This window comes from Tympanuchus pallidicinctus, unplaced genomic scaffold (assembly GCF_026119805.1).
Source record: "Tympanuchus pallidicinctus isolate F22 unplaced genomic scaffold, pur_lepc_1.0 scaffold13, whole genome shotgun sequence".
NCBI lineage: Eukaryota > Metazoa > Chordata > Aves > Galliformes > Phasianidae > Tympanuchus > Tympanuchus pallidicinctus.
In genome coordinates, this window is record NW_026294648.1 from 2,729,882 (window position 1) to 3,005,687 (window position 275,806).

Here is a 275,806-nt window from a genome sequence, read left to right on the forward strand (position 1 = left end):
GCCTGGCTGTGGCTGTGGGCCCACAGAGGCCCATGTGCTCGCAGCTGCCCTAGGGATAGCAGCTGGCGTGCCCACAGGGAGGCCCGGGTCAGCAGGGTCCCCTGTGTTCTTCTGCCGTGCCTCCCTTTGCTCAGCCCCGTGCTCCTCTGTGGGCTCTCCCGTGCCTCCGACACCCCCATGTGCTGGGCACCCGAGACTGGGCACAGCTCTCTCAAGGCCGCCCGTGCTGGTGAAGTCTTTCCACCTAAAGCATGTCCTGTACCACCAGGGTGCTGCCCTCGTCCAGCAGTGCCCCTCCAGTGGCACTCCATTCCTGTTTTTGGAGCTGCTGGTTCCCACTGTCCCACAAGGGGGGTCTGCCCCCATGTCTGGACTAGCATCCACCTTCTCAAGCCATCTCTTGCTAAAGAATCGTAGAATGGCCTGGGTTGGAAAGGCCCACAGTGATCATCTGCTTTCAACCCCCTGCTGTGTGCAGGGTCGCCAACCAGCAGACCAGGCTGCCCAGAGCCACGTCCAGCCTGGCCTTGAATGCCTCCAGGGATGGGGCATCCACAGCCTGCTTGGGCAACCTGTTCCAGTGCCTCACCTCCCTCTGTGTGACAAACTTCCTCCTCAGATCCAACCTAAACCTCCCCTGTGTCAGTTGAAAACCACTCCTTGTCCTGTCACTATCCACCCCATAAACAGCCATTCTCCCTCCTGTTTGTACGCTCCCTTCGAGTACTGGAAAGCCACAATAAAGTCTCCCTGGATCCTTCTCCAAGCTAAACAAGCTCTGTTCCTTCAGCCTTTCTTCATGGGAGAGCTGCTTCAGCCCTCTGGTCATCACAGTGCCCGCCCTCCCTTTCTGTGTCCACCCTGGAAGGTGGTACCTACAGCCTGTCTCTGGTTCTCAGTGCCCGGTCGACAGAAATGCAATACCTGTGAGCAGAGCGCATGGAGCTGCAGTCAGGTGTTCTACTCAAAAACTTGATCAGGTCTCTGGTACCGGAGAACAACATCCCCCGCTCCACAGTCACGCCTCACTCGCGCCATGGCTGCTTGGCAGGACGTGCATGCGTGAGCAGCTGCTCTCAAGGGTGAAGCACAGCAGGAGTAAAACTTGGTCTAAACTCTCTGAGCAGCACCTCGAGAGCTCCCTGAGAGCTGCTGAGATGGCCATCAAGCCCGAGTGACACCTTGGTTTGTGGGAAACCGAGGCAGCCCCTCTTCTGTGGGGGCAGCCCGGGCAAGCCAAAAGGCTGGGCACCCACAGATTAGCTGCTGTCTTCCCACGGAGGAAATACACACCCATAAATAGTGGAGTTCCTGGCAAATGTCGGCGTGTAGTTTAGCTCCCATGCAGACCTGGAAATTGCCTCTGCCATTAGCAGCAGAGCATTTGTGCCAAAAGCAGGCAGAGGACGTCTTCTTCAGCGGCTGGGTAGAAGCACAGGAAAGTCCTAGCAAACGCAGCCTCATCAAGGTTCTGGTGTGTTTTGTGAGCAGAAGCGGAGCAGAGGGGCCACTCTCAAGCAAGTCACTGCTGTTGCCCGACTGCACAGCCCTCAGGCACTGCCCGCGTCTCCTCTCCCCTCCTGCTCTCTGCCTCCTGCTCCCTTCTTCTGAATCCAAGAAATTGATGCTTAGAAACTTAATTGCAAAGTTTTGTCGCTCTTCAGTCAGGTATTCTTTATTAGCAGCACCAGGAAGCATTAGGCATATGTGCACCAGAAGTGCAAGATTACATGATTCTGAGTCCATTATATTTACACAGATGGTACATATTCATCAATTACATGTGAGACAATTAACATATACACACCTATCTGAGGTAGTGATTTATGAGGTTTCCAGTCCTCTATTCTTCCGCCCAGCATCCTTTTAGCATCCTGACTGTCCAACCAACAGCCTTTTACTTCATGCAGTGGTCTTCCTTGCTTCTCTACTAGACAAACTTTCTTCCTTGGCACAGACTCAGTAGGAGAATGCCTATTAGAAGTAATTCATAGGTACCAAAATCGTAACATTTGCTTACTCAGGACTTGGATGTTATTTCTGGACATCTGCTTGTTCTTGGATAGAGAGAGGTTAGGCAACCTCTTTTAATGAGATATACTGGGGTGCAGCCTGTTTTTTGGTGGTATATATTGGGGTGTTAGAAGATGAGGAAGATAGAGGGGGTATCTTGGCGTCTGCCTGTCGCGTCCCAACCTAATCCCAGAGTGAGACAACGCAGCCTTGTGTGGAGGCCCTGGCTTCATTATTGTGTTTCTGTTGCTGAAGCTCTCTTGTAAAAACAGCCTTACAGCATGCTGTCTAGTCTACGGGCCTACATCCATAACTATTTGCAACACTAAAAACTAATACAGTTTGCAAGCAAGAAATAATCGCATCATACAACAATTCAACAACCATGTTTCTAAAAATATGCTAAAATATGCTAAAAATACTAAAAGATACGGCACATCAACTTTTTCAAATCAGCTATTTCTAAAAACACGTACAAAATACAGTGAGGCCTGTTTCTTCAAACCAATTCCCCCTTTTTCAGTCAGCTTGGGAATACTTTGGCAGAATCTCATATTGCTCACGCTTGATGACTGCTGGCAGTGCCCGAACCTTGTGGGTTTGTCCCTTAAGTTGATACCAATAGAAACAGTTTGCAATTGTTAACATCCGAACTATCAGCAGTAAGGTAACAACGGCCGGATTAACATGTCCAACGCTTCTGACATCATCGGCGAACACCCTACAAAGATGCCCCAGCAGTGGCGAGCCGTCTCTGCCTCAATTTGCCCTGAGGTTTCTTTTAGTGCGTTTTGGGTGATTATCGTTTTCACCGGGGATTCGCGTTACCCGTTACTCTTTTGGACGTATTCTTTGAACGACTTCTTCTCATTCAGAACTTGAACCTACCACTGCCGCACCGCCCCGCACCGCCCGGCCGGCCGTGAGCCGCCCTCGTCGAGCCCCCCCTTCTTCGCTCGGCTGCGCTCGCTCCGCTCCGCCCGGCCAAGCCGGACCGGGCACGGCCCGCAGCACCGCCCCACGGAGGCCGCACCCCTCCGGACGGCGGCGCCGCGCAGCCCCGCGGGGGCCATGGCCACCTGGCGGCGGGACAGGCGGCTGAGCGGCCCGCAGCGGTTGTGCTGTGCGGGGCTGGCGGGCGCGCTGAGCCTCAGCCTGACGGCGCCGCTGGAGCTGCTGACGGTGCTGGCGCAGGTGGGCACCCGGCACTGCGAGCGGGGGCTGCTCGGCGCCGGGCGCGGCCTGTGCCGCACCGAGGGCTTGCGGGCCCTGTGGAAGGGGAACCTCACCGCCTGCCTGCGGCTCTACCCCTACAGCGCGCTGCAGCTCGCCGCCTCCCGCCGGTAAGCGGGGAGAGGGTGCCCGGGCCGGGCCGCGCTCGGAGGGAGCGGGGGGGCACCGCTGTGAGCGCTCTGCGTGCGGGGCTCCGCGGGGCCGCTGCTGGAGGCGTGCGGTGCGTGCCGCTGGGTCCGGCTGAGCCCTGGGGCCGCCCGGAGCGCAGCTGTAGCGCTGCTCGCTCCTCAGTGCGGCGCTTCGGTCATCCGGACATCAGAAAGGAAGTCGGGATTCGGATCTTTCCCTCTCCTGCTGTTCGGTTCCCGTCGTTCTTGAAGGTGATGCGCCGCCTTACTCGCTTTAACGTCTCCGTGCCGGTGCTGACTCGGCAGCAGGTCGCGCGGCGGTTCGGGCCCTGGGAGCTGGGGGTTCTGCCGCTCGCAGCGCTACGGCTCGTTTCTCGTTCCGTTGTGCTTTTGAGGGCGGCTGCGTGCAGGCGGAGTGCTGCAGGCACGGGACGGGTAGCTGCGGGGATCCGGCACGCAGCGCAAAGTGCAGCACACGTGGAACAGCGTCGGCTGAGCGAGCAGCGGCTTGTATGTTGTTGTCGGTTGTTTTGCCCTGGATGAACGAAAAAAGCGCTTCAGAGACAGAACAGCAGGCACGGGGCTTCTCAGAAGGCCCTGTGATGGATGCCTTGTGAGAAAAGCTGGAGACCCGCTTCTCTGTCGGACAGCTGGTGGCAGAGCTTTTCGTACGGGCTGCTTCTCCGTTACGGTGATTTTCAGCCTGTAGATAAACTGGCGTTCTGTGGATGAAAAGCACTTTGGAAATTTCTTGCCAAGCAAAGAAGTAAACTGGGGGAAGTGGCTCCTCGCTGTATCTTTGCAGCTTTTGTTGTTGTTGAATTGGTGCTCTGGTTCTTCACAATGGGAAATTGCAACTCTCTGCGTGTTCAATGTTGTTCAGTGTGTGCTGGGTACTGTGGTGCAGGTGGAGCTACACAAGCTGCCCTCAGAAAGCTCCTTCAGATACTGGAAGCATCTGAGCTCATGAAGGCTGCAGGTAAAGTGAATGGCATGTGGGAGCTGTGCACTCCAGCCACTGACCTTGCTGTTGACTCCTACTTCTGTGTTTCTGCGAGAGCTCTTGGGCATGTTGTTTTTATTCCGCTTGTGTTTTCCGTCCCTATGTTCTGATTCACAGAGACCTGATGCTTGTATGGTGTTAGAGAAGACAGGGAGGTCTTGGATTCGGTACTTACTGAGGTTTCATCTCCTGCTACTGGAGGAGCTTGTGAGCAGAACAATTACATGGGATCATATTCTACAATTCTAATTGTATCAAGAATGATCTGCCTTCTTATTTCATGGTGGTTTTTTTTCTTTCTTTCTGTTGCCATTTGCCGTTAATGATATCTCTTTTATGCTTTTACTGTAGACTTGTTATACTTTTCACGGATGAGTTGGGCCATATTTCCCACTGGAGAGCTATCATAGCAGGAAGTTTGGCTGGCATGGTTGCAACTGTTGTGACTTACCCTACCGATGTAATTAAAACCCGGCTTATTGTGCAGAACCGACTGGAGCCATCTTATGAAGGAATTCTTCATGCTTTTTACAAAATTTATCACCAAGAAGGACTTCTTGCACTTTATCGTGGTGTAACGCCAGCTATATTAGGTAAAATAATCTTGGGGAAAATGACCTAATTGCACACTGTTTATTGTAGCTATATCATGCGTTTGCTTGCTCACTTGATTTCAAAACAAATGGCAATGTTGCTCCATGGAAGGCATGTGGGTTTACAAGGCACAACAATACTGATCTTTGCTGCTGTTTTATTCCTTCAAATTATGACCCAAATCGTTGCATTTCTGCATGGTTAAGCACTGTCAAAATAGTTTCCTTTTGTAGGTAATGCAGTTGTGCCTCAGGTGCAGGATTTCTCTTGTTTAACTCTTCAAAAAATGTAAGCATGCCATATCTGTGATTCCTGTCAGGGTTCGTCTCCCTGGCTGCTTAGTGAGACCACTGTGAGCAGCAGTGTGTAATCAGCATGAAGATTAGTGATAGTTTCTCTTTACATGAAACAGCTATTTAATTATTTTCCCTCAACAACTTTTTAAAATGCCATTGGATTTCATCTGCTTTTTCATAACGGAATGTTTAAAAAAAAAATCTGTAGTTATAATGTGGAATTGCACTATGAAATTTAGGAGAGCAGAAAGCAAGCAGGAGAGGACAGAAGCGTTCTTCATCTGCTTGACAGAAGAGGCAGCTCTGTTTACCCATACAGGTGCTGGGGTTGGGTTGGACCACAGATGGAGCTTGTTGCAGAAGAGCTGTCTTGTTGTGAGACTTGACAATTTTAGTGTGCAAATATGTACCAATATGTCACCATGCCTAGATGCTAAACTGTGAGGGTTTGATGGCAGTTTTCTAAGTACTGATCTAATTTGAGCAGTGTGACCGGTAGGCTGGCAGCAGTTTGTACTGTCCATCTAGGCTATGTAATGAGAGCTGTTTTCTTCGTGCACAGTGTGCTAATATCAACCTCTGCGTGGTTTGCTTTCTAGGTGCCGTCCCATTTTCCATGGGCTCATTCTTTGTTTACATCAATCTGGACAGAATCTGGCGAGAACCCGTAGTTTGTTTTACTCCCCTTCAGAACTTCATAAATGGCTGTGTAGCAGCTGCTGTGGCACAGACGCTTTCTTTCCCCTTTGAGACTGTCAAGAGGAAAATGCAGGTACAAAACGCTGATGTTGCTGTACTTTGTTAGAGGAGCCTGTTTCGGGAGCTTGGGATGAGGATAGCCATTACTGCCTTGTTTCTCGTACCACATAGGCTACAGATGCTCTGGTTTAGGTGGGTTGTGTTTTTGTCTTGTCTTTGCTTTTAAATATCTGAAAATTCATTGTTTTGAGACTGTTGTTACACTTTGAATGTAGGTTTGAGTATGCCATGTGATTTGTGTTTCCTTTCGGACTCTGTCACTAGCTTTATTACTTCTTCATATAGTTCTGTCAAATTCTCACCCTTCAGAGCTGGCAAATCTTCTGTCTAATACAAGCATTTCATTCATTTGGTATTAGCTAGGATGAATGAGATCCGTGCCATTTCCAGTTTTGGTGTGTCTGCTGTTTATGCCTGGCATATGTGTGGGTAATCAGAAGAAACTTGCTCAGCACATATTAAATCTGAAGGATCAGAACCATCCCGACTCTTCTTTCTGACTTCTGTAGTTAATGGAACTTCACAGTTGCTCCCATTATCTTGCTGCTTCTTTTTCCTGAAAGTTTAGTCATAATGGTTAAAAACCAAACCAAACAAAAACCTTCACATCCTACAGCTTCTGTCTCGTTGCCATAATTCATTTGATGCTGTCATCTTTGTCATCTTTTCATTAGAGCTTCACCAGTGAGTGACAGTGAATAGCTGTCATTCTTTGGTGGCTATTTGGCTATGGCATGTGAATTCCTTCTTTCAGCCCAGTTCAGGGAACTGTAAACTTAACAGAAAGCTTTTGTGTTCTTATCCGAAACAATGTCGTTTTGTGTGGCAGCATTTTAGAATCTCCCTTCCCCCATCCCCTGGTGGCTGAGTCACAAGCTAGCAAAAGGTCATCGAGGCTGTGAATTCCCCTCTTCTTCTCCAAGGTTCCCTTTTTCAGACAGAGCTTAGATCCAGTATCACAGAAGCATTCAGTTTCCCTCTTTCCACCTTGTAAAAAAGGACTTCAGCAGAAGTCTTTTTTGAGACCAGCTCTTGTAGGTGATGTGTGCAAAAGGTAAACTTTAAGCTGAGCCCATCGAGTATCTCATAAAACATCTCAGGTAAGAAGCAGGTTCTGGTCATGAAAATGGGTTATTTTTTCAGCTGTATAAATGGGTCTACGAAAATCAGTTGCCTCCTATAACTCTTCCTTTACTGTTAATGCTGAGGTTCACAGCAGTGTTGTTGACTGAAGAAGAAAACATGTAACTGTTTCCCTTTTAATCTTTTTCTATTGATGTTCAGTTACTTAAACGTTCAGTTACTCGGTTTTCGTAATCGCTTCAGCAGTTCCAGGAGTGAGTGGTGTGATGTTCTGTGTCCAGCCTTGTCTCCATAGCCAAGGGGGGCATCATTCATCTTGTTGCCACTAGGCTGTGCTCTTTTGCCAATGGGATGCTTAAAACGCCTGATATTTCCAGAATAAGGAATTGGATTAACTTCCTAAATATGTAGGAAATAGATATGTTAAAATCTGTCCGAAGCAAAGAAATGTTCAGTGACAGAGAGTTTTTTTCCTCATAGATGTGTTGCAACAACTGAATAGCAATTTCCCAAGCTTAAAGAGGCAACACCTGTCCAGCAGTTTATTCTGACAGCATGGGAGAATGCAGCTGTCAAGATGTGACAGCCTATAAGTCATCTGGTACTGAAGGTGACTCACATAGGCCTGTCTGGAAATGAGATCCTTTGAAAATTGTGCCCAAGCTGATATAAAGCAGGGAATGGATCTCCTGTAACATGATCCAAGAAGTGTTTTTCACGGTTAGCATCAGGGTGTTGCTCAGCCTTGCAAGGGTCAGCTCTTCAGTGTGCATGCGTGCTGGTCTGCTCAGCCTGGAGGGAGATGGTCAGAAAGCAGGAATGATCAGAGCAGCAGCAGGATGGGTATCATGCAAAGGGGCATGAGAAAGGAGAGAATAAAGCAGGGAAAAACAGAGCTTTGAGGCATTTCAGCGTTCCATAGAGAACAGGGGAACACATATCTCTGAGTTCTTGTTTTCCTCAGCCATTTTATTCTGCTCAGCTTCCATTCAACAATTCCATTTTCTAGCTGATAAGAAGAGGGGTGTCCCAAAGCCTTTAGCCACTGTTGAAACTCGTATGAGTTTCCTTCTTGGTTTTGAAGCCATAAGCACTAGTTTTGTGTATGGAGAGGAACCCTGCATGTTGTAGAGGTTGTAGATGAAGGCAGCACATAGCCAAAGACAACTTCCAGTGACCCCACTGGTGATGAAGAAGCAGGTTACAAGGCAGTCTCAGGAGCTTCAGAAACTAGGCTGTCTTGTCTGATACTGGCACTGAACACAAGCCTGAGCCCAAAACATGCAGTTCAGATCTTTACCTGACATACTGGTAGTCTTGGAAGAGTTGGCTCCATGTGTCTCCAGGTCCAGAAAAGCAAGAATTGTTTGCAAAGATGCAAAATAATATTGCTATGAGAGGAAGCATAAGTACTATTTCTAGCCTCTGTTGCAATCGTTTTGCTTCATCCTTTCTCATTTTACGTATCTGACTCCTACAGTCCTTATGTCAGCAGCTTCTGTCATTGGCATCTGTGGGAACAGAATCGGCCCGTCAGCAGATGGTTCTCTCTCTTTGCTTTGGTGATGATTTATGATGTCAGTTTTTCTCTGTAACCATGGTTTCTTCCTTGTCTGCTGCTAGAATTATCTTTATCATGTTTATTTTTTTCTCCAAAGATGCTTTGTTTGGTAAATGAGCTTGATTGACTTTCTTAAATGAGACATTAATTAATGTGGTTGAGCCTTACTGAATGTGAGCGCTCTCTGTTGTGACTGTCCTAATTTTATTCCTTTGTCTTCCTTTTTTTGCTTTGCTCCTGATTGGAAGTTAGAGAATTAAGAGGTACTGTGTGCATGTTTCAGCATGGAATACGGCTGTTGTTGTGCATCTGTAGAAGGGGGATATGGAAGAAGAGGGTTGTTCAGAGGGACATATTGCAGTAAATACTTTCCTGATTCATGCTTTTTCAGCTTCTGACACTTACGATCTGTGTATCCTTCTGACTGTTATTCTTGCCTTTCCTTTCTCATTTCACAGTATCTTAAGTGCTGTTCAGTTTTACCTTGTCAGCTTATTTAAGTGCATACAAGAAAACTTCTAAGCCTGGAAATACCTGCCTGTAAAGGAGCCTGTGTCTTAGGGAAGCACTGGTAATATTCTTCTCCTTTCCCACGTCATCTTTTTGTCTGCGATGACTTTCTGGAGTGCTCAGTACACTGAGCTCTGGTATTTCAGCCAAGAAGGTTGGATTTAGAGCTTTACATGCCATGCAGAATATTATTAATACACTGACAGCAGCCCTAGGCTGTGTGCAGAGCTCAGTATCTATAAACATGCTAGAGGGCCGTGCAAACCTAATACTCAAGTTTGGCCTTTCCTTCTCTGCATGTGGCCTCAGTGGTAGGCTCAGCTGCCCCTGGCTGGCACTTCTCAGCTTTCACTACACGTTGATGTGTGACTTGGGTGGTATGGGGAGGCAAAATGCACAAGGATGGCCCTAAAGTCTTGTGAGTCATCAGTTGTTACAGGTACCTCTCACCTGCCCATGTGAAGAAACTTTGCATGCATTGCAGAAGTTCTGTCCTGTGCTTGCATTTTGCTGGTATTGTTTATTTTAATTTCTGTAACTAAAAGTTGTCTGCACTCTCTTTTTTTTGCAGTAGATGTTACTCAGGGACAGCCATCAAACTCTTGTAAAATAAAATAAACATACTACACTAAAGGATTTGGCACATTTGAGGACATCTCTCAGTGTAAGGTGTTCAGTATGTCTGATCCTCCTGTTCTAAAATCCAGGCTGTGAATTCCCTCTGCCGCTGTAAACAAGCAGGTTTGTTGTTCTTGGTTAGCATAAAGTGCTGCCATGCATCTCCCAGGAAGTGGCCTCTGTTCAGACAGAAGTGGATCAGTCAGACCTCAGCTGCCTGTAAATCTGCAGCACAGGAAGGGAAGAGAGGTTGTCAATGACTTGGGATTTGTTTATTTTTTTTGCTCCTTTGGAACACAGGATGCAGGTGTGAAATTTGTTGTAAATGATGGAAATGCTTTGAGTTCTTTGTAACCTAAAAAATCAGAGGTGCTGGCATGGCAGCCTCGGGGAGCTCGCAAGCTGCTTTACCCTGCTGTGTGTGAGATCTGTGGTGCTCTCAGATGGGAATTTGTTACTGGAGCCATGACCCGGTTTAAAAATAAAAAGTGCCTTTTGGGTCATGTGGTTCACATGACATCTCAGAAGCATACGTGCTGTGAGACTTTGTGCAGGGAGACCGTGTAGCAGTGAACTGCACAGGAGCCTGAGTCTTGAAAATGTTCAGAGATGGATTTGGGAACAAATTCCGTAGTGTGTGAGACAGCAAGGAGCAATATTGCCACCTTTAGTTATGATTTCCTGTTGAAGTAAGGCTTCTATAGTAAGGATTCTGCTGTTGGTCCTTGCCCCTGGTAACTTTTGATCCTGCTGTCTGATTTCAACTCAACAGAGGTTTCACTGATACTAATTTCCTTCAAATTGTGTGAAAGCGAGTGCACAGATAGAAATCAAATTCCAAAACTCTTGTACCTGAGGGGGAAGTGGCAATGTGAATTCCTGCCTTTCTTCTCCCCATGATCTCACGCTCCTCTTCCCCTTGCTGCCAGGTTTCAGGACTGCATGTTCTGGGTGTTACTTCAACTTAGGACCTGCCTGGCTGCCCTGTTAACCAGTAGTTACTAAAAATCAGATTCTGGTTTTGGTAAAATCCCTTCCTTTGTCCCTGTGTCCTTCTCCCCCTATGCCCCTAATGCTTTCAGCTTCTGGCATTTTTATTGTTTCAGTGTTGCAACAAAGATGTTTCACACCACAGTCTCTGAGGGTATTGCAGGGTTAGTGCCCTGCTGCTTTGGGAAGTGCTGGTTGGAATACACAGCAAGACAGTGCCTGAGAACAGCTGCATGAGAGCACTGCGGGCCTTGCATGCTGTAACAGCTTCAGGTAGCTTTTGTCCATCTGAACTAACCTCTAACATGTTTCTCTCCAATCCTCAGACTTCCCTAGGAGAGAAATGCAGGCATGCTGCCTGTGAAGCCAAAATGCTGAATAGTGCCAGTGGAAAAACTGGATAAGAGGGGAAATGGTAAATAAGGCTTAGAAGTAGAACTGCGCTGATGTAACATCCAGGTCTGCCTTGGGCCAGCCTGCTGCTGCTGTGGGTCTTTAACCCTGTTCATCCAGGGAACTGTGCTGTGCTAATGCTTGCTGCAAGCTGGATTACAGCAAGAGCTTAGCAGTGCAGCACAGTGATCTCCCAGAAGGAAGCAGGAGAGCACGCTGTGCCCAGCTGGTTGTGGGAGGAAGGCAGGGTTAGGGCTGTGGCAGTTGTGGCCCCATCGCTTTCAGCAGGGAGATGGCCGTGTTTCCAGAGCAGCAGCCACCACTCTTATCCCCTGAGTGCCCTGTATTGGTTTGCAGCATGTCTGTGCTTGGAATGATGCAGGAGCTAAAACTTTGTGGATACTCCTCTTTTATATCCGATTTATTCTGATACATTTATTCTGTACCTCATCCATGTAATGGACAATGCAAATACGTCCACAGAAAAGCCTCAATCCTTTAGAAACATTAATTTTCTCCTGAATTCCTCCAAAGACAGGGGGAGATGTAGGAACTCGTGTTGCTTTTTGCTGTGTTGTGCGTAGAAACAAGCTAGCCTGCCTGCAGGTTTATGCCATTTAGAAAATCACTGCTCATGTACATGAAATCTGTGCTCCTGTTTGTAAGGCTTGAGCTGAATCATCACCACGTGTTTGAAATGAGCCCAAAGCCTCTGTGTGAGGAGTTTGCACTGCCACCTTGAGGAAAGAGAGCTCTGTATTCTTTATCCAAGATTTCTTTCTAGCACAAAGAAGTTAAGAGCAGGAGAAGATCGCATCCAGTAGCAAGGAAGGGATTCTGCAGCAGAGCACAGAACCTCAGGATACAACAGGCTTGGCAGTGGCGTGTTTAGAGCTGGGGCAAACTCTTTCGAGCAGACAGTAAACTGTTTTGCATCCTCAGTGCCAATAATTTCAGCAAGGCAGAGAGATTTGGCCCGAGTTCAGGTTGCAGAGGAAAGGACAACATGTTCTTAGAGTGCAGGAAGCTGTCAGTCAGCTGCTTTGCTGTGATGTGCTGGAAATGATTGCCTTCTCCTGACTGGTCATTGTTTGCCTTACTGCATGCCTGGGGACCTTCACTTTATGTTCCCATGCAGGGGTAAGTCAGTATTACTGGACCAACAGCACGGAAAAGACTGTCACACCCAGGTAAGGCTGTCTTTCAGGAAGGGAGATTGACTTGCCTGGTACTTTACATTTTCCCCCCAGTATTAATACTTGTTCACATCTCAGTTATCTCTTATTTGAGTTGTTTATGATAAGCACTCAGTCTCCGCCTGAGTGAAGTTTCTGTTGACTGTAGTAGCATTAACCTGAATGAAAACTGCAATGTTTGTCCTTCAGTTTCCTTTGAACTGCAATTACACCTTGCCTCTTGCTAGTGTCCTCATTAATGCAGGCTGCAAACACAAAGACTTCTTATTATAGCTTCCAGATTAAGAGCATGAACTTGTGTGCTGTGTTGTAAAATGCTTTCCTGTCTTTTTGAGTTTCTTCTGGTAATGGATCAAACGTGTAGGACTCCAAATCTCTTGAAAATGGATAAATAACACAAAAATTGTAGTGCATCTGCCATCAGAGTAGCATACCTCCTGTGGTAGCTGTAGCACTGCATAGTAGTACTGCTGTAGGATCTAGTAGTACTGCTGTAGTGTGCCATCAGTTCTGTGCAGTCAAAAGGGGAAAAAATCAGCTTTGTACCAATGAAGTTTTTAGAAACATGAAGAGGAAGGGGAAAAGTATGTTAAATAAAGAGAAGTATTTCCAAATAGTCACTATTAACTTGTAAATTCAGATAGTGGCAAACCAAATAGTCCTGAACCATGTGTAGGAATGTTGTATCTGCAAAGGGAGGGCGGGGAATATGTGCCTGCATTCTGCTTTATCCCTCTCTTGCTGCTGAGAGCCTCGGGAAGATTAAAATGGTTGTTCTTTGGGTGGCACAGGTCTCACTGCAGCTGCAGTGGACTACATCAGTGGTCCAGTGCTAAGAGGAATAAGAAGTAGGGGGCTGGGGTAGCTCGTGGAGGTAGAAACCTTTAGAAGGATGTGTGAGGTTAGTTCCCAGTGTGGCTTTGTTCTGGCACCCAGCTCATGCTGCTGACAGAGGGAGAGTTGGGATCTGAGAAGTCTGTAGGTAACCATTAACTTCAGCCAGAGTTTTGTTGCAGGGCTTCCCCCTTATTTAAATGGTTTGTGTTTTTATAAAAAATATAATAAATATGTATAAATAAATATAATATAATAAAATACCTGAGTGCTGGCCAAAGGGTCTCTTCATGTGAGCCTCCAGCTCGCAGGTTGTCAGAGCAGAACAGACTGCTTCTTTGGCATGGATCACAGTGACTCCTTAGACTTGGAGGCCTCTGGATCCTGAAAGGCCCAGTTTTTCGGAGCAGATAGAGCCAACTGTGCACCAGATGTGTTCTAATCAGTAGTGCAACCCAGCATTCATCGGTGTAACAAGATGAGTGGCCTAGCCCTGTCACTGCTCTGCCCGACACCTGAACTCTGCTGTCAGTGCAGTGAGCTGTACGGTGTCTCCCACCTTCTGCAGCAAGAAAGAAGCATGTCTGGTTAGAATGAAGTCCTTAAAGTGTTGGTAACAAAAAGCTCTCTCTTCAGCTGCCCGTAATGCTGGAATGTCGGAAGAGGGGAAGGAAGCCGCTATGAGCTGTCTGGTTTGAAATGTGTCTCAAAGCTGATCGTTTTGGAATGAGATTTGTTTGTGTATGTGACAGTAGGTTTCTGAGAAGAGGTGGAGAAACTCGTCTGATCAGTTTGGTTACTGCCATTTTCCTGCTCTGCTGCCATAGGGTGGTTGTGAGGGTTGTACTGTTGCAAACGTGCTTAAGTGATACGCAACCACCCAAAACCCACAGCCATCTTTTTTATTATTATTATTAAAAACAGTGGCAAATGAAACATCTTCCCCTCCCCCCCCTTTAATTTGTCTTTTATTAATACATTCTGTGTTTATTTATCTGTGCTCCATAATACCGAATCCTTAACTGTGCACTCATGTAACTTTTAGATTATTTTTTTTTTGCAGTAGGTGACTGCAGTTCTGTGGACAGTTGCTGCTTATGTCTGTGCTCTTAGGAACACACTGCCCCCAGAACGCAGGAGGCCTGGCAAAGCACGCTTTGTCCCATGGCCTGAAATCTTGAAAATGGCTGTAACCATAGTGAATGTTACTCTAAGCAGTCTTTCAGAAAATTTCTTAAGAGATCACAGTCTGTGGGCAAATCAGAAACCTGAGGCTTTGACTTACCTGTGCCTTTTTAACTGCGTTCTGGTTGTGTTTGCTGCACGCAGACCCTTACTGAATGCGGGCACTGGTGTTGTAGGCAGGAGTGCCATCATCAGAATCAATCTGTATGTGCCTTTGCGTTGGATGCAGTAAGTAAGGGGATTAAGTTAAACTCCTGCAGTTAATTCTGGCAGGTCATGCCCTGCCTACCACAAAAGGACTTAAAAAGGAAGGAAGGTCCACGTCAGTAGCATTCCTGCTTTCCCGAAGCCTTTCAGAAAGTTGTTCCCCTTCACAATGTTGCTGCCTGTACCTTTTACCATAAGAGCTTGTGACACTGGCTCGTAGGCCAGAAAAAAGAACAAGATTTTGATTCCAGCTCTCCTATGACCACTGTTGCGTTATTAAGGGTATTTCCATCATTTGGGCACTCATCTAAGCATCCCTGGTGGTAATGGCACCATTCTTAGCGGAACTGATCCCTGAAATCTCAGTTGCAGCATTCAGCATCTTCTACAGTATAGTCATGAAAGTCTTCATAGAGCAGTTTCTCAATTACTGTATTTCTTTCTGTGGGATTTAGCTATTGCTTTTTAAACTCTTACTACCCTGTAAGTGAAAAAGCCAAGCAGACAGCTTCCTTGTAGCAGGAGAGCAGAAGTGAACATGTGCATGAACCTAGGCTACTAGAGTAGCTCTGTTACCTTGATCTTTCTGTAAAGGCAGGGCTGGTAATACCATAAAGTCCTGTCAGTTAAATCCCATCACATCTGCTTCTCTGAACATAAACCAGAGGCTGTGGGAACTTGCCCCAGAGATGGGAATTACAGACAGTGATAGCCCCGTGGAATGGAAAGGCCAAGGAAGACACAAAGGGGATAAGTGATGAGAGCAGTTCAGCTGCTCTTTCCCCAGAAATGTGATCCCTCTCTTGCAAGTTAGGTGTACGCTGTTGAAAAAAGTTCAGAGAGAACTTCTGCTTCCTTTTGCTTCAAGTGTAAAAGACCACGGATTCATCCTCAGCCCTATTTGTGTGTGGGATAAAAGAGCCAGGACATGACCAAGGAGATCCAGAAGCCACCAGATAAGAATGTAGTGAAAGCATACTGCCTGCTGTCTTAGTGCAGACAGCTGCTTTCCTAAACTCACCTCCCAGAGGTGTTCCTATCAGAACAAATGGTATATTTTCACCTGTAACCTGCTCTCAGGAGTGTTTCACATGCATTTTAATTGTATACAAAAATATTGGGGGATTGAAGTCTGAAGAAGGCTTGTGCAGTTTTTGTGGGGGAGGCCATTTGTTTTTGGCTTGTTTGAATTTGTTGTTGTTGTTTATTTTTTCATTTGCTTCTAAAGTTTAGCTGTAGACTTGCCAGCAATGCAACGGGATACAATAACCTTTAAACCATTTGATTAGCAGCTTCTCTGGTGTATCTGGAGCACGAGTCTTGAGCTCTTTTCACTTTTACCGTCCAAGTTGCCAAGTATTTGAAATGCTAGAGCTCAGGCATGTAGAAAATTCATCACCACTTGTCGGTTAACAAGAGGCTTGTCATCACGGGCTTAGCAACTCTGAGAGGCTGCGGGTTAGTTTGACCAAGCAAGGAAGAAAGGCTATATGTGGTGTTTCAACAGTATCTCTATTCACCAACCGATCAGTGGTACTTGTCCTGTTCTTAGCAAACTGCTGCCCTGTGATGATCAGCTCTATGTACCGATCGTCAAGTTGTATCCTGGGGTCCCCTCATGCTCCTGTGAGGTATGTGGGTATGAGCGAGAGCCTGATGTGCCAATGCAGAACAAACCCACAGCTTGCTGCATGTGCACAGATGGGCGAGGATGGGATTATTCAAGGTCAAGTTGTCCTGTCTGTGCTAACACAGTGGGAGATTAACGAAGGAAGGATTTTGCTGTTAAAAATGACACACTACACTTCCTCCATGTGAATCAAGGCAGCGTACGCTGCAGTTGGAAATGTAGCATCAGTCCAGCAGGATGTTCTCAAGCTGATGCTAGCTGGTTTGGGCGAGCTGAGCACGTAGCAAAGGTACCAGAACACAGGCACCAGCTGCTTGCCTACAGCCCTCAGCAGGCTCATACAGCCTGTGCTGAGATGTGTTCCATCTCTGCTGTTGCTCCGCAGTGCATAGTGCAGTTTGCTCTTCTCATTGCAGTGTAAGCTGCCTGAGCAGACAGACTCAAGGCAGCATGCTCCTGCTTTATCAGACTTACAGGAAGGCCCAGTGGTATTCAGAGCCAACCCTGGGCTTCCAGCCCACTGGTCCTCTGCTGCCAGGGTTCTGAAATGCCTTCCCAGATGTGAGCAGTGACATGGCACAAAAGGAAATCCTGGTGGAAATTACTGCTCCCTTTCATACCTCTCAGAGAGTGAAATCACGCTCTGCTCAGTTTGTGAAGGCAAAATAGTTGATACTTCTTGATTAACAGAAGAACCAGGATGGAGAAGACATTTATTTTTCTTTACGCCAGTTTTCCTCTGCTTGCTGTGAACCCTCTGGCTGTGTCTTGAACAGGCGCAGAGTCCGTGGCTCCCTCACTGTGGCATGGTGGATGTCCATTTCACAGGCATGGCTGACTGCTTCCGGCAAACCGTGAAGAACAAAGGTGTGCTCGGGCTTTGGAGCGGCCTCACACCCAGCCTGCTCAAGGTGAGCTTTGGTTTTCAGCGCTGAACTAAGGCACGCTCTCGCACAACTGAAGTCATAAAGCATGTGGCAACCCTCCATACTTATTAGTGGCTTATAGATGACAAAGGCAGTCACAGCGCAGGTATAACCTCAGGCAGGCTATAAGCCAGCCTTGGATCACAGGTTTGGTTGTATTTCTGTAGGTGCGAGTTCAGATTCTTTATGTGACTTCTTTCAAGTTCATTTGAATGCCCTTAGGAAAGGGAGGTTTCTAACACACAAGCCAGAGTATGGATGGGGGACAGCTAGTGATGTGCTTAAAGCAGCTAACCGAGTTCTGCTTTTCATCTGAGCTCCAGTAATTTGACAGACTGTACCTAGCTATAACAAAAATAGCTCTTGCATTAACCACTCCCACAGAAGTCAAAAGCTGCATTTTGCAGTGAGCTAGTAGTGCATGCACACCAGTTATGCAGCCCTTACAGAGATGAAAACGTGAAATAAAACACGATAGCTTAAACATAAGGTTAGTTAGATAGATACATTGTACAGTGCTGCACTGAGGATTACCTGTACAGGATACTACTGGTCAGCTGATGAGTGGTAACTGAGCATAACTAGTAGTGGTGGCTGGGCTATGGCTGGCCCTGCCTTGGCTGGTATAAGGCCATGTAGCACCAGGGCTGCTCATTTTGCACAGGGAAAAAGAAGATTGTTCAGTCATTCTGCTTTATGAAGAATTAAGTCCATGTTTCCTATTAGGATTTGCTGAGGTTGCTTAGGATTTGCTGAGATATTTTGGAAGTTGTGATGACTTACAGTCTAGCACAGACCTTGTTCCTCATGGTGTTATAGAATTAGCTGTGCGCAAGTAGCAAACTCCTCAGCATGATGCAGGTGCAAACCAAGTCTGAGGAGAGTCTAACTTCACGTAAATGAGCACAGTTTTGTTAGCAGATCACATCAAACCTGAAATTCTAGAAGTTTTCCTTTATGAAAGCATTTAAGAATACTATAACACACTGCTTTATTTTTTTTTTAATCAGATTGTTCCATACTTTGGTGTTATGTTTAGCACCTTTGAATTCTGCAAGCGGGTCTGTCTGTACAGAAATGGTTATATTGAATCTCCTTTGAGTTACAAGCTGACTCCTGGGGTGGATCAGAGTTTGCTGCCTCAAGAACTGAGAGAATTAAAGCGCCTCCGAAGAGAAAACTTCGAGCCAAGGAAATCAGCTCTTGAAAACTGACAGGAGAGCATCCATTGGAGAAGCCTTTTCTTCAGAAACTTTGCAAGAAAGACATGCTGAACTGCAGGTACCAGCATCTCAGCAAGGTGCATGGCTGTAGTGCTGAGACTACAGGATGCAGGGGATGAATAAACCTCTTATCTCATTTGCTGAATGGATGCACACAATAAAAGTAATAAGCATACACCAAGGAGGAGAGATGCAACTCGTCTGAACATACGGTATGCTATTGCAGCTTGAACTGACGCTATTCTAGGTGCTTCTCAGTGCTGGATAGCCACTTTAAGATAAACCACTTGGAGAGAATGAAAACTGAGACAAGTACAGATTGCATCTTCAAAACATTAAGAAAGTTCAGATTGGATTTTTTTAAAGTACCCTGTGATAAGAAGTCATCAAAAAATGGTAAGCAGACTAGATAGACAAATGCAAGCAATTCTACTGAAATCTCCTCTTTAGTGATAACGGGTGGATGTGGCATTCTGCAGATGCAGAATTATCCTCAGCTCATTCACACTCCAGAATCCACTCTTCCATTTTTGAGACTTCCTTAAGAATAATGATTTTGTACATGTCTTTGGCACAGCAGTAAAAATAAGCTGCTGCAATTGTGTTTTTGCTAATAGACTGTAACACACTGGAATGACAATCTTTTAAACGTAGGTGCTTACTGGGAATCTTTTTCCCTTTCTCCTGTGTACGTGAGTTATTTCAGGCTTAGGAAAAAAGTTTTCCTGAAAATTTCTAACTAAAATATCTTCTGAAAAATGCAGACCTTAAGTGTGTAAGCTATTTCAGAGCCACGAGCCTTACGATGTTTCTCAGTATTCTCAAAGTTCTATTTTTATGCTAAACTACTTCTCAGTCCTTGTGCACAGACCCTTGTGCTGCTCAGAACTTGCCTGCAGCAGAGCACCATGCACACGTCCTCTCATTTTCCCTCTTGAACTTCTGCAGTCCGGGATCCGCAGCACTTCTTTAGGTTGGAAGCTCAGCACAACCACCAGGTTCTCACTGGTGCCACTGCCCTCTCACCAGGCTCTTTCAAGCAATGTAATACCATTATGTGAGATAACTTTAACACCTGCTTTGCCCCTGGCTCTGATTGTTGACGTACCCCACAGCTGAGGTCTTGTGGTATCTCCAGCAATGGACTCGCTGTGTACTGCTGTGATGGTTGGTTTTCTTCTCAGAGAGAAGCACGGGTGTTGATAGCAAAACTCAGTATGGTAGGGAGCAGTCCTTGTGGCTTGTGAGCAAGATGGAGGCTGTAAGTATTCCTGGCTCTCATCAGTCTGCCTAGTGAAGGTGTTCCTCTGTGCCTCAGTTTCCCCATCTGCAGTGTCATAACAATACTGATGTTTATTTGATGTGTGTGAGTAAGGAAACGTGACTTGTGAGCAAGTTGGGGAAGCACTGATTTCTGAACAATGCTCTTATCTGTTCAAAGCATAGTACTCGGATTTTTTGGTGTGTTTTTTTTTTAACTGATGTTGTATTTCTAAATAGATGTTAAAGATTGAATGATGCATATAAATATTCGCTCACCTCTTTAAACCTCTTAAGAGTCAAGCGAGTCAACAAGGTACCTCTTGTTTGTGATATGCCACTGACACCTCTGTGTTCATTAACTTTGTATCAGCCAAGCCTCTCCATGTGTGATTGCATCTTCTTAGAAGGAAGAGCTGGGGAGCCACAGGCTCCTGAGTCTGAACTCATGGAGCAGGTCCTCCTGGAAGAGATGTTAAGGCACTCGGAAGGTGAGGTTGGTCTCTCCTATGAAGAAAGTCTGAGGGAGCTGGGCTTGTTCAGCATGGAGAAGAGACGGCTCTGGGGAGACCTCATTGCAGCCTTACAGTGCTTGAGAGGAGCTGACAGTGATAGGACGAAGGGCTTTAACCTAAAGGAGGGGAAATTGTGGCCGGATGTCAGAAATAACTTTCTGCAGGCCCTGGCACTGCTGCCCAGAGCTGTGTGCACCCAGCCTGCAGTGGGATGGGTGGGCTGGGCCCTGGGCAGCCTGAGCAGGGGGGCAGCCAGCCTATGGCAGGGGCTGGAGGAGCTGTAAGGTGCTGTGATTCTGTGAGAAACCCCTCCGCAAGGTAACAAAACTATTTCACGGAGCACTCAACCAACCTGCTTCCACTGCACGTTACGTGGTGCGTGGCAACGGGGACCGAGGTCACGGAGCGGCCGTGGGCGCTGTGCGGCGGCGGCGTGCGCGTGTCTGCTTGCCGGCCCGCCGCCGTGCCCGAGGCCGAGTGACGCGGAGCAGCGCCGCGGCCGTTGACGCGGCGGGAGCTCACGGAGGGCCGCTTTCAGCCCGCGGCCGTCGCCGTCGGGCCCGGCCCGTCTCCCGCCCCCCTGCGCCGCTCGGCGGCCCGAAGCCCCGCCTCGCTGCGGCGGCCCCGCCCCCTCCCGCAGCCAATGGGCGGGCGGAACGCGGCGGCGCGTTGCCGTGGCGCGCCCCCGCCCACGTGTCCGCCGCCGCCCCTATATAAGGCGGCCATTTCGGCCCCGCGCCCGCCTCGCTGCCGCAGCGCCGCCTCCCCTCTCCTTCCGCCCGGCCTCGCCTCGCCGCCTCCCGCCATGGCCGACGCGGCCGTGTCCTTCCTCAAGGATTTCCTCGCCGGGGGGGTGGCGGCCGCCATCTCTAAGACCGCCGTCGCCCCCATCGAGCGGGTGAAGCTGCTGCTGCAGGTGAGCGGCGGGACGGGGGCGGCGGGCGTTCCAAGGTCGCCGCAAGGAGAGGGGGGCGGTGGGGGGGCGGACGGGCGCGCGGAGCGGCGCTGACGGCGCTGCGGGCCTCGCAGGTGCAGCACGCGAGCAAGCAGATCGCCGCCGACAAGCAGTACAAGGGCATCATCGACTGCGTGGTGCGCATCCCGCGCGAGCAGGGCGTCCTCTCCTTCTGGCGCGGCAACCTGGCCAACGTGATCCGGTACTTCCCCACCCAAGCGCTCAACTTCGCCTTCAAGGACAAGTACAAGCAGATCTTCCTGGGCGGCGTGGACAAACGCACCCAGTTCTGGCGGTACTTCGCCGGGAACCTGGCGTCCGGCGGCGCTGCCGGCGCTACCTCGCTCTGCTTCGTGTACCCCCTCGACTTCGCCAGAACCCGCCTGGCAGCCGACGTGGGCAAAGCCGGGGCCGACCGCGAGTTCAGCGGCCTCGGTGACTGCCTGGTGAAAATCTTCCGCTCGGATGGCCTCAGGGGTCTGTACCAGGGCTTCAACGTGTCTGTCCAGGGCATCATCATCTACAGAGCCGCCTACTTCGGCATCTACGACACCGCGAAGGGTAGGTGGGGTGGCACGGCGCTCCCGTGGAGGTGCCGGCCCGCATCCTGCACTGTGCGTGCTGCCGGCTCGCCCGCTGCTCTCACACAGAACCTCTCTCCTGCAGGAATGCTTCCTGACCCAAAGAACACCCACATCGTGGTCAGCTGGATGATTGCTCAGACGGTCACTGCGGTCGCCGGTTTGACCTCCTATCCCTTTGATACAGTTCGGCGCCGCATGATGATGCAGTCCGGCCGTAAAGGAAGTAAGTCGCTCCTTCCCTCCGTGTGTTAGGAGCTGGTGGGCATCCCTGAATCAAGATGTGGCAGCAGTTCTGAGCTGGGGGCAGGAGTGTGCTGCCTTTCATCAGGGCCTTTAAATGCCGCCTTCTGCTTCTGCAGTCCCCTCGAATCCTGCAGCTCACAGAGATGTCAGGTAGGGGGCAAACAGATTGGAGCCTGTGGCATCCCTGTAAGGGGAACATGCAAGTTGGGTTTGTTCAGTAGGTAGGAATGGCAGAACTTGCCCGAGGGTGCAAGCAAACTCATGTCTCTGGGCTAAGAAGGGATGTCCCTCAGTGCAGGCACAGCCTGGCTGACTGTGCAATAGCTTTTGGGTCTGGAAGTGTTGGTGTCTAGCAAATATTAGCTGCTTTCTGCTCAAACTGGTCCATCCAGCCTCTCCTGAGGGTAACACAGACCTTGTGGATGAGACCACAGGGTAATCTCATCCTCTAAAAGTAAGCCAAGAAATGGGTGCTTGAGGTTGTAAAACTGCCAGATATGTTAGGTTGGTTCTGATCTGGATTTTGGGGGTCATAGGCACCAGGTGTCTAACAGTGTCTGTTCCCACAGCTGACATAATGTACTCTGGCACTATTGACTGCTGGCGGAAGATCGCCCGGGACGAGGGCTCCAAGGCGTTTTTCAAAGGTGCATGGTCGAATGTGCTCCGAGGAATGGGTGGTGCTTTTGTCTTAGTTCTGTATGACGAAATTAAGAAGTACACATAAGTTATTTCTTGTTTTGAACTGGCATGTTGTAATGTTATCTATGACCATTCATGGACTTGTATGAAAACTGTCTAGTTACTAACAGTAACGGATGATATTTATACAGGTTGGCATGGGGTAGGGACAACCTCCTGCCCCATCTTTATCAAATCATTCCCACTGCTGGGACTCAAACATGGTTTCTATTTCAGTCACTCCTGTTTAAAGAGTACGAAGAAATAAAAATCTGACGCCAGCTTTACTCGTCTTGTGGTTGTTCTCGTAGCAGCTGCAGTGTGAGGGGCCGGGGCTCTCTGTGCAGTGATTGTGGAAGGGGAAGATGAAGCCCTCCCTGCATGATGCACTGACTGTGGGCTGCAGTACATGAATGCAGTGCAGCCTGCTGAGAAAGTGTTTCCTTCCTGGAGGAGGTCAGCAGTGAGTGCTGGTAGTAACTAAGGGGCATGCACTAGCTTTGTGCCACCAGACCTGCCTTGGGGCTGTCTGCCACTTGGGGCTGATGAAAGCTTTTTCAAAATGCCAAGTGCCAGAACCTTTTCCTGCGAAGCACCAACTGTCCCAGTTGGACTAAACATCTGGGAGACCAGAGGAATGTATTAAGGAGTATCCACAGCAGTCTGGAAAAGCAGAGCCAGCATCGTGTGTTCTAGCTTAGAAACTGAACTCCCTACTTGGACATGCTAAAACCCAGCCAGAGAAAATAAGTGTGGGTAATTGCTGTTCTTTCTGCAAAGCCCCCGGCTAGACCTGTCCTTGCATGGAGGTGTTGTGCTGCTGGGTTGAAGATGATGCCTGTGCACCTGCTGGGCCTGCCCGGGTGGGAGATAGCTCTGCAGGCCCACTGCCTGCTTACCATCAAGCTAAGCTTCTCCTAGTCTCAAGTTTGGTGGAAATTCCTTCGTACTGATGGGGCAATTTGGGGAAAACGCAGTGAGACTCGGGAATGTGTGTGGCTTGGCTTCTGCCCAGACTCCTTGGGTACTGCAAGCCACCAGAACACAGCTGTCAGCTCAGTGTGGAGGCTGCACTGGGCTGACTATGCTGCCTCTGCTCTTTGCTCCTCTGGCTGCTCAGACCTGCTTGAAGTGGTTGATCCCAATCATCAAAATGGATCTCAGCCACTGTCTGAGGCAGGTAAACACACTTGTGTGGCAAAAGGCAGTAGTTTTTGTTGCTGAAATAGAACTGGGGCTGCTGAGCACAAGTGCAGCACCAGCTGCTCACAGCCAGCATGGTTGGGTCAGCGTGAATGGGTGTGTGGGGTGCTGCTGGGGTGCGAGGACGGTGGCACTGGTTGGTGCAGGGCTCTGTGTGCCAGTGGAGATGCAGGTCTGCAAGAGCCTCGCCTGCTGCTTTCCAGCTGTCCTTGAGCTCCTGAGGTGGAAAGGAAACAGGCTGAGCTTTCATGTGAGCCATGGTGGGCTGCGCCTTCAGAAGTGGCCACCAGGCAGCCAAGCTGGGGAGCCCCTTGCTAATTAACAAAGAGCTCGCTGAGGTTATTGCTGTGTTGCTGAGCCCCCTGGATCTTTTGGAACATTTCCTTTCCTGGTGGCAGCAGGTGGGCTGGAAGCCAGGCCCTGCTTCTGCTGCCCACGGGAGCATGTCACAGGAGGGCCAAGATCCTTGTTCTTGCAGGATCCTCTTTATGAGCAATGTTTTCCTGTGAGAAATATTGTTCTGCTTCCCCTTTGCTGGTGGCTCGTGGTGGCTGAGCTCCTGCAAGGCTGCTTTCCTCTCAGCCCCTGCAGGCAGCTGTAAATCCTGACTGATGAGCTGTTGACACAGGCAGGCTGCCCGCAGGGTGGTGGTAAATATTTGCTAGCAGCTGGGGCAGGTGCTGCATGGCGCAGAGGGCTGGCAGCAGCTCAGCGTGTGGCTTGTCCTGGGCAGGGAGAAGGGTCACAGGAGCAGGGGAAGAGGTGGCTTTAGGTCACACAGAGAAAATCAATACCACGGCATCCACCCAAAGGTAGTGTCCTGTGGGCAGAGATGATGAGCAAATCAGGTTTGGTATGCACAGCAGCGGCCAGGCCCTGGTGACATAGTGGCAGGGCTGGCCTCGGTGTTGGGATGGCTGCCACAAGTGGGCTGGAGGTTGCCAGTGCAGCCCAACGGGTCTCAGATAACAATGTCAGAAGCTGAATGTAGCTGGGCTTAGGCTGATCTGCCAGCACTGTTACACAGCCACTCACCATGTCACCCCAAAAAGGTAGAGTGCATTTATAAATATCCATTGCAACAGTCCAGGGAGTCATAGCAAGCTGTCTGTGTACTGGCTACCACACAGCCCAAGGCAAACTAATAGCTCCAGAACAATTTGCCTCCTTCAGGCTCTGAGGCTGAGCTTTGTGTGGTGCCCAGCCCCATAGCTGCCCCTGGGGCTGCCTCTGGGCTGAACAGCACTCACTGCAGCTTGCTGGGCTCCCCAGTTACTCTTTTACCTCCTGTGGGGGATGCTGAAGGGCACTGCCCATGTTTAGCACCCACTTGGCGTGCACCACCCCTGCATGCCCACCGTGGGCACTGCTGCTGCTCAAACCCAGCAACGTGCACAGTTTCAAAATGCCAGCAAGCTCCAGTGCTGCCTGGCACCCCAGCATGCAGGGTGGTGGCAGGGGACCCGGCTCCTGGGTACAGCTGCAATTAACACCAGCAATTCTGGTTACTGCCTCTGCTCAGTGCTTACAAACTGTGGGGTTTTATTTCACACATTATAAGGAATAAGGCAGCATTACTTCACGCAGAACTGTTCCAACACAGCAACTCAGACCATGTTGCTCCTAAGGCTCTTGGAAATTGGACTAGACAAACCCCTGAAATACATCAGTGTTGAAATTGGCCACGTGTGACATTACTTTTGGAACAGATTTACATTACTTTTGGAACAGATTTGCTCCTCCATTTTTAATTCACGTGCTGCCTTGCAGTACCTCCACATCCAGACAAGTTCTTACAGAAAAGCTCAGCTAAACAATAACAACCACCACCAAAACAAACCACTGTTACCTACCTGTATTTACACAGACATAAAAACTAAGGCCAGCTTTCACGGGAGCACAAAATCCGTCCTTTGTCTGATCTCAACACTGCTGCTTACTGCTTGGGTGTAAGAAGCTGTACAGAATAGCTATTTAGTCTGCTAAGGTGCTTTTTGTTCTGAATTGAGGACTTGAAGTAGGAGCCCCTGCTTCCTGTTGCTGTTGTCAGATAACATCTTTTAGCTCATTTAGCTCTAGAGATGCAACTTCAGCTTGATTTAAATCGTTGTGACCTAGATGGAGTTAGACTCGTTCAGAAATGCATGTTTAATAACGTACCGTGTCAGTCTCTGTTCTGTAGATGTTCCAGCCACACGTTGTGTAACTACTGCATTAAAAATATCCAAGAGTCGGTGAGGTTGGCAGAATGCTCAGTTCTTTTTGAGTCTGTGAGAGTCCTGAGATGAGGGAGGCACAGCTGTCATTACAAAAAGGCAACAAACACCTGATGTGCATGGCCTGGTATTTTAAAAGTGAGAAAGAAAGAGTACTTTTGTTGTGCTGCTAACACTGCCTTTAAGGCTTGAGATTTGCAGCTGGAGAAATCGATGACAGCGTTAATAGCTACTCTGGACAACCTGTGCTGAGCCGCTGGTCACCAGGTTTTATTTGTGCCTCATCAGCCCCGCCAGCAGATCCTGTTCACACTTTGGCTGAAGTCCTGTGTTTTGTCACTCCTGGCCTTAACCCCAAATCTGAACTTTACTGAACTGTTGGCTGACTCATAGCCCAAGACTTAAAACCACTGTATTTAACAGGTTCTTAGGAGAGGGTGGCTTTTCTTCTTTTCTTTTCTGTTTTTTCCCTGCTGCTTACCTGGCTTTGGCAGCCCCACTTCCACTGGCAGTTCTCCACTCCCAACCCTAACCAACTCACACCCCAGCTATAGGTCTAGGGAGAACCCAGGGTTAACAGTTGGTACCCAAGCCAGCAACACACTCGAGCAGTCAGCTCCTGTGATTCTGCAGGAAGGTGCACAAATAACACTGGTCTGCAGTGGACTTTTGTTCTTGGACTGTCTCGAAGCAGAGCCACACCTCATCGTTTATGACAACTGCAGACAGTGAAGTTTGCATCCCAGAAGATTTCACACTGTTCAACACTGATTTTCAAATTTCAAAGCTAGCGTCCATCTCTGGCTCCTACTTGGAAAAAAAATTGGATTTATAAAGACATTAAAATACAGGTGCTAGCCTTTATGGCTACTTTAGTAAACCTAGTTCCAAGAGAGCAGGCAGATGAATTCAGCAGCACTTCATATAAGAATGAAATCTTTCTTCTGCCCTTTCTCTGGGTCCTGGAAAAACATTTCCTTGGCCGAGGGAGACCAGCTGCACGTTCTTTAGGGCTTGGGCAGCTCCAACGTTCTGGGTAAGGCTGCACCCTCTCATCCCCTTCCCAATTATCACACATCCACTGCCTTATGATTGCTCTAGAAATAGACTTTGGATTAGCTGAAGATCAGCACTGAATAAGGTCAGCACTGCTCAAGTTAACTTGAATATGTGCTTACCCCACCTGGCATTAAATCAGCACGCAGGCCCCTGCCTTCCAGAGCTGACCCAGACATCCCCCATCCAGGCTGCCTGCTCTGCAGCAGCTCTTTCTCACCTTCCCATCTTATCTTCCCAAGGAAAGAGGTATGCATCCTTAATCTAAGCAGATCCAAGTTTTCCCATTTAAGGTTATCAAGTCAGATGGAAAACCTATACTGATTATAAAGAATCTTTCATAAGAACTGTGTGAAATGAAGCATTTTGTATATTGCTTAGCTGCTATGTTGTCATATGCAGGAGAGTAAGAACACCCCAGGAAAAGCATTCAGATCCACTAAATGGCATTTAATCCCAAGTAACAGTGACACAGGCTAGGGACCACTGTTATCACATCACATAAGATTAAAAAAACCTGTTTCCCAAACAAGTTATTTCATGCAGCGATTCTTAACACTGTCTTTGTCCAAGTCTCTAAGTGTCAATGTATTGAAAACAGTTTTCTTCACGTTCTACAATTCCAACAGCTGGTGAATTCAGAGATGCAAGTGAACTCTGCTTTCAATGATCAGCACACACATCAGTACTTTCCAGCAACACATTTATACTCCTGGGAGGTGTAATACTCTGGCAGGTTTTGTTTTCAGCAGTATAAAACAGGGCTGGATTTCATGTTCCCATAGCCATCAGTGTAATTCCATACAGCTGCAGTTTTCCAGTGTTCAACAGTGGCTAAGAATTAGAGCCATGGCCAAGCATGTACTGGTTACCTGCAACAGACTGCCTGCTGCTCGTAGCCCCAAACCTCCTGAGCCATTCCAGCCTGCCCTGAAACGGCACGCCTCTAAGAATGCTGCACGTTTTGGATGCATTTTAAATTATCCCAGTGAACAAAGCTCACTTTTGTAATGATTTTGCTATACAGTTGACCTGTCTAATACATTTATGGGTTTCTTACACATTTCAAAACCATCAAAATGAAAAGACAAGTACTTAAAAGTGCACTGAACTCACAAAGGCACCCAGCAAAGATTTTCTGGCTGCAACAGCTTTCCATTGTGTAGAGATTCAGTTTCCACAAGGTTTCTAGTGCTGTTCCAAGTACTGAAATTCATAGCAGAGTACCAACTACACCGGAGAGAGAGTCATCTTCCAAGCTTGTTGAATGCTGTCTTTGCTGACAGACCTGCATAGTTTCTGGTTGCTTCATTTGTCTCCAAAGACACAGCAGATGTGGAGTGCTTCATTTGAACTGGTTATCAATCAGTGTTCCTTTCATCTTGGCTTTCTTGGCTTCCAACTCAGCCTAAGAAAATTATGACATGATATCTCAGAACATTTCCTTTCAGTGCTCCAGTGAGTTGTGTCTTTCTTATCCTAACATCACAAGCTTCTCACACCAGAAACAAGAGTAACTCAGTTCTTCACTGACTCCCTCCTCCCCTACAGTACAAGGGGACTGCCTTTAAAGTCATGAGATGTCCAAGTCTAACTGCACAGGTGACCATTTCATAGAATCACAGACTGGTTTGGCTTTGAAGGAACCTTTAAGATCATCTGTTTCCAACCCCCTGCTATAGGCAGGGACACCCCCCGTGACAGCAGGCTGCTCACAGCCCCATCCAGCCTGGCCTTGAATGCTTCCAGGGATGGGGCATCCACAGCCTCTGGGCAACCTGTTCCAGTGTCTCACTACTCTCATAGTAAAGAACTTCCTAATATCTAGTCTAAATCACACTCTTCCAGTTTAAAACCACTTTCCCTTGCCCTGCTTATAAGAAGTCCCTCCCCAGCTGTCCTGTAGGCCCCCATCCTGAGATGGAAGCTGCACGCTTTTCTCCCCTCCATCTACTACTCTCCTGCCACAGCAGGTAAGATCAGCTGTGATGTTCTTGCTGCTAATTCTTCAGGACACTTTTGTGCTGGTAGCTGTTGGCCTGCCCTGACACCTCAAGGTAAGGACCTGCTCTGTCCAGCATGCTTGGCAGCACAGCATTAGAGATGTGCCGACTGGCTGAGCCTCAGCATGGTCCCCCCAGTCTGTGTTCCCTGAACAACAGGCTGTGCAAATCTCCCTGCAAAAGCTCTCCTGTCTGCTCTTCAGTTAGTTCTGTAGGTAACTGTACAATTTTACATTCAATAAATCTGGAACATCTCTATTCATCCTGTAAAGAAAAAAGAAGTCTTCCCAAAGCTGCTCCTTACCCATGACCTTACCAGGACTTCTCTACATTCAGACGTGCAAATAGCTCCTGTATGCAAAGTTAACAGTTCTAATGGACTTGTGTTCATCACTAAAAACAAACCACTCACCAACTCCTGTAGCCTTCTTTTGCTCATTCCTTTGCGTTCCAGCTGTTTCTCAATCACTTTTGCATTCTGTGCATAGGAATCTGCAATCTCCCTCTGAAACACAAACAGCATCGCTTTGCAATAGCAAACCCTGAACATCAACACCTCATCCAAACAGTGAGATGCCAGCTCTGAGCATTGGCACGACTGCCACCAAGGGCAGACAAAACTCACTGCTTCGATCTCCTCCTCTTCTTCATCGATTGTGGAAACAGTAACAGAGCTGAACTTGCCCATGTCTTTGGTCCGTTTGGTCATCATCACCTAGATAAGAAGCAAAGCATTTTGTTAAAACTTGGGAAAAGTCTTGAGATTATGGGTTATTTCCTCCTCCAAGGCTTTTAAGGTTTCTCATGCAAGTCACTAAGATCACCTGAACTCAGCTGGTGGCAAAGAAACACCCTCAACAGCTTCTGGAATTAGCGATGTGATTATCAGAATCAAACTCACTGACACTTCAGGCCAAATTTTGAGAACTGCCACACCTATTACTGATCTGACCTATTCACAAATGGAGGCTTTCAGGTGACTAAGCTTCGAAATAAGGCAAAGTCCACATTTCCAAATTTCTTTTGCTTTCTTTGTGCTGAGACTTCCAGATGCAGCAACCTCTGCAGTACTAAACTCAAGGCAAAGAAGGAGAAGACCCAGAACTGAGTTACGGTTCGCAGGTCCATTTCTTTCTTCTTTCTTCCTTAATATGTGATTTCACTCACAGCATGTTGAAAAGGGGAGACAGCCCTTTCACTTCTAGAGCAGATTACCTTTTTGGGAGGTTCTTGCTTCTGAGTATATATGTTGGTTTTCCCAAAGCCCTGTCCAAACTTGACCACAGCACCATCGACAATGAAAGTCACCGGCGCATTCTTCTGTTGGTGCTGGTAGAAAAGCAGTAATCCACACCTGGAAATAAAAGCCCATCCTGCCGTGAGCAACCCCGGGTTCTAGGCTCTTGTAGTCAGCAGACCAGCTAACAGTTACCAACGGAAACCACTCACTCACTTGCCACACTTCTTCCTGAACTGCCGCTCTATGCCTTCGGGCCTGCGGGAGAGACAGGAGACGTCACGGCCACGCCGAGCCACCCCGGCGGGTCCCCCCGTGCCCGGCCGCTCCGCGCCAACCTGCGCAGGAAGACGGTCTCCTCCTCCTCGGCGTTGCAGAACTTGTGCGCGTGCTTGGCGGCGTCGATCACCCGGGCGCGGTCCCGCGGCCGCATGGGCAGCTTCTCCAGCTGGCAGTCTGCGGGCAGGAGACCACCAGGATAGCGGCACCGCCCCGCGCACCTCCCCCGGCCCCGCCCGCCGCCCCCGGCCGCCCCGCTCACCCAGCACCAGCACCATCTGCCCGCACAGGCAGTAGTAGACGTGCAGCGGTTTCTCGCCATCGTCGTACTCCTCGCGGTCGCGGGTGTCGGAGCAGACGACGGAGCGCGACACCACCTTCGGCATGGCGACGGCGGGGGACGGGGAGCTCTGAGGCCAGCGCGCAGGCGCAGTCTACGCGAGACCCCCGGTAGATCCGGCACGGCTTCCGGTAGATCCGGCACGATTTCCGGCAGCTCTGAGCTGTGGCCCGAGTGGGCGGGGCTGCCCACAGTGCGGAGGGAGAGGGGAGCAGGAACGGCGGCACGGACAGGCCGGGCTCTGCTTAGCCCGTCTGCAGATGAAGCGTGAGGGGGAAGCCGAGGAAGATGGGCCGCACCTAACACCCCCACCGGCAGAGACAGAAGCTGTTTGCTCTTGAGCTCCGTTACACACGCAGCGCAGGCCGTTTCCCCAAGAGCCGCCGTGCTCACGCAGATCGGGCGCACAGCCCCGCCTCGAAGCGCCCCCGCCGGGCCCGCCCGCGTTCCCGCCTCACGGCCCGGCCCACCAGCGCCGCCGCTGGGGAAGGCGGTTCCATCTTCCCCGTGACGTCACGGGCTCTGCCGTCCCCCCCGCCCGCCGCTGCTGTTGGTACGACCCGGCGCCTCGGGCCCCGCCCCCCGCCCTCCTCCCGCGGTGGGAGCGGCCGGGCCGGCAGCACGGCGGTATCCGGCTCCGCCTCCCCCCCTCCCGCGGCTGTTGGTACGTGCCGGGATCGCCCGGCAGCAGGCGCAGGGATCGGTGCGGCCCGGGGTCTCGCCCCGCCCCCGCCTCAGAGGTAGAGGCCGCAGCCGCTCCCGTTCGCTATCGCCGCCGCCTCGGTCGGAGTTCGCCGCCGTTCCCGGGCGCCCCGTCCTCCCTCCGGCGGTGTATGAGTGATTCGTAACCCCGACTCGCCATGTCCACTCCGGCCCGTAGGCGCCTCATGCGAGACTTCAAGAGGTACCGAGGCCGCCGGCGGAGGGGCAGCGGGGGGGCGAGAGGGTGCGGGGCTCGGGCCGCCGGGCGCGGAGGGGGCCGCACAACATGGCGGCGGGGCAGGGCGCGCTCCGCCGATTGCGTAGCGCCGGGCCGCGCCGCCCGCGGCGGGTTACGCCGTTTGCGCAGCGGCGTCCGGCTCTCCTCCCGGGCTACGCCGAATGCGCAGGGGCGGGTCGGGGGGGCGCCGCGCTGAGCCCGCACTGCTGTGCCCGCAGGCTGCAGGAGGATCCCCCGGCCGGGGTGAGCGGGGCTCCCTCCGAGAACAACATCATGGTGTGGAATGCCGTCATCTTCGGGTGAGTGCCGAGCGGCGGGGGGCGGGCGCGGGGCCGGCCGGGCGCCGCCGTAACGCTGTGCTCTGCTTCTTTCCCCCGCAGGCCCGAGGGAACCCCGTTCGAGGACGGTGAGTGTGGCTGCGGGGTGGAGGGTGGGCGTCACGGCAGCAGGACGGGAGCCGGGGGGGGGCGAGAGCGAGGTTTGAGGGAGTCCAGCACGGCCCAGCGCCCCGGGGTGTGTTCAGGAGGGGACAGCAGTACGTGCAGCACGGCCAAAGCCCGGTGTACGGCTGCTGTCAAAGTGCCATCATTTGAGATACGTTCCTTCTGACGTTTCGGTGCTTTGCCCGTAAGTCCCGTGCGAATGGAATTCTGTGTTGGCATCTGTTCTGTTCAGCTGCAGTCAGTGGTACCCAGAGTTAAAGGTTGAAAGCAGCTTTTAGTTTCTATAGCTGCCTCCACAGACTCTGACCCAGGCCTTCTCTAGGCAGCTTCAGTTTGGCCTCGATGCCTCTTAAGGCCTTACTGATGTTATGAACACTTCAGCATCACTGTGAGACCTTGTTAGATGTGAAATGCTGTCCGAATGAAATCAAGGATACATTTTTTAAGATGCTTCGGGTGCAGTCTGTAATTAATCCTAGATCTCTGTGACTCATGCCAAAAATATAATCAAAACTTCTCAACTCTTACATCGTTCTTGACTAGCTGCTTGTTTATCATTGGGTGAGCATCTGAAAATCCAGATGTTTTCTGTGAGGATTAAATATATTTTAAGTATTTCAGGCCTAAAAACTCCAAAATCTACAGTTAATACTTCTAATTGATTAGTTAAGAATCCTGCTGGAGGAGCTTTTCAGAGCACTACTGTTTGGAGCTTCCGTGTTCCATAACACTGTACATAAAGCTGGTAGACCAAATGCATTCTGTTATCTTTCTTAGAGAATTGTTTGAGCTGGAAGAGACCTTTAAAGGTTATTTAGGCCAACCTCTGTGCAATAGATAGGAAAGCTTAGGGTTGAGGGTTCCCTTAAACTTCACTGAGGGTTGCTTCTGCTGCCTGGCCTCCTGTTGCTCTGCTTCTTCCAGCAATCTGCTGTCTGGCAGAGAGGCTCTCCCTGCAGTGTGGCAAAGCACAGGTTGTTGCTGTGGTCAGTCTCTTCCAGTACAACGTGATTTTAACAGGTAGCATAATGGTTGTTTTCCCATATATTTCCACCTAGTTGCAGAAGGTTGGAGGCTGCTTTAGAGATCTGTGCTGGTTTGATTTTTGTCTGTGCTTGGGTAGCATTGTGCCTTTATCTTGAAAACTTGTGGCACCTTGTTCTTGCAGCAGCCTGAAGTCCACTTGCCTATGCTACTGCTGTCCTTTTGCTTTGGCTGATCTTACAATCTTGGTGGGTGATGAACTGCTGTTTTCTTAGCAGTGTTTTTCACAGTGCACTCTCAGGAAAGCAGATCATGTTTGTCACTGTTTCTCTGGGACGTACTTTATGTTGTGCTAGATAACAAATGCTGGATGGAGCCCAGAGATATGGCACTGCTGGTGCCTGCTCTGCTCTCTCCCTTCAGTGAGAGGACAGGTGGTAGCACAGTTCAGATGCAGTTGAGCTCAGTGTAGTTAAAATTAAGAAGACTTTTATTTATAGTGTGGAGCTGTTATTAGGGCTTGTTTTGTTCGTGCTCTTGTGGATCCAGGGTACACTGGTGCACCTCTGTATTGTTGTTTCTAGTCTCTGTCCCTCCTGGGTAGTGCTGTAAGACTTCAGGTTGTGAAAGTAGGCTGTGAAAAATGTCAGTTGTTGTAGCTTTAATAATTTCAGCATGGTGGGAACTGCTGTTCTTCATCCTTGTTCTGGTGAGTCCCTTTTTCAGTCTCAGCTTCTGAGCTTTCATAGCTTTGCCTGAACTGAAAGCCCTAAGCTCAAATGCATGTTTACGTGCTGTTCAAAATGCTGATAACAACCCTCCCTTCCTTCCACCTCCAGACATTCGAGGTGTCTTCTCAACTGAAGGATGACTTGGCCTGTGAGCAACTGCTAATTTAGATCAGCAGCAAAACTTCCATTTCCTGCTTTGAAAGCATTGAGTTGCAGATGTCTGCAGTAGGACCTCAAGGATGTTTATTTTGCCTTTACCATATTTCTTAGAATCTGTTGTGCTTGTGGCATGTGAACTGCTCATGTTGCCCCTGTGATGGAAACCCAAGCTCCCCCAAGCTCTACAGACCCGTTTCTCTGAAGCTGAATTTTGATGCTGTGGTTAGCGCAGGATTCCTGGCGTGAGGAGAGTTAAGTAATAGCTACTGCAGTATCCTGTCTTCCTGTCATCGTGCAGGCAGCTTGAACAGAGAAAGCAATGCATTTGCCCTCAGTATGGCTTGTCCATTACCAAAGGAATATGGGGTCAGTATCCTCAGGTGGGGGAGGCAGGGCTGTCACTGCGTTATGGGTGCTGATGTGGAGGCTTGGCGGGGCTGTGGGCACTGCGGGGCCAGGCATGGGGCTTGGAGGAGGCTCTGAGCTGAGGCAGGAGAAGCAGATGGACGAGGTAAGCGCAGAACAGACGTGGGAACGTTCTGGGAGCAAGATGATCCCAGCATTTGTAGGATGACAGCGAATACAAAAACCTTTGTTGTAAACTTGGCTGTCAAGAACAGGTTGGAAGGATCGCGAGTTGAAAGCTGTAAGGTTGGTGATGCTGTGGACGATGAGGGACTCGTCCCAGCAATGTGTTGTTGTCACACCCGTCCTATTTGTGTGAGTGACCCCGGGCTGCAGTTCACCGAGTCCTTGGAACTGTCTGCTAACAGAGCTCAGCAGTGAGCATGCTGCAGGACTTCTTTCAAAGAGCCATTGCTGCTTGGGATCCTGACTTGAGTCGGGAGGTACTGCAGCTGGAGGCTGCCCTGCCACGCACTCGGGTTGGCACTCAAAGTAATGCTGTCCTGTCCCCAATGAGACGGGTGGCTTCCCCATTTGCAGTTGTTTTAAATGGATTCTAAGACCAGACTGCCCTTGATTTGTTCTTTGGCCATCTTATCTGTCTCCTTTTGCTTCAGTGGGTGTTCTAAAATAACGTTCCTTTTCTTGAGTAAATTTACAGAACTTTGTTTTTTGAAGGTTTGAGCTTGATTTGTACCCTACTGCTTGCTTGGTCAGTCTTCCACAGTAGTGCCTGCTTTGGGAGTTCCTCCCGTGTTTGGTTGGTTCTAAAGCTCTCCCATCACCAGGGTTGTGCCTTGTGGGGAAGGGAGGTCTGGGGGATGTCTGCAGCTGGCAGTTTGTTACAGACTTGGCTGGTCTCAAATCTGTCTCTGTGCCCCTGGATTAGCAAGAGTAAAACTCAGTAGCCTCATTGCAGGCTTCCGCTTCATTGAGTGATCTTAATGCACAGACTTCTCTTGTTTGGAAAACTGTAATGTTCTTATTGTTCCTTTGCTTTCCAGTAGGATGGCATGCTGTTGGCTCTGTGCTCTTACGTTTTTGGGCTGCTAATAAAAATAGCCAACAGGCAAAAACTTGGTTTTAGGCAGCTGAGACTTCCCGCTGCACAGAAACTGTTCCACTTTGAGCTGCACAGAAAGCTGTCAGACATCCGTACTGACTTCGTGTGCAAACTGGAACATCAGAGCAATGACCTTTGTTATAGTTTACAGCCTTGCAAAGAAGGAATCCCCAGTAATTCCTGCAGTTCCGTACTGGTCTGTAAAAAGGGATCAGAAATCTGTTTTTTGGCTACCAGCTGTTGGTATGCTTGCCAGACAAATGAGGGAACAGCCATAGCTAGTGCCAGGAAAGTGCCAGCAGGAAGCGAGGATGAGCTTTGTGTCTGAGCCCCTGAATTCTCTTTTGGGCACTGGGTGGGGGCAGGGACGTTGTCCCTGATGGTGTCAGACCACCTCTTCAAAGCCAGGTGCTACACCTGCTGAGCAGCTTGCCTGGCTCTTACTGTAGGGTCTGGTGTGCTCCTCCTACAGGAGAGCTGTGTTTGTACAAAGGTGCTTCGGGTGTTCCTGGGCTGCATAGGCACTTCATATCCCAGCATCTGCAGTATGGTGGCAGAGTGAAGAGGTCACTAGCAGTGCTTAGTCCTTCACACCCATGTTTGGGCTGCTTATGTGTCAGACTGCTGATCGTCAGATTGCCACAGCCTGGAGAGAAGGGCTAAAATCAGTCAGGTTGGTGCACTGCTAAGACTGGTTGGGCTGGGACTTCAGCAGCCGTTCCCAGCAGAAGGGTAGCTAACCTGAAGTCAGTGGCCAGATTGTTGTTTAGAATGTCTAGTAAGAATGCTGCTTGCTTAACACTGTGATCTCATTACCTGATTAAAAAAAAAATAATCCTGTGAATCTAAGCACCTTTTAGCATTGGCAGGAGGGACTGCCATAGCAGAGAGAAGTACCAGGGGAGGACTCAGCAGTCTGCATTCCGTGCCCAGCAATGGATTTACCAGCACAGTTCTATCAGTTGATGACTATATAGGAATGGTTCTTGGTCATCTCATGTAAATTTGTTCCAAATAAAGCTAATGTATTTCTCTTTCAACTCCAGGAACATTCAAACTTACAATAGAATTCACAGAAGAATATCCAAATAAGCCACCTACTGTTAGATTTGTCTCTAAAATGTTTCATCCAAATGGTAAGTATTCACACAGTACATTTAATTTAGCTTTCTGTAGAAGTAGACTTTTATTATAAGAGTTTCCACTATCTAATAAGCACAGTTCCAGTGTGCTTCTGTGTAGGTGACTGTGTGAGCTGTGCTCAGTCTTGAGATGAGTAGAAGATGCTTCCTAGCCTGCAGGTGGTGCAGCACTGTTTTGCAAGGCTCCTCTTTCAGCTGTCTGCTGATAATGTGACAGCAGAGAGAACTTGAACTTTTCAAGTTATTTGCTGTTCTCTATACACACATGTACATAATTACACTTGTGATTGCAGTTGTCTTCTGTCATTTTTTTTCATACAACTGGGGGCCTGTATGAATGCTATACCTTGAAATGCAGTACTGGTTTCCAACTACAGCCAGTAAATCACTGAATCAGTCCCTTCCCTTGGTTCCTTTTCTCAGAGGAATACTAGCTTCATGCACACCTGCACCTTATCAGGTATAGATAGCTAAGTAAGCTGCATACACATAGCAAGTAAGCCTGCGTGGGCTCAGTGCACTGAGGGAAGGTTTTGTACAGCTGTCATGAGACTAGGCAGTGGTGCTGTAGAGATATTCTGGGGAAACCTTGTATGTAAACAGCTCTTTTTTTAGTGCTCCTTATTTGGATCACATGTGGAAAGCTGAACATTTTTGCCTTCAATCTCTCGGTGGCTTCATCTTTCCATAGCGGTGGCTGCAGTGTCACAGAGAAGCTTGGCATTGAAGAATAAGCAGGGTTTGAGCTTGAGTGCTTGAGGCAGCTGCCAGTGACAAGCTTCATCTACTACATGCAGGCCTGTCTGTTGGAGTTCAGTCTGCCACACAGTTCTGGCTTCTGTCCTGTTTGTCAGTGTATGGGTTTTCAGGATCAGACAATGCTAGGAAAAACTGAGCAGCTGTACAATTTGTTTTAAGCCATTCTTCTTGAACCTTTTCTAGTCTATGCAGATGGTAGTATATGTCTGGATATTCTTCAGAATCGTTGGAGTCCTACTTACGATGTCTCTTCCATCTTAACATCCATACAGGTAAAAAAGATCCCTGCATGAAAAGGCAGAATGAAATTAGGATGCTTTCTTTTTTTTTTTTTTTAAAGAAAAAGAAAACAACTCAGGAAAAGCACTGTTGGCTCCTCAGAGCCAGTAAAGGAGCTAAATGTTGGTATATTTTTAAGTGTGAATGCTTACTGTGTGTAAATTAACCAGCCTTAGAGCTGCACAGAGGTTGCTGGAGCTGCCAGCTCTGGATGGCACGGCTGAAAGCTTGCAGTAACTTACAGCTGGGGCAACGCAGGGCGCCCTGCCCTCATCTGGATGAACTTCTGCCCCCTTGCTAACACGGGTAGTTTAGAGAATACGTTGCAGGAACGGTGTCCGTCCACGTGTCTGAGCATCTTTTTTCTTTTTGTGCAGTCTCTGTTGGATGAGCCAAATCCCAACAGTCCAGCAAACAGCCAGGCAGCTCAACTATACCAAGAGAACAAGCGGGAATATGAAAAACGGGTTTCTGCAATAGTAGAACAGAGTTGGCGTGATTGTTGACCCAGGATGATGCAAATGAACACTCTGGTGATGAGGAAAGTATATGAAGTGTCTGAGTCATCTTCATCCTAGCATCACTGCATTTACTTTGAAAGCAGAATAGCTGTTGTGCCGTTGCCACCCTCCCTTGCTGAAGCTTCTTCTCCTTGGACATAATAAAGCACCCACTTTGAAGTCAAATGTACTGTACTTGGGTTACTTGCAAAAGAATTACTGACGCTGAATTCATTTTCTGTGGTCCCTCTCCAGTCTTAGGGCAGTATTGTGCATTTCTGTAGTGTACACTAAGCTTTTAATTGTAATTGTGTTATACACAGTGATGCTTATGTGTAGCTTGACAAAAGGGATGTTTATATACATACACATTTTTTAACTGATATTACTAAAGTGCTGATCTGTCCAGGCTGGTCGTTTACTATTGGTTTAGACCCCACTGCATTTGTAAGTACTGAGTGAAGATGTTTTTTTCTTCATTTGCATTGGTTTCCCAGCTCTTAACTAGTTTGTAAGAACGCCAGTCACTTCTGCACTTCACAGGGGAGATTTATGTACAGATATACATAAATCGCTTCAGGTGTGGTACTTTGATCTTTACTTGGGGTGAGAATTAAACCTCTTTGTTTTTTTTTTTTAAAGTAGTGTGTTAAGGGACATGCCCATGGAGACTGCTCCACTGACGTCCTGTAGTCCTGTTACTGAGGTGTTACTGGACAACAGCAGATAGAGCTGCGGTACTCTTGAGTTACAGCCCTTCCGTATTAAGGAAGGGGTAAAACCTGAAGCGTTCCAGAGGTGGAATTATTCTCCTTTTAGTGTCTTCTTCCCTCCCCTTATCTTCACCTGAGAAAGATAAGTTATTGGGCATCCAGCTTTGCCTCGAGGAAAGTTTGAATAAAGTATGGGGTAGGCACTTCAGTCTCTGCAGTTCCCAATCTTTGTAGTTTACTGTGGTTTATGTGAGCTACTGCTGCATGCTTGAGTTAGTTCCTCTTCAATTTTATCAAAGTATTTTTTCAACTCTGAGAAAACAGTTGTTAAGTCCAGACTCACTTTTTTGTACGGCTAAGTTTGTACATTTGGATACAGTTCCTAAAGCAGCAGTGTGGGATGAAACCTACAATTGTGTTGTCCAATGTTCCAGTGTCTTTTGTGTGCACATTGGTCTGTTAGTTAAGTATAACTTTGCACAAGTAACCCATGTAAGAAACTGTACATTTTTCAAAACTTGTAAATAAAGTGTAACCTTAATGCTTATTGTATAAATAGGCAAGAGGTGTGTAGCTGTGGTTATTCTGAGGCAGCAGGAGGCATCTCAGGCTGCGTGCAAACATCTACCACCAAAGCTGGGGTGTGCTTCCAAATGTTTGGGGCAGGAGCTGTGCTTGGGCTGAGCTGTGTGTTCACAGTGCAGAGGTACAACAGGAGCCCGTCAGATGGAGGAAGAACAGGCCTGGATCAGCTCACAAGGAGATGGAAAAACAGGTACCTGCAGGAAACTCAGGACAGCACTCCTAGGAGTAAGCTGTTGCAAAAAAGCCTGCGATAGTGTGTTAGTAACAGTAGCTGACAAGGCTCAGTAACTAACTGACATGAGAGTCATACTTTTGAAGAGAGAACGTGATGAAAACGACTGGCATCTAACAAAAGCAGGTTCTGCTCCTTGGCTGCACAGTTAAGACAGTCTGATAGGTTCTTAAAGAAAAAAAAGGCATTAGCCCATCCATGTGACAATGCAGGCAGGCCTTCTGCCTTACGCAGGGCAGCCTTTCACCACTGCAGCTGTGCTTAGTCACACTTGCTAGCTTTCCTAAAGGGCTGTCTGAGCTGAACCCTTGCAATTGCTACTTAGCAATGTCAAAAAGCCAACTGCAAGAGGTAGATAGGGGTCGTTTCATTTCATGCACAGGGCTAGAGCTGACAGGCCCTTTGGAGTGTATGGGCAGAGTATATCTGGCTCAAGTAATCTTGATTCTTAAGCATCTGTTGTGCAAAACTTGCCCAAATCAAGAGATAGTTGAGCAACAACCATCGAGTTACGCAGAGCAAACACCCAACAAACTTCCCAACGCCTGGGAAGACTGAAGCCAACCAGATGGTACATGAGGGACCGTGGCCATTTCCCTGTGCCTGTGTAACTATTTCTGCCTTTACAGCAGACACCTTTCTGAACGGCTCATGTTCATCTCATATCATAGCATCACCTGCCCCACTCCCTCCATTTTTGTATCTCTTGCTACTCAAAAACAAAGGCTGGCATCAGCCCTAAGGCAGCCAGAAATGAAAAAATCTCGCCTTCACCGCTTTCCTATGCAAGTCCTTCATCCACAAAATTTCAAACCATACAGAGCTGGTTCCAGGGAGCTTACAAGCCACATAAACACAGGCGATGAAGCAGAGAGCGATTCTTCAGCTCTAATGGTCACCAAAAATACTCCCACTAATTCAACCAGGAAGCAACAGAGGTACCCAACCTGGTACAGATTTACAGCCACGAGGCAGGGATGCTACCCAGCACAGCAAACAGCATCGCCTGGTACAGACTCACTGCTGCTAACTACTGCTGTGGTGGTGCCACATCCTGCACCCCGTCCCGTGCTGTTCAGCAGAAAGATTTCTCAGCCCAACACTGCCCTGGGGCTCTTGCCACTTTTCCCAGTGGCACCAAGCTCGAAGGACCTGCTGCAGAACCCAGCTAGGAGGGGGAGCTGCACTCCTGCCTGCAGGAATACTCGGAAGTAGCAGGCTTCTTCCAGACTCCTACACCTCCATCTGCTTTAACCCACCATCCCTGGGAGCAGAATTCACAAGCAGAATGCACAGTGCACGAATAAAGAAAAACCCTTTCAGAGTTTTCTGCCACTGTCCTTCAAAGGCAGCAGCAGCAACATGTTTTTATTTCAGGTGCCCGAGCTGAAGCCACCCAGTTAAAGACAGGAAGAGACGCTCTCTGTCCCGAGCGAGTCTTACCTGTAAGTGAAGTCCTCCAGGAGAACCTCCTCCTTTCTTTGGCTGAAAGTTTCTCCAAATGCACATCTCTAGGATCTTCTGCTCCATCAGCGAGGCTCAGTCACCCAGTATTAAAAAAGAACAGTGTAAGAAATGAAAACACAACATAAAGAAATGAAGAGATAATATGGGAAGCAGATGAACAAAAGCAATAGCTGAGGCATATTTCCTGTTCTCCTCCAACTTCCACTCTGAGTGCTCTCACCAGCTGTCCTCGCACAGAGAATCAGCCCCACGGGTGACAGAAGAACAGCATCTCTGGACAGATCTCCCACTCAGCTCTTCCAAGGTCTCTGCCTGACCTCCCTGCTTTCCAGGCACGATGTGGGCGCTCCCCCAAGGCTCGCACAGCTCCATTTCATGGCCCTGCTGGAGGCGCGGCCCACGCAGCAGCACAGCCTGCTTGCCAGGCAGGAGCAGCAGAGCAGCACTCCTGACTCCAGGAGCACTTCAACAAGATGCCACACTTGACAGCACTTCAGAGCAATGCAACCATTTGCTTGCGAGTTGCCCTTGACATAGCACAAGCAGAGGTACATTCACAGAGCAGAGAAATAATTAGGCACAGATTTAATTTTGCTTGGGTTAAAGAGTGTATATTCAAAGTAAAAAAATAAGTTATGTAACATTCCCCACAAGCTACACTAGCATCTCTGACACGTGGGCTCCGTGGTTACCTCCAGTTTTTGTATCTCACACTTCTCTCTGGTATTTACATACGTCAGGCAGTGCTCCAAGGTTAACATCCACTGGAATCATCTCAGTCCTGTACACTGGTGAGTAAGGTGCATTCAGTGACTGTCAGTATGGGGGGTCAAGGTAAAAGCCTACGAATAAAGCCCTACTGTTACAGTGGGTAAGGACATTTCTCCACATCCGTACACAGCACAGACATCTTGCTCCATACACCTTTCTTAAGAATAAATGCAGTTTTCACACGTTTCTTTTTACACAAAAGCTGACAAACTTGTTTGTTGGTTTTTTTTTCCAGAAATAAAGCTGTATTTTTATTTATTGTCATCAATACCAACTTTACATACAGATTTATTCCTCCAAACTGCATTTCCTTTGCTTTTTATCCTTTTTGTTTTTAAAACAAGGCATTTTTTCCTTTCTTGGTCAAAAAGGTTATGAAGAGTAAGGGAAGTATAATTTCAAATGGTGTCCAATTCTTTCTGGTTGGACATGTGTTTTTGCTATTACAAAACTATTAAAATGTGAAGGAACAAGTAATATCAAAGACATACAGTAACAGCACTACTGATGGCTGTTGGGTTGTGCTAATGTGCTCAAATAGAACTTGGCCAGTCCTAATTGTCTAGCAACGTTTTAGAAATCATATGAGCAAAGTAATAGATTTTAACGTTAACGTATCACGCAACAAGAAATGCAGCATCTTTTTCTTCAACCAGGTATCTAGAAATGTCTTTTGTAATTTTCACCAGTGAAATCGGGCAGTGAACCTCAATTTGCTTGAGGCATGATAAGCTCATAATGCCCAACGTGGCCTTCTTGCTTCAGCTGGTCCAACAGATCCTCCTTGCGCCGCTTTCTGCTTACCACCAAGTACCTGTCATGGCCCTGGCCATGAGATTTACTTTTGAGACCATATTTTTGGGCGATCTGATGTATCTGCTTCCGTTCATCGTTGGTCAGTTCAGTAGAGAACGTCAAGTCGACGTGGCTGTCTGAGTGGGCATAGTTGCGAATGATCTGCTCAATGTCTCTTTTAGCAATTTTATTTACCCTCTCCACATCCAGCCCCAGTCCTTCCCTTTTAAACTGCTCCTTCACTGAAATAGGTTCTCTAATTCCCTCGCCATCCTTCCCGAGGCCACCACCCTTCCAGCCCATCTTTCTTAAGATTTGATTCCCAATGTTATCTTCTTTGATTTTCTGTTTCAAAGCATCTTCTGCCGATCGCCCCCGGATCTCATTTCTGGAGATGACGTCTTCAATGGTGCCTTTTTTCAGATTGTTAACAACAGTTGGCTGAGTCTTTTTGAGGATTTTCACAGCTTCCTCTGCTGCCTCATGCTTGACAGATTTCTTCACTCCGACTGCTTCTGCGATGAACTCATTTTCGAGCAGCACCTTGCACTTCCATCGCATGCCCGTCATCCTTTCGAAGACGTACTCGACCGTCATCTTGTTGAACTGAGCCGTGTCGTTCAGCGTGCACACCGGGTTGTCGGAGTTCTCATAAACCACGAGGTCCTTCAGGTCCTTCTTCCTCCCAGAGCCTTGCGATGAGCGGCCCACCTTCTGGACCTGGGTCATTTTGATGGCTGTTAGATTCGACTGCGTCTTCTGCAAAATCTTCAGCGCCTCGTCAGCTGCAGCATGCTTGCTGGTCTTCTTAGTGCCATATCCCTCAGCTAAGCAGTGATCTTGTAGAAACACTCGGCAACGCCACATGCGGTTGGGCATGTAGTCATATTTATATTCAACACACATTTTGTTGTACGAGGCAGAATTGTTAAGTATTCCTATTGCGTCGCTGGCATTCTCAGTGAGGACAAAGCTAGTCCAGTGCTTGCTGGTGTTAGGGGAAGCTTTGGCGGGTTCAGCGCCGGGCTGTGCTGGGACGCAGTCCCTGTTGGCTACCACAAACTCCTCGTGAGGTTTGAGAGCAGGAGGGAAATCTGGGCTACTCACACCTGCCTGGCACACCACCAGGTCTTCGTGATAGGTGTGCCTGAACTTCCGCTGCACAACCCGAACTTCTACAGACTTCTGCAGCAACTTGACTGCCAGTTCTGTGGCTCGATCCCTGGATCCATTTTTGCTGCCGGCGTAACCAGTGGTCAAGTAGACATTCTGACATCGTACTTCACAAGCAAAGCCATCTGTCAGGAGCTTCTTACTCTTTGGGAGGTCGGCGGGGGCAATTTCTTTCAGAGGAACATAAATATATTCAGGATTTGTCTTGCATGCCTGAATTGAACGTGTCAAGAGGTACGTATAGTTAATTTTATCGGTCCCAATGTTTGTGTCTGGGTTAGCAAGATTTTTCCAAACAGCTGCTGACAGTTTCTCAATAAAACTCTGCTTCAGCACTATAGCAGATGGAGGGAAAGTCTCTGATACAGACTGGACAGCTGAGGGAGGAACAGAAACCTGCAACGTGCCACTGGTGGCAACGTCCGTACTGTTCACAGCCTTATTGGGAGTCGCTGCCTGGCTCGCAAAGCCAAACCCCGCTGAGTTGGAGATGTGGGGATCCACTCGCTGGGCATTCTCAAAATGAGAATCTATACAGTTTTCAGCTGGCCGTGTCACACCATCTGAATTTGCTTCTTGGTGCATTTCCTGTGTTTGGCTGTCCAGAGAATCTTCCTTCTTGCCATCCTTCTCAGCACTGGCTACGAAGTGGATGGGTTCAAAACGTGGCCGCACACGGAACCTAGGGACCTTCTGGGGAGGCTCAGGAACCTCTTTCTGCTCTGGACCTAAAGGGTGGAAGAAAATTGCAAGATTACCAATAAATACATGCAGTGACAGAGAGAAATGCTTTCAGAGTCATCTCCAGAAAGAGCATGCAGAATTCGTGCACAGAATTACCTCTGAGATGCAAACCAAAATGGTTCCTTCTGAATGTCTGCAATTGATCAGAACAGAGCGTTTGTCCTTATGCAGGTCGCTTTGTGCTACCGCCAGCTTCTCATCTAGCATTCAAAAATCACTACATCTTCAGTTGCAAGGATTTTAGGTCTGACTCCCTCACTCTGCCCCACAGCACTGCCCACTGAACCCATCCACTCATTTCTGAAGTGAGTCCACATTAATGGCAGACCCCATATATTAACCAGAAGAAATGCAAATGGAGAACAATATCCTGATATACAGAGCTCCTGCAGAAAATGACAAAGAGCTGATAAGCAAAGATGCTACGTCTAAAAGATAGCTACACAAGATTTCTACTGTGGAGACTTCTGCCACCTCAGGAGCAGAACACCCATGAGTCTGTGGGTTCCAATGAGATGCATCCCAGAGTCCTGAGGGAACTGACTGACACAGTTGCCAAGTTGCTTTCGATGGTATCTGAGAAGACGTGTCATCAGCTGAAGTCCCTGGTGACTGGAAAAAAGGCAGCATAGCACCCACTTTTAAGAAGGGCAGAAAAGAAAATCAAGGGAGCTACCGACCTGTCAGCCTCACCTCTGTGTTAGGGAAGATCCTGAAACTCCTGGTAACTACGTTAAGGTATGTGGAAGAGAGGGAGATGACCAGAGGAGGGCCACAGAAACGATCCAAGGGATGGAACAGCTCCCTAGGAGGACAGGCTGAGAGCTGGGGCTCAGCAGAATGGAGAAGGGAAGGCTGTGGGGAGAGCTGAGAGCGGCCTGAAAGAAGAAGGGGACAGACTCTTGAGCAGTCAGTTGTAAAAGTACAAGGGAAAATGGTTTCGAACTAAAACAGGGGAGATTTAGATTGGATGTAGGAAGAAGATGGGTTTTTTTAAGAGTGGTGAGGCAGCCAAGAGATGTGGTAGATGCCCCATACTTGGAAACATTCAAGATGAGGCTGGACTGGGCTCTGAGCAACCTGATCTAGCTGCAGATGTCCCTGTTCACTGCAGAGGAGTTGGACTAAATGAGCTCTAAGGGTCCCTTTCAAATCAAACAATTCTAAGATTCAGAGATTTTAAGACTGTACGGTGCAGCCCCCTCCCTCTGCACTGAAGTGGCACATGCATGCAACTCCACCAGAGGAGCAAAGGGCCACCTCAGCACCTTGGAATGAACCTGACCCAATGCCAACGCGTGCAGCTGGAATACAGGTCTGGTAACATCTGTCCAGTCATCACACTATCAGCATATCTATCATGAACTAGTTCACTGCAGTTGAAAAGAGTCCTTCCTATGCAGACACTCAAATCACGTGGCAAAGCTCTTATGAGTATTAAATCCTTCAGTCGTCGCTGTTTTGATGAATTATGGCAAAGTTTACATTTCTTGCTCAACGTGGTATTTTGATGACTGCACTGCAGCAACATCTGAAGGCTCTTCCCAGCACAAGAGCTCTCTGCTGTGTGTGGCACACAACAGGGAAGGAATCCTTCCCACAGAGCTGCTGCCTAAAAGAAATACACAACAGGGATAAAGCAGTATTTTTCTTCATTTTGCAGATGGGGCAGAGAAGCCCAGAAAGATGACTGGATTATCAAAGAAAGAGAAGAAACTCTGGCAGAGCTAGGGATTGCATCCAGGTCCAGGGAGGAGTCCTGTACGTCCAAGCACCTGCATTTTAAAAAGCCACACTATTAACCAACACTGCCCCACAGAGCAGAGGCCTGCTGCTACATCCACAACCCACCCCAGGCACAAGTGGCTCCCTGTGCCCTCCCTCCTGAGAAGAGCTCTGACAACTGGAGTGGAGTAGAGCCAGAGGAGGAAGCTGCCACACAGCCTGCCCACTTTGTGCACTGCATTTCCTCTTCTGGAACAGCTGCAGCTGAACCCCTATCCCTGAGAACAAGGGCTCTGCTGAGCTGCATGCGACTTCTCCAGGCCAAGTAGGAAATAAAAGGAAAACACCCAACATCCATGCTCCAGGCAGGTCCTATCTGAAAACCAGTACAATAACTGCTTCTCAGATCAGAACATCACTTCACTACATCAAAGAAGGACAGACATACAGTGGTATTTAATGATGCAGGTCCAATTCCTTAACATTGTAATTAGCAAAAATCTATTACATACCAATTTCAAACAACAATTATAGTTTACTTAAGCAAAAAAAGAACTTTGCCTCAATTACATATGTCTGATGACATGGTACAGGAAGAGAAGAGCTGCAGTCCTGCAGTGCTCACTGTGGCCGCTGCTCCCCAGCCTGCCACATTACCCTGCAATTGCCAGGCTCCCTGCAGCCCAGCCTGCACCCAGCAGCAGGGCCAGACCCCCATGACACACAACCAATGCACTCACTGTCAGGTGGGGACCGCTGTCTCTTCAGCTTCTTGCTGGGGACCAGCTCAAACGTCTGCATCTCCCCGATGTCGATGCCCTCTGCCATCTTGAGAACCTTTTCCATGACCTGCGAGCCATACCTGTGTGGATCCAAAAACAAACCTTGTCAGGAGTGCTCCCCCAAGGGGCACCTGGCCCCACCACCAACCCCCCCACACCTGTTCCAAGCCTAAATCACTCCTACAGTCTCTGTGTCAGCTAGGATTCCAGTACCTCAGCGCCCGCCCCAGGCAGACAACTCAGCCTCGCACAAAGCACAGAATAAAACCAGGTCATTTATGTTTGAGATGCAGAACGTGGTCCAACAGAAGAGCAAGAGAGGCCCTCATCCTGCTGCCGCTGAGATGCTGGCACAGGACCTGACCAAATTTACCCCTCCTGCCACCCCTGGTGCTGCAGGTGTCTCTGTGAGGTTGGGGCAGGACACTACTAACAAGTTACTTGGCTCCAGGTGAACCTGTCTGTGAATAACAAGCACTGCAGCCACCAAGCTCGGAGCGTTTAAAGCTGTGACATGTGCACGTTATCTGCTAAGATGCTCCATTTGGAAAGGCAGCTAGTAACACAGGGTGTGGAGGAGGTGTCTCACAAGGCACCACAGTTCCAGGACTATAACCACAGGAGTGACCTGCCAGCACTGAGCTTCTTGCCTGGGTCAGCAGCCACGGCCACATGTCTCCAGCAGTGAAGTCACGGACACCAGATGACAAGGACGCTCTCTGCCTTTATTGACTGCTCTCTAAAAAAAGCCACACTCCTTTTTAGCTTGGTAGTTGTGCATGAGGGTTTTAAATCCCTGAGGGTTTTAAATCCCTGAGCCATGGAGAAGGTGAGGTGGCTGCAAGCACGTGGGCAGGACCCCATCCGACTTGGCTGTACAGCCCTGACCATCTAAGCTTCCCATTGCTCCTGGGACCTGACACGTTTTCAAATCATTTGCAAGTCCAAAGCTGAATGACAAAAAGGCAACTTTTTCTTAAAAAGGCAAGGAAAAGTTAGATATACAGCACAGAACTATATTCTGACAGCTCTGCACTGTGATTCAGAAAGGAGAAAAGGCAATCTTGCACCTGTGCAGTGAAGTGCTCATCTTCAAGACAGCAGCCAGTGAAACAGTAACCTAACTTAGCTTTTAAACACTCCTGTTCCAAAGGCTCTGTTAATCTGTTCACCGTTCACTCGGGAAATGGCCTTCCTGCTCCCGAGAAGCAGGCAGAAACGAGACCCACGTGCAATCCTGAGAGATGTGCACACACAGCAGCACAGTGTTTGCTTCACCCACTGACACCCAGCTCTGTGCCACTCCCCTGAGCGCGGGAAGAAGTGCTGGGACAGATGGGAGGAGCGGTGCAGTGGTGACAGCCCTCACCTACAGCAGGGATGGGAGCCCGGCTGGCTGTCTGCATCTTGCACAGGGAAAAGCACGTTGTCTCGGACAGCGGCATCAAATGTGCTGCCCTCTTCTAGCAGGCTTCCAGACAGCATTTTGGGAGTGTCACTCCTCACAACAGATGGTCTCGTTTGGGGTACGGCCTGGAGGAAGGCCAACCTGTCCTGCTATCAGCTTGTCTAACCTGGTCTTTGAAACTTCATCTCGTGGAGGCTGCTTGTGAAGGCAGAGGACCCCACATCTCCACTCGTTACAACTGAAGTTTGTTACCTCTTCTGATTCCAGCAGCTGTGGAGCAGGCTGTACTATTTCCTCCTCATTTTACAGCTACCTTTAACATATCTGGAACACACATCTTCCCTCAGCAACCTCTGAACTAATTACACCCTGCTATTTAACTCCTTCCTCACATGTCATGTTCTCTAAGCCTCTGGATGTTCTGTAGGCAATCTTCCAAATCAACGCTCTGGTGGGTTTCATCAAAGGAACTTTTAGGGCTCCAAATATGGTGAAGGGTACAGAAGGGAAGATGAAGAGCGGCTGAGCCATACATCCCTTCCCTTCCCAGGGAAGCTTCTCTGTGTGAAGCTCCCCACTGTTCCCCAGCACCGTGCTCATGCTGGAGCACAACACAAGCTTTGGGGAAATAGCCTCACCAATATGAGCCCTGCACATCACGCCTCAATCTGCTGCTTGTGTCTTCTCTCAGAGGTGCTGCTGAAGATGTTCATCAGGGAAACTACAGGCACTTACAGGCATAACTCACATCACTTTTAGGATTGGAGATATTGCCACACAGCTCTTGTGATCAGCACCTTATATCCATACTACAAAACTGCAATTCCCAAAAGCACCATCACCTCTACCGAGATAGCATAAAAGCTTATACACGGTCCAGAGAAACTAGAACAACAGCCTTGATTTTAAAACACTAATCCATGCTTTAGAATTCCAAGTTACTTTAAAACGAAGCTCAATTTTGATGCTCACGGAGCATAACAGTTCAGTACTTGGATCCGAAAGAACGAGGAAAACACGCAAGCCTACACCTGAAGAAGTTGACTTGGATCTATACAGATAATGCAGGATATTCCCTTAAGACTTTGGGACAGCAATGCCAACAAAAGCAAAGCCACGTGCCACTCAGGGTTTACAAGTCCCTTTTGGCCGCAGCACAGATTACTGCAGTTAGTTATTTGGCAGCCGCTCCTGCCTTCAGAGCATCACGTCCCATTGAAAAAACGTCCGAGCACCAGGCAGATCAGTCAGGGTGTGCCCGAGGCTCCTCCCCGCCCTACAAGTCCCAGTGCTGGCAGCAGCGATCAGACGGAGGTTGGAAAACTTTTCCATTCACCGGGCCGTTCTCGCAGAGAACACAAACTCCGAGTTCTGAATGGAGCGCAAAGGCTGATTTACGCTTAAAGGGACACTTCCTGCACAGCAAGCTCACAGAACGCGATACCGCGTGCTTTAAAAGCTCTCGGGAGAAGAGCATCAAGAACCGCTCCCAAAGCGCACGCTCACCTTGCAGCACCTCGCTCCCCCTCCTGCTGCCCCGGCACGCCGCCCTTCAGCAGGGATCCCACCCGAGGATCCCACCCCCATGCAGACCCCCCCCAGCCCACCTCTCAGAGCTCCCCAAGCCCTCGGGGTCCCCCTCCCACTCCAGCTCCCCACGGCCTCACCTCGGGCGGCCCCCTCCCCTCGGCTCCTCACCCCTCAGCTCAGCAACGCCCCACTCACCTGCAGCCCAGGAAGACGTGGTTGCTCCACAGGACGGACAGCGCCAGCAGCCGGTCGATGGCGGCGCCGGGATAACTGTGCAGGTGGCGGAGGATGAAGCGGCGGCGCGCAGCCCAGTGCCGCTCGCTCTCGCTGTACTGCCGCCACCGCTCCAGCACCGCTTCGGGCGCCGCCTCCGCCGGCGGCGGGGACATCGCTCAGCAGGCACGGCGGCCCCGCCCCGCCGAGGAGGGAACGCAACCGCCGGGCACGGGGCCGGGCGGCGGCAAAGGCGGCCCGGGCCCGGAGGTGAGCAGGCCCCACGTGCGGCCCGGGCCGCGCCTCGCCGCCGGACGCCGGGGAACGCCGCCCGGCCGGTCCCGGCCCGGCCTGCTCCGGCCCGGCCCGGCCCCGCCGGCCCCACTCTCCACGGCCCGGCCCCGCGGGAGCGCGCTTCTTCCCCCCCCTTCTTTCTCCACACCGAACCCGGCCCCGCTCTCGCGGAGCGCACCGGCGGCCTCTGTGTCACGTGGCCGCGCGAAACATCGCGAGACGGCACGAGAGCGTAGAGCCCTCCCCGCGGCGGAAGGGCGCCGCCCGGCGGCAAGAAGCGCGCGGCGCTCCGTGCTGCTACGCAGAGTGCGCAGCGCCTACGGAACGGCCGCCTGTCGGGAAGCCGCCGCGCCGCGCCGGGCTCACCGCGGGCAGCGGGGGGCGGGCAGGCGGGCAGCCGGGCAGCGGGCAGCTTACCCCGCGCCACGGCAGAGCGCAGCACAGCGCGGGCTGCCTTAGTTGCTGTTCGAAATGGGCCTTACCGCCTCACAGCGGTGCTGTGAGATAACCCCACCGGCCACGTGGGAGCAAGGCTGCTGGGCAGAAAGGGCACGGACACCAGTGAAAACACACAGCTGTGACTTTATTTCTCTGTTAAAATTAAATACTTTGTTGCTGCCACCATCTCACGTCGCACCGTGTTTCACCTTCCCTTAGATCTGCAGTTCCCCAAACCGACCCAACGACAGCGGATTGAAAATACCCCCCAGCTCCAAGCCCCGTGGAAGCCCGCAACATTTATATTATTAAAGACATAATTAGGAAGAAAAAAAAAAAGCTCCTAACAGTATTTGGAAATGTATTAGCTACATCATTAGTCCAAACATCACATCTGTGTTCTCCAAACCCGCGGGTAACCCACCAGCCCCCCGCTATCCTGTCACACAGATCACAGGACACCTCATTTAGATACCATGCAAGTCAGTACAGAGCTTCTTACCCCGACACTAACACTGAAATTTGTCCCCCCCGCCCCAGCCAGAGGACCCCTAACCTCTTCTAGAAGTGGCAATCTTCTCCCTCAGACCCAGTGCAGCTGGCGAAGACAGATTAAAAAAAGCTACAGAGAGAGAAAGGGGAAAAAAGAGAAAAAAAAAACAACAGAAGATTAGCAAAAAAGAGAAAGACATTCAAAAAGCAGAGAAAAGAGATGCAACATGAAAACAGCTGACAGGAGAGGCGGAACCTCCTTCTGTGAGGTCATGTATCTCATGGCACCTGCATGGAAATCACACAAGTAAAACACTTTTTTTCTTTTAAAATACTTTTAATTGCATTCTAATAAGGCAAATGGTCAGGAAGAACAACCAGCAACTTGCAGTATGGGTTAAAGAAAAAAACCTGCATTAAATGCTTCTTTTAAAAGATAATCTTGAGACCTCTGACTGGTTTTGGAAGGGGGCACTCAATAGTAAAGAATGAAGCAAACCACTCAAACTAGTTTAACTTGCTTTAAAAGAAAAAAAAAACAACACGAGTTGTACAGGAAATAAAACTGTATTCATAGCAAAACTGAGACAACACATTGCAATCAAGAGTTCTAGCTGCCTTGATTGCCCAAAGCGAAAGGCCGGGCTGCAGCCTGTTAGCATGAGCAGCCAGCCTGCTAACACAAAATGAAGCCTGTGAGGTTTTAGCACCATCCCAAACAACACCTTCCTAGAAAAATCCTCAGCAGTGGCTTGCATTGCCTATCCTGGCTAGCTCTGACACCTGCTTATCTTTCAAAAACCTCTGGGCTTGGAGGGTTTTTGTTGCAGTTCCAACAGCAGACACCCTGATGTTTCAGGACGTGTGGATTCCCCCTGCCTGCACACAGTGCAACTGGAGGATCAGGGACACAAGTAGAAGACTGCAATGGAAACGCCCATTAAATGCCAGTCTTTACATAGCATTATCCAGAAATAAAAATAGTAAAGGATAAATGATGTCATGAAAATGGCCCCAAGTATGAAGAAAACTTTTTAATCTCTTGACTATTTGATAATCAAACTAAGGTGGTGGTGTCATCTTAATGTCACCAATAAATACACTTAAACCGTGTTGTTATTTTGCCAGCAAAAATAACTCATCTCACAGAACTTATTTTTACGTTTTCCGGATAGAGAGGGACTGAGAGAAAGGGGGAGGCTATTAACTGTATGGATTAAAAAAAAGAGAGAGAGAAATTAAAGCTGCAGTGTCCCAAACTCGTTAGGACTCATTTTATATTATTTAACAAAGCAATAACCACCAGTACATAGTAAGACAAGTTCATAACAAGAGTATAGCAGAGAGCAAGAGTAACACCATGGAAAGGTTACAGCTGAAATGCTGTCACGTTTTATTAGACCCTGTGATTTAACAAGTAAATGAAGGTCCATTCCAGCCCATTGTATTCAGGGATAATTACTCAGTACAGAGCCATGGGTTACTGTAAAAGAAGGGCAAAGAAAACAAAAAAAAGAAAAAAAAAAGAAGTAAATGTTAACCAGAATTCACTGTCTGATGAAGGCTTTATTTAAAAAACAAACAAACAACTCATCCAGAAATACACAGCAAAGACACCTGCAGGCAAACTGCAGCTGCACTCGGCCACTGGGTGAACTCCTGGCCCCAAAGAGCAAACACCTTCTCTTTTAGTGCAAATCTTGCATTAGAACAAGGCTTTTGTTGAATAGAAAATATAAGAAGCAACTTGCCAACATCTGCACTCTTCTAAACAGATGTAAAAAAAAATAAAAATTAAAGGTGATACTTTTTGCATTAAGATGAAAAATTTTTGGAATCACTGAGAAGAAAGGCAAAGAAACGTCATCATCTTTCTTCACAGGCACTGGTGTGTACAGCAAGGTGACCAGCTTTCCCTGAGATTGGATCCAGGATGTGCATCCAGCCCAGCACACTGAGCAGAAGACAAGGCAGGAGATCCTTCGTGACCCCTGCAGCATTCAGAGAACACTTAGTTGCAAACCATGGATCCAAGTCTGAAAAATCCCCCAGGCTTGGGAACTGAGGATTGGATTCAGGCCGTCACGCCTGCGAGGACGTAAAGTTTGGCAAAAAGTCCTTTAAGGTGATTTGATTTGCACACGACAGCGCAGCAGGGCAGTGACAGGTTAGCTACTGCAAACTAAAAAGGTGAGAGGGCAGCCCTTCTCTGGACACCACCCACCGCGTTGCGTTTGCAGTCGACCCCTGGTGGCACGAAAAGCACGCGGCTGAGCAGCTGCTGCCACCATGCAGCCTCGCACAAAACGCAGGGGAGAGACAAAAAGCTGCGTAACTGAGGAGTGGTGATGCTACAAGCGCCTGGCAGCTGCTATGGACCACAGGGGGAGTTATCAGCCACAAGCATCTCTGGCCAGTTCCACAGAGGCTGTTGCTGAGTTCTTCACAGAAACAACTGTAACCCAGAACAGCCAAGGGTGCGGACTGTGGCTTAGAACAGACTGGTGAGCACAGGAAGGGAGCAATGAGAAAAGGTGAGCAAACAGGCACAATGGCATGGCTGCGTGTTAACCGAATGTGGGGGCATTCGCTTCTGGTGCGAAGGGAAAGGTTCTACAGGAAACCCGAACTGAAAATGAAAGAAAAAGGCAGATTAATGGTTTTATGGATTAATGAAAAAAAAAAACCCACCAACAACAAAAAAAACACAAATATGCTTCCTAACACACACACACAAACAGGAAATGTTGCTATGTGTTAATAAAGTTTAATTTGACTACAAAACATGCTTTATGCAGACACACACACACACTCAGCAGTGGGATGAACCACATTGCTTCTCTAAAACAATCCTTTCACAGTTTTTGCCAGCTACAGAACTCCTCAATGGTGACTTATTTATATCCTTGCAAAACACTGGGGCCTGCAATACTGTATGGATCAATATTGAGAGTATTATTCTGAATTCTGAAAAAGTACCATGTATACATATTTAATTCAACTAGGACAAATGCCCATTGAAAAAGGCACTGTCTGCGTTTGTATAGTGGAAACAAAGATCTTTATTTGATTCCAAGCCCAACACACAACAGTGTACAGTTACACGGGCTGCCAAAAGCAATCCAATCCCAACAGGAATCAGTAATGTTCACTCTCAACTGCACTTTAGCTGTGCCTTCATACTCAGCACCAGAATGAACGCTGATGTTCTTTGAGTTTATTTATCCACATTCAGACCCTGGAAGGCACAGAATTGGTCTTTTCATTGTATTACAGTTACTGCTGGCAGCAGAGGCATTCATTCTACCAGACTGCTCAAGACGACAGCAGTGCAGGACCCTTCTGAAGCTCTTCTGCCCCACTGAAATTAAACTCAAACACCTCTCACTGACAGCATAACGTATGCTCGCTTTTCAACTTCTCTTGGTGGAGACAAGAGGTATGGAATTGGCTAATCAGCTGTTCCCCACTTGAGGGCAGACCACAAGATAGTTAGGATTCTGTCTGATAGAAAACGTAAATCCTAGGTTTGTGTGCAGGGAAAGCTGGCCTAGAAGCTGAGTTGTCAGGATGTTTTATAATTAAATGCTGCTGCTCCAACATATCCCACCTCAGGGAAACCTGTGCTCAGGCTGGGGATGCTGTTGTCCTCATACTGGGTAATAGATACTGTTGCTCTGTCAAGAAGCAAGACATTCCCTTAAAAGCTTTCCCTCTCCTCTCACCAGAGAATCAACAGCAAATTAAAAAGGCTCATTTAAAAACACTCAGCACAGCTGTAAGTAACCCACTGTCATTAGCAGTTTAGCTAATAATGATGCTTTCCTGCCAGGCAGGTGCATTTCTTAGACATCTTTGTTTAAATTAGCCTTCACTTTGCACTTCCCACTGCAGATGCTTATTTATGGCTACGTTTGTAAACCCTTTCAGACACCCTTCTCTGTTCAACAAGCCTGCCAATGACTATCCAGTCATTTCATATCCCTACTAATGTGGAGACAAAGACACTCTGGACAGACTCACAGCGGGACACTGCTGACAGAGCTCTGCTTCAGTGGGAACCCTCTGTGCCCTGGCAAAACTCATCAGAGGCTCGGATGCTGGCCTCAATCGGAGGCAAAGCGCTCTGGCAGGCTTTCTGGCCACAGCTTGAGCACAGCCCTCTCCTTCCACTAGCCTTACCCAAACCACACACACTTGGCATGACTCCCAGACATGCGCCTGCTACAAGTGAATATCCATCCACAGGGCAGCCCGCTGGAGCATTGAAAATGTCATAAAGTGTCTTAGTCTATATTCAGAGCTTTCCGTTATCTGCTGAACACTCCACATCTCTCATGATTTTAGAAAATCAACTACAGTCAATCGACAATACTCACACACTCTTTCTCTGGTGCTTTAGGATAAATGAAAACTCTAGTTTGGGTAGACTTTACCATCTGTTGGGAGTGGAGGAAATAGAAACTAGTTTGTATCCTGCACTGTAACCAAGCTAACCCTGTGACTTGAAGGGGTGGGAGCAAAGGAAGGAGAAGGAAGGAAAGAGATCTGCAGGCTAGCTGGGCTCCATCATCACATCTCCATAGCAATTGTTGCCATAGTATCGACATGGCCTATGTGATTAAGAATCTCATTTATTTCTGAGGGAGTCAGAAAGATAGAGACAGCAAACTGCTGGAAACATTTATAAGGAAGAGGGCCTAATCCTTATCTTTCCACATTTAATGTCCAGATATTGATTCCATCTGCATTTTACTCTGCCACATTTTTGAAGACATGCTTCATGGCATCCTTGTTCTACAGCTTTCTATAGAAACAGAGTGAAAAGCCCGTACAGTAAAGGTGAAAGCAGAATAAGACAGAGATGGTAACACTTAGAGGCTTCTGGAGTTGCACAGGGTCTGCTTTTTCAGGAACTGTAACTGATCCCACTGTGAGGTCTATATATGTTAATGACGCTTACCAGGACAACGTGCCTCATGCACCATGCAGCCAAACAGCAGTTAACTGTAAAACAGCATACATGTAAGAGCTAATGATGATGATGATGATGTAAAAATAATAAAAAGAAACCAAGCCATGATTAGTGCAAACTACTGAGCTTTGGTCAAAAAGAGTAATCTGTAAAAGAAAAAGACTACTGTACTGCCAGCCACTATTGAACAAGACACAGTTAAGCTACTGGCTTGTGAAATTCATGGATTGTTATAGAGATTTATGATCTAAACACAAAAATGAATCATTAAGGGCAACTGGAGAGGTTAGAGTGAAGAAAGCTCAGCCATTTTTAACACTGTTGCTTTCCAGGAGGAGGGAGAGACAACCTAATTTCTTCCCAAGCCTGAATCAAGCACTGATCTACCACTTGCACAGAGTTCACCCTGCCCCAGCATTAATCAACAAGGATGGTACCAGTGCATTTTCATAGGAGTATGTTTCATGTCAGGAGTGCTTCTGAGACCAGAACTGCTTCTAGGAACAAGTATGTGACTTGGACCACAGCTACTGAGCGCTCATAGTACAGGGCATGTCATCTCCCTTCTGGGCATTCCTGACCTGGACTAATCTCAGCTCAGAAGTCTGCAGTCCTCAGCATGCAGACATCTGAGAGCTGTAAGCATGAAAAAAACACAGCTGTGTACTCCTCCCAAAGGCTGGGGAGAAAAGTCTGGCCCAGTTCGTCTCAGGCTCCTCAGTACAAAAGCACATTAAAAACCCCTGAAGGTAATTCAAAAAGGCAAATCAAAATACGCACTGGAAAAAGGAACGGACAAGTGAGAAAAGGGCAGGAGCACTAATTGCTCATTGCAAAAGAATGTTGACACTGTAGCAGTTCCAGCTCAAAACTAAAATGACTAAAACAGGATCTGATTCTGGTTGTTGGGTCTTTCCTCTCCTGTCTCACTTGATTCCAAGTATAACAGTTAAGGGTTATTTTTCCTGACAAGCAGTCCTCTCAGCTATCTGGGCATGTGCCATATTCTTTATATTAACAGCAGTTCCCCATGTACTAAAACTGCCTTGTACAGGCAGGATCTACTATGGATTTGCTTCACGAATGTGCAGAGAGGAGATGATACAACAATGGTATAAAAACAGACACTCGTCTATCTGCACGCTGCTCTTTGTACACATGCTAAAGTGGGACAGCCCTCCCTTTCAGATTATGTACCACTTCTCATTGCTAGGTAAATCAGCTGCACAGCTGGGTTGCTATTGAGGAACCACAGCACATTAAGATATCCCAGAGCATGAGACACTGACAAGGGGCTGCAGATCCTGTCACGCCATTCCCTTGCATGGGGAATCCTTCTAAACCTGTGCATTATCTCTCACTGCTTCTGGGAAGGTCCAATTTTGGTATAAGGCTGTAGAGACTACTACTGCTTTCAGAGATTTACTCTTTGCAGATTCAAGAATTCAATACTGTTATGTTCCCTGAACAATTTCCAAAGCTTTTTCTAAATCTATTCAAGACCCTCAAATAGGACACACTCCTCTCTAGGGTAGCAGGATATTCCTGCTAACCACACCCTAACCTCCTACTTCCTTAGAGACACTGACAGACCAAAGGAAGGGCACGGAATCCCAGCAAACTGAACCAAGTTCATTCTCTTCCATGCTGTCAGCAACCAGTAAGGGAGGCTGGTACTGTGCTCCCTGCTCCTGAGGATGACACGTGGAGCTAAAATACATCCAGCTACCACTCAGACTTACTAGGGACTGTATCTGTCTGCAGACCTTCCCCTGATAAGGACTGGCTAGGTTGGGAAAGAGATACGAATACCCAGAAAATATTAAAAGAGCAGCAAATACCATCAGGTTAACAACTTACTTTTTTCTTTCCTTATCTCTCTTAAGAGTTTGTGATCCTCCAGCCTGCTGAGCCTGAGATTGGAGCAATTCAGCTGCTGTCTTCCTCTGTTTAAATGCATTAACTTCATCATCCAAAGATTTCTTCTTATCCTCCAGCTTCTTTTTTTCATCCTGATGTAACTTCTTCAGACGATCAAACTTTTCATGGAGCTAGAGAGAAAAGAGAGAGGTGAACTCTACCAGCCACTCTGTTCACAGAAGAAAGGCAGAGGATTCTCATGAGATCTCAGCCCACAAATCCCTGTTGGACTTCACATTGTTTCTTGCACCCTGACCAACAATGCATAGACAAAGGGCAGGAAAAGTCTTCTTCCAAAGCATCCTGCACAACAAGCACTATTCTAGTGAGGAACCAGTGCACAGACTAACAACAGAGGACTGGGAGAGCATAATCACTAACAAATAAATTAATAATCAATCCGCTTCATTTTCTTAACAGAGTTGTTGGCCTTATTTCTTTTAAAATGCAGTAGTGAGTTTTCATGCCCCTCCCCAGCTCTAAGAAAGTTGTATGGGTATAATTTTTATATTACAAGCTTGTATCAGGGGTTCCGTTTCTCTCCTTGAATTTTGGCATGCCAAAACTGTCAGTCAGAATCAAAGTGTGTGGCACTTTCATGGCACACTAAGCTGTCCTGTAAGGTTGCCTTGTACAAGTACATTAATTTACCACATTAAACTTTAGCTGTTTTTGTTTGTTTGTTTGTTAGTTCTTAATAAACTAACTTTAATAAAGTAAACTTAAACCACACTGCAGGAAGTGTGTGTGGCAGCAGCTGCCTACTTGGAAGTATATCATGCATAACCACAAAGAGACAAGTACTGTACTGCTCACCTCTTTTTCAGCTTCCTTCAGCTCTGCTTCTTTTTCCTTGACCCTCTGGACAAACATTTGCCTCATTGCCTCTTCCTTTTTTTGCAGTTCCCCCAGAAACTCATTTCTTTTGGCCTCATAAGTTTCTTGTAAGCTAAAGAGAAAGAAAAGCCCTGTGATACAACTGAAGACAAATTCGACTTTCCCCAAGTCTCTCAAATCAGGCTTTCACCATGAATACTGCTTTCCTACCACCCACCCATGTATGCTCAAAGTCACTTTATCCAATCATTTCCGAGGTATGTAAGCTATTGTACTTTCCCTATATGCTGAATGTTGGGCAATTCAGAGAGACCAGCTGGCAACAAACACTCGTGCAGGTGGGCACCTCAGTATCCCTGCAGCACTGACACTGTTACGTCTGCCATTTCAGTCAGTCCTGCACGTGCTCTCTGTGCTTTCACCTTCTCCCCCTCAGCCGACACCTTTGCTGAAGTCTAGGTTTATCTGACCTGGCAGGTTTTCTTGCCACATTGGTTCTTTATATGCTCTCCCGAGGACACACACAAACACTCAGTGCATCCAGCGATGCTTCCTCCCTCAAACTCTCCTTCCTACTCCAGGGGTCCCACCTGAAGGGCTTGCTGTCTGGATCAGTGTCCTTGAAACCCATCTCTTCCAGTTTACACCTCCGGTACAGCTCGTAGTGCCGTGTGTGGGTCTGCTCACGAAGGTCTTCCATGTTCACACGGATCAGCATCTCCCGCAGCTTCACAAAATCACAGTGAGCTTCATTCTCCACTGTAAGAAGACATTAAAGGTAAGAAAGGGGTAGAAACAAAGTTCTCTTCTCACATTCCCCGCTGGGCCACTCCCCCAATAGATTTAACAGCCCTTCTGAACAGAGGACACTGCTGCTATTGTCCTGATGCAAAGATTTACTATTACAAGGACACAAAGGATAACCTCCAAGAGAAATTTAAGTCCAGCAGGTCCCTACTGCTCTTACAAGAGCAAGTCCACTGCCTCCTGGTGGAAATGTCACCATTCATGTCATGAAATTTTCACATCTTGACTCACCCTGCACTGTGCCCCAAGGGTACTGACGAGCTTTCATCATTTTGTTTCCTATTTTCAACTCCTCCGTGCTCCCAATCACTGCAAACGGCAAGTGGGCCTGGAACACATTTAATACAACCTTTGTTAGTGCCTCTCAGCTCTGGTTGACTGGATAGCACACAGAGATTAGCACAGACACTGTGCAAGACACTCATTACACACACGCTAATCTCGGGGAGTCTAATCACTGGCTGCTAGCCCAAGACAAGGGGGAGAAGGGAAGGTCCTTTGTGGAAACCTTGTTAGTGCTACCACTCTATGTCCTCTACCTGGCTGATCCTCCCAGCCACAGGGTCTCAGGTGAGATGAGCCAGTGCAAAACTAGCATCAGAGTGACAGCTGGAACACAACGCTGTGCGGCTCTGCCTGCGGCGCTGTCCCAGGGGCTTGCGGTGGCTGAGGAGAACATCTGCACAAGCACAGAAGCAATAAACAAGCCTTTTTTTTTTAATCCCCCTCCCACTCCCTCGGCTCATACCAGAACACAAGATAACTTGCTCTATTCCATCAGAAAACTGAAGTCTCTCCTTCTACCCAGATTAACAGGTTTTCTCCCTGCTTGCTTCATCCCTGCACTTTATCAGCTTCTGCATCCACTGTTCAGGCCTGCTGTTGAGGTCTGCTGCTGGCTGAGCTGGGAAGGACCCTACATTTGCTGAGCTGCAGTGAGCCTACCCAGTACTGATACCAGCTGGTGCTGCCCATAGCATGTGCTGGGGCTCACCCTCACTGCTCCTTTATCAAAACGGCATCTTTTCTCAGGTTCTGAAAAATCCAAAGGCATGTTGATGGCTTATAAAGTCCTTGTGATACTGATGGCTGTACAGCAAGAGGGCAAAGGAGGCTGAATCGAGGGATCAAGAAGGGACCCAGAAGAGAGCAGAGCACAGCTGGTACCACTAATCGACTGTGTCTCGCTACTCTCTTTAAGCCAGGCCACACTCCATAAGAGACAGTTGTTTCCAGTACCTGATGCTTAGAAACAAGGAGGAATTTGCTTGCTGTGACCCAGAAACACAGAATAGTCACTTCCGTGTAAAGAAGGTTCTTCTCCCGTTCTGTACAGAGGTTAAGAGACTTTCCCAGTACAAATTCAGCCAGGTTGGAATAGAACTGCTCCCAACACCTCAGCAGAGCTCACCCCTCATTCCCCAAACTCAGGCAAGAAAACCCCATCTCTGCTATCTTTGCTGCATTTGTCTGTTGTGCAACACGTGAGGTCTCTCCCCACTTCTGCCTGCTCCTGGGAACCATACAGCCTTCCTCCAAGCTGCAGAGAAGTCGACTGCAAGGTTTCAGTACTTAAAAATAAAGCTGCCAGCTCCATGCACTCAACCCTTCTGCTGAGTTCTGTGCAGAGACATTTGTTAGCTGGAGCCTTTAAACTGTGCTTGGTTCTGGGCAATTAAAGTGCCTCAGGTTGCCAATGTATGGAAGATCAGTGACCCCAGATTGTTTACAGAAGTAAGTAGAGAAGTTTTAATTTCGCAGGTGATCTGAAATAACGGAGAAGTGAGTAACAGGACAAGAAAAAGATTTCAGGGTGTTTTCTACTTTCAGAGTGTGACTCATACAGCCAAATAGCAACGCTGCTTGCAAGCACTCTCAAAGATGGGCTCTTCAGCTTTTATTGCCTGGCCTCACAACTCTCTCACGAGGGACACAGCAGAACAAGTGGGGCTTCGTGGTCAGTCTGGAGGGGCTGCTCTGGGCTGTGAGGAGGCCCTGAGCACCACAGCCTCCTGAGGCACCCTTCACACAGTTACTTTTACAATCGTGTTGACATGCCAGCACATGGAAGGATGAGTGTCAGCACAGAGCTAGGCCTATTCTGCTAGGGGTTCACCTATCAGTACCAACTGTTCAGCTGCTGTTTTTGCTAGGCAGAAAGTGCTGGTGATTTCCTTTTCTAAAAGTAAGTTCCAGCTCCCACCATGTGGAGCAGACAGCTCATATAGTTGCACATGGCTTCATTTAACTACCAGGTGTAGGGAGAATATATTCTGCAGTAATTAAATGAATTCATTCAAAATGGAAAAGCCAGCTGGGAGCTGAAAGAATAGCAGAGATTGCTTTTTGTATTATGATTTAAGAATAAAACCTGGATGGGAGGGGATCCAAAGCATTTTGGAGAGTATTTTCAAGTGCTCTCTACACCTCTTGTAAATGTACACACCGTGAGATTCTCAAAAAGACCAAATTGATTTCAAGCAAAATCAGGCATCTTGTTCTGAAGATTTGTTTAATCCGACTGGTATCTAAATACTGCACTTGACACCTCTGTTCCTGGCTAAATACTTCTTCTGATCAGAATGGCACAGATTTTGTATCTTCGTTTCTGTCACATCAGGCTGTTTCCTCTTTGTTCAGTAAGTCAACTCTGAACGCAAAATACTCTGAAGAGAATTCCTTATGCATCAGTATAATAACCTAGAATGCATATTAAGTAATGAGTTTGCATATTTTAAAACCTAATTTTACTTGTCATAGCAAAGATAATCAAAGCAGGTCATAAGCAAAACATTAACTAATCAAGAGATCAGTCTCAATTTTTCCTGCATTAAAAAAAAAAAGAAAAAAAGAAGAGGTAGCTGATGTAGAATGTTTGCTGCTCAGCAAGAAGCACGATTTGAGCATTGATAACCTTTCAAAGACATTAATCTGTAACAGACAAAGACAATGAAGCTTTCTGTAGAAAAGCACAAACACAAAGGTGAGGGCAGCTGACAAAAATTGAAGTCTGCTGTTCAATTTCAAGCGTGATTAAAACTGGCAGTTTAAGTTACAGACCTCACACATCCCATTCTAGCTCTTTTACTGGTCTCAGTCCCTCCACAAACACATCTCCTGACCTGTAACATGGGTAGATTTGTTTTCTGTAAAATTAATATCTAGATATAAACGTTTTGCAGGTCTGCAAAAGAGCCCTGACTTCATTCAGGTTCTAGCCTGTCTCGTCCCCATAAATCTGGTGTATGATCACAGCCAGAACCACTGATTGCTCACCTGGGGAAAGGACTGGGTCAGCCCTGGGAGCACAGGAGAAAGCAATTCAGCTGTGTGACAGAAAGGGATGGAGCCTGGCTGCACCCCTCTTAGACCCTATTTAAGGGCTGACTGCCACGGGGGAAGGATCTCTGCTTGGAGATCCCCCCACTGTGGAGTCTTTCCTGCAAGCCCAGATCTTCAGAGATGGGTGAGCACCTTTACTTTCCCTTTGAAATACCATCCTATCCATGCTGGTCCCTTTGCTGTTACAGTCCTATGTTGCCCTTCCACTGCATCAATCTTTTCAACTGTAACACCTGGTGATCATGATTTGCATCAGTTTAACAGAGGATTTAAAGAGCTGATCTCTCTGTGCATCAGTTGATACAACCCAGAATGCCTACAACAGCATCATATATGTTTTCTCTTCCTACTCTGAGAGTGACCAAAAGCAGACATTTGGAAAAGAGAGAGGCCACTGGGAGAGGAAATACCCATCAAGGATAACAAGGCTGTTTGGTGTGAAAAATGCAGAGCATAGAACAGAGACTACAGACAGTCTGCTCACTGCTGCAGACAGATAATATTCATCTGATTATTCACAACACAGGACTGGCCATGCCCAGCATGGCCAGACTTCACCATCTGTCCAATTCCCTGCACGAACCTCAACACTTATGCATTAAGACAAAGAAGGGGTTAAACTCCATCTGCTTTCTGACTAGAAAAGCCTGCCAGAGAGCCAGTAGCCTTCCTCAAGGCTCTGCTAGCATAGGATGACACTACAAAAACATGATCCTCTGTTCTTAGGAGACAAAATAAAAGGGAAAGTGGAATTAAGGAACATTCCAATATGGGCCACCACCCCTACAGTGACAGACCTGTTCTGGGAGAGCAGGAAGCAGAGTCACTTACATTCATTGTTCCATTTATCTCTGCCACTGATTCATCATCTGTTGGGAACTGGTAGATCTGAACCCCGTTACTGACCAGTTCACTTGTGATCTTGATTTTAAACTTGGTCAGCTCACTTTTGGAAATGGCATCAGATTTGGCAATTATAGGAATAATGTTGACCTAGAGAGAAACAGAGAGGTAAGTCCTAAGGTTGGCTCCAGGTAGTTTTTCCAAGTCTGTAGTACAACTTACAAAAACTTAAAAGCACTCAGTAAGTCTAATGGATTCATCTGCCAACTGGGCCATAGCTTAAGGGCTATGCAGGTGGAGAGACAAGGCCTGGAAAAGCAGCAGCATTTCCATCACGTACACGGTGACCTGCACAGTAACAGTTAAAATTGCCTACCTTGCTGTCAAGCTTCTTCATTGTTACCAGGTCCAAGGATTTCAGTGAGTGGCCTGTCGGAGCAATGAAGTACAAGCAAGCGTGGATCCGGGTGTCATGGTAATTATGCAAGACCCTCTTTATCTTCAGTTCTTCTTGCAAGTAGGCTTCAAACTGAGCATCGATGAACTCAACAATGGGCTTGTAGCTTTGACGAAAGGAAAAAGATTTTTACATCTCACAGAGGTTAACCAGCCCTACTCCATTGCTAGCTTTTTAAAAAAGAGCTGCTGCTTAGCTATTCACTTCCCAGGACCAAGTCTTTCAATCTCCCCTCCTCCTCACCCATATGAAATATAAATGTTGCACCACTGACAAGATGTGGTCTTGCATCAGACTCCATCAGCCTGTTTGACAATTCAGCAGAGAGGAGAAACACTACTAACAGGGGCTACAGAGGCTGTGGGTTACTACAGACTAATTTCCTCCAGAGAAAGTGGCCTCATACTTCAAAATGTGAGAGGGAGAGATGCTTTTCAAAGGAAGGGTAAAGCAGACTCATTGGCAGCAGTGTGTAACTCTTGCTTGCACCCAGGGAACGAATGGCTTGCTGCTCTCACAGTCCCAATTCCTACAGGTGAAAGATGCATCTCCATTCACTACTACCTTTGCCCGGTGTTCTAAGGCAGAAAAACCCTGCAACTTCCTTTCCAAGTCCATCTGAAATACAGAGCTTGTCAGACTTGCAATGCAAAGAACATCAGTGCATCTTAAAACTAAAATGAGAATCCAACAGACCCACAACAAAGCAAACTCCACCACAATGCCTCTGTGAAGATGGACATTAGAGAGAACCTGGTGGAATTACACACTCCTTCACCACCATGCTTTGGTCCTGCTGGGACATGAGCTGCCAGAGATACTTCCCAGATTACATTTCAATGATTACTCATCATGCTTCCACAGGCGAGATGGAAGAGTGGCCTGCCAGAAGCGGCCATTAAACCAAACAGTCACTGGTCCACACCAGATGTTTGGTTGCAAGTTTGCATTCAGTACAGCACAAGGCAAAGAGCACAGAAATGCCCTGCAGCATTCCAGAAATCCCCACCAGATGAACTTGGGCAGAAGGCTACCAGCGGGCCAGATATTGTTCTGACAGCGTAACAAAAGCTGCTCTGATAGCTGCAGCAGTGATGACACACCACAGCCTCTCTCCTCTTTTCTCCCTGTCCCATCCACAGAAGATGACATGGGCAACTTATAAGAAGGAAAAAGGAGAGTCTGGCCCAACTAGGATACAAAAGGAAAGCCTGCATGAGTGAACTGGGTCACGCTACAGCATCTCTGCCTTTCACTTACCTGTCCTCTTTGTTGATTTGATCCCCAAAGCCCACTGTGCTTACAATAGTCAGTTTGAGGTTGACGTTGCTCTCTTGCAGGTCATAGGTACTGGATTTCAGCTGGACCCCAGGCTGTGAGTGAGATGCTGGGTCACCTTCAAATTTGGTGTTGAAAAGCGTGTCCATGAGAGTGGACTTACCAAGGCCAGTTTCCCCTATTGGACAAAAAGAGAGACAAAATGTTTTGTTGAATATTAACATGGCTTGCCCTTTCAGTAAACCCTGTTAATTCAAACACTAACGAGGGTGAAACTGTAGCAGATGAAAGCAGATCTCATGCTCCAAAGGGATTGTCTGGCAAGCAGAAAGGCATGTACAATGGGAGGTCTGTATTCTGGGCAAATTACATTTCACAGTCTAATGGCCATTAATATCATAAGAAAAGAGAGATGAAAAGAAAGAGTTGAAAAGGCAAGGGGGAAAGCATCACTCAAATCCTGCAGATACCCATAATGCACTAAAGATGCTGCTGCTTTCATCAGTAGGCAAGGAGAGGAAGGGAGAAATGGGGCCCACGGCCTCTTCTTAAAACAGATGCTCCAGGTTAGTATTTCTGTAATTAGCAGTCACTAAAATAGCTTGCTTCAGTACAGAAACACTGAGTCGGTTCCTACCCTACAGCAAGCTGTGCAGTTGGTTTCTTGTACCCACAATATGCTGAGTTGGGGGACAGCCTTCTAGCCTGGGGAGGGGCATTTTCTCTTATATCTCATTTCCATACACCTAGGGGCTGTGCAACTTACACTCAAAAACCTGCTTCCAAAAGCTCTGCAGCACTGAACTGTTATTTGGATTCCATCTATCAACAGAGAGCTGTTTCCTTATCTGGCGTGAACAGACAAATCTGAGAGACCAGTCTTAAATTTGTTTTAGATACATCCCATGGAGAACAAAACAAACCTCCATTGCACTCATTCCACAGGGCGGCCTCCCTTGCCACACTGACAGCAGAGCCAGCCCTCCAAGTCCGCAGGATCTGCCTTTGTGCTACACCTATCAGCAGGCTGCCCTGCTGCCCTGGGAGGACCACTGTGTTTTGGGGAAACCATGATTTCAGAGCTGCTCTTCTGGCTTTTGGTGCAACTTCAGCAGGCAGCTGAACCCCACCCACTGCTCCAGGCCCACCAGGGGGCTGCGTCTCACTGAAGCAGCCTTCCCTCCTTCCCCAAGTCTTATATCCAGCAAAACCATGAATATTTTCCTACTTCACTCAGAAGAAAAGAGCTGCTCGTTTTCGTAGGCTTCAAGCTCTGCAATAGATCCAAAGTTGCATGAAATGCCCAATTCAATAAGGGGAAGCTCCTCCCCTTCCTCCTCCATCCAAATCCCTGTGCCTCACCCCTGCAAGCAGGCAAATTCCTCTCTGTTGGCCCAAGAGGAGACTTCTCCAGCCCGAGGCTGAAGCACAGGGTAGCGCAAAACTCCACTGCCCTGGGAACTGCACACCGTCTGACTGCCTGGACTGAATATCAGTTTCTAGAAGGCAGCAAGAAAGTCAACAGACACCTTGATCTGCAAAGGCACCTGGGGAGCCAGCCAGCAGCCAGTGCCACACTGTGCTAGGTGCAAACTCGGTGGCTCCTCACACTGACCTGTCTACAGCCCCAGGGGGAGAAGAGTCAGCACCAGCAGTGTGAGTTGCTGCAATCCCACCCTATTTGGGATGTAAGGGTACCACTTTCCACCAGTGGGTGCACAAAGCATGGAGCACTGCTGTGGTTTGGGTAAGGATTTCAAGAGTTAACATGAGAAAGCCTGCATGACCTCACCAGGCCTCTCTCAGGGATTCCAGGAAAACAGCAATGTAAAAAAAAAAAAACCAAAAAACAAAAAAACACACCCAGACAGACATCGACACAGCTTGAGAAGGCGGCAGCATTTCCAGAGCTCCTGCCAAGGGTTCCTGCCTGGGCGGGCAGGATGGAGCAGGGAGCCAGCTGCATAGATCCCCAGTGGGCTCCTGGGGACAAGGCAGCTGCTCTCCTGCCCTGCACTCCATCCCACAGGCAGCAGCCCCACACCCAGCCCTGTGGCTGCCGACAGCATGACAGAGGTGCAGCATGACACCGTGGGGCTGGGAACTGCTGTCTGCAGCCAAGACATGAGGTCCCTGTGAATGGTAGGCAAAATACACCGAAAACTGCCCCTTATTTCTGCCTCCCTCCTCCTTTAAGATGCAAAGCATCCACGTGAGGACAAGACAGACACATTCAGATACATCTCCCATCTCTTAATTGTTGCCTACTTTAAACCAATTTCACATCTGGTTTTCAGCAGCAGCAGTGCAGCAGAGATGGAGGCAAATGCTGAAGATAGAGTACATCTTTATACTCCCATCTCCTGCATGCTACACAGGGCCAGCAAAGGTGACTTTGAATTCAAGATGAAGTTTTCCTTTTGAAAGGGGAAGTTCTAAACTGCTAAGACATGACTGCAGAGGCAACAGTTTCCCACCCAAACACCTACAGCTCCATGTATAGAAAGCAGAACGCCCAGCCATCACCACAGCCAGGTCAGCATGAGCATTCCGGCCTTGTACAAAGAAGGCTCTGCACTGTGTCCCCCACTGCCCAAGAACAACTCAGCCACAGGAACCATGGCATTGGCTCCAAGAGCATGATGTGAGACAGTGAATGAAGTGCTCTGCCACATGAAATGCAACTTGGAGCAGTGCTACTCTGAAGGGCAAACTGACAGAACAGAGCATTTCTGAGCCTCCCAGGAGTTTCTGCCCGAAACAGAGGCAGCTCCCTGCTGGCTAAGAGATGTAACCACTGCCAAGTGCTGCTTGGAAGGATGGGAGTCCAGATGGAACAGATGGGCTGATGAAAAGGACAAGGCGACTGCACTCGCTCCAGCCAGCAGCGCTGGAATCTTCTCCAAAAACCAGAAATGATGAATGGGGATTAAGGGAGGCAGATTTACCATGGAAAAAGCAGCAGTGTATGCAAATAAAGCAAGAGACGTCCTTGGCAGGGAGATTATTGCCTGATGTCAGGCTTAGATTTGATCTCCAAAACTGTACATAAGCATTATGCAACCTTGCAGCAGTCTGCTCTCCAGGCTGGCAAAGTGCTGAGGACAGACAAGGTAGGAATAGTGACCTTTATTGTTAACTCTGCGCCAGAAAGCTCTGGCAGCCATTGAAACCCAGTAGCATTGTGCCTTCTCAGCATGGGGCAGATTTTAGGGCAGCCAAGCCCTGGACATGAGGCACCACTGCCAAAGCACCCTGCAAGCTAAACACCACTGCTGCAAAAGCTGAACCTCTTTGGGTCTGGTGATTCGACCTGCTTTCCCCCAGCAAACAGCTGCCTGCTGCCCCTCCACCTCCAGGCTTCAGAGCCCCAGCTGTGTCACCCTCAGCCCGCTCTCCAGGAGCACACAAGAGCCCTCAGAGCACTCAGCTGTTCAAAAGCATGGAGTGTTTGAACCCCTGCAGAGTCCTTTCAAGAGAGAGCAACATTTGCTCTTCCCCAGATTGACAACCACGGCTCCAGATATCAAATAATGCCATCTTAAAGAAAACGTCTATGTGTGCACAGCCCTTTCATGTGAAGAAATGGGAGCTAATCCAATGTAGCAGGTTTGTCAGGACGAGCCCTGAGGCAGCGCAGCCTGATAAGGCTGTCTCTCAAGGAGAGCAGAAAATAGTTCTTCTCATCTGACAGGCGGAATGGTGAGGCAAAGCCAGGCTGCCAGGGGCAGGAACACGGGTCCACAAATGATGCTGAAGAGCTACAGAGGGCCCCGCGGCCTCCCAGCTGCGCTGCTGCTGCACAGACCTGTGGCTCCTCAGCTGGAGGAATTCTGTACTCAGCTGCTTGCACTACCGACTACAAAACCAACCACTTGGCATCCTCCAAGATTCCATCTCACCACCCCACAGCGAGCTGCTGCTGGAGAGCAGATGGCACGAGGAAACCTGTGCACAGCCCTCCTTTTCCCAGCCGATGAACGCTCCCACGTCTCCAAGCTCCTCTGGAGACCCAGCGTGGGGCTGAACGTAATGCATGGTGAAATATCTGGCTGGGGTGGTAATTCCAGCACAAACTGAATGCTGGGAGGTAATAAGCCAGAAACCATTGGGTCCAGTCTGGGAGCTACTGAGTATGCAAAGGAAAGAAGTAGAAAAACAGGAATCATTCTTTGTGAGAGGCCTCAAAGTTGTAGCACTCCTCTGGGAAACGAGAAGGTAATTTCTACAGCAAAACAGTGGTTTCTCATGGCACTGAGTAGGCTGCTTAGAACAAATCCCTTGCAAATTCCGGGAGGGAGGAAGGAGGAAACTCCAGCTTATAATGTGATGCTAGTCTAATACAGCTATGATCTGGCCAAAACAGAGAAAATTTACCAAATGAAAACCTCAGCTCATTGTTCCCGTCTCTTTCCACCATCTCATCCAGCACAGAATGTCTCAACCATCAAAGACTTCCCCAGCCTTTGTACTGAACTAACGGATGAACATTTCAGCACAGAGGCTTCAGGAAGAAAATGGCTGTGCTGAGGAATATCAGAGAAACCATCCACAACCCCTAACTTCTGAGAGCTTTGCTCAGCTGCTCTATCTTTGGCTCTTGTCTGACAGAGGAGACAGCTTTCAGCAGGAGAACAGCTAAAAATTGCTCTAATCTGGACGCTCTGCTGAGAGCCATTTTTGCAGCTTTCCTTGGCTCCTCCAGCAGGAGCTGGAGGAATCAGTGGCTCAGCTCCAGCATGGCGCAGAGTAAAGCTGTCACTGGATTTTTCCCCTGACAAACACCACACACAGCTGAAAAACGGAGAGAACCAAAGTGCCTTTCTGTCACGTTCAGCAGCCTATGTCATCAGTTCACTTATTTGCTGTTTTGTTGGCCTCAAGCCTCATTTGCTTTATGTTCTTTCAGTTCTTCACCCCAAACTCAGGCTGCACAGGTGAGACCCAACAGTCTAAATGAAAGATGGATTCCGGGAGCTTTTTTTTTTGTTTTTCTTTCTAAGAGTTTAACTTTGTTACCACAGTTTCAAAGAGGCTCTGCTAAGCCACCTTAAAGTAGGTGTCTGTCAACTAAACATTTGCAAATCTTTTTTCAAGGGAGTTCATTACATTTTTCTATGTAATAAACTCTCCTCTTTATTTCAGACTCAACCATGTCTGTGTTGCTACTATTCATAAAAGATTGACATTAATAACTAATGCATATTGATCTTGGCAGGTCTTTGTTATTCAGAGGGACAAGCAATTACTGCATTCCAATGCTGCTCTGCAAAGAGAAAAGTAGAGGTGTTCAACTGCTTTCCACACATCCAGGGGAACCTTTAAGCACAGGAGCCATCCGCTGCTGCACCTATAACTTGTAGGAAAACAACCAGCAGCTCCATGTGTGCAAAAGGAAATACTGTCAAACTTCAGCTCTGGGACACGAGAGTTTCACGAGCCCACATCTCTTTCCTGTACAGTACAAACCACCTACTGACTCAGCTTGACAGTGACCTCTACTTGTCAGCAAAGTTTATCATCTCACGGGAACGTCCCTGTCAGGGAAAGTTTTCCTCTCAGCTCCATTTAGCAGTGCTCTCTCTGCACTTCACTCCTCTCATCTCAGACTTAACCCTGCCCTGGGCACACAGGACCCTGTTCCAGGTTGGCACCCTGTGCCAGATCTCTCACAGAGCAGGACAGGCAGCCTCTGTGTGGTGTGGGGCTGACCCCAGCTGAGACATGTAACACATGGCAGCACAGGCAATCACACCACCACAGCGTGGCCAGGCACTATTGTAATTCAAGTATGTCCTAAAGGAAGGAAAAAAAAAAACACCAAAAAACAGCTTTTAATGCTTTAAGAGGAACACAACTGGTATTTTGTTAAAATAATTATAATAATAATTCAATATCTAACCACACAAGACCTCTGAACAAAGTTCTCCAGCACGAGTACCTCTTTGCTTTTAGAAATATGAAATTGAATCACACCAGGCAAATAGAGATCATAATAAAAGCGTGGGATTTTAGGCATTTTATTCCTACGGTTCACTGCTTGGTAAAAAGCCATACTCCATAACGCCAGCAGGGATTTCCCAGGGCACCAGTAAATCATGTTATTTAGAACAGACAGAACAGAGGGATTGGAAGTTTAAAATCAAAGCTACTTTGTTAATTCTGTTACTTGTAAGCTACACCCAGCTGCAGAGGCCTTTTCAGCAACAGAACTTCCCCAGATGGAAATACTCACCCACACACAGGATGTTGAAACAAAACCCATGATTAACTGACTTATTAACCAGCTGGTCAGGCAAACTGTCAAATCCTACGTGTCCAGAAAGGGGGACAGTACGACAGCCTTCACCCTGAAATACAAGGAAAAATACACAATTGGTGTCATTCTCATGCAAAATACACTTCTCTCTCCACACCCCGAAGACCTCCCAAGTGCAGCCAACTACACAGTCTGTGCACAGATTTTACAGACACTGTAAATCTTGCCTGTGCACGCTGCCCTTCTCCAAAACAAACCCAAACAGCACACATAAAACACCCCATCTGCCTTATACGAGATGGTAGCCATGTCAGAACAACACTGAACTGTGCAAAGCGTTCAGTGCTCAAACATGACGGTCGAAAGAGAGGTGGAACAACGTTTGTTCCCTGAGTAACTATTGAGAGACTCAAGTCTCACCTTACGCTGAAAGCAAAAAATAATAATCTCCACGGCAAAGGAAGGTATTAACGATGCCTCCTCACATGAGCCTATTACAATCCACATACAGCTTTGATTACAGAAATAAGCTAGCAACAATGAGGAAATCTGTACCTCCATCTGGTATCTGAACAGCCCAAACACAGCTCCTGCACAGCTCGCTGCTGCAGCACACAGCAACACAGAATGCAGCCTTTGAGCTGCCAAACACAGCAGTACCCTCCCTCCCCTCAGGCTGCAAGCCCGAGCCTGTTCAGATTCATAGGATGGCCATGAGCACCAGGAGATGTGGAGACTGCTGAAGAAAGCACAAGGGGGGTAGTCTGCATGGCCAGGCAGTGCCACAACCCTGCCGATCTGTGCTTGTCTCACGTTCCCCTCCTGCAGCCCCCAGAAAGGTGTTTCTCTCTCCAGATCAAAAGCTCTTTTCTTAACAAGCTATTCAGAAGCCAAAGGTAGAAAATTCCCCTCCAGCCATTTAGGCACATCATCAGCTCACATGAGATACTACAGCCAAAAGGCAACTGTTCATAGGGGTATAATTCTCAATTTATTCCTTCAAAACCCTCCTTTAACATAAATAAACCTGTTTGTAGGGACAAGCGTGCCGTTTTTCTTTGCTAACTACACCAGTGTTTCAGGCTAGAAAAACACCTCCAGGGAGTGCATTACTCCAGCAGGCTGTCAAAGCACCAGGCCTTGTGTGATTGCTGGTTTGCTGGTGCAGCTTTATTCCCCCAAATGTGAAAATCCAAATAGATTTCAGCCATTAACCATATCTGCAGCCTTGCAATGTGTAACTGTGTTTCCCCACAGCCATATTTTGTCTATCAGCCTGATTCTTCCTGCCAAGATGTTCACCCAGCACCAGCACTATGCCTCCAGACCTTACTGAGCAGCTTTCACCCAAACAACAACGCAGTGCTGGAATGTGTGTGGGGCTGTTCCCTCCCCGGGAAGGGAGTGCACCGCCCCACTGAAGGAGAAACAGGAGGACAGGGCCTGCAGACAGCATCCTTCCTGCGGATGGAGAGCCAGCACGGGTATCTGTAACACACAGCCCTCAACCTGCACGCAGGAAGGCAGTCTGAACGCTGCTCTCTCCAGGAAGCGTGGGTGGCTGTGTGGGCTCTCATTAAGAACAAATCTTCTCCACAGCCCTAAATATAAGCGCTATCCAGATGGAAAAGAAAAATAAACAGTCAAAGTTAAACTACTCTGGCTCGGAGGAGGCATTTACCCCGCGAGTCATTTCCTGTGCACTCCTCTTCTCCTCACCTGTGGTTTTATCACGCAGTTACAGAGCCTTTCACGTTTGTCTCAGGCCAGGAAACGAGCGCTGCAAAACGCGATTTTCTGTTGCAGCAGCTGAGGCACCATGTCAAACACAGCTATGTGGCACACACAGCTGTAGATGCCCCAGCCCAAAGCCTGCAAGGCCAGGACATTGCAAGAGCCTGTGTACTAGAAGCAGATTTGGAGGTGTCACTGCTGCCCATGCCCTACCGAGTGTCAGATGGACGGCCAAGAGCTCTTGCACCTCCCCTGGCTTTGAGCTGGCCTGGCTGTGCACCAAAGGCAAAGGTGGGCAGTGGGAAGGCAGTGTGAGTGCCGGCACTGCCCCAAGATGCCCATAACTGTGTTTTTCCCCACACGTGCAGAACGACCTCCGAGGAGAACAGGCTGTTAATGCTGAGGAAGCAGCAAAGTGTGATTAGATTAAAAGAACAAAAAGAGCAACATGTGCTCCTGCTGCACTGCCAGGCAGGGCTATCTCAGAGCAAAACTAAAGGTCGGCCTCGTGAATAAGTTGTTTCATTTCTCCATCTCTGGAGGATTTTCACATCTTTTCTGAAGGCTCCTCCACGCCACAGACACCACTGACCCAACTCCTACAGAGAAGTACCAGATCGATATAGGAAATGCAGAGATGCTCTAACAATGTACTCCAAGCCTAACAGCGCCTCACATTAAATAGCAGCTTACACAAAGGGCGTAAGGTTCAGACTGCAGTTCTCTCAACCTTTACAGGGCCCTCAGGATGAATAGCCACGAGAGCAGTACCCAGACCCTTCTGCACCAGGGGGTCCCACACTGTTGCTCCAGAGCAGGACAGAGAGACCTGCCTGAGGCATAGCTGCCCACGAAGCCCCACCACAGCGCTCAGCATGGCTGCTGCTGCCTCTGCTGAGAACCAGGCCGGGAATTCCTGCACTGCAGCAGGGCTGCCCACACCAGGAGGCAAATAGCAGATCCCGAAGCCAGGAGGGTCCCCAGCCCTGTCCATACAACAGCTTTTCAGATCGCATTTAAACAAGAACAGCATCGGATCCCTTCCCCTGACGTTGGCCTTGTGGCATCCTCTTCCCCAGACTGCATTTGGCTCCAATTCAACAACAAAGCAGAGCAACGCTCGTACCAATTCATTCTCGCACGTTCGGGTCCGTAATTCTCTCTTGCAATTACCCAGCAGACAGCGATGACGCTCTCCGTGAAACAAACGCAACGCACAAACGTCAAGCACAGGTAAAGACTTTGCATTTCTTTCCCTCGCTCAGCTGCTAACAGCCCAGCAGGACGAGCACAAAGGAAGAGCAAAAGAGTGGGAGCAATGGACCGCATCCAGCCAGCCACCGAAGGGCCGAGCACCGCCCGCTCTCAGGCGCACCGCATCACGCGAGCGCTTCGAAAACCGCCGTTCCGACCGCCTTTGGTTCCGTTCCTCGACGCCCGTGCCAAAGGGCCGCGGGTCGGGGCTGCTCCCGGGAGCGGCGTTCCCCGGCGATGCCGGCACACGGCCCTGCCCTGCCGCACGGCCGCCCCGCACCGCGGTGCAGCACAGGACGCAGCACAGCCTCCCGGGGCTCCCAGCGGGGTGGGCGGGCACAGCTCCGCGGAATGAGACCCCTGGCCCGCACGCACACACCGACACAGACAGGCACACACACACAGGCACACACACACAGGCACACACACACAGGCACACACACACAGGCACACACACACAGGCACACACACACAGGCACACACACACAGGCACACACACACAGGCACACACACACAGGCACACACACACAGACACGTGCGGTCGGACGCTCTCCGCACGCGGACTCTGCGGAACCCCGCACCGTTCCCGCGCCCCCCGCGGAAGGGCCCTCCGCAGCCGTACGGACGGGCGCTGCGCGGTACCGCCGCTCCCCCTACGGGAGCCCCGAAACCCCCGAGGGCCGCAGCTCGAGCCATCCGTCGCCCGCGGCCCTGCCCGGGCCGACCCGCTCTCACCTGCCGCGCCACCTCGGCCGCCGCCATCGCTGCCCGCCCGCCACAGGGCCCGCCCCGCCCGGCCGGGCGGCTCCGGACGCGCCCACCGCGCCGCCTCACGGGGGTGGAACCGCCTCGTCGCCCCGCGCCGCGAGCCCAGCCCGCGCTGCGACCGCACGCCGAGACCCCGCGCCGCTTTCGTGCTCGGTACCGCCGGTCCCCGCGCCGCCGTCGCGCTGCGGGAGGCGAGGGGTTACGATTCCCCCCCGCGGCAGCCGGCGGTGGTGCCGACCGGGCTGCGGGCGGGGCCGGGCGGAGAGCGGCGGCGCAGCGGTTGGACGCCGTGGGGAACGGCGTTAGGGCGGGGGAAGGCGGGGCTGCCGGCTCTTCCCGTAGCGCTGCGTGAGAGCGAGGGCGGGTATCGGCCGCGTGCGGTGCTGGAGGACGGCGATGAGGAGCGGAGTAGGTCCCACGGCTCTGGAGGAAACGGTGAGCAACCTGCTGCTCCAGCTGGGCTGCCGCGCTCCCGGAGCTGCGGGGATCCGCCGCACGGAGCTGAGCGAGCGGGCAGAAGCGATTGCCGAGCCGTTTCCCATCTTCTACCAGCCGTCCTCGCTCAGCTGGGGGGCCAGGCGGCTGCAGGCTGCTGATGCGACACCGCCACAGGGAGGGCTGGGGAACCGCAGGCCTGTCAGCCTGACGTCGGTGCCAGGGAAGGTCAGAGAGCGATTGGAGTGCAGTCACGCGGTGCTGCACGAGAATACCGGGGAATCGGGTCCAGCCAGCATGGCTTCCCGAAAGGCAGGTCCTGCCTGACCAACCTGATCTCCTGTGACCGAATGACCCTCCTGGTGCACGAGGGAAAGGCTGTTGATAAAGTTTCCTAGACATCAGCAAAGCCTTTGACGCTGTCTCCCATGGCATTCTCCAGGAGAAGCAGCAGCCTGAGGCCTGGACAAGTATGCTCTCTGCTGGGTGAGGGACTGGCTGAGGGCTGGGCCGAGAGTGGTGTTGGATGGAGTCACATCCAGCTGGCAGCCGGTCACGAGTGTGGCTCTCCAGCAGGGCAGTACTGGGGCCCAGCCTGTTCAACCCAGATGAGAGCACTGAGTGCACCATCAGTTAAGTTTACAGATGACACCAAGTTGGCTGCAGGTGTCGATCTGCCTGGGGGCAGCAAGGCCCTGCAGAGGGATCTGGACAGGCTGATTGCAGGGATGAGCTTCAAGGAGACCAAGTGCTGCTCTTTGGTCACAACAACCCCAGGCTTGGGGCAGAGTGGCTGGCAGGCTGCACAGAGGGAAAGGATCTGGGGGCGTGAGGTGACAGCCAGCTGTGAAGGCTTGAAGCGTTTGATGTGTGGAGAACTTGGGGGAGAATTCAGCCCAGCTAGGCACTCACAACTCTGAGAACTCCCCAGAAAAATACTGCATGGATGCAGCCTCACACCACTGCAAATGGCTGATTCCCAAACTTTGTCAGATGGCTATTTGCCTTCTTTGCAGCGCTCAGCAGCAGGATGGGCTTTGCTACAGACACATCCAGCAGCACTGCATCATCAGCCTGCCGAGCAGAGGTGATGGCTGACACCAGACCTGCCCTGGAGAAGGGGACAGTGCAGCCCACACGGGCTCAGTGCTAAGTCACAGCCTCCTTCTGCAGTTCCCTGCAGTAAGTCAGTGACTATCAGAGGCTCTGATGGAGAATGCAGGATTTGGGGAGCTTAAGTGCTGACTTCAGTTTAATTCCTTCTCCCCCTTCTCCCTTTGAGTAACTTCTTAATACCATTCTGCTGACAGTGTTTTAAATTAAACCGCACCTGTGGTTGGCATCAAGACAACTTCATAGAGCAGTAAGAGCTCTAAGCAACACGAAGCAGGTTGTTCCACGTTTAGGGGAATGCGCAGACATTACGCATTACAGCCTATCCATAGAGCACAGATTTTCTAGGAGATAAATCTCTCCATTGTCCTTGATGTATTTTTCCCTCTTTCTCCTTTCCAACCTCATAGATGAAACTCTCAGCTATGCTGAACCCGCTTCCCCACCAGGATCCAAATCTCTTGCTCCAGGAGCTGCTCTGCTCCACGCTGTACCCAAGAGCTGCTCCTGGAGCCACGGATGCTGCAGGTACAGCTGTCTCCCCTGGATGACTTGTGGTACGAGGCAAGATCCCTGTAAGTCTTCCACATCACAGCCTGGGCTCCTAAAGGGCCACCTGCAGCTCACATGAGCACTTGTCCAGGGCAGGCTTTGCAAGCACACTGCTCAGGCCCAGGGCAGGCAGTTACAATATACAGATCTCACTGACCAGACTCGGCTTCACATTCACACACACTGCCTGGACAAGTGCCTTCATTGTTCTTCTGGGCATGTGACGTTTCAGCATCTGACCAGTATTGACTGCATGGCACTTCCTGTTCATCTGTGCTATTTCATCAATTAAAAAAATAATAAAACATGAGAAAAGCAACCAGTCTGAATAGCAACAACAGGACCCCAGCAGGCATTACTGTGTGGTCTACTTGCAGATGTTCAAAGGGTTATGTGGGAGGTAACAGCAGAGCTGGGAAGAAGCAGTGGCTGGCTTCTGTCACAGGGGACATCCGTACATCTATGTCAGCATAAATGGAACTGAGAAAGGGAACTGGAGAGCTTCACACAGGAGGCCACCTTATCCCAGAAGGCCCTTCTCAATGTGCTTTGCAGCTCCATAAAGTAAAACCAGAGGAGGTGAACGGACACAGCTTCAACAAATGGTGACAGTGCTACTTACTTTTTGTAGTAACATTGCTTAAAACTACCCAAAATGTAACCCCGTCTTCCCCAGTCAACAAATCAGAGACTGACACTGCACACACTTCAGCCACAGCAGCTGTGGGTCATGAAGCCTTTTTCAAACTTGTGAATGTCCTCTGCCTCTAAAAGCCTTTATTTTTTCCCCCCACTATTTGTCTAATAATATTTTCTCCAGACTAACTACTGTAAAATCAGCTTTGTTTTTTACCCCTTTTCTTTAAGAACTGGTGTGTTTGGTGCTCTGCAATTTACAATAACTGAGAAGACAAAGCCTCACCTGGCCGGAAAGAGCTGGTGAGGTTTTCCACACTAGGTAAGAATGTGTCTGCAGTAACACTGCCTTTCTGTGCTACCATCCCACTGTACATAGACAAAATCAGCCACTTCATTCAGGTCCATATTTATTAACAAGCCTGAACACTGTTAATACTTATGATGCCTGAAAGAAAGAACACTAATAGAACACAGTCTTCATGTTTCAGATGCCAAATGCTTTGAGATTCCCGTTAACAGCATGAGCCTGCACTGGCTCACGGAACAAGAACTGAGCACTGCAGTCCAGCACTACAGAAGGAATGACTTGAGGGTTGTTGATCAGCGTTTGGGGTGTATCAATCTGATGCAGAAAGACAAGTGCTATTAGAGCTCCCAGAGACAGTCTCTCTTACAAGCCCAGTTTGGTCCTTCTCCAGTGTCTCCTTTTGGAGTTGTACCTAAGACAAAAACAACGTCAGTTAGCAAAACACAGCTGACCATCCAGGTGGACTGAAAACACCTTCAATTAGCTCATCAGTGAAGGATTTCTACCATGCTACTGTGGCAGGCTGCCAACAAAAATCAACTTTGTACTTTTCTTTTAGTTTAAATTCCCATCTGTTTACTTTCTTCATTTGCTAACCAATTAGCATAGCACTGCAGAGAAATCTAAAGGCTTGAGAAAGAAACAGGTCTTAGAAAAAGATGCATTAGCACGTGAATGTTCTCCCCCCTCTTTTGGAGACAAAAAACCCCACGTACAGTCTGCCCAGTTATCATGAAACTTATTTCCTGCATGCAATTTGTAGCCTAAGACAAATCTAATCATTTTTCATGACAAGCTGTGTATGGAAAGTACACTCTTCTGGGAAGCTACATCAAATCATTGATAATGTATGTCCATTTATGAGCCACGGGTGATGTTCATGTTAAGGACAAACAGTTTCACCAACATACAGGTAAAACCAAAGACAGCATTAACAGAATTACTCTCAGCAGGAAAATGGCAGTACTCCCACAGAATGAAGCACTGCAATTGCAGCCTGCTATAGCACACAGTTTGGAAGGTAGATGAAGCACTTAAGTGCCACAAGACAAAGATTAAGAGATCTTGCTGCATGATAAAATATTACAAAGCAATATAATACAGTGAAAACAGAAGCTGTTTTTATGCTGGTAACTGAAAGACAAGGGGCACACAATGCTGATTTTCCTAAACGGAAAAGAGGTAACAGAAGCAAAAGGAACTCAGCAATTCTGTGCTGCCTCACTGCCGTAGCCAGCTGCTGGTACCGCCATTCTCCTCACTACAGAGGAGAAAAAAAGATCTGGGAGAAAAAATCCTACTCTCCTATGAAGTCTGGGCAGCAAAGCATGTGGGCTACACAATGAGCTGGCTGCGCAGCAACTGGACTGGCTCACACTGGCACCATCTTTTGCACAGCTGGCCTTTACCTGGGAAGCTGCAATAATCCCATACTGCGCTTTCTTGAATGTAATGCTTGAAAACAAGTGCTATAGGCAAAGAAAAGGGAACTGCTGCAAATTAGTTTCAGTCACAAATCAAGCACTTTATATTGTCGATTTCATCTCCCCTACACACCCGAGGAGACCTTTGTTCTTTATGCACCTCAGAACAGCTGTGCTCTGTATGTTCTGTAAGGCGCTGCTCCTTGAGATGCAGCAAGAGAGGGAAGGCTGTTGGAGAGAGGAGGAGCTGGAAGAGGAATGTCAGGAGCAGAACGGCTGCTGATGTAACATTCTGGAATAATTCTTCCACAGGTACACCTTATGCTTTCAGTTTCAATTAATTGACCGTTAATTAAAGTTGACTCATCTCAACAGCTGATTTACACCCATAAATACTTACAGAACACAGAAATGAACTCGAGAAGGAAAAGCTGGGAGCCCCAAAGTGGGGAAAAAAAAAACAAAAACAAAAACTGAACCGAACCTGTGGAGATGCGCCCCACGCACACCGTGTGAGAGCTGCATCCGTGCGCCACGGCGCTGCGGAGCGCTGCCGGCACACACGGCAGGTTCTCCAGCCTTCAGGCCGGTCCGTACGGGAACGTGATGCCGAGCGTGCGCAGTGCCGGGCCGCGGCTCCTCAAAGAGCTCCGGCCGACCCCATTACCTGATCTTATTGCCCGTCTTCATGCGAATCCATTGCGGGATGGGGCGGTTCTGCTTCTGCTTCTTCGCGAGGAAGCGTTTGATCTTGAAGGTCTTGTGAGACGACTGCAAGAGAAAGCGGCATTGAGCGCGGGGAGCTCGGCCCGGCCCCGCCGCGGCAGAGGCGATGACCGGCACCCTCCCGCCCCGCCAGACCCCGCCGCGAGCCCCGAGTCACCGCCCGGTGGAGAAGCGGGGTGGGAGCGGCGCGTCCCGGCGCCGGATGGCGGCCGATAGCCTCACCATAGCGCTGCGCGGCGCGGCGACGCGGAGATGGCGGCTGCGGAAGAGGCGGAAGGGGCGGGGCGAGGGCGAGGCGGCGGCGCGGGGCCGCGGGCACAGCGCCCCCCTGCGGCGCGGCTGAGTGACGCAACTGCGGCTGCGACGGTTTGCGGACGTTTATTGGGCTCAGTACAAAAAGCGGCACGGCTAAAAGGCGCTACCTTAAAGGAGCCGCTACCGGCGGAGTCTTTCCGGGCTGTAAAACAACACTTCGAAACAGAGGGAAGATGAAGCACAGACCGAGGGCAGCAGTTGGGAAACGTTTCAGACTCGAACAGAAGGGGATGCACTGCACAACTACGTTCAATCAAAATAAGCATTTCAGTGTAGGTAGACTTTGCGAAAGAATTTCAAGCAGTATTCCACATTAAGCCAGCTTATTCATACACTCCAACTTAATTCTTTCTCGAGGAAGGGCTCTCCCCTCCTGAGGTCACTGTGCAATTCCAGATGTTTTCCTTTTCAGAACCAGAGCGCTCTGCTCCACCCCTACCTCACCCTCCGGCAGACCCGGCTCGGTGCTACTGCTTTGTAGCAGTACAAAGGAGCTGCCGTCACTTTGGAAGGAGCGCCGCACGCCATGGCAACGCCCGTGTTAACAGCACACCACTGCAAGCTTGCTCTGCTTCAGTGCATGGTACAGTGGCTCCAATGGCTCTACAGTAAAGCTCTGCATTAGATCCAGGTGTCATCTCCTCCTGACCGCATGACTCATTTATTATCATACTTAAGGCCACAAAGTCTTTCTACTTTGCAAAGGTTCTCTTCTCTGTTGTAGTTAGATGCTAGGAAAATAAATTCAAATAACTGAAAATACAATGAGAACATTTCAAATTCCAAATCTACAACTGAGGTTCTTTAGCCAGAAACATCCAACAGCACAATGCCCCTCTTCTTCCTTTGTTCCTTCTTCGCTTCGAAGGCACTTCTGGATTGCGTAGTACAAGCTCTTTGGCTGCACAGACAGTCAGAACACATAAGGCCTGCATGCTGGTCACTCACTCCTCTTCCTTCACGTTACTGCTCTCGCTCTCTTGTTTCTTCTCTGCTCCCTGATCTGTGGACTTTGCAGCACTGTCTTCATACTGACACAATCTGCTTCGGCTTCGGGCTCCAGGCTGGTACAGCTGCATTGCTGGACGATCCTGAAATAAATCAAAACTATTTAGACCCCTTCTGAGCCCCAGCGCTCTCAAGACACCAGCAATATAACAAAAGGCTCAAATTCAAACTTTTCAGACTGCTCTAAAATATATTATTCCACCAAGGTGGCACTGTAACTTCAACTGGCTCGAATCAAGGTTGCCCCTGTTCAAGCCACAAAGAACTGCACCTGCTTGCAGTTATCAGTAGCTTACTTCCATCTTTAAGAGACTAGTTCAGCTCTTCCTCTCGCAGAATGCAGACTAACTTGAAAGTTCCTCCAAAACCTCTTCTATTTGTATCCAACAATGTGTTTGGCGACACAGAAGACTTACATATGGCTACCTTATGTACTTGTACTGCAGAAGCAGACCTGCAGAGCAGGTAAAACCAAACTCAGAGCATTTCATCATGAATTTATTCTTAAGGATATTATATTTGGCATGTAGTAGCCTTGTCCCTGTTTTGGAGGAACCTGGTCAATCTGTTTCCCACTCTGAGATACATTTTCAGGCACATACATCAAAAGATGCAGACTAGTGATGCTGTACCAATGCCTGCCACTGGGCTGGATCCTTATCAAATGAACTGGGATCATGGCACCTACAGTTCAGCCCACTACTTTGCCTTCATTTCCATACAGTGACAAAGAAAAACAAAAAATAAACGTATGAATATTTACTAAACAAATTGGCAGTCTTTCTAGCTGTTTGTTACATTAACAGGGAGAACTATGACAGAAACAATATGGATCTTCCCTCAAAGTGCATTTATCCTAAAAACACCAACTGGTCCCTATGAATTAAACACACGAAATTGAAGAAACACAGCACCTTGTTTCTGATACGATCCCTCTTAATTGTATCCTCCTTTTTATCATCTTTGGTTACTTTCTCAGATTTGTCCACGCCGCAGGTAAAGTCTGTAAGATCACTTTTCTTTCCCTTATCTCTGAGCAAGTCTCTCTCCTTTTTCACCTCCTCCTCTTTTCTTCTAAAAACCTTCTCTTTCTCAAAGCGCTCTTTCTGCCTCCGACGCTCTTCTTCTTGGCGCCTCAGTTTCTCCCTCTGTGCTCTCTCATATTCTCTGTCTCTTTCAAAATCTCTATCTCGATCCCTGTAGTCCTTTACACACTCATCTTCCGATCTGTATGAAAACAAAACTGAAGATGAAGCTCAAAAGATTCACCGAACAGAGTTGGGAGATCAATGTAATATTGGTGTAAATTTGCAATATGAAGACGACAGACTGGTAGGTTCTAGTTTTGGGAAACTGTCCTAACCCAAGTCATGCACGATAACCAGAGATGGCACCAAGTGCTGGCATTTCTTAGCCTTCTGGTCACATAGCTGGCCGAGTCTCCTCTGGCTTTGAAAGCATCTAAATTTCTCTGCCCCACATGGCAGAACCGAACCCTGCACAGATCATGAAGCTGCTGAGTATTAGGTTTTCCACTTTGGCCTTCTACAAGACTTAAAGGGACTAGTAACTGCAGTATGCCTCTCCTCTTGCCACGGTTATAATTCTTTCATTGCAAGGACTGTGCTCTCAGCCCGCTGTACGTCCCCTACACCTGGGCTTCTCCTGTGGAGTTCCTAGAGAGAGTTGCAAAGAATCTTAAAGTTTGTCCACTAGTGAAGGAATGCCGTAATTCACACATCTTCTCACAATCATGGGGATGTTGCACCGCCACAGAAACACATCCCACACCTTATATCAGAAAAATCATTCCAAAGGAATTTCAGAACGTGGCCATGGCAGAGCAGCCTGACCTCGGCATGACCAGGAAACACGTTATATACACATACAGATATTTATAGCAAGTACTAGAATACTTTTTTGCCTTCTCTTCTTTTGTCTCCCCATCAGATCGTTTGGCAGATGCACTACTCGCATTTTTTTCCTCCCTCAGAGTCTCTCTTTCCAGTTTCTTGGATTTTTCTTTTTTCTCCAAGTCTTTTTCATCTTTTTCAGGCTTCTTAAGTAGCTACAAAGAAAACACAAGTCTCATCTAAAAAGCTCACTAATACATATTTGTCCGGCACAACACTGAAATTGCATCAAGGGAACCACAGCCCAGTAAGAAATACACGTTAATTTTACTGCAAACTGCAGTACTTTAAAAGCTGGAGTGTATGAGTAAGCTTAATCCACACAACATATTGGATTCTTTTTTCCTAAAACACACCTTAGAAAGCTTAAAAATAAGTCTCTGTTCCATAGTAAATTCACGATTTGTTCACCACAGCATGTACAAGTCACGTGACAAAGCTTGGAGTGTTCTATGAAGCATTACAGCACATTAACTTTTACAATGCCTGCTATTAAATACGACAAAAAAGTGGTCATTTACGAACACCAACTCATGTGATTCTTCACACAGAGCACATTTTGAAAGACTTATATACAAATAATAGGGGGAAAGGAATGTAACAGTTTATAATAAAGAACTGTTCTAGACCTTAATCTTTGGTTCTTCTTTTGATCTGTCTCTTTCTTTTTCTGGACATCTGTCTACTTTCTTCAGTTTTTCTGCTTCTTTTCTCTTTCTTCTCTCCTCCTCCTTCCATTTTCTTCTTTCTTCTTCCCTTTGTCTTTTTCTTTCCAATTCTCTCCTCCTCCTCTCCTCTCTCTTTTCCTCTCTGAGCCTCTACATATGTCAAAAACAAAGAAACAGTGTATCTCCAAACTAGAAAACATCCCTTTAAGCCCAACAGGGTACTTTGCTACAAGGTGATGGAGTATTTCATTAGAAAATAATTGGCCTCAAAACTCCCCCTATTATAAAACCACTGTTTTCTCTATAGTACTATTGTGAACCCGGGCACATTATTACAGCATCGATGTTTGGAAGCATCGCACAAGTCAAGATTTACAGGAGGAAAAGACACTGGACTCAGCTTTTATCATTCTAATTTCAGTGAGATCTGTTTCATCAGTGATTTTCTGAATTGCCAGATGTTGAAATAAGATTATGTGCTAGGAGAAAGATGATCTACAAGGACCTCAGCCACAGCTGCATTAAAACTCAAGCATTTCAGTGAGATCTGGTTTGGCAGTGCCACAGAGATGTCCAGCATGGTGCTAGCTGTGACCAGAATGCACAGAAAACATCACTGTTATTACAAAGGCCAGTGTTCTTATAGTTTAACATCTGTCAACGACCCACGAGCAAGGAAATTGGATCAAAAGCTGCTTCTTCAAAAAGAAGAGCAGTAACACATCAGTAAGCACCCTGCAATATATGCACTCATGCTCTAAACGAGCAAATTATTGTATCTGCAAGCAACAAGAAGATTCTGGGCAGAGTCTTACCTGCTTATTTTTCAAGAAGTTCAGTAAGGGAGTAGTCTTTTTAGCTAGAAAATATATGAAAGCTAGTGTAAACAATGTTTCATCTGGTACTGCAATACCTGTAACAAATTCTACATGACACCAAGAGGCCTTATGGACTATGCAGTCTGCCTTCTCTTCCATCAGCAATACAGCAGTGAAACAAGTATTCCAACCCTACTGCACAGCAATCATTACAATTCTAAAATTCTGTTTAGGACACTCATAAGTTTTCCAGCATACCTGTATGTAAAGAGACATTTACCCTGCCTTATCTGTTTCTCAGCTTTCCTCACTGATACCTGTAGCATGCTCCAGAAGGATCATTCTAGTCCATTTTACTCAAGCACAACAGAACATCACCACACCTCACCAAAACGCAGCCACTCCACAGCCTTGTCCAGCTAAAGCATCTGATTAGCAGCCCAAAACCCAAAGATTACCATATAAAACTTAAATTTAGATCATGAAAGTAAAAAAAAAAAAAAAAAAAGCACACTGAATGTATCAGCCTAAAGGTTTAACAACACCAGGTGAACACAAAACACAGCCTCCTCAATGCTGAGAAATCACAGCTTAAAGATACACCACATACTTTGCTTGGTGCTTTAGGAAAAGGTAACTTAGCATGAAGATTTCCATACCAATCAGCTCTTTGTTTCTTGCCTCTATTTCCTCCAGTAAGGTTTCAGGAGTGGAGGTTAACTTCTCATCATCTGCACTGTAACTTTCCAAAAACTTCTTGTATTCTGGATCTACAGAGAGAGGAAAAAAAAATGTATTGGAGCATGAAAAGAACCCACTTGGTCACTGCAGGAAGTCTGGAATAAACAAGTGAAGTTGCAGTGTTTACATGATGTCTTTTCGTGAACTGTCCACCCTCAGAGAACTCGCTCTAAATATGACAGCTATACTTAACAGATCCGCAGCCAGTAAACCAGCAGTAATAAGGCTTGTGTGTAATTCTATCAATACACAAAATACTGCATTCAAACTACTTTTAGGACTTTCAAGTCTCTAGGCATGCAAAACAAACTAGCCAGCTGTTATACCATCTTCAATTGTCCCCGTTTTGGCATCCTTTTTCTTGCTCTTCTTCTTTGCAGCTTTCTGGAAAGGAGCAAACTCTACTATGGCAGCATATTCCTGACCTTTTAAGAGAGGAGAGGAAAAACTGCATTAAGACAGAAACGAAACAGGCATTAAACAGAGCACATCATGCATGTCCAGAACAGAAAGATGAGCCGCGCCAGGAACACGCAATACTAGAAGGGACTAATGGAACAACATAAAACACAAATGATTTTCAAAGCTATTTAATTAAATAACGCCTTTGGAGAGAACAAAACTCCTGAAACAAATTGTCTTGCAACGTTAACAGAATACCAGATTCACAGACCCTGAACAAGAGGGAAACGCCAGATGCCCACAGCTGCCAGCTCAGCCACCTCCCTTACACCACACTGCCCCCATCCTGCAGGCCACATCTGTGCTGTGCTGGCAGCAGGGAACATTTCAGCTTAAGGCGACCAAGGCAAATCTCACTTTTTGACAAAATGCAGTACAATGTAACATCCACACACTGCAAACAGGCTTTGGAGTTTTATTTTCCAACAGAGATGCTGCATTTGTGGCAGCATTAACCTAGCACTATTCTTTGGCATGGTAAATACAGTGAGTGAGCCTTTACATTGCAAAGGAGCATTCTTAGAAAATATGCAGGCATTATGAGAACTCCATTATGCACTCCCTAAATAAAAGGTTTTCACAGGCAGAGCTGCACATCACATAAAACACCCAGATGGATTAAAAGATCCATAGATTTGAAACAAAGCTGAGTGGGAAGTTCTCAGTCTACCAAAGCCCAGAGGACGACTCCTGTCACAGCTTCCACTGAACGTGAGATTTTAAGGTCTGACAGTGAGAGAGCAGCAAGGATTGGTGTTACCCAACGTAAGCAGATTTTTTGTTTTTGTTTTTAATGTGAAAGTAAAGGATGTGAGATGTATTGAATATTTAAGGCACAGTTAGAACAGAGCTAAGTAGCACTCAAATTCTTGGAGGAGCATCCCAAGAACAGCACTTGTCTGCTTTCCAGAGACACTGATCTTGCGGGAAACAACTCCACAATTTGGGTTGCAGGGAAAAAACTGCTCCCTGTACCAAACCAAGGCAGCTCACTCTGATGCGAGACAGGCCTTGAGTAGTATTACAGAGTGATCAAAAGTATGTCATCGTTGGAGCAGGGAGAGGCAGAACCAAGTGACACCACCGACCTCAGCCTCCACCCAGTGGGAATGACAACACCCAGTGCTCTGCCCAGCCCTCCTGCAACGAGGGCACGAGCGTCAGCCACGCTGACACCAACCTTGCCTCTATAACAGCTCCAGCACCACCTGAGCTGAGCGCACCCACATTTGACATGTGATACCTAAAATTAACCTAACTTACTTCCCACCGAGCGTAAAGTGCTGTTGTTATTTGGATATCTTCTACCACGTTCACGATGCTGCCAACAGGCAGAAACAGCCCGCATGCCGCCCTCCAGCCCCCGGCCCAGCCCCGGGGCCACCTGCCTTTGTGATCCACGAAGACATAGCCATCGAAGCGGTCTCGGAACAGCACGATGTCCTCCTGGTTCCTGAAGTTGATGTAGGCGCGGGAGAAGACGTGCGGGTACAGGCTGCGGGGAGAGGCAGTGAGAGGCGGGCGGGCGGGACGCGAGGCGGGGAGCGGCGGGCGGGGCCCTACCTGGAGTCGTTGGCGAAGAACTCGAAGTAGTCGTGCTCGGGCAAGGGCTGCAGGTGCTCCTCCAGCTGCTCCCGGGTGAGGCTGGGCGGCAGCCGCCGGATCACCACCTGCAGCACGGCCCGGCGTTACGGCAGCGCCGAGGGCCGCCCCCCTTTCTCTTTCTCTTCCTCTCCCCGTTCATCTTCCACCCCCTCCCCGCCGCGGCTCCAGCTCCCCCCGCCGCCGCGCCGTGCCTCCCTCGGGCCGGGCCGCACCTTGCTCAGCGTCTCCTTCTTGTCCTTGGGCCGCTCCAGCCGCTCGAGCTCGGCGGTGCCGCCGGTCCTCCCGTCAGAGCCGCCCGCCGCCCCCGAGCCGGCTCCCGGCCCGGCAGGGGCCCCGCGCCGCTCCTTGGGCCTGGCGTTCTCCTTGTCCTCCTTCATCCCGGGCCGCGGGGCTGCGCCGCGCACCCCAATGCGCCCATTGGCCGCGCGCCTCTCGCGGCTGCGCCTTAGCGGGCCGCCAGCCGCGCCCTCGGCCGAGGCCTCTTCGCCCCCGCGCGGCCTGGAAGGCTACGACTTCCGGCGTGCCCCGCGCGGAGTGGAAAACTACAACTTCCGTCGTGCCCCGCGCGGCCAGGAGGTCCGCAGCTCCCTGCGCGGGGCGTGCTGGGTGTGCCCTCAGCCGAGCTGGAAGCGGGGACGGTGCCGGCGGTAGCGGCGCGATGTGGTACGAGATTCTGCCTGGCATGGCCATCATGGGCGTCTGCCTCTGCATCCCCGGTCTCTCCACCATCTTCATGCACCGGTGGTGCAACGGCGGCAAGGTCAGCGCTTCCGGACCGCCTCGACCCTCCGAGGCTCTCGGGCCGCGGCCTGCCTCCCGACCCCTTTCCCTTCGCCTCCCGCTTTGCGCTCTCCCCGTGCCGCTCCGTAACGCGCAGCTCCGTGTGCCCGCAGGAGAAGAGGATTGCCCGCAATCCGTACCAATGGACGCTGATGGAAAGGGACCGGAGAGTGTCGGGGGTCAACAAGTACTACGTGTCCAAGGCAGGTGCTGGGCAGGGCCGTGCGCACTGAGCTCCGTGCTGGACACGGGGTGCTGCTGGGACAAGGGTTCTGTGATGGTTTGGGTGTGTGAGGAACGGGGGTTGAAAAGTGGCACGTTGAGCTGTGCCTTCTGCCCAGCAGACACAGTCAGGGGACAAGAGCTGTGTGTGTACTGCTGCTACTTGTTCACTCTTTCTTTTTCAGGGTCTGGAGAACATAGACTAAGGCAGCACACCTCAAAAGAAGCCACAGATCTGTATACAACAAACTAGGTTTCTAATAAATATATACGTGTATTTACCCATTGTATCTGTGTTGCTGTAAGCTTTGGATGGAATTAATTTCCTCTGGAAAAGGGAAATTGCAAGATGTCAGATGTGGAAGTGAAATGCAGATCTTGTGTCACTTGTTGCAGATGAAAACAAATGATATTACATGGCACTCATAAGAGAGAAGCTAGAATATATTTATTTACATAATGTAGATATAACATAGTGATTTAACAGCAACTTCTCAAGATTTGGGATAAGTGGATACATTTGATTATTTACTGCATAGAGGGTAGGGTAGACACATAGGAGGCCCCCCCATTGAGTCACAAGGTTCAGAGTGGACACCCTTCTTAAACTTGATCAATGAAGGTAAAGAACCCAAGCACAGCTGGATCCACTCTTAGTCCTAGATTTGGTCAACAGTTTACGTCTAAAGGATTACATGTGCACACTCAATATAGTCTTAGTGAAGCTAGTAGAGCTTTCAACCAATATAAGATGTAATCTTAGCAAGGCTAACAGAGCCTAAAACACACTATTAGTCACTTACCAAGGATGTGTATCAGCATGCTGTCTTGACATCAAGTATGAGATCTTTCACAGGCATAACCTCAATGGGATTCCCTACTCACGGGAAGATCCTGTTGTGCAGCCAGCTGCTGTGCAGGAGAGCTCAAGGTAGGCTTTTGGGCTGACTCCCTGTTTATGGGGTATGATTGACTCATAGCTGCCAGTTTGCTTTTTAGGAGCCTGCTCAATTGGTCTTCAGCTGTTGAACAAGGTGTCTGCTATCAGCTCTTTCAGGCCCCCGAGTCTGAGGCAGATTTGTGGTTGTTAATCTAGCTTAGCAAAAGCATTATCAGTACTGTTGCTCATTGTCCATTGGCCTTGTCTGTAAGGTCAGCTCTGAGGAGGCAGTTGGGGGAAGGAAGGCCGTGGGTGGCAGGGAGCAATCTGTTACATCACCACACTGAATGGAGTGTTTCACTGTGAGGCACAGGTGTGAACAACCAGAAACAATCAGATATTGAACAAGGCACAGTCACATGAACTAGAAATTTCTGAAGTCGCTGTGGCTGGAAAATTAAGCCTTAGCTACACAAAGGCTACAGAAATAGCACCAGGCTGGCAACAAACACCCCTTATATTGAGGATACCCAGCACTAGAAATTGTGTTAACTGTAGCTAAGTCTGTTTCTCCGTTCTTCAGAAGTATTTTGGTAATGCAGTTTCCTTTATTTGCTTGTAGCCACACTGAAAAACAACAAATATTGTGGGAATAGAAAATACACGGATGTAAGCAGAGTTTCTGAATTTACACCAGCATAAATGACAGCAAGCTTACACTCAAATTTGCATCTGAATTCCTGCAAGGGGCGGTTGGGATGTGACTGAAGAGTTTCTCAGTCCTTCTGAGCAATACATCCCTCATGGTTTGTGCCCCTGAGCAGGGCCAGAAGCACCTGATGCTTCTATGGGGGCGCTCTGTGCTCGGGCTCTACAAGAAGGTGGCTATGGTTAAGTCAGGCCTCCCAGCTGCTCAGGCTTCCTAAATACTGCCAGCCTTGCATTTTGTCAAAGCTGCCTGTTTGTTCCTGTGGGAAACCCCCCCCGTCATGGAAGAGTGGCTGCTGGGGATTTTGCACCCTGCGTTTTATGAAAACGTCTGAAGCTTTTTCCATCAGCAGCCCTCAGGCTCTGCGGAGCTGTGTGCCAAGGAAGCTCTGTGCAGCAGGCTGTGTTTGCAGAGCTGCAGGCGGTTCCGTTCCCAAAATGTCCTTGGGCGGACTGTTGGCTCGTGGGTTGCCATGCCAACAGAACACAGAGAGCAGCGGTGGAGCTCCTCAGGCACTGCCAGCCACCACCTAACTGCGCTCCCCCAGTCCTCCCCCAGTCTGGGAAGGGCATTTCCAAGGTGACAGCTTCTTTTTCCAGAGGTCAAAACAATGGACAATGAAAACGAAAGTGCTGCCACTGAGAAGGTAGCACACACGATTGTGAAAAAGGCAATACATACTGCGCAGGAATATTATCTAAATAATGTGCAGGAAGAAGAAGGTAAGGAGCTTGCTCTATTTGCCACGTCTTACCGTGTGTCAGAGCTTTCCCAGAAGGATTTTCACAGCATTTTATCCTTTTCAGAAGCTGAATACGCCGTCAGAAATATTCAGTGGACAACATGTGAAGACTTCTCAGTGGAGAGGGGACAGCAGCAAATCGAAGAATACATTTCCGTGAGTGACAATCCCAACCACCCAGTTAGACTGTGCCCTCTCACTGCTGAACAGTGTGAAAAATTAAATAAAAGCACCCCAGTTCCTTTTAGCACCTCCCTTTGGTTACGTCTGCTAGACAGAGCGTGCTCTGGTTGTTCAGCAGACATGGGAGCTTCACAAGAGCTGGCTTCACTGCTCGGAGTTTCTCTGGGAAGAAGATCTGCAGTACAGCAAGAAGTACCACTATAGAGTTCTCTGGAGCATCCCAACACGCAGAAAACCCATCCCACTAGCAACAGCAAGCACCTATTTTGTGATAGAGATCTCAAAAATCAAACCTGCCGTAAGTATTCAAAAGTGGCACACAGCAATCCTTTAAGGCACAGCAGCCAAACACCAGCTTTCTTTACCTTGAACGAGAGGAAGCAGTAATTTCAACAGTTCTAGCCTCTAACAACAGATCTTTGGAGTTAAAGTTTGTAACAACGCTCCAAAAGGACTTTTATCTTCCAGACCATATTTAATATTTTTGCCTTGGTATCATATTATGTTATATTCTGGAAAAGGCTTGAGAAAACTAATTTGTAAAGCATAATATTTTATAGCTATTTCCTCCTGTTTACTTACTCCTTTAAGTTTCCATTGCACTTCTTACTGAAATTCTGTAATTGATCACATTATGTACGCTTCCACAGCTCAGTATTCACCTGTACGATGGTATTTTGTGACTCAAGACCAAACTGAACCTGCACAGTGGAGGCTTTTATGTCCCCTGTTGTCGTGCTGTACCGTAGCCTTTCTAGCTGGTGGTTATGAACCCCCAAGCAGCAACCCAGAAATCACTGCCACTGGTCACAGATCTTATCCTAGCACAGAATTAACATTGGAATTTCTGAGTCATTCCCTTATGAAGAGAAAATTTAGAGGCCACAAATCAAAATTTGAAATGGTGCTCATCAGTATCAGAAATGTTGCACGGAGTTGTTTTTGAAGGGATAGATTTTAGTTCTCATCTAATCAAAACATTTCTTTTTTTGGTCCTGTAGCTCATATGTGAACTTCACCCTGTCTCTCCTCTCTTGCAGACCCTGCCTGTGGAGGTATTCTTCTTTCTGGAGTCCAGCAGGCTGATTCACAGGTACGCAGCATTGCTTCTCTATCACTGCCATGACTGGGGGGTTCTAGCAAGCTGTTCCTTGCCAAAACAAGCAAGAAGCCTGGTGTAAATGAGAAATTCATACTAATATCAGAGAGGCAGAGGAAGATGTCAACATTTTGTTAAGTAAAACTAAAAGACCCTGCCTTCACTCTACCACAAGTGTGAGCAGCCACACCTGCATTCTACATAATGAGTTTTTAATAGCTTTGTGCAGTTCCAGCAAGCATTAATTTTTGAAGCACATAGGCATTTTTCTTGCTATTTGCCCTTTTTACTCTCTCCTCCAGACCAGAGCACTGTCGATTTAGAGAAAAGTGGTTGAAGGACATCATTGAAAATAAAATCATACTCAGAGAAAGGCTTAAATTACCATGAACAGCTCCAACTCTGTTGGTATTTTGAGGAGAATCAACGTGATGAAGGAAAAAAGGTTATTTCTTCTTAACTTGTGGATTAACTTGTAGGTATGCAAGCAGAATTAAATCAATGTTAAACTATGGGCTGAACTGGCTGCTGGTTTTACACGACAGTCCTTTGCAAATATGGGTGAGTGCAGCAGGTCAGACAGAACCAGGCTCCCGAGTGCAGACAGGAAGAAGCAGCTAGGCTGGGTTTGCCATTTGTGAGTGCCAGACCTGCAGAACTCTAGGGCAAAAAGAAGTTACAGGACTTATCAGGGCAAGGAAGCGGTTGGATGGTCGCAGCCAGAAGGTTGTGATCAATGGCTTTATGTTCAGGTGGAGGCCATGATGAATGGTGTCCTCCAGGGGTCCATCTTGGGACCAGTGCTTCTCAACATCTTTATCAATGACATGGATGATGAGATTAGCTGATGAGAGAGTGGTGCAGCTGACATGACAGAAGGAAGGGATGCCATCTAGAAGGACCTGGACAGGCTTGAAAAGTGGGCCCATGAGAAGTTCATAAAGTTCAACAAGGCCAAGAACGAGGTGTTGCAATTCCATCAGGGCAATCCCAGCTATGTACATGGTCTAGGAGAACACATTGAGAGGGTGGAGAAGGACTTGGGGATTCTAGTGGACAAAAAAATAGCTGGACATGAGCCATCAGCATGGTCTTGCAGCCTGCAAGGCTAACAGTGTAAACAGTGTACTGGGCTGCATCAACAAAGGGGTGGCAACAAGATGAGGAACAGGATTGTTGTCTTCTGCTCTGCCCCCACAAGGCCCCACCTGGAGTACTGCCCAGGGCCCCAGCACAAGAAGGATGCAAAGCTGTTATACTGGGTCCAGAGGAGGCCATGAAGATGCTCATAGGGCTGGAGCACCTCTCCTCTAAAGAAAGGCTGAGGGGAGCTGGACTTGTTTAGCCTGGAGAAGAAAGAGCTTCTTTGTGGCCTTTCAGTACTGATGGGGCCTATTGAAAATATGAGGACAGACTCTTTGTCAAGGAATCTTCCCGGAGGCCGTGGCTTTGAATTCAGAGAGGAGAGATTAGGTTAGATACTTGGAGGAAATTCTTTGCTCAGAGAGTGCTGAGGCCCCAGCCCTGCTGCCCGGAGCTGTGGGCGCTCATCCCTGGAGGTGCCCAAGGTCAGGCTGGATGGGCCTTGGGCAGCCTGAGCTGGGGGGAGTCGGGACTTCAAGGTCTCTTCCAACCCAAGCCATTCTGCGATTCTATTATTTTCCTTACACAAACATTCAAGTCATCTCCGCTGCCAAAACTACAGCACAGACACAAGAAGAAAAAAAATACCCTCAAGAATACAGTCTGTTTTTAAATACATTTCAGAAAAAATACCTCCCTTCTTTTTGGAAATACACAGTTGAATCAAAGGTAGCCACCATCAGCAGCCTTCTGAGTACAGCTTTAAAAGAGCCATGCCATGCTATTGAAACAGGCCAAATGAAAATAACACAGAAGTTAAAATAAGGCTTTAATCTAGAACATTTCCATAGACAAAATAAAATAAAATAAATTGAAAGATACTTCCTTGTTACCACCTGTCTACAACCAGGTTCCAACCACTGCACCCCACTGCTCCAGTACCTATGTATAACATAGTAGAAATAGAAGCAAGCAACTTACTTGTTTACCACAGGCTTTGGTAGAATCCAGACCAGACCTCGCTACTACTGTTACTGTCATCTTACACCCCAGTTGCAGTCTGCTTCCTTTAAAGTAACCGAAGGTAATCTATATTAAATTACAAACCTATTTCTATTTACAAGTGTACTTGGAATCACAAAACAAACTCAACGTTCTTTTGATTAAAAAAAAACAAACCTAAAACTCATGAAAAATACATAAACAGGAATTTAGGGATTCCTTAATTTTCATAACCATCAGTAGCAGCTTGCTTGTGATGGCCAATCTACTCTCATTAACGAGAAAAAGTGCAAAACTGCACTTATCAGCATCAGCAGCATGTCCCACAGCTCTCCCATGGAATCCACCTGCTCGTCCAATTCCAAATGAGCGCAGAACTTCACTGCCTCCAACCTTCCTTGCCTGTTCCTTCCCTATAATCTTTCAATTTACAGGTATTCCTTGCAGGTGGTGAGCAAATCATCCAAGAAAATGTGATGGAAGTAATCCTGTTTTCTTGATACAAATCACCAGTGCCTGGGGCTGGTCCTGTTGGGTGAGAGGCACTGCAGCACTTGCAGCTTTTATCAAATCACGGCTGGAACAGGTCAGCTGCTGCTTGACAGCATCTATGGCATACAGTTCAAATGGGGAATTATTTTTCTTCTTTGCCCTTAGTCTTTCTGTAGACCATCTCTCGAAAGCTTGCAAGGATCTTATTCTCTCTTTTTCTCCTCTCTTCCTGGTTGAAGGATGCCAGAGCTCTCTTTTCATCTGCACTGTAAATTTGGTTCTCCTTGCGCAGACGCACAGCTTCCATCCGACGATGTCTGTGGGGGAAAATATTGCATACATAAGCACAGGCAGAAGGATGTAATGCCCCATCACAGCCTCCATCCATTAACTAACCTGAACGTTTTGAGGGTTAATAAACAAAGACACCTAAACCTGAGAACCCAAACTGCACAGAGACCTCCAAGGAATGAGCATGGCTGAGCTGACTTCTGAGGGTGTCTGCTCTCAGGCAGTGAGCAGGAAGTCCTTCACGATCCCAGGGTGTCAGGGTGCCAGCTTGCCAAAATACAAATGAACCTCCTTTTGTGCTGGTAGAAAAAGAAGGTATGGCAAACCTCCCACACTGATTTGTCTCACACCGAAGAGGCAGCGCACAACCTCTGCTGTCCAAACACACAACCCTGAAGCCATCAGAGACAAGCATCTAATTTGAAATAAAGAGAATTAGAAGCACACTATCTGGAAATAATTGTTATTCTACAGGAACAAGTGACCTTAAGAAGCTATGCATCTGTATGTAGCAGTAGAGTTCAGCATACGTCCCTGGAAGCACGCGCAGAGCACGCGCTCTTCAGAGCTTTCAGCTAGAGCCTGGAAACAGCTTTTCAGCAGGCCAACAAAGAAAGCAGCTTTGGAAAACGTTACTGAAACATCAGCATCACCACAAACATACCTGCTGCCACTCATTACGTAACCAGAGCTCTCAAACGAAGCAATTTCTTCACTGGTCAAACCAATCTCCCCTCTCCGAGGTATGCGTTTCCCTGCTTTTACGTACTCTGCCATTGCTGCACCTTCACCTGGCAACAGGGCATGCCCATAGCTGAAGAAATAAGCAAAGAGATAAACAGCAGGGATTTTAATCAGTCTCAACTAGAGGGATTCTGAGCTAAACATCCAGCTTCCCTAATCATTACTGGCTCCAGCAACATTTTAAGGATTTTCCCAATCTTTCCCAAGTCTGTTCTCATTTCATCCTTAAGGCTAATCTTAGCAAGAACACTTTAAGTAATCAATTTAATAAGTTCTGGTTAAATAGTAATAAAGGCTGCATAAAGTCACAAGACTGCAGAGCATTAGAGTAAAGGCACATTACTGAAGTAAAGATGAATTAATTTTCTACGAATCCAGGCTACAATACATAAAACAGACTTTTCTACTTGAACTCAGGTCGGAGGAAAGACAAGCACCATTACCACTTCTGCCTTAGCTTCTGTTACTGCACCCCTCTCCGATATAAGTCATTCTGCAGTCTTTTTGAGCAGATATCTTCACTCTAGATCTACTTGATTTGATCGAGGTACCATTTAAGTACTCACTTCAAAGGCCGGTCATCTTGAGACGCGTGTGTTTTGGGAGCTTCTGGTCCAATCAAGCTATCGGCTTCTGTATTTTCTGCAATGATCAAACAGCAAAGCAGATGAACACTGTGCCTGTTCTTTGTTATCAGAACAGTCAACAGGTCAGCAAACACTGAACAACAACAACAAAAAAAAAGCATGAGAAGAACACCAAGAAGTTTCAAGACAAATTTACGGAACCTACTTGATCTCTCAATCCAGAGATCTTCCCCTTGAAGCGTTGCATCATCAGAATCTTCACTGCTTGAATCACTGGATTCCTTCCGGCTCTTTTTATTTTTCTTTTTTTTATACTTCTTCCTGCAATAAAGTCAAAGTTATCCACCAAAATTTAAGATGAAAGAACTGGTACTCACACTGCAGTTATGAGTTTCTCAAGGTACCTTCCACCAAGGACAGTCTGCATTTATATTGTCTGAAAACAACTGATAGTTAAAGACAACATATCCACTGTTATGCCTTTCATACAACACTAGAAAGTGCCTCCCTGTGTTTCAAGGATCTCTCTGTGCTCTATGATTCTGTACATTTGAAGCCAGTCAGATTATGATTGTCCAACAGCATTTATGGCTCTCATTACAGGAGTGCTCAGCCTCTCTCAGTTCCTGCTAAGACAGTGCTTAAAGGCAGATGCAATTACATTCAACAGCCTGGAAACTTACTTCCTGTGCTTCCTTTTCTTCTTTTTGCTTTTCTTTTTATCTTCGTCTGAAAACAAACAAACAAAAAAAAGGAAGATCAAAAAAAGTACCCTGTGAATAAATAACTGCTTCTGCCTCAATGCCTCAGCACACATCTCAGGCATGATTTCTTTTTTCTTACCACTGGAGCTGTGGTCGGACTCGGACTCGCTGTCACTGTCCTCAGAATGTTTTCTGTGTTTTCGTTTGGAAGCCTTTCGCTTTTTCTTCTTTCTTTTCTTCTTCTTTTTCCTTTTTTCCTCTGGCATGTTTTCAAAAGATAATGTTAGAGAAAAATGAAGACTTAGTTCCATATATACATCTGGACTTTCCCAAAGCAAGGGGGCCTATCACTCACTTCAACCAAAGCCAGTGAACTTCCTGACAGCAACAGCAGCAGATTCTGGGTAGCTACTGGTTATCAAAATGAGTTGTACAAACAAAGCCAAATACCTTCTGAGCTGGAATCCGAAGAGCTACTCTTGGATTTTGCCTCTTCGTCTTCTACTGGTGTATGCTCATCAGAACTGAAGAAAAATAAGTTTGCTTTTTAAAATCTATTTTGTAGTATTTAGTAACTAAAGATCAAGTGCACACATACGCTGAAACACATGCTTGCAGATCTCAAGCCAGTACTTGCAACAGAGCAAACTGTGCAATGGCCAGTGTGTAAGAGAGCAACTGCTTTCAGAACCACAGCACAACAGGCACCTAGGCTACAGTACAGAATGAATGGCTTGGGTTGAAAAGGACCATAATAATCATCTAGTGTCAAGCCCCCCAAAGGAAATCACATAATTGTGTCACATCTTCTTGTGTAACTGGTATGCTGGGATTATTTGAATGATGTCAGAGTTTGCTTATGTTGGTTCAGATGCTTCTGACACAATGAACTGTGGCAACTGGGGCAGTGGAGGGCTAATGCAGTACTGGGAATTCTTCTAGAATTGGTATCATAAAAATCAGAGATAAAAAAAACAGTGAAAAGCTAGACTGGGTCTTACTCAGGGTCAGGAACCTTTGGTGAAAGCCCCCAGACTTCAGGTGCACCCAGCTCTCCGATTCTCTCTCTCTCATTCAGTCTCCTGGAATGAAGCACACCGTTATTGGAGGCCACCATGGTGCACCCGGCAAGCACCTGCTGGAAGTCTTACACTTGCAGGTCCGACGTCCTTGAGAAAGGGAGTTAAAAACAACCGCAACCCAGCCCATGCCCGCAGGTCGAGCGAGCAGAGGCCGCCCCGGCACACAGGAGTTCGGGCACCGACAACGGCTGCCAGCGGGCAGCAATACGTGCAGTTGGGCAGGGAGAGGCCGCAGCCCCGTCTGGCCCCCGGCTCGCGGGCGGTACTCGCCTCTGCCGCAGGATCTCCTCCTTCTCCTTCTCGTAGTACTCGGGCCAGGCCTTGCCGTGGTGGTGGTGGCCGTAGTGCCCGGAGGCGCGAGGCCCGCCGGGGCTACGCTCCCGGGAGCGGGACCAGCTGCGGCTCCGCCGGTGGCAGCCACGCCGCGAACCGTTGCGAGAGCGGGACCGAGAGCGGGACCGGGAGCGGCGGCCGCGACGCTCGGGGCTGGCGACGGGCGGGCTGCGGGAGCGCGACACCGGCGCCATGATGGCGCGGCGGCACTTCCGGGTGGCACGGCGGCACTTCCGGTGGCCGCCGCGCCTCGCTGCGCTGCTCGGCCGGCGGCGGGCGGCGGCGGAAGCGGGGCAGCCCCGCCCGCGGGGCGCGTTGCCCCAGCCGCCCGTGCGGCAACGCGGCGCCGCGGCGGCGGCGTTCCCGGCAGCGGCGGGGCCGTTCTTTTGTCACCGCCCGGCAGCATGGAGGCGCGGGCAGAGCCGCGGCCAGGTAAGGCGGTGCGGGCCTGGAGCTGGGCCGGGGAGCCGGAGGGGAACGGATCCCCGTGAGGGGCGGGCGGGAGGAAGGTCTCGCCAGGGCGCGATCCCCAGTGCCGGCCGGCCGCTCTCCCCGCGCTGCTCTCGCGCCTGTCCCGGCTCGGTCCGGCCCCCGCCGCTGTCGGAACGGCTGTCAGCGTGGGCCGGCCTCGTTCCCGCATCGCCACCGCGGGTCCGTACCGAGGAGGAAGGCCGATCACGCGTGTTAGTGCGGGTGTGCGTGGCCGCATCGACACGGGGACGGGCCGGACGGAACCGCCGCTCCCCGTGCCCGAGCGCTGCCCGCTGCCGCCCGCCCAGCCCAGCCGCAATACGGCTGTTATTTACGCGGCGCCGCGTGGCTGCCGTTTGCTCGCGGCAGGGTCGTGCGAATGAGGCAGATGGGGGCCTGCAGCGGCTTTTGTTGTGCCAGCTGAGGCCGTGCTGTGGGATTCTGCCCAACTCAGCGCCGGGCGGAGCAGTGGGTGCCTCCACGTCAGTGCCTGCACTGGCCAAACGAGGACTGGGATATCTGGAGTATTGCACAGCTCTGCTGCCCGGCGCTGTAAAGTGAAGCATTTTTACACACAGGTTATACAAGCCGTGCATACACAGTGTGTAACAGCACCTGCAATTGCTGCTACGGCCAATGAAAAGTGTCACTGGGCTCTAAATTCAGTTGTGTGAGGCTTTATATAATGGAATTGTCAGAAAAAACGCTTTCTGAAAATGCCTTGAAGGATGAATGATGGGAATTGGCATTTTAGACTCCTGCAGACACATTTGAAATTCCACAGTGAAATAACATCTCTGTTCCTGAAAGCTTTTTTGCTCTTTAATTCGGATTTTATTGAAGTGCCCAAGCAGAAGTTCATTGGCCGACCCATCCAGTGTGATTTATTGTAATGTAAAACACATTTTTCATGACAGAGAACATTTCTCTCTCTCTCTTTAAAACAAGTCTTTAAAACAAATTTTTGTTCCCATAAACTTCCATTATAAAAAAAAGAAGAGGCCTCTTCAAATTGCTTAACCGGCAACTTGGTGCTGAACTTCATTTCCCTTCTCAAAAGCTTGCATGTCACTTCTCAACATTTCTAGTTCCTTTTTGTAGAGACCCCATTCCATGCATCTTTTCCATGCATCAAAATAAGAGCTGCTTTGTAATTCTTACCCCCTTTACCTGAACACCACCTTCAGTTGTACGCTCTAGATGCCCTTCTTGTCAACATCTCAGAAAAAATGCTTCATTTAATTTGTCGCTCTATACGTTTTTATGTGAGTTAAATCACCATTTTCTGTGCTAATCTGAAAGAGGCCTTGCTGGATCAGAGGGTAAGGAGTTCAGAACTCGTTTTTGAGAATTCCAGAGCACTGCTCCTTCCGAATCAGTGCTTCTCTTCATCTGTACATTCTTCTGTTAGTTTTTAGAAAGGGGACTGGCAGTGAGGAGAAGAAACTCCTTAAATCTGAAGGATGAAAGGCTAAAAAATGGTTTAATTTGAACCATCAGACATTTTTGGATGATTAAAAAAAATGCTCATCATGTTATTTTCATCGAATATAACTTTCTGTACAAAGATGACTATAAAGACCTGTATCAAAGGACACAAATCAAAGGAAGCGTTGGATGAGGAAGGAGAACCTGCCTTTCCCCCTGGTTATTCTTTCCTGTTATTCTTTTTCCTTGCTCAGCTCTCAGGAAAAGCTTAGAAATAAACAGAAACTGGTTTTGTAACATTTTGATCTGAGGCCTCTCTTTAAAGAGGCAGCTCTACTGCAGGCTGTGCAGAGGCAGGGAGTAGGCATGGCACAGGGGCTTTCCCCCCAGAAGGGCTCCAAAGGCTGGGCAGGACCATTTCATTGCTGGTGGGACTGCTGTCATTGGTGTCAGGTGTGCTGATGGTTTCGGTTGGCAGTGACGGAAGGCGCTTCATAGAGTCACACAGAATCAGAGAATGGCCTGGGTTGGAAGGGACCTCAAGGATGATGAAGCTCCAACCCCTCCACCACAGGCAGGGCCACCAACCTCCCCATTTCATACCAGCCCAGGCTGCCCAGGGCCCCATCCAACCTGGCCTTGAACACCTCCTGGGATGGACGGGGCATCCACAGCCTCTCTGGGCAGCTGTTCCAGCACCTCACCTCTCTCATAGTAAAGAGCTCCCGTCTGACATCCAACCTCAATCTTCCTTCCCTCAACTTTTTCCCCTTGTCCTGCAGTTATCAACCCTTTCCAAGAGTTGATTCCCCTCCTGTTTGCAGGCTCCCTTTAGGTACTGCAGGCTGCAATGAGGTCACCCCGCAGCCTTCTTTTTTCCAGGCTGAACAAGCCCAGCTCCCTCAGCCTGTCTTTGTAGAGGAGGTGCCTGATCATCTTTGTGTCTCCTCTGGACCCTCTCCAACAGCTCCCTGTCTTTCTCGTACTGGAGGCTCCAGACCTGGACACAGTGCTGCAGATGGGGCCTCACAAGAGCAGCATAGAGAGGCACAATCACCTCCCTGTCCCTGCTGGCCACCCCTCTGCTGATGGAGCCCAGGATCCCATTTGCTTTCCGAGCTGCAATGCACACTGCTGGCTCACGTTCAGTTTTTCATCCATCAGGGCTTGGCAGATCTGAGTTTTCAGAAACATCCAGAACCCCACGTTGTAGCCGCGGAGTCTGTAGGAACAAAAGGAGCAGATCAGGAACCGCAGACGTTGCGTGGTGTGATCTCGGTGCTCTCTGAGCACTGACAAGCACCGTTTCCAGAGGCTGCTCGGACGGCCGCCCGCGGGCCGTGCCTGGGAGCCGCTTTGCGTCAGGACGAGCGGGGCCGTGCGTCCTGCCGAGACGAGGGGCTCTTGGCGCCGCTCGTGCCTCCGTGGCTTTGCGCACGCGACCCGACGCAGGGCAGGGGCTGGGCGGCTACAGCGAGGCGGCGGGAGCGTCGAAGTCGACGGCCGCCCCGAGGCTTCGACGGCCGCGGCGGCCGCTCCCCCCTCTCGCGGCCCGAGAGCTCCCGAAGGCTGTCGAAGCCGTTCGGGTCGCGGAGCCGAAGGCTGCCGAGCGCGCTCGGGCGGAGTGCCGGGCCAGCGGGGCAGGGCAGCGCGCCGCAGCGCCCCCTGCCGACTGCACTCGGGGAGCAGCGCCCGAGCCCGAAGAGCGGCTGCCGCGGCGGGGCCGGTGCCCGCGAGCGCGGGGCGGCGCGGCGGGTGCCAGGTAAGGCGGGCCGCGGTCCCGCTCCTCGCGCCGCGATTCCCGCGGTGCGGTTCGTTCCTCTCCTCTGCTCCCGCCGCCCCCGGGGGCCGCTCCGCCCGCCTCGCCTCGAGCAGGAAGCGGCGGCGGCGGGCACGGCCCGGCCGCGCGGCGGGGCCCCTTCGGCGCTGGGCCGCGGGCGCTCGGGGCCGGGCGCTAGGCGGCCGTCGGCCCGCTCTGAGCCGCGCGGGGCTCCGGGAGCGGGGAGCCGCCGCTCGTGTCCGCTCGCGGCCTCTGGGGCGCCGAGGTCAGGCGCTGCCCGGGCCGGTTCTGCACCGCGCTGCCGCCGCGCCGCGGCCTCCTGCGGGAACGAGCCGAGCTGCATGAAGAGGGGCGAAACCGACGCTTGTGGGGCGCGGAGGTGAAGGGCTGGCGGCTGCCCGCCCCATCGAGGTGGCCGCCTGCCCCGCTCGCGCTGCGAGGCCCTTGGAGAGCTGGGTGCTCCCGAGCTTCTCGTAACTGCATGGAATACATTCAGATGTCTATAATGTTCAGCCTTTCGGGGAAGCCCGGTCTCGCATCTTCTTCCTTCTCAAATTTACCTCGTTTGCAGGCTTTTCGCCTGGCAGGAGCAGAGGGCATGTTTAGGACTGCTCGCGCCTCGTGTGGACAAACACTGCATCTGCACGGCGCCCTGACGTACGAGCTTATGAATAACACCTGAGGTTTGTTTTTTTAGAGGATGGAGTAAACTGTAAACGTGGAAATACTGTCGTGCAGTTAAAGCTCTACATCTGTGGTTTTGCTTGATCCCTGTTACTTTCTTTTTACAGGAATGGAGGGGGAAAAACTGATTTCTGCAACAGACACGCAGTATTCTAGTTCACTCCTTCAGTCTTTGAACGAACAACGCGGCCATGGGCTTTTCTGTGATGTTACTGTTATCGTGGAGGACCGGAAATTTCGAGCTCACAGAAACATTCTTTCTGCCTCAAGCACGTATTTCCATCAGCTTTTGTCGGTGGCCGGGCAAGTAGTTGAATTGAGCTTTGTGAGAGCTGAGATTTTTGCGGAAATACTTAACTATATGTATAGTTCCAAAATAATCTCTGTTCGAGCCGACTTAATTGATGAATTGATTAAATCGGGACAACAGTTGGGTGTTAAATTCATAGCTGATCTGTCCGTAACTCCATGTGATGGAAGGAGCGTGCCAGGTGAGGTCAAAGATGGTGCTTCAGAAACTTCATCTTCTGGCCCCACTCAAAAGGATGCTGAAACACAAGTACCTGCCATCAGGCAGGAGGGTCGAGAGGTGACGGGTTGGATGCCAGTTATAACTGAATCGTTCTCTCTACATGGCATAGCCTACGAGACGCCAAAAATAACAGTGACTGATTCAGATGATGATGATGATGTCATCTTTTGCTCTGAGATTGTTCCCCCTAAAGAATGTACTAAAGACGCAAATGCTGCAATCCAGAACCAGCCTTGCCCAAATGCGCCTGGAGTTTCTGACCAAAAATCGTGTGGTAGTGGTGGTGGCTCCCCGCTCTTGACTAGCACCACGTCAACTCAAAAACTTACTTCCTCCGCTAATCAGCTGAATCCAAACCAAGCACTGTCAAGTGCTGAGTCGCTTGTCCCTGTGACACCGCAGCATTCGACAACTGAGCTCATTTTGCTGAATCGGCCTCCAGTTAACCCCTCAGCCAGCGTCAGCTCCTCGCATCAGACGCACGTTCCCCCTACGATTAATTTGGTTGAGGAGAGCCAGAAGCCTTCTGAGAAAAGAGCCTCAACGGAAGTGGAAACAGCTGCTGTTGATATAGAAGAGGTGGTCGAGGACAATGATGATGTCATCAGCTCCTCCAGTCCTAGTTCAGCCAGCAACAGCACTTCGGTTCAGCAACCTTCTGTACCCAAAGCGGCGACTTCTGAAGGATCTGGAGTACAGAAAAAACAGGTTGTTAAGTTTCCACAAGAGCAATCTTCTAAACCTGGAGAATTTAAAATAAAAATCTCAGATGTCCTTACTGGAAACAACAAGGAATTCGGTCCAGGTATAGCGTCGAAACATGCGGGAGAAGGGCAGAAAATCATAACATTAGATACGGCAACTGAAATAGAAGGCTTGTCCACAGGCTGCAAGGTATATGCAAATATTGGGGAGGACACTTACGACATAGTCATTCCGATTAAGGATGATCCTGAGGAAGGAAAAGCCAAGCCTGAGGAAACCCCTAGAACGTCTGACGGCGATTCCTCAAGCAGGAAACGCATGAAAGTAAAGCACGATGACCATTACGAGCTGATCGTGGATGGAAGGGTCTACTACATTTGTATTGTGTGTAAGAGGTCGTACGTGTGTCTGACGAGTTTACGGAGACATTTCAATGTTCATTCCTGGGAGAAGAAGTATCCGTGTCGATACTGTGATAAGGTTTTCCCTCTTGCAGAGTACCGTACGAAGCATGAAATTCACCACACTGGTGAGCGGAGGTACCAGTGCTTGACGTGCGGCAAGTCCTTCATCAACTACCAGATCATGGCCTCTCACATAAGGTCGGTTCACAGCCAAGACCCTTCGGGAGACACCAAGCTGTATCGACTGAATCCTTGCAAGTCTTTGCAGATCAGACAGTACGCATACATCTCCGATCGCTCGAGCAGCTTGCCGGTAATAAACGAGAACAGGATCGTGTATCGCGTTGACGCAGCAAAGAACGGCACTGAGGGAACGGCATCGAATGCTCCAGGCAAACAAATGAGCTGGGATGACATTTTTGTTCCGCAGGGAAATGATGCAATTTTTAAGCAAAATCAATCAGAGGGTAGTACTGAATTTGAGTTTGTAATACCAGAATCTTACTGACGTGCATTATATGCTGGGAAAAGGCTTCAGTGAGTACATAGTGCAGTTTTTATAAACAGTCTGTTAAAAAACAAATTGCTCAGAGTGAGAACAACGAGAGCTTGTTTGACAAACTCATCAAATGCTAGTGCTTAGATGGATCGTTAGTAGCTGCAAATCATTTGTGGAAGCGATTCATTGGAAGGTTTACTTGAACACAGATTAAGACATTTCCAAGGAGCTGGCAGTGTTTGCAAGTATGTTCATTTTGATCAGAACACGGGGAAAAAGGTGGCTGGAAAAAGGTGCAGCTTTCTCCTAAAGAGTGAGAAATCCGATTTCTAAAGTAATTCAAGGTATTTCCTGTACCCATACTTAGACAAACCTTTTCTTTCATCTTAGCACTTTAATGCTGAATTGTGCTTCATGATTCATGAAGAAAACAGTAAGATTTTCTATGGTAATGTTTTCAATATCGAACCATTGTGTTATTGTTCTGAATAGCGTGTTACCACAAGGGTCCAAAATGACTGATCCAGAAGTTTGGAGCAGTGCATTTTTAACTAGCATCTGAACTGTGCTTTTAGAAGCAATACGAATCATCTGTCCTCACGCAGGTATTCCTGCCGAGCAGAGATGCTCAATTTGGTCTAACTCGAACACGCTTTTAATTGTGTTGGATTACAGATGGTAGGTGGGCCAGTCACTGGACCATTCTGTTTCACTCTTTTTTTATCAGGGAAAAAACTACTCAGTAGTGGAGGAATCAAGAACACTCATAAACTTTTTTTTTCCCCTCTCCATTTAGAAAGGTTTCAGTGTGGTATAAAAAAAAGTGATCATCCCCATGATACCCAAAGGCTTTGAAATTTACTTAGAATGGAGAAATCCTCTGAGTGCTGCATCAGTGCTGAGGCTGCTGAGGATCTCCTGTGTGTCTTTGGCTAGATCTTTAGGTGGAACGGGAATTCTGTTTAATGCTCCCATTTTTGGGGGGTGTAATCTTATGATAATGATGTAACTGATGTTCAGAAAATGCCTGCCCTCATACTCCACCGTATCATCTCTGCAATCGCCTGCTTGTCACCTGTTTGCACTTACAGGCTGCTTCTGTTGCTCCTTTTTTTCTCCTTACGTTCTTGGACAGTTAGAAAATAATTAGGAGAAATCCAAAAGGAGCAAGAGATGGAGGCCTGAGAAAAGCAGCAGTCGTAGCCTGGCACTTCAGATTTGGTGGCGTACTGCGTTTTTCTAAATGGCGAGATGAAAGCTGTTCAGGAATTGTGGCAGTTACTGAGGAAGGCTGTTGTGCATAATACTAGTTAGTTATCATTGCTCTCGTTGCTTAAAGCTTTTTGTTTTCATGTTTCACGTAAGCATCTTGATCCTCTTCTTCAGTGTTAAGGTTTTAGACATGCATTTTAGACATGCATGGCATTTAAATGGTAAATGGTTCAAATACAGCTTGAGTCATAAGAAGGGGTGCTGCAAAGGTGGGAGGAAGAGGAGAATCTTTACTTTTTACACGTGATACTCAGCACTTCTGTTTCACAGGCCAAACATGTTACATGTGTGGTTGTTCTCCAGACGTGTCGCAGCCCCTTTGAATGTAAGGGGTTTTGCCTTCAGATGCTACGTGTTGGATGTAGTCTGAGATGGCATTTCAGCAGCCTCACGAGAGTTAAGTACCGACTGCCCAGAGCAGCTGGCTGCATGCTACATAGGAATGTCTTGAACTTACCATCGTGACACACGCAATGGTTTTGCTGTGGATGTGACACGTGTGGAGCGAAGCACGCACTGCAGAGTGTGCATTCAGTTGTACTGAAAAATAGTGGCTACAAATATTTGCTGCTGATGTACTAAAAAACTTTAAACTGTGCCTACTAAAGGTCTCTTTTTGGAGGAAAACTGGAAAATTAGGGCTTTGTAACTGTATTTCTGCTAGAAGACTCGTGCGTGCATGTGTCTCAGAGTCTTCAGTTTTCCTTGGAAGTGATTTTTGAAATCCAAAGTCCAGAGGTCACATAAAGCGTTGTTTTTTTAAGTTCACTATTTATTGATTTGGAAACACATCAGATCCCTTCTTTTTAAACTTTTTTTACAGGGCCACGAGCGTTTGTATTTAAATTTCTGGCTACTGCACCCTCGTATTTGTTTGTTTTTAACATTAAGCTTCCAGACTGACTTAATGAAAGGCGTTACGCGACTCCTAGGAAATCGGCCTTGGGGGAAGGAAAGGAAAAGATGGAATCTGAGAAACCACTAGCATAGAACTGGACCATTTCAGAGGTGCAGTAGCAAACCTCACGGCCATTCTCACACAGCCAGCAACCCGAGCGGATGTGCTGCAGAATGTCCTGGCGGGGGCTGCGTCGGCACCGCGTGCTTTCTTTGGAGATTCATACCAGAGCATTCCAGTAAAAGAATGAAATAAAAACGGAGATTAAAAAAAAAGGGCTCCTCATTTATTTTGTCCCGTTAAGGCATGCAGCTTAGGAAGATGCAGAACAGCTACACAGAGCACTGAGTTCGACAGCTGTTACCTATGAACTGTTCCATGTGAAACACTGCTAACTTTTGCCACGTCTGGAATGTATATACTTGTACAGCCTTTCTTTAACGTACTTTTTAAAGTTCTACTTTTCATTGATCAATACTTGATATTAGTTCTTAGAGCTTTCTATGGCAAAAATAAAAAGTTTAATTCTAGAGATGTGCAGCATGCTTCCTTTCAGTGACAGAGGAGCTCCTCAACACGGCGGAGGAGCAGCACTTCATAGCACTGCTCCGCTCCATCCGAGCAGCAGCGCATGCCCCACTGGTTGCTTCTGGGGGGGAATGCTTTGCTTCCTTCTTTGAGTAGGGCTGCTGAACAGTGAAGCTGGAGGAGGACCTGGGGCTTAAGAGAATTAAAGAAAAAACATCAACACTGTGGTAGAACCACCAGTTTCCCAATACAGCAAATACAGTTTGTTGTTAAAGAGGTGCAGTTACTCCAAATTCCTCGATGAATGCTGAAACACAAAACTTGCTAAAACACAGAATGCAGCTTATGAACGCTTACAAAAGTCACACCAGTTTATTTGACCTTGGTAAAGTAATAAAAGGGTACAGATGGTTCACAGTTCTACATTCCTGTAAGAATGATGACCACAGTGCAGAAGGTTGCATTCACATGAAACACTTATTTCACTTGAGCGGAAGGAAACATTAATTCAACAGAAAAATCAAACAGGTAATTTTTAAAATGTGACAACGGCCTCATCGTATTGCAGTGAATTTAAAGCAGCAATGTACTTTTTGCTTAAATATGCCTTAGAAAACAAGAATTCGGATCGATAATTTCCTAATTTCAGTGTTTCTTGTCAAATCAAACCTGATGACACAACTGTTTCCTTATTGTTTCTCTGCCTCTGGGTTCTGTTACCTCCAGAACTGCCTCCGTCCTGCCCTGCGCTGCCCCCCGAGCCCTGCTCAGTAGACAGGCACAAATGGTGTCGTGTTTGTTGGCGCTGGGACAGGGCTGGGATCTCCCATTTCAGAGGTGCAGCAATACCAAATTTTCTGATTTAAGTGAGCGTGGCCTTTTCAAATGCCAGATTTGTGGGTAGATGTGAAATCGCACACAATCTCTTGAACAAGATTTCATTCAGAAAAATGCAATATAAAATGGAAGAGACTCTTAGTATGTTGTTTTCAGTATGCAGATTTCCAAGAGCTGCGCTTGAGCCATCCGCAGTAAAACAGAATGCCAGCAGGATGTGTTCTGCACACACCAGTGCTTCAGATCCTGTGACTGTACTCCTTTCCCCAGCTTCTCTTTTCACTTGTTGCTGGAGAAAAAGCTACGTTTGTTTCTGGAGAAGCAGTGCCATCCTTGAGCTGGCTAACAGACTGACTAGCAGTGGGCAGTGGAATGAGAAGGTTAACACACAGCCTAGCCTACGGGCTTCGCAAATGCATAGTATTGAAAACAGCATTATAAAGTGTGGCGTACCTTGAAAAGTGAGATCAGGGACTTGAGCGTCCATTGTCCATTTTGACAGCATTTCTCTTTTAGATTAAAAGTAGAGAGAGGCCACAGCTTAATACGTAACCGTGGATTTTTCCCCTGGCACGTGGACCAGTTTTATATTCTGCACGCCAGATTGAGCTGCTGGGTATCTTCCTGTCTGCACCAGAGCTGAATGTAAATGTAGGCAATTTGGGATTAGGGCCAGCAATCTGATGCAAAGTCCATTTTTAGGAAATAAGGAATAAAATGTCAATACCTCACTTTTTCCTCTCTGAAGCAAGCAGTTGGGAATGCTCAGGCTGAGCAGCTCAGATCTAAAAGCCGTCATCTGAGGTCACTTACTGGAGTAAAACCACACTTTACAGGACACTGTGTCACGTAACAAAGCTGACCTTCTTTTGTAATGCAGGACGCATGCAAAATCTGTTGGAATCTAGATCCATCAGCACAGTCATCAGCTGAAGATTAAATGAAAGTCACAACGATAATTGCAAATTCCTATCAGCTTCATCCTATATTACACGGTGTTGAATTTTATCCATGTGAGACTTACATCTTGGAGAACTACTCGTGGAAATTCCATATGTGCAGCCCATAACACAGCTACTGAGACACTGCTTATTCAAGGTGCTGATTCAACCCGTTAAAATTACAAGCTTAAAACAAAATCCTAACCAAGCAAAAGGAAAAAGAAAGTGTTTCCACTGCATTGTTTCAATGACTTGCGGGCAGTTTCTGAAGATGTAGGCAGTGCAGCCACCCAGGCGGTTTGACTTCGGCATCATGACATAGAATTCGGAAGACAGACAACTGCATTTCACCTTCTATCTTAAGAAATGTCCTCAAATAAATCAGCTAATAGAGCTTATTAAAGCTTTTTCCCTAATAAATAAATAAATAAAGATTCCCACTGTTCTACTAGACACATAAGAAAACACCCTATGAAGTTACCTCTATTAAAGACATCCCGGCTCCTCACTAAGGTTTCCATCCCATAGACTGTAACCAAGTGACACGAGCCAAGCTCTGCAGCCCCACAAACTCCCCAAAAACTGGTGGCCAAAGGCCAAACAAAACAAGCATCAGGTTGAGCTGTCTGCAAGCACCCTCACCTCGAGCAGAACGATACCCCTGGGCAGCTGTGGATCTTGGCTACCCTTACTTCAGCTTGGCTCAAGATGGACTAAGGCAGACCAGAATCTATCGTCTGCGCTTTATTAAAAACCAAGGACTCCATGAGCCTCGCTGTAAAATGAGGAGGTTGGAATTTAGGTCCCCTGCAAAACATGAGCAGTATGTCCCCTTCCTCACACCCCACTGTTAAACCTCTGAAATAAGTCTCGCAAGAACGAACTGTCCAATCAAGTATTCATGTTTGCAATTATCTTCTGTATCTACTCCCCCCTTCCTCCCACAGCAAGATACAAACACAAAATGTTCACAATCATTTCAACGGCGAGTATTTCGCTCTTCTTTCCCCTCGTCCTTTACGGTGTATAAGGTGGTGGCTTTTCAAAAGGTGGGAAATACGGTGGCGAGTACCGAGGAGGAGCGTTGGAGGACCACATGTAGCTGGGAGATGGTGACACTGACTGCGGGTCGTCCGAGAGGCCGGAGGGAGTGGAGGCTGGGAACACACTGGAATGCTGCAGGGAGGAAGCAAGAATGCTGTAACGTCTCCAGTTGTGAAGGGCAGTGGTAAAACAGGATTACGTTACAGAGCAGAGGAAGATTAGTATTTCAAGACTCAGCTCTGCAAAGCGTGCAGACGTACATGAGAGCACCTGAATCGCTCGCTGTGCTCATGGTAAGCACAGTAACAGTGCTGCGTAATGAAACTCCTGAGACCTGGAATGGAAGGAGCATTCTGGTTCTCTCCCATCGCTTCTGCTGTGAGCCTGCTTGCATCTCATGTTAGCCTGCACAACCAAGAACTGATGAGGCTCTTTCACATCTCAGCTTTCATGTATCAGCCACTGGTAACAAACAGGCTGCAGACACTTTGTTAATTAAAATAATAATAATGGCAGCAAGCAATTTACTCCAGTTTCAAAAGGTTTCACATAGCAAATATGTACATGCCTGAATATTACTTTGTGCTCTCTGGAGCACCTTTGTTCTCCACAGTACCTTGGGTCGTATGATGCTGGCACTGACACAGAGCCGTGACCATGTCACGTTCTGTCCAGAAATAGGCCAGACAAATTAATTCTGAACAGCTAATGAAATACTGACACTCACGTTGCTCTCCTGTAATGCACCGTAATTTTACCCCTGACAAGCACGTTCCTGGGCTCAGCCTTGCATTCCTCACTGCCACCTGCTAAACTGCTAAAGCAATGCTCATGGAGCAGCCTGGGCAAGGTGCTGGGCCCCACTCCCAGCACCCTGGAGAAGCACATTCCTGCTCAGAGCCAGGACTGAGCCCCTCGTGCTGCCCTGGATGCAGCTCATCCTTTGGGCACAGGCATGCAGTGCCAACTCTGAGCAGGGAGCTGCAGAAGGAAGGATGCACTGTTGAGGGGCCCACAGCAGAGCAGAGCTCTCACACCCGCCAGGCTGAGCTGCAAACAGTATTCAAGTTTGGATTTTATCTCGGCAGTGCATTTTTGAAACCCTGCACCACCTCTCCAGAACTGACCCATGACAGCTGATTCTGTGCTATATAACCCACAAAAACCAGCTTGGCCACCTATAAGCTCAGAGAAAGTCACACACATCACTCCTGTTTGAAAGAACATGGCAACTTTTCCAACGCACGCTCATCCCACCGGTGCAGCCCCACCTGCAGAGATGTTTGTTTGGACAGACGCTGCTAGAGCAGCACAGCAGGCACCAGCAGCAAAGCCAGCCCACCAAGCATCTGAGCACTGCTGCCTGGCAACAGCCCGGGGCTGGGAGGAGAGCGGCCTTTGTTGCCTCTGCAGAGCCTGTCCCTGCCAACACATCCATCCGGCCCTTGGGAAGACGGCGCTCATTTCCTTCTGTTAATGGGAGACCTGGGGCAGAACATGCTGCTGCTGCTGGGCTGAAGTGAGCTCGTCTGCACCCTCTCACAGAAGGCAAAGTGCCGGGGACAGAGATGCACTCAGCCTACTGCCCCTGGCCACCAGATCACACAAAGGGAGGCACAGCACGCAGCCTGCTGCCATCCCAGCGGGTTTCCTCCTGCCCGGTTCCTGTGCTGGCCCATCGCAGAGCCCTTGTCACCACACAGCACTCTGCCAGCAGATGCCATAGTGCTGGCTGTTGCTAACTCCCATTGACTTGTGCTCTTCCAAAAACCAGAGAGCTAGTCTTACTGACGTGTGAGAAAGCAGAGATGCAGAGTCACAAACTCCCTAAGAAATTCAGGACTTTTTTTTTCCTTGGAAAAGATGGGTGAATGACTGGGGTGGGAATCAAATGTTGTTTCTGCATCAGAATTGGATAATATATATATGTTTTTATTTCATGATCTCCGCTATCATCGTTCTTTTTGGGAGTCCTTCTACTTAACTTGGGGAAGATCTCTGATAGTTTACATCACATCTTCTAGATGAACCTTCCCAGGACTGCACACTCTGTATGTAGGTGTATATATGCATATTTTTCACACACACTGCAAGAATATCCTGCACAAGATCAAACCAGAGAACAAGTGATGGCCTGCCTGAGGAAGTGCCTGAAGAGGCATCGGAAGGCCTGGCATCATCCCCCCGGGCCATTGCAATCGCAAATAAAATCTGCTTTTATCAGAGATACTGTCCTGACAAAATTATTTGGATATTTCCAACACTGGGAAGTGCTGAATGAGGCAATTCTTGCACCGAAGGAAATGCAGCCTCTGAGAGGGACTGGAGAAGCAAGGTTGGGCCTGCTCCATGCACCACCACAGGACAGCAGGGCAGAAGGCATCAAGGTGGCAAAGACAGTGCTCAGATCAGACAAGGGAAAGAGCATCCACTACCAGAGGCCTCAGCTGATCCTGTGTGAGCTCCCAAATTTCCTGGAGAAAAGCAAGGCTTGGACTTAGAACAGCACCTGAAAGTGAGACCTGGCTATTTTAAATTTAGATTACCTTAATTGCTGACCAGCTTTTGTGTCAGCTCCTAAGCCAACGCCTGTAGTACCACAGCAGTGAGACAAGGGGGCTTTCATCTGGTGGCTGAGATGCGAGCACTAGGAGAGCCCCAGCAGTGCTTTTGGTTGAAAAGCAGGGCAAATCCACCCATGCTGAGATCTCTGCTGGCGGGACTGCAGCACAGACAGGCACAGAATGAAACAGTGCTTATTATCAGCAGAGTGTCTGGCAAATGGACTTTGTAGAGAAGCTTGCTTAGGTAATATGTTGAGGTTAGAATCTTTACACAGGAAAAAGTTACACGGCACTGCTGACTGCTTTGGGTTGCACTAACCTTAAAAAATAAGTCAAAAATCTGTACAGATAAGTCCCAGGAATTCTGATGTTCAAATATTTCTGGGATATTCTGACAACAGCGTTGTTCAGTGGCCTTAGCAATATATCCAAATCTGTTTAGATGCAAGATACCTTTAATGCACAGCTCTGATGACAGTGATTGCGGCTACTGCAGACCACTGACATCCAAGACCTTAAGCTCCTGTTAATTAAAAAAAAGTCCCCAGCTGTGACAGTCACAAAGAAAATGTAAGATGTGAAGTTAATACCACCACTCCAGTAACATCCAGTTGAAAGAAGAGCTGAGCTGAAACAATCTCATCTGTTTCAACAAGTGAAAACTGACAATGACAGCAGGATTCAAATGAAATCACTGTTTCTAGCAGCAAAGTTCCATGACTCAGAACAGAGACTGGAGCAGCAGTGGTGTCTGCAGGGAATGTTCTTAGACCAGCTGAAGCAAGTGGGAAAAACAGATGAGCTTTTCAGTCTATGCGTGTCTTTGAGAGCTCAAAGAGCTTTCCTCCAAAAGCTCATCTATTTCTCTCAGGCACAGCAGTCAGCCTAATGCAAACCAGCACCTGGACACCTCGCTTTGTCTTTATCATCGGTGCACAGCAAGGTGCCTGAGGCAGTGCCTATTTTTAATGTGGCCTCTACTGGTGAACAGCAGGGGAAGCAGGCAGCATGCCCTACTGCCTTCTTTTCAAGGAGAGCTTGTTGTCTTAGTAAGAGCGAGTGCTGCCAAGCACCAGTGGCTAGAAGGAAAGCTTTGGTATTCTTTGCGTGAACAGGAAAATTAAACTGTGTAAATGATCGAGAGACAGGCCTCCAGAGTCCTGCAGACTGCATTTAACCTTCCAGCGAAGGAAGAAAACAAACTGTAACGTTCTGTACCTGAAAGTCATATGCAGAGTAGGGAGGCAGGTGAGGAGTGCTGTGGTAGTAGGTGTTGTAAGATGTCACCTGTGGCCTTGAGTAATAGGACACTGTAGGATGTGCATTTTCAACCGTGCAGTTCAGCGTAGGCAGGGAAGGTGTCTGTTAAAACAAAGAGAGCATCTCAGCCACTAACCCAGACCACTTCAGTCACCAACACCAGACAGCTGAATGAACACAGGAGTATTTAGAGGAGCAGAGTGTGTCTGTTAGATGGAGCTCAACTCTGCCCCAGAACAAGCCTGGCAACAGCCTGGTGCATGCTACTAATAAACAAGATGGCTGTTCAGACTGCGTCTTCACAATCAGGAGGAAGGACCCAACTCGTGCCACGAAATCAACAGCTCACGAACAACCAGCACACATTTCCTTGTAGAAGGGCAGTGCAATTAAAAGGAACATCTGGTTTAAACAAAAAGGTCACTTGCATTCACCCTGGCACTGCAACACCTCTGGGAAGGTTCCTTTTGAAAACAAAGTCTACGTTTCTTTCGCCTTTTCACCTTTTCTAATTGTGTTCAGTTTTTCCTTGTAGTTCTTTCCATGCTCTTCTTCCTGGCCAGACTGCAGTGATGCAAAGATCATTTGCACAGAAATACCAACAGTTGTTTTCATGATTATTTTAAAAAGGCAATTTGATTTATTTGCTTTAATGCAGAAGAAATTGGTATCATCTTACCATGTCTTTAAAACCTCCAAGTATCGCTGCTGTAATGATCCCCAGGAATAGCCCCACTATGTTCAAAATTGTTGCTGACCAAAGTAAGTGGTAAAGATGGATGATGTCTTGGCAGCTGCTGACATCAATGTATTCATAGTATCCTCCAGAAATCTCTACTCTGCTGGATAGGGGGAAAAAAAAAAAAAAAAGATTAAAAAAATGCACCACGCAATAAAACCAAAGCACTTCCAATGGGCAGTAAAATGCTACCTGCAATTTAATGATAGCCTGGACCTGACCACTGAGCCAGGAGCAGGGATAAAGCCTGCTAGATCCCACTCTTTTGGCATCTAAGATCTCCCTGCATGATAACAGCAGAAGAGATGGCCCGATATGTTGTGAAACGAAGAAGTCCTGCCAGCTACTAATATGAAACTGCCCTTGAGTCTGGATCTGCCTCTTATTTCCATCACCTGAAATCTCCAGAGCCAGACCTTTGTCCTGGAGGCTTCCCAAGGACAGATCTGACCTGGAATCACATAGAGAAACCAGTCCACGTCCCAAGGAAGAGCCGCACTGGAGGCTTCTCACGGCCACACGAGCAGCTAGATGGGAGGAATGCAGGACAGCATGGCTGGCCTCCAGCCACCAGGCACACCTGTCTCAGCCTTCCCTACTCAAGTGCTCCTTTCCATCACTACCATGGCACGGGCTGGCAGGATTCTTCCTCAAGAGCCTTCTCCTTTCCTTTTCACTCACTTTCAGCTTCTCCTTTCCTTTTTTCCCAACCCTTGCTGTAGTGACTCACTGCAGAAGAGATCGCAGTGGAGGAGACAACAATTTCAAGCAGAATCGAGGCAGAGATTAACTGAGTGGCTTGGCTGCAAAGCCCTGCTTAATAGCCTGAACAATTTGAACTAGGAAATGTGAGCACAGACCCGGACAGTCTTTAACAGCACAGCCTATACGTACTGCCTGCACAGCCCATTCTAATGCAGATGTGTAAGAGTGTACTGTTCTCAGTGAACCCTGCTTCATCATCAAGGATATTCAGCACCAAAGATAAAAGGCTTTGAAAAATACTGCAGTGATAAAGAACCCTGTGTGGGGTTCAACATGAAGGGACTTGCCCAAGGTTGCTGCAGCTGGGGCTCTCAGCGTTAGGAGGCATGCAAGGCTGCTGTCACTTCTGTAATTTCCACCCTATACACAATAAAGTAGCTAACCAGCCTTGAGTGTCTGTGCCTTTTCCACTGAGGTCCCAAAAGAAACAGCATCTCCTCAGTGCAAAGCACTTGTGTGGCACCGAGCAAGATTAAGTCTGAAATAACCGCTTTCAAATAAGGGAAAATAGGTCAGAGGCAGAACCCTCAACCTGGCTGACTGGGAAAAATCCACCCAGTAATACAGAACAGTTAGATTTTTCTGTTCCAATCACTTCTATGTCATTCCCCTCATTTAGTAAAAACAAATTCTGTTCTGCAAATTCTTATACAGAAACAACACACTACAGAAACCAGGGATTACCCTTCCCAGCACCCACAACTACCCTCTCCTAATAGAATCTTTTTATCTCCTACCATCACAGTCAGTGATTTAAGTAGGGGCCAGCCCATGAGAAATAGTAACCCTGAAACAGCCCTAGGCAAGAGCTGGCACTAAGAAAATCATTTATTCTCTGCTGACACAGACCAGACACTCTGAATGACTTAAGCAGTATGTGTGCTGAGGTTAGTTCAAGCACAGCAGCCATGGGGTGATCTAACAACAGCAAGATCACAGTGCAGGGGTGCTCTATCGGTAATCACTCTTCCATCTCTTCCTTGCACAGTGCTGTGACACTCATTTATAAGCATGCAGGTAACACTAGCTCGTGAACACTCCTCCCTGTTACTGGAGGAACTGCACTGGAAGAACAAAACGATGAGGAAAATGAAGAACAGTGTCCCAGTTTTCATAACTATCTTCTAAAATTAAATAAAATCCAACAGATAAGGAAGGTTAGGATGAAGTACATCAGGGAAAAAAGGGAGGAAGTCCAGCAGTGGAAGTAATGGGAACTCTCACCCACTCTTCCAGCTGGGCTGGCCTGAAGCATGCTTACACATAGTTGGCATGGCTTTAGCCTAATTCCTGTACCCCTTTACTCTTACATGGCCCCCTTCTGACTGAGTCCTTATGGCAAACAACAGTCGCTTCGGTTCCCCTCCCACAGCAGCTGTCATTGATCAATACTTTGGTCTGGCATTATCCTGGCCCTTCAGAAACCCACAAACCACCACACTGCTTGCTCTCCCCATGCCAGGAATGATATTTCTAGCTTACTCACTTTCCACAGTTGTACAGGTCGCAGCAGAAGCAGGTGTTGGTTTTTATTTTCGGTGTGCAAGGTGCACGACGTTGTGGGTGACAGACTGCCTGTGTGAATTCAGAAGAAACACAAAGCACATATGGACACAATCACCAAACAATTCCTGCTGCCATTTAGCCTGCTCTATGTGTAATTTTGCACTGATGCAAAGATCAGCCCAAGGGAGATCCTTCTTTCCTTATCTTGCAGCACAGCTCTTATAAGAAGGCAGTCTGGAATAAAGATGCATGGGAGTAGAGCAGATCAGCCCCATCCTTCCACCACGGGGAAGTCACAGATAAGCATGCACCAGAGTAGGAAGTGGGTTGTGCAACTCCTGCAAACAGATAAGGCATTGCTGAAGAAAGGCTTCCCCAGATGGCAAACTGGGCACGGAATTGTCAAGAGGCTGACACTAACTGAGGGAAAGATTCCCATACTGGAAAGTAACAGAAAAGAGACTGACTGCCTGTGGGTAGTATCACCGAAGCTAACCTGGACAGTCTTTTGGCCAAAAACAGAATGGACCCCACCAGTACCATGCCATAATATTTTATTTGCACCTCAAGCATTTTAAGGTGAAACATAGTTATTCCTAACTCCTCAGAAAGGTGGGAGTAAACCTAGAGGGACTCTCAGCACAGAGCACAGGCAGTCAATAGTGTCCATATGCACTAACGTGGTGTGATATGAACACCCATCCTCACAGGGCTTCTCTGTGGAGAAGACACAAGCAGGAATTACTGCTGTCTGGACTCTGAATCCACATTCTGCTCTGGTAATTTGTGTGCAGCTGAAGACTGACAGAAATCAGTGTGTTTTCCTCTCCCACCCCCTCCTTTCTGCCTGCTCCTTTCCAGGCACCTCTGGTGGAGGAGAGCAGCCCTGGCTCCCAGCTGCTGCTGACTGCAGAGCTCTGGAGATGGTGGCAGCAGCCTGGTGGGAGGCTTCTACACCTGCAAGGTGAAGCTAGCCCTGTGAGGAGGCAGCACAGCCCAACCTGCTCTCACCTCTGGTGGTGTGGTGCTCTTGGAGTAGTATTGGCATCGTCCTGCATACAGTGGCCGCAGGTCCTGCCAAAAGAAGAGCACCAGGTTTAATGCCCCAGCAAAAACCAAACCTGCTGGCCTTTGGGCCAGGCTTCAGATTGGCCTTGCTCTGCCTCAGCATCCGGCCATGGCAGCCACCACCCCAACCCCCAAGAGCTTCTGGATGCAGTGCTGTGGGGTGCATGTCTGTGGCAGCTACGTGGGAGCAGCAGCTCTTAAGCCAGCCTCACCCAGGCAGGGCTTCTGCCCCATGAGAAATAGATTATTCATTCATTCCTCATATCCCCAGAGGTCTCCTGGGCCATCTGATGTGTTTCCAAGGGCTCTTCATGCTGAATCATTACAATTTATCATCAAATTGTCGGGAAATCTGTCCTTCTGGGCTCCTGAGCGAATGGTGGGAAACCTCTGGAGGATTAGGGATGGCTCAGCTCACAAACAAACACATTACCTTCTCGCTCACGGACAGCCCCCTTCTCAAAATGCAATGCTGAATTCCCACCGCGCCGAGGGCAGGCAGTGGCAGCTCCCCCATTTGTGCACGCCAGCTGTGGGGACGCGCCGTGCCGCGGCCGTCCTGCAGGCACAGGGGCCTGCTCTGCGAGTGTCACCTGGCACACAGTGCCCCAGAGGGAACGCTATGTGCTTGGGTGCTGGGAGCACGTCTCTGGGCAGACGGCGACATTCTTGGGTGGTTAGGAGGTGAAGCGAGGCCAAAAGCGCACCCGTTAATCAAGAGGCAGAAACCAGAGCCCTCGTTGCTCCGCCACAGACGCACAAGCATGCTGGCGGCGGGTGGGACCGAGCGCCCGCTCACATCATCACCCAGCCTGCCAGGACAGAGCCCCGAATCTCAGAGCCAACCTGCGGGGCTCCACTCCACGTGGCCGGGATCAGCCTGGAATTGGATAAGCCTCATCCTTTTATCAGTGCTCACACTCCACCAAGCCCCTGAAAGGGGTCAGAGGCGGTCACAGCTTGCTCACCAACAGGGACCTATCACACACCTGCAGAACTCCATCTGCCCTGCAAGCAAACCTGGCCACCCCGCAGCCTTTTACTGTCTGAACAAACCCAGGCAGGAAAGAGGAGTCTGCCTTACAACAAAGAACAAAGAGCTGATGGTAACTGTGACATCCTGACATTTCTTTCCATTCTGATTACAAATAAACTCAAAATGAATGTTTTAAATCCCATTTTGCAAAAATAAATTATTTTCTAAGAAAAGCCATCAAACATCAACGTTGCAGGGGAAAAAAAAAATCTGCAGTTCTAAGTTTAAACTTAAAACTTCAAACAGGATCGTGTTTTTTTCCATTGTTACAGTAATAGCTGGAGTTTTTGCACGTCCCTCTGTTCTAGTGACTGGTCGTGACCACAGTAGGGCTTGGAGCCCACTGAAATCACTTCCTGTTTGCACTGAAGCCCCTCAAAGAGCTTCGTACCCAATGGCTTCCCTTGACTACAACACCCAGCAGTTCAACCAGCATTAGAAGCTTCTGCTAACACAACACGCAAAGTCAGACGTGCAACTGTTCCCACCTTGTCACCTGGCACCAGCTAATTCAGTAAACACATGAAGCACAGACACAAGAACTGAAGCAATGTTTTAACATCTTAATGCTTACTGCTGATCTCAGGATACTTTTGTAAAGCTGGCACATTTTTCTACATTTTACAGTTTAAACCAGTATTCAGCACACAACATGTATTCACAGAGTTGGATGTGGTCTGATGTGCGATGTGAACACATCACCTGTTTTCCTAGAGTAAAAGCACTGCAGGATTCTGGTTTTCCTGGAAGCACTTACTATGTGTCTGGCAGCAAAGACACCATCTACTATGGCACAGCAGAATGCAGCAATGACGCCAAAGCTGATGAAGACGATCGATGCAACCAGCTAAGGAAGGAAAACAAAGCAAAGCGTCATGTGCTTCTCCACAACCAAACATTTTGTGTCCTTTCCACACCGATACAGAAACCACAGTCAATAAGCCCTCAAGCAATCAATGACCCCAATGTTTGCCCAGGCTGCACAGACTGGTCTCATTGAAGTCAGTGGGATGTGTGTCTCAGAGGCGCCTGCTCTCCCACGGAGGTAGAGGCAAGGCAGCAGGAGCAGCACAGTTGTGCCAGACAACTTGATATTGTAATATAAGATCTTCCCTGACTCCAGAGCGCTAAACTTAGGCTGACCATACACCTCCTCTTCTGGCTGCCGCTTGTCCTGAACTCTTCCCCACAGAGAGGAATTTCTTCTCTCTGCAACCCAGAGAGCTGCAGGCAGTCTGCTCATACGAATGTTCCTCTGGCCATTTCAGCCCACCAGCCACAGTGGCTTCCATTTCTGGCACTGCCAGTTAGTTACAACGGCCACACTGTTTCTCTGTCACAACCAGTGAAATCACAGAATGGGGGAAAGTGCAGCTTCTTACAATCCCAGTAGAAGGAATGCTTTTCTACAGCTTTGGTCATTCTGCACTAAGTTTCCCTCTGTACTTTCCTGCACTTCATGCATACATGAAAAGATATCTCCCCTTAAAAGCATAACCCTTGGGATGGGAAGTGAGCCAAACACTTTGTACACACAATTAGGTTATTTGTCCTCTCCACTGGCAGATAGGAACTGTTAACATGGTTATTTAAAATGATGATACTTTTTATGATACTTTTATAACAGCCTTATTAGAATCCAAGGATCCAGTGTCAGAAATGGGTTTGCTGCCCTCACATACGCCAATTTCCTCTCCCTGAGCTGGAGGAAAAAAAGCCTGAAGTCAGCTACACTGAGCAGCATTCAGACAAGACGTCTGGATAACGTAGGAACCTAAAATAAGTGGGTTCCGCTCTGGAGCTGCCTTTGGACACCGTTACAGCGACACAAGGTTTGTGAAGCTGGTAGTAACGGCTTTCCTACGGCATGAGCGGCTGTCACACAGCATCATAAAGTGCTGACTTGTAGCTGGCAAAGCACTGACCACACAGCTCCCCTCAGTGCTGGCACCACCGTGCTCTCCCTTGCTCTGCTGAGCGCAAGGCGCAGACACACGGCACGAAAGCCAATCTGCTGGGGTGGGAGAAAGGGGAGCTGGCTATTTCTGTCTGCAGACTGGAGAGAATTCAGACTCAGGTCAGTTCTCGCTTTTGGCCAAGTTGGCACGCTCGCCTTGTGCTCCTCAGCCACCTCCTGGGCAGAAACAGGCACAGGAACATGGCTGCAGAAGTTGCCTTTAGCTCATCCTGACATCACCACGAGTGACTGAGTAATGAGCAACGCACACTGTCTTAAAGAAGGGCTCCGGTGAAGTCCATGAAAACTGAAAGCATTCTGCACTGCCTGTGGCACTATGGAAATATATAATGGGCAAGACTGCCCATTGTAAAATTAAGCACCCCTGGGTGAAGCAAGACATGAATAAAACATGGAGACCACGAGCAACAGCTACTGTGTCTACTCAGCTCTGCCTACTGCGAGGGCAGAGAGGGAGGCACAACCACCTCCCTGTCCCTGCTGGCCACCCCTCTGCTGATGGAGCCCAGGATCCCATTTGCTTTCCGAGCTGCAATGCACACTGCTGGCTCACGTTCAGTTTTTCATCCATCAGGACCCCCAGGTCCTTCTCTGCAGGGCTGCTCTCAAGGAGCTCCTTCCAGTCTGTATGGATGCCTGGGATTCCTGTGGCCCAAGTGCCAAACCTTGCACTGTGCTGTGCTGAACCTCATCAGGTTCACCCAGGCCCACCTTTCAAGTCTTTTGAGGTCCCTCTGAATGGTTTCCCTTTCTTCTACTGTGACAACAGCACCACTCAGCTTGGTGTTGGCAGCAAACTTGCTGAAGGTGCACTCGATTCTGTCATCAATGTCACTGATGAAGATGGTACAGAGCACCGGTCCCAAGACAGAGCCCTGGGGGACACCGCTTGTTACCGGCCTGCACCTGGACACAGAGCCATTGATCACCACCCTCTGTCTGCAGCCTTTCAACTAATTCCTTATCCATTGGGTGTCCACCCATCAAATCCACATCCCTCCAATTTGGAGATGAGGATGTGGTAGGGAACCATGTCAAAGACCTTGCTTAAGTCCAGGTAAATGACATCAGTCGCCTTCCCCTTGTCCACCAACGCCGTCACTCCATCATAGAAGGCCACCAGATTGGTTAAGCATGACCTTCCCCTGGTGAGGCCATGCTGACTGTCTCGGATCACATGCTCGTTCCTCATGTGATCAAGTATATCATCCAGGAGGATCTGTTCCATGATCTTTCCAGGCACAGTGGTGAGACTGCAGTTCCCCAGGTCCTCCTTGCTCCCTTTCTTGTACATACAGGAGTGACGTGACCCTTCCTCCAGTCATCCGCGACCTCACCTGACAGCCACAACTTTTCAAATATGATGGAGAGCGGCTCGGCAACCACCTCAGCCAGCTCCTTCAGAACCCTGGGATGCAGCCATCCGGCCCCATAGACTTGTACACATTCAGTCTCATGAATGGTCTCGGACTTGCTGTACCCTTACAGTGGGGTGGGATTTACCAACCTAGAGTTTTAGGGATGCAGGGCTCAGGGACATGAGAAATATTAGAATCCTGGCTGCCAGTGAAGACTGAGGCAAAGAACTCATTCAGTACCTCCACTTTCTCTTGAAGCCGGTTCTCCTTTTACATTTACCAGAGGAGATACACTCATTTTGGCCTGTCTCTTCCAGTCGATGTACCTGTAGAATGTCTTTATATTGTTTTCCACATCCCTCATCAAGTTCAGTTCTGCCTGTGCCTTGGCTTTCCTGATCCCACGTCTACAAGTCTGGATGGCATCCCTGTATTCTTCCCAGGTGACACGGCTTTGTTTCCAGAGCTGGTAGGCACCTTTCTTTGCCCTCAGTGTGCCCAGCAGGTCCTTGCTGAGCCATGCTGGTTTCCTGCCTCCTCGGCCCTCTTTCTTATTCAGAGGGACAGAGAGCTCTTGTGCTTTGAGAAAGGCATCCTTGAAGAGTAGCCAGCTTATTTACTGGCAGTTATGTGCGAAATGGATTGGTGTAAGGTAACGATTACTCAACCAGGCTCTGACCTGCAGCTATTACACAGTGAGCGAGAGGCTTGGAAACCCTACAAGGACAGATGGAACAGGACGTTCTCTTCTTGCACAGTCAGGGTAAAAAGAGCAAAAAATAGCCACTGGGAAGCCCACCTACCCCACACCCCGTCTGATTCTGGGAAAGAAAGGTTTCCTCTCCTGAAGGCTCTGTCTGACCCCCTCCCTGCTGCCAGCACCATGCTCTGCGGGGATTACATTTCTAGCAAAGCAAAGGGCAGCCCAGTACATGTGGGAATTTTTCCAGACTCCCTCAGCCAAACTTGCGTTAGCCCTGGTTACCAGCAGACACTGCTAAGCATCCATGATCCCCCCTGCAGAGGAAGTTCCACTGCTCCAAAAGCAGGCAACATTGGTGAGCAAGCAGGACAGGCTGCAGGGTCAGACAGCTGCAGCATCATTCATTCCCCCGTGCCATCTCACAGTGGCAAGACCTGTGGGGACCTTGCCACTAAGGTGTGGGGCAGAGTTTGGATGGAGACTGCAGCTGCTGATGCTCCAAGCACTACAGTGGCTGCCTTCAGCACAGGTGAAAAGAGAGAGGGTTGTGAAACAGCACCTGCAAGACATGGCTAGTGGACATAAGAGACATGAACCACACACAGGTCTCATGAGCTTATCAAAGAAGGCAATCTGGGTGCTCTTTCCCCATTGCACAAAGATTCTCAGCATGAGAAACCCTCCTTGCAGTGTGAGGAGAGACCAGAGAGTCATGGTTTGCATACCTGGCATGAGCAGCACCTTCCATGCTTCTCACACCCCAACTGCAGCTCTACTGCACAAAAAAAAATGTACTGGTTTTAATTCCTGCTTCAAGAGATGTTTGAAAACAAGGAATATATTGATTCTTTCCATCGTCTCACAGACTCATTCTCCCAGAGCAGAATTTTCTATCCCAAGCAGAGAGCTCTGAGCACTCAGCCTCAGACCCGGCTTTCTGATGGGCCCTCTGCTGGCATTCCCCTCCAGTCTCTGGGTTGGCTGCTTGATCTCCTTCTCTGTCCTTTCCTTGGTTTAGAATGTGGCCAAAAGCAGTTTTCACAGAGCTTCAAGCCTCCAGGAATTCATTTTGAAAGATTTAAAATAAATGTATTATACCTAGGCTATTACATGTCACATACTGTGACAGCTCAATGTAAAATGTGCTGGGCATAAGTCTGTGAAGTGCCAAGTATCCTGAAATCTCCAAACACTCTATTTCAAGCCCTTGAAAAATCCCACTGAGTTCAATGAGACAGTCTATAGTCACTCTGTGCTTCTTTGAGCATTTTCTCAAATTTAGAAAAGTATCTGGGTTAACAGCCTTGTTCTCCTGGGCTGCCAGGAACCATCTATAGCTCTCATGAGGCATGCAACACTAGCCTGGAAGGGTTAGGAAAACCAGTAACATTCTTTACACACAGAATCTGAATTAGTCTTGAAAAACAAACAAACAAACAACTGCATCATGAACTTACCATTTGCCTTTTGTTTTCTATCAAGTTTGATCCAATTATTCCAAGGAATGACCCAAAACCAAGCTGAAAGACAACATATTGTTAGCATTTAGATCAGGAAGACACCCGAAGTATCTCACATACAGACAAGACATAAATCCAGAAGCACAAAAAGAGCACACTGAATTCATGAGCACTCTTCCCTCAGCAAGGAAGTTAGTGGAGTCTCCTACTTGCTGGGACTGTCAAGCATACCCCTCACATAACACCAAGAGCATGTGTAAAAACCAAAAGGATGAATTCTGTCTCCAGCACCCTCCCTGGTAATGCTCAGAAATGGGTGGATGAGGACATGGACTCAGATGCAGACTAGCAGGACACCACTAGCAATCTCAGGACCAGACTCCGGTAACCTCACCAAGGATGTGAGCAATCACCTAAGTTTTCAGCTCACAGTTTCTTGATACAAAGTGTTAATAAAGGAGAACTCATACTGAGGAAACAGGTTTTTTTGGCACCTTCCACTCCTCCCTCAGTTGAAGGAGTGACACTTCATCAGCCTTGGCCTTTTACCAGAAGCTCACACCAGCCCAGCTAACAGAAGGAGCTAATCCAGCAAAAGCATCTCTTCCTCTTGCTTTCATCTCAGCTCAGCAAATCCAGTTAGGAGCAGCTTTCCACCCCATTTCTCTAGGGCATTAAGCTATTTAGCTAAGCTGGAGATGTTTCTAGGACACAGCACACCTCAACCAGGCTAAAAACAGGGAACTGCGCACTACAGAGGGAGATCCAGAAGCGCTTCTGTAAGGGTCATAATCAGAAAGGTCTTTTATCAGTGCGTAGCAGAACTCTGAGTTGGCAAAGAGAAATGCTGGGAAAGTCCTGCAATTGCTATTGCTCCTATTCAGCAGGCTACAAAGTCATTTGATAGATGAGGGTGGTAAAGACCTGGATAAGAAAGCTAAGTAACTGAGCAGCTCCCGAGGAAGCAGAGTAAGGCACAAATAAGCTGCAGTGACTCAAGAACAGGCCAAGTAACCTGGACTCGATATTTAAGATGTCAGAACAGAAAGCAAAGCTTTAACAAACTCAGTACTAACAAGGAGAGGCATGAGCAGAGCTTAGCAGGTACAAGTATGATGAAGAGTGTGTGTCAAATCTTACCTTGCTCTGCTTAATCCCTGTAAAATTTGGTGCCGACACCAGAGGCAGCAAGGGCTGCTGTCTCCAGCAGCAGGGGATTAAAGTTAAGCAGCTGACCAGGCTTCTGCTTCCCATCTATCCTGTCTGTGCTGCACCCTGAGCTCTCAGACTGTTGTCCCCACAGCAGAGAGCAGCTACCATGGCGTGAGCAAACAACCATCTTCATCTTCTTTAAGTAAGGGGAGTCTTAAAGTTCAATTTCAAGTCCAAAAGATCAGCAATCCAGACATTACAGAGAGACAGATCCTGGTAATATTTTCAGTCTGGTGATATCCAGCAGCAGGGAAGTTGTCTGGCAATGCAATCCTAATGCAAACAGTCAAGAAAACCATTCTGCGCCCCTTTAAACTTGATCTAACACATTTAAAAGAAATGTGCACGTGGCACTTCAGAGCAGCCACAAACCAAGAGGTGAAAGACTTGACATAATTCAAAATAATTCAAAAAGAAGAAATTAGGGTGATCCACTACATCTGATGGGCAAAGATAAATCAGTGGATTCTCATCCTGAATTAATGAGGAAAAAAAACAAAAAACAAAAAACCACCCTTCTTCACCAGAGACCTTAGTAATGTGCATCAATTACGTCATTGTTACCTGCTGGTGGATAGGACTGTCTGAAAGGACAACAGAATACAAACAAAAATGCTTTTCCAGAGGAAAGTCCCTGATCAACTTGCTTGACAAGGAACCACTAGAGAAGAAGTTTTGCCAGTAAAAGCCTAAGAAAGGTCAATCATTTACACCAATGCTTGAAGCTGTTCTAACTTGGGGAGAGCACTTGTACCACATGGACAGCCTTTAACAAGGAAAAGCAAAGGAGACTTTTGAGAGCCATGTTCTGTCCGTGGCCTTCACAGAGGTGCTGTCCCCTTCCTGAACGTGGCTGGCTTGCAAAGAGCAGTGACAGATGTGGCCGTTGCTGGGCACTTGCCCTCTGTGCCTGCCTGATGGTTACTGCTGGGGGAACTGAGCGTTACTGTTGCAATCCAGACTTCCCAAGCCTGGATCAGTCATCCACAGTTGATGCTATTTCCCATGGAGGCACAGTCGAAGGGTTCACAGAAGTAGCTGCAAAGGGATCAGTGGTCATGGTTGAGGGTGACAGCTGCCTGGCTACAGACACGCCATCATGTCCTCAGCTCCAGCTCTTTTAGATGCATCAGTGAGGAATTGCACTATTTGTGGGGGAAAAAAAAGAAAAAAAACCCCCTGAAGGATGGAAGATCTGCAGTGCCTACTTCGGTTCTTCCTCGGGAGCAGAGGCCAGGGGGATCCCATCTCCCTGCAGACAGAAGCTTCTTTGCTTGGCCAAGACAGGAGATCAAAGCAGGGCAGGAGAGAGCATCAGGCCAGGAGTGCCCTGGAGGCCAGATGGCACAGCGCAGATCTGCTCTTAGAGAAGCCCGTGCCAGCCAGATGACAGTGACAGCGTGTATATAGAGCCATCAAATTCAGGGCAGCTGCTCGCCACCCAGATTTCCACAGGGCTGCTGTGTGACTGCAGATGGAGCTCCCCGCTCTGCTCGCTCGCTTTGCGGCGCTGGGCTGAGGGGCACTAAGCTAGACTACACCAGAGCGTTGCGGCTCCTTGCTTCCTGCTGCTCACCAACGCAGTGCAGCACCATGCTGGCACACAGGGGCCCCTGGCTTCGTGTGCACGGTCCCCACGGTGGTGCAGAGCTGCTGCGTGCTGCAGAAGTCGCCGCTCAGGGCCACCTCCCCAGCAGCCCGCACCGCAGTGGGCCCCCTCAGCACAGCAAAGGGAAAGGGCCCGGCTCGTTACAAAGCGTCGGCTGCTTTCAGTGCCTACTGAAGCATCCATCAGCAAATGGGAACGTTTTCCTATTTGGGAAGCCAGGCAAGGCCGTCACGCATTTCCACACAGCAGATTAATGGACCGAGGGGGAAAGCGGTGAAGGGCCTACACACACAGGCTGGCTGCCTCCGCCTCCCCAAGCGCAGGAATTCATGAAACCATTGAGCAGACCGAGTTTCAGGAAAGATGTCAGCCATGCTGACGTCGCCGGAGCACAAACAGCAAGGGAGATGTCACGGGGCTGCGCACCACAGCCTGCCATCTGCGGCGCTCCCAGGGCTGCTCCAGGCAGAGGCTGCACACTGACAGTGCGGGGAGCTGGGAGCCAGCCTGCCATCCTGCTCAGCACCTTTCCTCACTGCCGCTCTTTTTAGAATATCAGGTCTTAATGCAGAGTTACTGGGACAAGCCAGAAGAACGATCCTAAATCAAAGAGACTAAATGCTGTTGGTAACAACATTCCGCACAAAGGGCTGCAGAGGGGCTTTCTTCAGTTGTAGAATAGCTCGTCCACAGAGAAGTAAAAGCTTCCCAGAGATCGGCTGTGCACAGTAAATAAACCAGAGAGCAAGAAGGCAAAACCAGCTCTCTGCCTATCTGAGCTGGCTTTAAGCCTCCAACTTTGAGGCTCTGAACCCAACAGTGCAGCACCCAAGGCTGTCACACCAGAAACAGCCAGCTGGAGGGCTGTGGCCACGCTCAGCTCCCAAGAGTAGCTGTAGCTTAGTCCTTTTTGTGCTCCCTTACAAGATGCCTCAGACACGCACAGCAACAGACCAGGATGTGCTGCACAGCTCATGCAGCACTGGCTGGGATGGGCATGAGGTAGTCTCCCCACATACTTCTGTAAAGGGCTGTACTCTGCTGGCAGAAATGCTGGGCACCAGAGGGCTTCTCTGGCTTAAGCTATCTGAAGCTACAATTAGCCCATTTTCCTTTGTTGATTTAAAGAAAAATAAAAATCAATGCATTAGCTGCTTTGATGTGGATGCTCTGCCTGCAAGTTGCCAGAGCAGTTCTCCATGCGGAGACAAGTGCTGTTGAAACTTCTTCAAGGAACGCAAGGACCATAAGTTCACCTGAGCAGTATCTCACAATTGGACTTGAGGATCTCTGTGTGTCCATTCAGATGGAACGCTTTCACTGTAAGATCTAGACTCCCTGCTGCTCCTGGCACCTCTGGTCCTGGCTGGCTAGAGTTAATCTGATGCATGCAAACAAGTACTCAGGTTGCTTTGACTGATGTAAGACCTATATATCCGTCTCGCTTCTAGATCAAAAGCATGTAATTACCTAAGCTCTGGGGAAACTGCCACTTGACTGGATGGGATTCTTGCATGGGAATGAGCAGCAGGTGCAAAATAATAATAAAACAAATAAACCAAATGGCAATGAAGTAGCTGAGCATACATTAGTATTCAGAACAAGATCACCCTTTATAACATTTGCAGCATCACAAGGGACTTCGTAGGCAATACGTTTTCTAGACCTACCTAGGAGTTCTATACTTACAATAACCCCTGGGTAATAACCTCCAACAGTCACATTTTGGGTTCTTGTTGTAGCAGCTAGGCCCACCGTTAGAATTAATACTGACACAATGAGGAGAGTCACAGTTACGTAGAGGGAATTTCTTTTTCTTCTATTGAATGACCCTAAAAACACACACATACAACACAATTTGCTAATTCCATCTGGGGACAGTCACGGTATCACAGATTTTTTCCTCCCACCACCAACCACAACACAGTGAATTTCCTTTCTTTGTTCTAGCCGCCTCTTTTCACCTTCATAATGTGCTTTATCAATCTCTACTAGGATACCTGAATGTGCATTTACATATCATCGCTCAGATATGGATGAAGAAATCCCTAAGAACCATAACTTTGCAAAGCTCGTTTAAATACAGTAGATCCTCCTTGGGACAAGCTAACGAGAAGCACTACCACAAGGCACTCATTTCTTTTCTGGTCTGTCTGCTCGCGTTAAGTCAAACAGCCATACTGTACGCCACTTGTTTTGAGGGGGGAAATCTTGGCTGTAAACGTGTCACAAGGTGCCCACAGTTCTCCAAATAAAGTCACAGCCACTCCTCCTGCGGCAGCAACCCCTACTTTCAGCAAGGACCAGGTATTTTTAGATGTTTGAATAATGAATTGTGGATTAGGGAAACTCGTATACAGCTGCCTAATTCTGGTTTCTTTCTTTCTTTCTTTTTTTTTTTTTTGTTAAATGTATTTATAGATCTCCCAAATGAGCATAAATATAAAACAGTGATCCCACCAGACAAGAGAAAAGCTGGCTTCCATCTTATGCTCAGCAACATCTGCAGGGGTGCTTGTTCAGTGCCTATTCTGCAATCTTTAAATCACTTTTCAGAACAATCCTTTTGATTCTGTGTCATACATTATGTAAACACAACCCAGTAGAAGCGAGCAGCTGGCACAGCAATGGGCTGTAATGGTTCCCTGCTGCCCTGGGGCATCTCCAAATCACAGCCTACAGCGCAGGGCTCCCCAGAGCACCCACGGAGCAGGCAAACACATTTCCCCGCTCCAGAGGCTCCCAGCTGCACCTCACAGGGTACTCAGAAGCAGGGCAGGGATGCACCCCAAGAGTGTGCAGGGCTGCCTTTACTCCTGCCAAGCATATTCTCTAAAGCAGGTCACCCATGGGACACCCCACCTGAGGCATGCAGGCTCCCTGGCAAGTGCAGAGATGAGTCCATAACTCAGCTGGGCAGAGAGGACTGGGCCAAGCCCAACACAATTTCCCTGCCCACATTTGCCAAAGACAGGAGTCCCTCAGGTCCGAAAGGCAGCTTGCTGTCTTGAAGATGTGCATCCCAGGTGCCTACAGACCCTTCCGTAGGGTGTGAGTATATCTGCAGGTATCTGCAGCAAAGCCACCCATGTCATCTGCCTTCATCCCAGCAGCCATGCTGATACACCTGGGCACAAACCAGCTCTCTCTGCATGGGGACGGCTCTGCCCTGCCCCTGCACAGTGCAGGCACAGCACCCACTGCAGGGTGCCCTCACCGAGCCACTCCATGGGCTGCATGGTGCCATCAGCCACACAAGGCAGTGTGCCAGGAGGTGTGTGCAAGGAAAGGAGAATCCTGCTGACCCTCTGGTGTCTCCAGGAGGAAATGCCCCTGCAAGCTTCCTGCTCGCACTCTTAAGTGCAGCTATAAGTATGGGGACACTGCAAGGACCAAAAGCAAGAAGCATTTAGCTACAACTAATATCTAGGCAGCTAAACAAGTAACTATTGGAGCAGCCCAGGCAGCACCTTTTACCAGCACTCTCATTTTATTCTCCCAAATCTGAGAATAAGCTAGGTCTATAGACCTAGACTTCTCTATGTTACAATCCATGAAAATTCAGTAAAGCCTTTGACACTGTCCCCACAACACCCCCGTGGAGATGCTGGCTGCCCATGGTCTGGATGGGCATCGCTCTGCTGGTGAAACACTGGCTGGATGGCTGGGCCCAAAGAGTTGTGGTCAGTGGAGTTAAATCCAGCTGGCGACCGGTCACGAGCGGTGTCTCCCAGGGCTCAGCACTGGGGCTGCTCCTATTTAACATCTTCATTAGTGATCTTGACAAGGGGATTGAATGCATCCTGGGAAAGTCTGCAGACAACACCAAGCTGGGAAGGAGTGTTGATCTGCCTGAGGGGAGAAAGGCACTACAGAGGGACCTGGATAGACTGGATCAATGGGCTGAGACTAACTGTGTGAGTTTCAATAGGGCCAAGTGTCAGGCCCTGCATTTTGGTCACAACAACCCCAGGCAACCCTACAGGCTTGGGAGGAGTGGCTGGAAGCTGCCTGATGGAAAGGGACCTTGGTGTGCTGATGGGCAGTGGGCTGAAGATGAGCCGGCAGTGTGCCCAGGTGGCCAAGAAGGCCAATGGCATCCTGGCTTGGATCAGGAATGCTGAGGTGAGCAGGACCAGGGAAGTCATCCTGCCCTGCACTCGGCACTGGTGAGGCCTCACCTCCAGTGCTGTGTTCAGTTTGGGGCACCTCAGTGCAGAAAGGAATGGAGGTGAAGAGCAACAAGGCTGGTGGAGGGCTAGGAGAATATGGCCTATGAGGAGAGACTGAAGGAACTGGGGCTGTTCAGTCCGGAGAAGAGGAGGCTGAGGGGAAACCTTACTGCTCTCTTCCTCTACCTGAAAGGTGACTGCAATGAGAGCAGGGCTGGTCTCACTGGCAACAGGACGAGAGGAAACAGCGGATGATCTTTAAGGTCTTTTCCAGCCTGAATGATCCTACATCCACCCTTCTGCTGCCTCCCATACAGCAGCACTTCTGCAGTGCTCCAGGATAACTCAATGCACCGTGGTCACTGATCTGCTGACCCCCACGACGTGAGAGGTAAGTGCTCTTCGCACAGCTGGGGTCCTTGCAGTGCCGTGCAGGGCGGCTCTGTGGGGTGGGATGAGCGCGAGGTGACAGCAAACACTGAGCCCGAAGCACACTGCCTGCGCGTTTGGAACTTGTTTCACAGAATGGCTGGGGTTGGAAGGGACCTCAAGGACCATGAATCTCCAACCCCCCTGCCATAAGCAGGGCCACCAAACTCCCCATTTAACATCAGACCAGGTTGCCTAGGGCCCCCTCCAATCTGGCCTTGAACACCTCCAGGGATGGACGGGGCATCGCTGACATTTTGACATTATTTCCGAGCTCACGACCGAGACGCACACCGAGAACACCGACCCGCCCCCCCGGCCCGGCCGGCGCAGCCGCGCAGCGCAGCCCCACGCCTCTCCGGATCGCAGCCCGCGCCCGGTGCCCCGAGGCGGGCAGTGCGGGCTGCGCGCACACGCAGCGCCGTGCCCGGCCGTCAGAACGATGTCACGCAGTCGTGCCGCGCGCACCGCTCCGGCTCCTCTCGCTGAAACGGAACGCGCGCCGCCTTCAAAGCGACCGTCCCCGCGTCAGACCTCCGCAACGCCGTCTTCGCACGGCGGCCACGGGCGAACGCGAGCTGCCGGCGGGGCTCCCCGGTGCACCGCTTCCCGCACACCGCCGTGCCGCCCCGACGCGCCCGGGCTGTGCCCCGACCGCCCGAAGCGCACGGTGGAGCCCCCCGCCGCGCTCTGCGGGGACGCGGCCCCGCACCCCTCCCCGCGACGTGGCGGCCCGGCCCCGGTACGGCTCTTACTCACCCACGGAGTCGGGCAGGGCGATGCCGCCCGGCCGCTGCTGAGTCAAGGACTGCCGCATGCTGCCCGCCGCAGCCCGCCGGGCCACGGCCGCGGCCACAGCCCGGGCAGCGGCGGAGCGGCGCCTGCGCGGCGGCAGAGGCGGGCGGCGGGCCGGGGGCGGGCTGAAGGCGGGGGGCCGGGCAACGGGGCCGGGGCCGCTGTCAGCTCTGCGCCGCGCTCACGGCTGCGCCGGCCGCCGGCGTTAAGCTCGAGCGGGAGTGGCGTGGCGGTGGGCCGCGGCCGGCCCTTGCCGTCCGTTCCCCTCGCCGGCTTTGCGAAACGGGGCTGTAAGCACCTCCCCAGCGGGCTCCGCAGTTGCTTGCGTATCACCGTAATGCCCCGGGCTGAGAGGCGCTAAGTGCCCATCGTGTCATTATCTCCAGCCGGAGCACATTTCATCAAGTTAAAAGGAGCGAATCTTCTCTCTGCTCCAACCTCCCCTCCATCTACCGGGTACCAGCCTAATTACCAGCCTCCCCCAGGAGCAGAGCAGAGAGCAATTAGCGGAGAGGGCAGCAGCCGTTCGCCTCGGGTGAACCGGCGCGCAGGCGGTGCGGGTGTCTGCACGCCCACGGCCCCGAAGGCTGCACGGAGCCCCCGGCTCCCTGCGCTGCCCGGCAGCAGGCAGGCCAGCCTGGCAGCTCGGCACGGCCCGGGGCCGCTGCCAGAACCCTTTTCTGCCCGCCGCGCCCATTTGCTCGCACGGCCGGGAGCGGCTGTCGGCCACGTTCGGGTGTGAGATGGCGCACAGCCTGCTGGACCTGCTGCGGCCCTGGGCCTTGGCGCAGCGCTGTGGCAGGACGGTGTTTCCCCGCCGCTGAATGAAGCCCTGCGGAAGCGCGGCTGCAGGCTGTGCCGGTGAGGTGCCTGGGGATGAGCTGCGCCGCTGTCTGGTGCTGCGCATACGCCGGGCCCAATGGTGTAAAACAAGCCGTGATGGTGTAAAGCCACCCTTGCTATTCCTCGAGAGCTGTGTGGAGTGCTGCTGGGCTGGTGGCTCCCATGTGCCATCTGAACGCTGCTCGAGCTCCTCCGGGTCCTCTGGCATAGCCATGTGGGTCTGGCCCTGTGGAAGGGATGTGCTCAAGCCCCTCATCCCTGCATCCTCTCACCTACCCCATTGCTCCCAGCACACTGATTCTGCACGGCAGTGGGACCCCAGAGCTGTATCCCCAGTGCAGGTGTTTGTACCCCATAGTTCACTGACAAAGGAAATTTTGACCTCTCCCTCAGCCTGGTGCAGGAAGCCGATGCTGCGCTCCTGGGTGCAATGGGATAAATATCACCCTGCCCTTCTGCTGCCCCTCTCTGCACCCGGGGGGGAGGGGGGTCTGTAGACATGAAGCAGGATCCCACAGTGACTGACAGGCACACGTGCAGATGCAGAGCCCTAGTGATGTGCCGGTGTTTGTGAACAGACACCCCTCTCCTTGCAGTGCCCGCATTCTCTTGTCGGATGTTTGCCGCTGCTGGAGGCCCTCCAGCAGTACAGTACGGCTGCAAAGGGCACCAGGTGGCAAGGCCTTGCACTGAGGGTGGGATCCTGTTGCGTTGAGCTCACCCCTCTTATGAAAGCAAGTTATTTTTTGATCTGCTCTGAGCACCAAAGTCTTCTGGGCAAGCGAGCCAAAGCAGTGTGGTTCGCCGGCTGCAGCAGGCGGGGGTCTCCTGGCCTCATGGGTCAGCTGGAGCCAGCGGCGGGGCTGGGGGCTGCAGAGGGAAGTGGGGGCCCCGTGGTGGGCACGAAGTTGCTGGGCTCAGCCCTGCGCTCCTGCAGTGCTAACAGTTGCATTTGTCTGCATTTCAGAGCCGGGGATGGAGATGACTGCTGCCTCTGAGGGAGGCACCCACCAGGGGCCGGTGAGTATTGGGGGCTGCAGCTGCAGCTCATTTCATGGTGGGGAAAGGGGCAGCTCTGCTTTTGGAAATTCTGCTCAGTGCTTCTGCAGAGCACCAGCACTGTGCCCTGGGCAGGGGAGAGAGGCTGTGAGGCTGGTGGAGCTGCAGCACAGAGCTGACTTCACCCTTAACGGCTCTGAGCAGCTCCTTGTGTCTGCCCATCAGACCCTGCATGCTGCCCACCCTCAGCACCTGCAGCAGGGATGACCTGGCCAGCTGCCCTGGCCCCCCCTTCTTGCTGCCAAGCCAGCAGGAAGGGACTTTGACTGGGTGCTGGATCTGCAGCACTGAGCTCTGCGTTCCCCGTGCCAAAGCTCTTTCATTTAACGAGGAGGAGAGTGGGAGAAGGGAGAACGCTTTTTTCCTTTTCCTTTTCCTCCTCCTCCTCCTCTTCATCACTTGTCCCTGCAGGTGTCCTGGCAGCTGCCTGCAGAGCACACCAATGTCTCTCCTTGTTTTTCACTACTTTGCACTGTCTGTGTATATAAGCAGAGTTCAGTCCCCTCCATTCAGAGGCATTTCTGAGCCAGAGTTTCTGCTGAGCTGTTGGCTGTATCCTCAGACAACCAGCAGGGTATAAATACATTGCTGGGCCAACAGGTGCCCACAGCCAGCAGGTTTCCATGGCCCTGAGCACAAACACAGTGCCAGTGCTAGTGCAGCTGCTGCGGGGCCGCACTCGCAGCGAGCTTATGGAAATGGGCACGGCCAGAGCCAGCCAGCAGCACTGAGCCCTGTGCTACCGCATGGGAAGATGACAGACTGCAGCCAGGTTCTGTTTTGTGTGCCTTCCATCTGGTGTCCTAATGCAGCATCCAACCTTGGAACAAAGACCGCTCACCCAGGGCTGGACAGCTTTGGGAAGAAACGCATCCCACTGCCCAAACAGTGCTCCGGGGTCACACTGAGCCCTGGGCTGCAAGCACTGTCTGCACCCTGCCAAGAGAAATAAAGTGCATGTTCTCTTAAACAATGCCGCCTGGTGTCGTCTGCAGTAACATGGAAAACATGGGCTTGCGATAAGAGATGGTGTAGACATGTGGGAACAGCCCCAGCTTTCCCTGCTTGCAGGCTGTCCTGTGGCTGTGTCAAAAAGACAAAGCTCTTACATGTGGGGACAGGAGGGTGGCAGTGGGGTGATGTTGTGCCATGGGAAAATGAACGCTGGGATCTCAGTGAGCCTCAGTCAGAACAGCCCAAAACTGCCTCTCCTTAACTCAAGAGTGATGATGGGAAAATGGAAATTTGAAACATTTCCAGCTATTAAGTGTTTTTGCATTTACTTCTGGCCAATGAGATGCTCAGGCTGCCTGTGGGGGCTGTGCTCTGTAACTCTTCCAGGAAAATAAGCATGAAGAGAAAGTGCAGGATCCCGACAGAGGGAAGGCAGAGACCAAGGCAGAGATGGGGAACAAAACATGGGCAGACCTGGCCGGGGAGATGAAGACTTTCCTGTGGAACCCAGAGGAGAGAACCTGCATGGGGAGAACAGCCAAGAGCTGGGGTAGGTCCTTGTTTGAGCCCCATTTTCAGCAGCCGTTGCATTTTCTGCTTCACAGTGGATGCACTTTCCTTGGAATGTCCTTTCTAGCTCTGACCACTGCTCCGTTCGAACTGCTAGGGCTGCACATTTGATGGGAACAATAAAGCCAGTGAGTGGGGGGTGTGAGGATGAGCAGAAAATCACCGTTGGTCTGGATACCCGTATTCATCCAGAACGCATAAACAAAGACTTCAGGCTGCCCAGAGTGTGCCCTGGAAAGGTGTGAAGAGTCCAAGGGAGCACAGGGCCCGGCCCTGCTGCAGCCACCACCAGCCTGCCACTGTGAGATGCCTGGGAAAGGCCCACCCCTCTTCCCGTCCCATCCCCATCTTGGTCCCCATCTTGGTCCCCGTCCCCTTTCTGTTACTCAGGCACTGCACGGTGCCCGCAGCAGAGCATTGTGTTGGGACAGGATGCGGCCCCAGGAGCAGTGCTGCATTACAGGCATGGGGAGGGCACAGTGAGCTGCTGGTATGTCTCCCAGTGCCCCACGGCTGGGCTCACATACTTAAACAGCCCTGGAGGGCCTGGGAGATCACTGAGATCATTAGATTTAACAGAGAACAGAGCTGTATTTCACTCTCTGCTGTCACAGTTGATGAGGTGGATGTTGAGCAGCCTAGGGTGCCACGTCCCGGCCATCAGAGCTCAGTGCCCTGGTGGCAGCCCCCTCCACCCAGCGCAGCCCGCAGCAGGACGCAGGCCTGTAGCTGTTCCCAGCCCCGTGTTTGCACACAGCTGCGTTCCCAGGACTCCTCCTGCGCCGATGTCACGTTTCTCCTGGGAAATGTTTGGGTTAGGCTTTGCTTCGCTCGAAGCTGGGGGGTGTTATTCATAGGCTGCGGCCTCCTGAGACATCCTCGGCCGTCAGCCTGGCCCAGAGGAAAACAAACCCTGGATTGTGGACGTCAGGGCTGAGGCAGCCCGCGTTGTGGTGGGAGCACCTCTGTGCCCAACCCAGCTCTAGGAGGGCTGTGCCACAAACTGCCCCATACCCAGGACCTAGGTAGCACTATGTCCATTTGGCAGCCCAAAATCCCAGGGTCGGGTTGAATGGGCTGACAGCTCCCTGCCATGGGCTTGGTGCTCTGGAGCAGCTGTGCATCCCCACAGGCAGAGCTCTGGTTGCGCTGACAGCTGTGTGCCCTCTGCTCCACAGGCCTGATCTTACTGTTCTACTTCATCTTCTACACGTGCCTGGCGGGGATGTTTGCCTTCTGCATGTATGTGATGCTGCTCACCCTGAGTCCCTACACTCCCACCTACCGGGACCGTGTGTCTCCACCAGGTACAGCCCCAGTGCCCCGCTGCCACATGGGGCAAGTGTGATGGAAGGGCTGGGGAGGCAGGAATAAACAGTATTTCATTTGCTGTCAATTTATACCTCAGATCTTCAAAGTGCCAATCAAGAGTAACTTTATGTAGTATTATTTGAAGGAGTGAATATGCGGTAATGTTCTAAACCTCCTTTCCCCATGGCAGAAACAGCATTTTCCCTGGGTTCTCATGTTGGTGGGAAGCATGCAAGACCTAGCCTTGCTCTGGCTGGGAGCACAGGGAGCCCTTGGCTGCCCTGTGCTGTGAGTGGTGGTGGAGGAGGAGGAGGATGGCTGTCTGGGAGCTGGGGCCTGACCTAACCACAGTGTACCTGGTCCTGCACTGCCCAGGCCTATGGCCGGCCTTGCCCCACTCTAACAACACCTGTCTCCCTCCCAGGAGTAATGATCAGACCGTACCTGAACGGCTTTACTATTGCCTTCAACGTCTCCAAGCCCAGCACGTGGCGGCCGTATGTGGACAGCATGCACCAGTTCCTAGCAGGTGGGCAGGGGGCTGCAGTGAGGGCAAGCTTCATGCAGTGCAGGGCTGTGTGGCATAGCACACAGGATGCAGCGTGGGGCCAGGGCTGAGCTAACATGTGGGGATGGGGTGATGATGAGCCAACTCTGGGGCTGGGCAGGGTAACAGCCGCCCCAGCCCCTGCACAGAGGGATCCTCACAGGGAGATCAGCTGTGGGTGTCTCACAGCTCCTGCCTGGATGGGAGGCTTTGGGAGCCTTGGGAGCCACAGCTGGGAAACCATCCTATTCCACGCCTATTCCTGGGTGTGATCCTTGGCATCTGGATACACACAGAACATGGGTCTGAGCAGGTCTTAACGAGTCTCTTGCTCCCCACCAGCTTACGATGACAAAGTTCAAGAGGAGAAGAACATCGAGTGTGTCCCAGGACAGTACTTCATCCAAGGGGGTAACGACAGTGAGGAGAAGAAGGCCTGCCAGTTCAAGCGCTCACTGCTGCAGAACTGCTCAGGGATTGAGGATCCGACGTTTGGCTTCTCTAAGGGACAGCCCTGCATCCTGCTGAAGATGAACCGGGTACAGAAATTCTGGTTGTCCTTGTTCCTCCCTTCAGTGTACCCCAGCTAACAGGCCAAAAACAGCGCAGAGCCCAAAACTCGGCCTCTTGCCAGGTCCAAGGGAAAAGGGAATGAGAAATCCAAACCTGCTTGTACCTGCCAGAAAGTATTACAGTGAAGCACTACAAAACTGGGTGGGTTTGATTTGATGAAGGGCTGGGAGCTCTCAGGATGTGTGCCACACTCCTCTCAGGGAGGAACCGAGCTTTAATGCTGCACCCCAAGCTGTCTTTTTATAATGGGTACTTTTACAGAACCAAATTCATTTGCAGTTTTCTAATGCCAGAACAGCTCAGTGTGTACTGCTGGCAAAACAAACACAAAGGGGAGCAAGCTGTGCACAGGGAGGTGGCTGTATCCCAGCAGGGATGCTCCCAACACACTGCTCTGCCCCTCCAGCCAGGCACCCACCCAGTGCTCAGGCTCGGGCAAGTGGCACAGTGCAGGGCTATGAGACACTGCGCTCCTCCTGAGCATTGTGGCCAGCAAGAGCAAGAGCCCTCGGAAGGAAGGCAGCGCACACGTGGCACTGCACTACATACAGCTGTGATGTCTTTTTTGTTTCTGCAGATCATAGGCTACCGCCCTGGCGCTGGGGTCCCTGTGAACGTGGACTGCAAAGTGCAGGTACTGCTGTGCCCGTGCCCTTACTTCAGCCGTCTGTGCCCCTCAGACCCCCTCCCATTATCCCACAGTCAGGAATTAGGAGCAGCTGCATCCCTCTACAGCCCCCACCCCGAGAGTGCTCTGCAAGCAGCACAGGGGGAAGGAGCAGCTCCCACACAGTGCATCTAGTCCATACCCTTCTTGCAATAGTGAAATAGCCAGACAGAGAGCAGCAAGCAGCACTCTGCAACCTTTGCCTGTGCCCTCCGAGCACAGGTTTCTCTGCTTGCTACAGCAGGGATGGGGAGTTCCTTCACTTCCCTGCAAGGGGAGTGCATTTTGTGTCCCACACACTGTGCCTTTGTTTTGTTTCAATCCCAGAAAGGCAATGAGAGCGATCTGAGGTCAGTGGACTTCTACCCTGGAAATGGCACATTTGACCTCATGTATTACCCCTACTACGGCAAGCTCACGCACGTAAGTAAGGCCACAGATGCCCCAGCAGCTGTTACCTCTCCTGGGAAAGGAGTGGGTACAGAGGTGTGTTTCTGGCTATTTTGGGCAGGTGCAGGAGAGAGGCTGCAGGCACTGGGATTACAGCACTCTATTTCCATCCCTGGCAAACCAGAGGAAACCCTCAGGGACACCCCTTCCCCCTTCCAGCAGCGGGGATGGTCACATTCAGCTCCGTCAGCACCAGAACAGGCTTTGTTAGGGCCCCAGAGCTCCCAACAGCAGGGTGCTGGGGCAGGGTGTGCTGTGGTGGCGTGGAGGGAAAGTCCCCCAGAACCTTCAGTGGCAGCTGTGCCAAAACCCCTGCAAGGCGGGCAGCTGGCACAGGGCAGTTGAACAGCAGCAACTGTTCCTGACAGGGACAGCCTGCACTGCTGGGGGTTTTCTTTGGTGCTTGGAGTGATGATGAGCATAGGAAAAAGCACTGAGCTGCCCCACAGCGGTGAAGCACTCAAGGTATTCACCAAACACAACGGAGCCTTGCCTGCTTTTCTGCTCTGGAGTGAACGCATCTTTCTCTTTTTCAGGTCAACTACACGTCCCCCCTGGTGGCCATGCACTTCACAGACGTGAAGAGGAATAGTTTGGTCCACATTCAGTGCAAGCTGAACGGGAAAGGGATCATCAATGATGTTAACAGCGACCGCTTCCTGGGCCGGATCATCTTCACACTCAGCATCGGAAAGTAGCCAGTAAACACAAGGCACGAGGTTAAGTCGGTCAGAGGCTTTTCCTTTTTAAAACATAAAGACAGCTTTTTTTTTTTTTTTTTCCTTTCTTTTTTCTCCCACTAGGAAAACAGACATGTGGAAATTTTTGTTAAATTATTTTTTTTTTTAATAGTTAGGAAACAAATGAGATGCAACAATATCTTTCAGCATCTGATAAATCACGATTGGTAAATATTAAAAGTTACACTTTGGGCAGAGGATTTGCAAAAGCATTTCAGTTTTTATTAGAAGAACTCTGGTACCTGAACACTGTTCCCATAAGATCTCTTAGATGTGACCTCTGTTTTAATCTTTACAATAGTTTTAGGTGCAATTCTCAGGCAACAGCTAACGAGATGGTGGTTTATCAGTACTATTCCTGTTCAAATACCAAACACCAAACGTTCTGGACGATGCTTGCGATGACAGTTAACAAGATATAATGGCAAACCTCAAAGTGCCACTGGACTGCTGGCAACAGCAGCACCCTGCCTGCAGCTCAGCCCACCCAGCCCATACAGGGTGCTGCAGCCAAGGCTGCTTGGCCCCATCCTCAACTCCTGGGCCAGCAGTGCAGCTGTGCCAGCCCTGAGAGGCCTCAACAAGGCTTCCTCGGTGTTAACGATGATCACGTTGATTGCTACCTTTGTTCCCTAGGACAGCAAGGCACAGCGGTGACTTCAGCATCTAGGCAAACACTTTGTTTCTACAGGCACTCAGACTCACTTTAGTTTTGATTATTTGGAAAATGAGATCTTTTATTATACTGGCCTTCATATTTAACATACAGAGGGTGTATTTCTCCTCTCAGTTACAATCAGGACAGGACACCTTAGGACCATGCACTTAGGAAAGCACTCTTAGTAAAACTACTGACTGAACGAGAGCATTGTGGTATGTTTGCCCTACATCCTCGTCCAGATACTTAATCTGCCATCACTGCTGATCTATATAGGTCTCTAAGAAGCCCTTTTTTGTATTTATTAAAAATAAAGTGACTACTGTCTAATTAACTCTATGGTATCATTCTTAAAACCCGAGCGGGATTTGTGACTTCAGCCCCTTCTCTGCTCACAGGGGACCAACCTTCACAGCTGCAAGTACAGCGAGCAGTGAATCCTGAGCTCCAGTAAGCTCTCAGAACCACAGAGCTTGGAAGCTCAGTGCAGAGAAGTCTCATGCTATGGTATCACAGCCGACCATCCAGCAACAGCTGTTTCTTAAAAACCATCAAAAATATTAACCAGAGAATAGCATCTGCTGACAGACACTGCAGTGGTGCTGCTTTTGGCATCAGAAATAAGTTACAGCCATAGGTATCACTGGTAGGTTTGGTAAAGCACTGTTCCTTCTGTTGGATCCCAAAGGGAAACATCCCCCATTGCTTCAGGCCAACCCACAGGGCTGCTGAGGAGCCCTGGGAAATGCACGCCTGCTTATGCTAAAGCAAAACTGCACCACCATCAGAGTTCAGCTTGTTCTTCATACACGTTCTGCACTCACAGGTCCATTCCAACACCTGGAGAATTGTATACATCATTCTTCATGCTACAGCCTTAAAGTGCCGGCTCCGTTTCTGACCTCTACTGAAGTCCAGATCAGTCCTTTCTACACACATTTTATGTATAAAATGTTTGTACATCCAGGAAATCGCCACATTTTAGCAAAATAATGCAGCAAGTGATGCTGAAGTGGTGAGAGACAGTTTGGTCTACAACCTGGGCACAGAGCTGCAGCTGGAATGCACTTGCTGCAGCAGAGCAGAGGGGCTCATCCCTGCTAACTCCAGGCAGCTCCAAGAGCCACCTCTGTCTGACCAACACACACCAGTGGGAGCAAAGCAGCACTCAGCCACAGACCATGAGCTTCTCTTTTAGCACAGTTCTGGTATGGAACACAGAACTGGAAAAAAAAGAACAGGAAAAGCAGCTTTGCACAAGTCAGGTGCTCTTTTCCTTTACAAGTCACTTTCTTTACTGTAGAGCTTCTGCTTCACGCTCACCATTTCTCATACCAGAGATCTTGTGCTCTTACCCTGTTCAAAATTTTGTTTGGGAGAGTAATAATTAGGAGGCTAAAGCCAGATTAATCCTATAAATAAATTCCTAGACTGCAGCTTTTCAGCGATCCCTTTTGCCAGTGAAACTGCAGGGATCTCGGCACAACGCGCTCCTCATCCTCAGAACATCCAAGCCTCACGCTGGGGACCGGTGCTGCGTGCTCTTCTCACAAGTCCCTTTTAGCACAGACCAGAGCTCAGGCAACCTGCTGCCAGTGAGGTTCCACCCTCCCATCCTCGTTCCACAACTGAATTCAGAACGAAAAGGAGAAGACGGCCAAAGAAAGCAACACAAAATGTGAGCTTTAGTGGACCGCTGGCTTTCCTGAGCAGTGAGAACTCTCCAGGACTGAGTCTCATCTTACAGGGGAGTTACAGGCATGCTAGTGCAAAGCAATTGCAAACACACTAGCAGTCAGCCTCTCCATGCTCATCTTTAACACATGAATTTACTGGAAGAGTGAACGTTCTCCTCATAGTAGGTTGATTTATTAGTGAGGTACTCTCTTTACATTCAGAAGGAGGGAATTCAGATCGGTTCACAGGAACAAGCTGCTAAACGATGAAAGAAGACAAACAGCCACAAGCCAGGTTCCAGACAGAAGCACCATGAGCTTTGTTTTCATTTTCCCACACCAGTGCAGCATTTATCATGTGGTTTTTATCAATATCTGATAGCTGTACACAACTAGAAATTTTCTCATATAAAAGGACTGAACAACAACAGGAAGGTCTCAGTGTCATCTGCAGTCAGGCACATCTCTCACGTGGACACACGTAACCCCGCTCACTTCCATGGTCCTCAGAACACTTTCTCCAAAAACCACACAGTAGCTTCAAGTAAATTTCCAATTCATCTCATGCTGTATTATTTTGTTGTGACGTGTTTTTTAATTTTTAATAAAAAAACCTAAGAACGTTTTGTTTGTTTTTAAAGGGACAGGTGAGGAGAAGAGCACAGGGGCGGCAGCAGAGAAATAATTAAGAAATTATACAGACTGATAGCCAGTACGACTTTTTCTTCTTCCGATGATGTAAGATATAAAGACAAGAATGATAAGGAAGCCAAGTGCCATGCCAACTGCGATTGGAATAAGAAAGTTGAGGTCAGAATCAGCAAAGCATTCTTCAGCTGCAGAAAGAACAAAAAAAAACAGAAACAAAAAACAAAAAGGGAAGTGAGAACAAATTAGTAAAGGAAACCGAGCATCAGAAACCAAGTAAAGCAAGGAGCAAAGACACAACATTTCTGAGAACATCGTATTACATGTATAATACATTTGAAGTAAAATCAGTATTGAGCAGATTCTTTAAACACATACTACACGTCATTTGCACTGGCAAAACTCTTCTTGCAATTTCTGCACTACCTTTCATCTTGCTTTGCAGTATTCACAGATGCATGAGGGATGTATGGACAAGGCAGAGGGCTGAGCACGTTGGCCACTCACAACTCAGTTAACAGCAATAAAGTGACATAAAACACGGGCTGGTACAGCACTGCCTTTCCAAGAGATTCCCCAAACCCCCCAGCCACCACCATTTCTCAAGGCTTCGGATATGCAGACGGCTAATAGGAATCAAACCAAGTCCTGAGGAATCCAAAGGACAGCCCAGGGACACGTAATGAAAGCATGGAATGGAAAACACCAAGGGACAATCTTTGTGGGTGGGTAAGTTTGTTTATTTTCCACACAAATACAGGAAAGGTGTTATCGATGTCAGCAGAGCGACGCGGGCCGGAATGAAACCAACAGAAGAGAACAAAGAGGAGACAGCTGCAATGCTACAGTGCTTTCAATACACCAGTTGGAAAGGATGCCATGAACTCCTGAGTGACGCAAACACTGAGAGCAACTTTTAGTGACCAACAGTGGGAACTCATTCCAAGCTCCATGGAGCACCGTGAGCAGGCACAGAAGCAGGGCTTAGCGCTCTGCAGCCATTTCAAGACAGAGCAGAGCTCTATGTGCCAAGAGGAAACGCTCCATAAGGTGAGACACCGTGTCAGCACGCTGCTCCAGCACTGCAAGGGTGGCAAGGATGCTTGGCTTTCTGCTTTTGCAGTAGATTTTCTGTTTGTTTTTTTTTTTTGCTTGAGTTTATATTAGAGCAGAGTAAGCATCACACTTTGCCCAAAGTTATTGGCTGTTAAGCGAGTATTTAAGCTGAGCATCTGAATCAGCCTTGGTGATGGGAAGTTTGCAGTCCAGCACAGCAACTTTCCAAGAAAGGCTGTGTAAGGCCTTTTGTTTGGAGGCAGGTAAGCAAGACACACGGAAACTCAGCACCTAAGAACACTGAGCTGGGCAAAGCTGAAGGCACCTACTGCCAAGCTGAGCAATGCTCCAAAGTGGGGAAAAAGGCACAGAATGTGTAACTTCCACCATGAGCTACGTGAAGTCGTTCCGACTGCTGAAAACAGTACTGAAGTACCTCGAAAGAGAAGCTTCAATTGTGCTGTGTTCAGACACCGTGGATCACTGGAGATCAACACAGTGTTTAATTACTACATGCCGGATAATAGGTGTTACTACAAGAGAATTTGTTGGGGATGAAAGGTACCCAGCAGACAGCAAAGAAATTCCCTTTTTCTCTTCTTAAAAGGAAATCAATTGCTTTAACATGTATTACAGTACAGCACTGTTGCGGGACACTAACTGGCGGTACAAAAAGGGTTTAATGTTTGATACCAGGAACATCCCATCTTTCAGCTCTCATAAGTTTGCCACTGCTGTTGGCTCACACGTATCCACGTTTTGCCACAGCACAAGCATTCGAAGCTTCAGAGAAGCATCTGCAGAGACACACCTGGACAACTGCACATCACCATGAGCAGACTCCGTGTTCAGGCCGTATGAATGGGGCTGTTTTAGCCACTTCACTGAACAGACGTTCAAAATAATCAGAAAGTTTGGCTACCAAGATTTTTGGGCATGATATGAAAAGTCATCTTCCCTCTTAATTACAATCACCAGAAGCAACTAATAGCCTTCCTCCCCCTCCCCCCCAATTGGTTTAAGGTATTCCATAAAGAGAACCACAAGACCAGAAATCTTGGTATCTTAGAGCACAGTGACAATATTTAGTAAACTGTATGTAAGGCACAGTCAGTAACAATCGAAACAAACCGCAGTGTATGGCAGATGATCTGCTTTAATGCTGCACATCCACAAGCACACATCAAACGCCGCCTCCACGGTCCAGAACACCACCACGTTTATTCACACAATGCCACTGCATGCCTTTACGATTCTGAGATCTGATGTGTAGCATTTTAGAGAAAAAGCACTCAGTTCATCAGCTGATGACGAACCAGGATACGCTCTGTGCTATTTGTAAAGGGAAAAATAGGAGCCGCAGCAATGAATTCCATCACTCCTTGGCCACGCGCTGGCTTAGTGGTCTGACTGGGCAGAGCTGCTGCTCCGAGTCTTTTGAGTTCAGATTTAGTAATTTACTTCAAGCAAGTTAAAAACTTTCCCCTTTCAAAACTGCTCATACCCAGCATTATGGTGTTTCTTGTGGCCCAAATAGTAAGCCATAATTACTAGGACAACTAATCCTCCCAAAGCTGCTCCTACTGCTATAGGCACAATGAAGTAGTCCACCTCTGGGCTGCAGTCTTCAGCTAAATAGAAAAAGGGCAAGTTTGAAAAAGAAATGCATTTTAATATGCTTAATGCCAAGATCATGCTCCACTCATTTAGAACAGTTATCCTCGCCCCACCAGGACATTAAGACACTCATCTTTCCCTTGTCCTCCTCCCCCTCCCCGAAGTACAGCAGCAACAGCCCCCCTTCCAGAGCATCATGCTAACAGACTGCCAATTCTGTCACCTCCCTTGCTGGTATCTGTATATTACTGCACATTTACTGCTATTGCATATCCCTAGTACACCACTATGTGCAGGCTTCCCTTGTGTAGGTACTAAAAACCTAGATTTTAAAGTTACAAGTCCTCATGCTTATTGTAGGACAACAGTAGTTTCTGCTCTGCTGCTTCTTTCAAGTTTAGTCATAGACTCATCCAGCCTGGCACGCACCAACGAGCTGATGGCAGATTGATACCTGCAGTCCCACTGGATTCACATCTTAAGAATGCAAGCTGTTATGATTTTTGTTGAAATATCTATTATCCATATTTAAAAGCTTCGGCTGACCTCAGCCTACATTTCAGAAAGACAATAATTTTATTTTTTCTTTGGCTAGCAAACAAGAAGGTAGGTATAATTTAATGATGCTACATGCAGACTAGAATGGAGCAGGGAGGGTACAGCAATAGATGGCACCTGTTCCTCCTGTCTCACCACCACAGAGTTCAAAATACAGGTAATGGTAAAGGGAAGACCAATGTCTCTTGCTGCAGAAAAAACAAAGCACTGTGTAGCACTGCTACCAGAAGAACTGGCAGCACAGCCAGGATCACACTGCTTCTCCCTTGGAGGATGAAGCTGTTAGCCAGCTCCCAGAAGGCCCCAGTGCTTCCCTACTTTCACTAAATGCAGGGATTTATTTCCCAGGATGACTGCAAAAAGAAAAGCTGAACTTTTCACAGCTGTACATCAGCTTAAGAGGGCTAGCAAAAAATCACATCAGAAAGGTATCTTGTCTGGAAGGAGCTGCAATTGCCAAAATAGTTTACAAGCAAATTTCTAATGATGAACCAGGCAGTTTCAATTAGTTCTCAAGTTGTCTTCTGTTAGATGATTGCACCCAAGCACATTTCAGAATGTGCTGGAAAGCAAAACATTAAGACACAGGCAACCAAGGACTCTGTGAGGAGTGCCTTCACAAGTTACACAACAGAAGCTCAGATATAGACTGATTGAAGTTGGCCTTACTCATTTATTTTCTTATAGAAAAGATAATACAAGATGTCTGCTTTCCAATCGGTTAAAAAGTATGAACAAGTTTCCTTAAGAAACAGAACAATCTTTATTATTTAGAGCACAGGTTGAGCAGGTTGACAATTCCCTATGGAGCAACACAGACAGGAAATCTGGTGGTTTTATAACAGGCAGTCAGGTGAAACTGAGATGTTTTAGAACCAGGTAACTGCACAGCGGCGTAGGAGGACTTTCATGTCGGCGCCAACACACTTGCAGATGAAGATCAGCTTCCAGGTTTTTGCAAGGAGGCATTTAGTTTTGTTGAATTTGTAGTGCAAAGCACTCCCATCTTCTACTTCATCACTTAAAACCAAACACAGCTCGAAAGCTCACGCGCTCAGATGAGGACAGGGTGGTGACCACTCCTCAACACAAGCGTACATTTATCTGGTGATGCTGAATATCAGTCAGTAAAATGCTAAAAAAAATCTACATGAACTTCATATTAATATATCCTTAAATGCAGAAAATAATTAGAGCCACTAGTTGACATTTTTGTAATTAAAAAGTCTTGAAGTCTGTTTTGAGATTAAACTTATAGTCGTTCCTCACTTTCATTAAGATGATTTTCAGTAACTGATGCAAAATCCAAGCTGTAGGCTACAAGCTATAGCAAGCTTTATCCACTCATTCTTGCTTCCCTAGCTAGTGGTAAGATGAAAACTTTCACCCAAAAAATGTTACTGAAAGAAGTGGTTTGTATACAAACATGCCACAGACATCTCAATAACCCTAGAAAACATTAATAAAACACAAAACCAGCTTTGTTGCAGGCTAAACTCATCCTAAAGAAGACAACTATGATTGTTAAATGACCAGCTTAAGCAGCTTGTGTTATGACATAAGTAAAAAGTCACACATGGTTTGGAAAAGTTTTCTTTTTTTTTTTTTCTTCCATGCAATAAAAACTGTTACAGCACAAAGAGGACAGAAAAAGGTTGTGCAGCAAGGGTTATTCTCTGCAGAGCTGCAGCTTAAGGACAGTCCATCTGCACTGTATATTTAAGCTAGTCAGCCTTTCCACACAGCAGGAAAAGTAGGCGCAGTGGGTCCATCTCAGACTTGTTTGGCTTTTGCATTCTTAACATTAATAAAAGCTACACAGCACACAGTCAAACATAAAGCACATTAAACACTGAGAATGTCAAAGGCAGACATATGTTATAATGTGGATTTCAATTAGCAGAGAACCATTCCAGATGAAGACTTAAAGACAGCTCAAGTTGCAGCAACAGATACTGGCTCATTGAACGAAAGCATCCTTGAAGTTACAATGGTCACTCAAAGCAATAAGATAAGATAGACCAGCTCTGTGCAAAGTATAAAGTTAAGTGCACTTTGAAGTTCTGGACTATTTAGAACGGTTATTCCCTTTAAATTGATGCCAGTAAAAAACCTGCATGAATTTAGCAGAATTCTGCCTCAGTTGAGTATTTTGGGGGAATGCCACGATGAAGAATTCATGCCTAACAATTCATTAAATAAAAAAAAAAAAGGAAAAAAACAAACCACTTTTTTTGAAAAGCATTTGGAAACCTGGCAGGGATGGGTTACCCACCTGGTTTGTACAGCCACGGTGTGGGGATGGCTCCAAAACCACTGGGGCAGGAGTAAACTACTCAAACTCCATCAAAGCTAAGTAAGTTACTGCTGCCACTCGAAAAAAATCACTCAGTCACCAGCCTGAAGTTCAACTATGAAAAACCAAGCTGTTCCTGGGCGTCATACAATCCGTGGTAGTACTACATGAGTCAACATGGTGACTAATGCTGCCAGCTTAACCCACAAATGTGACAACTAAGGAATGCAGAGAGAGAAGCAAGTACAAATCCCATGCAATTCTGGGATTTGCCCAGTGCACATCAGTTTGGAACGTGCTCCATTTCAGGCTACAATTTATAAAAAGAAAAGGTAAATCCTAAACATTTCAAGGTTTTGTTCAAAATAAAATCCTTGGCCTGGTCATTTATGCAATAGTGATATCTGCCATCTTCAGAACAGGTGTGAGACTCACGTCATCTTCTTGGAGCTGGAAAACTAAAAACGTAGTTCTGCTTCATCTGAGATAAACATTCTCCCTCTGCTTCTCAACTCCAACTAGCTGTGGCCAGTGTTCAGTCTAAGTTTTGGGGCTTTTTTGGACTTCAGAACTTGCACTTGCTTCGTTAAGGGTGAAATCAGAGCAGTGATTACATTTTGGTTCACAAAGTTTGATATCCAGCATAGCTTTTCCTTCTGCCAATTATGTAAGCAATCACTATAATGACAATCAAGCCAGCAAGTGCAGCACCAACTATAATTGGAACTAGAATGGTGTCATCATCCAGCGAACACTCCTGGGCTGTAGATAAGAAAAAGGTTGCAACAAGGAATAAATAAGGACAGAATACTTGCCAAGCGTGGTATAAAAACCTATTTTCCTTAACACGAAGATGAACAAAATCAAGTATTTGTACAGGTTTACACTAAGAAAGAACAAACTGCAGAGTTCTCATGGGTATTTCTAGCATATGTTAAACATTATGATCATTCTGTACATTTAACAATCTAACAAGGTAAAGGTGCTGTCCTGGTGTGGGAGCATTCATGGGCACAAAATCTGTCCAGGACAAGGGAGCAGCTATTCTGCTGCTGCTAAGACAGGACAAGGCTTATCTACTTCATGCTTAAGGCAAGCCTGGTACATTTACTAATTAAAAATAAAGTAGCCTGGATTCTGTATTGAGAACACAGCAAGAACTGAGCCATGTTACAGTGAGATGAAACCCTTAACTGTGAGGAGGAGGAGTGCTAGCTGCAAATAGAAACACAGGGAAAAACGGCCATCTAACTCCTCAGAGCATATGATGATAAAGATCAGTCACCCTGCACACAATCTGAGGAGTCAATTTACCACTCCCCAGGAAAAAAATAAGCTTGAAAATCCATGCCCAGACTGTCTACAGATTAACCTGCAAGTCATGAAACACAAGGACCAAGAGATGCTAAAGATTAACAAAGTTCATTCAAATCTTTCCAGTTTTCCCCAGACACAACCAGGATAATGAAGCAAACACCTTAGAACGTTTGTTTGGTCCTGCATGTATTGTAAGAGTGCTTCCAGAAGAAGCTGTTAGTTCTTTTTTCCACAGCATTGCTACTCCTTAGGAACGTTCACATCATTTTTAGGTCTGAAGAATCGCCAAAAGTTGTTGAAGTTCACTTTTATACAAGTTCTTTCCCATTGTCTTATACATTCAAGCTACAAAAATCTATATGATAAGATGTCAGGCAGTGCTAAGACCCTCTTCAGCTCCTCTAGCTCCCTCAAGAGGAGAAGTGAAATGCTTAATAGACCTGTTTTGTTTTTTTTTTTTAAAACATATTCAGAATAAAGCTGACAACCTTCCTTGAACGTAGGCCTCAGAAGTTTAATTTCATGCATACAAAAATACACTGGGGCAAAAGCTTCAACAAAATAAAACAATAACAAAAGTGCTTATGGGCAGCTCTGGTACTTTTTAGCAAGTAAGAATTTTACAAGCACATACAAGAATCAGTACAAAAATAAAATAACTTACCTATTGAGAATTTATTTTCTTTCACAAGGAATGGTTGAACCCATAGGTTAAAAGTATGCACTTGAAGATCTTCATTAATCTCAAGAGTTTGCTCCTTACGGCACATGTAAGAATTACCAAGGGAAGCATCCCATTTGCTGAAGTTGTTGTTATCTGCACTTAAAATGACTAAACAAAGGAAAGGAAAAAAAAAAAAAAGGAAATTTCCATGCCTACTTTAAATAGAAGAAAGATGCTAATGCATTCATAGGACTGAGGAGCTTAATCTGGATGGACCAGCTTTTCAGGTTTGGCTACTCTAAAACACAAAACAGTCTTAAGTTTGATTGATCTGCTTCATTTCACTGCCTGGCTTCTTTTGGATATTACAATACTTAGCAGTAGCCTATCCTCTATACCAATATGACAGCAGGCTTTTCTCATCCCTTCACTCATGCCTACACAGATGCAGTGCAGGCACTTTAGTGCTCTTTTAATTGCAGTAGCTGTAACAATTTAAAAACATGTTTCTGATTTGGAAGAAAAATGTATGCCTGAGTTCTTGAAGGACTGGACTCCTCTCCAGTACTGAGCAGAAGAGACAGGAAAATACCGTGCTATTTTCAAGCATAGAAACAGCTTGCTTAGGAAAAACAAAAAGCTTCAATTGACTTTGTACCTCAGAATTTTATGTTACTGAGGACTGTAATGTAAGGAAAGCCCTCACAATTTATGTTTATCAAGAAGAGGCTTCATTCACATTAGTCTCAGCACAACTCTGCACTGTTGTTTCAAACGACCCCTTGCAATCATTTGTGCTTGTCACTCTTGTTCATATCAGCTAAAAGACTTACATGTAGGAAGTAACATTAAGCATGAACAGTATTTTGATCAGAAGCACAAGATGAAATGCAGAAATTGAAGTTTACATTCACTTCACAGGCAGGCATTACTTACCAGAACCATTCTGATGGTTGAGTAGTGTAACATTCACCTCTTTCAGATAAAATTTTTGTACACTTGCACTTGCATTCTGTTTAACAAGAACCAACTGTCAGCGTGTCATTCTGCATTTTCAATTTTAATAACACATTTCCAAAGTTTAGTGCATTTACCACAGTCCTACATTTCCCAGAACTTCATCCCAAACACCTTTTTGCCCCAGCCAGTCTCACCTCCTTTATGAAAACAGCCTATCAGCAGCGAGCTGCAGGATTTTACCACGAATCCTCATCACACAATGCTGTTAAAGCAGAAACTTAAAGTAGAAGTTACTTACAACAACAAACATGAAGTCAATTAATGTCCTATTTCCATCATTCAATTTCAGAGTAGCTGATGTGTTACCACATGTCCCATCCGCACGAGTTGATTTCGGATCGATGTTGATCAGGAGAGGCTGAAATGCACACACACCACGTCAAAGGAGCTCAGCTAACTTGCATCTATCATGAATCTACTATTTCAATTAGCAGCAGTCTTAAGCTGGAAGAGCATGTAATAAAGAAGACAGCACAAGCACCAAGTCTAGCTACTACCTAAGCAAAGCTGCTTGAGTTACTTTACATGTTGGCAATGCCGAGACAAAACCACCCTGTGAAGTTTCACTTCCACTTAATAAAGATACATACATAAAAAGAAAGGCCAGGGCATTTTTCCTTTATACACCTAAAGGAAAACTTAGCTGCTTAGCTTTGGCTCCCTCTGTGGGAAAAGACAGCAGCTGCAGGCCCCGAGAGCCTAAGAAAGTTCCAGTCCTTTAAGGATCTTCCATTTATTCCTAGTAACCAGTTAGGTTTGATCAAGGTGAGGGTTTGCAGCTAACTAGGTGTCAGAATTACCCCTGGGTCAGAGAGGTTCTTGCACACTTGGAAGCAGTTCTGGTCAGCCAGCAGTGCCCAAGCAAACACTCTGCACTCACATTTCACACACACAAAAACAACCACAGCAACCTTTCTACTCTTCTTAACATGGCCAAGAGACAGGTGCTGCACCTACGTCAGGGCAATCTAAAATACCAGTAGACAAATTTTAAATTTGAGCCAGTAATGCACAACTGCAGCCCAGAAGGCCAAGTATATCCTGTGTTGCATCAAAAGTGCAGCCAGCAGGGCAAGGGAGGTGATTCTTTCCCTCTGCAGTATTCTTGTGAGACTCTATCTGGAGTACTGCACTGCACCTCGGGGTCCTCCAGCACAATAAAGACACGACCTGTTGGATTGAGTCCAGAGGGCTATGAAAACAATCAGAGGACTGGAGATACCAAGATGGGCTCAGCTATCTGGGGTTGTTTAGCCTAAAGAAGGACTGAACCCTTACTGCAGCCTTCCAATATTTAAAGGAAGCCCACAAGAAAGATGGGAAAAGACTTCTGACCAAGTTGTGTAGCAATAAGACAAACGGTAACTGGTTTAAACTAAAAGAGAGTACTTCATTCAGATTATATACAAAGAAATTCTTTACTATGAAGGTGGTGAGGCACAGGCACAGGTTGCCCAGAGAAACTGAATGCACCATCCCTGGAGGCATTCAAGGCCAGTCTGGCTGGGGCCCTGGGCAGCCAGATCTGGTGGAGCTGTCCCTGTCCATGGCAGGGGAGAGTTGGAACTGGATGAGCTTTAAGGTACTTTTCAACCCAAACCATTCTATGATTCTATTCCAAACTTTGAAAAGCATAAGAGAGGCACCTTGTCTTGGGAAACATTCAGCTGCAGCCCCACAGTAGCCAGAAGACAAGTTTTATTTCCAGTTTTAAGAGAATAGTTTCCTGTGACTGGATTCCCAGCAGGTTTGGGAGCGGAGGTTGGAGCAGGTGAAATGGTGGTAGATGCAGTGGTTGCATTGGCAGCAGTAGGCAGAACAGTAGGCGCAGCAGTAGGTGTATCAGCACGACACCTAGACTCTGAAAAGAAGGTTTAACCACCATTTCAGTGATGAAGTTTTTATTAAGGCTTATGGCTGAGAAGTCAGTTTAATACAGACACCCATTTCTAAGTTGAAATCTAAGCTCAATGGGCATCTGCTCATCACCAAGTGAAGAGTCTCCAGCTCAGCACTGTGGCACAGTGCTCCAAGCTGCAATTTATTCTGAGAAATTCTACATTACCCACCGTTTTAAACCCACGTACCACAAGCAATGCTACTTCTCTACTACACTAAAGCAAAACACATCCACAAAAGTAAACGTTAATGCTTACAAAACTGCTTTTGCAATTTAAGTAAACAATGTCCTGTATGTAGCAGGATGCTGTGCTGGTCTCCTCTGCCTAGTAGAACTATGAGACAAGCCATCACAGGCTTTGTATTATTTAAGTGAAAGAGCAGTGAGTTTTCCACTGAAAACAGCAGGCAGTTGAAAAACCTCCATGCTCAAACGGTCTAGTTTGCAGCAACACTTCTGGAGTGCCTGGGGTGCCTAAGACCCTCAAGTGCACTCTTTATTAGAATACTGCTGGGAAATTTCTGCACAACTGGATGTGCTCTATTGATATCTTTTTTTTTTTTTTTTTTTTTTTTTTCCAGGAACAAGAAAAGACATGGTTGAAGATGTTATACACACACACACACACACACATATATGTATTGTTTGACATGGCACATTTTAGAACTGTTGGGTTTTTTTTTTAATTACTGGATTTCACCCCTGCCCTAGGAAACCATAAAAAAAAGCCCATTTATAATTGGAAACACTCACCTTTTTTACCAATTGTGCCATTCTGAACAAAAGGCTGCATAGTAACATTCCAGAAAATCTGTGTTACGTTTTCTGCTTCAAAAGAGGTAGTATGATGACACACAAAGACATTATTCAGTTGAATTGGATGCATAGCATCCTTTACAGCAATTGTAACTGGTCCTACAAATAAAAACAAATATTTTAATGTCTCGTTTACCACAGGAACATTCACAGGTAGTGTTACGTTCTCTGTAATTCACAAGACAAAGAAATAACAGGAATTAAGTCTAACGGTCCTAGCCTCTCTTCAATGTTTAACCCACGTGTTCTGACCTGACGTGACACAGTGAAGCCTTTAGAAAGGAGAACACTAAGTCTTTGTTCATGAAGAAAACCACATTGATAGAACTAAGCATACACAGAAACCCTAACACTTTCTGTTTTCCTTCACAGAAGGTGAACAAACAGAAATCAGTCTTATATTTGCCTCTTATGTGCTAGCAGCACCCCCCCATCTAACCTGTTCAAATGGTTAACCTCCCCTTTCTGTTCCACCTAAGGGCACTAGTCAAGCTAACTTAAGGCACTAGTTAACCTAACTAGTCTGCACTCTTCTCCAGTACACAGGTACTACGAGCAGCATTCTGCACTGAAGTCACCAGATACACTCTCAGTACTTCAAACTTTGGAAAAGCCGAGCGAGGTGAGGGACAAGAGATAACACTACCTTGTCTTCTGGCATCAGGAAAGACAGCAGTATCATTGGTGTTGTAGGTAAATGTGATGAACTCAGCGCGGTAAGTTTCGTTGCTTTTTGTGAAGTTTACACTCCAAGAGTGACCATCTCCAAACTGCACTGCCAGAAGCGCAGCTTCTGTGTCACTGCCACAGGTGCTTCCATTGTGTGTCACAGCGGATGTCAAATCCAAGCTTGCATTTTTCTAAAAGAAAGAAGTTTGCACTATTTTCAGATAACCATTCTTCCCCATGGCAGCCTTAGAAACCTGCTAGAGTTAGATGGAACCTTGCACAAGACCAGTAAGATTATTTTAGGCTTTTCCAGCGTTTTGTAGAATAACCTGCCTGACACCGGGCTCACAAAGGAGCCACATCAGGTCTGAGAACAAAATTACAGGTTTAACTTGGCTGATAAACTCCACTACACAACTAACATTCACCGTTTAGCCTCAGAATGCTGCTACACTGATAAATAAAACCCACCACCTTAGACCACCATGCCTTTTAGGTGCAGCAGGATACTCGTATTATTAACTGAGAACTTACGCTTTGCCTTAAACTGATGTTAGGAACACTATTAATAATTGCCTCTATCAAGAAAACCAATAAACTAAATACAAAATGTATCAAATTGTTTTATCCCAGACTAAACGCAGTTCTCAGCAAAAGTTAGCTCCAAATACTTACGTAATCACTACTGTTTGTCTCATATTTTATCAAGAATTTCATCATCCATTGTGCGTACAAGCATGTAACATTAGAGGCATCCTTTACATCTACTTCCACTGCATAGGACTGGAAAATGCCTGTAAGATACAATTATTAGCTGTTAAGACAAAGACTTTACACTCATTACAAAGTAGTACATTATTTCAGACTGGATTCTATTTGTCAGACACCAAACTGATAGCCAGATACCTAACAAATGTTAAAACTAGGAAGTTAACATGAAGTTATCAGTGCTAAATACTGAGAGGATCATTTATAGCCTTCTTGCCTGACCAAGGCCAACAAATTAAATGAGCATTAGCTTTCTGCTGACTGAAACTGAGTAAACCAAACGGCATTCAGAACAATGTAGTGCTTGTCGACCAGAGTCTCCATGTTGTTCCATCAACGGCACGACTCCAGCTGACCTCTAAGAAAGATCAGTGCGCTTTCACTGCGTCTCTACAATTCCTGGCTCAAAGGACACGGGTGTTAAATTTCATGCAAGGCTTTAGAGAACTTGTCACAGTTGGATTTTTAACCCAGCCTGACTCCCAGCACAGAGACTTCCCCAAAGCTGGTTCTCATTTGGTTTTGCTCAGCATTCCCAGTTTGCTGCAGTTCCCTAAAACAGACAGGACTGAAATACGAGAAGAATCATTCCTGACTAACATAAGGTTGATGTTTGTCAGGCTCATTTCCTTAAAGTGATGGGAACTGTGATTGCACAGTTCTCTTCAATAGCCATTCAAGCCTTCCACCCCACAACACACAGAATTCACACTCTGCATCACACTTTACCTTGACATTAAGGACTTCTTCCCTGCCCAATACAGTTCCCTTCTACCAGCAACACAAAGCTCAGCACACAAGACAGTTGGCTGTGCCAGCATTCAAGTGCAGCCTGCATCGTTTACGCTGTTTGGAGCACCTGCTGTAAGAAGCATCCAAGGCAGAGCCGGGAGAAACTTGACTGCGTTCACTGTGAAGCAATTGTGCTCAATACCACACATTAATTTATCAGTGCTAGAACAAATCCTAATGTAACTATTGTGTGGTAAGAACACTTCAGACTACGGACAAGGCAGTCAATGAGGGTTTTCATGTGGTTTATTCTAAACTTGAAGCAGTAAACCTCAAGGAGCTCTAGCTTCAACAATGCTAGCAAATACATCACCCCACCTGACCAAGCATAATACCTAATAATGTCACTTAAGCATCACGTTCAGTAACCCGGGCCATACTCCGTTTGTTTACAGGAGGCTCATAAACCTGCACCCTGTCCCCAGCAGCTCAGGGAATGACTTATTTAATAAGCTGAGTCTGGCGGTAACATCCGTACTTTTGTTCCTGATCCTCAGTAAGCAGGGTAACAGATGCAAGCAGCACATCTCATGCCCAGGCAAGGCACCTGCACGTTGTTAAAGCAACGGTGCAGCGTGGCTCTCTGAAGGGTTACTGTTTGCACGCAGATCTACGGTGCAACCAAGAGATAACAGCTCTGCAATCTGCCACCACACAGCACCGGAACTCGTTGCCAAGAGTCAGTTTGGAGTTCCAGCAACGCTAAAAACTCTCTTCCTTCTGACTCAAGGAGGGATTTAACACTGCCCCTATGTACCAGCCCTTCTCATTTCAGAAAGAATGTGAGAAATCTAAAGTTTTGAGCAACCACTGCAACCCAGCCAGGCCAGCCGTGGTGCCTGCATACAAACACACCTGCAGGTCACGTCGCCTGGCACGCCGAGCGACTCCACCAAGGCACAAAAGGAGCATAAACCAAAGAGGATTTTGATATTAATGCCTCAGTAATTTGCTTTGTAATGCTGTGATTTTTATTTGTTTAACTTTTCAGTGCTGTTTTACATAAGCGAGGCTCTTCCACCTTCCTGAGGAAAAAGGGTAAAGGGGTGTGAAATTCCGTATTTGCTGGGAGTTAGTGGGGCACAGAAGGGAGATATCTTACTGACTGGGACTGAAAGAACCCTCAGAACGATGTGGAATCAGAAGCAGTGGGTTAAATAGTACACAGACTGTTCTCTTTACAGAGAAAACAGCTTGAAAATAACTTCTCCAAAGGGGATATTTCAATATAGGTGCTATTAGACACAACAGCAAAGAGAAATGCCACACCAAGCAGGTTCATAGGGCAGACCAGGCACACCCTGACCTACTTAGCTACACTGACAGCAAGTAACCACAACTGTAAAAGCAGATATCGGTGCGTTTTGTCCCCAGTAGGAAATGACTTAAGAAAACACACGTTCCCCACACTGGGCAGCACTTGGTCTGCTCTAAATAACCCAAAACACACGCAGGCGAAGGTGACAAAGACTGAGCGCAGCCGGCACGGAGCACAGCGCGGCAACGGGTCGTTGAACCGCCACCATTTATCGCACGGAGATGGAAAAGCAGAGGCCCGAAGCCCCGCCGCACGGAGCAGCGCCCAGCCCAGCGCTTGCGTAACAGCGGCAGCGGCAGCGAAGCCGGCGGTCACACGGCAGGTTATTGGCACAAAGCAGCCCGGCTTTTCGCAACGCCCGCTCGGCGATTCGCTTCTTGGGGACGCGCGCGCAGGACATAAAGGGCTGGTTTTGCTTTTTTCTCGCCCTGCCATCGCCGCTTTCACCGAGGCGGAAGGCCGGGGGAAGTTGCCCGAGGCGGCGGTTCGGCGGCAGGCGCTGGGATGGAGCGGATGAAGAACCGCCGAGCGCACGGCGGGGCGGGCGGCGCCGCAACCCCTCTGGGTGATGCCCTCCCCCCCCGCGTCACACACAGCGCTGCCCGCCTCCCGATTAAAGCTTCCTTATTTTCCTTTTTTTTTTTTTTCTTTTTTTCGCCCCACAACCTGCCGTTTCCCTTCTGGAGGTCGCGGGCAGCGGGCTCCCCGCCCCGCTCCGACTCGGGGAGGCACCGCCCGGCACGGTCCGGTTCCGCCGCGCCGCTCCTCCCGCCCCGCTCCCCCGCGTGCCGCGCCGCCCCGGCCGCGCTCCCCCCCGGCCGGCCCGCAGTTCGGCAGCCGCCCGCGGCCGCGTCACGTGCCCCAGGGACAGCGGCACGCGCCGCCCGCGCGCGCCCACCCCGCAACGCCGCGATTCCGCAACTCCGCGACGCCGCCCGCCCCGCTCACCGCAGGCGCCGAGGAACAGCAGCAGCGCGAGGCCGGCGGTGCGGCGCGGCGGTGCCATGCTGCCGGCCGAGGGGCTCTTCCGAGGGGCAGGCGGGCGCGGCAAGAGCGTCGACGTCGGTCATGTGAGGGGAGGGGCGGCGCCGCCGATCGCCGCGGCGGAGCTCGATCCTACGGCTCGCGGATCGGGCGCCCCTCGCGGTGCCGCGGGCGGGCGGGTTTTCCCCGGCGGGCGGGGCCGGAGGCGAGGCCGCCTTGTTTTTCTCCGTCCGTAGCGGCCGTGAGGGATGCGTGTCGCCTTTCCCACGCGAGAAGGAAGGAGTTTGTGGTGTGAGTCCCTCCGAAGAGCGAGGCTGAGGGGATATGTGCAGCACGGGAACACTTGAGGGCAGGTGAGGCTCCAAGATGCCCGGTGCGGAATAACAACAATAAGGAATGAAGCCACTCGATTTATTGTATCCACAATAAATAAATAAATAGAAGGGTTTGAAGTCACAACAGAAGTCAGTGCCGTTGCCCGTCCCGCTGCAGCCATCCCTGCCCAGCGTGACTGAGCAGCACCCCTCATCACCGCCCCTGCTGAGCACGTCTGCCTGGACATCACTGCATGTAATAAGATTAGAAGTTAAATCATTTCAAAATATGCAGGACTAACCTTTATTACTATTATTATTTTCTGATTTTGGGCTTAATTTACTGAGAAGCTTCCTGACAAAATCATAGAATCGTAGAATGGCCTGGGTTGGAAAGGCCCACAGTGATCATCTGCTTTCAACCCCCTGCTGTGTGCAGGGTCGCCAACCAGCAGACCAGGCTGCCCAGAGCCACGTCCAGCCTGGCCTTGAATGCCTCCAGGGATGGGGCATCCACAGCCTGCTTGGGCAACCTGTTCCAGTGCCTCACCTCCCTCTGTGTGACAAACTTCCTCCTCAGATCCAACCTAAACCTCCCCTGTGTCAGTTGAAAACCACTCCTTGTCCTGTCACTATCCACTCCCATAAACAGGGTGGTAAAATAATCATATTTAACACCCAGGCCAGCATGTGCTGCAGGCTGCTGAGGAGCATGGGGTAACAGCAGCAGGGCTGGAACCACCACCTGAAAGTAGCAGTACTCCTGTCTTTCTCCTCCCCGTTGAGAAGAACAAGGCATCTTAGAGGCTGGCAGAGACCTGCTTCTGTTGCCTTTACATTCCCTCATGGTTCTTCATTGCTTTGCTGCAAGGTCCTCTTCATAAAGAGTGATCTCTGAGGGAGTTAAGAGCAATTACATCAAGAGGATTTCAATATTTGGGTAGAGGCACTGAAGTGGGCTTTAATTACCAGGAAGAGAAGAAAATGCTTGGTATGTTGTAGGCACTTTGTGTTCTGGAATATCACATTTTGCACTAACCGGAGCATTTACTTCAGGACATGTAGCTTCACTTATAATCATTGATATATTCAAACATCCCCTTGTTCTGAGTGAAGAATCCTGCCTGTTTTGATCTCTCTCTCATGCATAGGAAATGGACTGTGAAATGATGAGACCTTCCACAGAAGGAAGTGGCAGCCTGACTACCTTGCCCGCATTATGCTGACTTAGTGGAGTGTGAAGTGAAACCAAATGGCAGATATCATAACAAGCAAATCAGGTTCTGTTCAATAGCACAGAATGAAATTAGCATCTGGTGTAGGTTTAAAATAATAGGACAGCTTACAGTTTAGTACAAGGAAAAATGGTGGGAAAAATCTTCCTGCCAGAAATATCTTTACTAATATTATCCTCGGTTGGTTTGCTTTGCCTTCCCTGTATTTCCATCCCTGCCATATAACTGCTTTCTTGTTTTGTGTTGTTACATCATTTTACTGTAAGGTGGCTCACGCAGTTTCTATTCAGGGGTTGCTGGGCCCAGTCCTGCCTGCAGTGAGGTCAGCACCACGTTGGCTGCAAGAGTAGCTAGCAGAAAGCTGAAGCCTGGAAGTTTTCCCAGCAAAACCTGCATGCTTCATCCTTCTGAGCGTGGTGGCTCTCCACGAAGGCTGCCTGTGGTTCTGAGCAGCAGTGTGCCCGTGCACAGCGATGCTCTCCTCTGGCCCAGCCGACTGACAGAAGCTTTGTTTGGTTCCTAGTAAGTTCTGTGGAAAGCCAGTAGGTTCAGTACCGGCAGCTTCCAGCCTCTGACAAATGCCCACTGTGTCTTGTTTATCATGAGTAAGTTATTTGCATGGTGTTAAAGGTAGCAACATGTGTGTGCTAGCAGGATGTCAGTGGTGTAAGATCCATCTCCTGTCGTCAGCTGTTGTCCTCTAACAATAGAGGCCCGAATGGTTGTGACTGTGATGCAGAAAAAATGCCTTTCCTTTTGCTTAGAGAAAGAAAATATTTTGCATTTGGCATGATTTTGGGATCTGCTGATGGCTGTCAAGCTGATCCTGTTCTCCTGAGACACTCTTTCCATTTTCCACTGGATTTGAACACGAGGACTGGGATGTTTATGTACAGCATTACATTTTACTGCATGTTTGATGTCACTAATTTCAACAAGGTGCTGTCACGTACAGAACACAGGTCTGCAGCACGTTCTGAGTTCTTATTTAGGATTTGGTTCATAAATTCATGCCTAACTTCAGATAGATTGGCTTTTTTATGGCCTTCATTCATCATACATGCTAGATAACCAGCATGTGCTTAATCCTGTGTGAATCCTTCAGCTAGTTGGATGAGATGTCTGTAATCAGACTTTCCTTAATCCAAAGACATGCAAAAGGCAATGGATGTCAGAAGCGAAGTGTTTGGTGCTTAATGAAGCACTGGGAATCCCCATGATTCTGATCTGCAGGGTGGAGGAGCACAGTTTATGAAGACAAAAAGAATACCAGGGGCGTGCAGAAGCCACTGCTTTATTCCAGTTGTTTTTAGGAGTTCACTGAGGTTCTCTCCATGCAGCTCCACTTTTGGAGCTGTGCAGCAGCACGGGGATGTGCTGAGATCTGGGCACCTGCATGAAGCACGGCGTTGCCCAGCACAGCCTGGCAGCAGAGTGCTTCAGCTGGGGCTGTTACTGGGGGCATGATGGCCGCAGCCTTACAATCACTTTCTATCTACACTGCATGAAAGCTGCACTTCACTCTCACTCGGAGCAGATGGCGGCGTTTCTGAGTTGCTGCATTTCTGGAGGAGGTGGTGATGGGAAACCAAGCCATTAAACGCTGCTGGGCCAACAAACTGCTGAGTCAAGACTGGGGCAATCACGTGGAATGCCAAAAAAAGAAACCTTTGTGCTGAGGTGAAGGGATCAGAGCCCAGGCTGCAGCAAGCGGCTGCAGAATTTCCTGCAAGAGCCCATTGAGATCTCACACTGTGACACAGCTGGAAAAACACGTTCCCAGCCTGCAGGCAGAAGCAAAGGTAGGGAGGCGGCGCTGGGCCACGGGCGTGTTATACAAGCATGCTCACGATGCCATTTTAACTATTTGCTGGCTGGGATATTCTGCCTGTAAGCAGACTGCTGTAAGCAAGCAGCATGGATCAGCAGGTCCCCGGTCATCCCACTGCCAGCAGCCCTGTGAGTTGTGAGCGATGCAGATGATGGTTTGGGGTATCTGGTGATGTTCAGGAGCAGCCCTGCTGCCGTGGGACACGATGTGTGTTGCAGAGATGGACAGTCAGGCAGCTGGGCTAACAAGCAGCAGCAGATGAGACTTGTGCATTCTGTGAGTTATGCCAAATTGCTGAGTTAGATTGTTCCACAGGGAAAAATGGACAGCTGTTTTTCAGTGGGTAGGCTGACAACTCAGTGCATTCTGTAGGCTTGCAGCAGCATGGCAGAAAAATATCAGTAATCAGAAATTTGTATTTTTAGCTACATACAGGCTGACTTCTTGGGGATAAATGTCAGCTTTGGAGCAGCAATTGCTATGTGAAGGAGCTCAGCTCCGTATACTGGGCACCTCCTGCTTCTGCTCTTATGAAAGCGTACTGACAGTAACTTGTTTGGAGAAACTTTGGCAGGAAGCTTCATGCTCGAGCAGAAAGCTGCATCTAAAAGCACAGGGGTGGAAGGGAAATTGCATGATATAGCCATTATCTTATTAGGATGTTCTACTGCAGGGCTGCAGCGCTCCCCAGCACGCCAGCATGACCCCTCTGCAGGCAGCCCCCAGTCACATGCCGCATCCAGCCCTGAGCCAGCGCCTCTCCCTGCCTGGTCCTGAGCAGAACTGGTGTAGGCTACAGCAACTATCCTGCTTGGGTTGGTCTGCCATGTGCTATTGGAGCGGGGACCTCAGGAATAAGAAGCAAGGAAGAAGAGGCAGTGCAGCACAAGGCCATGCTCCCGGAACAGGCTGGCTGCAGCCTACAGGCAGGCCTGGCCCTGCTCCACATGGGCTGCGTTGTCTGATGAAGCAGAACTGCTGGACTCGTGGTTTTGAAAGGACAGCTTTTCATGGTAAAAGATTACTTAACTGTTTTTACACTGAAATACTTGATGGCATTTCTCTTTTCCTCCAGCTCTAAAACAGAGGAGCTTCAAGCTGACAAACAGCCCCGATTTAAGGAGTTAAGCTGAAGAGCTCTCATCACTAAAAGCACATCTGCTGCATGCCAGCTACTTTCTCTAAGTGTAAGAGGGCTTTAGTTATGGCACTGCCATTCACTGCTTGACTGTAGAAAGACAGCTTTAAAAGTTTCTGCTTTTGTGTGTATCTTAATGCCTGTGGGATACAAGCAGCAGCAGGACAAGTTCCAGTAGATACTTGAAAGCCAATCTTCTATCAGGCATCAGTTACTTAAACAGGAAAAATAACTGCTCCCCTGCAGGCAGACCCATTGCTCCTTTCCCCAGTTCTTTCCATGTTTGCATTATTGCCCTCTGCACGGAATTCATCTCCCTTACATCCAGAGCAGAAAAAAAAGAAAAAAACAGAAGATCTTAAATCGATTACTTGATTGGCACCAGTTTCCCTTGAAATCAAAAGATTACTTTATGAAATGCAATACACCTTACAGTAACAAATCAGGAGTATTTACTCCAACTATTCACTTAGTAGGATTTAAAAAAAAAAAAAATACAAAATTCTGCAGGGTTATGGAAAACACAGAAAGTCAGAAGTGTTCTCTTGAAGTAGGAACTGTTAGTGGAAAGTATCCCACACTCCTGCCTCCAGGCCGCAGCAGAGCAGAACACCTGAGCAGCACCAGCTGAAGCCGCCTGCTGTGCCCCCTGTGAAGCACTGCCCACCCGAGGAACCTTTTAGGATCTCCCTGCTTAGAATCACAGAATGGCTCAGGTTGGAAAAGACCTGAAAGATCACCGAGTCCAACCCCAGGCTGAGCGCTCTGCTGCAGCGCCTTTGGCACAGCTGGCGGGAGGAATCGCCGCTTCCTCTCCTGCGCTTCCCTGTGCTTTCAAACCCTTTCTCTGGAAGCAAAGAATAGAAATAATTCAGGAATGGAAGCTGCTTAGAAAACCGAAGGGATTTTAATGACCGAATGCAAAAGGAACTACTGGGATTCAGGTAGCAAACAGGTATTGTGCTGGCGGAGCAGAAGCTGAGGATTTTAAAGAAGCCACAAACGTGAGAAGCCCAACATACAGCGGTTTGAGGAAAAAGGCATTTTACACCAGAGTTTATCAACACAAAACTGTTTAATATTTATTAAATGACACAAAATACCTAGATAACAGACTCACTCTCTGAAAGGACATGTATTTACATTATTTACCAACTTTAAGAAAGACTCTCTGTACCCATATCAGACTTGTTATGAAACATTAAAAAGGTTTTGCTGCTTTTTGCATCAACGGATGCAATGGTGACACATGCCCTGTTTGCAAGTCTGCATAAACTCTCACTTTTTGATGCAGTGAAAAAGCACAATTCTATATTCCTGTAGCCGAGTGAAGAGGCTGCTGAGAATAACAGGGTTAGTTGTCTTCTTCTTCCCACTCCAGACGTACTCTGAAGAATTGTTATACAAAAAGTATATTACATTTTTGAATGCTGCTGTACTCTTACAATTTTAGTGTAACTTTCCAAAGAAAATATTCTTCCTACTGTATGAAATCACTAAAAACAACCCAACAAAGTGGTATTTGGACATGTATTTAGATGCACTGTTTAAAAAAAAAAAAAAAAAAAAAAAAGAAGAAAGCATTAGGGCAAATGATATGCTTAGGAAAAAATCAACCAGCTGACTGATAAGAAAAGAGCAGAGACCAAAATATGAAGCACAGCTAAAGCAACTTAATTTGCTAGGGTTTTTTTTTTTTTTTCCTTTTTATTAACTATTTACTTTGGCACCTCTGTGTAAACTATAGAACAAAACAATGTTTACAACACATTTGCAATTACAGCATTTAAACAAAATGGTCACTTTTTAAACCAGCCAAGACAAAAAAATATTCCATTTACGGGTATAAAGATTAAAAAACTTAAAATATATATTTCTAAGAATAAACTGCAATTTCTTATGAACAAGGTGCTATAAACTGCATGCAAGAGTCAAGATTAAAAATGTGTGGCCAAACAGACGAGCTGTGTTATAGCCAAATGAGCAGTGGTCCGAGCCCACTCGTTTTTCATCCAGAGATGCATATGGCTCAATAGGCAGGCACGTGATCCCAGCAAGAGGTTGCAGAGTTGTACAGCCAGTCAGTAAATGTTGGCTGCAGCTTTGTCATGAACGAGGAACGAGCAGAAGAGATGAGCAAGTGCTCAGGGAAAAGCCATGAAGAACGAGAAGCCTTCTCCCCTCCCTCCTGCTCCTCCACTCAGCCCAGTCAGCGTTCTCAGTGCTGCTGCTGGGTTGCTTTAACTGCATTGCTGCACGGGGAGCCTCAGATCGCTGAAGTCTTATGAGAGCTGAGGACGTTTTTAAAGTCATAATTTCTGCGTTTAAGTGACTGAAGCGGATGGGATAAGAATTAAACAGGCCCTGCACCTGTCTGCTCAGTCTGACTGATTGCAGCAAGCTTACCTGATGAGGGAGGATTTCACCAGAATAGGGATTTTTGATGTGCAATGGTGTTTGATTGATTTGCTACAACCAAGTGAAGGGAACCAGTTTGACAGCGATTTTTAAAGTCTTCTGTCTCCCAAAGAGTTTATGTTTCTTCTCCAAAACACCATTTTAAAAGGAATCTTTTATTGGCTAAAAATACAAAACACATACAAGAAAAAGGAACGCTGAATGGAAAACACAGAAGGGTTGTTCTTTTTTTTTGTTTGTTTGTTTGGTGGGGGGGAGGAGAGCATTTTCTCCCCAGAGGATTGCCATTTGAAATAAGACTTAAAGACTTGGCTCTGTTCGCAGAGCAATCTTTGAGTTTTTTACCAAATAATTCTATTAATGTTTTTTTTTTTTTTTTTTAACAGAGGCAATTGTGGCCCTGGATGCCTACCAGTAGTTATGCTGTAACAGTGTCAAAGGTTAAGGCAGATTTTCTGCAGATCACCTGAAGAACTGTATTACAGTTACTAGAGGGTGACAGTAAGTAATTCAGTAGGAGAAAAAAAACCACCTGCTCCATCTGTCAACTGAGGACTGTGTACAAAAGAAGCCTGAGAAAACATACAGCTGAAGAAAACACAGAATTAAACCATGGACCAAAAAAGCAGTAAGGATGGGACACGTCAGATACAACACACACACACACACCCCCTCTCTCACATGTAGGCCCCTGAAAGTGGGATCACAGTGATAAAAGTTAGAGATCACAGAGCGCTAAGTTACACTGTCACTGAAAAGAAAGTAACATCTTGCTTACAGGAAACGTCTGCTATTCCCCAGGACTGTTAGTGCCTGAACAAAGATGAGGTTTTTCATTGTGCTCTGCAACACAGCTGATTGTAGGTCTAAAGCTTGGCTGTAAGGAAGAACTGTTACGTAGAGGAGTTACCTTTCCTGTTGACATTTTTCACCCCATGTATTCCTGTCGTACTGCTATAGCAATAAAAAACAACCTGTTGAAAAAAAGCTCTACATTCAAGTGACTTATTCTCTCGTGTCTTATCCAGATGTAAAGAATCTCTCTGGTCACCTAAGACGACGTTTTAGATGCCTTACAGCAATACTTAGCTATCTTTCTGTATGAGAGGTAGGCTTCTGGGTTTCTCGGAGGCCTGCCACATCTAGGGCTGAGTTCTTAAAGCTTTAAGTTAAAGCAATCCAAAGCAGGGCAGCCTCCTATGTGCCCTGTCTAAACCTTGAGGTTTGTTCAAGTTCAGAATGTTGCAAAACAAAACAAGTATTAAAATTAATTTGTAGCTTTTGTTCTTATAGCTTTACCACAAGAACAGTGTGGCTTTTCATAAATACCTTTAAATAGATTCTCTTTTGTAGAGTATTGCTGCCAAGAGGTGAAGGCCTCCTACCCATGTCCAGTAAGAACTGTCACTTTTGTTTCCATTATGGCTGTTTTATGTTAAAATTCCCAAAGGTGAACACTAAGGTCTTACAGGCAAGCCATACAAATACAAATCTGAACTTGTTTTGTTGTAGCAGTTATTTAAGAATGATATTTGTATACATATGCCCACGCTACAAACTTGTATAAATCATTTTATATTGGTACCATTTTGTCTTAACTGCAACCAAGAACAGATTCCACTAGATCAGCAATAAGCGCAGCTCGGCTTATTCCCCACCTCCCCTCCCCTTGAGAAAAACCCTCGTGTGGGTATCATCCAAACCAATGGTATGTTGCTAACTGAAATGCATTCTGTACAGTAAATTAAAAGTTTGCATGCAGTTTAAGCATTTTAAAGGCTATTTTCTTATATTAACCTTCTGTTTCCATTTAAAGGTGTGAAAGACATCTGTCATATCAAGGGACTCTCCTCTTCAGACCCAGAGTCAAATGGAATTACGAAGACCAGATACTTTCTTGCAGCTTCCTGCACATCTTACTAAATAACATGCAAAGAGTTCAACAGCATTCTTCTTAAAATGTAAATAGTACTCTTTAAATGGGCATGTTAACCACTGAAAGAAGTCCACTCTACTATTCTCCTCCATTACACTGCTTTCATTCAGTCATCGGTAGTATAAAAAGTCAATTAACGGGATTAACAGGCTAGTTTATCCACTGGCAATTGCGTATGACACCGAGTGTGCAGTAAAACAAAGGCCAACATATGTTTATGCAATATAGTTGTACTGATTTGGGTTTTCTTTATCTCTTTCCATGTAGTCTCTGTCAATTAAGGATTCTATTCTCTTCTTAAGGTCAGCAGGCTGTAAATTAAAGCAGACGTCAGCATTATTATTTTGTAGTCAGTGCTTCTCAATTCTACCTAAGCCAAACACCCATACTGTTTGAGATGACTGATGAAACATCTCCCAACACAAAGCTGCTGAAGTTTGCAATGTGCAATTAAAGAGAAAGCTACAGAATTAGCTGGGATGCACCACATAGCTGAGCTCAGATGTTATCAGAGACTCATAGAATCTACGTTATCTAAGTTTTATGTCACTGTCTTCTGGAAAATCAGTTTGCACTCATACACAGTAAGCTGTTCTTTCCCACACTGCATCTGTGGGCCACTTTAACTTTGAGACACCAACATGTAATTTCCATTCCATAATTTTTTTCATATAACACAATCTGTCTGGAAAAAAACACTGTACATTGACTGGCTACTGATCTATTAATATGATATTAGCCAGATTAAGTCGAGGATCAAAATGATTCCTGCTTATCTGAACCGGTCGTCCCGATTCTCTCAAGACTGCACTGCCACAACACTTGATAAACAGAAGAACATCGACATGCAAACAGCTTGGCTTCACCATCATACTAACAAACTCCCAGTTCTCAAAACCTTTACTATGTTGTACTAATTTAGAGGTAACATTCACATGAACTAATGAAACTGGCACTTAAAGAACCCTGAAATAACCTATTTTTTGCTCCTCCTATCAGGAAAGAAGAAACACGTTTCGGATAGAAGCACCGTTTAACTGAGCACAGGTGAAAGGACAAAGAGAGCAAATTTTAAAAACGAAAGGAATCAGTACTGCACCTTTACTGGGAATTTAAGCTGGTTGTAGACCTCTGACACAAGCAAGTTATGACTCAGTGTTTTTCGCATCTTCATAATTCGCACGATGGCCGCATCGATCTGGTACTGCCGGTCCTGGAACACCCTCTCTGTAGTGCTTGCCTGCTCCTCTACCTGATGGATCCATTTAGGAAGAGTTTTAAAGAGAACACCACAACTGTTGAATACATTCTTCTTCATATCTAAGATGAGTCTTATTTTGAGACTCTAAGATGTCTACTGTAAAATACTGGACATAAATCCTACAAAATATGCAAGTCCACTGTCGTAAGAACTCGTGCTGGGAGTAAAATCTTTGCACAGATTTTACATTAGCTGGCAAATTCACAGTGGATCTGTTCACAAATCAGGAAAGCTCTAGGGAACGATTGAGGTGAACAGAGCATCCACTACTTGGAACCTCTGCTGATCAACTGTAGAGATGATGGATTTCTAAGTTAGCACAGAAGCTCGTGTTTAAACGTCCACTGTTAAGTTTGTGCTATCATCCAAAATATACGTGCATCCTTCACACAGATACCATTATGGACATTACAACTGAGAGGAATAAAGCTTATAAATGGGCAAGCAACAAGATACTCAGCCCAAGAATGAAATACCTACATTATTAGAAAAAACAGCAAGAAATATACCGTTTCTTTCATCTGAATTTGGTTGATTTTTATCCTGAACAGCTTATGTCTGAAATCATCATTGCATGTGAACTTATCACCATCTTCCACATCTTTTCCTTTGGGGCTCTTAGTCAGTACTCTAGCTTTGCCACAAGCCAGAGATTGAAGTGTCCTTCTCAGCTCTCCATCCTCTAAAGCAGAAACAGGTTGGTTAGTATTTTCACTCAAGAACACACTCGAAGCAGTCAGTGTTTTTAGTACCAACCTATCCCAGTGGCTTGCTTTATCTCCTCTAGACTGAACTCCTCTCCTTCATTAAACATGAGCAGCACTAGTGTCTGGAACAAGGAGACCTGAAGCTCTTTTTTGCCCTATCACAAAGGAAATAACAGACATCATTAGGCTGCTTTAGGGGGATCAACTCATTCCTCTACGGCAGTTATTTCTCTTACAGGATGCAGTTGCCTCATTCATTTTAGAATATGAAAGAATAAAAGTTATTGATCTCCTCATGTTTACTGTGAAATGCAGAGCAAGACAGAGGTCAGATTAGACTAGCACACCCACTGAAAATTTGCTAATGTAGGCAACTTCAGACAAATTCAAATCCAAAGTGTGCTTAAAATTACAATCTGAAAGACCTTTAATCCAAAATGTAAGACAAGTATTAGTTCAAAAGCACAGCTGCTATTACTAGCTTGGATAATACTTGTTTCATCATTAACATTATGAAAAATAAAACTGAGTAAACATTCCCAGCTCTCAAGGGAAATCTTCCTGAGATATATTCACACCCACAGAGAGATGATAAAGGGAAATAGTTGGAAGCTCTCTAAAAACTGCTATGTTCTTCCAAAACTTGTTTTTAATGAAAAGGCTTCTACGTTTGCCATGGGAGAACAAAAACATCTCTATACATTCCTAAGGTACACCCATATTTGGATCTGGCAAAGTCAGGGGAATAAGAAAAACAGGAGACTCACCTCTTTAAATTCTGCTTTCAGCACACAGTGTCCTAGAGTTGACTGCCACTGAAGCTTCCTACCACTGTGTTTTCCTAAGTAAAAGGTTTTGAAAATCTCCTGCAGTTTTACCATCTAAAAAATAGGAAAAAAAAAAAAAGCCATGATACCAAACAATTTCTACTTTAAAAGCTCTGCAATCAAGTAAGACAAGTTGCAGATGAAGCCAAGGTGCACTTCTGCTAGGTTGCTGCTTGGCATAGTGGGTGCATATCATTACCTCTGGGGGCAGGTGGACCTCCATAGGCACGTAGGTTGGCCAGTAACCCATAGTCAAGATATTCACTGTTAGTTCAATATTGCCAGGTACATTCTGATTTTGCATATACTGCAGAAAGAAACACGTTGAGAGAAAACAGTATTGGTGACACGTGTTTTCAGCAGGACTGAAAAGCTAGCCAGAGAGCATGATGAGAGCACAGAAGGCAATAACCCTGTGGTATCTTTGCTGCATAAAATGCAGGTTATGTAGAGGAAAAGTAGAATATAAAAACAGCACTTTTCTGATATTCTAAAGGTGCTTTACAGGAAGATAATAACAAAAGTGCTTTAGGAAGCTGATGTGAAGATGCACCCACTTATATGTGAATTGAGGAAACTAAGTTGACCTTTGCTTATAAGCAAAACAGTACAGAACTGCCCTAAGTAATGGCCAAAAGGATTGGCCTGGAGGCATTGTTACCTGCTTAAATGACTGAACTTATGAGGCAGTCCCTCAGCATACAGTGCTATTAACTAGCACTAAAATGTTTTTAATTTTACAGTTCTTCTTCCATTACATTTCTTTTCCCTGTTCTTTTTTTCCCCTTTTAAAAACTACTTCTTCCAGTTTATTTCCAGCTTCGTTGATCAAGAGAACCACCAACAAATTCAGCAACATTTTCAAAAAGTACAGAAACAAATTAAGAAATCAACTCCCACTGAGTTTCAGTAGGCACTGCTTTCCCTGTCAGATATTTGGGCACTCCCTTAGAAAGCAATCACTTAGATTATAGGCAAGTAACATAGGAATAATCCAAAAGGAGTTTAACTCAAATTACAATAGAAATGTTTACAATTAAAGACATTCTGTATCTCTCACTAGACTTTCTGAGAACACCTCACTCAAAAAACAAGTAAATGAAGGAGCCATGGCAGGCTTCTCAGCAGTACCTGTTTAAATTGTATCATTATGTCTTTTGAAAGCTCCATATCTTTAAACATTCCTTCAAGTTTGCTCGTGAAAGCAGCTCCACATTCTGTATTTGGAAACAAAAAAAGATAAATCCATTCATAAAAAGAACTTTTATCAAATACTGCAGAGCAGCTTCTCTACATATAAGAATGTATACTGAGGCAGGATGATCTATTTCATCAAGTGTTCTTAAATAAAGATCTGGATATCATTAAGATAATAACAAACAATAGGGGGGGATGTTTTAGTTACTTAGTTACTTTGCAACCAGACTTTTTTCCCCACAAGGAAAACAGACCATTCCCCCTCCAACTGCACTGGCAATTTGTCACTCAGGCTTTTATTCCAGTCTTCGTGAGCTTCCTGCCAAACTCTCCCAATGGTGGAACAAGACTCCGAGCTGTAAGAATCCTGCTGCTACCTCCCACAGACTCCATTCTAAAGCAATGAAGACCAGAGTACAGAACTGCCAGCCCACAGCTTCATCTTACTGAGCTCACATGGAGGAAATAACGAGAGGCCATCCTCAAGTTTGAACACATCACTGATAAGCTCTGCATGGAATCTCAACTCTATCACACAGGCCAAAATACAGAATGAGCTTCAAACTGTTGGTTTTTGGCTATTACTGTCAGTTACTAAATTTAAAGCAAATGATTCTCCTCAAAAAACACCAAGAGATCTTTGCTGTCATATAGAGGGAAATCTAAACAGTATTTCTGAGTAGTCCCATTAGAGTGACTATTTTCAAATAAGGCTGAAAGAACCATAGGTATTTACCATGTTTGAGTTTGGAAAGCATAGATTTTTCAGCATCTACTGAAGCACTCTTCCCAACTAATAGTCTCTTTGCTAGATCTTTTTTATAGAAGGCCTCAAACACATCTTTTCCTGTAAGAGATGAGATTTGATAGTGATCACAAAACACTGGAAGCTTTTATATAAACATTTTTTACTATTAAGGGGCTTTAATGCTCAATAAAACCAACGAGGACCTTGATGTTGACATTTCAATAGATTTGGAGACAGATCTCATAACGGGAATTTTAACTCATTAAACAGCAGTACACTTAAGAATGCAGAAAGACTGCAAAAGTGAATCCAGTGTACCTTTATGTTGCTGGTTAAAGAACACTTACCATATATGAATCTAAATATGATCATAATTTTATCCAGCATTTTTTCAAGTTCTTCATCAGTAGCTTCTTTGTTGCCTGCCCGAAGCTTTGAATCTACATATTTAGCTAAAAGAACATTAAGGAATAAGTTTAGCACACGCCCAGCATCACAATGAAGCAGTACCTTAATGTTTTTCTGCTTTTATATCTAATACCATTAAATCTTTTGGAAATTAAAGGATCTTGAGGTTACTTTAATCACAGCTAGTTATAAATCTCTTTTCAGATAAGCAGTTGTTGCATCTTAACTTTAGTACAGTTAAATAAAATCTTTGTGTATGTGTGAAATTCTGGTCTGTATTACAATCTTGGTGCACAAAGCCAACACTGCCGTTAACATGGCTGTATTAGTAAAGATCATGATAAAGAAAAGGAATATGTAAACTAGTATTTCAATGTACTGTCTATGCCACCCAATTTCTCTAACAGATTGCAGTCTAGCTTCCAATTGTTTGGTAAGCAGGTGAAAAAGAAGGGCAGAAAGCATCGTGCCACCAGCCTGAGAGCACAACAGGGAGCAAAGCCAGTGTTAGGCACCATCCAGGCAAACCATTAAGGTATTTCCAGTTGCAGAGAGCTAGACACATAACAGAAAGATGTAAGCAGCCTGCTTTGCTACAGAGGCTCTGTTACCAAGGAGATGAGTTCAGTGCAATGCCACTTCTCTCCACTTTTATAAAAACATGAAGACAAATACCTACGTGGAGCCCCAACTGCCCTGTGCACGTGGTAACTGCACAGTTATGTAAGGTTCTGAAAGTCAGAATTACTGGTATTCTCAAAACTGGAAGCCAGTCAACTGCTGGGATGCCTAAGTGCTAACAGCTTTCACTTCTGTAACCGTAACCTCTGCAAGAATTCACCAGCATAACAAAGCACAAGAGATCCCACAGTCTGAGGATGCATTGTGTGTTAAGGCACAGCACAACAATTCCATCACATCACATCTCCTTAAGCTGCATTGGCAACTTCCTCCCATCCCTCCCACCAAATTCTCACATGGGAAGAGATAGAAAATACCTATGAGTTCAGCTGGCTTATTTGGTCTTTTGTTAATGAATGTTTCAAAGGCTTCTTTCATGGCGTTTACAAACTTCTCATTCTTGAGAAAGCAAACATCAATAATATGGTCAACCTTGTCTTTAAAATCAAGCAGTTCTTGGACCATGGTTTTGTCTTTTTCTGGATTAATTACTATGGTGCTACCAAATGCCTGCAAAATAAAACATTTTTCAATTATGAAATTGAATAATGAATGTAAATGACAACATTCCTAAAGCCTAAGTTATCTCTGTAATACTTTGGTTTTAATATTGAAGTTAAGTTGCACTAACACAACAGAAGAAACAGCATTATAAATGAATTACTACATAATCATTCTCAGAACTTGTATGTCGACTCAAAACCAAATTAACAAATACAGAACTTTTTTCTGACAGTAAATTTTAAAAGGGTGATGAGAAAAGTGTTTTGTCAGTATCAAAAAGCACGTGGCAAAATAGAGTTGTCTCCCAGAATCAGCTGTAAACAAAATAACTGCTAATTTGTTCACAATTTGGCAATTAAACAGTTGATGTTTTCTTCAATGTGACTCGAACAGTTACCATTCTTTACCCAGTAGAATTTGAGAGGCCATACATTAAATGGTTATCAGCAAGTGCAGTTAATTCTCACAGATGCAACAGTTTCCAGAGATCACTGACATATCTGTGTATAAACTCCACCAACACCAGAGCTCTACAAACAATACCTTGATGTACTCAATCCAGTGCTGCAAGAGAACTTGCACTCCACCTCTCACCCGACTGAATAACTGATACAGAAGGGACAGGTCTTGAATTCGGTTTTCATCCAGAAGGTGGTTTAAACCTGCAAATAAGAGAATTTTAGCAGCAGTTACAAACCTACAGTAATTCAAAGAGAGCACAGCTTATAACTGCAGTAAGGGCAGTTCAGTGCTGGTATTTCTTATCAGTTTTTTTCCCTCCCCCTCCCTGGTTTGGAAAGCTATCCAGCTAACAGAAAGAGTAAAATGCAGAATGGCCACTTGAGCTGATTCTGAGGCTAATTCACACATCACACCACTTTTGCCTGCTCCTGCTTTGCTATTCCCTTAAAATTTGTGGACTTTATGCTCTACTGATCAGTAGGAAAGGTTTCTTGGCAATTCCAGCTGAAAAAATAAATTTCACAGGTGGTTGAAGGCAAGAAGCTTCAAGAAATAACTTCACCTTCCACTTTAAAGTTTTTGGCAAAAGGCTCTAAGAAAAGTAGCTGGGTAAATACTAAACACTTGATATTGCTCTGAACAAAGAATCTACCCCAGATGTGCAAAAAGATGCTCACACACCTCTGTCATCCAGAATCTGGCAAGCAAGAACCGGATCACTTCATTGCTCAACTTTTGATGAGCCCACATTTATCTCCAGACCCTCTCTCAGAGTAACAAAGGATCATTCTGATTCCACAGACACTGTTACAGAGCTGTGGCAATGTTCTTTGCAGCTCAAGTTTATTATTTTTTTTTAAAGTTGTATTTTATGAGTAGCAAGTGATCAGTATTTCTGTTGTCTGGTAAAACCATAACTCAAACGCTGCTCCCTTACCTCTGAGTGTCCAAAATGATACTTAACACACTGAACTGAAGAGAACCCCAATTTAGTTTTCATTTTACTCTGCTGTGTATCTGAAAACCACCACTGTGGCCCTGACAAGAACAATACTTGCCTACTTGCAAAATGGTCAGTGCTATTCCATGAACTGAGTTGCAAAGGGCATTACAGAATGATGTCAGCTGGAGCCCTGCCCCAGCATTTGAACCTGTCACTTTTTTTTTTATTTCCCCCAGTACAAGAACTGAAAGCCCCAAGCAATAATTAGAAACACTTCTATAAAGAGGAAAGATTACCTTTCTGGAGAATGGCTGTTAAATGTTCACCTAGAAGTTGCTTTTCTACAGTAGCAATTAGTGGCTTCCTATAGAAGAAAATGTTTAGAATTACACATTTATCCTTTTTCCTTCTCAGTAAATGTTTTTTTTCCTCCATTTGTTGACTGAGGAATTAACTCTCACATTAAGCAAGCAGTGACCTCTAAGCAGCTGGACCAAGACTCCAACAGTGAAGAAGCTGAGCAAGAAGTCTATGAAGAATACACCTTTTCCTGCTTTGTGGGAGATTTGCCTTGGGAGCAGGAAACAAGGACATTTCACGAGCCAAGAGGTATTCAAACAAAATAAGGAGGTGGCCACTGATAACGGTGTGGAAGAAGGAAGCCACTACATGAGCCCAAGTTTTTAACAGCTCAAGGAAGTAATAAATCAAAATTTAAGCTTGTAGCAGCAAAGCACCTTCCTCACTGGAATGCTCTGCACCTGCTTTTTAAGAAGTTGCTAACACTTGCTCATAGTTTTATGACAGTGGTGAGCACAGCAACCACAGCTTTATGTTAGAAGGACGTTCCTCGCGCCCTACAGTCATGACTTCCACTTAGTTTATATTCAGGGGCAGGATTTCCTCACCAAGACTCAAGGGTGCCATTAGTCAATATCTCACACTCCGTAACAAACATGCAAATATTCTTGTGTAAGCATCAAAAGTTTCTTACTTGAGAATTCTCCTCTCAAATAAATTGGCCCTATCTTTTTCAGGTAAGATAAAAGCTGATTATTTGCATGTCAGGAAGACGCTCAGACCGGGAGTGGCAGCCTCTGTTCCTCCAAGCAGACACCCAACAACGTTTAAGTCACAACTAATAGCAGCTTAGAAAAAAAGAGTATCAGATGTGTCAACCAAGGCAGTGATTCATCATAACCGAGAAATTTTGGGGAACAAGAAGCATTTGATAGTCAGTCAGTGACTGAAACAAGCTGATGGCCCTCAAGAGAAGAGCCAGACCAAGCAAAGAGATTGCACTTACTGCGTGCTCTGATCCAAGTAAGTGATTATCCTGTCTGCTTCTTCTTCCAAGCGCTTGTTGACATGGTGAAGATATTCTGGAACCTGGAAGTGCCAGCATAGTTTTGTATATTTTAAAAATCAAGAGAGGAAAAAAAAAAAAAAAATCAGTAATATTGGCTGACAGCAGCAACAGATCCAGTTGGAAGGGGCAATCATCAGCACTCGAAGGCAACTCCAAGTGAATTTGCTTTTCAGGCTATGATAAACATGCAAGGCACAGTATGGCCCAACACACTACGTAATGCAGCAGAACAGCTCCTCCCCTTGAAAAGCACTCAACTCGTAGGTATAATAAAATACCATTAAGCATTCAAAATACCTCACGTTCCTGCATCAGCCTCTGTCCTTCTGCTGCATACAGACGGTTAGTTTCTTCCAAGAATCTGTGCTCAAAAGAATCTTGATAAATCTAGAGAAACAACACAACGAGCCACGGTAAAGCTTACCAAGCACTAAATAAGAGTAAGATATTTATTGATTTACAGTTAGCACAAAAGTTTACTCACCTGCAAGTCAGAAAGCATGCTCAGAAGGCTCCGCAGTAAGCTCCTATCGATAGCCTCACCATTTCTTTCTCTCTCAATCAGCAGAAGAATGCCATCAATTGTTTTGTTCTGAACCTTCTGATCACTGATTATATGAGTCCTGAACAATTCTAGCCCCATATCCCTAAAAAGAAAATAAAAACTATTTAATAAATTAAGAATCACCTCTGAATAATTCATTAATAAAACAAGACCTAGATCTAACAGGGAGCCCAATAGCTTTCTCCAAATTCCTCATTCCTCTGCCCCCAAATCACTTAAGGTGGATAAACACATGCATACTAAAATTAATAATGACAACACACCAGCAGTAAATGACAGATTTTTGAAGACCAATGCACACATTTTTCCTAAATAATCACTGAACTTTTACAGCATTTTCTTTTTTACTTGGCAGATGACAAAACTGTTTGAACAGCAGCTTCTACAAGGAAAGGAGAATATCATCCTCACTTCCATACATGAGCTGTTGGGCAATATCCCTTTTTGTCCATCACTTCCTAATCTTTATTTCTCTTCAGCAGCCCTTAGAAAAACTCAGCGATTTGAAAGACAAGGAATGATCACAGCTTTAGGCATCTCAGTTCAAAAGCTCCATGAATTTGGAAATGTGATTCTGGGCACTTGTAGAAAATTCAGGCCCTCCATCCATCATTCTTTTATTCTGTGGCAAAGTAATTCACACAGTATAGCTCCCAGTCAAGAACCAAACACACAGTATGGTGATGGCATTGAAGGGCATTTGCTTAATTATTAGAACAAGAGAGAGAGAATAACTTGCTCTTATTTCAGGTAACTTTTCCCCTTCAAAAACATTCAATGACTACCACACGTGTAAAAAGCAATACCCAAACAAGCCAAACCCTGGCACTTCGTTTGCTGAACATGAATACATGCTTTATATTGCACAAACTGGATGCTGATATCTACTTAGCTGAGACTTTCTATCAGTTATTCTAGAAGAATCTGCAGTTCACCGTAAGGACATTAAAATGAAGAAGGTGTGTCCTCACCATCCAGTTTCAGGTCAGTGGAAAGTACTTTGCCAGACAAGTGGTAACTTAAATAACCCCCTCACGATGTTATTCTCTGTGCCCTTACCAAATAGACGGCAGCATCGAATTCTGAAGTACGTAAGTTCGGTCCAAGAACAAAAAAATACTTCTAATCATAATCTGGTACGAGAAGAAACAAAAAAAAACAACCCACAATTATTCCACTCTCGAAACTGAGGAGCAAAACAAATGATGCTCAGTGGCAACAACAAAGAAATCCCCAAGTGAGGTTTCAGGCAGTTTGTTCAGAGCGCGCTGCCAATCCCAGAGGGCCATTCAATGTGACACTCAGCATTCTTCTCCTGAAAAGAATAGCTTCTTTCATAATAGGTACAAGCAGAAAACAGCCTGCATGGAAATAACTGTTCCGAGTTGCACTGGCCACCCCCTGCTCCAGTGTCACCATATCAAGAAATACACTGCTGTATTTTCAAGGCTCTATTCCCAATGTACTAGATACAATGTATTTCACAAAGAAGCCTTATCAAAATGAAAGATAATGTCTCAGAAGCACAGCGTGTTGGTAAGGGAACAGAATTAAGTAAAGCATCAGCTGGACTAGAAAACTGCTTTTCCTCCCAAAGAGAAAAACTTACCATTTGTCTGCAGTGATCTTGCCAACATTTGTCTATTTTCTTTAGAAAAAGAACACTATCCAAGGAATCCGTGAAGAAATCATTAAGAAAATTATGATTAATAGGTTGCATTAGCATTGAGCTTAACTTAAAACAGAACAAAAAACACATAACAGTACAACAAACTCACCTATTACCAAGGAGAAGCACCTAATTTCTTTCAAATTGTTTAATTTTAATGAAGGCCATGTTATAAACAAACTGCTTTCAATAACAACAAACCCAAACAGTTCCAACTTCCCTGTTTTTAAACCTAAATACTTCTGAATGTTTTGTCCAACGCCCCAGCTTGGAGAAGACGTGCAGAGAACACTGAAAACCCACACGCTTGAAACTCCAATAATCCACAACATACACCAGTTGCTCCAAAAGTAATGCCTCTTATTTATTTCCACAAACAACCAGAAGGAGCACAGTAACACCAGCTGATAGAGCATGATAGAGGAAAGTCACAGCTACAAAACAGTGTTTCAATAGTCACCACCACTGGCTCTGCACCTGCACCAGCCATGAACAAGAGCCTGCACATAACTACCTGCACCAGGTGACCTCTGTCACTGCTGCTGAAATGCACCACCCAGCCCTCGCTGTGCTCACATCCACTGTCTGGTCTCCATCAGTGTTCAGCAAGTGTCAATGCATGTCAGTGGGTGCCTTTTTTCCCTGCATGAAGGGATTCAGTCCCAGCCTTTCGCTCCGTACGCATTCCCATGTCAGATGCCATTCTGTCAGTGCCCCTCTGCTGCCATCTGTCACACAGCCACACAATGTAATGGGACCTGGTGGGAAGGCCCAGCCTCAACTGCTGTACCATCACCACCATAAAATAGGAGGCATTACTTTTAGAGCAGCCCCACTACATATAGGTGCTGTAACTTCAGCTCATATCAATAGGAAACATCAGGAGATAGAAATTTGTCCTCAAAATTCTACCTGTACTCAGCCTGCAGCATAATTCTGGTACCAACCCAAACCCACTTAACAGGATCTCATTCTGATGCAACTCCAGACTTCTCCAGATGAAGCATTCTGACCCTCAGAAGCAGTACCAGCCCAGACCAGTAGCACCTTTCAAACAAGACAGGAACTAGCTGCTCCAGCTTTCCTTTTTACCTGAACAAGGCAATCTGAGCACGTGACACAACAAACAGTCTTTCTCTCTCTCCAGAGTCTAATTTGAACTTGTACAAAATGTACAAAATGTCAAAACATTTCCTAAGTACCAATGAAACTTTCTCAACAAGTTTGCAGGTGGTCACAGATATACAGGAACCAGAATTGGTCTTTGTGAGGTCCTACAAAAACACAAATAGACCCAACTATGCAAAAACCAGGAATTCAGGTCACCATAGCTCAGTGTCATGAACTACTTAGAGAAATCCATCACTACATACTGGCAGGTAAAAACATTTTGGCTTGTCAACAGCTAAAAAAGGATATTCTCTGAACTGGTGAATTTGTGCTTTAATGTGGTCTTCACAGATTTGTCTCAATTGTTTGTACAAGTTTGCTGAAATCTTGTAGGAGCAGAGATTTTCAACAGCCTGCAATAAAGAGAAAGCGACAGTAAGAAGTCTGTCTGTGTTCTCACATGTGGTTTTACAAGGAAAAAAATAAAAGACATGGGATTATGCTGCTTCTCACTCCAAGTCCATCATCTTCTGATTGCAGCACTTAACATCTGCATGCCAAACACCAGAGATAAGTGACTGCAATGGTAAGAGACAAAGGAGAGCTGTGCCCTGAGCAGCTCAGAACATAAGTGCTTATTAATTTCAGTGTACAGAGCATGCCTGTTCCATTACACTGAAGCCCCCTCAAACATTTGCTAACAGCTCACACAAACTGTTAAACAGCTAACAGCCACTGTTACAAGCACTGCTTTGGTTATTGTTGTGCAACTGGTAATCACTGCTGGGGTACACAGCACTTCTTGATGGAGACAGCACAAGTGAATCAGTAAATATGGGCTCTGTGACACAGCAAAGCTGGAACAAAATAAAACCCAGCCAACACGGCCAACAGGAAAATGAAACTTGCATAAGCTCATCAGAAAGCAACAGGTACAGCAAGAGTAAGCATGGCATTAAAGCTGAGCCAGCATCTTCCGAGCATCAACACACAGAAATGTGAGCCAAGTGTGGGACATCTGAATTAGGATTAGTAAAAAAAGCCAGAAATTGTCAGAATACACAGACCTTAGTATCTGCAAACAGCAATAAAGTCATCTCTGACTTAACACATAAGGAATCCCAAACAAATACAACAACACAACAGAACACACTCTAGACTACAGCTCAGAGTAGGTTGTGAAGGATAAGCAACTCTGTCGTGCTGTACCACCTGTAGGGGTAGGCTCAACATTAATTCCCACAACCTGCTGCTGCTTATTTGTCACTTTGATTTCAGAAGAAAAAGATGATTGAAAACCCCAAGTTTAAAGAGACTTGATTCAAGTTCCACTAAGCAGGCGACTGACTTCTCCAAAGTAAGCTGGAGAAGCAACAGAGCAAGAAAGATGGATGCTTCTGACTTGCTGGTTGCCCACACAGCCCCCCAGCCTCACTTCTAACCAGCACTCCAACGCCAGCAGCGATTCTGCTGTACTTGAGCAGCAGGTGAGAGCTGCTGCTCAGCTCAGCCACTTCAGCTGAACATCCTCCTAACTGCTGCCTATCAACCCAAGTGCTATTTAATCACACTGCCAAAATCCTTCGAGAGCTTGGCCTTTTTGCTGCACACAGAAAAACACACCTATGAGCAGATATGAGCACCTGCTTGTTTTTATACAGTGCTCATATAAAGCTGTGCTTCTCCATTTGTGCATCAGAAATCCCAAAACATCAAACACAAGGCTGGTGCTGGAACACCAAATACAAACCTTCTGCATCTCTGTTGGCAACAACCATAAAAATATTTTTATTTCTGAATTCTGCCCAACTTACTGGCATTATGATGAGGATTTTTAAGGGGACAAACTTCCTCAGCACACAAGCAAAAGTTTTAGCAGATTTGCTTTATGAAGCACAACACCGCTGCAACACTACTGCCAATTTTATTGCTAGAGTTACAAGACATTATTCTACACAAGGAATCCCTGATAACTTTAGTAGCTGTAATTCATCAAGTGGTTTTACTCTGAATTACCAAAATAAAACCTTTTCATCAGTGTCTTACAGATGGTCAAAACATCTGAATCCATGAATTTAAGGTGAATTTTAGTCTTTTAATTAAAGCATCCAAACGAGGGTTTGTGGTAGGGAAAGCAGGAACAAAACAAGCACTGCTTTGATGAAGGAACCTCAGAACTTCCCAGAAGTAGTGTGATTAGTTTAGAGGAAAAAAAAAAAAAGAAATTATAGATATGGTACCAAAGATCTTATAGATATGGTACCAAAGATCTAGATGTTTACTTCCTGGTATTAACAAAAGGCTTGTTCCCATAGAGCAGCAGTCAATTCCACAGAACTTCAGCTGCTCACAGCTGTGTTCTCTCCCCTCTTGGTTGGGGAACAAAGCAAGTGCAAAACTAACAGCCCACAACCAAACAAACCCTCAGTGTTTGCTTGGTGAAGTTTTCCAACACAGACAAGAATGAAACTAAACAACTCAACTCCACTAAAAAAAAAAAGGCATCCTATTTTGAGGTGTGCAGCAACAACTTCTGCAGGCTTCTGCAATTTCCTCTATGCTTGGATAATGGTGTCTGCCAAGGCACGTTTGGAATCAGATCCATTTACCAAACAGTTGCTCAGAAATGACATCAGTAAGCACTAAAAACACCGGTGATTCCCAATCATTTTAAATCACAACATTTTTAGATTTATAAAAAGAACAGGAAAAAAGTCATACCTGACTGCACTCTATTTTCTTGAAAGGTATCTACATTATTATGATGTTAAAACAGATTAAAAAGAAAAATCTTACCCTTTTCTGTGAGCAGAAGAGTCATGAAAAGCTAAGGCTGTGACGAAAACCAGCAGGACTGGAGTGGCAACATCACAGCAGATACAAAGTTGTATTAACAACCTTGCATCTTTAAGCCACTTTGAACACACTGCAGTACTTGACTGGCAGTTATTTGCTCTGCTCTTCAGTCCAGAGCAAGTTATTTTAAACACGAGCCAATGCAGCCTGTACTTTGTTATTAGCTTCACCAGTGAGCATTACAAAAGTGTAATAACCTTAAAAATGCACCAGACCAAGGCACTTGGCCTGGGAGGATCCAGGTTTCACGAGGAACACAACTTATTTCTCCCTCAAGCTGATCCCAAACCTTGTGCAAACTGCATTTCTGTCCCAAGCTTTTCACAGAAACCAGGCAAATCTAATACAGTGCTTATCAGAAAGGGGAGGGAATGAGGAAGAACAAACTCAAAACCAGGTGAACAGAACGACATCTACAGAAACAGAGAGCAACCAACAAGGTAATAAAAGCTTTCAAAGTAATTAGAGTGCTTCCCTATAACAAGCTTCAGCAGTAATGCCACTAAAACTCTAAGTTCAGAGCAGGTGAGGAGGAAGAAAAGTCTCCTTATCCCATCCACCAAAAAAGAAGTTGAGTTTATAAATAAAAGGTTATGAGATGCAGTTTAAGACCTCCTTGAAAGTTTAGGGCAAAACAATCAGAGCTGTTGCTGAAACAAACAGAAGTGAGCTCTCAGTTGTTGGACATAATGCTGAATGACAAGCAATTACAAACTGAACCACGACAGTATTGTATTTACTTTTAAAAAGGCAAACAAAAAATGTTGGTTTTCAAATGAATTCCTTCTGAGCCTCGATCAGAGCTATAAGAAATCTTTTCCTTACCTAAACACCACCAATTGAGCACTTCCATATTTCTCCTTTAGCAGCTAACACACCACAAGACCCAAATGCAGCTACTTGCCTTATTTATCAACAAAACATCACGTTCTTGCCATTACTGTAAGATCAAACAACAACAGGAAAAGACACCAAAAAAACCCGAAACCATCAAGAAAATCCCTCCTCTCAACACTTCTACTTCAAGCACTCACCTGATAGAGCTCCTCTAAGTTGTACTTAATGGAAGTACTGTTCTGGATTGCTTCTACGGCTTCTTTCAGTTTTTGCCAGGTTTCATCTGTGTAGTTTTCAGGCAATTTGGGTTTATCTTGAAAAGAAATTATTTTATAGAGTTTGAGAAAGCATTTAACAAGAGTCAAATATTTTACCTTTTACCAAAAGCACAAATCTAACTCAGAGAAGAGAAAGTAGAAGTTGATGTTCTAGCTTATAATTCACATGTGAAAAGAAAGCAATAAGGCAAAAGCAGCTTCTTGCATTTGAAATGGCAACACACTATAAACCCAGCATTACTCTTCACACACACATGACAACACCAGCAGCCCTAACAGCCTGTGACTGTATTGAAAAATACAAATAAAAACCAATCCAAATAACATGGGGGGCACTAAAACCCAGGAAGGTTGTTCTGTATCTTTATTACACTCCTTCCTGGTACCAGAATAGTACAGGTGGCAGGGAAAAAAACAACAACAGAACAACAAAAGCTGAAAATGATGGATTAAGGGATAAGGAGTTGTGTACAGCATACTTTTAACTAAATACGTGAATTCAACTCTGCATTAACTTGGAAAGAAACTCTCAAGAAACGTGCATAGAAATAGTTGGTGTAATACAGGCTTTACGGTCACAAGGAAAATCTCTGGATTTTGAACTAATCTATTTATGTCTCTCTTGGGTTTGGCCAGAGGATATTTGTACAGTGAAGGCCTCTTTTAATGCTCATACAGCTCAAGCGTTTGCAGATTTTCCAGAGAGGCCCTGCTATGCAGAGCCCACAACAAGACCAGAGCAATTACCACGGGATGAAGAAGATTGCCTGTGTCACATTCTCAGAAAACCAGACTATTTTAAAATTACAAGTTCTCAAGCTTGCTCAAGTGACCCCTTTTGTTGGGTCACAGAAGTTCCCAAATGCAGATGAGAAAAGGAGAAAAATTAGGAAGTCAGATGCATATCAATGTCACCAACAAGTGAAGCTGACTGCATTCAAACACACTTTTGCAAACTTAAAGTAAAAAACAAACAAACAACCAAACACCCCAAAACTCTCTGATTTCTCTTGGGGATTAAAAAAAAAAAATGCTACTTCTGTTTACTTTTCCCCCCCATACACTTCCCTACAGTTCTGGCAATATCCCAACACTGACTGTACCACACAGGGACAACTCACTAAATGGGGACTTGCTCATTTTCACCAGCCTGTAACGAATAAGACGTACAGGAGTAAACACCAAGCTTCTGAATCTTAGAAGTTGTAAAGGATGTGTATGGCTATCACAGACAAAGCACGCTACGATTGTTAGTCGTCTTGGCATGTGAGCATAAATAAAAACCAGAGATGCAGATTCTCAAGATGTTCTTTTTAAGGAAGTGACTCCAAGAGCAATTCATAAGCAATGATGACTGCAGCTCCACACCATCCACGACATGTATTAAGTGTGAAAAGTTGCCTTCTCTTAAAACTAAGAGAGTACACACAGCAGTGGCATTTATTTCTCATCATCATGTAACCACGTATTGTTTTAAAACAACCAAGTGAACAGATGGTGACATGGCAGCATGGAAACGGACCAGGAACATTCTTGAGAGTTCGGTGGTCCTTAAAGCAAGGAGTCACACTGGAACATTGCAGTGGTTCAGGTAATCCTGGTTGTCACCTTCTGTGCTATCTCTATAGAACATTTGTATCGACTGCACCTTTAGAAGTAAGTTTTAATCTCTGTCAGATCTTTAAGCCCTCTCTTCTCCTATCCAAACACGCAAAGAAAAACAGAAACACTCAGGAAAGTAAGTTTTTGGATTACTGTAAAAGAGAAGAATGGGCTAACAAGAAAATCTCACAATCTTCAGATATTTTAAGGGTAAAAACTACAGAATTTTAGCTAGGCTCTCTGCCTTCACCTAGTTCAGTATTGTTCATTAGAATATCATGCAGCATTCACATCAGAAAGCTTTATTTCTCTGCTTGAGTTGGTCTCAAGTAACAACACTGGAAAATCTCCATCATGTTGGTTGAGAACTTACAAAATAATGTGAATTTGAATAGAAAAAAGGAAGAATGCATTAAAGTAAAAAAGATGTTAAAAAATTAAACGATTAGTATGGCAGTGATCATACTGCAAGAAAAATAACCTGCAGAAGTCTGAACTACCTACTTTGAAGTCAAGTAGGGGAAGCAGAAAGGAAATCCACCTTAATAGCTGGATAATCACATTAGTTTCAACATTTAAAACTAAGCACAAGCAGATTAACCTACAAACAGACAAAATACACATGGGCAAGACATGTAGATCCAAGTCTATTTTTTTTTAAAGCGTATTTTGCAAAGACTTACCATAAACAAGGCTAAAACATGCAGTACACCCTGAGTCAGGATTACTGGAAAAGTGTTTTCAAACTTTAGAAGTTTGATCAAAGGTGATTTACACACTTAGGCAGTAAAACATTTCCTTCGACATACTAGACAGGGCCTTCTCCTCAACAGAGTGAACATGGTCAGAACAATAAGCCCAGGCAGGGAAGTCTGGCTCAGGATGTGCACGTGATCGGGCAGGGATGCATCATCAACATAACCCCCCCTTTACATAAGTCTAGGAACGTTTACCACAGAAAAGCATTTCCTGTAAAACCTGGAGCTATTTGAAAGCCAACCGGTTTTCACGTTGAAAACAAAACACAAAGTTGAGCGTCAGCTCCGCAGAGATTGTGAGGAATTACGGGCTGTTACCTTTAAAGTTCTTGATCACTAATTTCTTAGCGGAGCCAGGTTTACTGTTGGCGAAACTGGACACAGTAGAGGAGGCAGCTTTGGTCAGGCCATTGGCGTGGTGCCCTACGGCCACTGAAGAAATTAAAAGGCTTTTATTTTTGAGCTGCTGTTGGTGCTGCTGTTGAGAAGAGGCAGCGGGAGAGGAGGAGGAAGAAGACTCTTCAGCCATCTTCACATCGAGTCCGATAAAATCCAAGGAGTCCTCAAAGCGCAGCTTCTTCTGGAGGTGATGGTTGGAGGAGGCAACCCCTGAGGAGGAGCACGAAGAGGCGGTGATGACCAAAGAAGACAAGGAGGAGTTGTTTTTGGAAGGAGATGAGGAGCAGGAGGAAATGGAATCGAATTCCTCTCTTTCGGAGTTGCTGTTATTTAACTTTCTCTTCTTGCAGGAGGAGCTGCTGCCGCTACTACCATCAGTGGCAGGCCTGACCTCCTGAGCTGCAGCGGAGGGGTTGGGGGAAGAGAAACCTGTGGGAAACATGAACACACACAAATGAGCAGGCTGAGGGGCACCAAATCCTGGCGGTACGACAAAGAGGAGAGAGGTTCAGCGTCGGCCTCCGGCGTCTCTCAGCGGAGTCCTTTAACTGCTCTCTCCGTATCGACAGAGTCCCTCGGAATTCCCCCTCCTTCGCCTTCTTATTCCTCGGAGGAACCACCGGCTCTCCTCTCTTCCCCGTCTCTTTGCGACTTTCTTTCTCCTCGCGGCTCTCCTCCGTCTCCCGCCGCCACTCCTCCCTCAGGGCAGCGCCTCCGCCCCCGCCTCTCGCCACCCGCGGGCTCTCCTCAGCGCCGTTCACCGGCCGCGGCGGCTCCCCGCGGCCCCGCCACCACCTCTCCTCCTCCGAACGGCAGCTGGAGGGCCGAGCGCGGCCCCGGCGCCCCGGCCTCGGCGCGGCCCTCAGCGCGGCCCCTGCCGCCCGCTCCCCGCGCGGCTCCCGCCCGCCCCTGTCCGCTGCCGGGGCGCTGCCGGGGCGGCCGGGCCCGGGGCTTGTTATTGTCAGTGCGGGCGGGGAGGGAGCCTAAAGATGGCGGCGCATCCGCTCGCTGTGCATGCCGGGGCGCGGCCGCCAGACGGGCCCCGCTTCGGCCCCGGCGGCGCGACCCTGCCCGCGAGGCCCTTCCTCCCAACCGCCCCTCCTGTCGATCCCGCGCTCGGCCCCGCTGCTGCCTCCGCCGCCTCTCCCCGGCCGCCGTCTCGCTGCCCTCTGACCTACCGGAAGTGATCATGGTTGCCGGCCGCTCTAACGGCCGCCCGCCGGACCCCCTCGCGCGCCGGCGCAGGGCGTGGCGTACGGGGAGTGGGCGTGGCCAACGGCCCTCGGTGCGCTCCGCAGCGGCGCGATCGCTGCTGACGTCCGGTCCGCGCGCGGGGTTGTGCGCATGCGCGGGGCGGGGCGGGGCGGGTGCTGCGGCTGCGCTCACGGCTGCGTTCGTCCGATCTGGCGAGGAGCTCCGTCGGTGTGCAGAGGAAGGCCCCGCCGGGTGGGAGCGGGTGGCGACCGGTCGGGGCCGTGCCGTGCCGGGACTGCCACTATGGCTTTGCTTTGTTTCCCAATGAAACTCGGGGGAAGGTGTCTAAGTGTTTGTTGATTATGTGCGTCAGTATTGTATCATGTTTTGTCCTTTCCTGTTTTTTTTTTTCTTTAACACTGTGTGTGTTCTGACTGTGTTTCACTTGAATAAATTATGCTATTTGTGATTTTACTTTGCATGGCTGCTGTCATTTGTAAGCATTGCATTTTAATTAGTTGTTCTAGTATCGCAGTTGATTCATTGCTTTGCTGTAGGAAAGGAGCTTGGATGGTGACCTGATCTTTCACATCCTTCACACCACCAGTGACGTTTCCATTTGGATGTCAGTGTGTATGGCTGTATGGCACTTAGCTGCTTGCAGAACAAACCCCTTTCTGGCTGCTTTTCAAAGAGATGAGTAGCTGTTCTGTGTACTGGAGATGGAATTACCGCAGCTGGCATGAAGCAAAACGTTTTGATTCTAATGAACGCTGTGCTTATCTTCACTTGGGCCCATGTGGGCTGATGGCTGGCATTCCCAACCCTGGAGGTGTTCAAGGCCAGGGTGGATGGGGCCCTGGGCAGCCTGGTCTGGTATTAAATGTGGAAGTTGGTGGCCCTGCCTGTAGCAGGGGGATTGGAGATTCATGATCATTGAGGTCCCTTCCAACCCTGGCCGTTCTGTGATTCTGCCATTCTGAAGGATGTGGCCACTGCTTGCACAGGAGAAGGCTGAGAAGGCATCTCATGGCTGTTCATCTGAAGGGCAGGTCTGAAGTTGGTGGGCACGGGCCTTTTTTCAAAGGCATGCAGTGACAAGCGCAAACTGGAACCCAACAAGTTCAGTACAAGTATGAGGAAAAACCTTCGTGTGAGGGCGGCACAGCTGCCAAAGGGGGTGGCGGTTCTCCTTTGGAGATACTCAGACTGACGGACACCATGCTGTGCCACTGCTGTAGGGAACTGCATTGAGGGCTTGGACTGGGGGGTGTCCTGAAGTCCTTTCCGGCTCCGTGATCGTGAAGCATCTGGGAAAAGAGCGCCGTGTCGGCACGCGAGCAGCACACTGCTCTCTCGGTGAGCGCAGTCTCCCCGCGGCCGTGCTACGAGGCACAAAACCAGGCGCCGCGCAGCGCAACGACAGCAGCCGGGTTTGCCGTCCGTGCGCATGCGCAGAGGTGCAGCGCGGCCTCCTGGGAGTTGTAGTCCCGCCGGTGCCGTAACGCCGCACGCGTTCCGTTGTCATGGAGCGGCGCGACAGGCCGTAAAGCGCGCGGCTCTTCCGGCTGGCACGGAGGGGAGGGCCGGGACCTCGTGTGAGGGAGCGCGGAGGCCCGGCTGCCCGCCCCGCGCCTGCCGGTCCACGCCCGGCCCAGGCTCTCGCTCGCCCGGCGCCCACCGCCCCAGGATGTTCAAGAAGTGAGTGGGGCCGGGGGGGGGCCGGCCGTAGGTTGCCGGTATGGGTCCGGTGCTCCGTCCGCCGCAGTGTTGGGACCGGGCGGTGCGGGAGAGGCCCGCCGCCCCTTCTCCCCCCCCTCCCACCCCTTTCCCCCCTCCGGGTCCCGGTCCCTGCGGCCGTCTCTTGTGCGTCCTCAGCCTCGTCTTGCGCTCTGCCTTCCAATCCTTGGTGTCAGAGGAAAGAGGGGGGGAAAAAAAAAAAAAAGCAATCTGGGGCGTTGCGTTGTCGAAACTCTGTGATAATGCGGAGTGCGGGCGGGGGGCTGCGGGAACAGATTTGATGCGGCCCTGGGCAGCCTGGTCTGGTATTAGATGGGGAGGTTGGTGGCCCTGCGTGTGGCAGGGGGTTGGAGATTCGTGATCCTTGAGGTCCCTTCCCTTCCAACCCTGGCCATTCTGTGAGAACGCGGCTGGCCAGGGCCGTAAGCGGTGCTGCTGTCAGCGAAAGCCGCCCCGCGAGGCGGTGAATGGCGCTGGGGGCTCCGTGGGCGCGCTCACGGTGCCGGGTGACCCTGCCTGCCCCGCCCAGGGCCGGCGTCACGGCCCATGTAAGCCCGTGCTCAAAGCAGGGCATGCATATATTTATTGAAGAATGCCTTGTGAGTGCTGTGTTGGCGGGCAGCGGATTCTGTGGTTTCTGAGATGTTTTTGCTTGGCAGATTTGATGAAAAGGAGAACGTATCAAACTGTATCCAGCTGAAGACTTCAGTTATTAAAGGTATTAAGAACCAACTGATAGACCAGTTTCCTGTTATTGAACCATGGCTAAACCAAATTATGCCAAAGAAAGACCCTGTCAAAATAGTAAGATGGTAAGTTTCTTTTTCTTTAACCTCTGTTTCCAACGTGCTTGGGTTGCTTCATGTACTTGTTTACTTTCTATGGGAGAATGGCCTAGGAGTTTTAAAAAGCATAAGTCCATTCTTGTAGATAGCAGTGTGTGTTACAACTGAGCCAGAAATTTTATGTGTGCTCATCATGCTGTTGAAAGCATGTTTGTAGGGTGCTGGAGGAAAATGAGAATGCCTGGTGGCAAACATCTGACCTGTATGGTGGCTCTCTTGGGCTTCAGCTTTATGGCTTCAGGAAATCAAACTTGTTTAGATAGCTTCCAGGTTGTTTTTATTACTATTACTGATTTTGGATTCCCATATATTGTTTGGTTTACTTTTTTTTAATAGAGGGTAGGATTTTTTTGCTGGCTTTTGTGAACAGCTGTCTGTCTGTCTGCAGACCTTTTAAGTAGAGAGAATAGTGCATGAAGCCATTATTGAAGAAAGCATCTGATATTTTTAGTTTTAAATTTTCCTGATAATTGACTGCCTTAATTATCCTCAGTTGCCAAGATAGACCAGAGTACGTGATGCATTTGATTTACAAAAGAGCTGAGTAGTTACTAAAGTTACATTTCTTTTGCCTTGCAGTCATGAACATATAGAAATCCTCACTGTGAATGGAGAATTGCTGTTCTTCAGACAAAGAGAAGGGATTTTTTACCCAACACTAAGATTACTTCACAAATGTAAGTTCCCTGAGGATGGTGATGGTGGGAGCAGAGGGGTGAGTGTGGGGATCAAGCAGACTTCTGTACAACTGAGTATTTATGTAGTGCACGTTGCAGGTCTTAAAGATGCATTATGCATTTCCAGCTGCACTTGCACTGCTGTTTCAGGAATCTGTGTGGCTTGTTTTCTCCAGAATAAATGTAATTCTCTATGTTAAGTAATCTGACCTTTGATTTTTAGGTATTACGTTGCAGAATTCTTGTGGGGCTTTGTGCAGATGGTTTTTCTATTGGAGTCTACATTTATTGTTGTGAATCCTGTTACCCTATCTGTTGTTTCAAGCCTTTTTTTAAACCCTTCTTGCTACCTTTAAATATTTGTAGGTTCTTACTGCAAAAGTTGTCTTTAACTAGCAGTTCAGTGATGCAGTGGATGCTCATCTCCTTCTAGAACTTACACTGCGTGGTTTTTACTTCTTAAATAGTGGTTTTTTTGCATTACTTTATCTCTGCTCTTGCTGTTCTGCTCCATTCTGTGTCTGCTTTGGATGGCTTTGGCTGTCTGTGAAATGCTGATCTGGATTTGCAAACCATGTTTGAACAGCCGTGTGCTGTTGCACAGACTTGGAGAATGCCTTTGGGAGCTGACATTCATGAACTGTGTCTGCCTTCCCATATTTTGTCCCGTTATTCTGAAGTGTTTATTTCTAGAGTCCCTTCAGTGATTGTCTTCTTTGGGGAAGCTTGGTACGGTTTTTGAAGGGCTGTGTGCACGTGCAGGAAGGATGGGCCTGTGTTTGGTTCTCAGATTCCCAGCCTTTGCTTCTCAGAACAAAGATTTAATCAGGAAAAACAGTAGCTGTGTTTGTTCAGGACAGTGCTGCCCAGTGTGCTGCTAATTATTTCTCGCCTCCTGCCCATGCAGCGCATTGCACACTTAATTCCCCCAGCGTGATAACAAATTGTTATTTTGTTATTTATATTGTTATCTGAATGTATTAATTGTAATGCTGTGTCTTTCCCCTCTTAGATCCATTTATTCTACCACATCAGCAGGTTGATAAAGGAGCCATTAAATTCGTACTGAGTGGAGCTAATATAATGTGTCCTGGCCTGACATCTCCTGGAGCAAAACTTTACCCTGCTGCCGTTGACACTGTTGTTGTATCCTTCTTTAATTAGGAATTACTTCTTGCTGAGTTAAGTTTGTATGTGTATGTTCAGCTGGTCACAAACTTAATTACTTCAGTGTTGAATATTATTTTGTGGACTAACTAGTAATCTGAGAAGATTTGCCAATGTTTTGAATGTTATTTCGAAAGATTCGAATTGTTCTGAATTCTGTTTTCCTGTTGTGATGTTTCAGAACCACCCCAAAATTCACTATTCCTGCTGGGCTTGGTTAGATGGGAAATAAGAACTCCTGGTGTTAGGCAGAATGAGATGAAGTACAAAATAATTTTTTCCCCTGCCTCCTTAATACAATTATCTCCTTTAGTTATAGAAGAACATAGTTCATTTCTTAAGGAGTGAATGCATTACTGAGAAAGGAACTAGATGATTATTGTGGTCCTTTTCACCCCAGGCTGTTCTGTGATCAGAGGACTGGAGCACCTCTACTGTGAAGAAAGGTTGAGGGAACTGGGCTTGTTTAGCTTGGAGAAGAGAAGGCTCCAGGGTGACCTCGCTGTGGCCTTCTAACATTTGAAAGGAGTGTATTTTACAAGGTTGGATAGCGGCAGGACAAGGGGGAATGGTTTTCAACTGAGACAGGGGAGGTTTAGCTTGGATCTGAGGAGGAAGTTTGTCACACAGAGGGAGGTGAGGCACTGGAACAGGTTGCCCAAGCAGGCTGTGGATGCCCCATCCCTGGAGGCATTCAAGGCCAGGCTGGACGTGGCTCTGGGCAGCCTGGTCTGCTGGTTGGTGACCCTGCACACAGCAGGGGGTTGGAACTGGATGAGCATTGTGGTCCCACCATTTTATGATTCTATCAAATTCAGCATCAGTGCCAACCTCTACAGCTGTTGCTGCTATTCAGATGTGATTGGAGAAGATGCACACTCAGTATTACATGCTGACAAGCTTTGAGAAGGATTCCATTATCTTCTAGATTTCTTCAGATATGCCTCAGTTCTTCTGTGCAGTGTGATGTAACATGGGCCCCATGTGGAGCTGCAGCCTTTTTCCACAACAGCAGAGGCTCCCCTGCATTAGGTGTGAAGGGAGATCTGGAGGGAGGTGGTGGGAGATTGTTTAGTGATTGTTGTTCAGAGTTCATAAATATGTGCTTCACATTCTGTGCGCTGCGGCTCAGCTGTTAATTTTGCTTACCTTCAAAGAGCTGCAATTACTGAAGGGCCAAAAGTTCAACTAGGGAGTTTGATGCTTTTTTTTTTTTTTTTTGTGAAGTCATTTCCTCCAATTTTTTGTTACTGCTTTTACTTTTTGGAAATAACTTTTAAAAAAAACAACAACAAAAAAACCACCCTGTTTTCCTTAGTGGTAATTTTTAGGCAATAATGGCGGAGGGGAAACAACATGCATTATGTGTGGGAGTCATGAAGATGTCAGCTGATGACATGTAAGTCGTGTAAAAAATGAAATATAGCTTGTCCCATCTTATAATTTCTTTTTTAGTTTGTAATTTAAGCTCTACTGTCAAGGTTATTGAATCACTGTTGCAATGTGTTTCTTTTATGTGTAGCATTTATTTAAGCTTTCGTTTTTTTGATTAACATTAAGCTGGGAGAAGGAGGCAAGGAGTGTCTTTCCCAGTTATTTATTCACCAAATGGAGTCAAAATAGTTACTGTATGCGAACATAGATTTTAAGACAAACAACTTCAGTGGTGTCTCTGAATGTCAATATTTCTTTCGCTCTGATAGTGCTTTCTCAGAGATTTTGCTGAACAAAGAAATACCTCTGAGTATTTACTGCCTGTGCTGGGCAAGAGACGGAATTTGGGTCTGAGCAGGCTGAAATTGTTCAAGTGATTTTATTTATTTTCATGTAAGGGCAGCAGAGACTGAAGTTCTGCTGGTACTTGAGCTGACCAGCTGGTTTCTATTTTTTTTTCTCTCTTTTTTTTTATTTGCCTTGGACCCACATGCAGCATTCCTGCCTAAAATCCTTGCTAGCTAAGCTTCTTGTGAGCTACAGAGATCTGACTGGGGGTAAACAATGAGTGAAATGAAAAGGAGGCATAAAACTGAAAAGAATGTAGATTGTTCTTAGCATTCTGATAATCCAGAATTAGGAGATGAAACTTTTCTGTTATCTTGAGTTCTGTGACGTCTTGCAGCCATCTTACAAAGCAACCCAAGTAGGTCTGGGCTGCTTTGATTCCAGCCCCACCAGCTATGGTGTGGGTGACAGAGCTGGTTCTGATGAAAACAAATCAATCTTTCTTGTGGGGGTAATTCTCAGCTGGACTGTCATCCTCTGTACTGTGTCACTGTGCTGCTGTAAGCAGTAATGAAAGCACAGGGGAAAGGTGGGGGTGCGTTCCAATGAACAGGGGTAGAATGGCACCACAGCAGCCTGGGCCTGCACTTGGATAATCATTTCTCTGAATTATTTGTGGTGCCTTTGATGGACTCAAGGAAAAGGTTGAGAGAAGGAGATGTAAGTGCCTGTGTCCCATCCTACATCTGCAGAGATCTGCTGTGATCACTGAAAGCCTGGCTGTTCCTAATCCTGACTTCGAATTCACTTGAATGTTGTATTCCTGTGGGAAGTAACATAAGCTGGAGAGGAGAAGGAGATGGTGTTGCTCTGTGCAGCCGTGTGCTGTTTTCTGTGACTGTCTAAAACAGAAAATTGAGAAACAGTGCTCTCTAGATCATTTTACGTTATGATACGTGATGCATTGGTGGAATTAACACAGAGGTATTTTCCTTCTTGATTCCCAGGGGATGTAAACTTTTCTGCCCTAGAATGATTAGTTTTGTCTTGTTTGTTGTGGTAAAAGTAGATCTTTTTTCCATGGGATTCATAACTGGAAAGAAAGATGAGCACAAAACAAATGCAGATGTACAAAGCCACCAGTGCTCACCTGCATTTGGTTCTGTGACACGCTTGTAACCATGAGGTCAAATTCTGTACTGCTGACGTGTTTCCTGTTTGCCCATCCTGCCTTTACAGGCACAGCTTGTACTTCCAGTGTGGTGCTTTGTAGTGCTCTAATTAACCAAATTAACCAAACACTTCTGTGCTTTTGTTCTTCAACAGTGAGAAGGTCAACAAAGGGATTGGTATTGAAAATATCCACTATTTAAATGATGGTCTTTGGCATATGAAGACATACAAGTGAAACAAAAGGAACTGTGTTACTCCAAGGGAATGCACTTAGGTTAAATGTGGACTGCTTTGTAATTCCTCGTTTTTAATGTGACTGAATGTACAAATTATTTTGTTCTGTGGCAATGCTAAATAAAACAAGTGAATGCAAAAGTACTGATAGGCTGCTATAGTTTTCTAGATTTCTTTTTATTACAGTTTTTAATTGGTTTGTCTTAAACCTGAGTCCTCAGTCACTGAAGGTATCTGGTGGGAAAGACCCTGCATGGACTGGGAGCAGAATTTCAAAGGAAAAGGAGGAAAAAAACAAGGAATGTTTACATTTTTATGCTCCTCTAAAGCAGTAATGTAAAATGTATGTGAAATACAATTAGTACAGTTTCTAAGCCCAACAAAAAACACGTCAGAATTTTTTTGCTTCTGATTTAACATCTCACTGGCCTGTTTATTGAATGTGGAGAAATGTGTTTTTTTTTTGTTTTTTTTTTTTTTTAACTTCATTTATTACCAGCATTAACTTCAGTATTTGACTTCAGGAGCACTTCTTTTGAAGAAGCATTTATCTATAGGATTTGAGAACATAAAGTCACCTGTGGACTATAAATTCTTCTATCTTAGATCATAACTTAAGAATATAAACAAATTTCAACCTACCAACACTGGTACAGCTCTCCTTGCAGTGGCATTTACAGCAGTGGTGCTCATACTCCAAATGGAGAACGTGCCACTTGGTGCCTGATGCACTCCTCCCTGCTTGCACCTTTAGGAGCAGAAACAAAATCACTGTTCAACAAAGGCACGATAGCAAAACGTAGCCCTAGAGCCGAGTGGAGCTTCACAAGGGATCCAAGGGAGCTTCTGGAGCTGCTGCACAGGTACACCTGCACAGGTGGTTAGAGAGCACTGTTTGTCTGTGTAATCTGCCACTTTGTTCAGTGACTGCATACCCAAAGCTGTGTCTATGGAAAAACAGACTGTGCCATGGAATTATTCAATAAACTAAGAAAACATTAAGGTCTACTGTTCATAACTCTGTCTCTGGAAGTATTTATTAATACTTTAAGTCTCTTTTCTAACACTTGTATTTTACTAATGGTAGGGCTTGATTTTTGTGTGCAGTGCCCTGCAGGTTTCATTTCTGTGACCTTTACAGCAGGTATGGCAGAGGTGTTCTCAATCTAATTCTGAAGTCAAATTGCATCACAAGAGATTGAAGTATTAACGTGTGCTATTCTTACATTACTCCTGTAAAATCATTTACAAGACTGCTTTTGAAAATGATAAGGTATATCTGAAAGTATGCATGTAATTACCAGTGTATCCCACACCACTATATTGCAGACAGAAGTGGAGTCCCTTCAAACCTTCCTTTCAGAGTGATGGACATAATTACACATCTTCAAGGCTGTGCCATAACTTTGCTGATTTGTTAGTGCTGTGGGGAATCAGTTTGTGCCTCAGGGGTTCCTTTGTGCATAAGATGAGCTAGTCAGTCCTTGGCTTGCTTCTTCCGTCTTGTCCCCAAGTCTCCTCTGAAACAGCTGTGGTGGCTGCCTTGGTGCCATTCTTAATAAAAAATGTTGCTCAGAAGAAAATACTGTTGCTACTGATCAGCTCTGGATTAGCTCTTTCACAACCTTTCCTCCCCTGCTGCAGCTAAAGCTAGGATGAAGAATTACAGATAGCACAGCTTTCTTCAGCAGACCAACCTTATGTCTTCTAAGCTCTTCTATAGGTAATGTAGCACCAGTGGTACCACTTTAAGGCTTTGTAATGTCTGGGTCAGGTAAGTGGATGCTAAATGGAGTAAACACACCGAAGTGCTGTTTATTGCCACTTAATTGTTACTGGTGGAGGAAAAGAACATGACGAGGTGACGTGTAAAGCTTGAGATTTCAAATGCACATAAAGTGTTTGAGAGTTCTGTAAATGTTTTTGTGCACTTAATGTGTTTGGCACTGTGAACAAAGAGAGGCTGAGTGTGGAAGCATGTTGATCTATCTGCACCTTACTGTTCAGAAAGGTCTGTAAATAGAGCTGTGCTTTATGCTTGCATTCACAGCTAACCAACTTCTTCCGTGTAAACACTATTAGCACCTCTAACACTGAAAACAAGTAGAACTTTTATTCTAATATTCTTATTTAACAGCTTTAAATGAACAATTACTTCTGTGCTAACAGGCTACCTGACCATGCTAATATTTATGTAATGCTAATATTCAAATGTAGTTATCTTGTTCTTTTGTGAGATTAAGGCAGGCAGTTTAAAGTTTGCTTAATATTATTCTGCATTAACTTAACAGATTTCTTCTGTCAGCTGCTTCCTGCTAGCTTGTTCCTGAGTTAGGAGATTGCACATAAAGCAACAGGTGCACCTATGGGCTGCTTAACCAGTACATTTCAAGCTGCTCTATGCTTCAGCATAAAGGAAATCACATAAAAATTGGTCTTTCAGACTGAATCTGTAGTCAGTTTTATTGATTCCTCTTAAAAAGATATAAAGACATTCTGGAAGTGTCTGGAAGAATTGAGAGAATCAAAATCTTGCAAAAATATATTTATAGCAGACTAAAGTTCTTTTGACTTTTCATTAATAAATACTAAGATATACAATGCCCTTCCCTCCCCCCCATAAACTTAATTTCCTTTTATCCCAGACAACTCTTTTATGTTCATTCCAGCACTGTCAAAAAGCCAGAATCGTTCCTGTATAAAAGACTTTGGAAGGAGACCTTTCAACTGTCTCTTTTAAAATTAAGAGCTTTACCAAATCTTTGTGCAAAAAAACGTGCACGAGTGCGATCGGATAAGAAAACGGAGTGTCTGTACAAACGCGTGCCACGAGAACAGCTGCCTCCTTGGTCCCATCTCCTCTCTGAAGGACATCAGTCATTGTCTGAACCTGCAGGGGGTAAGAAGACGAGCGCGTCGCTGTAAGCGTGGCCGTAGGGCCGCAGCCTGTACACGCCGTACATCATCACGTGCATGTGGTTGGGAGACAGCCCGTTGAAAGTGATGGCCATATCTGAGCAGCAGCCGTCCACCACCTGCTCAGGCCGACTCGCCATTGCCTCTTTAATGAGAGCGTTGACCGATTTGGTGTTAAAAACATCCTTTCCTTCGGAGTCCTCTGCGTTTTCAGCAATCACTCCGGTATACTTCAGGCATACTGCGAGTTGTTTGTCCTCAGAGAGCTTCCAAATCATACCGCCTTGCTCTGGACATTTGTCAGAGTCTTCAAAAACGCGTGACAGTCGTCTTAGTGATTCAATGCTTAAGACAATTCCTCCCTCGCCATCTACGTACTCCAGGTCACCAGATTTCATAGTGTGGCCTATATAAAAAGGCTGTGCAGGGTCTTTCTTCAGTAAGAAATACTTGAGATTTTCAATGATCGCAAATGTTGTTGGATAGGCGAGGAAGAACCAGTTGAATTCATCTTTATAACGCTCATAGGTTATCTTGTAAGCTTTTCTCATCATTGTCCACATATCGTTTGTGTTGAGGACTACAGCGTTGAACACTTTAACGTTCTCAGAGCTGTAGAACTCTGCCTTGTCGCAGTGCTTGCTCCACGTCTCTCTCACTGCAGCCCAGTGCCCGATGTCTTTGGGTTTCACGAGGACGATGCAGTAAACGCGGATGCTCTGGCTGAGCTCCAGTCGTTCATCCTCTGAAAGATTTAACACTTCCTCTTTGTTGGGAGCCTGAATGTGATGGTGCTCGTGATGACGTGCTCTGGTCCCATGGCCGATCTTCACGTGTCCAAGAAGTGTGACCACTACGCAGAAGATTCCTCCCAGCAGCACGCCCTTCATGAACGAACTGCTTTCGGAAAGCATTGTTCCTGGAAAGGAGACGCGCTTTAGGTGCCGATAAGGGATAAGCCGTTTCCGTGCTAAACGTGGCAGCAGACAACGCGCCCGCCGCACCTCGCGCTCTCACCGGCGGTCCCACCGGGCTGCCGGCCCGGCCCGAGCCCTGTTGCCCTCAGCCGCCGCGGCCGTGCCCGCTCCCGTTCACCCCCGCGCCGCCGGTAGCCGGGCTGGGCCCGACTCTGCCGCCACTCACCGGCGCCACAGCTGCCGCCAGTGCCAGGACACCGGCACGCGCCGCGCCCCGCCACTTCCGGTTCCCCTTCGGTTTCCGGCGGAAGTGCGGCGCGGGCCTTCCGCGCCCGGCTCCCCTCGCGGCGGTCGCTGGGCGGCGTCGCCATCTCGCGGGGAAAGCGGGGGGATGGAGCGGAGCGGATGAGAACAGCGGGTGGCACCGCTCCCTCACGAGCTGCCGCTTCGTTCCCCTGCGCTCACCGCGCCGAGCTGCCGGCCTCGCGTCTGTCCTTGACGTGGCAGCCGTGGTGCCGCGTGCGTCGTTCGGTTTGGAGGGCCTCATTAAAATCTGCCCTGATGTTTTGTCCCGGTGCATTTCTAAAATCTGCCGCTCTTCTACACGTGAAGCCGTGATGAGGCTGGCAGGTATCATTGAATCACAGAATGGCCTGGGTTGGAAAGGACCACAATTATCGTCTGGTTCCAATCCTTGCTGTGTGCAGGGTCGCCAACCAGCAGACCAGGCTGCCCAGAGCCACGTCCAGCCTGGCCTTGAATGCCTCCAGGGACGGGGCATCCACAGCCTGCTTGGGCAACCTGTGCCAGTGTGGAGGAGTGTGTGCTGCAGAGGGCACCCTGTGATTTGCTGGGCGGCTGGCAGAGAATTGGTGGGGATTTGTGCCGAGCTGAGCTGTGCTGGTTTCTCTGGGTACTGACAGGTGTTGGGCACGAGGTGCGCCTGGTGGGCAAAGTTTCTGACTAGATTTTGAAACTGTAGGCTTATGATGAAAGAAACCTGTTACCTAAGCCTGTCTGCCAGAATGAGCTATGCTTCTCAGTGTATAATTAGGCACACAAATAAATTTGATCTAATTTTAACTTGCTTGCAGGTTTTACTGAATGTGAAAAGTTCCTGTGTACAGACGTGGACCCAGCTTATGACCTCTCTAAACTTTTGGTAGTTTTCGTGGGTGCTTGGTCTGATGCTCCCTTTGCATAGATAAGGGTTTGCAGTTTTGTATTTTCACAGGCTACATTTGGGTTTTTCTTGCTGACTAAAAATAGAGATCTTTGCGGATCAAAAATACGGAAATGTCAAGTCAGAGGCTCCATGGGGAGATGTTACCCAAGTGCCCATAAGCTTCCAAACTGACAGCTTCTTTACAGTGCTTCTCAAGTTGTAAACAACCTCCTTCGTAATATAATCACAGGGATGTTTGGCATGTGGCACTATAAGGATGTTTTACTCCTTGTCTTGTAGCATCTAGTCATAGCAGTTAGCCTGCAAGCTGAGAGTGCTGTTTTTGCACTTTGCCAGATCTCAAAAGACTTTGATTTTAAACTCCTGGAGCCAGATGAGAACAGTCGATACATTCTGGATGATTGTTTGCTTGTGAACATCAGACTTCATTTTCAACTGTAGACTATCTAGGATTATCATTGTCCATTACTAAACGACTGTTAATCTGCTTCTTATGCCTTGCATCCTTTTTAGCTGCTTGTATATTTCTTTCTGAAACCACAGAAATACTTATATGATGCTAGGAAATATGGGAAACAAACTGTTTGCGGAAATGTCCCACTATCCTCTCAGTGTTGCCACCTGCAAATTGCTTGGTCCCAGGAGAGGTCCTCTCCTGCACCCATAGTAGCATCGTGTAAGAGAGGAGGCAGGGAGTATCAATGCCAACCACTGTAGACTGGTGCTCTGCCAACAGGGCCTCCTGTCACAGAGGATAATAGAGCTGATCCTGGAGCGGTAGCATGGGAAATGAACATGTGTCTGCCCAGAGAAAGAAGTAACATCACGGCTGTCTTTTGAGGAGCCTGTTGGTTGCTGCTGTGTCTGATAGCAAGGTGAGATGGAGGGAGAGGAAGACGAACTACCGTATACAGCTCTTGGTACTCAAAGAGAAATATTTAACAATCACAGTCACCCCCACGGCTCTGTCTTTTCAAGTGCTTCAGTGGTGAAGAACAGAAGTCAGCAGTAGCCAAAATGTAATTGCCAGATGTATGCATTGCTTGCTGTCCCATGTTTTCACGGGTCTATGCTTAGCCTTGCAAATTCTAACTCACTGCAAAGTCTGTGTGTCTGCAAGAGTAAAAACGGCTGTCGTCTTGGGAGCCCAAGGTTCCTTGTCCAGGCAGAGCCAGCTGTGGGAGCAGCCGTGGCACTTGGGGCTTGCTTGGGATTTTGGCTGGAGGAAAGCTGGAAATCTGCAGGAGTGGAGCTAGCACAGCTGATGGGGGCAACCACGACATGGGGTGTGAGTGCCCTCTGGTCTGTGCAGAATGTAGTTAGGCAATTTGGATCCCTTATTCAGAGCTGGGAGAGAGCCTTCTGCTTTTTTATGTTCCTATGAGTTCTTATGCCCAGGTCTTGTGAATTCGTGAGATAAGGAGTTGGCGAGAGAATTCAAACGTCTTTCTGGGGTGTTAAATGTTGGTGGATTTATTATCAAGCAAGAGCTACAATCTGATTGAAGGTCTGTAAACCAGAGAAGTTGTAAAGCACAGTTGTAGAATCAGGTAGGATTACAGAATGGCTTGGGTTGGAAGGGACCTGACTGAGGCAGGTGAGGGCATATCTCACTCCCTCAGGCGGAGGGAGGGGCCCAGTTAAATCGACCTGGCACGGGTGGAGAGGATTGTGTCCTCTAGCAAGATGGGCTGTTGTCTCAGGCCAAGGTCTTGGTCTCATCTTGGAGCCAGCGTCGCAGTCTCGGCATGCCTGGGCGAGATCAGCTCTGAGAAGTCGCCTGGTACTGGTGGCCCGACACCGCTACTCTTCCTGCCTTGTGATGCAGCAGCAGCAGCAAACCCTGAGCAGCCGCCCAAGCGCCCTCCTGAGCAGATTGCGCCGTGGCCGGCGCTCACCGCGACTCGCGCCAGAAGACGGGAGAGATTCTTGTTGGCCAGGGGCTTCAGGCACAAAGACCTCTTCCGTTCCTCTGCCGCTAGAGACAGAGGCTGCTGCTGGCAGATCAGGCAGCTCGCGGGTGCCGCTGGCAGATGTTGGTGCCTCAGCTGCGGGCACGTGCTGTGCTGCGGCTGCCTGAGCCACTGCCTGCTCTGGTGGCAAGGTGGGCACGCTGGCCGTGTCTCCCTGCGGGACCCCATTGCCGGGCAGTGTCTCATTCTCTTCCAGCTTGTTCTCCTGCAAGAGAAGGCAAGAAGAAAGAAGTGAGTTGGGACATTTCCCTGGGTTGTCCTCCATGGCTCTGCTGCAAATGCTCCTGCAACCTGTCCTGGTGGCGCAGCCTGCTCCACAGAGCTGGCTGGGAAGAGAGCAGCTCCTCATGTGGCACCTGCTGGGCCTGGGGCTCCCTGCAGCAGCCCCCGCCATGCCCCGACAGCTGACCACGCTCGGTGCGGCTCAGTCTGACAGGGGGTCGGCCCACCTGTCTCCTCCAGCACTTCCCGACGCCTGGACTCACCATGGCCTGGGCTGTGTCCTGCAGAGGAATGGCACAGGCTGTTGGCTCATGCAGACACGGCCTCTGGCTCTCATCCCTCGCCGCTGGGCTCTGTTCGCTCAGGAGAGATGAAGCTGGAGCGTTCTCCTCTTCCGCTGTTGGTGTGGATGCTGGCATCCCATGGCCATCGTGCGTATCACCTCCAGCCTTGGCATCTGCGTGCCTTGAGGCAGGAAGAGCCGTGCTCTGTGCCTGGCCATCTGACTCTCCCAAAACCTCTGTGTCCGTGATGCTGGAAGAGCCGGGCGTTTGCTGAGGAGAAGCCTGCGGGTCCCGGATGAAGGCTGCGATCCTGGGGTTGACCCAGTGGCTTATGATCTTTGGCTCTTCATCATCAGCTTCTTCCAGCTCATCCTCCTTTGCCGTGCCCTGTGGCTCGTGCTCTGGAACACACGGGAGTTTCTGCCTTGCTCTCTGCTTCCTGGTGTTCCTCACCTGCCTTTTTATTTCCCAGTATTCGTCTAGGCTGTGCCCAGTACAGGCCGCACAACTTTTAGCCATCTTTGTCAGAAGCTTTGTGTCCTCTGACAGGATCTTTCGACATGGCTTTCGAGTCTCATGGTGCAGCCACAGCCTAGCGCCCATCTCTTGGCACCGGATGCACGGCTTCATGGCGGCTGGGTACCGATAGGCCCTTGGCCCTCCGTGGTGCCCTGACTTGTAGCCCCAGCGTGAGAAAGCGCGTGCAGCTTCTCTGTGGGCAGCCATTGCTGCTGTAAGCTCTTCGGGATCAGGCCCAGATCTGTGTGCGGCCTTCTGGGCCTCGTCTGCTTTTGCTGCTCCCGCTGCTTGCTGAGCTTGTGTCAGGTCCTGCTGCGTGATGCGTACAGCCACAGCTTCTGTTGGGACTTGTGGTACGGGGGATTGCACAGTGTTCTCCACTGCTGCGTCAGGGATGGCTGGGCTCGGTGGAGCAGTTTTCTGTTTGCCCGATCCTGCTGCTTCGTCCTGTTTGCCGAGGCTGTCCAGAGCAGTTGCGCAAAGCTCCTGATGGCCAGGGGCTTCAGGCACGATGACCTTTTCCCTTCCGCTGCAGCTAGAGACAGAGGCTGCTGCTGGCAGATCAGGCAGCTCGCGGGTGCCGCTGGCAGATGTTGGTGCCTCAGCTGCGGGCACGTGCTGTGCTGCGGCTGCCTGAGCCACTGCCTGCTCTGGCGGAGGTGGCAAGGTGGGCACGCTGGCCGTGTCTCCCTGCAAGACGCTTCCGCGGGACAGCGTCTCATTGCCTTCCGCATCGTTTGCCTGCAAGAGAAGGCAAGGAGAAAGGCCGAGTTACTTTGGGCTCTTCCGTGTGTTGTCCTCCATGGCCCTGCTGCAAATGCTCCTGCAACCTGTCCTGGTGGCGCAGCTGCATGGGCCGCTGCCATCCCAGAGCTGTCTGGGAAGAGAGCAGCTCCTCTCTCTCCTGGCTCAGTCTGACATGGAGACGGCCCGGCCGTCTCCTCTAGCAAGTCCTGCTGTTTGCCAGCTGCCTGCTTGTCAGCACCTGGTCTCCCTGGGTCTCCCTACCTGTGCCTGGTGGCTGCCGTGTGGAGCCGGCAGCGGCGGCAGCCTGTCCTCTCGGAGGGAGGATTCTGGGCTCTGGCTGCCCGCTGTCATTGTGTGAGGTGGCCTGCGGATCACCTGCGGGGAACAGAAGGAGAGGGATTGAGCGCCCACACTGGCCCGACAGCACCCGCTGTGCCACCGGGCCCACTGGGCCCACTGGGCCTGGGCCTGGGCTTTGCCTGCCCCATGGATGGCAGAGCTGAGCGTGGCCAAGCTGCTCTCTGCCCCTCGTCTCCAAGCTTCCAGGGCCACGTGGGCCTTGGCCTTCCCAGGCATCGTTGGCTCTGTGTGGAGATGCTCCCAGGTGTCAGGAAGCGCAGTGCTCAGGCTGTAAGGTGCTCAGGGCCAGCTGGCCGGCTCTCCCCAGCACCGCGTCCCTCCTCCTGCTGCTCTCCACACCATCCCGTCATGCTGCTGGTCTCTCCCTCACTCCCTGAGCCTCACCTCATCCTGCTCCTGTCCGCTCGGCAGCCCTTGGTTGGGCTGAGAGTGAGCCTTAGGCTCCTCTTCCTTCAGCATCTCCATGTCCGGAGACCAGAGAAAAGCACCAAGTCGAGCTGCTGCCTCCTGACAGAGCTGCTCTCCTCGGAGTGAGCACCCGAGGGCTCTGGCCCTGCCAGGAGCTGCGGTTACCCGTCCACATCACAATGGCCTCTGGGCGTGGTGCCGCCCAGGCATCACAAAGGCCTGGCTGTGGCTGTGGGCCCACAGAGGCCCATGTGCTCGCAGCTGCCCTAGGGATAGCAGCTGGCGTGCCCACAGGGAGGCCCGGGTCAGCAGGGTCCCCTGTGTTCTTCTGCCGTGCCTCCCTTTGCTCAGCCCCGTGCTCCTCTGTGGGCTCTCCCGTGCCTCCGACACCCCCATGTGCTGGGCACCCGAGACTGGGCACAGCTCTCTCAAGGCCGCCCGTGCTGGTGAAGTCTTTCCACCTAAAGCATGTCCTGTACCACCAGGGTGCTGCCCTCGTCCAGCAGTGCCCCTCCAGTGGCACTCCATTCCTGTTTTTGGAGCTGCTGGTTCCCACTGTCCCACAAGGGGGGTCTGCCCCCATGTCTGGACTAGCATCCACCTTCTCAAGCCATCTCTTGCTAAAGAATCGTAGAATGGCCTGGGTTGGAAAGGCCCACAGTGATCATCTGCTTTCAACCCCCTGCTGTGTGCAGGGTCGCCAACCAGCAGACCAGGCTGCCCAGAGCCACGTCCAGCCTGGCCTTGAATGCCTCCAGGGATGGGGCATCCACAGCCTGCTTGGGCAACCTGTTCCAGTGCCTCACCTCCCTCTGTGTGACAAACTTCCTCCTCAGATCCAACCTAAACCTCCCCTGTGTCAGTTGAAAACCACTCCTTGTCCTGTCACTATCCACCCCATAAACAGCCATTCTCCCTCCTGTTTGTACGCTCCCTTCGAGTACTGGAAAGCCACAATAAAGTCTCCCTGGATCCTTCTCCAAGCTAAACAAGCTCTGTTCCTTCAGCCTTTCTTCATGGGAGAGCTGCTTCAGCCCTCTGGTCATCACAGTGCCCGCCCTCCCTTTCTGTGTCCACCCTGGAAGGTGGTACCTACAGCCTGTCTCTGGTTCTCAGTGCCCGGTCGACAGAAATGCAATACCTGTGAGCAGAGCGCATGGAGCTGCAGTCAGGTGTTCTACTCAAAAACTTGATCAGGTCTCTGGTACCGGAGAACAACATCCCCCGCTCCACAGTCACGCCTCACTCGCGCCATGGCTGCTTGGCAGGACGTGCATGCGTGAGCAGCTGCTCTCAAGGGTGAAGCACAGCAGGAGTAAAACTTGGTCTAAACTCTCTGAGCAGCACCTCGAGAGCTCCCTGAGAGCTGCTGAGATGGCCATCAAGCCCGAGTGACACCTTGGTTTGTGGGAAACCGAGGCAGCCCCTCTTCTGTGGGGGCAGCCCGGGCAAGCCAAAAGGCTGGGCACCCACAGATTAGCTGCTGTCTTCCCACGGAGGAAATACACACCCATAAATAGTGGAGTTCCTGGCAACCATCGGCGTGTAGTTTGGCTCCCATGCAGACCTGGAAATTGCCTCTGCCATTAGCAGCAGAGCATTTGTGCCAAAAGCAGGCAGAGGACGTCTTCTTCAGCGGCTGGGTAGAAGCACAGGAAAGTCCTAGCAAACGCAGCCTCATCAAGGTTCTGGTGTGTTTTGTGAGCAGAAGCGGAGCAGAGGGGCCACTCTCAAGCAAGTCACTGCTGTTGCCCGACTGCACAGCCCTCAGGCACTGCCCGCGTCTCCTCTCCCCTCCTGCTCTCTGCCTCCTGCTCCCTTCTTCTGAATCCACTCCTGGTGACCCCCAGCTTACAACAAGGGAATGCCTCGCTGTTTGCATCGTTATCATTTTTGGTGAAAATCACGGGAGCGCAACTCAAAGAAGTTCACAAAGCTGTTTCTGCTGAAAGAGCAGGCTCCCCTTCCGCACCGCCCCAAGCTGGAAAGCCCACCTTGAGAAACCATTTCCTGCACTGTCATAATCAAAAACTAAATCTTGACACCCAGCCGAGGTGTCCTGTAATTAGAGGTGGTACAAATCACTCTCTGGTGCCATTTTGCGTAGTTCTGATTTTAATACCTGATTTTAATATCCTGCAGAAAATAGCTCTGGGTCTCCAAAGTGATTATTTGCTCCAGAACAGTCACATTTAAACTCTTGTCATCAGACAGTCCCTGTTCTGACAACTCAAGAGCAGAAACAGGTAAATATATATATATGTATATATATTCAGTGCTGGCAGTTCTCCCAGTGCGTATGCATGACAAGCTGGGACACCCAGGAGCAGCGCAGAGCCGTCGGACCACGTTGACATCGCAGTCATAGTGAGGCACTGTCACACTTTGTCGCAGTGCCTGGGTGGACCCTCAGCCCCACAGGGCACCTGTGGAACCACTGCAGGTTTGTGAAGGTCGACTGCAGGCACGCTTTCGTCCTATGCGGACCAGCTAAGATGCCAAACACTGACAAAGACAAGAAGCTCCTCCAGAAGCTGGGCTTCACGCTGGGGGAGACCTTAGGAGAGGGTGCGTTCTCCACGGTGAGGGCGGCCACCTCCCCCAAGTACACGGTCCCCCTAGCTATCAAGATGGTGGACAAGCGAAGGGCCTCTCCAGAATTTGTGGAGAAGTTTCTGCCCCGGGAGCTCTCCATCCTGCGTGAGCTGGATCATCCCAACATCGTGCTCATCTTTGAGATCTTTGAGCTGACCGACGGCATGGTCTACATCGTGATGGAGTCGGCAGCCTTCGACCTGCAGCAGCGGCTGCAGCAGCTGGGCAAGCTGCCCTGCGTCCCCGACGCCCGGGACATCTTTGTGCAGGTGGTGGGGGCCGTGCACTGCCTCCACGACCGCAACATCGTGCATCGTGACCTCAAGTGTGAGAACACACTGCTCAGTGCTGATGGCCGCCAGGCCAAGATTGCTGGCTTTAGCCTCAGCAAGGAAATGAGCAGCTACCCAGAACTGAGCAGCACCTTCTGCGGAACAGAAGCCTACATGGCCCCGGAGATGTGGCTGCATTACCCCCACGATGCCAAGAAGTTGGACATCTGGAGCCTGGGGGTGGTCCTTCTTGCCGTGGTGACTGGCAGCTTGCCCTTCCACGGCTGCCTCTGCAACACCATCCAGCATCAGAAGGATGGGGTCCAGCACCTGAGGGGGGTGTCCGCGCTGCCGGAGCCCTGCCAGGCCCTCCTTGTCCAGCTGCTGCAGTTCTTACCATCCTCCCGGCCCAGCGTGGCGCAGGTGGCCAGCAACAGCTGGCTGAAGGGGGATATCTAAGGGGAATCCTCCCCAGAGAATGTGCCAGGACAGCCAGCTTTTGGTGCAATAAATGCTGTTGAAGAAAAGCTCTTGAGCAGTTTGACTAGCAGGGCGTGGGTGGGATTGAACTTCAAGTGCTGGCAAGACTTGGTCAAGAACTTGGTCAAACCCCTTCACAAAGCAGATGAATAAACCTGCCATCGGTTAGGCTTCAGGCTCTGGTCGCTGTATTGAGTGAGGGGTTAGAGCACACCACGGAGCTGCTCGCATAGCAGTGGCTGTCTGAGCAAATAAGGGGGCCAGGCCCAAGCTCTCCCACTGATCCAGCTTTGGTAGCCACCGGCCTGTACTGAGCTTTAGATCACACCGGAATACTCAAAAACAAACAAACAAACAAAAACCCTCACAGCAGAATGTTTACAAGCAATCCAACAGCATTACCGACCCAGAAGTTCTGGGGTGGCTTTCAGATCCATGCCTTAACTTCAACCACGTCTTGCAGGCATGGAATAATGACAGCATTCAAAGTCTCTGCCCAGAGGTACCGGATGAGAAAGAAACATCCTGGCCACAGAGGCAATCAGCCTAGCAATCACGGTCACCCCCACGGCTCTGTCTTTTCAAGTGCTTCAGTGGTGAAGAACAGAAGTCAGCAGTAGCCAAAATGTAATTGCCAGATGTATGCATTGCTTGCTGTCCCATGTTTTCACGGGTCTATGCTTAGCTTTGCAAATTCTAACTCACTGCAAAGTCTGTGTGTCTGCAAGAGTAAAAACGGCTGTCGTCTTGGGAGCCCAAGGTTCCTTGTCCAGGCAGAGCCAGCTGTGGGAGCAAGCGTGGCACTTGGGGCTTGCTTGGGATTTTGGCTGGAGGAAAGCTGGAAATCTGCAGGAGTGGAGCTAGCACAGCTGATGGGGGCAACCACGACATGGGGTGTGAGTGCCCTCTGGTCTGTGCAGAATGTAGTTAGGCAATTTGGATCCCTTATTCAGAGCTGGGAGAGAGCCTTCTGCTTTTTTATGTTCCTATGAGTTCTTATGCCCAGGTCTTGTGAATTCGTGAGATAAGGAGTTGGCGAGAGAATTCAAACGTCTTTCTGGGGTGTTAAATGTTGGTGGATTTATTATCAAGCAAGAGCTACAATCTGATTGAAGGTCTGTAAACCAGAGAAGTTGTAAAGCACAGTTGTAGAATCAGGTAGGATTACAGAATGGCTTGGGTTGGAAGGGACCTGACTGAGGCAGGTGAGGGCATATCTCACTCCCTCAGGCGGAGGGAGGGGCCCAGTTAAATCGACCTGGCACGGGTGGAGAGGATTGTGTCCTCTAGCAAGATGGGCTGTTGTCTCAGGCCAAGGTCTTGGTCTCATCTTGGAGCCAGCGTCGCAGTCTCGGCATGCCTGGGCGAGATCAGCTCTGAGAAGTCGCCTGGTACTGGTGGCCCGACACCGCTACTCTTCCTGCCTTGTGATGCAGCAGCAGCAGCAAACCCTGAGCAGCCGCCCAAGCGCCCTCCTGAGCAGATTGCGCCGTGGCCGGCGCTCACCGCGACTCGCGCCAGAAGACGGGAGAGATTCTTGTTGGCCAGGGGCTTCAGGCACAAAGACCTCTTCCGTTCCTCTGCCGCTAGAGACAGAGGCTGCTGCTGGCAGATCAGGCAGCTCGCGGGTGCCGCTGGCAGATGTTGGTGCCTCAGCTGCGGGCACGTGCTGTGCTGCGGCTGCCTGAGCCACTGCCTGCTCTGGTGGCAAGGTGGGCACGCTGGCCGTGTCTCCCTGCGGGACCCCATTGCCGGGCAGTGTCTCATTCTCTTCCAGCTTGTTCTCCTGCAAGAGAAGGCAAGAAGAAAGAAGTGAGTTGGGACATTTCCCTGGGTTGTCCTCCATGGCTCTGCTGCAAATGCTCCTGCAACCTGTCCTGGTGGCGCAGCCTGCTCCACAGAGCTGGCTGGGAAGAGAGCAGCTCCTCATGTGGCACCTGCTGGGCCTGGGGCTCCCTGCAGCAGCCCCCGCCATGCCCCGACAGCTGACCACGCTCGGTGCGGCTCAGTCTGACAGGGGGTCGGCCCACCTGTCTCCTCCAGCACTTCCCGACGCCTGGACTCACCATGGCCTGGGCTGTGTCCTGCAGAGGAATGGCACAGGCTGTTGGCTCATGCAGACACGGCCTCTGGCTCTCATCCCTCGCCGCTGGGCTCTGTTCGCTCAGGAGAGATGAAGCTGGAGCGTTCTCCTCTTCCGCTGTTGGTGTGGATGCTGGCATCCCATGGCCATCGTGCGTATCACCTCCAGCCTTGGCATCTGCGTGCCTTGAGGCAGGAAGAGCCGTGCTCTGTGCCTGGCCATCTGACTCTCCCAAAACCTCTGTGTCCGTGATGCTGGAAGAGCCGGGCGTTTGCTGAGGAGAAGCCTGCGGGTCCCGGATGAAGGCTGCGATCCTGGGGTTGACCCAGTGGCTTATGATCTTTGGCTCTTCATCATCAGCTTCTTCCAGCTCATCCTCCTTTGCCGTGCCCTGTGGCTCGTGCTCTGGAACACACGGGAGTTTCTGCCTTGCTCTCTGCTTCCTGGTGTTCCTCACCTGCCTTTTTATTTCCCAGTATTCGTCTAGGCTGTGCCCAGTACAGGCCGCACAACTTTTAGCCATCTTTGTCAGAAGCTTTGTGTCCTCTGACAGGATCTTTCGACATGGCTTTCGAGTCTCATGGTGCAGCCACAGCCTAGCGCCCATCTCTTGGCACCGGATGCACGGCTTCATGGCGGCTGGGTACCGATAGGCCCTTGGCCCTCCGTGGTGCCCTGACTTGTAGCCCCAGCGTGAGAAAGCGCGTGCAGCTTCTCTGTGGGCAGCCATTGCTGCTGTAAGCTCTTCGGGATCAGGCCCAGATCTGTATGCGGCCTTCTGGGCCTCGTCTGCTTTTGCTGCTCCCGCTGCTTGCTGAGCTTGTGTCAGGTCCTGCTGCGTGATGCGTACAGCCACAGCTTCTGTTGGGACTTGTGGCACGGGGGATTGCACAGTGTTCTCCACTGCTGCGTCAGGGATGGCTGGGCTCGGTGGAGCAGTTTTCTGTTTGCCCGATCCTGCTGCTTCGTCCTGTTTGCCGAGGCTGTCCAGAGCAGTTGCGCAAAGCTCCTGATGGCCAGGGGCTTCAGGCACGATGACCTTTTCCCTTCCGCTGCAGCTAGAGACAGAGGCTGCTGCTGGCAGATCAGGCAGCTCGCGGGTGCCGCTGGCAGATGTTGGTGCCTCAGCTGCGGGCACGTGCTGTGCTGCGGCTGCCTGAGCCACTGCCTGCTCTGGCGGAGGTGGCAAGGTGGGCACGCTGGCCGTGTCTCCCTGCAAGACGCTTCCGCGGGACAGCGTCTCATTGCCTTCCGCATCGTTTGCCTGCAAGAGAAGGCAAGGAGAAAGGCCGAGTTACTTTGGGCTCTTCCGTGTGTTGTCCTCCATGGCCCTGCTGCAAATGCTCCTGCAACCTGTCCTGGTGGCGCAGCTGCATGGGCCGCTGCCATCCCAGAGCTGTCTGGGAAGAGAGCAGCTCCTCTCTCTCCTGGCTCAGTCTGACATGGAGACGGCCCGGCCGTCTCCTCTAGCAAGTCCTGCTGTTTGCCAGCTGCCTGCTTGTCAGCACCTGGTCTCCCTGGGTCTCCCTACCTGTGCCTGGTGGCTGCCGTGTGGAGCCGGCAGCGGCGGCAGCCTGTCCTCTCGGAGGGAGGATTCTGGGCTCTGGCTGCCCGCTGTCATTGTGTGAGGTGGCCTGCGGATCACCTGCGGGGAACAGAAGGAGAGGGATTGAGCGCCCACACTGGCCCGACAGCACCCGCTGTGCCACCGGGCCCACTGGGCCCACTGGGCCTGGGCCTGGGCTTTGCCTGCCCCATGGATGGCAGAGCTGAGCGTGGCCAAGCTGCTCTCTGCCCCTCGTCTCCAAGCTTCCAGGGCCACGTGGGCCTTGGCCTTCCCAGGCATCGTTGGCTCTGTGTGGAGATGCTCCCAGGTGTCAGGAAGCGCAGTGCTCAGGCTGTAAGGTGCTCAGGGCCAGCTGGCCGGCTCTCCCCAGCACCGCGTCCCTCCTCCTGCTGCTCTCCACACCATCCCGTCATGCTGCTGGTCTCTCCCTCACTCCCTGAGCCTCACCTCATCCTGCTCCTGTCCGCTCGGCAGCCCTTGGTTGGGCTGAGAGTGAGCCTTAGGCTCCTCTTCCTTCAGCATCTCCATGTCCGGAGACCAGAGAAAAGCACCAAGTCGAGCTGCTGCCTCCTGACAGAGCTGCTCTCCTCGGAGTGAGCACCCGAGGGCTCTGGCCCTGCCAGGAGCTGCGGTTACCCGTCCACATCACAATGGCCTCTGGGCGTGGTGCCGCCCAGGCATCACAAAGGCCTGGCTGTGGCTGTGGGCCCACAGAGGCCCATGTGCTCGCAGCTGCCCTAGGGATAGCAGCTGGCGTGCCCACAGGGAGGCCCGGGTCAGCAGGGTCCCCTGTGTTCTTCTGCCGTGCCTCCCTTTGCTCAGCCCCGTGCTCCTCTGTGGGCTCTCCCGTGCCTCCGACACCCCCATGTGCTGGGCACCCGAGACTGGGCACAGCTCTCTCAAGGCCGCCCGTGCTGGTGAAGTCTTTCCACCTAAAGCATGTCCTGTACCACCAGGGTGCTGCCCTCGTCCAGCAGTGCCCCTCCAGTGGCACTCCATTCCTGTTTTTGGAGCTGCTGGTTCCCACTGTCCCACAAGGGGGGTCTGCCCCCATGTCTGGACTAGCATCCACCTTCTCAAGCCATCTCTTGCTAAAGAATCGTAGAATGGCCTGGGTTGGAAAGGCCCACAGTGATCATCTGCTTTCAACCCCCTGCTGTGTGCAGGGTCGCCAACCAGCAGACCAGGCTGCCCAGAGCCACGTCCAGCCTGGCCTTGAATGCCTCCAGGGATGGGGCATCCACAGCCTGCTTGGGCAACCTGTTCCAGTGCCTCACCTCCCTCTGTGTGACAAACTTCCTCCTCAGATCCAACCTAAACCTCCCCTGTGTCAGTTGAAAACCACTCCTTGTCCTGTCACTATCCACCCCATAAACAGCCATTCTCCCTCCTGTTTGTACGCTCCCTTCGAGTACTGGAAAGCCACAATAAAGTCTCCCTGGATCCTTCTCCAAGCTAAACAAGCTCTGTTCCTTCAGCCTTTCTTCATGGGAGAGCTGCTTCAGCCCTCTGGTCATCACAGTGCCCGCCCTCCCTTTCTGTGTCCACCCTGGAAGGTGGTACCTACAGCCTGTCTCTGGTTCTCAGTGCCCAGTCGACAGAAATGCAATACCTGTGAGCAGAGCGCATGGAGCTGCAGTCAGGTGTTCTACTCAAAAACTTGATCAGGTCTCTGGTACCGGAGAACAACATCCCCCGCTCCACAGTCACGCCTCACTCGCGCCATGGCTGCTTGGCAGGACGTGCATGCGTGAGCAGCTGCTCTCAAGGGTGAAGCACAGCAGGAGTAAAACTTGGTCTAAACTCTCTGAGCAGCACCTCGAGAGCTCCCTGAGAGCTGCTGAGATGGCCATCAAGCCCGAGTGACACCTTGGTTTGTGGGAAACCGAGGCAGCCCCTCTTCTGTGGGGGCAGCCCGGGCAAGCCAAAAGGCTGGGCACCCACAGATTAGCTGCTGTCTTCCCACGGAGGAAATACACACCCATAAATAGTGGAGTTCCTGGCAACCATCGGCGTGTAGTTTGGCTCCCATGCAGACCTGGAAATTGCCTCTGCCATTAGCAGCAGAGCATTTGTGCCAAAAGCAGGCAGAGGACGTCTTCTTCAGCGGCTGGGTAGAAGCACAGGAAAGTCCTAGCAAACGCAGCCTCATCAAGGTTCTGGTGTGTTTTGTGAGCAGAAGCGGAGCAGAGGGGCCACTCTCAAGCAAGTCACTGCTGTTGCCCGACTGCACAGCCCTCAGGCACTGCCCGCGTCTCCTCTCCCCTCCTGCTCTCTGCCTCCTGCTCCCTTCTTCTGAATCCACTCCTGGTGACCCCCAGCTTACAACAAGGGAATGCCTCGCTGTTTGCATCGTTATCATTTTTGGTTAAAATCACGGGAGCGCAACTCAAAGAAGTTCACAAAGCTGTTTCTGCTGAAAGAGCAGGCTCCCCTTCCGCACCGCCCCAAGCTGGAAAGCCCACCTTGAGAAACCATTTCCTGCACTGTCATAATCAAAAACTAAATCTTGACACCCAGCCGAGGTGTCCTGTAATTAGAGGTGGTACAAATCACTCTCTGGTGCCATTTTGCGTAGTTCTGATTTTAATACCTGATTTTAATATCCTGCAGAAAATAGCTCTGGGTCTCCAAAGTGATTATTTGCTCCAGAACAGTCACATTTAAACTCTTGTCATCAGACAGTCCCTGTTCTGACAACTCAAGAGCAGAAACAGGTAAATATATATATATGTATATATATTCAGTGCTGGCAGTTCTCCCAGTGCGTATGCATGACAAGCTGGGACACCCAGGAGCAGCGCAGAGCCGTCGGACCACGTTGACATCGCAGTCATAGTGAGGCACTGTCACACTTTGTCGCAGTGCCTGGGTGGACCCTCAGCCCCACAGGGCACCTGTGGAACCACTGCAGGTTTGTGAAGGTCGACTGCAGGCACGCTTTCGTCCTATGCGGACCAGCTAAGATGCCAAACACTGACAAAGACAAGAAGCTCCTCCACAAGCTGGGCTTCACGCTGGGGGAGACCTTAGGAGAGGGTGCGTTCTCCACGGTGAGGGCGGCCACCTCCCCCAAGTACACGGTCCCCCTAGCTATCAAGATGGTGGACAAGCGAAGGGCCTCTCCAGAATTTGTGGAGAAGTTTCTGCCCCGGGAGCTCTCCATCCTGCGTGAGCTGGATCATCCCAACATCGTGCTCATCTTTGAGATCTTTGAGCTGACCGACGGCATGGTCTACATCGTGATGGAGTCGGCAGCCTTCGACCTGCAGCAGCGGCTGCAGCAGCTGGGCAAGCTGCCCTGCGTCCCCGACGCCCGGGACATCTTTGTGCAGGTGGTGGGGGCCGTGCACTGCCTCCACGACCGCAACATCGTGCATCGTGACCTCAAGTGTGAGAACACACTGCTCAGTGCTGATGGCCGCCAGGCCAAGATTGCTGGCTTTAGCCTCAGCAAGGAAATGAGCAGCTACCCAGAACTGAGCAGCACCTTCTGCGGAACAGAAGCCTACATGGCCCCGGAGATGTGGCTGCATTACCCCCACGATGCCAAGAAGTTGGACATCTGGAGCCTGGGGGTGGTCCTTCTTGCCGTGGTGACTGGCAGCTTGCCCTTCCACGGCTGCCTCTGCAACACCATCCAGCATCAGAAGGATGGGGTCCAGCACCTGAGGGGGGTGTCCGCGCTGCCGGAGCCCTGCCAGGCCCTCCTTGTCCAGCTGCTGCAGTTCTTACCATCCTCCCGGCCCAGCGTGGCGCAGGTGGCCAGCAACAGCTGGCTGAAGGGGGATATCTAAGGGGAATCCTCCCCAGAGAATGTGCCAGGACAGCCAGCTTTTGGTGCAATAAATGCTGTTGAAGAAAAGCTCTTGAGCAGTTTGACTAGCAGGGCGTGGGTGGGATTGAACTTCAAGTGCTGGCAAGACTTGGTCAAGAACTTGGTCAAACCCCTTCACAAAGCAGATGAATAAACCTGCCATCGGTTAGGCTTCAGGCTCTGGTCGCTGTATTGAGTGAGGGGTTAGAGCACACCACGGAGCTGCTCGCATAGCAGTGGCTGTCTGAGCAAATAAGGGGGCCAGGCCCAAGCTCTCCCACTGATCCAGCTTTGGTAGCCACCGGCCTGTACTGAGCTTTAGATCACACCGGAATACTCAAAAACAAACAAACAAACAAAAACCCTCACAGCAGAATGTTTACAAGCAATCCAACAGCATTACCGACCCAGAAGTTCTGGGGTGGCTTTCAGATCCATGCCTTAACTTCAACCACGTCTTGCAGGCATGGAATAATGACAGCATTCAAAGTCTCTGCCCAGAGGTACCGGATGAGAAAGAAACATCCTGGCCACAGAGGCAATCAGCCTAGCAATCACGGTCACCCCCACGGCTCTGTCTTTTCAGGTGCTTCAGTGGTGAAGAACAGAAGTCAGCAGTAGCCAAAATGTAATTGCCAGATGTATGCATTGCTTGCTGTCCCATGTTTTCACGGGTCTATGCTTAGCCTTGCAAATTCTAACTCACTGCAAAGTCTGTGTGTCTGCAAGAGTAAAAACGGCTGTCGTCTTGGGAGCCCAAGGTTCCTTGTCCAGGCAGAGCCAGCTGTGGGAGCAAGCGTGGCACTTGGGGCTTGCTTGGGATTTTGGCTGGAGGAAAGCTGGAAATCTGCAGGAGTGGAGCTAGCACAGCTGATGGGGGCAACCACGACATGGGGTGTGAGTGCCCTCTGGTCTGTGCAGAATGTAGTTAGGCAATTTGGATCCCTTATTCAGAGCTGGGAGAGAGCCTTCTGCTTTTTTATGTTCCTATGAGTTCTTATGCCCAGGTCTTGTGAATTCGTGAGATAAGGAGTTGGCGAGAGAATTCAAACGTCTTTCTGGGGTGTTAAATGTTGGTGGATTTATTATCAAGCAAGAGCTACAATCTGATTGAAGGTCTGTAAACCAGAGAAGTTGTAAAGCACAGTTGTAGAATCAGGTAGGATTACAGAATGGCTTGGGTTGGAAGGGACCTGACTGAGGCAGGTGAGGGCATATCTCACTCCCTCAGGCGGAGGGAGGGGCCCAGTTAAATCGACCTGCCACGGGTGGAGAGGATTGTGTCCTCTAGCAAGATGGGCTGTTGTCTCAGGCCAAGGTCTTGGTCTCATCTTGGAGCCAGCGTCGCAGTCTCGGCATGCCTGGGCGAGATCAGCTCTGAGAAGTCGCCTGGTACTGGTGGCCCGACACCGCTACTCTTCCTGCCTTGTGATGCAGCAGCAGCAGCAAACCCTGAGCAGCCGCCCAAGCGCCCTCCTGAGCAGATTGCGCCGTGGCCGGCGCTCACCGCGACTCGCGCCAGAAGACGGGAGAGATTCTTGTTGGCCAGGGGCTTCAGGCACAAAGACCTCTTCCGTTCCTCTGCCGCTAGAGACAGAGGCTGCTGCTGGCAGATCAGGCAGCTCGCGGGTGCCGCTGGCAGATGTTGGTGCCTCAGCTGCGGGCACGTGCTGTGCTGCGGCTGCCTGAGCCACTGCCTGCTCTGGTGGCAAGGTGGGCACGCTGGCCGTGTCTCCCTGCGGGACCCCATTGCCGGGCAGTGTCTCATTCTCTTCCAGCTTGTTCTCCTGCAAGAGAAGGCAAGAAGAAAGAAGTGAGTTGGGACATTTCCCTGGGTTGCCCTCCATGGCTCTGCTGCAAATGCTCCTGCAACCTGTCCTGGTGGCGCAGCCGCATGGGCCGCTGCCACCCTGCTCCACAGAGCTGGCTGGGAAGAGAGCAGCTCCTCATGTGGCACCTGCTGGGCCTGGGGGCTCCCTGCAGCAGCCCCCGCCATGCCCCGACAGCTGACCACGCTCGGTGCGGCTCAGTCTGACAGGGGGTCGGCCCACCTGTCTCCTCCAGCACTTCCCGACGCCTGGACTCACCATGGCCTGGGCTGTGTCCTGCAGAGGAATGGCACAGGCTGTTGGCTCATGCAGACACGGCCTCTGGCTCTCATCCCTCGCCGCTGGGCTCTGTTCGCTCAGGAGAGATGAAGCTGGAGCGTTCTCCTCTTCCGCTGTTGGTGTGGATGCTGGCATCCCATGGCCATCGTGCGTATCACCTCCAGCCTTGGCATCTGCGTGCCTTGAGGCAGGAAGAGCCGTGCTCTGTGCCTGGCCATCTGACTCTCCCGAAGCCTCTGTGTCCGTGATGCTGGAAGAGCCGGGCGTTTGCTGAGGAGAAGCCTGCGGGTCCCGGATGAAGGCTGCGATCCTGGGGTTGACCCAGTGGCTTATGATCTTTGGCTCTTCATCATCAGCTTCTTCCAGCTCATCCTCCTTTGCCGTGCCCTGTGGCTCGTGCTCTGGAACACACGGGAGTTTCTGCCTTGCTCTCTGCTTCCTGGTGTTCCTCACCTGCCTTTTTATTTCCCAGTATTCGTCTAGGCTGTGCCCAGTACAGGCCGCACAACTTTTAGCCATCTTTGTCAGAAGCTTTGTGTCCTCTGACAGGATCTTTCGACATGGCTTTCGAGTCTCATGGTGCAGCCACAGCCTAGCGCCCATCTCTTGGCACCGGATGCACGGCTTCATGGCGGCTGGGTACCGATAGGCCCTTGGCCCTCCGTGGTGCCCTGACTTGTAGCCCCAGCGTGAGAAAGCGCGTGCAGCTTCTCTGTGGGCAGCCATTGCTGCTGTAAGCTCTTCGGGATCAGGCCCAGATCTGTGTGCGGCCTTCTGGGCCTCGTCTGCTTTTGCTGCTCCCGCTGCTTGCTGAGCTTGTGTCAGGTCCTGCTGCGTGATGCGTACAGCCACAGCTTCTGTTGGGACTTGTGGCACGGGGGATTGCACAGTGTTCTCCACTGCTGCGTCAGGGATGGCTGGGCTCGGTGGAGCAGTTTTCTGTTTGCCCGATCCTGCTGCTTCGTCCTGTTTGCCGAGGCTGTCCAGAGCAGTTGCGCAAAGCTCCTGATGGCCAGGGGCTTCAGGCACGATGACCTTTTCCCTTCCGCTGCAGCTAGAGACAGAGGCTGCTGCTGGCAGATCAGGCAGCTCGCGGGTGCCGCTGGCAGATGTTGGTGCCTCAGCTGCGGGCACGTGCTGTGCTGCGGCTGCCTGAGCCACTGCCTGCTCTGGTGGCAAGGTGGGCACGCTGGCCGTGTCTCCCTGCAAGACGCTTCCGCGGGACAGCGTCTCATTGCCTTCCGCATCGTTTGCCTGCAAGAGAAGGCAAGGAGAAAGGCCGAGTTACTTTGGGCTCTTCCGTGTGTTGTCCTCCATGGCCCTGCTGCAAATGCTCCTGCAACCTGTCCTGGTGGCGCAGCTGCATGGGCCGCTGCCATCCCAGAGCTGGCTGGGAAGAGAGCAGCTCCTCTCTCTCCTGGCTCAGTCTGACATGGAGACGGCCCGGCCGTCTCCTCTAGCAAGTCCTGCTGTTTGCCAGCTGCCTGCTTGTCAGCACCTGGTCTCCCTGGGTCTCCCTACCTGTGCCTGGTGGCTGCCGTGTGGAGCCGGCAGCGGCGGCAGCCTGTCCTCTCGGAGGGAGGATTCTGGGCTCTGGCTGCCCGCTGTCATTGTGTGAGGTGGCCTGCGGATCACCTGCGGGGAACAGAAGGAGAGGGATTGAGCGCCCACACTGGCCCGACAGCACCCGCTGTGCCACCGGGCCCACTGGGCCCACTGGGCCTGGGCCTGGGCTTTGCCTGCCCCATGGATGGCAGAGCTGAGCGTGGCCAAGCTGCTCTCTGCCCCTCGTCTCCAAGCTTCCAGGGCCACGTGGGCCTTGGCCTTCCCAGGCATCGTTGGCTCTGTGTGGAGATGCTCCCAGGTGTCAGGAAGCGCAGTGCTCAGGCTGTAAGGTGCTCAGGGCCAGCTGGCCGGCTCTCCCCAGCACCGCGTCCCTCCTCCTGCTGCTCTCCACACCATCCCGTCATGCTGCTGGTCTCTCCCTCACTCCCTGAGCCTCACCTCATCCTGCTCCTGTCCGCTCGGCAGCCCTTGGTTGGGCTGAGAGTGAGCCTTAGGCTCCTCTTCCTTCAGCATCTCCATGTCCGGAGACCAGAGAAAAGCACCAAGTCGAGCTGCTGCCTCCTGACAGAGCTGCTCTCCTCGGAGTGAGCACCCGAGGGCTCTGGCCCTGCCAGGAGCTGCGGTTACCCGTCCACATCACAATGGCCTCTGGGCGTGGTGCCGCCCAGGCATCACAAAGGCCTGGCTGTGGCTGTGGGCCCACAGAGGCCCATGTGCTCGCAGCTGCCCTAGGGATAGCAGCTGGCGTGCCCACAGGGAGGCCCGGGTCAGCAGGGTCCCCTGTGTTCTTCTGCCGTGCCTCCCTTTGCTCAGCCCCGTGCTCCTCTGTGGGCTCTCCCGTGCCTCCGACACCCCCATGTGCTGGGCACCCGAGACTGGGCACAGCTCTCTCAAGGCCGCCCGTGCTGGTGAAGTCTTTCCACCTAAAGCATGTCCTGTACCACCAGGGTGCTGCCCTCGTCCAGCAGTGCCCCTCCAGTGGCACTCCATTCCTGTTTTTGGAGCTGCTGGTTCCCACTGTCCCACAAGGGGGGTCTGCCCCCATGTCTGGACTAGCATCCACCTTCTCAAGCCATCTCTTGCTAAAGAATCGTAGAATGGCCTGGGTTGGAAAGGCCCACAGTGATCATCTGCTTTCAACCCCCTGCTGTGTGCAGGGTCGCCAACCAGCAGACCAGGCTGCCCAGAGCCACGTCCAGCCTGGCCTTGAATGCCTCCAGGGATGGGGCATCCACAGCCTGCTTGGGCAACCTGTTCCAGTGCCTCACCTCCCTCTGTGTGACAAACTTCCTCCTCAGATCCAACCTAAACCTCCCCTGTGTCAGTTGAAAACCACTCCTTGTCCTGTCACTATCCACCCCATAAACAGCCATTCTCCCTCCTGTTTGTACGCTCCCTTCGAGTACTGGAAAGCCACAATAAAGTCTCCCTGGATCCTTCTCCAAGCTAAACAAGCTCTGTTCCTTCAGCCTTTCTTCATGGGAGAGCTGCTTCAGCCCTCTGGTCATCACAGTGCCCGCCCTCCCTTTCTGTGTCCACCCTGGAAGGTGGTACCTACAGCCTGTCTCTGGTTCTCAGTGCCCAGTCGACAGAAATGCAATACCTGTGAGCAGAGCGCATGGAGCTGCAGTCAGGTGTTCTACTCAAAAACTTGATCAGGTCTCTGGTACCGGAGAACAACATCCCCCGCTCCACAGTCACGCCTCACTCGCGCCATGGCTGCTTGGCAGGACGTGCATGCGTGAGCAGCTGCTCTCAAGGGTGAAGCACAGCAGGAGTAAAACTTGGTCTAAACTCTCTGAGCAGCACCTCGAGAGCTCCCTGAGAGCTGCTGAGATGGCCATCAAGCCCGAGTGACACCTTGGTTTGTGGGAAACCGAGGCAGCCCCTCTTCTGTGGGGGCAGCCCGGGCAAGCCAAAAGGCTGGGCACCCACAGATTAGCTGCTGTCTTCCCAGCGTCGCAGTCTCGGCGTGCCTGTGCGATATCAGCTTTAGCACCTGCCCATGTTTTCTTTTGTCCAGCACACACGTAGAGGATGGTGACCATAAAGATGGTAGACATTTATGGTCCTGTGTTTCACCGCATTCCACATGTCTAGCCACATATCTCCGTCCCACACTGGTCAGGCATGAATAGTGTTGGGTGGCCCACTGTGCAATCCAAGGGCTGAGCCTGAAGGCAAAGTGGGGGGCGGCATAGTAGCTGCATGAGCCTCCTGTGGCTCCTTCCAGCTTCTTGCAGCCTGAAATCCTCTGCAGAAGGGCACTCAGGCACTTCCTTTCAAAGCATCGGTCCTTTTCCCACTTTGTGTCCTCAACAGATGCAGTTGTTCAGAAGAACATGGTGGTGGAGAAAGATTTAATAGGGCCTGGGATTTACAGCAACTCATTCTATATTAGCTTTGTCTTTGATGAAGAAGAGAAATCAAAAGGAGCAGCCGTACAGCTGTTCCGGTGCTGGCAGAGCTCAGAGAAGACCCCCAGAGCATAACCCTATGTGTGCTTTGGAGTGAGGAAGGCTCCTCCGGGAAATGTGTGTCTTAAATGTCAGAAGTGTGTAGTGGAAGATCTCTGAGCCCACCTTGTGGAGACTTTTGAAAGCTCACGAGATGGCAGTGTCAGACCCAGACGTTAGTTATTCTTTGTAAGCGTTATTTTTATGGCCAAAAGCAAGAATAAAAACTCTTAGTCACTATTCTGTGTTTCTAGAGGAGCATTTGTACTGATAGATTCTCTACCTGTACTCTCCCCACCGGTGGTTGCGTTTCACCATCACTGCACACGAAACTGGTTTTTGGCAGGCAGGGGCAATGTTCCCATACTAAAATACAAGGTTTGTTCTTGAACAGCTAAAAAGACTTCCATCAAAGTAAAGGCATCTGTTTGTGTTTATCTCAATTTAAGTATATATTGCATTTCTGTTTTTTCTCAATTCCGTGACTTCCCCTACAGAAAAACCTCTCTGTGTGGCCTTGAATTGCATGAGGGCAGAATCTCACTTGCTCTTTACCATCTGGCAATATGGTTTTCATATGCATGATGAAAATGATCGCTCAGTCTAGAGAGCAAGCAGTGACTTCATTTTTTAATGACAACTGTGGATTCTAAGATTAGTTACAGAAAACAAGAATCTACAAAATTGATCACAGAATCACAGAATGGCCTGGGTTGGAAGGGACCTCAACGATCGTGAATCTCCAACCCCTATGGTGGCCACATGCAGGGCCACCAACCTCCACATTTAATACCAGCCCAGGCTGCCCAGGGCCCCATCCAACCTGGCCTTGAACACCTCCAGGGACGGAGCTTCCACAGCCTCTCTGGGTAGCTGTTCCAGCACCTCACCACTCTCGTAGCAAAGAACTTAGGATCTGATCTGTGTCCTTACTGACATGCAGGTTTCTTTTTATTCAGATTGGAATGTGGATTGGAGATCTGATCCAGGCCTATAAATATCTAAGGTGTGGGGGGCAGACTGGCAAGGCCAGACTGTTTTCAGCAGTGTGTGGAGACAGGACAAGGGGAAACGGCCAGAAACTGCAGCATAGGAAGCTCTGTGCAAACGTGCGCAAGAACTTCTTTAGGTGAGGGTGACGGAGCACTGGAACAGGCTGCCCAGGGAGGTGGTGGAGTCTCCTTCTCTGGAGATGTTCAAGATCTGCCTGGACACCAACTTGTGCGACCTGCTGTAGGGAACCTGCTTTGGCAGGGGGTTGGACTCAATCCCTGGAGGTCCCTTCCCACCCCTACAATTCTGTGATTCCCTATTAAAGAACAATAAATTCCTGCAGATGGTAATAGAGCTGAAAGAAAGGCAGAAACCTCCAAGGTGCTTCCACTGTTTCAGAAGCTTGAAAGGTGGAAGAACAGGCTCTGCACTGGCCTCAGGAGTTAGCCCTTTGGCACAGCTTCAGCATTAGGTAATGATATTACCATTTAGTTCTCGTCTTCAAATGGCTGCACTAGCAGTATCTAGGTGGTGCTCACACCCCAGTCAATAGGAGATAGCCCTGTTTCTATCAGTACAAGTCCAAAAGGTGCCATCGAGAGGGAGATGTGCAAAACTCCCAGGATCCGGCTGGCTTTCTGGGCTGTGAGGGCACAGTGCTGGCTCATACCCATCCACCAGTACCCCCAGGTCCTACTCAGCAGGGCTGTACTCCATCGTTTCATCCCCCAGCTTGTATTGATAGTGGAGGTGCCATGACCCAGGTGCCAGGCCTTGCACTTGACTTTGTTGAACCTCATGTGATTCTCTGCTCGGGCTGTCTGGGTCTCTCTGGGTGGCATCCTGTCTGTTGGACGTGTGGCTGCAGCAGACAGCTTGGTGTCATCTGTGAACTGCTGAGGGTGCACTTGATCCCACTGTCAGTGTCAGTGATGCCAAAGAGCATCCATGTCAAAGAGCACTGATCCCAGTACTGAAGGACACGGACTCTGCAGGTTATTTGCATCTTCTGCAGGTGTACACAGCCATGTGTGACACCATGTCCTTGTCATGGAGCTGGGCTCTAGGCAAAGGACGGAAGCTTTAAACAGGAGATTTGTCTTATTTTAATACTAAATTCACATCCTGGCTATTTACCTCTGACAAAGTGTTCTCTCCAGATTTTGTATGGCATATCAGAATTATTGGATGACATCTTATGGCCACATTTATAGGAGATAATGCATAATGAGCTCTTTTAGCCTTAAAATCTTTAAATTTGATTAACCATGTTAAACAATGGTTTTAAATCACTTTCTTTTCTCCATGAGCACTGTCGAGGAAGGTCTTGGCATTGAAATAGCCATTATTTAAATGATGCCCTCAAGCATAGGAAGATACAAAAGCAGCAAAATACTTGAAAGGAACTTACTGATTTTGAACTGCTATATAGTTTCTTGTTTTTAATACGTATAGTTGAATGGAAAAACACATCTTATTCTCTGTGCTAAGTCAATCAGGTGGACACTAACATCCTGCTAGCTGCAGCAATTCTGCTGAAATTAACATGCCACATCTTTAAGGAGCTTGCTTTTGCTAGTCTGAGCCCCAGCATTTGAATACTGCAGGCTCAGCAGAAGCTTTCAGAGTGCGTAGGTACGAAGAACCCTTGCGAGCAGCAGTGACAGACAGCCCTGTGTCTCACAGGCAAACCCTGATGGGAAGCCGGCTTGTTGGGCACTGCCTTGGTGTGACTTACAGACATAGATGGTGTCTTGGCTCCCTGGAGCTGTGGTTCCTGTGAACATCTGAGGCCCTGCCTCTGTTTCTTGTTCTTTCTTCTTGTTACCTGCAGTCTGGGGCTTCAGGAATGCTCCTGGTGTAGCATTTATTGACAAATAGTAAATAGTTACTGTTACTAGGTGGAAAGATCTGAGAGGTTCTGTTGATGTTACTGTATTAAGGGAGGAGGAGGAAGAGAAAAGGTAGAGATAGCAGAGCTTCTGAAAGGCCCGAATAATGATAACTTTCGTGAGATGCTTTCTTGAGCTAAACATTGACATCCTTTTCTTTTGAGAGGGACAGTCAGGTTTTGAAGTAGCCAAACCTCCAAGCAGATGTTTGCTTTGCTGTGCTGATATCGAAGCAGGAGACCCTGGAGCTGTGTGTGCAGAGGTCAAATGAATGTGTCTGTGAGGTACCTCTGCAGAAAACTGGAGTTATTCATGTGATCTAGTGGAAGAGATATGCTGGGAATGTTATACCCCTGTTCCTGAGGGCCTGTGCAGGGCAGCCCGAGGGTGCTGCTGCCCTGGGACCACAGTCAGATGCAGAAGCTTTATGCCTTCTGGTGCAGGGATGGGAGCAGTGCTAATGGCCTGCATGTGTGAGCAGGGAGTAATGCGCACTGCAGGCAAAAGGGCAGAGCACAGAGGCTGCTGCACCGAGATCAGTCATATCAGATTTCGGCCTCTTTCCCTTTCCAGCAGATGATGACACTGTTGTTCTGTTACACAGCTGCTCAATTTGGCCGGCCCTAGCATGCTGTCGAGGTCCTTTCCATTCCCTTTGTATGTACCAGCCTGCTGCTGGCCTGCTGGCTCACAGCCTTCTGCTGCTGCAGCTGCTGTCTCACAGCGCTCAGTGGAGCCCCCGCTGTCAGCAACCAAGCCACAGTGCTGCTGAGCTCTGCCTTTTGTTGGCTTGATGGGCACCTGTCTCATGTACAAAGGCAAAGGTTCTGCTCTGCTCCCTAGTGCTGTCATACAATATGGTGTACCACTGTATGAGAGGGGCATGGGTGGAAATGCACCTGGGGGATCACAATCCCTCAACCTGGTGCTGCTCCTGTCCCCTGCAGTGCTGGTGGATGTGGTGGTGATGGATGGTTCCGCCTCTTGTGAACCCCCTGCAGTCCTTTATGGCGGGGCTGGACACGATCAAGGGTAGTGGGGACAGATGGAATGTCACACTTCTGAATTCCCAAGGCAAAGCTTGGTGGAGGTCAGTGATGAGTAGCGTCCCTCAGGGGTCAGTGCTGGCGCTGACACTCTTTAATATCCTCATCAGTGACACTGACAGTGGGGTTGAATCCACTCTCAGCAAGTTTGTTGATGACACCAAGCTATGTGGTGTGGTCAACCACCCAAGGGACAGGATGCCATCCAGAGAGACCCAGACAGACCGAGCAGTGGGCCCAGGAGAACTTCAAGAGGTTCAACGAATGCAAATACAAGGTCTGGCACCTGGGTCATGGCAACTCCCACTACCCAGAGATGCTGAGGGATGGAAGAATTAAAGCACAGCCCTGTCAAGAAAAGATGATGTGGGGATGGCAGCCAGACAGAGCCAGCACTGTGCCCTCACAGCCCAGAAAGCCAACCGGATCCTGGGAGCATCCAAAGCAGCACAGCCAGCAGGGCGAGGAGGGGATCTGCCCTTCTGCTCCGTGCTGTGAGACCTCACCTGGAGCGCTGCGTCCAGATGGGGAGTGCTCAGCACAGGAGAGACACGGAGCTGTTGGAGCATCCAGAGGAGGGCACAAAAACGATGTGAGGGATGGAACACCTCCCTGCGAGGACAGGCTGAGAGCTGGGCTGTGCAGCACGGAGAAGGGAAGGCTGTGGGGAGAGCTGAGAGTGGCCTGTGGGTATCTAGAGAGGAGCTACAGGAAAGACGGGGACAGACTCGTAAGCAGGGTCTGTTGTCACAGGAGAAGGGAAAATGGTTTCAGGCTTAAAAAGGGTGGATGTAGATTGGATATAAGGAAAAAGTCTTTTACAGTGAGGGTGGTGAGGCACAGGAACAGGTTGCCTGGAGATGTGGTGCATGTCCCATCCCTGGAGACTTTCAAAGTGTGGTTGGATCATGCCCTGGGCTGATTGGTTTAGTTGTGGTGTCCCTCTTCATAGCAGGGGAGTTGGACTATATGGCCTTCAGAGGTCCCTTCCAAATCTCAAGGATTCTGTTCTAAAGAGAGACAGGCAGTGAGTGGAGCAGGGCAAGGGGCGTGCTGCATTCTGCGTAGTTTCACTTGTTGGCCTACTGGATTATGTATGATCATGCCCTCATTTCTCACTCATCTTTATACATCTGTCTTAATGTAAGAATAACACAGTTGCTGTTTGTTATGCCTTCTTTCATTTAGGCTTAATTTTGTTATCCTGTTATTCTGAGAAAATCTTCCTGAGAGCAAATGATGGATGTTTGGGACAATTATCAGTACAAGGGGCTGTGAAGGAACAGAAAAATGTGTTTGGGAGTGTGAATTGTCAGTGATGTACAGTATCTATTCACACTCTAAATGATTCAATTCAAAGTGATAATTATGTGCTGTTTTTGCTGTTTAAGTGGTTTAATGCCATTAAGACTTTGCTACTTAATGGAAAAGCTTAGAATCAAACTAGCATGGGAATATTCAAAAATTTAATGGATTTCTGTTTAAGTCATTCTTCCTATTAGGAAACAAATCTACCAAAATATATAACTAGGTCTTTGGATTCAATTATTAATCCTCTCCTAATATGAAGAGCAAAATTATCATTTAACAGTATTTCTCTGAAATAGAATTTTAATGATACCATCATCTTGTAGCTGAACATGATTTTTCCTGACTGGAACAAAGTCAGAGGATTCTTAGCACTCAATCAGTTTCAGTTTTTAACCCTGAGCAGTTACAGCATACCATCAACAGCACGTCTCAAACATCTATCAAACAGAAACGTGGTCACTGCACTCTCATGCGTCATCTGAGTTCAGTGTATGAGCAAAAGGCTTCGGAACATGGTAGCTGCAATGGGATTGCAGAAGCAATGTGTAGGAAGGGAAGGGTGCCATATACCTGGAAGGATTTTCAGTGGTCAGATCATGATATTCTGTAGCTCTAAAATCTGATGAGCTTCATCACGACAGGATCCTGTCTAGCTGAAGAAATGTGCTGTAGTTTACGTGAAGTGCTTGTTTTGGCTACGGGAAGAAGAAGGAGGGCAGGCAGGAGACCGATCCACTGGTGGTTTGCCCTTTTGCAGGTTGGTGCTGAAGCAAATGGGCTGGGGGGTAGCTCAGGCTCCTTGAGAGGGGATGGCGACAGTGAAGTTGTATAGCAAGGAGCTGTTGGCTCTAACCATTATTGCAAATTCAAACCAGGGATAATCCCTTGTGGAATCTCTAAGATTCTTCTAGGAAGAATCCAGGTAAAGGTGGGGAACTTGATTGAATTCACGCTATCAGCCGCGTACCTCCAGATGTGCCTTTATCTTACTGATACCCTGGGACTTTGTACATCCCCTCTGAAGACCACACAAGCTTGAGAGATCCAGGCAGATCTTTGCTTGTTGGCACTAGCTACCACAACTGCTTTGTTCCCAGTGCCTAACAGCAGCTTGTTGTGCTTTAGGATTATATGCTGGAAAACTAAAGTTAGGAATTATGCCACACGATGCCGTGTTATTGGGATGTTGGTAATTTGACAGCAGCACCTTCCTGACACATCTAAAAACCAAGCCACCTTTTCAAGCTAACAAGATGTCCATCCTTCATATTGCAAATATTTTAGGATTTCATGCAATGTGACTCAAGTTGATACTGGAAAAGGGGCTTGTTTGCCCAGTTAGTCATATTAAACTTCTGATTGTTCATGAGAGAATATCCACTGTTTCAGGTCACCAGTCTGCTCGAACTATAAGATGTTATACATTGCCTTTTCATCTTCTACTGTGATCCCAAATTGTGTCGGCAGTAGTTCGGCTAATTGTAGGAGTTTTCTGTCGGGAAGTCCATCAGGAATACCACCATACCAATATTTACACAGCTTCTACTACCATTCCCCCTCCTTGGTTTGAAGCAAAAGGGAAGTTGGAGTACAGGATCAAGCCCCTGATTTGTTACTTACATTTGATGTGAAGCCTAGTGCCCAAGGTCAAGCTCAGAGGTTAGCAGAATAACTCACGCCTGAGAGCAACTCATCATGTTAGACAGAAAGCAATTTGGTCTGAGGCACAGCATGTTGGAAGACTGCCACTTCCTTTCTCTTTCAGTACTCTTCTGCATTCTCATTGCTGTAAACAGCCGCCTCCTTTCTCTCCGAGTGGAACTGGGCTTCCTTCCTGAAGCCTTCCCGAATTCAAATTGCGTTTGGCAATAATTTTGTATTTGTGCTTGATACAAAAGTTTTCAAAGGAACTCCACAGACACTAATCAGGGTAAAAATGCAAATCTAAAATCAGTCTTATTCTAATGTTTCCTTTGGAAGCGATTTAGTTTCTTACAAGCACACTTTGGCAGATGCTGTGGCCCTTGCGGTAATAAATCACGGGAGCATGAGACACTTCACTGCAGCTGCAGCATGGCTAGTTAGGATCCTATTCAAGAAAAAGGCTTATGCAGTGTATTTTCTTTCCCGTACTCGGCTGTACCATTTCTCCTCCTTATAGATCAAGTGAAAAGACTCTCAGAATGCTCTTATAATTGTCTCCTTGGAGTTACAATCTGCAAATGCTTTTTCTAGAAGATAAAAATACCCAAATTTTAATGGAGCCTTTTAAAATGGAACATCATTAACTCTCCAACCTCCTTCACGGTTTTGTAAATCTCTTTAATAAGGGTGAGAATAAGCTTAGAGAGGTCTCTTTGATTAAAGGTTTGACCTGGAATTGGTATTATGAAGTCAGCAGGTTTACTGAGGTGGTCTGAACAGAGAATCTTTTGAATTACTTTGCAGGTAGAGCTGTAAAGAGAATAAGTGTTATATAAAACTTCCTAAAACCACAGCAGAAGCAGTTAACCGTCAGAGCACCGTACTGAAAAGCTGAATCCAAGAGCATGGGAAGCAAAGTGCCTTGCTGCTAGCTGCTAGTGTGCCACGTCTGAGTTCCTGTGGCAGAACCTCCAGGCGAGGAGGTTCAGTGCTTGTGAGGCCCCTCCAGCCCTGGGGCTCATGCAGGCTTCTTGCACTTTTGAGGAACGGCCCAGTCCAGCAAGAAATAGGATCAAGCCAGTGAGTTCCATGGATCTGACTGCGCTCAGTGCTACGCCACCGTGTGTGACTAGGCTCTGAGGAAGTGAACAAGGTTGGATGGGGCTCTGGGCAACCTGTGCTAGTACCAGACCTGGTGGTTGGTGGCCTGCCTGTGGCAGGGGTGCTGGAACTCCATGATCCTTGGAGTCCCCTCCAACTCCAGCCATTCTGTGATTCTGTGATGCGCAAGCCTTTTAACCCCACTGACAGTGCATCTTATGGGTACAAGTTTTTTAGAAGGTGATATTGCCCTCAAGGGCACCTCTCTGCAAATACAGATTTGCTGCATTTGTTGGTGGTGGCCCTATTATTTGGCTTAATGGGAATATTTCTCTGCGGGATAGAGGGGGCTTGCTTCTCTCTGTTACAACCATTTGTAGGACCTCAAAAGGTCGGGCAAAACTTTCAGTGTGGGGCAGTAACCCTACACTGGATTTATTGCACAACATTCAGTGGCTGCAGTTGGGAGTGCTTAGGAGCAGAACCATCCAACAGATACAGAGCTCATGATAAGCTGGAGACTTACCACCAGAAAAGTGAGATTTTCTTTGTCAATATCTTTTTTGTTTGTTTGATTTTTGCTTTTGTGACATGAATACACTGACAACATCCCTGCAACCATCAGCTTTTAGTGCTAATGGTGGCAATAGTGATGAACAGACAGTTGGACTAGATGATCTTATAGGTTGTTTCCAACCTTGTGATTCTATGATTCTATGATTCCATGATTCTAAGAGCAGAGACTTGCAGCACACGTAAATCAGCACTGCTGTGCAGGCTGCCTTTGTAGACAAGTCTGTTTTTATTTGTAGACTCTCGTGCCAGGTGTCAGCATGATGGACCATTCCTTGTACGTAGTTGAATTTGGAAGACGTGGGAGCAGAAACACAGTGCTAAGAGTACAGTTGTGAAGTCAGCTGGGGAATCAGTTTTAATTCCCTCCATTTGCCTTTTTTTTCTTGGGTTTTGGGCTCTGCAGAATTGCAAACAGCATATATAAAGTAATAAGTGCTTACACATCTGAGCTACCCATGGTGATTGGTGATGTCAGCTGAGCCTCCCACAAGAGCAACAGCATCTCCTGAGCAGGGACAGCGTTGCCCAGCCTTGCCCAGAGCCCAAGTGTCAGGGCATTTCTTCAGCTGCCCCCATCTCCTGCCTCTGCCTTTGCCAAGTTGCTGGGTTGTGTTCTTTGAGGCTTCCCTCATGCTGGAGGTGTGTGCAGTCCTGCAGGGGATAGCTGGTTCTCCTTTCTTCTCTCTCCTGCCCTTGGTGCAGGATGTGCCACCTGCTTTGTAAAATGTTACTTGGAGCAGCTCTTCTCAGGCAGCCTGGGCAGCTCCAGCACTGCTGGTGGGGAAGAGGAAAGGCAAACAGGAGTTTTTCCTCTCCCAGCTGCTGGACCAGGAAGGCTGCTCAGAATGGGCTCAGGTCTGGAACAGGGAAGCGTGAAGGATCCCATGAAGGAGTGGGCTGTGTAGAGATGGTGGATGCCAGAAAGCTTTTTGGCTTTAAAGTGAAAGGTCTTTGTGGCTTTCCTGAAGGAAAGCCTGTTCAGTGGCATGGTAGTTATTTCTGTCAATATTTTAAAATGAAAGACTTCTAGTGGTATGTTCTGATAAAATGTTCTTTCCTCCCTGCAATGATAGCTTTAAAGATGCTGAAAGTGAATTTATTGGGATCCTGTGTACAATGGCCTGGTGGAGTCCTAAAGGAGCAGTGCTGAGACACATCCAGCTGCTGTGCAGGTCAGGGGTTTATCCACCCCTTCCCTATGTTACATATGGAATCTTGTGGCTCCCTGCATTGCTATCCCTCTTGGAATTTTCCCTTTTCCTCACCCTCAATTTTCCACGGAGGGGAATTAGGGCTCCTCTTTGAATACTGCTTTGGATGCCTAAGCAGGCTGTATCTGTCCCTTCATACACACAAAGGGGAAGGAGGAAAAATAAAAATATCACCTTCTATTCCTTGGAGCTCTGACATCTGTCTCATGTTCTTGATTTCCTTACTATGCCATTTCCTCATCTATTTTACTGGGTGCATAGGAGCCTTTATTGCTTCCAGTATTTGGATAAAATGAAAGTTATTGGATATTAGCTGTTAGAAGCTAAATGAATAGCTCCTGAAATTGTTTTCTTGCTGGGAATCATTAATGTGCCATATGGATTTGACTCATGTAGCCGAGCTAATATTGCTCCCAGAATTGCTAAACCTATTCCTTTTGAGCCCTTAACACCTTACTGGATGGGAGAGGAGAGGTTATTTAAGTAGCCAAGTTTAAAACATGTCTGTGCTGCAGTCATTCAAGATGTAACACGTGCATCAAGTTGTCATCAAGATCATGCAGAGCTGAGAACGGAGCTGCCTCCTGACTGCCTGAGATGCTGGGCACCTCCTCACCTCCCTGTGACAGAGGTTTGGAAAGAGCTGGGGCTCAGGACTGGGGCCACACAGTGCTTGGCTCAGTGGGTACTGGGGGATGGGAAAGGTTGAAAGGAAAATGGGAGGTGAGGGCAAGAGACTTCCCTGGCCGATAGAGATTTCACACAAGCAGCTTGGAGTGGCTGTCAGCACTCTCCCAGCCTTATGCAATTGCAGAATTAAACACACTGGCTTTAATTACCTTCCTCATGCCTTTCTGATGCTTACCTTCTGTATGCCGGGAAATAGTTATTCTGCTCAGCTGACAAATGGTAGTTCATTAGGATATGGTAATTTGATTGCTTGTGATTGTCTATCTCTGCTCTTAGCATCTGAGCCTGTTCCAAGTCATAAGGGAAACAGTCCTGATTTATGCCACAAAAACAACAACAACAACAAAACCAACAAAAGCCACAAAGGAATATTAATTCCAAGAAACAAAAGTGTCTGTTACCATAAATGGCTGCTAGCTGCAGTGAGCATTAAACTTAAACTCCATGTGGCACCACAGCATGTAGTGCAGAGGCCTGAGTGCTGGGTGAAGCTGAAGAGGAACAGTGGAAGCTTTCTAGCTCAGCCAGGCATTGAAATGGTGCTGGTTGGAAAGCCTGATGGATGAGACAGGCCTCAGGACAACAGGTGGAGCTGTGCTGAAGTTTGGGAACCAACTCAGTGCCAGTGCACCCATTTCTCCTGTGGTTTAGTAACAGTACTTCTGTTGATTTCCTTGTCGTAAGAGACAAGGTAACTTGTCTCATGAGATGAGATCTGTAACAGTGATGGGCCACGGTGTGCTCCAAGCCCCATGGGCTGTGGTAGTGCTGCTGGAAGCCTTCACAGCATGCGAGCAAACCTGACCCCAGAGGAGCTGGTTGTGCTCTGGTCTGAAAGCCTCTCCCTCATACAGGTATAGGTAATTCTACTGCCTGTTGTATTTTAACTCCAGTTGCCCTTCAAGCACACGTCTAAACTTGTGACCCTGTAGGCCATTTCATTTGGACTGCTTGAAATCTGATGTTGAAGGACTTGTGATAAAAATCCACACGTTAGATTGGGAAACTAGTGGCATGATAAAGAATAAACTGCAGCACTGTGTGCATATGGCTCTTGGCAGGATATTAGCCTTTGTCTATGAAAAGTGTTCTCACAAAGTAAATAAATAAAACAAATGCACAAAGCCTCTGCATTCAAAGCACTCATTCTCCAGTGACACGTCCCTCTTCTGCCAGCTCTGCAGCACCTTCTAAAAGACCTGGTTCACTCTTAGATGTGCTAGGGGTGGTGAAAACCATCTCTATTTTCATGAGACACAATGCAACCCAATATCCTATTTTAAGAACAAGTCGGATAGCTGTAGGTACAGCTAATGGACCAAGTGCCTGAAGGAGAGCTGTGCTGTCCTGGCACACCAGAGTGAGAGCAGAGCTCCTCAGGAGTGGAATAGGTGTTGGGGGGCAAGGAATGGGTAGGGAACCTTGCAGCCCTCATTCTTTTCTCACTGCCAAATCCATCCAATGGCGCTTATGCTTGGGAATGCTGTAGAGAAAACAGCAGGTGTGCCTGGGCCAAGCCTAGCTATCCTAGTGGGAGCAGGGACAGCTTTGCTTGACTGTTTTCTTTTTTCTTTTTCTTACAGACAGTTTGTTTCATCTTGACTCCATTTTTTTCATGTCTATTTCTTAACAGAACTTTATAGTTGGGAGATTTTTTTTTTTTTTTTAATATATAAATATATATATATATTTTTTTTTTGTAAGAAGATGAGTTATAAAGTGCTTAATTAGGAGGGTGGAGAGCAGCTCAAAATGAGACCTCCCTGGTGTGATGGCCTTGTGCTTCAGCTGCAGAGGCTGTATTGATTAATTTGTGCAGCCTTGAAGTGCTCTTGTGCTGCTTACCTTCAGTCTAGCAAATGGTGTTTTTATAATGAAGTGGAAAGGGTCTGAAATAATGAGACACAAAAAAGAACCTCTGTGATAGAGCAATGGAAAACTTCATCTTCTTAAAAAATGGACTGAGCACCTTCTCCTGGGTGATTAGTCGGCCTGAGGATGGGGCAGCACATCACAGTGACTGCTCTGCTTTCTTCCGTCTGAGATGATGGAGAGAAGGCAATCTCTGAAATGAAGATGAGAACACAGTGAGGGTGCTTAAACTGACTACAGGCTCCTGGATCGATGTGATGAGTGAACTTCGACAACGAACAGTGCATCACAAAAGCACACAGACCATGCTCTGCCTGTACCAGGGATGAGAAGGAAGCTCTCGCTTACACCCCGAGGAGACCCACACCAAACCCAAACCCAAAAATCGGTCATGCTATTTCTTATTCTGAAGGCAGGCAACCTACCAGGCATCTAGGTCTGTCTTCTGAGAGAAAAGAAACCAAATCTCTTCGTATTAGAGGGGTGGAATTGTCCCATGGGCATCTCTATCTTATGGTGCATTAAGTGTAGGAAGAAAGGTGGGAGAGGAACAGGAGGGAGACATTTCTCCTGGGCAGTATTCTGATTGCCTATATAAGTGTAGTCTTTGTGATTGACAGTATGTATTTGAACTGAATGCAAGACGAGCCGATCAGCTCTACTGTATCACAGCCTGTGATGCTTCCACCAGCTCCAAGCCTCTTCAGTTTGCAGAACAAGAAGTGCTTAATGATATTTGCTCCTTACAAACGAGACAGTCTCAGGCCCAGTTCCTTTTGAATTGCAGTCCTCGGGGCTGTTGCCTTCTTACACTGCTGGGTTGGCTGGAGAGGCGTCCTGCAGGAGGACACAACCACAGGGAGGCTGTGCTGCTGAGTACAGCAGTGGGGCTGCTGACCTCTGCCTGCACTTCTGTTTTCCCGAAAGCCCAGAATGACTTGCCAGAAATAGAATCCAGCTCTGTGTGGTGGTGGTACCGATCTTTCTGCTCTCTGCATGTATTTTTGAGATGAATACATGTTAAAACTAACCCGGTAGCCATAAAAATCAGGAAAAAGTGCCGTGCATGTAATAAAAATGTCAGACCCGCTTGTTCTTATTTAAGAGGAAAGAGTCATTGTGTGTATTGGAGATGGGGCCTGTGGGAAAGGTTTTAGGAGATTCTCTACATTCTGTCTCAGTGCAGCACTGATGGCTACTTTGGAGCAGAGCTACTTAAAATAATAGTTTGATGGCTTCATTAAACTCTAGGTTTCCCCAGTGCAGAGTATAGTCCAGAGAGAGGTTTTTTTTAGTATGCTCTTAAAAAGTCAACAGTCCATCCCTCCCTGATGTATACCCTTCACTGTGAAAACAAACGGTGCTGTAACTACTCCAAGTCCCATCCCTGTTCAAAGCATTTCTCTAATTAAAATAAATAAATAAAAAAAATAGGCTTTATTTGTCTAAGCTTTTGTGTTACCTGAATTAGAGAACTGTGGATTTGGTCCCAGTGTAATATGAATGCAATTGCAAAAATCAATGCGTAAAACAGAGCCTAGAAGAGAATTATATTTAATGTGAGACAGAAAATCAAAACAGATTCCAAACAAATTAGAAATGAAGACTGCAACAGCTTGAGCTAAGTTTGCCTTATGGGGAAAGCTTATTAATGTGACTAAGGTGATTTTTTTTGCCAGAACTCCCTGTCAGTAGGGTTGGCCCATGTCACGTGTTGTTCTGTGACTCGATACAGCAGTGAGAGCAGCAGATCAACTGCGATATGATGACAAAAAAAAGATAAATAAAGCTTCACTTTACAACATGTTGGAACTTGAGAGATATTAGAAGGTGCTGATACAAAGGCTGAGCAACTCGGCTGTAGTAGTATCACAGACAACCGAAGCAGTGCAGTATTTAGCCTAGAGAAATATCCTGTATTTTCCTGATCTAATAAAGTTATTGGATCCGTAATTTATTTTAGAAAAGGATCCAAATGCTTTGGATTTGTTTCATCTAATGCAATCTTAACCTTGCTGAAATGAAAGGGCTCTGTCTCGCCTGTCACATGGAGAAAGATCTCCCAAATATAAAGCTTTTGGAAGAGAATGGTCACTTGTGGTTAGAACATTGGAGCTGTGGACACTACAATCTTGTCCACATGAGAATTCCACCCTCTTTCATATAGGTTCATTTAATTTAAATAGCACTGGAAGTTATAACTCTTCACTGTCTAAGCTGTGAGCAGGAAGATGAGGTTTGATGAGACATCACTGCTGTTTGCAACTGCCTGGTTGGAGAACATGGAGGAGGCTGAGCCAAGCTCTGCTCGGAGGGGCACGATGATGGGACAAGAGGCAATGGCTGCAAGCCACTCACCTTCCTGACCCTGTACCATTTCGGGGTGCTAGGATCAATTACTGTGGGGCACGTGCTCCGTTGTCTTTTCTCACTGGGATTTCTTCTGCCTGAAGGAGCTGAAGGAGCTTGCACAAGGGGAGCCGGCTGTTTGCTGCTGCCTATCAACCTGTCAGAGGGATGCTCTGGAAACTTGATGCCATGGCTCCATCTGGATGGATAGTTTAGAAGCCTTCAGTGCTCTAAAAGACCACAGTCTCCTTTTTCCCTTCAGTTACTGCAGCATTCTTTAAGCATCCTCATTGTTTCATTCATCTTGAAAAAAAAAAGCTTAATGAGCCCCACTCATGATTTTCCAATGCCTGTCTGAAAGGATCCTTTCCAAGAGGACATATTAATGGCACTGTTATCTCTTGATCACGTCAATGTTAATGCATATAAGTGCTGTTTCTGCCTCATTCTCACATAATTACAAGCCTATGTTTGGAAAATGAGGATATGTTTGCTATCTTGATTAAGAAGGTTCTAAGACATTTTTGCATACCTTGTAGGAAATAACTTACGAAAAGAGCTAGGAGAGAAGCCCAGAAGTAGAGATTTTTGGCGTTTCCCTAACACTTCCATCTGCTGAGCAGAAAGCAGTTTGTGAATGCTAATGAAATCAGCTTTGTGTTACTCAGTGAAGTAGCTGTGCATTATTCCCATGAGGAGGTGGAGGCACAGCATGACTAAGTGACTAGCTGGGATTCAGTACATCTGCTAGGACTCTGCATATGCTTAGGTGTTGGCTCACAATACTGGACCCAAGGGCCAAACTGGGATGCAGTACAGTGGCTTGGGAATTTTTGTTTTTTCCCTAGAAACTACTATCACGTATCATGCTAAAGTCTTGTTTAAATTAAAACATCTCTACCTTTTATGGTTGAGAAGTCTATTCAAAATGTGAACTGCACGCAATCAATACCTTATTCCTGCACCCTGCCTGAAATAACAAATATTGGAAAGAAATGGACTGCAGCCATTTCTACCATGATAAGCTTATTCAAAAGTTTGTCATGAAGACTGATGCCAGCAGGTTCATCTCCAGTCAAATGGCATGAGAAAGGAGCAGGGTAGGCACATTAATGCTCTGGAAGAGGTTGAACACATCACGTCTTTTCTCATCAGAGGGAATGGATGTTGGGTCACATACGTGTCCTCATTTCTTTCTGCTGATCTGTACTGGGATCACAAAGGAAGGAGCTGTTCCTTAGAAGTGATTAGTGATGTCCCATAGCTTGAATTCTGCTGGTGGAAGCCATCATTTTTACAGCTTTTTTTTTTTCTCTCTCTTTCTGTTATGAACCTTCTGGTGCTCCTTCATAGCTGCTGCATAGTCAAGATCATGTGTTTCAAACTAACTTCTATGACTGTAGCATTTAAACAGATTTGTATTAGTCTTTTCCACCCTGTTGCATACTCCTGATTACTCTCTACCTAAGTTTTTTGAGTAGCTTCTTATAGTTACTGTTATAACACAGTATTTTTATTATAACATTTGTCTGTTTGAGCTTTCTAAAGCTTTTCTGGAGGAGCCTGGAAAGCTGAAAAGGATTGGCTGTGGAGGGCCTGAGCTGTTGTTTTGTGTATAGATGCAGGCCAGTATTGAAACTGTCAGTAGATCTGCTTGGGCAGCTTTGCTGACATGTAAAATGGGTTATGTGCAGGGGTTTGTTGGCTTTGTGCGTGTTCAGTTCAGGAAAGTTGTTGAGGTCCTCTGATGCTGCTGCTCTTTGGATGCAGCAGTGCTGCAGCTGCTTTAACAGTGCTGCATCTCAGCCAGCTTAAGGACTGGTACTTGTATGTGCTACCATGCAGAGAATGGCATAAACTAGAGCCTGTGCAAGGAGGCCAGCAAACAGCTTTAATTTAGTGGCTGGTAAGTACTGCTGATCCCCAGGATCCTCGCAGGAGGTAATTCTCTAAACATGTGTGTCAGGGAGGTGATTGCTAAGCCCAGCTTGTTGGCAGCATTGCTGCATGTAGTAACGTGGGGCTGGAGCAGCAGGGAGGCACTTGTACCTCAGGTGTTTCTAGAGAGAGGCAAGTAGTTAAATGACAGCTATAATGCAAAATGGTTTGTAGTGTGAGGAGTGAATGCATGCTTCAAAGAACCAGCATGCCAACAAGCAGCAAAAGGAGTCTGGCTCCTGTTCCTCAGTCTGCTGGTCTTCATGTGGTAGGTCAGATTCTGAAGCTCCAACTCACATGGATGCACACAAAAGCATTTGACAGAAACTGGGTCTTGTCAGTCTTCTCACTATTGTAACAAATCACCTTAGTAGGATTAGTGAAAATTGTTTTTTTAAATTACTTTATTTGTGGCAGAAGGGAGACAAAGGGCAGTGGCTGTCTTAACAGCTTCACCCCGCAGAATCAGCTAAGATAGAAAGTTACTGCAGCATGAAGATCAGAGCAAAGACCCTGATGGAGTGCAGCTGGCTCAAATCAGCCTTGATTAATCCATCATCTGTGACAGAAAATTGGTGCTGGGGAGTTGTCAGGATCACTGCACACAGGACAAGGCTGATGCTGGGCCTTTCTTGAGGGGCTGGTCTTTCACCCTCATTTGCACCAAACCCTAAATGAGTAATATTTAAGGAATGAAGGGAGCAGTGGTGCCTAACAAAGACTTATTTCCCTCCTTTCTATTCTTGGGCTTAAATCCTCAAGAGGACAGATACACTGGGACTAGCAAGTCCAAATTCAAAAATCCTTGCAAGTCTGTTAACCCCCTGTAGACAGGTGTATTCATTTTCTGTTATTGAAGTGCCACAGGTGCCTTAAGTTCTGCTGTTTGGGCTCAGAGATATATAAAGGACACCTGTGCTAGCTGTGTTAGTTTCCAGCTGGGGCTGCAGCATGGCTGGTTTTGCCTTGTGATGGGCCTGTCTGCTTCCCCATAGGTTTTTATTTCTGCCTTTTCTTTCTTTATTTCTGGAGATCCTTGCCAGTCTTTGAGGTGAGTGTTTTGCCTGCTGAACTCTGGCTCTGGGAGTGGGGAGCAGCTGGCTATTGAGGTAGGAAAGAGTGAGTGTGATGTTCTGATGCTGGAGTTTGAGTGTAGAGAGAAGGAAGGAATGGGGAATTCTCCAGTAAAATACTGTATTGGAGGCTGGAGGGGTGGGGAAGGGCTGCAATACAGGTGTTCTTTGCTAGTATGCCTGTGTATTGTAGGTAGCAGAGATAGCTAGTGGAAAAGTAGTGCTTAGCATGGAGGGAGAGGAAGGAAGGGGTGTTCATTTGGAGAATCTATTTTCTTCTTGGCTCAGGAAGCCTTGGAGACTTTTCAAGGTATGTGGGAAGGTCTCCATCTTTGTAGTCAAGAGAAAAAGCACTTCAGAGGAGTCTGTATTCTGTGTTTCCTACTGACAACCTTAAGAGGCTCCTGTTGTGTTCTTGGGCCTTACTATTAATCGCTGCTGGAGCGAAGTAACAGCAGGTAGTCATGAACATCACAGATAACTCATAAACCACAGGGAGAGAACAGCGTAGGAGGGATTGCTGGTGTTATTTTACTGTTGGGCTCCATACTAAGCAGCAACAACTGGTCTTAATGTGGATCACTACAACTGAATTACGTTCCTGTAGGAGCGTCTGCAGGGCTCCTTGTTTGGTGAATGGACCTTTGTGGCTCAGGGGCTGCTGCATATGGCAATGTCTGTATGAAACAGAGGGACCCTGGGAGTGTAATTCAGATGCCACGTGCTCCTCTGTGGGGCTCAACAACTAAAGCATAGGGAGCTGCAGAACTCTGCTGAGGTGTTTCGCTACTGCAGCTTTTGCTTCACAGTACTGAGGTGTATTCTGAGTGAATGTAATAAGTGTAAAATGCTACTAGATAGCCATGCCCCCCCTTATTTTCCCTTGTAACATCCTAAATTCTAGTGTTCTGAAAAATGTGGTGTTTTCTACCAAAAGGGACTTCTTACTAAAACTGCCTCCTTAAGGAGTAGTCCATCATACTGAATAAATTACCTAAGTGTTTTTCTAGTTCTTGCTTGCTTTAATAGAATCATTAATACCACAGTGACTTATAAAGCAAAATGCCAACTAACCAGAAAATGCTTTGCAGTTCCCCTGATGTTATTTTCCTGGGCTCTTCATATATATGATGTTGCTACATACTTCATAAGCCAAGATCCTTGTGTGCTTACTTTGAAAGCAGGTATTGTGTTAATAAGCTGAAAGCCTCCTGTATGGGAGCTGCTGAGTCACGGCCTGAACCTCTGATTGATCACCTGAGGTGAGCCATGAGTCAGCCAGAGCACAGGTGAAGGCAATTCCTAGACCTATTTAAGAGCTGGCTACCAGTGGGGAAGGATCTCTTCTGGAGATCGCCTCTATTGGTGTTTTGTGGTGAGCCCAGCTGAAGGGTAAGCCTCCTGTTTTATTCTCTTTTGTTATCATTGTCCACTTTGCCTACCTCTCTTGATTATATTGTAACATCTTGATATCCATTGATTATACACCTCCTTAAAGCGAGGTTTTAAAACAGCTGGTTCCTGCTGAACCTGTAATAGCTGCTTGCTGTCAGGATCAACAACTTTCTGATCTCAGCAGAGTACTGGATGGCTGCAGAACTGCAATCAGAACTCAGCTGCAGATGTATCACCCTCTGCTTCTGCTCCATCCATGCTATCACAAATAGCTAGAGGAGGAAAGCATCTGCTGAACTAGAAAGTTCCTAAATGTGAACCATCAATAATTTAACCAATTATAATTTGTTTATTCCTTCCTTACTTATTACACTATGGCTAAAATTAATGTTTTGGATTTTTTGGCTTTTTTCTAACACTATTACCAAAAGGAAAGATTCCTTATTCCTAAATTCCTGCAGATTCAGTGCATCTACAGGCAGCAACTCATTCCAGCAGAATGAACTAGTACAGGCAAAAGGGTGGAAGGCTGAAAATCAGTCTGCTTGCAAACTCCATGGCCAGACAGAGCATTCATGACACCATAATGCAGGGGGGAAAATACACTTTTAGCTAAATAATTACTTGCTCTGGACATTGGTAGCTTTATTATTTTCAAGTTACAAAGCACCTGACCTAATTTTTATATCTATTTTTGAGAAGAACTTGGCCTGCTTTGTGTAGGTCTTGAAAGTGGCTACTGAGCTCAACAGGTGTTGTCATAACAAATGCAGTCAAGGAGAGCCAGTGTGGGTTAGTTTCTCCCAGGGGCTCAGTTTTAAGCTTTTCTTATGCTTGCATATGCTCCAGGTCACCAGCTATGCTGACACCCTCCTGCTTGATTGAATCCAGCACACCTGGACTGAATGTGAGAAGCTGAAAACTAGAAATTCTGTGTTCACAAGTGACCGGGTGAATTTACTCCTCTGCACTTGTGCTGATTCAGCCCAGTGTGTTTTGTCCTCCTTTGCTCATTGGGCGTGTTGCTGTTGATCCTGTCTGTTAGGATCCCCAGATCTGTGCACACCTGTGTTGCTGCCTGAGGTTATTTCATTCCAGATGCAAGATTCAGCATTTCCTGATCTTTGTGATGTTTGCCTTGATTCATGTCCTCAGCCTGCTGATACGTACCAGTAGGGTTCTCAGCAGGCACTGCTGCTCGCTGGAGGGTTGGGCTTTCCCCTCAACTTGTTGTTTGCCAAGCTGCTGAGAATGTCATTCTAGATGTTAAAAGACATTAAGCAGCATTGACTCCATTACTGATCTCTGAGGGATGTTGCTAATGGTGCGTTGAACTTGGTGGAGTTGATGACAACGTTAGGGGTTTTTACTTAAACTAGTCATACTGTGCTGATAGGATTAGGGTAGAAGTAGTTGATGCCATGCATGTTTTGCACAGTGTGTCTGGATGCATTTCCTCTTTTTGGTGAGTTTTTTTCTATTCCCCCTCCATTTCAAAAAAGGACATGTGCCACTTATGTTAGTTATGATTTGTGGCTTGTGTTTCCAAGTGCAGCCTCTGGAGCTCAGTTGTGCTGCGCTGAAAGGCTGTTCCTTGGGTTGCATGGCCGGTATTTCAGGAGCAGCACTTCTCACCCCAAAACACAGAAAACATGGGGTGTTGCCAAGCTGTTGCTTTGCTGTGTGCTCCACACCAGGGAATCAGGGTATGCTGGACAGCTATGAGGCAGGCAGTGTGCCCGGAATGTTAAGGGAATGTCCACTGTACCACTGACTGTTTTGACTCATTGCTTTGATTGTCTCCTTCCTGAGTTCAGCTACTAATGATGGCCCCAGGGGCAGTGTAGGCTATAGAACACTGGCTTTGGGGATTGCTTGTATTAGCGATAATGGACTTTAATTACAAGTGAGCAGAGGTTGCTTAAATCCTATTAGTATGAACTGTGACTTTGAATACCAGATGCCCTTCTCCTGATAACAAGTAAACAAGTTGATGTTGGGGAGTGGCAAGGGCAGGGTGCTCTGCAAGAGAAAGTGAGCTGGGAATCACAGGTGACCATGAGCCAGGAGGGTAATGACCACCCTCAGCTTACAGACACCTGAAACAAGGGGAGAGGCCATGGCTAAGACCTTCCAGCTCATTGTTCCTGTGGCTGTGCCCAATAGCTGGATCCCCACTCATTGCTGTTAGGTCAGAGCTGACTTTAAGCAGCTGAATCCTGACAGTGAGATGTTACAGAGCACATTGATGTGCTTGGACCCTGACATTACAGCAGGAATCTCTTTAATTTGTACATCCAAGAAGTTGCAGGTGCTACTGAGGATTAACTATAAGGCTTTTTTTTTTTTTAAATCTGCTTTTTAGTGTGAGCTGTGTTCTTATAGCTGATGAAGGGAATTAGGACCTGATGTTTAATGTCTTTTATCTAGAAACTTAATCAGCTGTGAGATTGACCATGCAAAACATAACAGGTAGTTAATGAAGATTCCTCAGGTAAGTATGAGATGCAAGGTGCATTTAGAACAGACAGGAGTGAAGGGAAGAATTGTGCATTTTGGTAATGGGCTTGATGGAAGGTGAATTAGGGAGCAGTTAAGTCAGCCTGAGTATGGTGTAATGTTGCGTTATGGAGTCTGACTTCCTGATTACTCCAGTGCAAGAGAAGAGGGAGTGTTTACAGATCAAGAGACTCAAATCCATTGTCTTGTCTCCCTGCCTGAGAGGAGGACTGTATTTCTTGCTTGTGATTGTGTCAGTTTTTATGGTATTCCATCTTCCTTACTGTTCAGGGTAAATCGCTCTCTAATGAATGAAGAAAGCCTTCCACGACATAGTGACATAGGTAGCCTCCTTTGAACCCTTCTGGCTTTAAAACCTGTCTAGTCTTCAGACAGCCATTACTCAACAAATGATGATTCATTTCATAAATACCTGTAATGTCCCCTGTGATCTTATATATTCTGCTGAGAAGAAAACAGTTGGCAAGGCAGCTCTTCTTGTTCTACTATTTTTCCACCTTTTTTGATACCATGAGGCTTCCAAACCCATGCAACTATAGTTTTAATAAGTATGTTGCACTGCAGGTGCTTTCATGGTCATACCTCCATAGAATCCTTAGTGTTGGAAGGGACCTTTAGAGGTCATAGAGTCCAATATTGCTGCAGTGAACAGGGTCACCCACAGGTCAATCAGATGCTCAGAACCTGGTCCAGCCTGCTATTGAGTATCTCCAAGTCCTTTCTGGCAGAGCTGTGCTCCATCCTTATATTCAGTTTCAACTGGCTTCTCTTTGTTTTATGCAATTACTATGCACAAATTTAATGTGCTACTTTTTTGCTTTCCCATTGAAATTTGTAAATGGAATATAATGTTAATCTCTGGAGTCTAATGTTAATCTTTTTTGAACAGTTTTCCTGTTCAAAAATACTGCTGCCCGGCATCATTCTGTTTATGATTTCCACTTGCTTAATAATCTGGCAGTGCTTCTGTCTGAGCCAATCTCATTCAAACATCTTAATGACTTTTGTGAGGCATTGTCATGGATGTCATGGATGCTTGACAAAAGTCTAGATATTGCATCCTATGGTCCCTTCAGACGCTATTTTTGTAATTTGATCAAACAAAGCAATCAATCTTCCTTGTCCCAGTTTGTTTTATTGGCTGTAGTGGCATTGCAAGCATCAAGCACATGGTGGAGTTTTCAGCCTGAATTAAAGTTGAACTGTTTTGGTGTGAGTTATGGGGGCTGCTATGATTTCTGCCTGGTCATGCAGGCATTACAGTGTTAGTGGTGAAAATAGGAAAGGCACACATACAACAGGCAGCACTCTGTGCTGTGTCAGGAGCAAAGGTGCTGTGATGGTTATGAGCCCAAGCTGCTACACAGATGTTGATGCAGTGGGAACCATTCTATGGCCTAGTATGTGTCCTCCACCTGTATTGTAGGCTCCTTCTGCTTGCTTCTATTCTGAGTATTTAATTTGCGAGTCTCTGGTCTTTGACTTGTATTGCTGTTGCCTTTGAAAGATCATGTATGATTTTCTAAAGCACTTTTCTGAGGCAAAGGGCTCTTCAGAGATATCCGAAGGAGCTGTGGTTCTCAAGGACTAACAGGATTTGTTCTGTCTTAAAGCTAACAGCATGATAAACTAGCCTCCCCAAGCCTGTAGGGTTGCCTGGGGTTGTTGTGACCAAAATGCAGGGCCGACACTTGGCTCTATTGAAACTCACACGGTTAGTCTCAGTCCATTGATCCAGTCTATCCAGGTCCCTCTGTAGTGCCTTTCTCCCCTCAGGCAGATCAACACTCCTTTCCAACTTGTTGTTGTCTGCAGACTTACTGAGGATGCACTCAATCCCCTCATCAAGATCACTAATGAAGATGTTAAATAGGAGCAGCCCCAGTGCTGAGCCCTGGGGGACACCGCTCGTGACCGGCCGCCAGCTGGATTTAACTCCACTGACCACAACTCTTTGGGCCCGGCCATCCAGCCAGTGTTTCACCAGCAGAGCGATGCCCATCCAGACCATGGGCAGCCAGCATCTCCACGGGGGTGTTGTGGGGACAGTGTCAAAGGCTTTACTGAAGTCTGGGTGGACCACACAACAGTCACTAAATGGGGCACCTTATCATAGAGTGAAATCAGGTTTGTCAAGCAGGTTCTACCATTCACAAACCCACGCTGACTGGGCCTAATCCTCTGGTTGACCTTTAATTGGTCCATGATGGCTCCTGAGATTATCTGTTCTATAACCTTCCCTGGCATGGAGGTGAGACTGATAGGTCTGTAGCTGCTGGGATCATCTTTCCAGCCCTTTCTGAAGACGGGTGTCACATTTGCCAGTCTCCAGTCTGCTGGGACATTTCTGGTTAGCCAGGACTGTTGAAGGATGATGGCAACCACATCTGCCAACTCCCTTGGGTTGGACTTGATGATCTCTTGAAGTCCTTTCCAACCCCTGCTATTCTGTGTCCTTCAGCATCAGCACAAGGGAAACTGAGGAAGTAGATCTTAATGTTAAATGCTCAGAGCTGTGAAATTCTGTGCTGCAGTTGCTGAATTGCAGGAAAACAGGGAAGCACTCCGGGTCTGCGCTTCTGGACTGAGAGACTTGAGGAGAGCGAGGTGGAGCCCAAACCTAGGAGTGGAAGGAGTGGTGTGCTGGTGTCCTGCTGGTGAGAGTGCTGGGGTGTTCCCTGCTTTTCTGGCGGTGCTGCTGTGCTGACCCTGCTTGTCTGAAAGACTCCTGCTTATGAGAATCTATCTAACAGGGCTCAGAGTGCAGCTTTGCAGTGCTGGCTCAGATGGGGTGCTGTGCGTGCACCTGAAAAGCTTCCTGCTGGTGCGCTCAGCAAGCTGCTTCTAATGGCTCTGTGCCCTGGCTTTTGGGGAATCACAGCAGTGCTCTGGTGCCATGCTATGTGTTATCTATCTTCTTTTGCCCTTTGGTGTCTCCTGAAAGACGAGAACTCTCGTTTGTGCCCTGTATGTGCTGCATAGCAGCCTGGTTGCAGCTATGTGCAGCTGTGGCTGAGAGATGTGCTGGTTCTTGATACGGTGCTGCTGTTAGGTTATGCGGGGTGGGGGAAAGATTGAATTTGGTACAGCTGTTTCAGAAGCTTCTGCTGTCTTCCCCCGACTCCTAACTGGCTAAAACAACCTGATATGCATGGTTTTCTGGAAAATCAGGAAATAACGTCAGGAAAAATAGCATGTGCTCAGAAGCATGTCACCCAAATAAATGAAATGGGTAACGTTGCCCTGAGCAAACAGGATTTATAGCAATTTCAATATGTGGGTGTGGGAGAAAATGCAGACAAGTATAATAAAATAAATATTGGTTGTTTCTTCAAGCAATAGTAGTGTAAAATATTGTCCTTGGGACAGAAAAGTTACCTTGATTCTGAAATAATGCACTCGGCCTCTGGCTGTCAGTATTATATCAAAGCTTCAGTAAATTTTTCATTCCCCCGGGCATTATTTTACAGCTATTGTCTTCCATACCAAACTCCATTTGTAACATGTATTTATAGCTGGAATGATCTTTGAGATTCTTCATAATATATAAAAATGAGGAGGCTGCCACAAAATGGCTTTTGGTTTCCTCACAGGTTTGCAAAATAGATGTTAAAAGCAGATGATTTAAAACAGCAATTTTATTAAAAATCCATTATTGTCTTTTGTTGTAGCTTTCACAGCCATTCACCATAACTACACTGGTTTCCAAGCATGCTGTGATAAGCTTTGAATCTGCAGGTGTCTTCTCAGATTATTTCAAGCTTTGAGACAACGAATCTGCTGGACCATGTGTATGCTGAATAACTGTGTCAGATTTGTGTCAATAGAGGCTCTGGTTTGGTCTTTGGGGAGGGGGGGAAGTATACACACAAAGCTTTTTTCATCCTAATGGGCTGTTCTGCTATTCTGCAGACCACTTCCCAGATGGGAAGTTCATAAACACTTGTGTACGTTGCCTCTGGCTTTGGAATGACCTGCTCAGAGCTGCCCAGGCCCCAAGTGCATTTAGGGAGATCATCCTTGGGCCAACCTTCTTTGTCTAGATGACACGAGCAGTGCATGAAGCATGGTTTTCAGTGCATGGTTTTCAGCCTGGCTTCCTGTGTTCTGGTGGGTGCCTGCTTCCATCTGCGAAACTGGGATGTGCAGCTCAGCCTTGCTGTTGTCAGAATTTGCCTATTGATCCAGGTTTCATTCAGCCCTCTTCTGGTTTGAAAGGATACACGTACCAGGCTGTATCACCCTGGTTGGTCTCTCAAAGCAATACAAGCAGTTACATTTAATGAAGAGAGATTAAATAGGCCAGACTGCGCATTCAGCAGTTACAACTCAAGATTCAATATGGGTATCTCTGGAAAAAGCTATGGGTGAGAGCAGCAGCTGGCTGTGTTAGTAAGGCATGAAGTGGTGGGAGAAGACTGGTTCTTAGAGCTTGGCAAGCAGGAAGCATGTTGGTAAGGGAGTACAGATGCACATCTGAATGGTTAGATTTCTTGAGCTGGAGGACACCAAGCCCCTGCTGCAAGGGATCACGTTCTCTCCTAACCACACATGCTTCCAGCAAAGGCAGAGTGGAAGCATGGCTGTCCTGCCCTCCTCCCCTTTGCACACCTGTGTGAGGGACAGCTGGCAGAGAGCTGCCTCTTTGCAGGCCTGGGGGGGGGATGCTTTCTGTGGTGTTAGAGTTATGTTGTTTAGGCTGCTTCCTCTCCCATCTTCTCTAACTGTTGAAGAGCCAGATAAAATAGAGGTGTGGGGAAAGCTGTGGCAGCGTGGTGCAGCCTATTGATTAAGTTGACACTTATGTCAGCAATAGTGGAGAAAGCTCAGCTCGAGCAGAGGGGTAATGGCTGTGCTGCAAACCCTGCTTTGTGAGCCTAGTTAGTGAGAGAAAACAATATTTTCTCTCTCAAGAAACAAATAAGATCCTCGCTTGCTACATTATGGCATCAAGGAATTACATCATAAATTGCTATTTTTGTCATTAAACTGCAGGGCATTTATTTTAAAGCTAAGTGTTCATAAACAAAACAAAGTGGAGGCATTAAAGCAGACAGGTTATACATCAAGGTAGTGACTCCATCACTTTTTTTCCCCCACCTCCTGTTTTTATTATTCTTTGCTTCTGATAATAGCTTCTTTAGAGGAGGCTTTAAAAATGGATTGTCCGTGATGTTCTTCAGTGTGTCAGATATAAATAAAGAAGTGCTGCATGTTATTTTGTTGAAAGCTTCTTGTAGCACTTTGTAATCAGGGCAATTATAACTTTGCCTGTAGTTTGTCTTGTGGGTTTGCTGTGCGCACCAATTAAATCAGTCAAGAATTGAACATAATTGCTTGGCCTCCTTGTACATCTGGAAACTTGCTTAGAGTGTAGTGGTTTCTAAAGCTGACTCCCCTGGATCCTATATTATTTATGGTAGCAGTTTTTCTTATCCTTCTAAATACGCCTTGAGAGTTTTCTGCATTTTTTTTTTTTTCCCCTTCTTACTGCTTCAGTGCATGGATCACAGACACAGGTAAATGATATACACCTGGAAAGTGCAGAGCTACTGCTTTCCTCCTGGGGAAGGCAGTGAGAAGAAAGGAGCAGCCGGGGTGGGCTGGGTGCAAGTGCAAGGCAAGGGGGGATAGGATGCTCATCTGAAGGAGCTACAGAGCCTGAGGGTTCTGTGGAGGGTCCTGGTGTGAGGTGCATTCATTTGGGTGTGCGGGGGTAAGAATTGGTGCCTTCAGATAGCAGCTTACCCTCTGCTCGTTCCTTCAATATCTGCCATTCTAATTTTGTGTCCTCTTAATCTTAAGGTGACCATATATGTTTCTTAGAGCACACAGGCTTGATTCTTTTTTGGAAACACTTTCTTTGCCAAACAAAGTGAATTTATTTTACATGCTTTCTTCAGAGTACAGTCTGTGGTTTGCTTCATGGAATGGTACCTCTGATGTCCAAATGATGACCATTCACCATTCTGCTCTGCTCTTTCCCTTGTATGCTAGGATGTCCCAGTTTGATGATAAGGAGATGGCAGCTGAGCTGCAGATCCTGGGGCAACACAGCCCAAGGCTCCTGCTTTCCTTGTGGGCAGCATCTGTGGTGGATGGGCGGTTTGAATAAAGTAGGCCATCTGCTTTGCAAAGAAGTGTTTGAAGCTCTGGATTATGAAATGTAATGTCGGGGGAAAAAAAAAAGGAATCCAACACTGCATTGCTGAGGGAATGCTTCTGAACAGAAACTCCAAGGTCTGAGACATTAAAGCATCCAAGCCCACAACCCATTTCTGTTTAAGGAATTCCTTATGATCCCGTCATCCTTCTTAGCACTGGAGCTATAGGAGTAATAAAGGAATTGGGAGTATCATTAGATGTAAAAATACTTATATGATGTATTAATGTTAAGAATTACAAAGGCCAAAAGTCTCTCAAGGATGATTCCAACCTTGTGATAGCACAGCCCAAATGCTGAAGTTGGCATTGATCAAGTTTGTTGCTATGACTCTTTAAAAGCAGTAGAACTTTGAGTTGTTATTCTTTTAAAAAATAAATAAATAAATAAATAAAAAATCTGACAAATGAAATCTATTATCTAAATGCAGCTGTATTTCTGCCAGGGGAGAGTGAGGGATTAATGTCTCATTGGTTATCTTATGAGATCCGGAAGTAGATTTCTTATCTCTTTGTTCTCTTGGGTTTTGTTTCCTGATTGTTGTAATTCATTCAGTATATATCTAACAAATGTATTTATTAATGGTCTGAGAATGATGAGAGAGCGTACACTGGATTTATCAGAGAAACTGATATGTACAGTGCATTATAGACACTTTGAAGAAGTGCTCTGCTGCCAAACACTTCTACTGGTTTGTTAAAGGAGTATTAGACACTGAAGTGGCTACAGCATTGTGTGTATTTTTGAATCTACAGTTAATGATTCAGCTTAAATCTGATATCTTTATTGATGACCTGGATGAGGGCATTGAGTGGACCTTCAGTAAGTTTGCAGATGACACCAAGTTGGCTGCAAGTGTGGATCTGCCTGGGGGTGGTGAGGCCCTATAGAGGGATCTGGACAGGCTGGAGAGCTGGGCTGAGGCCAATGGGATGAGCTTCAATGAGACCAAGTGCTGGGTCCTGCTCTTTGGTCACAACAACCCCAGGCAAGTGCTGCAGGCTCAGGGCGGAGTGGCTGGAAGAGCACTGTGGAAGAAGGTGGCAGAGTCACCATCCCTGTACTAAGGAACACGTTAATGGGTACTATTGGTGGTATGTGAATGGTTAGACTAGATGACCTGAGAGGTCTTTTCCAACCCTAATGATTCTGTGATTCTAGCTCATAACATAATCTGACTGTGGCTCAAAAGCTAAGTGGAAGCACAAACACATGAATAACCTCTGAAATATGTCATACTTCTGCAGTTCTTCTGCCTTCTTGATAGTGGCCAGCAGGATTAGGCATTTCATGCTGGGCCTTGAGTATGAGCTAATTAAGTAGTAATAGATGGGGCTTCAAGGAAGAGTTAGCAGTCCTTGTGCTTCTGTCTGGTTTCTAATTTATGAACTATGGCATTCAGTTGTTGTTCAGTCTGGGTTTTTGATGTGGTCTGTCCTCTGTACTGAAAGAAGTGTGTAGATATGTTCTGTAGATATATTCTGAGGAATTTCTTTATTGCCCTTAGTAAATTAAATGATGTACTCTTATATAAGAGGTGGAGACTTCATATTTCAAATGAGTATATATGTATGTCTTAATCATTACATGTTCCAAGAACAGTTGGTAAATTTAGGGATGTGTGTCTGTTTCCTTGTAACAAATTTCAAAATCACAGACTTAAAATAATCCCCATGAAATATTATTGTATGGTGTTTAATTGGATTTGATACGCATATAAATGTTGTTTTTGCTTTAATCTGAGATGTGTTCTGAATAGGGTTTTTGTATTAAGTCCTGGTGTGAGGAGAAACCAAGGAAGGTGCCAGTGAACTTCTTCAGCAGATGAGGTAGAGGAAAACCTCTGGTGTGTAGCAAGATCATCATCAATGAGGAGGTATGAACTGGTGGAGCAAAATGAGTTGTGAGGTGGTGAGGAAGGCTGGTGAGTTGACCATAGAAAGTGTTCTGTGTTCCAGGATTATTCTCTCACACTTATAGTCAACTAAGAAATCTAAAAATTGATGCAGCCTGAAAGATGTCTTTTGGTTATTTGTAGCCAAGATGACAATAGCAATAGGGGGTATTACTCCCAGATGTGCCTGCCATTCTCTTTGAAATACTTATAAGAACTAGCAGTAAGTTTCCATTGTCATGACATCAGCTTACTGTAACTAAACCTTTAACTGAGATAGAGGAATTATAAATGATACTTGTGGGTGCATTAATAATGAGCTTTTTATGGCATTGGGTCTTAAAAAGCCTATGATTTTCTGGGCTATTTCTGATTTATGACAACAAAATGATGGTGATGACTGTTGCTTTTTGAGAAGGGGTGCAGGTGACCTTCAGCCCTTGCGTAGACTGGGAGCAGGCTGTGGGTGGTGTTGTGCCTAGCTGCCTAGCCAGCTCCTGGCTGGGTGCTGGGAGAGGAGGGCTCGGATGTTGCAGATCCCTGGAACCCTGGGTTTATAACAACCAGAGTTCCAGAAGAGCAAGAATGTTTGGCTTTGAAATAATGATGAAGTATTTCACAGTGTGCAGGAGAAGCTGGATTTTTTTTTTTTTCCTCATGAGTGTTGAGCTCTGTACCTAATAAACACTTTAGAATAACAGTGGGATGTAAAATATCCTGTCAAGTCTTAATGGAAGTATTATCCATCTACTGACAGATCATGATGGTGTGTTTAACACAGAGGCGGTGATGGTTTTTGCCACATCTGTTACAAGTATGTCCTATCCAGAGCTGATGCAAATAACCTGCATTCTGGCAGTATCCCAGGTATCTTATCCTACGTGCCATCCATCTCAGCTTTTTCCTTTTTTTTTTTTTAAAAAGTGATAAAATGCTATTTTAAAAACCTGTTTTAATGTTGTGTTGCTTTCTCCCCGCTTTTCTGCTTTCTGTGGTATTTCTCTATTCAGACAATAGGACAGTTTTCTCTGGGGTACAGGAACAACTTCTGCATTGCTGCAGTGTTAGGGCTGGCACCATTGCTCCTGTTCCAGTTGAGACTGAGCAACTGGTTCATTCTTCATGTGCTCAGAGGTTCAGTGATACCAGCCTTGCAAATGAAATGCAAAAGACTGCTAGCAGATCTTTCCCAGTAAACCTCATTTGTTTGGTCTGTGCAAGGAGGTGTGTTTCCTGCTCATTGTGTACCCTTAGGTGCTGCTGGGCATGCCCAATGCTGGGCTCTGGAAAAATGCAGGGCAGGGGAAGGACCTCTGGTGAGAAGGGATTAAAAGGAAAAATCAATTAACAGAGATGGGGGGTTAAAAAATAGAGAGAGAAAATGCAAAATCAATTAAAGCTATAGTCCAGTCCCAATCCTGCTCCAATAGACAAGTGTGGATGGCAGTCCTGAAGAAGATGGGCAGTGTAGCCTGAGATTTTTTTTCTCTTAGTATTAAGGCCTTCAATAAATGTAGTAAAATAATACTTAATAGTCCTCCATCTAGCATTAATTATTATTATTTTAGCTTTTAGAGTTGATTAAGACAATTGCAGTTTATGAAAATGCTGGGAGAACTTGGTTTGGAAACTCTCCTGCAATCTTGTGTTAATCTGTGTGAATACTGACCTTCTTGAAAGCCCTCGATTTTTGGCAACTAATTGAAAGAACATTAAACATGAGTTCTGGTAAAATATAGGAGCTCGAGGCTTTTTGTCCTGTAAAATCTATCAGGAATGTCTTTAATCAATAAAAGCCCAAATGCTTTTTCCTGTTGTTTTCCTGGCAGTGGATGAGGGACAGTAGCCACATTTTTCTGCAGGGTAAAACACTGTATCCTATCCTTTTTTTTTTTTCCCTTGTTTTCATTAGTGGGAACAAGTGTTTTCACAGCTGACTTGGAGTGCTGTTGGGAAAAACACGGGAGGGGAGATGTAATAACAGGCTTGGGATTGCTAGCTATGAGCTGATTCGAGCTCTGTAAGGTTCCTTGAAACTTTTTGTATATACTTTCTCTGAAGAGTAATACAACATTGTATAATCAGGATCAAAAGTGTGAATTTGTCACCCCCCACCCTTCAGTAAATTATAGTGTTATAGAAACAGGGAGACACATACGTTTATTTTCTCTGGAAGGTATGGTAGAGTGAAAGAGCTGGTCTGGGGACATGCTCTTAAGACTTTTCCCTTCTTTCATCATTTGATGGTGCTCCTTTCTGCTGGCCTTAAATGCCAATCTTTGTTTTCAAGGAGAAACTCTGAAAAATAGCTTTCTCTGTGGCAGGATACAGTTTGGTAGTAATACAGCTGAAAAGAAAAAATGAGTGTGTTTTTCAACTACTTCTCTAAGCAAGTTGCAGTGCTACTTTAATAACCTGAACTCAGCATAAGACTTTGAAGAATGAATGTTCCAAACATTAAAATTTAAATGCATAAACAAAACAGTTGTTTTTCAACCCAAGTACTCTGTAACTGGTAGTTTAAAAGCACTCATCTGATTTCCTTGCGAGCCAGAAGACTTGCATAAAAGCTCTTCAGTGCTGCCATAATTGGATTTTACAGGCAGCAATTTGCATCATCCTTTACCTTTGCATTTTATATGTGGAAACAGATCTGCATCTCCTTTGAGAGTGGAAGAACTGGGAAGCTGAGGAGCTGTAGATCCTTAAGGTCTTTGCATAAGTGGCTTCTCCACTTCTGGGTGTGTTTGAGTGGGAGAGGATTTGTGTGTGCAGGGTGTCAGGGCTGGCACAGGAGCGGGAAGTCGCAGTGTGTAGCAAGGAAATTTAGAGGTTCTATTTCCCAATTCAGTTCCCCTTTTCTCACTTTCCAGTCTGCAATATTCGAAGTAAAACATGAGAAAAACTATTTTTTTTAAATTGAGATGAAGACTGGAAGCAAGCTGGAACTTGAACTCTACTCTCTGTTTTTGATCTAAATTAATCCTAAAGTATGGCACAAACAGCCTGGTCTGTCCCTTTCTGATCTCAGAGGGCCTGGTGTGCCTCTTCCCCTGTGCAGAAGAAAGGAGCAATCCCAGAGCAGTGTTTAAGATGGCACTCGTGTACAGCTGGTGTAATATGGGACTCAAAATACACGATTGGAAAGGGTATAATCATCTTGATGACATCTGTGAAGACCTTTGGTTTTAAGCATAAACCTTGATTGTACAATTGCTGAACTTAGAAGACAGCTTTCAGGCAAATTATCTATGAATGCAATTCTATCATCGGATAATGAAAGGGTAACTGGATGAATTATAGCAAACCCTGCCAGAGGTTGCAAGGATAAGCACCTCTGAGGAAGGAATGAGCTTGCACCAGACAGAATCACCTAGATGGTTTTGGTGCTTGCTTGACTGTGGCTTCCTCTGCTAAAGAAGGGTGCAAATTGCCATGAGAGCAGCAATCATCCTATGTCTGGTCAACAATTACAAGAGTGCAACAGGTGTATTATAGAGCAGCATGCGACACTGGCATGAAGAGGGTCTGGAAGAAGGATTTCCTGGCTGACTTAGTTGGGCAAATCTAGCCTACCACTTCTACTGAGAGGAAACTAAGGCAATGACCACGTCTGCAGATGAGAGGGAGCACAATGAAGCTGAGGTTCTGAGAGAAAGGTTTCTAATAGTCTTCCCTAATGAGGTGAATATTACCTGATTGTAAACAGTACCTGTCGTTCAGCAGAATGTAAAAGCTTAAGCTCCTCATGGTAAGAGGCCGTTGATAACAGGAACAGCTTACTCAATTCTCTCCATCCACCTGCGTGCATCTCTTCTCCTGGCCTTCATGCTTGTCCCATGATCTCTTATGTTGTCAGGGTTCCACATCAGAATTACTGCTTAGCCTTTTTCAGACAGGAAATACTCTATTATATAGTGTGATATTTGTTCCTCCTTCTGTTAGTGACTGTTGTTCGTTGAGTGCATCCTTCTGCCTGTGGCAGGAGTCTCATGCTGCATGTGTTGACTTTTCTTTTTAGAGGAACTGCTGAGAGCATAAGAGCAAGCTTGGCTCCCTGGAAGACAGTGCATCTCTGACTGCTTAAAAGTAATGTGGCTCATCCTCTCAGTGTGAGTGGGTATTTATTAACAAAATCAATCTTATAATATATGAATGAAGAGAAGGCTTGGCTGTTAGCAAACCAGGGGTGAGCAGCAATATGGTGTCACTGACTAGAGTTCAGCTGGGGTGAATCTAAGGTGCAGGACCCTTCCAGTAGTGTGCTGGAGGAGCAGGATCCAGTGTGAAGGTACTGCATCAGCTGCATCTAGAGAAGCTGGCACCACCAGCTGCTTTGTCCCTAGAGTTTTATTTTTCCTGGAGATAATTCGATATATGTATGTATGTATGCAGATATCCTGGATGTGTGTGTATGTAAATATGTATATATTTTAATTTGAGAGGTTGTTCTGTAGTGGTCAGAACAGAAGATGAGTGGCTTGGAAGGATTTGTGCAGATCTGGGCCTCTAGTCTCACCTACCGGAAATTCAAGTCCAGGATAGTGTTAATTATAATCTAATTTAAATATGCATTCTGTCTGTGAGTGCAATTTCTTTCCTTCTTTCTTTCTCTGGTATGAGATCTTATTAAATGTACAGCTGTCATCCAGTTCTGTTTGTTGGCACTCTGTGGCTCACTACTGTGTAAGTTATCAAATTAACTTTTTTTCCTTTCCATTATAATTACTGGCGTAATTAATAGTATAATAAAATACTACTACCCATCGGGAACAGCAGGAACTGCAAGGTGTTTCTCCTTGTAAGAGTGCCAGCACAGAGTAGGCTTCAGTTGAAATTATGGATGTTCAGCTGGCACTGAGAATATCAACTCATGGACCTGGCGCTGAGTCGTGCATTTTTTTTTTCCTACCTTTGGATAGCAGTGGTGTTCTGCAGGTTATATTCTTTCATGGTTAATCATGAATAGTAATTCTGGCCGGTCTGATGTCATGGTGGAATCCCTAATTTGCACAGTGGATTTTGCCTGCTGAGCGTGAGGAAGGGGCAGTGCTTTGCAGAGGGTGCTGGTGGTGGATCCTGCTCCAGTCTTTTTCCCAAGATAAGACTGTAGATGTCAGTGTTTAACTAGTGCAGCCTTCCTGACTGTTCTGCTGCATTAAGTCAACATTTGATTCTGGCTCTTTGCTGCAGTGGGGAAAAATGCGCCTTCAATCTGGGACTCAGTACCTGAAAAGAGCAGTCTCCTTCAATGAAATGGCACTTGATTCAAGATTCAGAAGCCTTTTTCCCTCATTCATAACAAAATTCCCACAGCGACCTTGCATCTTGCCACACACACAAAAAATCTGAATTAGACTTGTAAATATGTGCTGTTGATTGCAAGCTGTGTTTTTTTTCTCCATGTGATAGGATGCCATACACTGTTGCCAAATGTTATTCATGAGAAGCATAAAATAGTTCTGTGTGTTGTTCAGCGCATCCCAAATTTTTATTAAGGATTTTCATCCTAGACTTGTACTGTTTGAGTCATGTTTTTAATGGGGTGGCTGAAGCCTAGTGGGTCAGCTTGAAGGCTTCTGTTGTGGCAGAAGGCTGTAATTGCTTAACCCAGCAATTCTTTGCACAATATATGCAGTTTTTACTGTCTTGATTGTATAATCTGAAGTCCTGATTCTTATGCTTGATTTGAAGGGCACTGATCCTTTGTATTATTGTTTTGAAAAATGATATGGGGGGGAATTACCCAGATTTTGGAGCATCTGACAAGCCATGGAGCTGAATTTCATGCTATGTGAAGGTTACAGATAAAAAAGCCAACTTAGCAAGTATGTATTATTGTAGGTATGTTGAACATATTGCAACACGACAGCTTAATTTATGCTCCTATCCCGATTTCCAGCATAACAGGCACTGCTTATTATAAAGGCCTTCCAGGCAAGTGCATCCATCACCACCCATAACATCTTTCAGCTAACAGAATGACGTGTAAATAGGACTTGAGTTCAGTGTGCTCTGATAGTTGGTGCCAGAATTAAACCCTGCAGAGCGCTTTCTGCTATATACATTAAAGTGCTTCTTCAGCACTCCAGTTGAAATTTAAACAGACAAACAGCATCAGGTGCAGTTGGAGGAGAGAATGAATTCCAGTGAGAAATCAAAGGGAAGATTCTTGTGAAAGAATGTTGTGGGGGACAGGAGGGAAGAAGGTGGAGAGTGGGGCTCCTGCAAGGGGACTGGTGGGAAGTGGAGAGAGAATGAGTGTGTTTCATCCAGCTGGGAGCATGGATGCTGCTTAACAAGGACCTGAATTGATCTCTTCTGAACCAGTGTGTGCAGTTCTGATGACCTGTGTTTGAGGAAAATAAACTGGTGCAAAGGAAGCCTGCTAGTGTGGTAAGGAGAATAGAGAGCTTATTTTAAGAGAGGAGACTGGAAGAGGTTGGCTGGCTTGCTTAGTGTAGTATAACAAAGGCCAAGAGGGGAAACGTTTGCTTATAAATACATCAAAGAGATAAATATGAAGCAAGGAGAAAGCTCCAGCTGGAGGCCACTTTAAGATTGAGATCTTAGTAAGGGCTGTTCCTGGCATGATGGCAGGGCCATAATATGCCTGTGCTCTTCTTGCCCATGGAAGGGGAGGCCCTGATACAGCCCTCCCATGGGAGTGCTGGAAGACACAGCACTGTACTGAAGGTGGTGACTGACAGCCTGAGGGCTGGCAAAAGAAGAGGCGATCCTTAGAGCAAGTTATCACAGAATCCTTAGAGTTGGAAGGGATCTTTAAAGGCTGTCCAGTCCAACTCCCCTACAATGAACAGGGCACCACAGGTAGGTCAGGTTGCCCAGGACCTGGTCCAGCCTTGCCTTGAAAGTCTTCAGGGATGGGGCATCAACTACGTCCCTAGGCAGCCTGTTCCAGTGCCTCACCACCCTCACTGTAAAAGACTGAAGAGAGTCTCTTGGAAGAAGAGAGCACACTGGTCATGATGCTAAAGGACCTTCCAGATGGGAGTCTTGTGACTTGATCCTGTACTCGTGTTTCTGTTAATGCTTATGGGCTCCAATGGAGCTTGCCACAGGCAGGAGGGTTTGCCCTCACAGATGTCAGAGTAAAGCTTTTACAGAACCTTTTAACAGAAGGATTTCTCATTGTTTGCTTTGTGGCAGCCTGCCACTTCTAATCAAATCTAAACTCAGAGGGCTTTCTGGAGTATGGGAAGGCTCTGGGGTAGAGCTGGAAATAACAATAACCCAGTTGTCAATCAGAGAAATGCAGAATGGTTGAACCCCCAAAGGCATACTGTAGGTTCAGCTGTTGGCCAGCCTGATCTGGGCTCGATCTTCAACTTGGCGTCTCATATTTTGGGTGAGTGAGCTTAGTTCCAGCAGAGTCCAATTTTTTGCTCTTCTGATCAGTAACATTTCTGTAAAAAAAACAATAAATAAAACAAATGCAAATGGGTATTGGAAACAGACATATGCTAAAGATCTCTGAGGAAAGTGTGTTGGAGGGAAAAGCTGGGAACAGTGCAGTGGGTTTTGCAAGAGTCCAGGTTGTTGTTAAAGGTGCTCAGACTGCCACATCTATCTCCATTAATGTGAGGTGCAGGCTGTTTTCCTTTATTGCAAAGTTGCATTCATTTGATTACATACAAAGGCAGCTGCTGCTGGCTTAGCTTGTCTCTGGAATCCTCTAAAATAATTTCAACTGTCACTGTACAAGTTGGGCATAAAAAGCAGTGTTTCCTAACTTTATGAAAAGATTTTACAGTGTGCTGTGGGAAATAACTAAATGGCTAGCAAGATTTCTTTACTTCAAATATTAATTTCCATTGTTTCTGAACTCTTTTGTTCAAATGCATGTTAGGAAATGCTACTTACATCAATAAAAGCCTGAGGCTTTATTAATGTGAAACTCAAATCTGCTAGCAGTAGAGATTTTTCATTGTTCCATGTACCTCTATAGAAATACATAAAAGTGAAAGAATAAACGTATAGGGCCCAATATTGCTGTGTAAATGTGGGCAGGTCAGGGGTTCCCGAAGCAGATGCATTGTATGTGGCTCAAAATGGGGAGTGTGGAAGACCCACAGGCTTTTAACACCACACAGAGGCTATCCTCTTTCCATGCCACTAATTGCCAGTGGTTTAAGTGGAGTGGCTGTGCCCTGCACCAGGTTCTGTCACTGGGAGCCCTTTAAATTGAAAGCTGACTTAAAGCTTTGCACTGAGCAGCTCTCAGGAGAAATGCTTCAGAGCAAAGAGCAGTAAAGAGGAAAAGTTTCCCTCTGGGAAGATTTGTCTGGATTATAATCAAACATAGAAGGTACAGTGGTCCGGTTCCCCCCAGGAAGAATGTGTCCAGTTTTCCTTACTGGACTGAAGTTTAGCTATAGCTTGAGGCCCTTCCTTTCTTTAGCATCACATAGAACAGCTTTTTTGCTTTGAGAAGGCATTGCCTAAGTATTGCTGAAAAATATATCCAAATCCAAAAACATAGACTGCATCCTATTTTTGTTGGTGAATTTGTTCTGTGTTTGTGAATCACTGGCACCTCCTATAAGCAAACCTGGTCAGGTCTCTCTGCTTGCACGTTTCCTTTGCCTGCTAGCTGATCTTAGAGCTTCTGTCACTTGGAAGGAACGTGCTGAAAGTCAAAGCCCCTGCCTCCCAGGGAACATGGAGGTTCAGAAATCCACTGAGCTCTGTGTTTTTCCTGCTTCTTACAGGAATTGGCATTCCAAGTCCAAGCAGACTGCATTTTTATGGAGAGTTTGCAGTGGGGAAAAATAATGCTCCAAGGGTTTCTACATCAACATTTCAGCTTGGATTAAGTACATTTGCTTACCTCATGGGACAGTCTTGGAGTGTATAACCAGGGTTCACTTTGGATGAAACTGAAATACCAATATTGTCTAGAATTGCATCCAGTATACTCCAGTGACCAAAGGATGCTGTGCTCTGTGAGGCTATCTGGATTTTGCTTGAAAGTGGACCTCTCAAATGTGTGTAATGCAGATATTGTCCCTTCAGCACCAATTGCATTACTCTGTAGGTCTGCCTCCATTGTACTGTGCTACTTGTCAGAGCAAACAAACCTGTGCTCCTTTAAAGCTGATAGTGAAGTACCACTTTGATCCACAAATTCATTCAGTGCCAAGAAGATAATCCCATGGAATGCACGTAAATCGCCAGTAGACAGCCATTCTTTATAACTCTGTGACTTGCAGTTAAGATTAGTGTATATCTTGGCATTGTGGGTGTAAGTTACACTATAGCTCAAGGTAGGATATTAATATTTCCTTAATCCACTTCAGAAACAAACACTCAAACAAACGCTCTGACAAACCAAACCTGATTTTGGAACAGTCCTAAAACAAGCAGCTCAATCGGTTGTCCTGGGAAGCCATGTTTCTTGTGGTCATTTCTAACTGGTTGGTGAGATGCTCAGGGAAAAGCCAAGACTGGCATTTCTAGTGAAAGAGAAATGCTCTCATGCTGGAGCAAGCTGTAGAACGTGCTTCCTTTCTCCTGACACCTTGTTCTTCAGGTAGAACTGTGCTGCCCTTGACAGATGGTTAATGCCAGAATTCCTTTGGATTCCAACAGATTAAGGCTTTTCTATATCAGTCAGCCTTTGTCTGACATCAGGGCTGTGTTGCAGGAAAACCTCTGCCTGGATTTTCATCTGCAGCATGTGGATTTGCATATTTCCCTCTGATGTGCTGCCCACCTTTTGTTCCTTTTACTTCCTTATAGCAAAACAGAATGTTACTGTAGGTGGTAGAAACTGGTGACATAACGCTGATGAGAGGCTCGGTGCTGCGTTAGATGAAATAGTATCTCATGCTCTGGCAGTGGGTATGAGTGGGGGGGAATCTTGTGACTCACTGAGCCTGTATGTGGCAAGTTCTAAATTACGATCCCTATCAATTTATGTGGGGCTTGGGGTCATACTGGGCAGAGTGTTTCCTTTAACTTGATTTAAATCGTGTCAAGTCCCTGGGTTCTGGGGAGAAGAGGGAAGGTTGTGTAATTGCAGAGCATTAAAATCCTCAGGCAGGGTTAGTTCAGAATATGAAAACTCAATTACTGGTTCTGGCACTTGCTGATACATCGCAGGTTTTCTTGCCACATGCCGCACACCACACAGTTTGAGTCAAACTCCTGGATCTGCATGCTGAAGCTGTACTCATCCTAACTTGCATCCAGTGGGCCTGTAAGAACAGCCCTATTAGTAGCTGGAATAGTTTGCATCAGCCTCTACCTGTAGTACTGAAGTACAACCATGGACGTTACATGATGTGGCTGCTCAAGCAGGGTGGGATCGTCTGCTCGGACCAAGACAGTAAGCTGTGTGTTGCAGCTTATTTCCATGCACACGTGTGCATGTACTGAATTGGCAATGGGAGCTGTGACAGAATGGTGGGCTGTATGTGGTTCCCTTGATTAAAATATGCCTGCGCTGGGGCCTCTTCTGTCGAAGGCATGGTGTGTGTGGCTTCCTCAAGGTTTCTTAAGAAAGGCTTTTCAGTGTTTGAGGTATTCAGAATGCCTTGGAACAGCACTGCTAATCCTCAGGAACTGTAAAGAATGGCAGTAGCATGCTCAGCAGAATGCAACACTACAGCTTACAGGCTACCACGGAACTGGAAATTAGATCTAGTTGTAAGCTTTTCATTAGTACAAGCATCCAAGTGACCTTGGGCAATTTCTTCCCCTTGCTTCTGTTTCTTTTTCTATCTTTTCTATCCTTACTGTCAGAACAGAGTGCTTTCCTGGCAAGAATTGTCTGTTATTTTGTGACCTCCAGCGGGAGGTGCGTGTACTCTTGGTTCACACCTCTAGACACTTCTGCAATGTTAGTGAAAATAAGCTTTCACAGAACAACATAATTGTGATCTATCCAGTTAGTGTGTAAACAGTATTCAGATAAGCCTTGGAGGCCCTGTCAGGGAACTGGTAGGCATGTTACACTCAGCTTCGTAGCTTTGCTGCTGTGTTTCTTGGTTATGATGGACTTGCTCCATGAGGACACTGACAAGCTTAATGACTGCCAGGTTCTTCTCTGTGTAAAATCCTCAGGCAAAAGGCAGCATGCAAATATAAAACACATCTTCAGAATGGCTTCAACCTTTAGAATTTTGGGTGTGAATAAGTGTGTGACCAGCAGCAGCAGAATGCCTGCAAGAAATTCTTTCTTGGTATGCGTTTTGAATTCTCTGTTAATTGGTTGGAGTACAGCTAGGCCTGAAGGTGTGCAGACAAGCTTCTGAAATTGGCCTTTTAGTGCTCAGGTGCTCTCTCTTGTAACAAGTACGCTGAGATGCCTTGATGTTGTGCCAGTGCTTCTCTGCATCTGCAGTGAATGACTTCATCCTGAACTGGTAGCAGCAGCGATGGCACACAGGCTGCCTGCTTGTACCGGCTGCTTTGAGGTACCTGCGTTGTGGCAGAGGCTCAGCAGATATTTGTCTGCAGATTTTGTGTGCAGAGAGGTTGTGCCGTTGTTTGAGTTATTCTTAACACTGCACTTCTTGCACCTGGGAGGAGCTTTTGCTACTGAAACTGTCTCTGAGTCTCCAGGACAGCTTGTGTAAGTGAACGTAGCAACAGTGGGCTTCTTTAATGACTTGTGCTTCTATTCTGATCTCAAATGTGTATTTTGAGTTCACATCTAAACTTGTTAATATAACAATTCAAATGCTACGACTTGTGATCATTGCTGTAGAAGACTCTCTTGCTCACACCTATGGAGTGTTTCTTTACTACCAGGAGCAGTACAAAGCATTTGCTTTCTGACCAAAAGAAGTGACAAAGCTTAGAGTGAAGATAGCAAGATAGCTTGTTGATACTTGTAACTACTAGCTCCTGTTCTGGGATGACTTTCATATAGTTGAATAACTTGAGTCTGATATTTTTGTTGTCCTTGACCTTTGTTAGCATCTCTCTGCTGAGATCTCATCTCTAATGTAGTGGTTCCTTGTGTGTCTTGTGGGGATGGTGACTCTGTAACCTATCAGAAGGGCTCTGATAGCTGCTGGTGTGTTCAGTCTGAACTCTGAGCCCTGGTGCAGGTATCTGTAATGAACCTGAGCAAATGTAACAAGAAAAGCTCTACAGTTGTGTCATGCTTTCTTGGACAGGTGGAGCATATGGCACTTAAAGTGACTGGGAATGTGTTGGAATTGCAAATCCTCCTGCCCTTTCAGGTGACAGGGACAGGGCCCAAATACAGCCTTACGTTTACTTAAATTGCCATGTCAACTCTGCTAAGCATGATGCAAAGTGGTATTGACTTGACTTCACATAACATTTTTGTCTCAGCCAAGCCTGGATGGTGTACATCTTCCACTTGAGAAAGCAACCTCTCTACCCCAACTCCCAGACAAATCCTATGACTGGTTTCAATGAACATGTTTCCATTTCAGTGAAGGCAAATGTCTGCTTTATTAAATGCTATTTTATTAAAGAGCTGTATGAAGATCAAGGAAGCATTAGTCCAGTAAGTCCTGTATTATTCACAAAATCTCCCCAGGGTCCTAAAAATCTGAACAATAAGTAACACTAAAAGTTGGGCTGGTGGATGACTTCGAAGATATGCTAGTTTGCATAAAAAGAACTGATAACTGCAGAAATAACTTGTTGATTTGGTTACTGATTCTGTCTGTAATATTTCTTTGAGCTTAGACAAATTCAGCAATTTTACATGGCCTGCTCTGACCCTAGAGTTTTTCCTACATTGTACGTATATTTGATGTTATTAGATTTGCTTGAAGTAATCGTTAGGAATATGTAGTCTTTCTTTCCATAAGATCAGTAGTGCTTTCTTGCTGACGAGCTTTTTTGAGGATAATAATTCCAAATATATTGCACTCAGTGTAAAGCCCTGTAAGTGTTAATTGAAACAGATTGAGGTTTGTGCCTTCTGTTAGAATGTTATTCAGAACGATAGAAAATAAGCTCTACACAGGACTCTTTTTGCTCAGGCATCACAAACACAAATCTTACCATAGGCTGCAGTTATACAAGATACTTTTTCCTTCAGATTTATAGCTGGCAACGGATGTGGTACGTGTTGGTAACTGTTGGTATTCTAATGGCAGCTGTGGTGAGTGAGAACAAATGCTGATACAATCAGTGTGGAGGATGACGTGTGTACGGAATAGTCCAACTTGGGTGTGACTGAGCTATTAATTTGAATGCAGTCATGTTCTTTTGAGTCTGTTGGTGGCTGTTGGCTGGTGTGCATGGTATTGTGGGGACAGGAAAAAAAATACAATCAGGGAATTTCTATCTCTGACCTCGTAAGCTAGTAATGTGTATTATGAAAAAGACTGAAAATTGCTGTGGAAGATTCTGTCTTGGAGACTTGTAATCTCATGTGTAGTTCTTGAAAGAAATACTATTGATTCTTACAGTTCTAATACCTGAATTAATAGAAGTACCAAGTTTCTGGTCAGTATGGGAGTGGTTTGCATGTCCAGGGGGCTGGAGCATCTCTCTTTTGAGGAATGGCTGAGAGACCTGGCACTGCTCAGTCTGGAGAAGATTGAGGAGAATCTTATTGGTACTATGTAAAGGGTGGGAGTCAAAGGGCTGGGGCTGGGCTCTTTTCAGTGGTGCCCAGTGACAGAACAAGGAGCAATGAGCACAAACTGGAACAGGAAGTTCCATATGAACACAAGAAAGAAATTCTTTAAGGTTTATAGAGCATTGAAACCAGCTGCCCTGAGAGAGGTGGTGGAGCCTCCTTGAGATGCTCAGCCCTACTTTCTTGTGCCACTGCTGTAGGGAACTGCTTTGGAGGGGTCGGACTAGGCTTGCTCCAGAGGTCCCTTTCACCCCCTATGGTTCTGGGATTCTGTGAACTGTGGTGCTATCTCCTCTGCCCAGCTTGTGTTTCTTCATGATTACAAAAAGTAGCTTCTAAGATAAACTGCAATGGAGGTTGTTGAAATGAAATTGTGTTGTGGAAAAGGCATTGCAAGGATTGTGGTAGATACAGCGTGGGAAGTCATAGTACTGAAAGCCCAGCTGGACAGTAAAATGGTCCAGCAGGAGGTGGGTTATGCAGGGCCTACCTGTTGCCTGTGAAAGTGTTAACTGTGGGCTTTCCTTTGTAACAGTCAATGTAAAAGTTAAGACTGAGCCCGGGTTGTCAAAAATTTGTTAAGTAGTTAGAATACCTCAAAGATTTTATTTTCCTTTTGTTTTTTTTTTTTTTTTCTTTTCCCTGCCAACCATTTGAATTGATGGTGGTCATTTTGCATCATGCAAAGTAGCCTCGGTGACTCACAGAGAGTTGAGGAAATATTAGTTCAAATTCTTAGAGTTGTATAAAATGTCCTTTAAGTGCAGGGAAGCACAGCATGGCAAAAGTCCCCTGCTTGAGCACTGTGGAAGAGCTCACTCTGACCCGCTTGTTGCTTTGTTTGTCTTGTTAGCTGTGCCATGTGATATAAGCAGAACGAAGTGCTTGTTTCTCTGGTGTGCCCTTCTCTGCTACCACTGGTGTTGGGGGCAAATACATCAGTGACTGTACCCCGATGGCTGGGACTCCTGCACAGGAGCAGGGTGTGCCCTTCTGCTGGGGTCTCCCTGCCAGACACCCCAGCAGATGCTCTGTTGTCACCTATGGAAGCAAAAGCATCTGGAAAGTTGATTTATTCCCTGCCTGGAGATTTCTGCAGCATAAGGTTGTATCCTTAGGTGACGTGAAGGCAGTGTAGCTGAATGCACAAGGGTTCTGCTGGAAGCCCTACTGCTTGCTGGCCCTGGGCATGCAGAGATGAGCAGGGAGCAGGGAGCATGACTGTCAGCCTGCTGGGCTGAGTTCAAGGTGTAGAAATAGCTCCCACCACTTTATTTGTGGTGCTATGAGGGCTGTGTACCATACAGAACTGCTGCTGTGTCCAGCCTGAAGCTGCTAAGTCCTCCTTTGTGTAAGAATTCAGCTGTTCCAGTAAAGCACATTGCAGAGCACCTAGACAAAAACCTGCTGTGCTCTTGATAGCCTTTTTTCTAGTGACACCTGGAACAGAAAGTATATCTTTGTAGCTGCTTATTAGTGTCTGATGGCATGCAGGATGTTTGTTTGCATGGATAAGCCCCTTGAATTGGGGTAAATATCTGACTTTTTAGCCTAAAAAGGTAAGGTAGTTTATTTCCTGAGGAATACCTAAGGTTGTTTATTCCCTGAAAAGCTTTTCATTTGTACAGTTGCTGTATGACAACTGCCTGTAAGTATTCAAGATGGGAGGACAGTACCTGCTAAGCTCCTGGCTTGGAAATAACTGCTACAGAGCTGTGAGAAATGCAGGCAAGTGGAAGCCTTGGTGGAGCTCGGTGTCTGTGGGTTACAGTGTCAGGGCCACCTCCTGTGACTCTTGTTACAGTGCTACAAATCCAGTGCTGAATTCACTGTCCAGCACCCAAGGACTGTGCATACTTGTTTTAGAGTAGAAATGCAGTTTGTGATGAGCTTTCTCCTTCTCTTGTACCTCTCTAAACCTTTGGGACAAAGTCATTTCTGCTGCAAGCCTTACGCGCTGAGGAGCCAGTCTGGGGATGACTCAGTGTGTGCATAATAAAAAAGGTTAAAAGGAATAAATGCTGAGAACTGTGGCTCCAGCCCTCTTTTGAATTCTGGCCTTCAGGATGAAAGGGGTCTTCATGAAACACCACCTCCTGACTTGTTCCAGCATCCATCCTTGCAGCTGCTGCTCCCTGTTGACACAGTATTGAATTTCTTCAGTGTGCAGCGCATTTATCTGGCTGACACTGTGAGGGATGGTGCTGCTGATGGGCCCAGGAGAGAACCAGAGCTGCACAGAACTTTGCTCAGCTCAGGGTGCCACCATCAGGCCCTCGTTAAATAGATCTTGAATCTGGGGCTCCCAGTAGGTTAGTGCTGGAAGCGTGCATCATCCGTCCTCCTTGCTGTGCTGCCAGGCCCGGGTTTTGCAGCAGCACAGGTGGTTAATTATTCTTTGGTCACTGCTGACCTCAGTAATGGTCTGCATAACTTCTAGAGGGGAAAAAAAAAAAGTATCAAAGCCATTTTAAAAGTGCTTTCTTTGCTCAGTGGCTTCTCTGTGCCCTGGGTGCTTTGCTGCCTTATCCTCTGCATCTTTGGAACTGTCTTAGGGTGCAGCATCTCTGTGGTCCTCATAGTGCATTGAAGGAGTGCATTGTGTGTTGAGATGGGTAACATTGAAAATGCATAACCTGTATCATGAGGCAGTGGAATTTTTTGAGGGAAATGTGAGACAGTGTTTCAGATTTGCTTCTTGACCCAGTAATGGATTGTCATTTGGTCTAGGTTCAGAGGCTAAGAATAGGAAAGCAGGTAAATGGTGCTTAACTCCTGATGCAGTGTATCTTCCTAACACACACGTGTGCCTCCTGAGAAATGGTTTTTGTATTAAAAGCTAAACGATGTATTAGCATAAAAGCTGAGTGTGCTGTGATTGTAGCATTGCTTCAGTCCTTTGTGTGGAAGTGAATGTAGAAATGCACCTTACTCTTAGTAGAGCTACGTTTTGTTCAGAGTGGTTGGGGGGTTGATCTCTGATTGCTATGGATCTCTGATGTGCAGTGCTAAGGTGTCTCCTGGGGGTCCAGAAGCGGATGGCTGATGAGACTTCACAAGTGAAATACAGTGAATACCTCTTGGTAGCATTAATTGCTGTCTGGAGCAATCTGTGGGAGGACAGAGCAGAGCTGGTGTGTTATTTAAATGTTCCTGTTACAGCTCAATTTCTGCAGAACTAACAGAGAATATTGTCTGTTTTTCTTCCATAAGATTTCACTGTTTACTCCTAATTAGGAAAGCTTGTGTTAAAATGACAGTTTATTTTTCACATCTCATTTTCCTGTTCTTAAATAGCTTCGGATTTCTGTCGTGCCTTTTAAGGACTTCTAAATGCAAGTGCTTGAGTCAAAGGAGAAGAATGTGTTATTGTTGTATGCTGTTTTCATATCAGATGTGAAAAGAATTCTGGCAGTGCGTTACAGATGCACTGGTGTGGTCTCTGCTCAGTAGCAGTGATTTGAGCTATTTTCTCTCAAGAGGAATTTCATCATTAACTTCTTTTTGTGTTCAGAAGGAGTTGAATTTCAACTGTAGCTGTATGTCCTCCATAGCTAGGTTGCTATTTATGCTATTAAAAATTGTACTTTTCCAATACCCAGAGCTGTGCCAAACGCAGAGATTGGCATGTTCTCCATAGTGTGCTGTGAGATGAGGGCTGGGTTTTTTTGTTTTGGAAGAACTGTTTGTGCTCAAACCCAGAAACTTCCTGATGCCAGGTTGTCTTGATTAAATGTGAATTAAGACTTTAGAGCATGCAGGCTTGTATTATGCTTTTCAAGAAGATTGTTTTAGTGCACCTACTACACGTTCAAGGTCTCAGTTTTCAAGCCTGGCAGTGAAACAGTAGTTTGGGTCCCGCACATGTTTTCAGGCTAATTTGTCCAAGGATTTTGTCTCAAAAATAACGATATGTGAAGTCCTGTTAGTCTTATTAGCAGTCTTATTCTCAACAAAGAGTCAGCATCTGGATCTGCAGTGACAAAGCACATGAAGGCTGAGATTTATGGATGAGCAGCAGTGGTGTGCTCTCAAAGCAGGACCTCCATGGAGACTTCAGCTCCCTGAGTGTGATACAGACGATGATATTTTGTGCTGTACATGTTTACAGTGCTGTGCAAACATTTGTGGTAATTAATCCTCCTTGCTCCTGTGGGGAAGGTGAGTATTTTTGCTTATTTCCCAACATGGCTGATCTGTGAGCTAGGCTCAATCCCTCTCCTGCTGGCAGCTTCTCATCAGCTCTGATCTGCCCCCTTCGTTGTCCCCACTGGAGCTCTCACAAGAGCCCCAAAGAGAATGAAAAGTCCTCTTTCATAGTGCTTAGTACAGCAGTGAAGTCCAGCTTGAGGCTTTGTTTCGGTAGTGCTTATGCAAATTCAACAATATTTCTATGCACCAGATAGACTTTGAGATTTATTTTCATCATTGAATTCCGGTGCTACTACATCTTCACACCAGGTTACCTCCCAGATTTGAAGCAAACTGGAAAAGAATTGTTCATCCCCCCAGTGCCAAGTCTGAAACTTGCTTATAACCTGCCCCTAAACTCACGAGCAGTCTTGCTGCCAGTAAGTGCTTGTTCTTGCTGGCACTTCCATCCTGTTTGCTCAGAGTACCTGTGTGAGGTGCTCTACAGAGGTATCTTATTAAAATAATTGCCCAAAAGTAAGTATTGAGTTAGCATTGCTAGCTCCTGCTGTTTCATTGTGAACCTGCTTCAGCCTTCTTACATAAGGGTAAGAAACACAAAGCTATTGCCCTCTGAAACTTGGTGCAGAGAATGTTTAAACCTGATATGGGAATTTGAAAGATGCCTTTATGAAGAGTGGAAATAAAATGGAATTTTCAAGGTTTTCTTGAGGGGGAGACAGTTTTGACTTGCAGATTTGGTTTTGGTGGTACTGAACAAGATCAGAGCTCTTGGTACTGGGGAGGACACTGTTTCCTGCTGGCTCCTATCTTGGGAACGTTCTCGTTTTCTGCTGTGAGGAAGTGGGAAAATGCTGAGCCTTTATGTGGCATTATTGCGTATTACTCCTTTTATTTGCATTTTCTAAGGACACTGAGATGATATAAGAATATTGGCATGTAATACAACGGCCAAACTAAATTTCCTTTGGTGGCTTTGATCTTACCTCTGGTGCCACTTCTTTTGACTCAAAAATTGAGCTTTGACAATGATTTTGCTGCAAAGAATAATAAAGGAGAAAGACCAATCGCATGCACAAAATATTACTTGTCTGTGTTACTAGTCATTATATTTGCACTTGAATTAATGCAAGTATGTAAGGTAAGATATTCTGATCCTGTCCTGTTGGCTTGCGTGTGTACATTTGTGTACCTGTCACCTGAAGATTCTGCAGATTTGAAGAGTGGTTGTTTTTTCTTTTATTTTGGTTGCATAAATACTTGGATGCTTCTTTCAGCTCCTCTGGGGGCTTTAGAGATTTTACCTTAAGGGGAAGGAATTTCTAGTCAAGCTCCTTATTCAAAGCAAAGTTCTTTGGAATAATATCTTTTATCATGTTCTGTAAATGAGAAAGAGGTCCAAAGGAAAAGGCTGTGGGTCGAAACAGGAGAAAAACATCAGCCTGGCTGCAGAAGAGGAGAAGCAGCTAAAATATTCATTTCTAGTAGGCTGGAGAACAACATACGTTAGACTGGCTTGACTTTTTCCAGGTATAAACTCTGCAGTGACATGCACTGCCACACACAGGAACAAAGGCTTCCTGGAGCAGAACATCGGATGGAGCACTCAGTGAGCACAGGGCAGTGAATGCAGGATGGTGTTTGTTTAAAAGGAAGCTGACATTTGTCAGGAGATGTGGCAAATATGCCATTATTTTTTATTTTCTACATAACCTGGGAGATATCAGACATATTCTAATGAGATTCTGAAATACCAAGCTTATAAATATTGATAGAGAAAGTTCATTCTCATCCTTAGAGAGATTGCATTTTGCAATTATACAGCTTCACTCATGTGAACTGTATTGCAATTTGTTCTTCTGTCTCCTTCACAGGAGAAGCCGCTCAGAGTTACAGTTCAATCTCTGTTCTCAATCAGCCCTCTTTTGCCACCTGTATTTTTAAGCTGATGAGATACTTAAAATTGCCTGGTATTCAGATGCCAAACAAGGAGATTTCAAAGGCTTATGTGCAAAACTTATGTGGTGGCAGCAGCTGTTTTCTGTTAGAAGAATGTGAAAGTTGGCCACAGTTCTTCACTTTAGAGGAAAATGATGTGCTTTCAACCAAAGCTTTTAAAAAATGTTGGCTTATCCATCACGTTCCCCCCTCACCACCCACCCCACACATAATCAGAATTCCTTTGATTTCAAGGCTTTGTGAATTAATTCTGTCAAATGTGCTGTGGGTTGAGCCATGTAGATGCATACTCTTAGGGAAAACTGGGCTGTAACTCCCAAGAGTGCTATTGGCTCTTCAATCAGTTGCAGTGAATATGTGTAAGACTTTGCATTAACCTTCACTTAGTTCCCACACCACAGTAAAACCCATCAGATTAGCTTCAGACTTGAGAGAGAGAGCAAGCCCAAACAAAAAAAAAAATATCCACTATTACCAAAAGAACCCAACAAAGAAACAGCCCTTCAGCCCTGCAGAGGGATTTTCACTGCTGTGTTGGAGTAGCATCTGCTGTGAGTGATGGAGGACAGGTAGATTCCCCCTAGTAAGCTGCAAGAGCTGTGCGCATCATCTTTTGCTGCTTGAGCATCTTTCAAGCTGAAGACGAAGCTTTTGAATCTGGCTTGGAATTAAAGATATTTAAAGCAAATGCTGTGTGGGGAAAAGGGGCTAACTTTAGCTGCTGATATGTGGTCCTAAGACAGGAAGCTGTCCACTTAACACGGTACAGGGTTGCTGTTGGTCTGGGGGTGCTCCGTCATGGGCACTGAAGCAGAAAGGGGAGAATCAAGTGACTTTTTGAAGATACTGCCTTTCTCTGCTGGTTACAGGCTTCTTGCCTGCTGTCCCACAGTTTGATGGTATTTTCAAATCTGTTAACAGTAATCGTTGATCATTATGACTCCAGTCTTTGTTCTCTAAATAGAAAATAAGTATGGGCCATGCAGTGAATAGATCAAAGCTGCCTTAACAGTGCTTTCTGTCAAGTGTATACACTCTCAGCAGAGCTGCACTCAAACTGACTGCTGTTAATCTGTTGTTGGTACCCAGTGAGAGCATGTAAATGCATCAGATATTGAAGTAAATTGCATCCTAAAGTTCTTGCCCTCAGAATTATGCCAATACTGATTTTCGGTATATATTGCAATTTCTTCATGCAGAACCATAACGTATTTACTTACTATCCAGTGGAAGGGCTTCTGAAATTACCTGATTCTGTGAGTGTGAACACATATCAGTAATGATCCAAGCAAAAATCCAAACCTCTCAAAGCCTGGAGCTCTACTGTCTTGCCTCTGATTTGCAAACAGAGCAAAGTCATCAGTGTAGCAGTTGCTTTGGAGCCTTTGTAGAATTAAATATCTTGCTGTAGAAGGTAATGGCTATTCAGGTGCCCCCTTTCCTCTATATGATAACACTGAGTCCATGTTGCAGAGATCATTGGGGAAGGAACCAGGCAGGGGAAGATGACTCGCCTCTCCAGCTCAAGCAGAGCATATCTGCAAGATACAAGGGGAAGTTAAAGCAGCATGAGCTGAAGAATTGTTTTCATGACATGCAAACTGTGCTGATAAATGTACTGTGGGAGAGCGACTGCAGAAGATTACCTGTGGAGGATGGAAGCTCCCTCTGGGCTCCATGCCAGCCAGAAGTCACATGGCTGTGGCAGGTACTGGGCTGAAGCTGAACTGAAATGCTGTTGAGAGGCTGAAAAATGCTTTCATTTTGGCAAGAATCTAGAGCACTTGGATTCAGTAGTGCATGGGGGTGATTCCCTGTATTTGTTTTAGCCATCTTGGACCTATTCAGTGTCAAGTGAATATCCCCTGGATATATCCCAAACCAATATATTGGATATGTTCTGGTAGATATTGGCCTGGGATGGGACTTGCCCTGGAATAGGTTTCCTAGCACTGTGCAAGCCAGCACAAGGTGACTTTGGCATCTTACTGGTGTAACAGCTGTGCAGCATAAAGTTTTTCCCACTGGTATCTCATTAAACTGGTGCAGTAGATCCTCCAAGAACAGACACTTTATCTCTTCTTAGAGAAATGACTTTCGTGCAGTTCAGTACATCTACAGTATTTATTTTTTTCTCTCTTGGTAAT

General features: G+C 47.5%; 20 protein-coding genes, 2 long non-coding RNA genes and 1 other non-coding gene across 44 annotated transcripts; 12 read left to right on the forward strand and 11 right to left on the reverse strand.

Moving 5' to 3' along the window:
- Nucleotides 1-3,061: 3,061 nt before the first annotated feature.
- Nucleotides 3,062-19,910, forward strand: SLC25A43 (solute carrier family 25 member 43). 2 transcript variants are annotated; one of them, XM_052673359.1, is made up of 5 exons: nt 3,062-3,356; nt 4,729-4,970; nt 5,867-6,039; nt 17,010-17,144; nt 18,170-19,910. In XM_052673359.1, exons 1-5 carry the CDS (start codon nt 3,085-3,087, stop codon nt 18,371-18,373), a joined length of 1,026 nt encoding a protein of 341 aa, XP_052529319.1. In that variant the 5' UTR covers nt 3,062-3,084; the 3' UTR covers nt 18,374-19,910. The 2 variants fall into 2 exon arrangements, with proteins under 2 accessions (XP_052529319.1, XP_052529320.1); XM_052673360.1 differs by lacking the exon at nt 3,062-3,356 and having other exon boundaries at nt 3,676-4,970; nt 5,867-6,054.
- Nucleotides 19,911-20,885: 975 nt separating this feature from the next.
- On the forward strand, nt 20,886-22,901 carry SLC25A5 (solute carrier family 25 member 5). The gene is made up of 4 exons (XM_052673361.1): nt 20,886-21,073; nt 21,187-21,673; nt 21,779-21,919; nt 22,509-22,901. The coding sequence occupies exons 1-4, from the start codon at nt 20,963-20,965 to the stop codon at nt 22,664-22,666; spliced, it is 897 nt and encodes a 298-aa protein (XP_052529321.1). The 5' UTR covers nt 20,886-20,962; the 3' UTR covers nt 22,667-22,901.
- A 4,623-nt stretch (nt 22,902-27,524) lies between these two features.
- Nucleotides 27,525-31,368, reverse strand: STEEP1 (STING1 ER exit protein 1). The gene is made up of 7 exons (XM_052673367.1): nt 30,877-31,368; nt 30,674-30,791; nt 30,552-30,593; nt 30,314-30,452; nt 29,724-29,813; nt 29,511-29,603; nt 27,525-28,503 (listed from the first exon to the last, which is right to left on the reverse strand). The coding sequence occupies exons 1-7, from the start codon at nt 30,998-31,000 to the stop codon at nt 28,441-28,443; spliced, it is 669 nt and encodes a 222-aa protein (XP_052529327.1). The 5' UTR covers nt 31,001-31,368; the 3' UTR covers nt 27,525-28,440.
- Nucleotides 31,369-31,582: 214 nt separating this feature from the next.
- Nucleotides 31,583-39,635, forward strand: UBE2A (ubiquitin conjugating enzyme E2 A). Its single transcript, XM_052673369.1, has 6 exons — nt 31,583-31,858; nt 32,113-32,193; nt 32,275-32,300; nt 36,726-36,815; nt 37,764-37,852; nt 38,237-39,635. The coding sequence occupies exons 1-6, from the start codon at nt 31,815-31,817 to the stop codon at nt 38,363-38,365; spliced, it is 459 nt and encodes a 152-aa protein (XP_052529329.1). The 5' UTR covers nt 31,583-31,814; the 3' UTR covers nt 38,366-39,635.
- A 2,316-nt stretch (nt 39,636-41,951) lies between these two features.
- Nucleotides 41,952-50,774, reverse strand: NKRF (NFKB repressing factor). The gene is made up of 3 exons (XM_052673355.1): nt 50,480-50,774; nt 47,305-47,426; nt 41,952-44,823 (listed from the first exon to the last, which is right to left on the reverse strand). The coding sequence occupies exons 1-3, from the start codon at nt 50,671-50,673 to the stop codon at nt 42,836-42,838; spliced, it is 2,304 nt and encodes a 767-aa protein (XP_052529315.1). The 5' UTR covers nt 50,674-50,774; the 3' UTR covers nt 41,952-42,835.
- Nucleotides 50,775-51,353: 579 nt separating this feature from the next.
- On the reverse strand, nt 51,354-76,290 carry SEPTIN6 (septin 6). 4 transcript variants are annotated; one of them, XM_052673150.1, is made up of 11 exons: nt 76,163-76,290; nt 72,416-72,530; nt 66,163-66,358; nt 64,822-65,008; nt 64,434-64,595; nt 60,492-60,588; nt 60,044-60,212; nt 59,433-59,565; nt 58,557-58,747; nt 56,685-56,728; nt 53,268-54,350 (listed from the first exon to the last, which is right to left on the reverse strand). In XM_052673150.1, exons 1-10 carry the CDS (start codon nt 76,187-76,189, stop codon nt 56,725-56,727), a joined length of 1,281 nt encoding a protein of 426 aa, XP_052529110.1. In that variant the 5' UTR covers nt 76,190-76,290; the 3' UTR covers nt 53,268-54,350; nt 56,685-56,724. The 4 variants fall into 4 exon arrangements, with proteins under 4 accessions (XP_052529109.1, XP_052529106.1, XP_052529110.1 ...); XM_052673149.1 differs by lacking the exons at nt 53,268-54,350; nt 56,685-56,728 and adding an exon at nt 51,354-51,851; XM_052673146.1 differs by lacking the exons at nt 53,268-54,350; nt 56,685-56,728 and adding an exon at nt 52,960-53,204.
- A 3,034-nt stretch (nt 76,291-79,324) lies between these two features.
- On the reverse strand, nt 79,325-81,725 carry RPL39 (ribosomal protein L39). Its single transcript, XM_052672925.1, has 3 exons — nt 81,614-81,725; nt 81,333-81,436; nt 79,325-79,653 (listed from the first exon to the last, which is right to left on the reverse strand). The coding sequence occupies exons 1-3, from the start codon at nt 81,614-81,616 to the stop codon at nt 79,605-79,607; spliced, it is 156 nt and encodes a 51-aa protein (XP_052528885.1). The 5' UTR covers nt 81,617-81,725; the 3' UTR covers nt 79,325-79,604.
- On the reverse strand, nt 80,114-80,245 carry LOC128076249 (small nucleolar RNA SNORA69). Its single transcript, XR_008204304.1, has one exon. It is a non-coding gene; the product is annotated as a small nucleolar RNA SNORA69 (small nucleolar RNA).
- Nucleotides 81,726-81,753: 28 nt separating the features above from the next.
- UPF3B (UPF3B regulator of nonsense mediated mRNA decay) lies at nt 81,754-89,360 on the reverse strand. Its single transcript, XM_052672918.1, has 10 exons — nt 89,134-89,360; nt 88,880-88,986; nt 88,705-88,811; nt 87,181-87,279; nt 86,773-86,883; nt 86,111-86,154; nt 85,257-85,445; nt 84,631-84,782; nt 83,629-83,941; nt 81,754-82,797 (listed from the first exon to the last, which is right to left on the reverse strand). The coding sequence occupies exons 1-10, from the start codon at nt 89,296-89,298 to the stop codon at nt 82,651-82,653; spliced, it is 1,434 nt and encodes a 477-aa protein (XP_052528878.1). The 5' UTR covers nt 89,299-89,360; the 3' UTR covers nt 81,754-82,650.
- A 145-nt stretch (nt 89,361-89,505) lies between these two features.
- NDUFA1 (NADH:ubiquinone oxidoreductase subunit A1) lies at nt 89,506-90,204 on the forward strand. Its single transcript, XM_052672926.1, has 3 exons — nt 89,506-89,681; nt 89,815-89,904; nt 90,109-90,204. The coding sequence occupies exons 1-3, from the start codon at nt 89,580-89,582 to the stop codon at nt 90,127-90,129; spliced, it is 213 nt and encodes a 70-aa protein (XP_052528886.1). The 5' UTR covers nt 89,506-89,579; the 3' UTR covers nt 90,130-90,204.
- Nucleotides 90,205-90,320: 116 nt separating this feature from the next.
- Nucleotides 90,321-94,048, forward strand: AKAP14 (A-kinase anchoring protein 14). Of its 5 annotated transcripts, none has more exons than XM_052672921.1 (5): nt 90,321-92,234; nt 92,319-92,410; nt 92,553-92,735; nt 93,478-93,530; nt 93,839-94,048. In XM_052672921.1, exons 1-5 carry the CDS (start codon nt 92,123-92,125, stop codon nt 93,924-93,926), a joined length of 528 nt encoding a protein of 175 aa, XP_052528881.1. In that variant the 5' UTR covers nt 90,321-92,122; the 3' UTR covers nt 93,927-94,048. The 5 variants fall into 5 exon arrangements, with proteins under 5 accessions (XP_052528881.1, XP_052528882.1, XP_052528879.1 ...); XM_052672922.1 differs by having other exon boundaries at nt 92,556-92,735; XM_052672919.1 differs by having other exon boundaries at nt 90,321-92,410.
- Nucleotides 94,049-95,435: 1,387 nt separating this feature from the next.
- Nucleotides 95,436-100,069, reverse strand: NKAP (NFKB activating protein). The gene is made up of 9 exons (XM_052672927.1): nt 99,792-100,069; nt 99,441-99,521; nt 98,890-98,963; nt 98,579-98,698; nt 98,419-98,464; nt 97,941-98,056; nt 97,715-97,790; nt 97,069-97,218; nt 95,436-96,430 (listed from the first exon to the last, which is right to left on the reverse strand). The coding sequence occupies exons 1-9, from the start codon at nt 100,046-100,048 to the stop codon at nt 96,256-96,258; spliced, it is 1,095 nt and encodes a 364-aa protein (XP_052528887.1). The 5' UTR covers nt 100,049-100,069; the 3' UTR covers nt 95,436-96,255.
- Nucleotides 100,070-100,147: 78 nt separating this feature from the next.
- ZBTB33 (zinc finger and BTB domain containing 33) lies at nt 100,148-109,057 on the forward strand. Of its 2 annotated transcripts, none has more exons than XM_052672887.1 (2): nt 100,148-100,286; nt 104,325-109,057. In XM_052672887.1, exons 1-2 carry the CDS (start codon nt 100,259-100,261, stop codon nt 106,364-106,366), a joined length of 2,070 nt encoding a protein of 689 aa, XP_052528847.1. In that variant the 5' UTR covers nt 100,148-100,258; the 3' UTR covers nt 106,367-109,057. The 2 variants fall into 2 exon arrangements, with proteins under 2 accessions (XP_052528847.1, XP_052528848.1); XM_052672888.1 differs by lacking the exon at nt 100,148-100,286 and adding an exon at nt 103,439-103,515.
- A 341-nt stretch (nt 109,058-109,398) lies between these two features.
- TMEM255A (transmembrane protein 255A) lies at nt 109,399-134,617 on the reverse strand. 7 transcript variants are annotated; one of them, XM_052672893.1, is made up of 9 exons: nt 134,496-134,617; nt 130,825-130,967; nt 126,312-126,374; nt 121,573-121,662; nt 119,723-119,785; nt 118,692-118,780; nt 116,381-116,540; nt 115,660-115,803; nt 109,399-112,009 (listed from the first exon to the last, which is right to left on the reverse strand). In XM_052672893.1, exons 1-9 carry the CDS (start codon nt 134,551-134,553, stop codon nt 111,851-111,853), a joined length of 969 nt encoding a protein of 322 aa, XP_052528853.1. In that variant the 5' UTR covers nt 134,554-134,617; the 3' UTR covers nt 109,399-111,850. The 7 variants fall into 7 exon arrangements, with proteins under 7 accessions (XP_052528853.1, XP_052528851.1, XP_052528850.1 ...); XM_052672891.1 differs by having other exon boundaries at nt 116,381-116,543; XM_052672890.1 differs by having other exon boundaries at nt 118,692-118,776; nt 130,806-130,967.
- A 1,504-nt stretch (nt 134,618-136,121) lies between these two features.
- Nucleotides 136,122-143,237, forward strand: ATP1B4 (ATPase Na+/K+ transporting family member beta 4). The gene is made up of 9 exons (XM_052672971.1): nt 136,122-136,214; nt 136,342-136,394; nt 137,775-137,937; nt 139,136-139,264; nt 139,693-139,797; nt 140,158-140,354; nt 140,966-141,022; nt 141,383-141,478; nt 142,042-143,237. Exons 1-9 carry the CDS (start codon nt 136,211-136,213, stop codon nt 142,201-142,203), a joined length of 966 nt encoding a protein of 321 aa, XP_052528931.1. The 5' UTR covers nt 136,122-136,210; the 3' UTR covers nt 142,204-143,237.
- A 1,545-nt stretch (nt 143,238-144,782) lies between these two features.
- Nucleotides 144,783-161,102, reverse strand: LAMP2 (lysosomal associated membrane protein 2). 3 transcript variants are annotated; one of them, XM_052672969.1, is made up of 9 exons: nt 160,967-161,102; nt 157,816-157,934; nt 157,118-157,331; nt 156,409-156,570; nt 155,402-155,616; nt 153,994-154,113; nt 153,672-153,747; nt 152,736-152,903; nt 144,783-145,415 (listed from the first exon to the last, which is right to left on the reverse strand). In XM_052672969.1, exons 1-9 carry the CDS (start codon nt 161,022-161,024, stop codon nt 145,273-145,275), a joined length of 1,275 nt encoding a protein of 424 aa, XP_052528929.1. In that variant the 5' UTR covers nt 161,025-161,102; the 3' UTR covers nt 144,783-145,272. The 3 variants fall into 3 exon arrangements, with proteins under 3 accessions (XP_052528929.1, XP_052528928.1, XP_052528930.1); XM_052672968.1 differs by lacking the exon at nt 144,783-145,415 and adding an exon at nt 147,422-147,914; XM_052672970.1 differs by lacking the exon at nt 144,783-145,415 and adding an exon at nt 149,112-151,516.
- Nucleotides 161,103-164,190: 3,088 nt separating this feature from the next.
- Nucleotides 164,191-168,403, forward strand: LOC128075850 (uncharacterized). The gene is made up of 3 exons (XR_008204129.1): nt 164,191-164,353; nt 165,458-165,569; nt 168,325-168,403. It is a non-coding gene; the product is annotated as an uncharacterized LOC128075850 (long non-coding RNA).
- Nucleotides 167,208-190,345, reverse strand: CUL4B (cullin 4B). Its single transcript, XM_052672960.1, has 21 exons — nt 190,234-190,345; nt 188,975-189,484; nt 186,216-186,331; nt 182,635-182,738; nt 181,156-181,225; nt 180,606-180,679; nt 179,466-179,628; nt 179,279-179,368; nt 178,919-179,001; nt 177,909-177,976; nt 176,751-176,869; nt 176,021-176,213; nt 174,962-175,066; nt 174,603-174,713; nt 173,801-173,886; nt 172,869-172,976; nt 172,610-172,723; nt 171,892-171,997; nt 171,645-171,817; nt 170,974-171,126; nt 167,208-170,185 (listed from the first exon to the last, which is right to left on the reverse strand). Exons 1-21 carry the CDS (start codon nt 190,244-190,246, stop codon nt 170,090-170,092), a joined length of 2,655 nt encoding a protein of 884 aa, XP_052528920.1. The 5' UTR covers nt 190,247-190,345; the 3' UTR covers nt 167,208-170,089.
- Nucleotides 190,346-191,808: 1,463 nt separating this feature from the next.
- On the forward strand, nt 191,809-197,951 carry MCTS1 (MCTS1 re-initiation and release factor). Its single transcript, XM_052673222.1, has 6 exons — nt 191,809-191,950; nt 192,649-192,801; nt 193,414-193,511; nt 194,524-194,657; nt 196,010-196,077; nt 197,727-197,951. Exons 1-6 carry the CDS (start codon nt 191,940-191,942, stop codon nt 197,806-197,808), a joined length of 546 nt encoding a protein of 181 aa, XP_052529182.1. The 5' UTR covers nt 191,809-191,939; the 3' UTR covers nt 197,809-197,951.
- Nucleotides 197,952-200,244: 2,293 nt separating this feature from the next.
- Nucleotides 200,245-201,939, reverse strand: C1GALT1C1 (C1GALT1 specific chaperone 1). 2 transcript variants are annotated; one of them, XM_052673220.1, is made up of 2 exons: nt 201,867-201,939; nt 200,245-201,642 (listed from the first exon to the last, which is right to left on the reverse strand). In XM_052673220.1, exon 2 carries the CDS (start codon nt 201,635-201,637, stop codon nt 200,681-200,683), a length of 957 nt encoding a protein of 318 aa, XP_052529180.1. In that variant the 5' UTR covers nt 201,638-201,642; nt 201,867-201,939; the 3' UTR covers nt 200,245-200,680. The 2 variants fall into 2 exon arrangements, with proteins under 2 accessions (XP_052529180.1, XP_052529181.1); XM_052673221.1 differs by lacking the exon at nt 201,867-201,939 and adding an exon at nt 201,741-201,829.
- Nucleotides 201,940-206,662: 4,723 nt separating this feature from the next.
- LOC128076048 (testis-specific serine/threonine-protein kinase 6-like) lies at nt 206,663-223,735 on the forward strand. 4 transcript variants are annotated; one of them, XM_052673339.1, is made up of 2 exons: nt 206,663-207,499; nt 222,442-223,735. In XM_052673339.1, the coding sequence occupies exon 2, from the start codon at nt 222,469-222,471 to the stop codon at nt 223,480-223,482; it is 1,014 nt and encodes a 337-aa protein (XP_052529299.1). In that variant the 5' UTR covers nt 206,663-207,499; nt 222,442-222,468; the 3' UTR covers nt 223,483-223,735. The 4 variants fall into 4 exon arrangements, with proteins under 4 accessions (XP_052529299.1, XP_052529300.1, XP_052529298.1 ...); XM_052673340.1 differs by lacking the exon at nt 222,442-223,735 and adding an exon at nt 214,960-219,799; XM_052673338.1 differs by lacking the exon at nt 222,442-223,735 and adding an exon at nt 214,960-217,284.
- LOC128076049 (testis-specific serine/threonine-protein kinase 6-like) lies at nt 209,256-211,239 on the forward strand. Its single transcript, XM_052673342.1, has one exon. The coding sequence runs from the start codon at nt 209,835-209,837 to the stop codon at nt 210,663-210,665; it is 831 nt and encodes a 276-aa protein (XP_052529302.1). The 5' UTR covers nt 209,256-209,834; the 3' UTR covers nt 210,666-211,239.
- An 18,122-nt stretch (nt 223,736-241,857) lies between the features above and the next one.
- On the forward strand, nt 241,858-254,818 carry LOC128075961 (uncharacterized). The gene is made up of 3 exons (XR_008204169.1): nt 241,858-241,957; nt 253,817-253,933; nt 254,709-254,818. It is a non-coding gene; the product is annotated as an uncharacterized LOC128075961 (long non-coding RNA).
- Nucleotides 254,819-275,806: the final 20,988 nt, after the last annotated feature.

What these genes read in the sequence shown, in the direction of transcription:
- ZBTB33 (XM_052672887.1), top strand. Translation starts at nt 100,259, where the DNA reads ATGGAGGCGCGGGCAGAGCCGCGGCCAG. An exon ending in GCGGGCAGAGCCGCGGCCAG is followed by an intron (nt 100,287 to 104,324) that starts GTAAGGCGGTGC and finishes TTCTTTTTACAG; the next exon opens with GAATGGAGGGGGAAAAACTG.
- UBE2A (XM_052673369.1), top strand. Translation starts at nt 31,815, where the DNA reads ATGTCCACTCCGGCCCGTAGGCGCCTCATGCGAGACTTCAAGAG. An exon ending in CTCATGCGAGACTTCAAGAG is followed by an intron (nt 31,859 to 32,112) that starts GTACCGAGGCCG and finishes CTGTGCCCGCAG; the next exon opens with GCTGCAGGAGGATCCCCCGG. An exon ending in TAAAATGTTTCATCCAAATG is followed by an intron (nt 36,816 to 37,763) that starts GTAAGTATTCAC and finishes AACCTTTTCTAG; the next exon opens with TCTATGCAGATGGTAGTATA.
- RPL39 (XM_052672925.1), bottom strand. An exon ending in AAGACGGGCAATAAGATCAG is followed by an intron (nt 79,654 to 81,332) that starts GTAATGGGGTCG and finishes TTTTTGTCTTAG; the next exon opens with GTACAACTCCAAAAGGAGAC.
- C1GALT1C1 (XM_052673220.1), bottom strand. Translation starts at nt 201,637, where the DNA reads ATGCTTTCCGAAAGCAGTTCGTTCATGAAGGGCGTGCTGCTGGGAGGA.
- LOC128076049 (XM_052673342.1), top strand. Translation starts at nt 209,835, where the DNA reads ATGCCAAACACTGACAAAGACAAGAAGCTCCTCCAGAAGCTGGGCTTC.
- NKAP (XM_052672927.1), bottom strand. Translation starts at nt 100,048, where the DNA reads ATGGCGCCGGTGTCGCGCTCCCGCAGCCCGCCCGTCGCCAGCCCCGAG. An exon ending in CCAAAGGTTCCTGACCCTGA is followed by an intron (nt 98,964 to 99,440) that starts GTAAGACCCAGT and finishes ATTTTTCTTCAG; the next exon opens with TTCTGATGAGCATACACCAG. An exon ending in TACGTAATGAGTGGCAGCAG is followed by an intron (nt 96,431 to 97,068) that starts GTATGTTTGTGG and finishes TTTCCCCCACAG; the next exon opens with ACATCGTCGGATGGAAGCTG.
- NKRF (XM_052673355.1), bottom strand. Translation starts at nt 50,673, where the DNA reads ATGTCCCCGCCGCCGGCGGAGGCGGCGCCCGAAGCGGTGCTGGAGCGG. An exon ending in CACGTCTTCCTGGGCTGCAG is followed by an intron (nt 47,427 to 50,479) that starts GTGAGTGGGGCG and finishes GGATCCACACAG; the next exon opens with GTATGGCTCGCAGGTCATGG. An exon ending in ACAGCGGTCCCCACCTGACA is followed by an intron (nt 44,824 to 47,304) that starts GTGAGTGCATTG and finishes TCCACCCTTTAG; the next exon opens with GTCCAGAGCAGAAAGAGGTT.
- TMEM255A (XM_052672889.1), bottom strand. Translation starts at nt 134,553, where the DNA reads ATGCGGCAGTCCTTGACTCAGCAGCGGCCGGGCGGCATCGCCCTGCCC. An exon ending in TGTAAGTATAGAACTCCTAG is followed by an intron (nt 126,375 to 130,805) that starts GTAGGTCTAGAA and finishes GTTGTCTTTCAG; the next exon opens with CTTGGTTTTGGGTCATTCCT. An exon ending in TTGGAGGTTTTAAAGACATG is followed by an intron (nt 115,804 to 116,380) that starts GTAAGATGATAC and finishes TTGTTTTAACAG; the next exon opens with ACACCTTCCCTGCCTACGCT.
- NDUFA1 (XM_052672926.1), top strand. Translation starts at nt 89,580, where the DNA reads ATGTGGTACGAGATTCTGCCTGGCATGGCCATCATGGGCGTCTGCCTC. An exon ending in GGTGGTGCAACGGCGGCAAG is followed by an intron (nt 89,682 to 89,814) that starts GTCAGCGCTTCC and finishes GTGTGCCCGCAG; the next exon opens with GAGAAGAGGATTGCCCGCAA. An exon ending in ACAAGTACTACGTGTCCAAG is followed by an intron (nt 89,905 to 90,108) that starts GCAGGTGCTGGG and finishes TTTCTTTTTCAG; the next exon opens with GGTCTGGAGAACATAGACTA.
- STEEP1 (XM_052673367.1), bottom strand. Translation starts at nt 31,000, where the DNA reads ATGCCGAAGGTGGTGTCGCGCTCCGTCGTCTGCTCCGACACCCGCGAC. An exon ending in GCAGATGGTGCTGGTGCTGG is followed by an intron (nt 30,792 to 30,876) that starts GTGAGCGGGGCG and finishes TCCTGCCCGCAG; the next exon opens with ACTGCCAGCTGGAGAAGCTG. An exon ending in AGCAAGAACCTCCCAAAAAG is followed by an intron (nt 29,814 to 30,313) that starts GTAATCTGCTCT and finishes CTTCTTATCTAG; the next exon opens with GTGATGATGACCAAACGGAC.
- CUL4B (XM_052672960.1), bottom strand. An exon ending in AGTGATCAAGAACTTTAAAG is followed by an intron (nt 186,332 to 188,974) that starts GTAACAGCCCGT and finishes TTTCTTTTCAAG; the next exon opens with ATAAACCCAAATTGCCTGAA. An exon ending in TAAGCCAGCTGAACTCATAG is followed by an intron (nt 175,067 to 176,020) that starts GTATTTTCTATC and finishes ATGTTCTTTTAG; the next exon opens with CTAAATATGTAGATTCAAAG.
- ATP1B4 (XM_052672971.1), top strand. An exon ending in GAGAACAGCCAAGAGCTGGG is followed by an intron (nt 137,938 to 139,135) that starts GTAGGTCCTTGT and finishes TCTGCTCCACAG; the next exon opens with GCCTGATCTTACTGTTCTAC. An exon ending in TCCTGCTGAAGATGAACCGG is followed by an intron (nt 140,355 to 140,965) that starts GTACAGAAATTC and finishes TTGTTTCTGCAG; the next exon opens with ATCATAGGCTACCGCCCTGG.
- LAMP2 (XM_052672969.1), bottom strand. Translation starts at nt 161,024, where the DNA reads ATGGCACCGCCGCGCCGCACCGCCGGCCTCGCGCTGCTGCTGTTCCTC. An exon ending in GCTGTTCCTCGGCGCCTGCG is followed by an intron (nt 157,935 to 160,966) that starts GTGAGCGGGGCG and finishes TGTATCTTACAG; the next exon opens with GCATTTTCCAGTCCTATGCA. An exon ending in AGACAAACAGTAGTGATTAC is followed by an intron (nt 157,332 to 157,815) that starts GTAAGTATTTGG and finishes TCTTTCTTTTAG; the next exon opens with AAAAATGCAAGCTTGGATTT.
- LOC128076048 (XM_052673339.1), top strand. Translation starts at nt 222,469, where the DNA reads ATGGCCTCTGGGCGTGGTGCCGCCCAGGCATCACAAAGGCCTGGCTGT.
- SLC25A43 (XM_052673359.1), top strand. Translation starts at nt 3,085, where the DNA reads ATGGCCACCTGGCGGCGGGACAGGCGGCTGAGCGGCCCGCAGCGGTTG. An exon ending in CAGCTCGCCGCCTCCCGCCG is followed by an intron (nt 3,357 to 4,728) that starts GTAAGCGGGGAG and finishes CTTTTACTGTAG; the next exon opens with ACTTGTTATACTTTTCACGG. An exon ending in TCACACCCAGCCTGCTCAAG is followed by an intron (nt 17,145 to 18,169) that starts GTGAGCTTTGGT and finishes TTTTTTAATCAG; the next exon opens with ATTGTTCCATACTTTGGTGT.
- SLC25A5 (XM_052673361.1), top strand. Translation starts at nt 20,963, where the DNA reads ATGGCCGACGCGGCCGTGTCCTTCCTCAAGGATTTCCTCGCCGGGGGG. An exon ending in GGGTGAAGCTGCTGCTGCAG is followed by an intron (nt 21,074 to 21,186) that starts GTGAGCGGCGGG and finishes CGGGCCTCGCAG; the next exon opens with GTGCAGCACGCGAGCAAGCA. An exon ending in GCAGTCCGGCCGTAAAGGAA is followed by an intron (nt 21,920 to 22,508) that starts GTAAGTCGCTCC and finishes CTGTTCCCACAG; the next exon opens with CTGACATAATGTACTCTGGC.
- SEPTIN6 (XM_052673146.1), bottom strand. Translation starts at nt 76,189, where the DNA reads ATGGCGGCGGCCGAGGTGGCGCGGCAG. An exon ending in TGAAGAAGCTTGACAGCAAG is followed by an intron (nt 64,596 to 64,821) that starts GTAGGCAATTTT and finishes GTTTCTCTCTAG; the next exon opens with GTCAACATTATTCCTATAAT. An exon ending in AGAGATAAGGAAAGAAAAAA is followed by an intron (nt 53,205 to 58,556) that starts GTAAGTTGTTAA and finishes CTTCTTTTACAG; the next exon opens with TAACCCATGGCTCTGTACTG.
- UPF3B (XM_052672918.1), bottom strand. Translation starts at nt 89,298, where the DNA reads ATGAAGGAGGACAAGGAGAACGCCAGGCCCAAGGAGCGGCGCGGGGCC. An exon ending in AAGAAACAAAGAGCTGATTG is followed by an intron (nt 86,155 to 86,772) that starts GTATGGAAATCT and finishes TATATTTTCTAG; the next exon opens with CTAAAAAGACTACTCCCTTA. An exon ending in AAAGAAGAGAAGGCAAAAAA is followed by an intron (nt 83,942 to 84,630) that starts GTATTCTAGTAC and finishes GTTTTCATACAG; the next exon opens with ATCGGAAGATGAGTGTGTAA.
- AKAP14 (XM_052672919.1), top strand. Translation starts at nt 92,123, where the DNA reads ATGGACAATGAAAACGAAAGTGCTGCCACTGAGAAGGTAGCACACACG. An exon ending in AAATCGAAGAATACATTTCC is followed by an intron (nt 92,411 to 92,552) that starts GTGAGTGACAAT and finishes CTGGTTGTTCAG; the next exon opens with CAGACATGGGAGCTTCACAA. An exon ending in TCTCAAAAATCAAACCTGCC is followed by an intron (nt 92,736 to 93,477) that starts GTAAGTATTCAA and finishes CCTCTCTTGCAG; the next exon opens with ACCCTGCCTGTGGAGGTATT.
- MCTS1 (XM_052673222.1), top strand. An exon ending in CTGCCGTTGACACTGTTGTT is followed by an intron (nt 194,658 to 196,009) that starts GTATCCTTCTTT and finishes GGTAATTTTTAG; the next exon opens with GCAATAATGGCGGAGGGGAA. An exon ending in AAGATGTCAGCTGATGACAT is followed by an intron (nt 196,078 to 197,726) that starts GTAAGTCGTGTA and finishes GTTCTTCAACAG; the next exon opens with TGAGAAGGTCAACAAAGGGA.